Source organism: Mesoplodon mirus, assembly GCF_964341445.2.
Source record: "Mesoplodon mirus genome assembly, chromosome: 6".
NCBI lineage: Eukaryota > Metazoa > Chordata > Mammalia > Artiodactyla > Ziphiidae > Mesoplodon > Mesoplodon mirus.
In genome coordinates this window covers 51,045,895-51,334,252 of record NC_138982.1, presented here as the reverse complement: position 1 = coordinate 51,334,252, position 288,358 = coordinate 51,045,895, and the positions used below count along the sequence as shown (strand labels likewise).

Genomic DNA, 288,358 nt, shown 5'->3' with positions numbered 1-288,358 from the left:
GCCTACATATTCCTAGTTGGTTTTTTTTTAAGTAACTTGTTTAAAAATAATAACAATTATGTCTTCAACAAAAAGTTGAAGTTCTACAAATATTAATGTCCCATCTAAGAACAAGTCCCTTGAGCTCCCTACTCTACCTCTGAAATTTTCCTTTCTGAAAGGAGGTGCTTACAACTCAACTTCCTTCCCATTGTCCTCAGAACCTCTGCTTGGAGGGTTAGAGATTTATGGTAATCTGAGGCAAGGAAAGGAGAGAAAAGTAAAAATGTACCTAATTCAAAGGAATACACAAAACATCATTTATAATTTAACAAAAATAGATCAAAGGCAGCTGTTAGATTCCAATACATGCATTCCATTAATACAGTAAGGGGAAAATATAAGGGCATGAATACCACTGAATAACACAGAGTGAGTCTTAATTATCTGTCCTGGAAGAAACCTATTAGCTGAAACATTGCCCAGCAATACAGGGAGATCCCTGCACTTCAGCCCTAACTAGAGCCTTAACTATGAAATCTGTAGTCCCAGGAAGGACCCATCCTAGGCCATTCTGGTTTCCAAAGGCTCTACTTTCAACTTCAGAGTAATTTATGATGTCCACTGGAGACTCCCAGGGCAAAACTAGACAGTATGTTGGTGGATTTGATCAACCAAATCAAAGTAGCTACATCAAAATGTAAAAGATTTTTTTAAATTACCAATTAATGTGTGCTACAAACATTCCTCATCTTTACCCCAATCCTGGAGCTCAGGGATAGAGGGTCAGCTTCAGGAATGATACGTCTCACATGACAAGGAACTTTTTTTCCTGCAAGTTTAATGCTTCTCAGAAAATGACCAACTTGGATGTTCTAGACGCTCTCATAGAAATAGAGAGGACGCTACAAAGGGCCAGTTTCAAGTTTCAAATGGGGCCACTGATGAAGATGTTAATAAAGCAATGAATAACAGGTTCTGACCATACAATAAGTATGTTAAAAGTCCAGGGGTCAAATCTGGAGCTAACTTTTCCTACCCCATCTGTCCAACAGCTCCTCCCTGCTTTCAAACTCACTTTGCCCTCACTAAATTAATTATTTCATAAAACTGAATTAAGCACTGCCAGGTGAAATAATTTGGACTCCTGGAAAAGAGGCAAAATATATTTTTCTGCAAAGTGTTAACCTAGAGAATCAAACTACCCACAACACTATAAAACACAGACAAACAATATATATGCATGAGCAGAGCAATTTAAGGGCCCCGTGTATTTTTGGATCAATGCAAGCTTTGGACCAAGCAAGACTGAGGGAAAAGAACAGTGAACTAAAAGGTAAAAGAATGGGCTGTAATCCTGAATGCTTACACAACACGCACTGCCTGTGTAACCCTGCACAGAATATTGTTCCTCTCTGGCACCAGTGAGTGAAGTGACCAGATTAGATAGAAAAGTTCCCTTTTAAGGAAATTAATTTTACAATTTTCTTTGAAAGTAACTTATCATGTGTTTTCTAATTATTTTCTGAGATGTTTTTATATTCTCACTTTTTGCCTTGTTTTACATTACATTTCATTATTTTGTGGTTCTGTTAGCTTGATAATTTATACTTTCCAAAAGTAGCCTTTTAGTGAATGCCTTAGATTCTACACATACCTGTGATTTTTTTAAAAAAAATTATAGATGATCTGAAGTTTTCTTTCATATTGAAGTACCCCAGCAAGTGTGCTGCTAAAAATAATTTTCAATTTTTCCAAAAGACATTACTATTTTCAAATAATATTTATAAATGATATATAGAAGTGGTTAAAGTTTGTTTCTTTAGATATCCAATTGTTGCAGTACCATCTTTGAAATCACTTTTATTTCTCTATTAAAGTACCTTGGCACATTTGTTGAAAATAAATTGAACATGTATGCATGAAAAAAAAAAAAAGAAAGAAAGAAAAGTTCCCTTTCGGCTCTGACTAGATACTTTGCTTAAAGTCTAAATGCATAGTATTTGACAGCTACTTTATAATATAAAAAGCTTATTATGACTAGTCTTCAGCTAGAAGGCAAATATGGCATTTTTAGTCACATTTCAGCTTTTGAAAACATTAACATAATATTTTCATTCATTCATCCCGAAAAGGAAACGCTGTTCATTTTCATTCAAAGACCAGTTTCCTTTTCATTCTTAAAAAAAATAAATAAATCTGACAAAAGGCATGATGAGATGCCCTCTTCTGTTTCTAAACAGTTAATGCAGGGTTATTGAATCCAAGCAATTTTTGGAGGATTTCATATTAAACTATGAACACAGCAGGATTTTAAAATCCTAAAGTACTCTATTGACCTCCAGCAATTGGAATATCTCCTTATGCAGCAGAAGTTCCTCTTTGCCAATTAAAGAGTCCTCATTCCTCTCTCTGTGTAATAGTATACCCTGTTCCTGGCTGAGAAGAAAATAAAATTAACCTTGGGCTGGAGGCCGTGTGCCTGATTGCCCCGGGGCGAGTGAATGAGCTCAACAAATGTATAAATAATGTGCCCAAGTCCCCTTGTTACTCAGTTTTTTTAATATTCACTGCCCACAGCCTTGAGCACAATTCCAAACTGTTAATGTGTTAAATATTTTCATCAGGGCTTGATTCCAGTTGCTGAAAAACCAATAAGATAACAGTAAACCCAGAAGGGCAGCCCAAACTTCCTGTTCTTTGTTGGCAGAGTTTTGCTGTGCAACTTGCAAAGTTTGACAAATTATGCAAAAAAACAAGTGTAAAAGGACAGTTCCGAGATCCACATCGAGGTGCTGGAGCACAGTTGTTTTAGTGGAACTGCTTCTGGGCCGCTGCCAGTAGCATCTGGGCAGGAAGGAAATGCAAATTAAAGGAAAAATTAGGCCATTTTAGAGCAAAGCCATTTTTCAGCAAACACTCGGTGCTAACACTAAAGAATAAAGAAGGCATTATGTAGTTTTAAATTGAATTGATTGATTATTTTCCTGGGTTCTTCTAAACTGCTTCTTTCCCTCTTCCCTGGAGGCACTGAGGGGTTTTGATAAGAGCAGCGGCTGTTCTCATCCTTGGTACTTCATACAACCTCTTCTCATCTCATTCAACTACAGAAAGTGAGTTTGTCCTTACGTAAGATGTGTAATCTTTGCTGACATCAAAGCTATTCACTTTTTTTTTTTTTGTATTTTAATCATCTTCAAAACTAAACAAATAACTCTAATGTAGAAAACTAGACTTTGGAATCAGAAGTGAATTTTAGACACCTCTCTAATACTTACCAGTCCTTTGAACTTGAGATTCCTTGTAAGATTCAGAAATAGATCTGTTTCCTGTTACACTATCAAGTGGATTTTAAGATAAAATGATATTATATATGGACGTTCACTTTAACACTATTCTTTGCCCTTTATATTTATTAACTCATTTAATCCTCGCAACAGCTTTACAAAGTGAAGACTATTTTATTCCTATGTTACAGATAAGAAAACTGAGATAGAGAAATTAAATATTTTGCCTAAGTCCTCCCAGCTACTAATGTCAGAATCTCTGACACTCAGACCCAGGTAGTCTGGCTCCAGAGCTCAGACTTTTTACAACTACGCACACCGCCTTCCAGTATGGATGTCAAGGGTTGTCATTCATTCATTTGTTCAGCAGATACTTATTGGCCATCTACCATGTGCCACACACTCTTCGATTATAACTGAAAAATGATCAAATCAATAAGATTTTTATTACTTTTCATTTTCACCCTACAGAAAATGAAGAAAACACAGAAGGAGAAGAAGAAAGAACCCATCACTGAGACCCTTTTCAAGATAGTCTCATAAAACCTTACGATGCTACCGTTCCAAGGAGAGGACCCCTCTGTGGCGCAAACTCAGTTACTGCTGATAAGAGGGGCTGGGGGTGGGGGAGACAATGGTGCACAGCAGACAGCCTCCCCCTCCACAGCAGGTGCGGAGGGGGGAAGGCCACAAAAGCACAGGGAAGCTAAATTGGGACCAGGATTTCCTGCTCACTGAACAGCAGAATCACTAAGCAGTAAACCCCAGAGCCCCACTAATCTTCAGCCTGCTTCACTAGGTTCTAGAAGATCCAGGGAGACAACGTGAACTGTGAACACACTTGCTGGACGGAAAGTGCTTACGGTGTTAGATGTAATGACCAGGAGACCTGTATTGAGTGACCCCACCTCAGCAAGGACTCCAAAATTGGTAGATCTATACAGGAGACATAGATGTAGTATTTAATTTGTAAAATGAGGGAAAGGAGATTCAAGTCCCAGAATTTACTTATAATCATCTAGAAAAAAAAAATTAGAAAAAGGATAATTAATAGTTTTAACGCTAATAAGGCTTTCTCTTCCAAAGTAATCAAGATCATCAAATAAGTTTAACTTCATTAGTCAATCACCTTCCCCTGTAGTAAGTTATCATGGATATTATTTACCCTACTTTTAAGAAAGGGAAAATTTAAATGATCAAGAATAAATAGGATTGTGATATTGTGACATAATAGGAGATATATATTTGGACTTCATCCCTGATTACTGGCACAGAGTTCCTAAATCCCTTCTAATTTCCTAAGTCATAGGGGTGAGAGGAGTGTCTTTTGCTGTTCATAATAAGCCCCTTTCAACCCCACCTGAGTTTATGCTAATGAGGTGACACTCAGAGGACTGCTAGATAGTTTCAGGATGGGGCTGGTAACCAGAGTAAGCAATAGTGTGATTAGAAGGTTGGAACTTTCAGCCCCACCCCTGACCTCCAAGGCAAAGGGAGGGGCTGGAAATTGAATAACCAATGGCCAATGATTCAATCAGTCATACCTACATAATAGAACCTCCATAGAAATGCTAACCAACAGCGTTTAGAGAGCTTCTGAGTTGGTGAATGCATTCATGTGCCAAGAAGGGGGCACATCCCAAATTCCATGAGGACAGAAGCTCCTGCGCCCTTTCAATCTCACCCTATATACTTCTTCATCTGGCTGTTCATTTGCATCCTTCAAAATATCCTTTATAATAAACCAATAATAGTAAGTAAAATGTTTTTCTTAGTCCTCTGAGCTGTTATAGCAAATTATCGAGCCTGAGGAGGGGCTCAGGGGAACCTCCAATTTGTAGCCAAGTCAGACAGAAGTGTGGGTTACTTGGAGGCCCACTACGTGCAATTGGCTTCTGAAGTGAGGGGCAGTGTTATGGAACTGAGTCCTTAACCTCAGTGTTCTCTAACTCTGGGTAGTTATTGTCAAACTGAATTAAATTGTAGGACAGCCCTATTGGAGTCCACAGAGAACTGGAGAATTGCTTGGTGTGGAAAACCTACACATGTGGTGTCAGAATTGTTGGCAGTAAAAACAGATAATAACAGAGAAATTTAGGCATTCCTACAGGAAGCTACAAAATGTCACCTGCCAGGAAAAAGATTCCCCTATCAGGGAACATGCACACTTTCTTCACTTGAAAATGTTGATTCCTTTTTGAAAATTCTGGCTAAGTATGGGCTCTGTCCTCTCCCATAATCTGCCCTTCTGATGAATATTAACAGTATTAACTTGGAAAGTGCAACTTCCCTCTCTCACCATACTTTTTGGCCCATCTTCTAGGACACTTGGAAAGAGGAGGATCTTGGAGACCATTGTTGTCAATCAGTTCTCTATCACACTACACACACACACACACACACACACACACACACAGGGAGAGAGAGAGAGAGTGTGTGTGTATGAGTGCATATACACCATCCTGACCCTGAACAAGCTGGTAATCTTCAAAGACACAGGTGGAATGGGTAAGAGGTACACTAAGTTCACAGAGGCCAGTCAAGCAGTCCAAGGGTAATCCTGGGCCCTGGAGTTCAGACATTTCCTCAGAACAACACATCAAAATCATCTCAGAAAACTGAAAGAGCAGACAGAAATAACTACAGATATTTTTCAAAAGCAAACTGAGGGGTTAATGGTGTGGGTGATTATAAAATGGAGAAGAAGAGTGAGGCTTCATTGTCAGTGGTGTTTTCTGCTGAGCAGGGCTGTCATTTAAGAAGCAGAAGGAAAACAGAAAGCATCCATGACACTGTGATGCCTGGAAACTTTTCAAATTCAGCTTTAGATAGAGGTTTGGGGTGCGAAGGAGGCTCAACATAAAAAGAGGGATTTAGGTCTCATCTTTAAAAAGCACCTGAAAAGAGAGAGCAGTTAACACACTGGTAACCAAGGGTTAACAAGAGAAGACGTGAATTCTGTAGATTTTTGGAACACACATTCTTCCAAAGGCAGAAGAACCAATTAAATGATATAGGATCATAGATTCTTGGAAAATGTTTTAGAGATGTAGACCCTTGTTCCATTCCACATGATTCTGTAGCCTTTGACTGAAATTTTTTCTTTGTTCATTGGGATGAAATTTGCCTCCATATAACTCACATTTACTGATCCTAGGAGTAGTGAGAATAAGTCTCTGTGACAGTTCTTTAAAAATGAAGGCAGTTATTAATCCCTCTCCAAGCTTGCTCTTCTCCAAACCAAATAGCTACAGTTCCCTTTGAAAGTCAGATGACATGGCTCCTAGGGTCTCTCAAAACCCTAGGAGCTCTGTTTTGGCATCAAACTTCAGCGGCCTAAGAATCACCTGGAATGCTTGTAAAGATGAGAGGAAGCCTGCCAGCCACACCCCACCCCCATGTCCTGTTGTAGTCAGAATATCTAGGATGGGACCTGAATCAGAATGTTTAGGTCTCCCTTCCTGATGCAGGTGGCCTAAGACCCACACTTGAGAAACTGCTAGTATATTCTTGCCACATTAAAGTGTGATGTCACAAACTGAATGTGGCACTTCAAACTCCCTCCTACTAATTCAGGGTCGAGTGAAACAATAACCCTCTCTGATCTGGACACACAAGCCTATTTTCAAAGCCTCACCTCTTTTGGATAAAATATTTTGTCAATTCTGTCCTTTGGGAATATAACTACAAAGCACATTAACTTTAATGTCTAAGTGAATATGTTTTATATGACCCAAATCATAACTGTGAAAGTTGTATTTGGAGTTTTATTATGATGGGAGCAGATATAATTCAAAAAGAGTCTTTTAAGTCCTGACCCTGTCAGGAAAGATCCTGACAGCCTAGGAATATTCTTACACACTGATCTCTTTTTAGTTGAAACGTTTTTACTATTATTATAGTCTTTGGAGAATTATTTACTATTCTAAAACTCAATCATTTTATGTGCCTATTCTTACTTTTGATCAGAGACCACCCTGTCAGTATTCTTCATAAGTCCCCAGTGTCATAGGATCTGTGGACAATTATAAGAGCTCCTTCTAGGAAAAACAAAAGACAAAACAGACTCCATTTCATTGTGGAGACACAATGTCCTACCCAGCAGAATAGTGAAGTGGAAAGTAGCAACTCCAGGTTCAGGTATGAATCAGGAACAAGGCATGAAGCAATGTCCTGGCCAGACATCTGATATGCCCAATAGGAGCGAGGCCTCCCTGTGACCAGAGACAAGTCCCCATATCAGATTTCAGGTGTGACAAGAGAATAGAGACTTCTCTTGTCCCCGATCTAAACAGAGAAACTTTGAAAGAAACTAATTTAAGAGCCAGACTGGTTGACACCCCAAAAGAATAATGTTTATGAAAATGAAACAGAAGATACTGATTATCAATGTTTACAAAATAGTTCAGAGAGGTGCCATCAGCCAGTTTTCTCTACTAGTAACAATTTATATAACTACAGTACAATATCAAAATCAAGAAATTAACATGGGTACAATCCACAGACCTTATTCAGATTTCACCTGCTTTATATGTGCTCCTTTGTATGTGTTTCTATGTGGGTATATGGTTCTCTGCAATTTTATCACATATGGAAATTCATGTAATATTATAATATTATGATATATTATCATGATATTATGATACCATATCATACCATAATAATATTATCAAGCTTTAAATCGGAACATGATGATTTATTTTTTAAGCTTCCATGTTGTTGGTGAAGTTATTGAACTAGTATTGTAATGAAGTTCAACCTCACTATTCATCAAAGAAATCCTGTGTAAAATTTTAAAATACTCTTTTTTCCTTTTAAATCAGCAAATTTTCCTAACTGATAATATTCAACATTAGAGTATAGTAAGTCTGGCGTTCTCATGGTCTGCTTCTAAGAGTCAAAATCAGTACAACTGTTCTGGAAACAAATATATATCAAGGGCCTTTTAATTTTTTTCTCCTTCTGATCTAGCAACTCCCCTTCTAGAAATATATACTAAGAAAATAATCAGAGAAGTGGACAGTTATCAGGAAAATATGTTTACCTAATGTTATCTACACTAGTGAAAAACTGAAAACAGACTAAATGTCACAAAAAGGCCATTGAAGCAATGCTATGTTATACAACAATTAAAAGTGGTGCTTTTCAGGGACTTATAGCCTAAAGAGAATCCCTATATAAAATATTAAGTAGAAATAGTAGCTATAGATCATAGCTCACATTAGTTTTGTGGAGATGTATTTTTAAAGCACTGGGCTTCTGCTTCTGGGAAGGTGGGGGGATGTACTTTTCTCTAGTCCTCCTGATAAGTAAAATGTTATATGTAAGACAATCATAGGAATAATCAGAAAGGTGGAGAAAGGAAGACAGAATGGCTAGGGACCTCAAGATGCAAGGAATGATATGGTCGTGAGTACCCTGGATTTTCTGTTTGCCTCATATATCCCAGACTTGTACGATAGCTAAGGAAGCCAGCTACTCAGTAAATAAGTGCAGATTTTTAAAAAGCTCCGACAAAAGCCTGCTGTCTCTAGCCAAAGGACTAGGAGAGGGGGAGCCAAGCAAGATAGTAAATGTTCAGACAAAAACAGCTATACTCTAGGCAAATACCACAGAAAAACCTGTGGTTCCCAACCCCACCCATGCCAGCAAAGGCTGAGTGGGGAGCTAGACTTCCACCCTCACCAGGCACCCCAACACCCCTGCCAGGGTTGCATCTGAGAAGGCCAAGTAGAGAACCTAGACTTGCATTCCCATCAGCCAGTAATGAGCTTCCACTCTAGCAGTGTCATTGGAGATCACATGGGAGCCTGGACTTCCATCTCCACTTAGTGCCCCCTGACATCCCCAGTGGCATGGATCAGAGGAGGCCTACTGATGAGTCAGGATCCTCACCACTGCCCAGCAGTGATGAGGCCACTGGGTGTCAGTTGAGGCTATCTGGGGAACAATAACAATGCACTCCAACCCCTTCCAGCCAGGCAGGTGTCAGTGGAGGCCAAATGGGGAGCCAGAATTCCCACCCCTGAAAGGCAGTAATAATAAAGAGCCTCCTCTTGAATGTCAATAGATGCCAAGCGGGAAACCTAAACTTCCAGCCTCATTTGGCTGTCACAATGTTCTGCCGCCATTTCCCTGCTGGAGCAGGGCTTCACAAATCCAGCTGATACAGAAGGTTTAATTAAGATCCAAGGTCTCATAACAAAATGCTACCCAAATATCCAGATTTTGATAGAAAGTCATCTGTCATACTAAGAAACAGGAAGATCTCAAATGGAATAAAAAAGACAATTAATAGATGCCAACATTGAGATGACAGAATTACCTGACAAACATTTTAAATTATCTATCACAAAAATGTTCAATGAGCAATAATTAACACACTTTAAACAAATGAAAAAAATTGAAAGCCTCAACAAAGAAATAGAAGATATAAAGGAGAGTGAAATGGAAATTTTAGAAATGAGAAATACAATAACCAAAATAAAAAACTCAGTGAATGGGCTCAAGAGCAGAATGAAAGGGACAGAGGAAAGAATCAGTGAAATAGAAGATAGAATGATAGAAATTACCCAACCTGAACAACCAGAAAGAAATACATACTTTTAAGAAATGAACATAGCCTCAGGGACTCGTGGGATGATGACAACAGATTGAACATTTGTGTCATCAGAATTCTAAAAAGGGAGGAGAAAGAGGAAGGGGGCTGAGAAAGGACTCAAAGAAATAATGGTGAAAACTTCCCAAATTTGGCAGAAAACATAAACCTACAGATTCAGTTTGGGAGAAAATCCCAAATAAGGAAATCCAAAGAAATCCATACCAAAACACATTATAGTCAAACTTCTGAAAATGAAAGACAAAGAAAAACTCTTAAAAGCATTAAGAGAGAAATGACATGCCATCCATAGGAACAAACTATTTGAATGAAAGTGTATTGCTTATTCGAAACCACAGAGGCCAGAAGGAAGTGGCACAACATTTTTCAAGTGCTGAAAGAAAGAACTGTCAACTCGGAATCCTATATCTAGCAAAAATAACCTTTAGGAAGGAAGAGAAAGACAGTACATTCACAGATGAATGAAAACTATGAGAATCTGTCACCAGCATACCTACCCTAAAAGAATAGCTAAAGAAAGTTCTCTAAACAAAAAGGAAATGTTAATAGTAGGAACCTTGGAAATACAAGGACCAAAAATATGGGTAAATACAATAGATTTTCCTTCTGCTCTTCAGTTTTCTAAATTATGTTTGAGAGTTGAAGCAAAAATTATTACACTGTCTGACATGGTTCTAAATGTATGTGGAGGAAATAGTTAAGACAATTATAAGGAGGCAAGGGTAAAGGAAAGTAACAGGAGTAAGGTTTCTACACTTCATTTGAAATAGTAAAAGGACAACACTAGTCAACGGTAACATTAGGTATACATAATGTAATACCTAGAGCAACCATTTAAAATGTTATACAAACAGATACCACCAAAACATTATAGATAAATTAAAATGAAGTCTAAACAATGTTCAAGTAACCCCCAGGAGGGTAGGAAAAAGAAAACAGAAACAAAAATCAGAGAGAACAGAAAACAAAAAATAAAATGGCAGTTTTACATCCTAACATATCAATAATTACATGGAAATGGTTTAAATACAATAATTAAAAGACACAGTTGGCAGAGTGGATTAAAAATCATGACAACTATATGATGTCTACGAGAAACTCACTTTATTTTCTTTTTTTTACTTTTTCTTTTTTTATTGGGCTATAGTTGTTTTACGTTGTGTTAAGAAACTCATTTTAAACATAGCAATATAAGCATGTTGAAAGTAAAAGGATGGAAAAAGGTATACCATGAAAACATTCATTTAAAAAGCAGTAGTGGCTATATGAATATCAGATAAGTCTTCAGAATAAAGAAAATTACTAGAGACATTATATAATAATAAAGGGGTCAATCCACCAAGCAGATATAGCAGTTCTAAATTTAGATACATCAAATAATAAAGTTCAAAATATGTGATGCAAAAATGATGAAACTGAAAGGAGAAATAGACAAATTCACAATTACAGTTAAAGACTTCAATACTCCTTTCTCAACAATTACCAGAACAACTAGATAGAAAATCATCAAGGATATAGAACTCAAAAACTTATCAATCAACATGATCTACTCATTCATAGAATATTCCATGCAACAGCAGAATACATATTTTTTTCAAGTTCCCAAAGAATATATTCCAAAATAGACCATATTCTGGGCCATAAAACAAACCTCGACAAATTTAAAAAAAAATTGAAATCAGGCAGGGAATTCCCCGACAGTCCAGTGGTTAGCAGTCCATGCTTTCACTGCCAAGGGTGTGGGTTTGATCCCTGGTCAGGGAACTAAGATCCCACAAGCCATGCAGCACAGCCAACAACAACAAAAAATCAGGCATCATTCTTTGACCACAGGGGAATCAAACTAGAAATCAAAAATAGGAAAATCTCCAAACACTTGGAAGTTAAGCAATACGCGCCTCACTCTTAAATAATCCACATCAAAGAGGAAGTCTCAAGGGAAATTTTTTAAAATATATTAAACTGAACAAAGTGAAAACACAACACATTAACACTAAAGCTGTGCTGAGAGTGAAATTTACAGTGTTAAATGCACAATTAGATACAAAGAAAAATCTCGAATTGATAATACAAGCACTTGCCTCAACAGTCTAGAAAAAGAAGAGCAAAATAAACTCAAAGCAAGCCTAGAGAAGGAAATACTAAAGAGAAGAGAAGAAATCAGTGAAATTGAAAACAGAAAAACAATAGAGAAAAATCAATCGAACGCAGAAGTAATTCTCTGAAAAGATCAATAAAACCAACGAATCTCTAGCAAGACTGACAAAGATGAAAAGAGGGGCTTCCCTGGTGGCTCAGTGGTTGAGAGTCCGCCTGCCGATGCAGGGTACATGGGTTCGTGCCCCGGTCCGGGAGGATCTCACATGCCGCGGAGTGGCTGGGCCCGTGAGCCATGACCACTGAGCCTGCGCGTCCGGAGCCTGTGCTCCTCAACGGGAGAGGCCACAACAGTGAGGGGCCCACGCACCGCAAAAAAAAAAATAAATAAAAGAGAGAAAAGACACATATTACAAATAAAATGGAGCTAGCACTACAGATTCTGCAGCCAACAAAAGGATGATAAGGGAATACTATGCATTTGAAATAGTACATATAACAAACATTGACAGTTTAGGCAAACTCAACCAAGTATCGAGATTTTGCTAGGTTACTCATTTTAATAATAATCCCAGTAATAAGTTAATTGAAGTTTGAAAACAATATCTTCTTTTCATTTTCTTATCTTTTAAAACAAAAACATTCCCTCTAAACCACTGTGGGTACTGCCCCCCAATCAGGTTCACCGTAGGTACTTGTTCAAAATGCAGATTTCTGGGTTCAAGCCCAGGTTTACTTAATCCAGACCCCTGAAGGTGGGGCTAAAGAACCAGCACCCCAGGGATTCTAGTGCACACTGAAGCTTGAGAACTCCAGCCTCACCTCAAGAAGCCCTGAGGTGAAAACAGCCTGATTGTTTTCAGAATGTTACCTTTCATTCTTCATTCTTGTTCTATCTTTTGTTACCATCCCATGAGTGAAAAATAATTGCCACAACTAAAGAGCTTTCAGCCTTGCTTCATAAAGCAAAGATGATGATGCAAACAAGATTTTCACAAAAACTAAATATGGAAAAACCAGCCTCAATGGGAAAATGCAATTTCCCTTTCCCACATTTTTTTCCCATTACTTTACCCATATATGCATCCACACTTTTGGTTGTTTGGTTTGTTTACTTTGATTTAGGCTCCTGACTAAATTTGTTAAATGTAGTTAAGTTGAGTGTTGTCTCCCTGAATCAGGCATATCGTCCTTCCATCACTCCATGCAGCTATATTCCTGCCTGTGTTGTGGTGAATCAGTTGTGCATGTCTTCACAGGATGGTTATGAGATAATGGAAATATTCCCACAGACATCAAGCATGTAATGTTTATTTAATGGTAAGGATGTGAAAACTTTGAAGATGGTTGTGTAAAGCAAAGCAGGCAATAGCACAAATAGAAGCAAATACATTCCACAGGGAGATTCATGGCTGTGGATAAACCACCCTTCTGGGCATGAGAATTTGCTGGGCAGGAGACATCTTTTCCATTCTCATGGAGACTGGTGCCCCTCTGTTCTGGAAACCACCCAGACTATGCCAGACTACAAAACACCCCCAAATCCTTCCTAGGTGTTTACAGCAATGCTGGGGAAAGCAAAGGTCCTTTTTCCAGAAGCATGTTCCCCCATGTTCTGGACAGTCTGTCCATTCCTGTATCATTTCCAAAATATGTCAGAGCCTCAAGCACTGTGGTTTCTGGAAGTGCCACAGGGAAAACCAACAACAGAGGAATGGTGCCATTTGGCAAAAGTAGAAGTTTAGTTGCCAAGAACTTGACAATGTTCTAAGAGGCAGGCACAGTGTTACTCATATTTTAGGAGCTTTTGAAAAATAAGACCAAGACCAATTTACTCTTCCTTCTTTTTCACTTTCTAGTCAAATTCAAACAAGGTCACCACCTCCTACAATCACACTGGCTGGCTCTGTCTCCTGCTCCATTGGGAAAATTTAGGTCAACTAACATCACCCATCTCAGCTTTCTTTTCCCTAAGTATGTATTTTCTACATTAGCTTCCCTTAAGAAACCATAAGACACAGTGGTCAAGAGCATGGACTTTGAAACCAGGTTACCTGGCAATCTGACTACATACCAGCTGTGTGATCTTGGGTAGTTACTTAACCTTTCTGTGCCTCAAGTTTCTAATCTGTAAAATGGGGATAATAATAATGCATACCTCACAGAATACAAGAGTCCTTGTGAGGAAGAAAGGCTTACACTTGTTAAATATTTTGAAAACACTCAGAACGTGCCAGGCACATAGTAGATGGTTTTTTGGCTATCATTACTCCTATGTCAGAGAATGAAGAATCCTTCACCTTTCAGAGGTAAGCACCTGCATCTGCACCCCTGATGCCCTTCCCATCATCTCCAACAAGAGAGGGCTCCATCAGTGTCTTCTTCCTCTATCTGCAATCTCTCCCTCTCTCCTAGCTCTTTCTCCTCAGCCTTTAAAGATGCTTGAGTGTGGAGGAGTTAGGTAAGGGTCCGCAGAGGAATCTAAACTGAAGCTGGCCTTGAAGGCTGAGTAGGAATTTGCTGATGGAAGGAGGGGAGCAGGGAATCGGCATAGGGCTGCAGGAGTGGGGTTTCAAGCAAAGGAAACAGCACTAGCAAAGGGCTTTGATGTTGCGTGGAGTGCCTGAGGACTTGCTCTGGGTGGTTATGGTGTAGAATACCTGGAGTGAGTCGCTAAAGGAGAGTCTCTAGGACAGGGTCACAACTGCAAAGGCCTGCAGAACCAGGAAGGAAAACTGAATGAGTCAAGTGGGCTGGTTAAGAAAATTGGGAATGGAGGAGGTCTTAACCTTGGTGCCCACCAAGCAGAGCCTGCGACAGGGGCTTAAGTACAAGCAGTTTATCTTAAGGAGGTTTTCCCAAAGGATGAGAGTGAGGGGCTGGAAAGAGTGAAAACGAGGAGAGAAAACCAATCCAAGGGTGACGGTGATCTGGTTACTGTGGTGGAAAACTGCAGCTCTGTTCCACTGGGGACTGTCCAGGAGCTATGGAGAATTACTACCTGGAACACAGCTTGGAATTATTCCCCCAAGACATAAAAATAGGGAGTATTTATCAGCTGGCTCTTGATCCTCATTGCCAAAGGGCTGCCACATAGGTTATTAACACCTTGACGCTTTACAGGTTTGCACCTATAACAGAAAGGTTAGAGTTCCTTCCTGCTTTCCATCCTGCAGCAGCAGAGGAGCTGCGGGGCAGAGAGCAGGCTTGTAGTTCCAGAAGCCCCAGAGGAGTCCAATAAAGGGTGGAGGCCTGGCTGTTTTTTTGCAAAGTGGAGAGCTCATGCCCCATCCAAAAAGTGTAGCCACAGCTCACACATCATCATCTGACTTCTACAGAAATGCTGCCCAATATGGCCAGAAATCCAAATTTTTATGGTAAATCCATTGGCTTTAGTCTCTTAGGAACTAACTCTAATTTTTCTAAAACACTGTGGGGCTAGAGAAAATATATCTGCAAGACAAATTCAGCCTTAGGCTGCTGGTTTGTGAGCTCTGCTTTAAAAAGACTTTGATTTAATTCTATGACAATAGGGAAGCAGTGAAGGTTTTAAAGGCAAAAAATGACACGGCCAGATTTGACTTAGGCTCCTTCCTCAGATGCTTGGCTTTTACTCTTCAGGGCATCAGTCTATGAATTCCAAAAGTGGCAACCACCTGTGATAGGGCAATTACAAGGTAGCACATAAATCTCTCTTGAAATCCAGCACAGGCCACAGTTTTTCTAACTGGTAGTGACTCTGTAGAGTCCTTGAACCCAAAGATGAATTCCTGTTTTCCTCGCCAGCTACCAAGTGATAAAATGGTGATGACACGCAAAGAAACATGAAGCCGCTCATTCTCTTTCCTCGGTCCACTAAGGACTTGGCAGGAGGGCATGTGGATGAAATATATGGCGGCATCAGGCAACAGCCATTCTGAGAGTGCCCATCTGCAGAACACAATGAGCATTTCCTAAGGCCTTTGCTTATGAACCCATTGGGTGGATACTGTGCTGCCAGCAATCAAAGAGAATTCCTAAGGAACAAAGTTCATCATCCTCCTACACAGGTGGAGGAAGGGAACAGAGGAAAAACAGCATCACACTCAGCAAATGAAAATCCCCCAGGCTGCTGACTGCAAGCCACTGGCACTAGAGGAAAGCGACAGTGGGTCCTCACGCAGAAATAGAGGCACAGTTCTCGTCCCAGGCAAAGGCTTTGCCTTACAGTTTTATCCATCCAAAACAGGAAACATATAACTAAGGTGTCACTGCTTGCCTTTTAAAATACAATTTTGCTACAGCAGTGAACTCTTCAGCTTTGGTCACTTGTTTTAATTCTCTAGCATGTATTTTTAAGCTGTAACGGGGTGAATGAATTCATATCTAGTGTAACACATGGAAGAATTTAGCAAATCTGGGCTAGAGATGAGAACATATGGTTAAATAAGAAGCACTATAACAGATACTGAAAGTAAAGGGCTTAGAGAACTTCTCCAGTAAAACATAAAAGCCACATACTTAGAGATACAGTGAAATAGGTTTGGAAGGATGCACATTATGCTAGTAGTACGAGTTACCTCTAGGAAGGGAAAAGTGGGGTTGGGGAAATGGGGATTTTAAGGAGCATTTTCCCTTTTCAAAAGTGTTGGAATATTTAACAGTGAAAATGTTTGTATGTCTACTTACGTGATTAAACATGAACTTAAGTAATGGGAAAAAACAAATTTTTGAGAAAGTTCCTTCAGGTCACATAAATACACTTCAAAATAGCTGATCCAGTTGTGATTTAATGCTCTGTTCTATAACTTATTTGCAAAAATGCAGCGTAACTGGATAGGTGAATAATTATTCCCAAGACTCCACTGAAGGTCAGAAATTTTTCCAATTTTAGTGTTGGGCAGAAAAGCCCACATCACTAAAGGGACAACGCCCCAAGTTCTCTTTCTTTGGGGAGCTGCAGTTTTTATGCACTCAAATCCTATGCCCTGTCCAGTAAGTGGGTGGCAGCTTCCCCCAGGAAGAGCCCCAGACTGGATGCTGAAAATGGAGTGCTTCACAGCCCGCTGCGCACAAAGCACAGAGCCTCAGCATCCTGCAGTGTGTTCTTTCTTAGGACTAAGTTATTCTGACTTTCTGTCAAACTGCACTTTTTCACTCAAAATTTCGAAGTTTTCTTAACTGGAAAGGAAATTTTGCAACAAATTTTAAGAGAGATAAGATTAACAAAGTGCTCTTTAGAAGATTATCTGATATATAGTTAGTGCCTTACAAGTGTGAGTTAAGCAAATTAAGCTCTATGGACTAAGAACTAATTGTACTTAAAATAGGACAAAGCATTTGCTCAAGTGTTTTGAAAATGTCCTGCATTAGAAGTTCCATCATAATATCTACCTGCCTGCTCTAGCCCCTTGTTGGTAAAACTGTCCTTTCTAAAGAGCCATCCCAGTAAAAGCCAAGCGACATACACAATGCAGCCACGGCTGTTTTGGTCCAAGCAGTCATTCTAAATCTTGGCTACATGTTATAATCACCTAAGAAGCTTTAGAAGTCTCTGGAGACTCAGGCATATCCTAAAGCAATTAAATCAAAATCTTTGGGGAATGACCCAGGCATAAGTTTGCTGTTATTGTTATTGCTGTTGGCTTTAACTCCCCAGGGGATTCAACTGTGGGTCTGTTTGAGGACAACTGCTCAAACTTTAATATGCCTACAAATCCCGTGGGGATCTTGCATAAAGATAGGTTCTAATTCAGTAGGTCTGGAGTGGAGTCTGGGATGCTGCGTTTGTAACAAGTTCGGAGGTGATGAAGCAAGGATCCAGTTTCTAGAGTCTATGGAGATAAATTTTTAAAATCCACTGCAGTACTGTTTCTAAAAAGGAAATATTGAAAAACCACCAGAAGAATGAATTCAGACAGTGGGACACTATACAGTATTAAAATGAATAAATTATAGCTAAATGTATATTGATAAATCTCAAAAACAATGAGAAAAAAGAAAAATAGAGATATCTGCATATTGTGATGCCATTTATATTAATTTTGAAAGCATAAACAATATTATATATTGTTTATGATACATATGATATTAATATAGTAATGTATGTGGAATAATAAATACCAAGTTCAAGATGTGGGTTTATCTGGGAGAGATGAGATTAGAATTGGGAAAAGGTGCACAGTGGGCTTCAGCTGAATCTGTACTTCAAAATATCAGAATAAAATATGGCAAAATGTTAGGATTTGATAGAGCTGGCAAGCTTTGTGATGAGTATATGTATGTCTGCTTGGTTTTCCTCTATATTGCATATATGAAATAATTCATAATTTTAAAAGTTTAAAATTTTTGTACACCCATGTTCATACCAGCATTATTCACAATAGCCAAAAGGTAGAAGCAGCCCAAATGTCCATCAACAGATGAATGGATAAACAAAATGCAGTATATACATACAATGAAATATTATTTGGCCTATAAAGGAAAGGAATTCTGACACATGCTACAACATGGATGAACCTTGAGGACATTATGCTAAATGAAATAAGACAGTCACAAGAAGACAAATACTGTATGATTCCACTCACATGCGGTACCTAGAATAGTCAAATTCATAAAGACAGAGAGTAGAATGGTGGCTGCCATGCTCAGGGTGGGGTGGGGGGCAGGAAATAGCATTTTTTAATGAGTTACATAGTTTCAGTTTAGGAAGAAGAAAACAGTTCTGGAGTTGGAGGGTGGTAATAGTTGCACAACAATGTGAATATACTTAATGCCACTGAACTGTAGACTTAAAAACAGTTAAAATGATACATTTTGTTATGTATATTTTACTACGATTTTTAAAGGTTTTTAAACTTAAACAAATCACAAGAATATATACATCCATCAGTAGAGGACCAACAAAAGAAATTTTGGAAATTATACAAGGGAACACCACACTGTCAAAAAGAATGAGATCCACATGTGTTGGTATCGAATGACTGCCAAGGCACATTGGTCACTGGAAAAAGTGTATGAAATGCCACCATTCATATTGCATAGAATATCTCCGGGAAAATAGCTAAGAAACTGGTAACTGTGATCGCCTCTGGGGAAGGAAACAGGGAAGCATTTCAGGGGTGAGACCAAGACTTATCTATTCAAAAAACTCAACTGATTTTTTTTTTTTCTTGCGGTACGCAGGCCTCTCACTCTTGTGGCCTCTCCCGTTGCGGAGCACAGGCTCCGGACGCGCAGGCTCAGCAGCCATGGCTCACGGGCCCAGCCGCTCCGCGGCATGTGGGATCTTCCCGGACCGGGGCACGAACCTGTGTCCCCTGCATCGGCAGGCGGACTCTCAACCACTGCGCCACCAGGGAAGCCCCTCAACTGATTTTTAAATGATCAATTCTCTAAACTATCCATACTACTAAGAGGGATGAAAATAAATAACTAGAATTCACACCTAATACCCCAATTCTGAGTAACTGAATTTTAGAGAGGTTAAGTGACATGCACAAGAGCACACAAGTAACAGAACTGGAACCAGTTATCTTAGTATGTACTTTTTCTAAATGTTTGAAATATTTAATAAAAGACTTAAAAATATGTCTCTTTATGTACTGCTAGCTTACTGAGGCAGAAAACATTATGTTCTCCAAAATAAATTATGTTTGAGAAAACCTCAGTATTATCTAGTTTAGTTTGTATATTGTCAGCATGATTTACACATGTCTGTTAACATTTGTCCCTGTATATAATTTTTAAAATTTTCAACAATCTTCCTTGATGAAAAATTTTTCTAGTCCTTTCCCTCTAGTTTGGGACTTTTGTTGACCATCATATTAATGTAGTTTCCATGCTTGTTGTTCAAATACCCAAAAATGTATGGATAATGGATTCTTTAAAGCAAAATAGACATTTTAAAAACATCACAAAGAAATCATAGACACATATGCATATATATACAGACATATACAGACATATGTATCCTGAATCCAGATCCGCCACTTTTCCCACTCTGCACACTTTAGCAGCTAAAGCTGTAAAAGAATACACTCCTCAATATCTCCCAAAGACATATCTGCCTTTGCTTTATTTACGGATAAAAAGTCCTTTCCACCACTACATGTTTTTTAGCCAAAGATCCTGCTTCAAAGGTAGTGTACCAACCACATTCAAACTGCTAACTGCAAGATTTAAAGAGTCCACAGGGTGGCACTAGATACCTTTGGTCAAAGTCCATAACCTGGTAAGCTGTTTCCAGAAAACAAGGATAGAGAAGAGCCTCTATCATCAGCAAAGATTAAAAAATTGAGGCTAATATGAAAGACATCTTGTTCCTGTCTGGAGGGATGGCTGCCAGCCAAAACACATTTGAAGCTCCAATTACATACTTAAAAACTTATCCAAAATGCCAAGCAGAAGTTATAGACTGCCTGAGGTGGAGCATATTTCTTCCAGTGGCAAATTTCCATCTGTCCCTTTGGACATACTTCATTACAAGTATTTGATCATCTTAAACATAACATATTTCCATCTTTCCATCTACTCCCCCCAATACACATCTCTCTCTCTCTCTCTCTCTCTCTCTCTCTCACACACACACACACACACACACACACACACACACTATGCAGTGTATTTTCAGGTGACTTTTGTTTTCTGATACAGGGTAAGAACTCATAATCACATCTCTATTAAATAATATTTATACTTCAAAATAGTTACCTGTCTTTATCTTTTTCTAAGTTCCCAATTTTCAACAGTTTATGAATGTCTCACACATAGGAATAAAACTTGGTGGGTTAAGTTTCAACTCAGATGATAAAAATCTTAAAACTTATCCCAAAAAGATCTATTTCTGATCTTAACAATCTTGTATCAATTTATAACAGACTGGGAAAGTTCAGTGTTAGTCTTTTCCATACAGGCAATTTTAAAAGATAACACCACATGCTTGACCTTGAATAGATTTTCAGCAAACACATAAGCCTCAGAAATGCCTGAAGAAAGAAAATCTGACAAGCTCAAGTGGTTTAAAACTGTTTTTATGCCCATTGTCGTGGCTTTCTTTTAAGCTAAAAGTCTCCTGTAGATGATTTAATAAAATGTGCCAATGCCTTGAGTATTTTACAACACACAGATTCAATGCAATCTGTTCACTTCATTCAGAAACACTTTTTCTGTGCAGACACAAGAATTTTTCCCACGACAGTAAGTGTATGTGTCTTGCATCCCAATTAAAAAAACCACAACAGCACCTTCCAGGCCTATAATCTTTTTAAAATAAGCATTCAAATTCAAAAGCACATTGCATACAGTTAACCAGAGTGCTTAAAAGACCATATCCCAATAATATATTGTTTATATAAGCTGATTATATTTGCAAGAGTATTTTATATGTGAAATACACAAAAGATTAGCGGGCATATACGCCTTTTAATATGTGTTTATTTCCAGAAGCAGCAGTTATGGTCCCGCTAAGCAACTTTTCTCAGAATTTGAAGGAAAGATAAACTTTAAAATATATCAATAAAATTGAGAACTCACTCCAGTCCCAGGCGAACTCCAGTGATGGGGGAAAGGGGTAGGTAGTGTGGGCAGCTGGGTCAATTCTACTGCAAGCCCAAGTAGCTGACAATACTCTGCATGAGTTCAAGAAGCAGGTGGCAGAGTACGTGCAGACTGATGAATGGTGAATCCACAGCCATCAACCATCTGCATCAAAAAGAACACCTCAGCACCTCAGTGCTGACAATGTACCTTCTTTCCTTGATCTCCAACTCATAAGCAAATGATGTGCAGACAAGACTCAGAAACTCTTTTATTAAATTGAACACAAAATGACTGTTATAATAATGTCAAGCCTTTATCAGAAATCAATATATAAGTGAGTATACACAGCCAAAATGAGCCATCAACATAAGCAGTGTAAATTTTAAATAACTTTCAGATTTCTCTATCCAATATGCTGAAGAAAATAAAACCAAAAGAGCAATTTCAGTTTCACAATTCACAGTTGAGTGGTTTTAATCCCATGACACTTTTGTCATTTATGTAGCCTCAGAACACAAACAGATTTCCAAAGTGGTGACTGGCACATAGCATATACAGCATATACAGATGTTAAACCCCTGTATGACATTTAGGGAAAATTGTAGGACACAATCCCGATTTCATACAGTTTTGGCTGGCATTTTTTAGCTATATCCTTTACCAGAGACATTGTCCTAGTGAAACAGTAAAAGCAGTTTTTAAAGTTTGCCATGCCATTAAATGAAGGGTTCTAAAGCCTCCCTTGGTTTTCCATGATTTTATTCTCTAATTTAAAACAATGACTGCGCTAAAATGCAACATTAACAGTGAAAGCAAAATCAGTTTTGCTTCTGGATCTAGAGCATACATCCAAGAGAGGCAACTTATTGTCCTAGCAGATACATGAAATGCTTTAGAGCAGAGTCTGACATACTCTAGTAAGGCATTTCAAAGCAGACACACCATACCCAAAGTAAATTATTATGGCAGCCGAGGATACCACAAGGTGAACACCAATTAATACAGAATAACATGAAATTCTTACAAAAAGACACATTAATTTACAAAACCACAGAAAGATGCTCAAGTACCAAAAGAAGGCAAAACAATGACCAGCCACTCTAAAAGAGTTTTGTTCCCATAAATGCCAGATTTTTCAGAGTAGAAATAAACTGCTTTATATGTGCTTTGCCCTAGGGTAATATCGTTCATCCAGACACATGGGGCTACTTTTCCTTAAAAAAATATATCATGTAGAGAATATACATATAATCAGCGATATAGAACATTTATTTTCACTAGTGAGGGGGTCACTTAAGCACTTACATAGAAAGAGTTATGAATGAATCAAGAAGGTTATATAATGCAAAAGGAAGTCTGATAAAACCTGTATTGTTAGTGAGATTTTTAGCAGTTGCATTGACTTAATGAGGAACTCTGACCATGGAAAAATCTTGAAGTTCAAAGAATTGTGAAATGTCTAAAAATGAAAGTCTAATTAGTAAAAATACATATTTTCATTTTAAGGGCCCCAAAGGAAGTGTTATTTTGAAAGCCATGAATTTTATCAAGCAAGCACAAGAACATGCATCAGGAATACTGACGTTTCAGTTCTGACTTACCCGCTGAATCTTCATGACCTGCAATAAGTCACTTAAATTCTTCCAATTTTGTCCACAAAAAAAATTGGCATAAAAATAAAGGCATATGTCAAAACTTTTTCCTAAACAGTACTAGAGTAAAGCTGAAGATGGTTACTAAGGCTCACAATTTCAACAACTCATCGTACAGTACAATCATTTTTAATCCTGCTAATTATGGCTAAGAGAAAGCATGGGCAATTACAATTCTCAGGGAAGTCAAAGGCTTTAGATAAATTAATGGTTCCACTTTCTAAACTACTCAATCTGTCCCTGTAGAGTTGATTAAAACAGCTAATAGTCTATGGGGTTGACTCTTTACTCCTCTCTACCTTCTGGTAGAACATGTGAAAGTAGTAAAAGAAGTGATACCATGGAGAAAAGCAGCAGTAGATTGAAATGAGGTATAAGCTGATTTAATAAACCCCAATCAGTAATTTACAGTTTTCTAAAGAAGCTGCATAGTTCAGCAAAAATACATCATAAGAGGAGGGGTAAAGAAAAAATTCTTGTCATGAAGCTTTAAAATGTATGACAATTAGCATTTAAAACGACCAACACCAGAAAACTTCAGTTTGAAAAGGAGTCGTCTTCCCTCACTCTAAGCACATACAGAAACTGAAAGAGGAAGGCTAAAGTCCACAGGAGAAAAGGACATATGTTAATTGGCTCAGGTTTTCAACTTCATACACAGCTTTTTAAAAGATGTTAATATGCAGACAAATATTAAACTACAGTTAATGCCACCTATGCCGAAGTGGTTAAGGGAAATGTCTGAAATTTACATTAAAGTGTGTATTTTTTAAAACTCCATTGTTTGATGGATAAATAGAGGGATAGACAGATACGCAGTAATACAAGTACTGGAGAATGTTGATGGTAGAATCTAGTGGTAGTGTATAGTAAAATTCTTCAACTCTATATTTAAAATTTTTCATAATAAAATGTCAAGAAAAATGTTAATATTTCTACAATAAAATTAATTTAGCAGTGTGTTTTAAAGACTCAAAGTACTCAGGCAATTTAAAATTTTAAATTAATTGAAGTAAGGAAAAGTTTGCTTTAAAACACCTTGAACCTGATTTGTGAAGATGACTGTTTTTAATGTAGAGATGAACTAGCACAATTAATAAGTATTGTGAAGACAGTCTCTTCACACATTTCATTTGCAAATACATAATTCTATCCTCTCTACAGTATTAGATAAGTTTGAAAAAGACACTGGAATAAAGTTTTTCCAGTCTTCAATATCAAGCTCTCCCAATCCACCACACTACTATTCACTAAATATAAATATAATACAGATCAAGGCGGAAAACAAAAATGAATGACTGTTGCCAGCCTGGGACAACTGGATTCATTTTCAGGATGTATGGTTCCTGATCAATAATGATACAGTCTTACTCAATATCAAATTGAGATTGCATAAAGAAAAAAAAAAGATGTAGAACACAGAATGCACATAAAGCTTTTTTATTCCAAGCTCCTGTTTTATGAATCGTGATTAATGGCAATAATTCTATCATGTCTTCTCTCTGTGAAATGCTAAAACTTGCTAAAGGCACTCATATTCTGGGCTTATCAAAGACAGGGTCACATGGTACCATAAGCCAGTTTTTTTTTTTTTGGTAGCTACCCAGAAAGGGAGTTGATAAATGATCCTCCCATTCATAACAAGAAGGCAAAGTCAAACAGCTATCAGTAGAAATATCATATGAGAAGCTATTTACACAGCTATTTGTCCATTCAGTTAGATTGGTAGTAATAGCTCACAATGGCAGGGGTCCACCACCAAAAAACTAAAGCAACAACAAAACATTCTTTATTATGCCTGAAGCTCCTGAAGGGTGATTTGGCTGGTTAAAATTTAAAAAGTTGGTAAGGTGGAGTATTTTTAAAATATCTGTTCAAAAGCCTGCATTAAACTTTTGCCTATACTGACAAAACATTTCTCTATCTCTAAAGCAGCTCTGTTTTCTTTAGTACATGTCCCACCAAGTTTCTTTAGAAGGTACTTCCAGCCTGTGTCTGACACTGAGGAAACAAAACAGATTAGGTTCCAAATCCATCACTCCTAGGCCTCTTTGTAGAGGATATTATGCAGAACAGTTACCTGTGTCCCCTGACACAAGCAAGACTTGTTTCACATGGGTCACTGGATAGTCCTCAAACTGTCATTGCTCATAATCCCAGCCAATTCAGGAGTGAAGGAATCATTAATCCCACCACTAATCCTTCGAGTCTATCTATAGAAGAAGATTTAACTACACATAGATATATACATATATCCTTTTATCCTTGTTCAAAGTGTAGATAGTGTAGCTACAAGCAAGCACACCAGTACTGGAGAACAGCTCTGTAAAATAAAGTGGAAGATCTCATGCTTTCAAGTAAGAGGGACATGGGGATGATCTCTGATAGCCATGATTCTTCATTCAATCTCAGGGTTTCAAAAATTCTAAATGGTTTTCTAAGTTTACCAACTAATGAAAAGGGGCAATAGGGAGGAGGAGTTGGAGGCGGAACTTTTTCTAAATGAATCGTATAAAACAATTATTCACCTTGCAGAATTCAGTGCAATAGAGACAAGCAGACAAACGTCATAAACAACATGCACATATTTACAAGTTGTAGTACGTGATACACAAAGACAAGACCAACAAAGTGTTTTCAATGTGGGGTCCAAAGGATTACATGGCACACTTGGTTCTGTAGCTGAACATCTTTGAAAAAACACTTCGAAGGCATAAGCAATCCAATCTTTTAATTGGAACACCAAAATTTTTCCTTCACAACTTCTTGCCCTCAATATCTTAGAAGAGTTTCTAATTGTTATCTTTGAACACTGATTTTTGAATGACAACTTACACAAAGATATTCACAGAGAAAAGAGACTTTGATGCTCTGAGTTCTTCTTGCAGATTACTGGAATCTACTTATTTGACTAAAGATTTTCCATTGGTTAGGCCTCTGTCCGTCCTTATATACAGAATATAAAAAGATACTAACGTGATTCCTGGGGAGCAAAGGGTGCAAATTCTAAAGCACAATAAAGAGCAGGACTCGATTTCACTAAATGAAACCAAATGAGATCACGTATCACTGACTGCAATAGTAACAACAGCCTTATTTGACAGGGGAAAAAAAAAACACTGTCTGTAAGGAATGCATGAGTATGAGAAATTGTACCATGAAGAGATGTACTTATTTAGGCATTTCCTTTCTGACACCTCTGTCACCCTTTGCTTCACCTATGGAACACAGGAGAACATTGCAAGGTAACAAGCTCAAAACACAACCCACTGTCAGAGAGATGTGTGATTTTTTTTGGACGTGTATGTAACCTTTATAAATGATCACAGAAGTTATTTATCAACCTCCTAGAGTTTGGAAATTAAGGAGCAAACCCAGCTATTGTAGGCAATATGGTATCTAAAGTGTCATATAAAACAAATACATCACTCTTTTTTAGTGCAAAGAAATATAACAAGTAAGAATTAACACTATAAATCTAACTTTTTTCTTTAAAAGAAAATGCGTTTATGGATTCATAACATCCATTAAGGGCACTGAGAGATGAGAAACCTGAATATGCAAGGCCAGGAAAAACAGTAAGGCCTTAAGTCCACTGCTGTTATATATATATAATGAAATTGTTATGTGGGGAGAGTAGAGGGAATCCTTCCTTTAATTTTATTTGCAAAGGAAAAACCGAAAGTGGATGAATGCCACTTTTATAAAATGTAAATTCTTATCCACAATCTTTTACTGTTATCTAAGGATTCAATGAAATCTTCTCTATGGTATCACATAAAGCTATATGTACATAGTTTTATACATATATGTGTGTCTATATATATAAATACATATATATACACACATACATACCTATACATGTGTATACATATATATATAGTCACACATACAGAGAGGGGAAAAAATGAGATTTTTAAATAATCACAGAATCATGTGGCCAGAACAGTCATATTAAAATCTACCAAAAAATTATACTTAGCAGCAAAATGAGTAACCTACTGACCAATAAGATAAGCTCTAAATTGCCCTAAAATAATCAATTATACTTTATAGATTACTACAAAAAGGGTTATTATACTAAGAGTCATAGGTCTAGATAGAACCTCAACAGAATATTATTTCATTCTTCTGTTTCTGGGAGAAAATAAAATTACTAAGCAATTTTACTTTTCAAAAAACCACCACGTCAACAGAAGGGCAACTTGGTGGTGTACCAGAGGTTAATCACAAAACTTAATTTTAAATATGGGTCTAGTGTTTAAAAATTGTTCAGAAGTACTAAAGGAGAGGAATGATGATTATAATTTTCCTTCTCCTCATCTCTTTGCCTACAGAATTTTCAAGGAAAAATAGGAGTTTTATTTTTAATTAATAATATAAGCAATCAAAAGTGAATTTACCATAGTGCAAAGATACTGCTCAATATAAACTACCTGGTGAACATGGCCTTTCAAAAGAAGTATGGATGAGCACCAGTCTTATCCATGTAAATATAGTAAATAGGTAAAATATGGTTAATGAAAGTTCATAGAATCCTCCATTATTTAATCTAGATATAACACTAGAGCTTCTCGTTTTAAAAACAAAGAACAAAAATAATAATACTGTTGAAATTATCAGATATGAAAGTAATCTATATTTTTATTATCTTCAAGGAAGCTAGATTATAAAGAATAATGCCAAAGTTCAGGTATTTTTCTATTGGAAATGATGACACTAAAATTTGATTAACTTTTAAAAATAAATTCTTCTCTATCTCAGAAATAGTAAAGGTGTGGTATTTTTCAGGACAGTCAACAAACTAGCAAGACAAAGAAGAATGTAAGTAAAACGTAAGGATCTGTTTACCTAAAAAGTCTACCAAAACAAACATCAAGGGATATGAACTTACAGTTGAGACCATCATATAAGTACATGTTATTATCATCAAGTAAGTCTAAATTGAAATATCAAACACATTTCATTTCCTAAAACCAACTGAAAAAAACGTATTATTTTTAAAATCACATCTATTCTAAACTCATTGGATATTCAATTGTGGGGCTTGGAAAACCCACAACATAGCTGGGGCATGAAAATGAGCTTATTGGATAAGCTAATTCAACTGGGGGGAAAAAAGAGGCGGGAAGAAGGTGAATTTAACTTTGTGAAATTCACAACTGGAAATGAAGTTTCACTGCTTGGAAGTACACAAGCACGTTAGAACTGTCTGAATCCAAGAAAACCTGCATTTCAATAATTGGAGGACATGATAAAGAGAAAAACTGTCCTGGGAAGGACTCTAATGCAGTTTTACATAGTATATCCTACTGACAATGCATTGAGTTGAGGTGGTGATTCCAAAGAAGCCTTGGGAAACTAAAATCTTTGCTTACCTGTTTTTACTATGATCTGAAGCAAGAACTCAATAAAATTATTTATTTAGCAGTATGTAACATTAAAATTACAAAAAAAGATGAAGTTTTTAAATAGCTAAAGCTCTAAGTGGTCAGGCTACTAGTTGACCAGAACTTGGTCAAGATAAAAAGTTATTTCTCATGGGGTAGGTAGGTCGCAGGCTTTAAGCAGATCAACACAACTGACCTGAAAAAGCATCATGACTTAAGCACGTTCTCTTCCTTCCCCAGTTTTGACACCTTGTGATACCACTGCAGGTTAGGTGTATTAACATTAAGCAGAGGAATGTACTCATATCAAAAGAACCACAAAGCAGAACATGTTGACAGAAGGCAAACAACAGGCAGGACAAGCTGCTCTATCTGAATATGACAATCACTATACATATCCCAGATTCTCCATCTCATTCCTGTACCGCTGTTCAGACACCTTGCTTTTATGTTGCTTGCTCTCTAAATGCTGCCGGAATTCCATTTCTTCGCCAGCCCCAACATTACACATGGAGCAGTAAAACTGGCCACTTGGAGTAACGCACATGGCCAGATCACGTGGAATTCTCTGCCGAGAGCGGGGATTGAAGTAAGGACCTGCTAAAGCAAGAGGCAAAAGTAATGTATTCATTTCAACATACTAAGTGAATGGTGGTCTGACCAATTATCACTGTAATTTGTAATTCTAAGCTCAAAGTATAAAATTCACAGATTCCTAGCTTTAAAAGAATGTAAAGTTAATGGGTTTTTTAAATTACAATTTTATACAGGTTCAACCTAAAAAAGCTAAAATGATTCCTCCAACTATCGTCAGAAATGTTACTGTAGAGCCAGAACCAAACTCTAAATGGCAATGTCTCTAAAAAGTAAATATAGGGCTTCCCTGGTGGCGCAGTGGTTGAGAGTCCGCCTGCCGATGCAGGGGATACGGGTTCGTGCCCCGATCCGGGAAGATCCCACATGCCGCGGAGAGGCTAGGCCCGTGAGCCATGGCCGCTGAGCCTGCGCGTCCGGAGCCTGTGCTCCGCAACGGGAGAGGCCACAACAGTGAGAGGCCCGCATACCGCAAAAAAAAAATAAAATAAAATAAAAAATAAATTAAAAAATAGAATTAAAAAAAAAAAAAAAAGTAAATATAATTTATAAAATACTTTCATTTCCAAGCATTATATAAAAATCTGTATAATTATGCTAATTCTTTAATCCAAAAATTCTACTTTAGAAGTAGAATTCTTAGAGAATTATGCTAAGAAAATGTTGAGAATTTTTGCATAGAGATTTATGAGCAAGGACATTTATTTCATCAGAGTTTATAAAAGCTTTTTTGGGAGGGTGAGGGGAAAGGAAAGATCCAAAAATATAACTCAAAAAATCATGGTAATGAATGCAATGAAAAACTATACAGTCACTAAAAACAATGTTATAGAAAACTCCTTAGTAACAATATTTGATTATAATATGCTATTAAGTAAAATAAGAATATCACAAAATATGATTACATTTCCACTTTACAGAAGTAACATACACAAAGAACTGGAATGACGTATACAAAAATGGTGGAATTATTGATAATTTTTTTCTTTACGTAACTGACTTCTTAAGTTGGACCAGTAGTGCAATCATTTTCTGCTTTTCCTTTCTACTATAATAATAAACATTTAAGGCTTTTCTCAAAATGTTACTTTAACTTCATGCTACAAATATTGATGTATTTTTATTACTATCTGGGTCTAAGAATTCTCCATTACCAGTATGATTTCTTCTTTGGCCCATGAGTTATTTAGAAATGTTTAAAAACTTCCAAACACATAAAAATTTTGTTTGCTTTTTTATATTTTTATTATTGACATCTCATTTAATTGTACTCTGATCAGAGAACATAAGTCTAAACAACCTTCTATCCTAAAGTTTTTTTAATCTAATATTAAGAGACCTATCTCAGCTTCCTTCATTTCAGCTGAATATTTTTTACCTCATCTTAAAATCTTTGTCTTTTAACTGGGACTTTAGTAAGTTTACATTTATTGCAATTATTGATATGTGTTTAGATTTTCATTAATCTTATTACATTGTGCTTTCTACACGTCCGTTTTTTCTATGCTTCTCTTGTCTTTCCAATTAGCTTTTTGTTGTTGCTGTTTGTTTTACTGTTCACACGAGTGACCTCTGCTCATATGTGTATGCATTGGAGGCTGGGGTAGGGAAAGGATGAGGGACTGCTCAGTCCTACTCTCCCTACTGAAGGTAATCAGAAAATGCAGGAAATATTCCGATAAACTAGTAATTCTGAACTGAAGGTATATATCAGAATCACTGAGGAAGCATTTTCAAAACACACATATGTCTGAGAACCACTCTAAATTTCCTGATTGAAAATCTCTAAGTCATGGTTCAGCCATGTGTATTTTATAAAAACTCCCCAGATAATCTGAGTCACTATCCTGGTTAAACACCACTGCTATAATTTTTATTTTCCCCAATAAATGGGGATTTAATATGGTGCAACTTTAAACCAAATAGCCCATTTTTATAACGCATTTAAATATCTCAGCTGACAAATACCAGAAGAAACATAAAGGTACTATGATAAGAGACCTTAAAACATAGACTTGATTTAAAATCGAAATAAATAATACACTAAATAGGAAATAAATAAATAAATAAGACCTGAAATAAACACCAGCTTGAAAAACCACTAGACCAATTCCACAAAACAACAGCTAACCCCAAATTCTCAGGGCTATCTATTACCATTAAAGGAAATAAAAATAGAGGAGACCATTTGCAGAACATAGTGAAGGTGTGTGGAAATCCACAGAATACCTGAATTATTCTGTACTGCATACATATTTCTCCTATTAGGCATCATCTTATATTCATTCCCTTCTTTCCGGGTCCGCCGTTGACCAACCTCGGAGGATTCTCTGGAGAAGAGAAATTTTAAAAGAGTAAGACTTCTAAACAAGGATCCCTTTCAACTCTTTTCTCTCTAGAGACAGTTAGTCTCACATAACACGCTGGCCTAAGAGAAAAGAGCAATACCTACGAGAATGAGTTACTCTGAGCTTCCGCCAGCCGCAGCCTCTTGGCATGATTCTTCCCTTGATAGTGAGCCTGGGCCACAGCCGGAGAACTGAAGGAGGCATCACAGAGCTTACAGTAATCATTCTCTGTGGCCAGAATCACTCTGCCTCCTGGCTTAAAGGAGCTCATCTGACAGCAAAGACACGAGAAACAAGGTTTTAAAATGTGCACTTTATTCTCTTCTTCTCCTCAAAGTTCCTTCCTTCTAAGAGTTGAAAAATAACTGAACGTTATGGCATGACCACGAACACTCAGCTTTATAAGGACAGGGAATAATTCATTCCAGAAAGAAAAAAAGAAAAAATGGCTGGGAGGCAATCATGGTTTTGCATTACAATCACCTGTGTACCAAACTGATGAATGCCTCATTGCTATCTCCATTGAAGAAATTTTAGAAAAGAAGTTTAAAAACCCAATATGTAAGATTTAGGGCAGTACAGGTAAGGCCTAAAATCACATTACCAGAAAGAACAAAGTCCTCCCAGAATCCATCAACAAGTATTTACTGAATGCCTACTGTTTATAGGGCTTGCTACCTAATGCAAAAGTGATATACAGACATGTATTTAAAAAATGAGCCCCTGTCCTCAGAGTCTATAAATTAGCTACAGATATAATATAATTAGGGGGGAAATAGCCAGCAGATCCAGACAATTGTATTCAGGTTGGGAAACAGTGAGTTAAGGGAAACCTAACACAGTGCCTGGAAAATAGTATGAACTCAGTAAGTATTACTGGGTTAACAAAACATGACACATTAGATTTTGGCTAAAGAAGAATAAAATATACAATAAAGAATCTGGAAAGCATATCATATCAGGACCAGCTGAAGGAAATGGCACTGTTTCACCTGGAAGGGAAGATTTTTATGGGGACAGGATAACTGTTTTCAAAAATCACAAAGGGCTATGCTATGAAAGAAGCCTAAGGCTGTTTGCCCAGGAGGGTGGAGCATGTTGAAAACAGTCCCTAACAGGAAGTAGGTGTCCATTTTTAGAGCAGCCTTCAGGTATTAGCACTGTGACAACTACTCAGCCTGAAGATCTCTCTGGGTATTTTCCTGTCCTCTGATTCTCTTTTTTTTTTTTTTCTCGGTACGCGGGCCTCTCACTGCTGTGGCCTCTCCCATTGCGGAGCACAGGCTCCGGATGCGCAGGCTCAGCGGCCATGGCTCACGGGCCCAGCCGCTCCGCGGCATGTGGGATCTTCCCGGACCGGGGCACGAACCCGCGTCCCCTGCATCGGCAGGCGGACTCCCAACCACTGCGCCACCAGGGAAGCCCCTCTGATTCTCTTTTTAACATATCTCATTTTCCCCACAAATTCATGAGGACATGAATAGCTGATATTGCTATCCACACTGTAAGTACTGAAAAACTGACACTCAGAAAAGTAAAATTATACCATGGTGTTTAGGAGTAGAGGTCTAAGGTCAAGAGAAATCATTGCTCCACCACTTTATAAAATTTGTAACACGATGGACAAGTTACTTAGTTTACCTGGGCTTTTAATAAACTTCCGGGTGAAACTAATGCTGCTGGCCCATGGATCATACTTTGAGAAATAAGGTCAATACCTCCAAGTTGTTGCAAACATTAAAAGAAGTCAGGACCCAGGGCAAGAATGAGGCAAGGGAGGCACTTGCCATGGGCACACAATTTAAGGGAGAATCAAAAAACTCAGCAATGAGGATTAAAAATACTTAATGGGGGGCTTCCCTTGTGGCACAGCAGTTAAGAATCCGCCTGCCACTGCAGAGGACACGGGTTCGAGCCCTAGTCTGGGAAGATCACACATGCCGTGGAGCAGCTAAGCCTGAGCACCACAACTACTGAGCCTGTGCTCTAGAGCCTGCGAGCCACAACTACTGAGTCCACAAGCCACAGCTACTGAAGCACGCGTGCCTAGAGCCCGTGCTCCGCAATGAGAGGCCACCTCAATGAGAAGCCTGTGCACCGCAACGAAGAGTAGCCCCCGATTGCCGCCAACTAGAGAAAGCCCGCGTGCAGCAACAAAGACCCAACGCAGCCCAAAATAAATAAATAGAATTAAAAAAATACTTAATGGAATATTTTTACCAATCAAACTTATTGCAAAAAAATCAATGAGGAACAAAATATCAAATTTTTAAATAAAGACAGGATCAGCAACAGTGCCATGCCAAGCCACATTGCTGCCTAAGGCAAAAGGAAAATTAATAACACTTATTCTGTCTTTAAGTTTTTGACATTTTGTTCACTGTTGACTTTTTCACGTTAATTTTGAATTTTTAAAATATCACATTATTTATCTTGATTACTGAGTATTTTGGCTCCCTCTTAAATTCTGTGCCTAAGTCAAGTGCATCCCTCATCTCACCCTAGGTCCAGCTCTGAATGAAGTAATGCATGAAAGGTGCTTAGCAGAGTACCTGGCACAGTAAGTACTCAATTAAAGTGGTTATTATTTATTATTATTTATGACCTATAGAAAAATAATACTTCAAAGACAGAGTAGCATCCATACTTCAGAGGCTACTAAAGTACAGGAATATCTTGCCTCAAAGCACCTGATCTATCTCCCAAAGAGTGAAAGGAACTTGGCTCTCAAGTGTGTGTCATGATACCAAAGTCCAGAAAGAGTTTATACAGGCTCTCTGCATAGAGGTAAGAAAAGGGCAGCCTCAAGAAACTGATCTTGCTGGAAAGCAAAATATAAAGCCAATGGGATTAACTGCAGTAGAGATATAAATGTTTAAAAATCTTTCATTCAGGGCTTCGCCTAGACATTCAGGGCCATATAACCCAGAATTTTGAGAAATGCATAGAGAAAGACTCATGAAATAATTTTGTTTCATCATTTCATGCACCATAACCAAAGCCAGTGAGAAATCTTGGGATTCATGGATTTTTGCATGCATTAAATCCAGCACCACGGAGTTCAAGGAGTTAAAAGCACTAAGTAGGACCTTTTAGGAATATTTGCTCAACTGTACCTTGATGGGCACATAGACAACAAATTTTACCCGTGACCATCTGTGCATAGGACAGCACCCACCTTGACACACGTGTCTCACCTGCGGAGGGACTGGAACAGCTGGAGTAACCACAGGTTCCACTGCATTGCTCATTCTGGCAGGAGGAGGACAGCTGTTTGCTGCATAGTAATTTCGGAGTTTCTTACCATGATTTTTACCCTAGAAGTAAAATGAGATGAGAAATCACTGTGAGGAAAATTTGTCAAATTGAGTTAATGTATTTATTAATAAATAAATTTTATTCTTTCAGAGATATGCAACAGTGGGATAAACAGACCGCTAGCTAGATTTGATTATTACATCTTAAAGTAGAAGAGTCTACTCTTTGATTCTAACAGAATGATTAAATTTATCTGGGAACGATAAGAGAACAAAGCCAAAAGACATTAATTTCCTATATATTTCTGGAAAAGTACCACATTTTCCAGATCTGTGTCCTCTCCCAACTTGTTGCCATTCATATGCCACCGCCTACATATGAATTTTATGACACTCTGATCTAATCTACTTTATAAGTGAGTAATGAAATGGGTAATCCAATTACTTTTACAAAAATAGCACTTACAGAGCATCTTTTTACTTACAAAGAACTCTCATATGCATTAGCTCATTTGCCACAAAAATCCTGTAAGAGGAATTTGTTAATGTTATCCACATATGACAGCTGAGAAACTGCAATCCAGAGAGTGTGGGGAACTTGCCCCCAACACCTTCAGGAGGCCTAGCAGTGGGGCTGGAGCTTGAGGCAGGCCTTCTGAATCCAAAGCAAGGCCCTTTTTCAGTACAGCATGATGGCTTCAGTATACACTGTGAACCTCTATGGCTTTCCTCTCTCATCATGTTTCGTTTAATTTATTAGTCACAAGTTTATGGCTGAGCTGATACAAACTGGTGGGAAGGGTCAGTGGTCTAAAAGCATTCTAAATGAGGGTAAAACCGTATATTATTCTTTAAATTGCACTGTAAAATCCAAACCCGTAGACAAATATTTATTCACCATCTACTACATGCTAAGCCCTAGAAATAAATAGGACTAGCATATGGTCTAGAGGAGGAGACAGATATGTAAGCAGTTAAAGGAATGAGCTAAGTTCCACTTTTTGGCCACTGGAATGCTGTAAAGGTGCTTTTACCGTGGTCACAGTGATCTCCAGGAGTCAAATACAACAGTCACGTCTGTGCTGTCATTATGCTCTCACTCTAAGAAGCACCAAACTATTCATACTCCCTCCTTCTATTGTCTTCTATGACTACCCCTTACCTCCCTACCTCTCATTCTCTATGCTGCAGCGTCCAATGCACTACCCTCAGCTCTCTTTTATCTCCATCTATATGCAAACTCTAGGTTGTTATACCCAGTCTCCCAGCTTTAAAATATAATCAATAAGTTGGCGACTCCCAAAATTACCTATCTCCATCCCTGTTATGAGCTCATTGCTTGTGTCCCTCCAAAATTCCTATTTTGAAATCTAATCCCAATGGGATGGTATCTGGAGGTGGGACCTTTGGGAGGTAATTAGGTCATGAGGGTAGAGCCTAATTAATGCCCTTTAAAGAAGAGGCCAGAGAGCTCCCCGGCCCTCTTTCCACCATGTAAGGATATAAGGAGATATCCTTATATCCTTCTATATAAGGATATAAGGCTGTCTGCAATCTGGAAGAGGACTTCGCCAGAACCCACGCATGCTAGCTCTCCGATCTCAGACTTCCAGCCTTTAGAACTGTGAGAAATAAATGTCTGTTGTTTAAGCCACCCAGCCTATGTAACTTTATAGCAGCCCCAACAGACTAAGACAATCCCTGACCTTCAGAGCCATATGCCCAACTGCCTTCGTGCGATCCACACATTGCATTCTTAAGAGGCATATCCAACTTAAAACATCTAAAACATAAATTTGGGTTCCCTCCCCACCACAGAACTTTCTCATCAGTGCCACCACCACTATTCACCCACATGTCAGTAAATGGCCCTACTCTCCACCCAGTTACTCAAAAAAAGCCGAGGGGCCCTTTTCTTGAGTCCATCCCTCCTTAAAGCCAACACATGCAACCTATCAGCAAGTCTTGTCAGCCTACCTCCAAAATATATTTCCTAAGTCATTCCATTTCTTTCCATGGACACTCAAATGCCACAATACTCCAAGCTACCAACTTTTTTCACTTGTAGTAGGCAGCACCTCCTAATGGTCTCTGCTCTACACTCTCATCCCCCTAGCATTCTCCTCATATAAGCCACACTGACAATTCTAGACATAAGTCACATCTTGTCACCTCTCACTTAAAATCTTCCAATGGTCTCCCACTACACACAAACTAAAATCCACAACTCTTACCTGTAAGTCCTTTTTGATCTGGTCCTGTCTATTCTCGGACTGATTTCACACAGCACCCCTTCCTCCTCATCACGTTCCTGCCTCACGGCCCATCATGCTGTTCCTTAAACATGCCCAACACATGGACTCTAGGGCCTTTGTACTCGCTATTCCTTCTGCCTAGAATGTTCTTCTTTGCAATCTCTACATGGCTGGCTCCTTCTTATCTTTCAGGTCTCAACTCAAACAGCATCTCACTCAACCTGAGGTGTCACCCCCATTGCCCAAACCCACTCCCCACACACACTCTCCGTCACACAGCCACACTGTCTGCTTTCACTTTATCATAGTGCTACTTGTCACCATCTGAAATAATGTTTGCTTATATTTTCCTCCTTCCTACCCTCTGGAATGTGGACTCCTTGAAAATAAGGGCCTTGTCTGTCTTGTAGAGCCCCAATTTCTAGAACAGTTTCTACCATATAGTAGGCAATCAATAAATATTTGTTAGATAAATGAATCACTATTATAGTGGAGATAAGGAACAAACTGCTAGGAGAACACAGAGAAGGAATGGCTTACTTCTGCCTGAGTGTGCCAGGGAAAGCTTCCCTGAAAAGGGGACGTGTGAGTTATCTTTTAAAATGAGCAAGTTTACTAGGCAGGTAGGGAGTGAGGGGAAAGAAAATCGGGAAAGAGGAAATAGTGTGAGCAAAGGCCCAGTCTGCTGGAGAGATGGTCTTCAGGATCCTTTGGAAAAGAGGTAGGAATTGATATACACAGGGAGCTAATTATTCATGGTTTTGTCCATGATACAGAACTCAGACTTTAGAGGCAGTAGGGGGGCCTCTGAATGACTTTAAGCAAAGCAGTTACATGACTGGATCGCATTTGATAAAGATCATGGGAAATGTGAAGACAGAGAAGAGAGCCAAAGACAAAGCCCTAGGATGATACAATATAGTGCAGTAGAGAATGAGGATCCAGAAAAATGAGATTGAGAATGCCTGGTTTATGAAGTAAAAGGAAAACCAGAGAAGTGTGGCATTATGGAAGTCTAGAACAAGGTGTTTCAAAAGAAGAGTCTAGGTATATACATTATTAACCCAGGAACTTTTACTTCCAGGTATTACAAAACAGAAACATACATATAAGGAGGTACCTATTATAAATGTTCCCAGAAGGACAGTTTGTAACTAGTGAAAACTGGAAACAACTTGACAGTTTGTAACCACTGAAAAGTGGAAACAACTTAAGTGTCCAACTACAGGATAATGGATAAACTGTTCATACAATGTAACACTATACTGTAGTGAAAATACACATCCTAGGCCATGCGTGTCAACATAAATGATTCTCATAACAAAATGCTGAATAAAAAGAACATGTTGGAAAAGAAGATATGTAAGAGTAATCATTTTAATCTGGGGGTTAAAATATGAAAACCACTACATTTTTTATAGGAAGATACCTAAGTAGCAAAAGTACAAAAAAGTGGGGGGCGTGGACAATAAATACCAACTTAGTATAGTGGCTACATCTGGGAGCATAGGAGCATCTACTGTTGGGAAAGGACACAGCTTCAATTGAATTGATAATTTTCACTCTTGAAGCTAGATGGCAAATACACATGTTCATTATATTAAATACTTTTTATGCCTGAGGGACTTCAAAATGATTTTAAAACACCAACAAAAAAAGGAGTGGTTCACCAGGTCAGGACAGAGAAGTAATACTTGGATTTGAAAAGACACAGGTCAAGAATAACTTTGGTAAAAACCACTTCAGTAGAGTAGCAGGGGATAAAAGGTCATATGAAGTGGCTTAGAGAGAGAATGGGAGATGCGAAAATGGAGACAACCCATATAGGTAGCTATAGAGAAGACTTCTACCATGACAGGGAGCAGAGAAATAGGGTACAGAGTTAGAAGGCGAAATAGGTCTACAGAAGATTTGTTTTAAGATGGCTTAGGCTTCTTTGCATGACAACAGGAGGAAGTCAATAAAAACAAAAGAACAGATGATGCAGGAGCTAAAGCATAGCTATAGAAGCATAGTCCATAAAAAGGCAGAAGAAGATGAGGTACACAGGACTACAGGAGGGATCAACTTCCGAGAGTGTCAAGCATTTTATTTCCAAAGCAGTATCCACAGTAGTATTCGAGCAGATATTGCATCCATACATAACAATAATAATGGCAATTAACAATTTTGAGCACTTATGTGACAGGCAGTATTATAAACACTTCATAAATATTATCTCATTTAACCTTCACAAAATCCCTATCAAGTAGGTAGAATTATTATCCCTATTTTACATATGAGGAAACTAAGTTCAGAGAGTTAAAAATTTGCCCAAGAGCTTTCAGACAGCTAGGTAGAGGCTGCCCAGATTTGCATTTCTACACATATCCTCTATGAACAATATAGAACAATAAGAAAAACAAATAAAACTGCACAAAAACCATGTCCTCCATACAACTAGAAGCCACAGAATGCCCAGACTCCAAAATAACTGTAAGTGAAAAAGAAAAAACATCAAATCCCAGTGAGTAATCACTCATGCTCCTGCCACAAGCCTTCACAGTAAGCAAGAGGAGTCCAGCAAAAACTGAAGGACAGAGAAAAGAGGGAGCTAGCAGCAGGCCTAAAATTGCTTTATAACCACTACTAGAAAAAGTAAATCCCTTAATTTTTATAAATACTAAAACACGATCCACTCACTGACTGCTGGAGAGGGACTTAAATGTACACATGATCTGAAGTGGGTATCTTCAAAGTGGCTTCTAGAGGAGAAAAAAGGCAAAAAGGAAGGGAGAGGCACCCTTTGGCAACTGGCAGGTGAAGGGGAAAAGAAGCAAAACAGGAAAAGTTAGCATCCTTCAGGACAAAACAGAACAAAGCAAAAATCAGAGGACATGCAAACACTCTCCTGACCACCCTAAAAGAAAAAAAAAACTTCACAAGTTATTAAAGAACTGGACTTTGATACAGTGATAGAAGAGGTTGCCATTAAGAATTAAGAATCTCATAAACTACCCAAAATCCACATAATGAATAGACAAAAACAAATCAATTCTATACAAAGTTACTACCAAAAAAATCAATACATCTCAGCAAATGAACCACCCCTCAAAAAAAAAAAACAGGGCTTCCCTGGTGGCACAGTGGTTGAGAGTCCGCCTGCTGAGGGCTTCCCAGGTGGCACAGTGGTTGAGAGTCTGCCTGCCAATGCAGGGGACACGGGTTCGTGCCCTGGTCCGGGAAGACCCCACATGCCGCAGAGCGGCTGGGCCCGTGAGCCATGGCTGCTGAGCCTGCGCGTCCGGAGCCTGTGCTCCACAACGGGAGAGGCCACAACAGTGAGAGGCCCGCGTACTGCAAAAAACAAAACAAACAAACAAAAAACAGAAGAAAACAACACTCCAAACTGAATTAAATATAGTATTCAAACAAAGCTTTGAGGATATAAAAAAATCACCTTGAATCAGGAATTCAAAATGTACAAAGAAAAATGGGCAAAACGTAACAAGAAATGAAAAGAAGGAAAATTAAACTCAGGAAAGAAAAAGATAATTATGTCAAAAATGAGGAGTAAATACAAGTGTCAAAGAAGAATAGACTCAAATGAAAATGTAAAATGAGGCATTGAAGAAAGACAGAAAAGCAGTCAAGAAAATAAAAATGATACAAAGAAAAAATTTTAATGGGTCAGAGAGGAAGCAATGGAAGTGAAGACAAGTAAAGAAGGAATAACTTACGTAAAACTGAAGTCCCTGAAGAAGAAAAGCAAAACAATCAAACAGAACTAATATTTGAGGGACTTCCCTGGCGGTCCAGTGGTTAAGACTCAACACTTCCAGTGCCCGGGGTGCAGGTTCAGTCCCTGGGTGGGGAACTAAGATCCCACATGCCACTCAGCATGGCCAAAAAGAAAAAAGAAAAACTAATATTTGAAACTATAATTGTCCAAAATTGTCTAAAATTGTCCAAAAGTAAATGAAGATCTGAATCTACATACTGAAAAGGCATACCAGGTATCTGGGAAAATTAACCCAGAACAGTCAAATCTGGGGTAGATCTTTTAAAAGGTATGAGACTTCAAAGAAAAAGAAAAAAGTCCTCAAGCTCTCCAGGCAAAAAGATCAAATAACTTACAAAGGCAAAAGAATTAGAATGGCATCCACAATATGCAAAACAAGGCAATAATGGAGCAGCATTTAAACAAAAATAAAGTGTGAAACAAGGATTTTATGTCCAGCCAACTCTTTTAAATATATAAGACCTTAGGAATTCAATACTGAAAAGTCACTCTTCAGAAACCTATTAGAGCTTCATTCAACAAAGAAATGAATGGGAAAACTTCAGCAAAAGGGCTGATGGTATGTATTTTTATATGTCTAATTGTATCAAAGACTAAATAAAAGGTGAAGATGAGGGTGAAAGATCAATGTTCAAATATTATACATTATGATACAATGGAAATAATGCAACAAGAAATGGGAAGAAAAAGGAAAGAGGAAAGTAGAACAAGCTATTGATTCTGCAATAGGCAACTGTTGGGATACCATTAAAAACTGACAAACCAGACAGTAAAACATTAAATAACCAAACAGGCTGGTAAAATCATTTTAAATAGTATAAACAATAAGAAAATGAAAATGGACTACAAAGGATGGTATGGTGTGACACTTTTCTAAATATACCTTTATGTATGATTCTGACTTTTAGAACTATGTTAACATTTTACAGACTTAGAAAAAGAATCAAAGCCAACAAGAACTGGGGAAGACCCAAAATGAAATACATACAAGCAGAAATAAGCCTAACTATATGAAAAAATAAATAACATAACTGCACTGAAGGCGGAGGGAAGAAAAAAACTATTCACATATTCACACAGTCTCAAAGTATGGCCCCCATGATACTTATTAAGCACAAAAAGAAAAACAGTAACTTTACAAAGGACAAACCTAGCAGGTAGCACCTTTATAAACTAAGTAACTTCGTAAAACAGTATTTTAACTACACACTGTAATGCTAAAGACAAAAAGAACAATGCACAAATATTTTCTTCTCATTAGTAGGCTTGTTTTTCAAAAGGACATAGATTATCAATCCCTGAACTACTTTATGTGTACTGTGAGTGAGTGAGTGTGTGTCTGTGTTGTGAATAATGAAAGTCCAGGTTTCTCAGTATCAAAGAAAGGAGTTAAACATTAAGATAAGATGGAAAGCTGGAATGAACACTGTCATGTTGTACTGAAATTTTAAGCATCAGCCTGAACTCAGTTTTCAATATGTGTACATATAGATAAATACAAATGTATGTATACATACATATATATTACTAGCTCTGTCATGAGAAGATCTAGAAGCAATGACACTCCAGTACCAAAGGGCACACCTAACACTTAGATTTTGGTTTCTAAATACCATTCTCCAATAAAAGAAACCTGGCTCCTTGAAGAAATGCTTGGCATGGGGAAGGTACAACAAAATCCTGGAATATTTTGTATTGTCAGAAAGTAAGGAACTATGCAGAAAATTATGGAGACATATCAAAAGAACATAAGCAGCAGCCTGAAGGGACACACACTGGTCAAATGTGAAACTGTTAAAACATCAAAATAAATTATAGTAAGTGTTTATATCCCTGGAATAAAATAAGAATCCATAATCCATAGTGATATTCATTAATTAATTAACGAATTAAGAAGAAAAAAGTTCTTCTTTAAAGTAAAATTCTAACTATAAATGTAGAAAGAATGATTAAAACAGAAAAATCACCATTTGGCAAACACCACAGTAATAATCATTGCAGGGAAGAATCATCAATAGATGCCAAAATCACTGAGTAAAAATATAATGAGAAATATTCACGTAGTCTCAAAGTATCCTCCCATATGATACTTATTAAACATGAGAAGAAAAATAATAACTTTACAAAGGAGAACCCTGGCAGGCACCACATTAACCAGTGATCAAAGTTAACAGCACCAGTGATGCAAAATATTCACATCATGTCCTTCCCAATATGAGGAACTGGGAAGGACACAACCTTGGTTCTATGGTATTCCTGTCCAAAAAACCACATAACCTGAATTTAAGCATGAGAAAACAACAAACAAACCCAAATTGGGACATTCTACAAAACAACTCTTCAAAAATTGCAAGATGGTAAAAAGCATAGAAAAACTTAACCCATCCAGATTAAAGAATACATAACAACTACATGCAAAATTTTATCCTGGATTGGATCCTGGAATCAGAAAAAGTACATTAGTAGACAATTGGTGAAATATAAACAGTCTGTGGATTAGATAATATTGTTGTTATCAGTGTTTATTTCCTGATTTTGCTAATTACACTGCAGTTATATAAAATATTAAATTTGGAGAATCTGATGAGGTGCATTCAGAAATTTTTTAGCAGTGCTTTGTAAGTTAAAAGTTACTCAAATTACCCGGAGATGGAAACAACCTAAGTGTCCATCATTGGATGAATGGATAAAGAAGATATGGCACATATATACAATGGAATGTTACTCAGCCATAAAAAGAAATGAAATTGAGCTATTTGTAATGAGGTGGATAGACCTAGAGTCTGTCATACAGAGTGAAGTAACTCAGAAAGAGAAAGACAAATACCATATGCTAACACATATATATGGAATTTAAGGAAAAAAAATGTCATGAAGAACCTAGGGGTAAAACAGGCATAAAGACACAGACTTACTTGAGAATGGACTTGAGGATATGGGGAGGGGGAAGGGTAAGCTGTGACAAAGCGAGAGAGAGGCATGGACATATATACACTACCAAACGTAAGGTAGATAGATAGTGGGAAGCAGCCGCATAGCACAGGGAGATCAGATCGGTGCTTTGTGACCAGCTGGAGGGGTGGGATAGGGAGGGTGGGAGGGAGGGAGATGCAAGAGGGAAGGGATATGGGAACAGATGTATATGTATAACTGATTCACTTTGTTATAAAGCAGAAACTAACACAACGTTGTGAAGTAATTATACTCCAATAAAGATGTAAAAAAAAAAGTTACTCAAATTAAAAAGTTAATAAAATAAAATAAAACTTGCCCAAAGCCACAAGTAAATGCCCGAGCTGGGGACACTCTTGTTCCAGAGCCCATACCAACATGCTCCACTGCACCTTAGGACAACTAAACACAATTAAAGACTAACTCAGGTACCAGGAACTGTTCTAAATGTCTTAAACATACTAACTTGCAGGTATAAGTATCACCATTATCATCATCATCTTCATGAGGCATAGAGAAATGAGGAAATATTTCCAATATCATACATCTAGTAAGTAGTAAGACTACAACTTGAATACTAGTCTAACCCCAAAGTCCATGATTTCATGTTCTTAACTAATATCCTATAAAACAGATGCTAGAAAAGAAAATAATAAGAAATCAAAAGATCCTTAAAAATTAAAGATATGATTGTCAAAATAAAAAAAATTCAACATAGCATTAGAATTTAAGAATATCTCTCAGAAATTAAAGAAATAAGAGAGAAGAGATAAGAAGTATGAAGAATCAATCCAGCTAATCCAAGATAGAGCTAAAAGAATTACCGGGAAAAAAAAAGAGAGAGAAAATATAGAGAAGACTATTATCAAGGAAATAGTACCAAAGAAAATTCCCCAGAGTTCAAGAGAAACAGGAGTATGCAAACTGAAAGGATCCACCAGTGCTGACAGGGACAAATGAATAGAGACCCAGACCTAGACACATCCATCATTGTGAAATTTCAGATGCCAAGGATAAAAAGAAAGCCTAAAAACTTCCAGAAAAAAAAAGCTCCAAACTAAAGTGGGTCACCCACAAGAGAATAAAAATCTGAATAAGATTTCTCTTCAGCAACATTAGGAAGACAAAAAACAAAACAGATCAAAACAAAACACACACATACACAAACACAAAAAAATGCAGTATAGCTTTTAACATTCTTAGGAAAATAATTTTCAGCCTGGAACTGAACTGTCAAATATGAAGATATAATACAGACATTTTTAGAAACACAAAGGCTCAGAAAAATTTCCCATTCATCACTCCATCAATTTTTTATTTTATTTTTTTGAAAAAATTTTTTTGATGTGGACCATTTTTAAAGTCTTTATTGAACTTGTTACAGTACTGTTTCTGTTTTGGTTTTTTGGCCGCAAGGCATGTGGGATCTTAGCTTCCCAACCAGGGATCAAACCCGCACCCCCTGCATTGGAAGGTGAAGTCTTAACCAGTGTACCTCCAGGGAAGTCCCTCCCTCACTTTAAAGAGAGAGATGTGTTGTCATATAAATTTATATTTATCCTTTCTTCCTTCAAGTAAGGTGAAGATGTACTCCAACAAAACAAGATTAAAAAAAAAGAAAACATGTATATTTAGAAATAGTAGCCTAAGCCATAGAGTAATGAAGAGAAGTTCAAAATTAACAGCTGTGCAGCAAAGCCAGAGGGCAACCAGTTGAGACTGGAGCAAGAAGACAGAGGGATCCAGAAGGCGGGGTCGGGGGAAGGATCCCACACAACAGACAGAGTGATCAAGAGTTGGAAGGGAAAATGAGGATATGATAAAAATACATTACGTAAGAAAAAGAAAGGAGAAAAGAAAAGCAACGAAAAACTATAGGGAATACAAAAATCTACACAATGAAGTCATGATCCAAATGTAAAATATCTAGTCCAAATTAGAACAGGAAATCAGTGGGTTTCATGAAGATAAATGAAATGGACTGTAAACAATAAACAGAAAGGTTAAGAAACTAGTAGATTTTTTTAAGGCATAAGATTCCTCTCTGTATATTTTTTTAAAGTGTGAGAAACTCAAAGAAAAACAAAAAGCTATTTCAAAGTTATAATCCACATATGAAGCAAACTAAAATGGACATGATTTTGAGTAACTGGTGACTTAAAAGAAAGGGCTACCCATCTGAACACCTCTTTTAAGTTGCATGGAATCATGACATTGGAAACAAAGAGAAAGAAACAGTTTTGCAGTGAATATTTCCCTACTGTAAATAATGCAAAAGCTGAATATCAATTTTCAACAGTTGGAATCAACCTGCAAGTATGAAGCATGGGAAACTTAATTTGATTATAGAATAAACAAAAATGTGATAAACCTTGATAGTGTCAAAATAAAACTACAGCCAATCCAAGATGGGAGGTAGAAAGAAGAATGGAGAAGCAAGAAAAGGTAGGGGATGGATAAGGAAGGGAGAACAGGTGATTACTACTTTTCATTATAAGTACTTTGTTCTATAGGCATTATTTTGCAAAAAATATCTTTTAATGTTTTAAGGAGAAAGCTGTTACCAGTGCAGATGCTACAAAGAGGTCAAGTGAGAAAGCTAGATTTGGCCTGTAAAGTCACAGATGACCTTGAAAAGACCATTTCACGAGAATATTGGAATGGAAACCAGAGTACGGTGGGCTGGGAAATGAAGACCTGAAGAGGACAAGTATACCCAGCAGAACTCTAAGGACAGGAGAGAAGAAAAGAAAGGTTGCTAACAAGAAGAATTAAAAGGAAAGGGAAGGTTGTTGTTGCTATATTTATTTACATGGGGAAAAAACCTGAGCATGTTTTTAATTTGACTAAGGTAAAGAAGAGACGACAGGTGATGAAATCCAGAGTACAGGATGAGGAATCAGCCTTGTACAGAAGAAGGGATATCTATTCTTCTGAAATACAAAGAAATGAGGTAGGGATGGATTCAGTCTGGGTGGCGGAAAGGCGGTGAGATCCAGCTAACAGGATGACAAAGAGCTTCTTCATCCACTAATGAAGTGTATTTTGACCATTCTCAGTACACTGCAAGTTCATATGAAAAACAATCAAATGGGAAATTTTTGAAAACATAAAAATTAGCTGAAATTAGAGATTATGCTATCCAAAGCTGGGTGATCAATATGAAAATGTATGTGCCAAAATCAGTACTTTAAATTTGGAGACAACATCAGTTGCATTCTCTGTATTATGAATTAAGATCACTACCTTCAGTATTACAATTCCAGAGCTACTTTTTCCCCCTGTGTTCTATCTCTCTTTCTTTCTTTCTTTCTTTTTTTTTTTTTATATATTTTGGCTGCATTGGATCTTTGTTGCTGTGTGCAGGCTTTCTCTAGTTGTGGCGAGTGGGGCCTACACTTCATTGAGGTGCGCGGGCTTCTCATTGCAGTGGCTTGTCTTTGTTGCAGAACACAGGCTCTAGGTATGCAGGCTTTAGTAGTTGTGGCACACGGGCTCAGCAGTTGTGGCTTGCGGGTTCTAGAGCACAGGCTCAATAGTTGTGGCGCACGGGCTTAGTTGCTCCACAGCAATGTGGGATCTTCCAGGGCCAGAGCTCGAACCTGTGTCCCCTGCATTGGCAGGTGGATTCTTAACTACTGTGCCACCAGGGAAGTCCCTATCTCTCTTTCAAATTAACCTGATTACTATGATAGGTTATTATTTGGCTACTAAATATTACAAATAGAAATCTATGTTTATGACAGATTTTTAAAATTTACCTTGAGTAACTAGTTCTTTTTCAAAAGAGTACAGGAATTAACAGAAAAAAAAATGGTTGACTTTATTTTAAAATGTAGATGCTTTAGCAAAATTTATCCATGCTTTTGCTTTTTAAATTTCTCTTAATGACCTTCCATCCTAAAGTGGTTCTTCCTCTGGGCATTTATACTGCTGAAACAGTGTTATGTTACTCCATGACAGGCTTACCCTAAGTAACCTGAAGCCTGCAGACAATTTTTAATAAAATGAAGACATGTTTTTCCTCCAAAGGTTTTACTTTAAATTATAACTAAAACCATAATTTTGAGACCACAAAAATATGTACCCTCATTAAAAATTAAACACAGCTAAGGGTATTTTGAAGCAAGCTGACTGGGTTAAAAAGTCCTGAGAATAAAACTAAATCTGTGATGACCACTGATACGCATGGGTCATTGCTAAGGCAGCCCCAACTTAAGAACACAAGGATGGCAGGGAAAGATCGCAGTGAGCTTAAAGGGAAGTATTTATTGAGCAGTTTCCATTGTGTGTCCTGGATTACTGGAACATGATACGGTCAGACTCTAGTGTAACACCACTCAAACCAGACTAAAGGTTGTTTACAATACCCTGGGCAATTTGAAACTTTGAGATTTCAACAATGGCATCAACTAACTAAAACATTTTGAGTAGTGTAATCAACCGTGATTTATTACCTCACATGAATGTGTTTCTAGATTATAAATAAGCTACCACTGACCCCTTTTATCTCACACATAATTGAAATAATGAATTTGCAGTCTTGGTATCATTCTGTATTAAAAATTACAAAGCAGGTTTTTAGAGTTGAAATAAAACTTTACTCCCACCATCTCACCAGCCATTAGCTTTATTAGTCTACAATCATTGCCATTCTGCCTATTTCTGGTTCACAATAAGACTTACTCATTAGTCTTACTCTTGTCTTTAGCAGCCTTTTAAAATCACAGCCTATTCATGTACCCTTGGTGTAGTCTCTGATGCATCTTTCAGGCTAACATTTCTATGCTTTCCTTCTATGTTGGTTCACCCACCTCTAGGTTGTGTTCATGTTCTGATTGTTTATTATTCTCATTTACTCTTTGATCCACACTCTCTCAACTTGACATTTCTATCTCGTTGAAATCCAGATTTCACGTCTAAATTAGCTTTCGTCTATGCTATCCTAATGAAATTGCTCTGTACTTGTATACATGAACTGCTTTGCTTTGTTTCTCTGCAGAAAATTTCTTCTTCTTTAAGAATTACCAGTGACATTGGTTTCATTCAAATCTTTGCTTCTAAGCTCTTAGGAATCGGCTTTTATTACACCCAAACTTTTCATTTTCCATTAGGTTCCACTCTCTTGATACCTGCTTGCTTCTTCTCTACTCTAACCTTCCTTAGTTTTTGGCTGCTTAAATTGTTTCTATGACAGGCTGTCCTTTTCCTCCAACTTTTCCACTTAAAAATTCTGATTATTGAGAAATTTCTCTAAAATTTACTTCCATTTTCTTATATTTTCTAATTTATATATTCACTGTATCACTGAGGGAGCTGAAATTAAGTATATATTACTCGTCAGCTAAAAAGTTCAGAGCGCACACACACAGAAATGTAGAAGAAAAGAAAAAATCTAAATAAATGTTGATTCTCTTTCTTATTTAGTTTAAGCCTTAGACTCCAACGACCCTGCTCAAACTGAATTCTCTCTATGCATTAACCAAAAGCATCCATCACTGTCTATAAAGTCACAAAGTGCTATTAGGAGAAAAAAAGGCAGGAGGTGTATGCACAATCCATGCACACATATTAAAATTATACATTGCCCGCGAGTCTTCCCTCATAAAAGTAAACAACTCTTCTGTAAAGAGTAATTATGTGTTTGTATGACACACAAGTGGGTTTGCTCCCAAGTTAATGGCTTACTAGGGGCTTTACACAGCTAAAAATCAAAACTTTAGAACCCAGGCTTCATTCTTCATAGTGAGTCATTGGCCATAAAACCGAATATTCCACAGGAACAAATGAAGACAAAAACTAGCACTGTGTCTTGGATTTGAGATAGATCATCCATCCTAACAGACTCCAACCAAATGGCAAAACAGGCAAAGGAAGACCCTGTATTAAACCATCATCGTGGGGAGTGGTACACAGAGAGAATGAGAGTATGGGTTGAGGAAAAGGAAAAAAATGTAAACTAAAACCAGAAGAGGCCTTTATGAACCAATAATGACACGTGCCAAGATCTGGGTGATAATCAACTCAACTTTTTGCACCAGAGGGCAAAACAAACCCAAACAACGGGAACTCCAGAGAAGTAACATATCATGTTTTCCCCTAAATCCCAGAGAAAACAATTCACCACCAAAATGTTTCTGATGTACAATCACAAAGTGACACAATTATCAGTCTTCAAGATCAAAACAAAACAAAAAAGACTCGCACCCAGAGTAAATAAAAACTTTAAGTTGGAGAAAGTTGTAGAGGCACAATAGAAGAAACATCTTTGTAACAGTCATCTTTCTACCATACTCTTGTTATTTTAGATATTCATGCAGAGAATAGATAGTCAAATCAATGATGACCCAGAAGATACACTTTCATTCAATGGCATTTGGCCTCAACTGCTTCTTTGAGCTCTTTTCTCGAAAAAAGGATATAATTTTATATACAGAAAACAATCTAGAATAAAAAGAAATACTGTACTCTCTTTCTAGCCAAAATTTAATTTTCCATTTGTTCTTAGGTAATAACATCCTTTAAAATTGTCCTTTCCACTAGTTATTCTACATGGAGGTGGAAGCTTCACATCTTTGAAATAAGTAACAGCTCATACTAAAGGCTAAAAGGAGTCAGAGTATGATTATTAAAAATGAAGAACAGGGCTCAATACTACAATGTCATTTTATTCTCACTACAGAAAGATACCTGCGTTTTCCTTAGCAGTGACAGAGGTCAACAGGAAAAGCATAAGATTCATAGACAGAGAATACCCTGAACTGATACAAACTGTATTAGCTAGAAGAGAACATTTATAAAACTAATTCTTCTAAACAATTTTGACACTGGATTGAGTTTGGTACACCATGTTTCAAACAGCTGTTCTCCTTAGGATCACAGGTTCAAACGCGCATAGACGATTTACATTTAACAACTGGTAAGCTATCAAATGCCACACAGCTAAGTGTAGGAGGTTAAGAGAGACGCCATCCTATGAAAAGTGATGCTTTCTTTTAAAGTAGGAACATTGTGTTTTTAGCCAAACAAACTAATACTTAGCCATCTTATTATTCCAGGCACAACTGGTCACTTCAGAGACAACTCTGAATTGGGCAGAGCCCTGAAATGTTCTCCCACTAAATGCCTGATTTTTCTCTTCTTCCCTTACCTGATAATGAGCCTGGGCTTGCTGTGCTGAGTTCAAGGTGACATTGCAGAGCTTGCAGTACAGGGGCTTACATAGCTCCTCCAGGGCAGTGTCTTGCTCCCCTCCCTTAGGTAACTCTTCTTCCCCTGCCAGAGGCAAGGAAGCCTCCTGCCCAAAAGGCTTCTGCGGCGGAAGCGGCAAGGTTCCTGTAGACCTGGCGGCCACTGACATAGGAGGAGAGGATGAGGGCCGCTTAGGCGGAGGAAGCCCAGCGTGTTGCAAGAGGATCATTGGGTAGGAAAGACTTGGGCATAATCCAGTGGGTGATGAGAAGTCGGGTCTTCAAATCTGAATCAACAGCAAAAAAATACTTAAAAATGTGTCCTTTGCAATATGACGTGTAAATGACCACACCATCTGCCCCTTCCTCTGCTTCTCCAAACCATCTTTAGGACTCCTTTCCTTTTACCTTGTCCAGGAGACTGCCCCTGTGTGTTAATCCACACTGACACAGTGCTCTTCCACTGAGAACAGCTTTAGAGATCTGGCTTGATTTTGCTTGGCACAGCTCCAAATGCAGTCCCTCTGGCCCAGGAACATTATTAACAGTATTGCATCCGTGGCTAATTAAATCTAAAAATCACATGGCTGAAATGGACATCAAAGGTCACCCAGTCCAGACCCCTTCCCTCCCGCACACTTAAACACTCCTGATGATAATCATGAATAGACAAAAAAAAAAAAAAAAAAAAAAAAACCACCACCAGCAAAGAACCTTAGCAAATATCTCCTTTCCATGCAAACTAGTCTTTCTATCCAAATGATATCAAAAAGAATGAAATAAAGAGTGTCACTGCTCAGATTACTGCCAGCACTTCTAGAACTAGCTAAAATATCACGGAACTCTAGGAAAAAATCTGAGTTACCATGTGACAAAAATAAATAAAAGTGTACCTTCTGATCAACTAGTAATATTTAAATAATTGAGCCAATGACTCCTCAGAGTAGAGGCTGCAAGCAGACAACCTATACACCACATGCAGCCACAGATGTGCTCTGTTTGGAATATACAGTGTTTTGTTTTGCTTTCATTTTTAAATCGAATTAAAGTCAACATTTAAAAATCAAAAGATTTGTGGCTCCTCTTGATAAAAGGGTGATCTGGCAATACTTGGCCCATGGTCCTACATGGGCAACAATTAGCTAGTTAGTGCTGAGAGGCACTGTCCCGGGGTAGCCAAGCTTGCCTTCTCTAGGTCACCTCAGTCCTCACTCAGCCTGCTGCCTATATTCATATTACTTGCCTGCTCCCTGTAAGCTTGAGTTTAAGACCCCACCTCATACAGCCTTAGATGGTATTCATGAGTCCACTATAAAATCAGAGTATTTTCTCTCCCTCTAGAGGTAAATTACCTACATGTAATAGTGTATCAAGTAAATGTCCAATGGCATACTGAATCACACTACCACAAGCCCCAATATAATTCTAGTTCCTCAGTCTTTCGACTACTTGCTTTCCCCTTCTTATTAAATAACTGATAGTCTCTATTCTGTTTCCCTCAGAAAGGACCCAGTATGTTCCAATCCCACTTCAATTTTATCGATGATTTCTCTGGCATCCCACCCAGATGGCAACTTCTAACCCTGAGTATCTCAAAATGAACCACAGTATGCACTTTGAGTTCCCACGACTCTAATTAACCCAAATTAAGATCCTTATTTCAAAATCCTCTATCCTTTTCACTCTCAATACTATTAAAACCTCTTTTCTTGGTCAATAGAATATGGCTATTTTAAGCTGCTGAAATTTTCCATCTGCAATAGAAATGTGTACATTTTATGACAATAATAGATTTACTAAAATTAACCAAGAACATTTTGAAAACTTAGAAGTCTCTTTTACCACATTTAATAGGTACATACACATGGAAATTACAACCAAGTAACAGCTTTTATACTAAATTCAGGGTCTTGGGGCAGCAAAGGACATCAGTGCAATGGGAAAATAATATAGTAAAGGATAAAGTACATAAATTATTAGTCATAGTACTTAACAACACTTCTCATTAAACATTATATTTAGAAAAACAACAATATTATTTTATTCTCAAGCAGAAGTATGCTGTCCATTTCTCTGAAAATATTTTTTAAAAAAGCAATACAGATTTAGAACATTTAAAAAGTCAGGGTCTCTATAACCATATTATTTCTCTCAATTAAATCAAAGACATTCAGAAAGCAAAGGCAGATATGGATATTTTGAAAAGGGAAACTAAGGAGACAAAGACCACTTTTTTAAAGTTCAACTACCTAATTATAATAATTCATAATATTACAAAACTACACATACCACCTGTACAGAGACATACTGATACCAAAGTGCCAACGACAAGCTGCCAGCTCAGAAGAAAAATGGTGGAGGAGGGTGTCAAAACATCTGGATAAAGGAAATCAGCAATATAAACAGAAAATCAAATGCTACCAAATGCCTAGACATGTCTGGACTTGTTTTATGAAAGTTTACTCCCACTTGAGGAAATACCAGCAAGTGTCTCCCCCAGTGTTGTCTACAGGCTTCCATCAAAATAAAGGCCTTATAAAATCCTCTGAATTGAAGAAAAAATTCTCACCAAGTACAGACTTACCCATTATTGCATCTTACCTTTATAATGTTTAAAGAATAGCTAGATAGTCCAAAATTCTTTCTTGTAATATTTAACAATAATCAAAACGATGTCAACTCCCCCCAAAAGCATCTGTGCATGACAATTACATCAGGTATTTCTATACTTGCAAAAAAAAAAAAAAACCTAGCGTAAAATAAAAATCTAAAAGAAATACTAAAACGAAGCCTTCAGTGAAAGCAGGAATGGTGGACTATAAAGAGACTCAAAGCACTTGCGACTCAGACCTGCTCAACTACCGCATTACATTAAAAGAAACTAACTTGATAGCTGATGTAAATAAAATATTCCTTGGCTCATAAAAGCCATTCAATTTGATGCTTGAAGTGGCATAAATGAAGGATTTATGGTGGTTAATATCCCGGTTTGGAAGGGGTTGAGGGGACAATAAAGAAAATCAAAGCTTCAGTGTACCCTATTTAAAGAAAACGAATGATCATACAGCACAGTCTTCATGATCGGACTGGGGCCTACTCTTCACTTACTGTATTAAAGACAACCACTTTCTCATTTGGAGAAATCTTCTGAGGAAAGGGAACACAATAAAGGAACAGGTTACTGGCACCTCAGCAAACTAGGGAAGTCTGTAATTGGGAATTCTGGAAACGAGGGAAAGACGGTGAGCGTTATTCAAAGGTCATCAGAACGCAGCGAGAAGGAATGAGAGAGAGGAAAATGGAAAAATAATCAGTTGAGGTAAGGTATATCACATAAGGAAGACCTAAAAGAACGGAAGAATCTGGGGGAGAAGAGGCCTTGGTGGATTGGCGAATGTTCTCTAGGCTCAGCTATGACGGTTCCTAATCCCAGGGAACCTTTCACGTTATTTGAATCAAAGCTACATATACTTCAGCATCGCCCACATATACCTTACATTCTTAAAATGTGCATGCATACACACGAGCGCGCACACACGTACATACACATACACACGCACCTCAATCCCGTAAGGATGCCATCACGAAAGATGGAATCCCCGGTCTCCCACGGGGCGGGGGCAAGCGCGAGGGCCAAGGCAGCTGCACGCCTAAAATGATCCAAACAGTACACGTGAAATGCTTATAAACAAACAGATAAATAAAAGCAGCGCAAGCCTGTCACGTGGAGGGCAGGTGGAAAGCCCGCACCGGAAAGGAACTCTTAGTCCCGTCGCTCCTGTGCTCGTCCTAAATGCCCCGAGGCTCGCGATCGCCCGCACTTACCGGAACCCCCGGAACGCTCCGGGAGTCTGGGCGCCGCGTCTGCCCTGGACGCCCGCCGCCCTCTGTCCTACGCACCCAGCTCGGCCCGGTTCAACTCCGCCTCCCTCCCCGCAACTTTCTCGGTGGTCCCGCCGAGCCCCCTCCGCAGCTAAAGGCTGACTGTCAAAAGTCAGTCCAACCGGACCCACAGGGAAACAGCTGCAGGAAGTGACTGCGGAACCCGGAGGCGGCGGAGGAGGAGACTGAAGGCGCCGGCCCGGCGTCGCCAGTGCGCATGTGCTTGGTGGAGCAGGCCCCGTGGCGGCGGCAATTACAGCGGCGGCGGAGGCTCCAGCCCCGGGCTGGTGGAGCGCGCGCCCAGCAGGTACGGGGACTGTGAGCGCAGGGGCACTGAGCAGGAGCGGCGAACCAAGGCACGAGTCAGAGGGAGGATGCACCACCGCGAGTCCTAAGACCTGTTCATCATATAACCTGGAAAGTTGATCCAGAGCGGAAACCTGGGCAGAGTTTTTGCAACTTTCATCTCCTCTCATTGAGATCCAAACCTTTCTCATTCCAGCCCCACCCTCAGTCCGCTGATTGCCGGCTAAGGCGGCAGAGTGGAGTGGCCAAAATATCCAGGGTCTTTTAACCTGCTGCGACAGAACCTTTAAATTGCACCTTTCCCCAGGAAGGAGGAAGACTAGTGCGGCTGCCTACTCAGTGGTCTCCAATCACACAAGAAAACACGGAGGGAGAGGGAGAGACAGAGACAGACAGACAGACAGACTTGCCCTCTCCCCAGCATCAAAGTGGGCAAGGGATAGAGAAGACCTTCTCTTGAGCGCGCGCGCGCGCGCGCGCGCACACACACACACACACACACACACACACACACCAGCCTCGCCTGCAAAACAGGAAAGACTAGGAAGAGACGGGCTAAGGCCAAAATGTCACATCCTCTCATAGTCAACCTCAACAGTTTTCAGGGTTGACATTGAGAGATGAGCTGAGAAAATTCCAGCTCTGAAGTTCTGTTAACTTGTAAATTATCCCATAGGAATATTTCCGGGGGGGGGGGAGGCACGTAAAATATGCATAACATAAATTTACCATTTTCACCATTTTAAATGTTCAGTTCAGTGCCATTAAGTACATTCACAACGTTGTGTACTTATTTTTTAATCATTAATTAAAATGTCAAGGAGACCTACTTATAGAAAGATGTGCCCTAGTAGTAGGCAAACTACTGCAGGAAATTAAAGCTGTTTCTTTGGTTGAAACACACCATCCAATGCTACCACCAACACACCAAATTGACTGTTTTCTAGAAATGACTTAATAAATACATTGTTTAGCAATCACACCCACAGCTAGTGTACACAGGCCATTTGGGGAGAGTAATCCATCATGCTTAGGTAGAAAACAAATTGTTTTTCTGAACTAATTTTCTGTTTATATATACATACTTTATATGTCAAGTTTTTAAATGGCCACATTGTTTTTAAGTAGTCTGGTTTGATTCTTCCATATGAAACTGTCCAGTTTCCCCATCGCCATTTATTGAAGAGGCTGTCTTTTCCCCATTGTATATTCTTGCCTCTTTTGTCATAGATTAATTGACTATATAAGTATGAGTTTATTTCTGGGCTCTCTATCCTTTTCCATTGATCTGTCTGTTTTTATGCCAGTGCCATGCTGCTTTGATTACTGTAGTTTTGTAGTATAGTCTGAAGACAGGGAGCATGATACCTCCAGCTCTGTTCTTCTTTCTCAAGATTGTTTTGGCTGTTCAGGGTCTTTGTGTTTCCATACAAATTTTAGAATTATTTGTTCTAGTTTGTGAAAATGCCATTGGTATTTTGATAGGGATTGCATTAAATCTGTAGATTGCCAGGGGTATTATTGTCATTTTAACAATACTGATTCTTCCAATCCATGAACACAGTATATCTTTCCTTCTGTCTGTGTCATCTTCAGTTTCTTTCATCAGTGTCATAGTTTTCTGAGTACAGGTCTTTTACCTCATTAGGTAGGTTTATTCCTAGGCATTTTATCCTTTTTAATATCATGGTAAATGGAATCGTTTCCTTAATTTCTCTTTCTGATAGTTTGTTGTTGGTGTATAAAATTACAACAGATTCCTGTATAATTTTGTATCCTGCAACTTTACCAAATTCATTGATGAGTTCTAATAGTTTCTTGGTGGCATCTTTAGGATTTTCTATGTATAGTATTGTGTCATCTGCAAATAGTGACAGTTTTACTTCTTCCTTTCCTATTTGGATTCCTTTTATTTCCTTTTCTTCTCTGATGGCTGTGGCTAGGGTTTCCAATACTATGTTGAATAAAAGTGGCAAGAGTGGACATTCTTGTCTTGTTCCTGATCTTAGAGGAAATGCTTTCAGCTTTTCACCATTGAGTATGATGTTGGCTATAGGTTTGTCATATGTGGCCCTTATTATATTGAGGTATATGCCCTCTGTACCCACGTTGTTGAGAGTTTTTTATCATAAATGGATATTGAATTTTGTCAAATGCTTTTTCTGCATCTGTGGGATGATCATGTGATTTTTATCCTCCCTTTTGTTAATGTGGTGTATCATGTTGATTGATTTACAAATACTGAACCATCCTTGCATCCCTAGGATAAATCCCACTGTATCAAGGTACATGATACTTTTAACATATTGCTGAATTTGGTTTGCTAATATTTTGTTGAGGATTTTTGCATCTACATTCTGTGATATTGGCCTATAATTTTCTTTTTTTGCAGTGTCCTTGACTGATTTTAGTATCAGGGTGAAGCTGGCTTTGTAGAGTAAGTTCAGAAGCATTCCTTCCTCTTCAACTTTTTGGAATAGTCTGAGAAGGACAGAATTTCTTTAAATTTTTGGCAGAATTCATCTGTGAAGCTGTCTGACCCTGGACTTTTTTTGTTTGGAGTTTTTTAGATTACTAATTTAATTTCATTACTGGTAATTTGTCTATTCATATTTTCTATTTCTTCCTGATTCAGTCTTGGGAAATTGTGCATTTCTAGGAATTTATCCACTCTTTCTACATTGTCCATTTTATTGGCATGTATTTGTTAGTAGTGATCTTTTATGTAATTCTGTGGTGTTAGTTGTAACCTCTTTCATTTATGATTTTATTTATTTAATTTTTAATTGCTTTCTTGATGAGTCTGGCAAAAGCATTATCAATTTTGTTTATCTTTTCGGGACTTCCCTGGTGGCGCAGTGGTTAAGAATCCACCTGCCAATGCATGGGACACGGGTTTGATCCCTGGTCCGAGAAGATCCCACATGCCGCGGAGCAACTAAGCCCGTGTGCCACAACTACTGAGCCTGCGCTCTAGAGCCTGCGAGCCACAACTACTGAGCCCATGTGCCACAACTACTGAAGCCCACATGCCTAGAACCCATGCTCCACAACAAGAGAAGCCACCGCAACAAGAAGTCCAGGCACCACAACAAAGAGTAGCCCCCGCTTGCCGCAACTAGAGAAAGCCCGCACGCAACGACAAAGACCCAATGCAGCCAAAAATAAATAAATATTTTTTTTAAGTTTTATCTTTTCAAAAATCAGCTCATAGTTAAATTAATCTTTTCTATTTTTTAAGTCTCTATTTCATTTACTTCTGTTCTGATCTATATTATTTCTTTCCTTCTACTAACTTTTGGTTTTGTTTGTCCTTCTTTTTCTAGTTCCATTAGGTGTAAGGTTTTGTTATCCACTTCATGTGAATGCAAATGTTCATGATCCTCTTTCCTCACTGGGATGGAAAAGAATTTATTTACCAAAATCAGTGACCACAAATAATGTACCTGAAGCCACATTCATCTGTTCTAACAAAAATACTACACCCAGCATGACTACTGCAGCGAGGCTATTGCTTGAGGTAGTCTACAGTTATTCTGCAGGATCTATATGGCTACTGCAGAGGCCAGTCTGGTGGATTAAATCGAGATTATCATCTTTGCATCTTTTAGATATTTAAGGGACGCACTCCACTGTCTTCTCTGGGATGCAACATTGTTTTTTTTTGTTTTTTTTTTTTTGTTTTTTTTTTTGTGGTACGCGGGCTTCTCACTGCTGTGGCCTCTCCTGTTGCGGAGCACAGGCTCCGGATGCGCAGGCTCAGCGGCCATGGCTCACGGGCCCAGCCGCTCCGCGGCATGTGGGATCTTCCCAGACCGGGGCACGAACCCGCGTCCCCTGCATCGGCAGGCGGACTCGCAACCACTGCGCCACCAGGGAAGCCCCGCAACATTGTTTTTGATTTACTGTTTTGGCTGGGGGTAAGGATGAGAAGTTTCAAAGGCTTCCACTTAGTTTTCCCTGGTATGATATTTCTTACCTCACAAACCAAGACCCATTATGGGGCTATGACATGCTTGACATAACCAAGAATGTCGTTCCCAATTTAGCAACATGAAAATGAACACTAGGTGGGTCTGCAGTCTAATGGACCAGTGGGAAGTCACACTTTGGTCAGGACTCCATTCATTACCTGCCCCACCATGTGCTTCCAAACTAATAGGGTGTATTATGGACTGAATGTTGGTGTCCCTTAAAAATTCATATATTGAAGACCTAGCCTCCAGTGTAGCTCTATTTGGAAATGAGTTCTGTAAGGACATAAGTAATTAAGTAATTAAGTTTAAGTGAGATCATAAGGGTGGGGACTTGATCCAATAGGATTGTTGCCCTTATAAGAAGAGACAACAGAGAGTTCATTCTTTCTCTCTTCACATGTGCACATAGAAGAGGTCATGTGAGCATACAGGGAGATGGTGACCACCTACAAGTGAAGAGAAGAGGCCTCAGAATAAAACCTACCTTGACATCACCTTGATCTTGGACTTCCCAACCTCCAGAACTGTGAGAAATAAATTTCTGTTGTTTAATCCGTCCAGTCTGTAGTATTTTGTTATGGCAACCCAAGCAGACTAATATAGAGGCATTATGACACTTTGGGTTTCTGTTTATCAATGTCAACTTATTTCCTGCAGCGTCTAATAGTCTTCAACATGTCTGGACTGTTCCCTTTCCTCAGTGAACAGAACTGTCACCTGAATAAATGGCCATAGGTCCCTTTGGGCAAAGACTGAGGCTACCATCAGGGCATATACTTCCTGTGGTATTTCAGAGACCTTCCTCTTGGGAATCTAGCTACCTCTTCATGTAGCAGTTTCTGGACCTGAACACTGACTCAGGTCTGGGCAAGTGATCATCTCTTTTCAAATTAAGGTAAAATTTACATAGCACAAAATTCATCATTTTAACCACTTTAGAGTGTACATTTAGTGATTTTTTAGCACATTCACAATGTTGTACAATTATCACCCCTATCTAATTCCAAAACATTTTATTACCTCTAAAAAGAAAATCTGTACTTAATAAGTAGTTGTCACTATTCTCTATCCCACCAACCCCCCACCAGCCCCTGACAACTACTAATCTACTTTCTGTCTCTATGGATTTGCCTATTCTAGACATTTCATATAAATGGATTCATATATCACCTTTCTTCTTTACTTTTTAATGGAAGATAACCCTCAGTTGCCTGCTTATCCATTGCCACTTTCTTTTGATTATATGTACTAAACAGCACCCTCATTGCCTGCTCATCTCTTTAGTCTCTAGGGATGCCATGCTCTGTTAACCATCTTCACAACGTTATGTGGTTCAAGCCTGCCTCTATGAACTGAATGTTTGTGTCCCCACAAAAGCCATACATTTAAAGCCTTAATCCCCAATGTGATGATATTTGGAGGTGGAGCCTTTGGGGAGTAATTAAATTCAGATGAGATCGTGATGGTAGTACCTCCATGATGAGATTAGCATCCTTGTAAGAAGAGGTGGGGACCAGAGCTTCTTCTCTCTACCATGTGAGGATACAGAAAGAAGGCTGCTGTTTATAAACCAGGGCAAGGGCCCTCACCAGAAACCACCACACGTGCTGGCACCTTGATCTCTGACTTTCAGCCTCCAGAATGGTGAGAAATAAATTTCTGCAGTGTAAGCCACCAAATGTATGGTATTTGTTATAAAAGCCCAAGCTGACTAAGACAGCTGCCATTCCAGCCCCTCCGGACATTACAATAATTGCAACCCCCTGGCTTCTGGCAGATAAGCATCACCCTCTGGCCTCTATAACTTTGGGGTCCCATTGTTCCCATTGCTATCATGAGCCAAGCTCTGTGACAACTTCTCCTTCCATCAGTTATAACCTACAAAGGAGAGCCACCATTGACCTTGTTAGTTATTCCCCTCTCATTTATGCACTCAGGATGGTCTTGGTAATGATGTGTCCTCTGGGTCTTGGGCTATAATTCCTTGGTGGGTTTTCTGGTGGTGCATAATATAAACATTTTGGCATGCCCAATCCCTAAGCCTTTTAATCCCTTCCTCCACCATCAGCCATGGTAGTTCAGGCATTTAAATTTCATTCAGCCTGGGCCATTGCTTTCTCCAAGCTTCTAAGAGTCATCCTAGCTCTGAGTTTGCACCATCCTCTGGCATCCTTGTCAGGATGTTAAATCTCATATCCTAAGAAAGTGGCCCCAAGTCAATAACCTCTTCCTTATCCAGTCTTAAATTTTAGTCACTTTGATCAAGAACCTTCCCTAGCTCCTGTCAGTACATGCTGACTCATTTTTGCAGCTCCTTTGGGGTATGGTCTCTTTCTTTCCATGTCAAGTCCAGCATGTCCTTGGATGGGTTATGTTGTGACTTAATCTTAGTTATTGGCCTGGAAGCCAGAAGAGGAAGTAAGGACAGATCTTGAGGGAACCTCCACTGCTTTGCAGAATAGTCCTCTGTAGTATCTTCCCCCATGGGGGACAGAAGATAGGAGTACTAGCTCTTAATACGGAGGGGTGGGATATCTCTGCAGGCTCTGATGGTTCAGAGGAATCTGGGGATTCAAGATCTTTGAGGTTATCCACACAAATATCCTCATCCCATACATCAGGGACCCAAGTTTTCAAACCAAAGCCCTCACCTTGACATAGCAGTCCTGCCTTAGCTAAGAAGTCAATTGTCTTTGAAGACCGGTGACTCAAACTGAGTATGGTTTTCAGCAATTTTTGTTCTCTCATTGCAGGAGATAAAGGCCTCTTGTAATTACCAAAGAGGTCTTACGACATTCACACTTAGTTTTCAAGTGTTTGTTAAATGCCCTCAACATTTCTTTAGCCCCCTGTAAAGCATCAATGCAACTTATTATCAGTCAGCAAATTTCATGTCATTGTTTTCATTGTTCACCCACTACCACCCTGGCACTTTTCAAAAGCTTGAATTATTGTACCAGTCAAGGCGTTCTCCACCAGAACATTTTCCCAAATCACTAATGGTGAAAGTGTAAACAACTTGGCTGCCATCTTGTGCTAGAAACTATCTTTGCCACACATACCACTTGGGATGCCAGCCAGATGGTGAATTATCCAGTTCATAATCTTCACTGCTGGTGCCTTACTGCATCACTTCAGGTCCTTGAGTAAGCAGACACTAAGGTAGTATTAGGAGTGCAAGAGTTTTATTGGAGGGTGAGATCTATCAAAGTTAGAGGGAATAAAGCAGGACTAGGCAGGAAAAGCCACCAAAAACCAATGTAGATCTGACAGTCTTGGCATACCCAGTGGGGATCTCCAGAATAAAAAAAATACCTATTAGAACTCTTGTATCCTACTTTATGATATGTTTGTTTGAATATAGAAACAATGTTTTGAATTAGTCACTGCTAGGGAAAATTTTAGTAAAAGCATGTCTTGTGGTAAATTGACAGAATTCTGTAACAGTGAACACCAATTTGAAAAATTAGATTCAAGCAAGCTCCTACCAAACATATTTTCAATTTCTTCTAAATTTTCTCTATTCTCCTGAGGTAAGAATATTTTGGAGACCCAGAACCCCATAAATGTGTAGGTAGGGATAACAAGAGGTTTGCTTGTATGTGTTTGCTTTTACTACATTTCAAGCTATGAAGGGAAATCAAGAGGAGGCACTCATAATGCAGCTACAAAGATAAGTGGGTGCAAGCAGAAACATCAGGCTAATGTTAGACATTCTGTAAGAACAAGTCACTAGTGACATAAGAAAGACTGATAGGCTCCTTAATCCAGGGTCAATATATTTTACAAGTTGGGGATTACTTGTCAAAAGACATTTTCAATGAAGAAAGTGAGATTTTACCATTAAAGCTATAATTTTCAATCACATGTATATTTAACAGTCTCAAATGGTTCATGACCCTCAAGATCAACCTTCTTCTTCAATCCTCAAGATCTACCCTCAAAGATCATTTTCCATTGAAGCAACACTATTGTTTTCAGTAAAAACATTCACAATTTATCATTTTTACCATCCTGTGAAATGTTCTCAATAAATTCTACAGTATTAGCTAATAAATTCAGGAGATAAGCACCTCCCAACTTTATATGTGATTTCACCACATTTATTAATTTTTTCAGTTTCTATTCTGTTCACTAAAAATTCATCATCTTGTTGAATTTGTACTTTGCAAATAAACATGAATTCACAAATATTCTCATTGTAAACAATAGTAAACAAAAATCAATGAGAAGCTAGATCAATAATGTTTGTCATCAACATGTTTGTATACATGTTTTGAGCATATAAAAATGTGTCTTTCAACAGTATAGTTCAGAAAGGTCAGTTGTTTCAGCTTGGATACCAAGTTTTGAGGCAAAACATATTTTAGCTAAATCTACAGTACCAAATCTTCTACAAACTTTCTCCCATTCAGTAGCATCATTTTCTACAAGAATTCTGAAAGTAATTTCAAAGGCAGCTTTAATTATTTCATTTTTGTTTAAAACTTTTTTGTTTAAAACTTTTAGTGATTTTCTTCATAATTTGTGTGGTTGGTTTTTAAAAACCACTGGAAGATGGGTCACTTTATGTAGTTACTCTGACTTTATCCCCGTAAGTCATGCTAAGGTTCAAGCTATTTTGCACCTCCATAATAGTGACTCATGCTTGAAGAAGCACCAATGGTAGAGTCCTGTACTCCTCACCAAATATACATGTGCTACTCCACATTTCCTTAGACACTTGCAGTTAGATAAGCCTGTGTGACTAGCTTTGGGTTGGGAAAGAAAATAATGTATGTCATTTCTAACTCAAAGCTTTTAAGAGCCAGTACGTGATCTTCCAATCTGGAAGCCAGGTTTTGAGATAACAGTCACAATATGGAAGCAAACTAGATTCTTGAGTCCCTGTTTGGAACAGAGCTGCCCTGCAGAGCAACTGGACCTATGGTTGACTGGTCAAGTGAAAAGTAGCCACTGTACTATTAAGCCACTAAATTTTGAGGTTAATTTGTTAACCTAGCATAACCTAGCACCTGAGTACATTCTACAATTTTTTTTAAAGGGAATAGTTTTTTTTGGTTGGTTGATTTAAATTTTATTTATTTATTTTTGGCTGTTTTGGCTCTTCATTTCTTTGCGAGGGCTTTCTCTAGTTGCGGCAAGTGGGGGCCACTCTTCATCGCGGTGCACAGGCCTCTCACTATTGCGGCCTCTCTTGTTGCGGAGCACAGGTTTCAGATGTGCAGGCTCAGTAATTGTGGCTCACGGGCCTAGTTGCTCCGCGGCATGTGGGATCTTCCCAAACCAGGGCTTGAACCCGTGTCCCCTGCCAGATTCTCAACCACTGTGCCACCAGGGAAGCCCCATTCTACAATTTTTGATTACTGCTGACTCTCCCTACTGTGATTGGAGTAATGCTAATTCTTTTATTTTCTGCCAATGAGGTAGTCTTCACGGAAAATGCCACTCGCTCACAACCTTTGATCATTTCAGTTATTTTCTTTATTCGAGTATGAATAATTTACATATTCATACGTTTTAAGCTTATACTGTACACCAAAATTTTCATTTGCCACTACCCATGGGTGGCCCTAGTTGAAAATACAATTTTAAATGTATAATATTACATTTTTAAGAAGAAAAAGAGAGGCATTACAGTATTTTTTAAAGCAGAATTTCAGGTATATTTGTATTACAAGGGAACTAGCCGCCAAGGAAAGTAAAACTAAGTTTCATATTTATAAACAAAAGATTTAATTATGGGAAATTATGTTAGGAAGTTGAGCTGATTTGTGAGAAAATTATTTTCTACAATCTAAATTATATATAAACAAATACACAAACAAATGTATGCAGGGGTTTGAAAAGAGGCTACCTTTTCAAAATACTAAATGTGTGAGCCTCCACAGGGTGACTGAAAAATCATATGGTCTAGATCTAGGGGGCAGAGGATGAATAATAGAGTGGAAGTGGGTTCACAGCAAAAATGTACCCAATTGGGAGGGGGCAAAGGGGCAAATAAACAAGGTTTCCTTAATGATACAAAAGTCCAAATTTCCCAGTAATTCCCGGTATATAAAAATATTAAAACATATAAAAATTGAAAAAATGTAAAACATAAAACTGGTAAAAGACATAAAAACACAAGATAACTACTGATTTTTCTTGTGGACTTATGTGACAAAATGTTTTAATAAAAAATATTCACAACTTTCCCCCAAAATCTTCACAAAAATTTAATGCTTCAGAAAGATGGGACATGTTAATTCTTTGGTTTTAAGTGTCCCCAGTACGCTGATATATATAATCCCAGCGACAGAATTACCTCAATTTGAGAAACATCACTCCAATTTCCCTAAAGATTATCCTTGTATTACGCTAGTACATCTGAACACTTTCAATTTTGAGTGTGTAGATTTTTCATATCAGTGCTTTCACTTAGTGATGTTTTGTTTCTATGCCACCAGTTTACATTAAGGGGTACCAGACAGTTCAGGTTGCTACGATAGAATATCATAGCCTGGGTAGATTAAACAACAGAAATTTATTTCTCACAGTTCTGGAGGCTGGGAAATCCAAGATCAAAGTGCTGGCATATTCACTGTCTGGTGAAAGCACTCTCTTCCTCATTGGCATATGGCCATCTTCTTCCTGTACCATCACGTGGCAGAAAGAGAGAGAGAGGGAGAGAGAGAAAAGGAGAGAAAGCGAACGCTCTTAAGTCTCTTTTTATGAGGACACAATTCCCACGGTGAGGACCCCGCCCCCCCATGACCTCATGACCTCATCTAAATTTAATTACCTCCACAAAGCCTCACTTCCCAATATCATATAACATATATATGATAAATTTTGGAACATAAAAAAAAATTCATATGTAACTCATACTAGAGCTCTTTTAGATATATTGTTGGGAGCTTGTCTGTGATTTCATATAATGTTCTCTTTATGCAGTTCCATGAAGTAAATTAAATTTCTTTCATATCTCAGTCTGGAGGGGGGGATGGGAAACAATTTTATTTTTCCCACAAAACTGCTTTGTTTTTTAAATTAATAATGCTGATTCTTTTAATTGGATTGTGGTGAAGCCATTTGCCAAGACGGCCCCCAGTGATCCCCAATGATCATATTCTTGTGTAGTTGCATCTCACAGTGTAATAGGGTTGGTCTGTGTGACCAACAGAATACTAGTAATGGTATGTCATTTCCAAAACTAGATCACAGAAGGCAATATGGCTTCCTCTCTTGCCTTCTCGCTTAAATCAGTCACTCCGGGAAATCCAGCTGTCATATCATAAGGACACCCAGGCAACCCTGTGGAGAGGTATGGTGAAAAATCAACACCTTCTGCCAACAGCCAGCCAAGAACCAAGACCATCAGCCTCAGCCAACAGCCATGTGATGAACTATCTTGGAAAGGGATCCTGCAGCCCCAGCTGACATCTTAACTTCAGCCTTAGGAGAGACCTTGAGCCAAAAGCAGCCAGCTACACCCCTCCTAGATTCCTGACCCTCAGAGATAATAAATGTTTGCTATTTTAAGCAGCTAGGTTTTGAGGTAATTTGTTATACAGTAATAGATCATTTATCAATCTGCTTCCCTCTTTCTTTGGACTGTTAGGAATCCTAGATTCAAATATGAGGCTCACCTCTAAAATTTATACAGGACGCTCAGCATGTATTTTTGTGTTTTAACATTATTTCCTTATTTTTATTTTTTTCTTATCTCAATTTCCTCTTCTATTTATATACTCTTATTACAATATATGCTAAAGCCACCTCAAATAGTTTTATGGGAATAAGGCAAAGTATTTTTTATGACAAAATGAAGAAAAATAACCAGAGGAGGATAACAAGATATAAGTAAAGAAGTTAGTATTCCATGCTAGACCTAAGTTTAAAGCTTTCTTCAACATGGAAGAAACAAAGCTATTATCTGAGGCTTTCTTAAAGGATTTGGATGTAAGTTCTAGATAGGAAAAAATAAAAAATGTTCAACAGAAGTATAAGCCATTTGAAATGAAGGTTATGCTTTTATCCTCTGAGTAGTGATTCGGAACCACTAGTCCACAAAGATAATTTCACCTGTCTGCTAGAAAATAAGAAAAATAAGGGCGATGCAGTCAATTTTCCATTAAATTAAATTTATTTGACTAAAATTTGGCTGTTTATATTGAGATTATGTTCTTTCTAATCTTGATGTATCTTCTTTTAGAATATGGTAATGATAGTATATTGTGGGGTTTTTTTAATGTTCTTAATCACACAATTTCCCCATTTCTCCCAATATTTATGTGTTTTTGCTTGGTTGTATCTTATTAAATGTTCCCTGTGCATGAAACCACTAAGTGCGGAAACCACTGCTCCTAGAGAAGTATTGAGGGATGGTGGTGGAGGTGGCAGGGCAGTGCACAGATCTCAAGGCAAGGCCATGTTTGCGGGACAAAAACATACATACTTTCAGTATACACTTTGTTTTCATAACACGAACTCCAGACAAGACAGCTCAACCAACGTGCACCTCAGGCCCTCCCCCCACCCCAACCTGCTTGAGTTTCAGTGTTCCAGAGCAGTAGATAGACAGCTTCCTACCTTTGCCCCTTGGCCTGTGGAGATAATACAAGGGATTATACAACACTTTTGCTCACTTAACATTACCTACAGTCTGAAGAATGTCTACAGATAATATATGTACAGTTAGTCCCCTACATATGAATGAGTAGCATTCCAAGAGAACGTTTGTAAGTCCAATTTGATGTAAGTCCAACAAAGTTAGCCTAGGTACCCAACTAACACAATCGGCTATATAGTTCTGTACTGTAATAGGCTTACAATGCTTTTCACACAAATAACACATAAAAAAACAAACACACAAAAATAGAGAAATCATTTTTAATCTTACAGTACAGTACATTGAAAAGTACAGTAGTACAGTACAACAGCTGGCATCCAGGGGCTGGCATTGAGTGAACAGGCAAGAAGAGTTACTGAGTAGAGGAGGAAGAGGACTAGAGGAGGTGGGAGAGGGTAGAGCTGAAGGATCATCAGCAATAGGAGATGGAGGGCAACTGCAAGTTCACTCACGCCTGACGTTGATGGCACAGGTTCTGGTTCCTTGCTGGATTCAATTCCATCTACCCTCTTGAAAAAACGATCCGGTGATGTCTGGGTAGTAGCTCTTTTTCTCGTTGTAGATGACATGGTAGCACTGGATTGTATTCTGAATGACTGCTGCAAACTTTGTGTACTGTTCTACGCTTCGGTCCTGTGCCTCAAAAACTAACAGTGCCTCCTCAGATAAAGAAAATCCCCTTGCCATTTCCTGCATCATGAATCTCTTCGGTTCTTCAGTTACTTATTCCTCTTGTCTCTCTTTGTCCTTTCTCTGGGCCTCCAATTTCATCAGGTCTTCATTAGTAAGCTGCACAACGTAAGTACACAAAAGCACAACCACTTGCAGAGGACGCATGCACGTGACAACGTACGCCAGACATGTGAACTAACTTATGTGATTGGACGTGAAAAGGCACGTTCGCATCTTTCAAAGTTTGCAACTTGTAGGGGACTTGTTGTACTTTGTTTCAAATGCATAGAACTGCTAGGCATAACTAATCAAATTCTATTAAAAGTGGTCTACATTTATGGCAGGTTTTTATATATGTTTCATCTTCTAATTACTAGATACAAAAATATAATTTCAATGAGATGGGCATAATAAATTTTTTTATGTTTTTAACAAGGGGCCCTTGCAATAGTGGGAAACTGGTGCTAAACAAATGTTTTTGAATAGGTTAGAGGGGCTTGAAAGCAGAATATAGAAAAGAAAGAAGTGCTTGAATCTTCTTTCCCGTAATACAACCTCCTGGGAAAAGTTCTTAACAGTGATAAACTCTCAATCTGACACATAACTTTCTATTTTTTTATAAGGTTAAGTGGTTCCTTGCTGCTATCCCCAAATGAAGTAAAATTGCCCCACTTTTTAAAAAAGGTGAAATTCTTTCTTTTTTCAGATTATCTGAAGAATGTGTTCAAGTCTAATATCCTATTTATGAGATAATAAGACCAATTCCATAAACCACCCTAGAAAATCAGTAATTTCTTCACAAAAAAGAGCTCCAGTTTCCACAAGTACTTTAAGTAGATGGCTACAGCCTGCAATTTGTCATAGAGGAGCCAAGATATTCTGCATCTTCTATGTGTTTTGAATATTTAAACATGCTTCCAGTACTTACTGTACCTTCCATTCTATTTTCTCTCCCCCCAGCTTTAGGTTTCTTTGTGATAAACTGCATATTGTAAACATACATCTTTCCCAATACTGGATATTGAATCCTTTTAATTATAGAAACATGTTCAGACTTAATCTTCTGGATTTTTGTTTAATTGTGAGAGGATGAGGATATGCCTGAAACGATTTTGCTACCTTTTAGCAGATGGACTTAAAAGAAGAATGGCAAACAGTTAACTTTCCTTATTGCTCCAAAAACTCTTTCACTACAATTCCCCACCCTTCAGGAATTGTTTTCTAATCAAGGTTTGCATTCCCCTCAAAACTGGAGAATAAATAAAGCTCAGCAAAGTAAATAGCAAGAAAAATCACTGCATCTTAGAGACTGAAAGATAAAAAAAAAAAAAAACAAAAATCTAAACTCAAGGCTTGAATTTATAAAAGAGGAAAGTAAGGGCCATGTGTCACACCACCACTTCCAACAGGAGCCAGAATTAGAATTCAGGTCTCCTGGCATTGGCTTAGAGTTTCTTCTATTTAGGAATTCATGGTGTTGATGGTACAACTGGATAGAGAATTGGGGAAAAGGAGAAAGATAAAATAGTCTAATAAATCATTCCAATTCTAATTTGGTACTTCTCAGAGGAAACTTCAAGGGCCCCTAAGCCTGGAAGGAGAGGAAGTCCTCCTTCCGGAGTCTCTTCCATCACAGCAAGTACTGGCTTCAAAAACAACTTAATTTTACTTTTGCCTTGAAAGTCTAGTGATGATGTCATGGCTGACCTACCCAGCCAACTCTCCTTCAGGACCACAAGTTTTCTAAAAATGAAATAAAAACCAAAGCAGTATTTTCCTCTGCACAGAATAAAAAAGAAAGGGGATGGGGTGGAGGGAGAAAGAGAGAATGACACTGTGATAGGCATATGACAAATTAAAGCCAGTGAATAAATTAAATGGCATTTTCTTTTTTTTTTTTTTTTTTTTTGTGGTACGCGGGCCTCTCACTGCTGTGGCCTCTCCCGTTGCAGAGCACAGGCTCCGGACGCGCAGGCTCAGCGGCCATGGCTCACGGGCCCAGCCAATCCGCGGCATGTGGGATCTTCCCAGACCGGGGCACGAACCCATGTCCCCTGCTTCGGCAGGCGGACGCTCAACCACTGCGCCACCAGGGAAGCCCTAAATGGCATTTTCTGACCTTAATTTACTTAGGGTTTTTTTAATTATCAAGAAATGATAAGATACACATCATTTTAAACATTAAAAATCATCAAGAGGAAAATATCAATGAACTTTCAGTAGATGGAGTACATGAACCCAGGAGAGAGCAACCTTGGACAGAGGGTATTCCAAATTGCACCACATTCCACTGCACTACCTCATAGTGTTAATTTTTAAAATTATATGAGTTACCTTTTGTACCCACAATTCCTTGAATTTTATATCAGGTTCTTTCACTGACTTAGCTTTAATCCCACTGTTGGTGGTATTGTAAATTGAGACAGCCACTATGCAAAACAGTATGGAGGGCCTTCAAAAAATTGAAAATAGAACTACCATATGATCCAGCAATTCCACTCCTGGGAATACATCCAAAGAAAACAAAAGACACTAATTCAAAAAGATGCCTGCCCCCCCACATTCATAGCAGCATTATTTACAACAGCCAAGATGTGGAAACAGCCTAAGTGTCCACTGATGGATGAATGGATAAAGAAGTTATGAGATATGTAACGAGGAAATCCTACAATTTATGACAACATGCATGGACCATGAAGGCATTATACTAAGTGAAAAAAGTCAGAGAGAGAAAGACAAATACTGTACAATCTCACTTATATGTGGTATCTTCAAAAAACAAACAAACAAAAAACCCAAACTCCTAGAAAAAGAGATCAGACTTTGATAACCATAGGTGGAGGGTATGGGAAAGGGGAATTGGAGGAAGGTGGTCATAATGTACAAACTTCCAGTTATAAGACAAATAAGTACTAGGGATGTAATATACAACAGGATGACTATAGCTAACACTGCTGTTCAATAAATAGGACTGTTGTTTAGACAATAAATCCTAAGTGTTCTCATCACAGCAGATCTATTTCTTCTTTCTTTCCTTTTTATTGTATTTATATGGGAAGATGGATGTTAGCTGAACTTATTGTGGTAATTATTTCACAATATTTTAGATTAAACCATCATGCTGTATGCCTTAAACTTACACACTGATGTATGTCAATTAGTTTTCAATAAAACTGGGGGAAAAATTACAACATCAACTTTATTACACTAGATGGCAGCAAATAATTAGAAGGGCCAAATAAAATATTTGAGTATCACATAAATATTGAAGCGCTGGAGTGAGTAGAGACATAATGGTAATATTTGAGAAAGAAAAACAAAACCTGGCTGACTCATAAACATTCTTTAAGATTTATCATTTATTTATTCCTTCATTCAACAAACATTAACAAATTATTAAACAAAAATTTAGACTACTACAAAGTACTATGGGAGTACTTCCTCTACGCGGATTCTATAATTTTTAGATACCACACGAGGACTTACTTTGTTGCTCTTGTACAAAGAGCTATGTTTTGGTGTTTGAAGACTCCCCATCTACTGTATAACTTCGATACATAGTAGGTTCTCAGATATTACATTCAGTTACTTACTAGTTTCCAGTCACAACATGCACTCTCATACATCTGTAGTTTTTCATATATTGTTCTCTATATCTGGAATTATGCCCAACTCCCCACCACACACACACACACACACACACACCCCACCCCTTTCAAGTGCTTTCTCTTTGCCTGACCTTCAGTGACTATCATAAGTATATCAGAGCTCACTCTTCTAAGTTCCCACAGCATCCTGAGGATGCCTACAATAGTGGGGAGTTCTGTATTATATTTGACTGTCTTCTCCACTAGACTATGAGCAGTGTGTCACATTTTTATATAGTCACCACCCAGCACAGCTTCTCTTACAGAGGAGGCCTTCTGTAAAATTTTGTTGAGTGATTTAGCTGTGTTACAGGAAATCAAGCTTCTGTGTTAGAGGTCTGCTTATGACTAACAAATGTAAGTGCCAATATCTTATAGTTCGTTGTGGTACCATAAGGATAAGACTTGTAAAAGTGGTCAATAGACCAGAATTCCCTCCAAAACAGATTCAAGGTTCGTGATGACACATTGTTACATAACACTAATACAGGCACATGTCCGAGATATTGCACATTCAGTTCTACACCATCTCAATAAAGCGAGTATCACAATAAAGTGAGTCACATGAACTTCTTGGTTTCCCAGTACATATAAAAGTTTAGTTTACATGTAATGCTATACTACGAGTGCAATAGCATTATGTCTAAAAAAGCATATATATCTTAATTTAAAAATACTTTATTGCTAAAAATTGGTAAGCATCATCTGAGCCTTCAGTGAGTAGTAATCTTTTTGCTGGTGGAGGGTCTTGCCTTGATGTTTTGATGGCTGCTGACTGATCAGGGTGGTGATCACTGAAGTTTGGGGCGGCTGGGGCAATTTCTTAAAATAAGACAACAGTGAAGTGTGCCATGTCTATTGACTCTTCCTTTCACAAATGATTTCTCTGTAGCATGAAGTGCTGTTTGATAGTATTTTACCCACAGTACAGCTTCTTTCAAAATTGGACAATACATTCAAAGCCTGCCACTGCTTTATCAACTAAATTTATGTAATATTCTAAATTCGTTGTTGTCATTTCAACAATCTTCACAGCATTTTAACCCGGAGTAGACTCCATCTCAAGAAACCACTTTCTTTGCTTATCCATAAAAGGCAGCTCTTCAAGCTTGAAATTTTATCATGACGTTGCAGCAATGCAGTCACATTATCAGACTCCACTTCTAATTCTAGTTTTCTCACTATTTTCACCACATCTGCAATTAAATCCTCCTCTAAAGTACTGAACCCTCAAAGTCGTCCATAAGGATCGGAATCAACTTCTTCCAAACTCCTACTAATGTTGTTATGTTGACCTCTTTCAATGAATCTCAAATGTTCTTAATGGTATCTAGAATGATAAATCCTTTCCAGAAGATTTTCTATTTACTTTGCTCAGATCCATCAGAGGAATCACTATCTATGGCAGCTATAGCCTTTAAAAAATATATTTCCTTTTTAAAAGATTTATTTATTTTATTTATTTATTTTTGGCTGCGTTGGGTCTTCATTTGTGCACACGGGCTTTCTCTAGTTGTGGCAAGTGGGGGCTACTCTTCATTGGCGGTGCGTGGGCTTCTCATTGTGGTGGCTTCTCTTGTTGCGGAGTATGGGCTCTAGGCGCGGGTTTCAGTAGTTGCAGCACACAGGCTCAGTAGTTGAGGCATGTGGGCCCTTGAGTCCATGGGCTTCAGTAATTGCAGTGGGTGGGCTCAGTAGTTGTGGCTTGCAGGCTCTAGAGCGCAGGCTCAGTAGTTGTGGTGCACGGGCTTAGTTGCTCCATGATATGTGGGATCTTCCTGGACCAGGGATCAAACCCGTGTCCCCTGTATTGGCAAGCAGATTTTTAACCACTGTGCCACCAGGGAAGTCCCTGAGCTCGGTGCTTTGTGACCACCTAGAGGGGTGGGATAGGGAGGGTGGGAGGGAGGGAGACGCAAGAGAAAAGAGATATGGGAACATATGTATATGTATAACTGATTCACTTTGCTATAAAGCAGAAACTAACACACCATTGTAAAGCAATTATACTCCAATAAAGATGTAAAAATAATAATAATAATAAGACGGGCGCTTCCCTGGTGGCGCAGTGGTTAAGAATCCGCCTGTCAATGCAGGGAACACGGGTTCAAGCCCTGGTCTGGGAAGATACTACATGCCGCAGAGCAACTAAGCCCGTGCACCACAACTACTGAGCCTGAGCTCTAGAGCCTGCGAGCCACAACTACTAAAGCCCGCGCACCTAGAGCCCATGCTCCACAACAAGAGAAGCCACCGCAGTGAGAAGCCCACGCACCGCAAACGAAGAGTAGCCCCCATTTGCCACAACTAAAGAAAGCCCGTGCACAGCAACAGAGACCCAACACAGCCAAAAATATATACATAAATTTATTTAAAAAAATAATAATAAGACTTAAAAGCTGAAATTACTCCTTAATCCATGGGCTGCAGAATGGATGCTGTGTTAGCAGACATGGAAATATTACTCTGTTGCACATTTACATTGGAGCTCTTGGGTGGTCAGATGCATTGTCAATGAGCAGTATTATTTTGAAAGAAATCTTTTTTTCTGAAGAGCAAGTTACAACAGTGGTCTTAAAATATTCAGTAAACCATGTTGTAAACAGATGTGCTGTCATCCAGGCTTCGTTGTTCCACATATAGAGCACAGGCAGAGTATATTTATCATAATCCTTAAGGGCCCTAGGATTTAGGGAATGGTAAATGAGCATTGGCTTCAACTTAAAGTTACCAGCTGCATAGCCTCCAACAAGAGAATCACTGTGTTCTTTGAAGCTTTGAAGCCAGGCATTGACTTCTCCTCTCAAGCTATGAAAGTCCTAAATGGCATAGTCTTCCAATATAAAGCTGTTTTATCTACATTGAAAATCTGTTTAGAATAGCCACCTTCATGGATCTTCTGGATAACTTGCTACAGCTTCTGCATCAGCACTTGAGGCTTCACCTTACACTTTTATGTTATGGAGGTGGATCCTTAAACCTCTTCTAGATTCAAACTTTTCTTTTGCAGCTTCCTTACCTCTCTCAGCCTTCATAGAATTGAAGAGAGTTAGGGCCTTGCTCTGGATTAAGCTTTGGCTTAAGGGAATGTTGTGGCTGGTTTGATCTTCTATACAGACTACTAAAACTTTCCGCATATCAGCAATAAGACTGTTTTACTTTCTTATCATGCATGTGTTCACCGGAGTAGCGCTTTTAATTTCCTTCAAGAACTTTTTCACAATTTGGCTAACTGGCACAAGAGGCCTAGCTTTTGGCCTATCCTGACTATCAACATGCCTCTCTCACTAAGCTTAATCATTTCTAGTTTTTGATATAGAGTGAGAAACATGCAACTCTTCCTTTCACTTGAACATTTAGAGGCCACTGTAGGGTTATTAATTGGCCTAATTTCAATATTATTGTGTCTTAGGGAATAGAGAGGCCTGAGGGGAGGGAGAGAGACTAGGGAATGGCCAGTCCATGGAACAGTCAGCATACATACAACGTTTATCCATTAAGTTTGCCATCTTATATGTTCGTGGTGCCCCAAAACAATTACAGTAGTAACATCTAAGATCACTGATCACAGATCACCACAACAAATATAATAATAATAATAAATTTTGAAATATTGTGAAAGTTACCAAAATGTGACACAGAGGCACGGAGTGAACCAGTGCTATTGGAAAAATAGTGCCAATAGACTTGCTCGACACAGAGTTGCCACAAATCTTCAATTTGTAAAAAATGCAGTGTCTGCAAAGTGCAATAAAATGATATATGCTTGTAATAAGGAGAAATATGAGGTGGAGAAAGAGAAGTAGAAAAGGAAGAAAAGAATGAGAAGAGAAGAAAGGAGAGAAGAAGGGGAAGCAGATGGAGAATAAGAGGAAAAAAGGGAACAGGGTGCCAAGTGCTCTTCTAAGCAACTTATCTCATTAAATCTTTATAATACCCCAGGGTAGGATCTATTATTATTCCCATTTGACAAAAGAGGCTCTTAACATTTGAAAAACATACTCAAGGTGACAGACAGGAGGTGATGGAGTCTACAATGATTCCATTGACCTTTAGTTTTGTCTGAAACCTACCATCAGACTAACTCAACTCTCAATCCACTAGTTATACAAACAATATGCAGGTTTTCTTAACACAGCCTTATAACACCTTGGTTTATCTATAATACAGCTTTAGGAATAGGAGAATTCAATCCAAGTAAAACAGTAAAGAGGCACCACTGAGTACTTCTAACCTACACTATATTAGAAATCTTTGCCAAAGATGCTGTGGACTAAGGAATCTGAGTGCTGATGATAGTTGATGATATCGTGAGCAAAACAAACAAAGAGCAAAACAAACAAACACCTCTAAAATATATTCATACATCTCTTTCTCTTACAGGCTATTTAAGTTTTTCCTTTTACTTTGTTTTCCTTGATTCCTGTAGCAGATGTTAGCTGTTTGTTTGCCTCCTCTCCCGTGACCTCATGTCCAGAATCTGTACCCGCTTCCATCTCTTTGGTTTTTTTGTCAACTACCCTGAATCCAAAAAAAAAGAAATTCAAAGGAATTAGAGGAAATGTAGTGAGGAAAAGAAAACTTAAAATAAGCAAATAAAGATTACTAATGTACTATGAAATGACAGAAGATAGGGCATCAGAAACAAGAATAGGATGCTATAAAAAGAAACATTCAGAGGCAAGATATGTTAGTTATCTATTGCTGCATGACAAATTATCCCCAAACTAAGCAACTTACAACAAACATTTACTATCTTACACAGTTTCTGTGGGTCATGAATCTGGGAGGAAATCAGCAGCATGGTCTGGCTCAAAGTCTCTCATGAGATTGCTGCAGTTTTCTGAAGACTTGACAGGGGCTGGAAGATCTTCCTTCACATGACTTATTACATAGCTGTTGGCAGGAGACCTTAGTTTCTCACTACATGGAACTCTCTGTAACACTATTGTGTGTTCTCACAACATGGCAACTGGCTTCCCCCAGAGCAAGTAATCCAAAGAAAGAGCAATAAGAAAGCCACATTGCCCTTTATGACCTGGTATGCAAAAACCACACACTCTCACTTGTACTTTTTATAATCATTAGAAGCAAGTCACTAAGTCTAGTCCATACTCAAAGCGAGGATTATTAGGCTTTGCTTTTAGATGGGTGCATCAAAGAATTTGTGGAAATACTTTAACCCACCACACAAGAAGAAAAATAGCTCTAGGAAATTATAAATATGATCAAAGCATGACCATCAAAAAAAATTTAGTAGGCACATTAAAAGGTAAAGTTAAAAAGTCAGAGATGGTTACTCTCAGAAAAATGGTAAGAAAAACACAGTTTTAATCCAGATGCTCAAATTCCCAAATAATTGGAATTTCAGGAAGAGAAAACAAAGAAAATAAAAGGGGGGATAATTAAATTAAAAATTTTCCCCAAATTGAAGGACACATCTCTAACTTCTTAAAAGAACTTCCCCACTGCCTAGCACAAAGCATGAAAAATGACCCAAACCAAAACACGATAACACTAGAAATAAAAAGGAGATCCTAAAAGCTTCCAGAGTGGATTTTTTTTTTTAATTACAAGTTTCCAAGCACTACCCTTCTGGTAATCAAATTCAGTACATTTTCATGGGACCAAAAATCTTTATATCTATTTAGTTCCCCAAGTGTTTTTAAAACTTAGTCAAGGGACTTCCCTGGTGGCGTAGTGGTTGAGAATCTGCCTGCCAATTCAGGGGACATGGGTTTGAGCCCTGATCCAGGAAGATCCTACATGCCGTGGGGCAACTAAACTTGTGCTCCACAACTACTGAGCCTGTGTTCTAGAGCCCGTGAGCCACAACTACTGAAGCTGCATGCCACAACTACTGAAGCCCGTGTGCCACAACTACTGAAGCCGCATGCCTTGATCCCATGCTCTGCAACAAGAGAAGCCACCGCTATGAGAAGCCCACGCACCGCAACGAACAGTAGCCCCCACTCGCCACAACTAGAGAAAGCCCACGTGCAGCAACGAAGACCCAAAGCAGCCAAAAATAAATAAATAAAATAAATAAATTTATAAAAAATAAAAATTAGTCAAGTTTGAAACCATTGGTTTAAAGAGTTCTGAGGAGAGCAAGGTAAACATTTTCATATTGAAGTATCACTTTTCTAAAATTGTTGGACATATTTTTCCAATATTCTGATATAAATAAATCCACTTTTTTGGGGTGCAGTGGTTAAGAATCCACCTGCCAATGCAGGGGACACGGGTTTGAGCCCTGGTCCGGGAAGGTCCCACATGCCGCAGAGCAACTAAGCCCGTGCACCACAACTACTGAGCCTGCACTCTAGAGCCCGTGAGCCACAACTACTGAGCCCACATGCCACAACTACTGAAGCCCGCAAGCCTAGAGCCTGTGCTCCACAACAAGAGAAACCACTGCAATGAGAAGCCCATGAACCACAACAAAGAGTAGCCCCCGCTTGCCGCAACTAGAGAAAACCTGCACACAGCAACGAAGACCCAACACAGCCAAAAATAAATAAGTAAATAAACAAAATAAATAAATCCACTTTTTTTGTGGGTGGCAGAATTATCCTCATTTTACAGAATCATAGTGGAAAGAGGAAAAACGAATTTCTAAAGCACACCTTAAACTAAATTTTAGTTCCATGTAACCTTCTCAGATTTATACACAAGGAATGGAAACCTATTTTCTAACAGCATTAAAGAAAGAATAAAAGGAAATGACTTAAACTACAGCAAAATAGCCTTAGGGTAAGGAAGTTTCCTGACATTGAGACTTGTCAAACACTAACATGGGTTTCTAGGGATATTATGAAATATTCACCTTGGAGAGTTTTTAGAAAATGTTTCCCATCTGTCTGAGTTTAGAGAATAAGCCTGAAGGAAAGAAGATGGTTGGGAAGATTAAATATATTTGTTTACTCAGTAAGTTCTTGTTGAACTACTGCTAAGTGTCTAGTACTGTGCTAAGTGTTGGCAGGTATTTTAAGACAGCATTTTTCAAATTTATTTGATCATGGAATACTTCTCAAATGAAAGTTTGTGAATAGGTCTCCATCAAGGGAACTTCTAACGTATAATGCTTATTTGCATAAAAAGAAAACAAAAAAAAGTCTCACAGATTAACTGCTACAAGAAAATAAAAGGTAATAATTATTAACAAAATTTACCAAGCTTAATAAAACAGCTTTCATTTCATATTCTTGTTATAAAATGATACACATCTATTAATTACATTTATACACACTTACATAAAAATATCAACTATACTTTTTCAGAACTTGCAGTTCATCAAAGTGATCCGTACAAGATACAAATCTGTTCTATAATCAATTAGAAATGTAATGGGGGTAGTTAGAGTAGGGGGTTATTCCATAGAGCAATCAAAAAGATGAAATATCTATCAGTACAATTACAGGAAACAGGACACATACAAGATTTATAAGAAGCACCTGAGAGTAATTTACTGAAACATATCAAAGAACCCTTGAATAAATGGAGAATGGAAGATTCAGTATTGTAGAAATATCAGTTCCTCTCAAATTAACCTATGGATTCAATGTAATTTTATATAAATTTCCGTGTGTGGATGGGTAGGTGAGTTAGTATAACATGGAAACTGATTATAAGTTCATCAGGAAGAATAAATACATTAAAATGGACAGAAATGGATGGCACATTGATTGTAGATGTTTAGTTCCTCTTCTTCCAGTCCCACCTAAAAATGACATTAAATGGATTCTTGAAAAAGATAAATAAACTCCCAGGGAAAAGGAGGACAATGGCAAATGATATCAGCAAATTTTGGGAAGATGAAAAACAAATAGAAATGATAACAGAAGAGAAGAGGATGCAATAAGGTAAGATGCCTATCAAAGAGAAGCATGTTGATTTACCTCACTGAATCCCTGACAAGCTCAAAATATGGATGGGTCAAACCCTAGTTGCAAGGATGAGAGGCAGGGATGAAAACAGAGAAATTCGTCAAAAGTTTGTATGCAAAATGACTGGAATAACAGGTTCTCTCCTCAATTCAGCACAGCCAAATCACTATCCTCTTTGAAGAAACTGAAATCAGAAAGGCTCTATGCTTAGACAAAACAGGCACAGCAAAGAGTAGGAGAGAAAGTACGTTGTAAAAACCTGAATTCTGAGTAGTGACGAGCTAGGATCCTCCCTTCATCCTAGGAATCCCAATGGTCAGACACATATCTCACAAGCAGAAGACTAGAGGATCATTTTTTAAAAAGAAACTGAGCGGCTCTGGGACAATTACTTACTAGCATCTAATACTAATGTCTAGGCATTCTAACAGCTGAATCACCCTACCGTGAAGCCTACCACTCAGCCTTTTTAGTACCTCATTCTAAAATATAAATGGATAGTCTGGGTCACCAAACATTTGAGGAAAGTCTCTAACATGTAATACTGAAACAAACAAAACAGGGGTGGAGAGTGAGTGAGGGGGAAGGAACCCCAATCCAGAAGCAAGAAAATATACAAATGAAAACATCCAGACATTTTGTTATGCTCATTGGCTGGGTACAGGGACAACATTTTTTTTAAGGACAGGATTTTATTTTAAGTAACAATCAGAGAATAAGAAATAGCTCTGGAAATTTTGGAACATAATCATAAAAACTAAAAATTCAATAGAGGGATCAGATTGATATGTTCCATATGGTACAGCAAAGGAAAGGTTAAAGAGACAGACTATAGTGCAGATAATATTAACAAAAACCAAAAGAAGAATGGTACAGGAGGTATAAATATATGACTAAAAAGAATTCCAAACGAAGAAAATGGAAGAAAGAAAACAACCAAAATAAGTTTTTCCAAAAGACAAGAATTCCCAGATTAAAAGAATCTACTGAGTATCCAGGAATATGAATAAAGAAAAACTACACCAGTATCATTAAACCCTAGTACCAAAAATCATAAAATTATGGTACACTTAGAATAGAGAGTTTAGAACTCTCAGAGAGAAAAACAGATCACTTAAAACTAAATGTGGACTTCCCTGGCGGTGCAGTGGTTAAGAATCCACCTGCCAATGCAGGGGACACGGGTTCGAGCCCTGGTCCAGGAAGATCCCACATGCCGCGGAGCAACTAAGCCTGTGTGCCACAACTACTGAAGCCCACGCACCTAGAGCCTGTGAGCCACAACAAGAGAAGCCACTGCAGGGCCTCCCTGGTGGCGCAGTGGTTGAGAGTCCGCCTGCCGATGCAGGGGATACGGGTTCGTGCCCCGGTCTGGGAGGATCCCATATGCCGCGGAGCGGCTGGGCCCGTGAGCCATGGCCGCTGGGCCTGCGCATCCGGAGCCTGTGCTCCGCAACGGGGGAGGCCACAGCAGTGAGAGGCCCGCATACCGCAAAAAGAAGAAAAAAAAAAAAAAAAAAAAAAAAGAGAAGCCACTGCAATAAGAAGCCCACGTACCGCAACAGAGTAGCCCCCACTCTCCATAACTGGAGAAAGCCCGCGTGCAGCAACAAGTCCCAACTCAGCCAAAAGTTAATTAATTAATTAATTAATTTTTAAAAAGTAAATGCAACAATTAATTTAGATCATTTTAAAATGGTGACAATTGAGTCAGGCAAGAATCGACAAAAATTCTAAAACTGGTAGGTGAAGTAATTTGAGAACAGAATAATTATATAGTCAAGAATTTCCACATATTTATTTATTAATTATAAAAGGAAAAATAGTAAGTTATAGTGGAGCAATTTGACAGATACCATTCTAACCAAGTGATTAAAGTTAGTATTACATGGTGGTTGCCAAGGGGAGGCGGGGGTTGGGGGAGGGATGGAGTGGGAGGCTGGGGTTAGCAGATGTGAGCTTTTATATAGAGAACGGATAATCAACAAGGTCCTACTGTATAGCACAGAGAACTATACTCAATATCCTATGATAAACCATAATGGAAAAGAATATAAAAAAAGAATGTGTATATATATGTATGTATGTATAACTGAATCACTGCTGTTCAGCAGTAATTAACACAACATTGTAGATCAACTATACTTCAATAAAAAAGTTAATATCACAAATAATAGGGCAAATTGACATCATGTACCTCCTGATAAAATGTATTGAAAAGAACACAACAACATTTATGCAGTATTCCTGCCAAAAATGTATAACCTGAATCTAAGCATGACAAAACATCAGACAACCCCAAATTGAGGGACATTCTACAAAATAACTGGCCTGTTTTTTTCAAAAATGTCAATGTCATAAAAGACAAAGAAAGTCTGAGGAACTGTTCAATATTACAGAGACATAAAAACTTGGAAACTGAATGCAGTGCGTGACCCTGGATTGGATCCTGGTCATTTTTTAAATGTTACAAAGGACATTATTAGGATAAATGGTGAACTTTTAATAAAATCTGTGGATAAAAGTATTATAACAAAGTTAAATTTCCAGATTTTTATAATTTCACTGTTGTTATTTAAGTGGATGTCTTTGCTCTTATGAAATACACACTTGAATATTTAATGGTAAAGGGATGTGTTCTGTGAAATTTACTCACAAATGGCTCCAAAAAGATGGGGATTAGAATGGTATCTAATTTCATGATAGCAACATAGTTACAAGCCAATGGAGCAATGCTCCTAAAGTTCATAGGGAACATGATTTCCCTCCCAGAATACTATACTCAGCTGTATTATCAGTTTTCTATTGCTATAGAGCAAATTACCATAATCTCAGTCACCCATTTATTATCTCATAGTTTCTGTGGGTTAGAAGTCTGAGCACAGAGTAGCTGGGTTTCTTGTTCAGGGTCTTACAAAGCTACAGTGTCAGCTGAAGCTGTGCTGTCATCTGGAACTTAAAGTCCTCTTCCAATCTCATCTGAGTTGTTGGCAGAAGTCAGTTCCTTGAAGCAATATGACAGAAGACCTTGTTTTCTTGCTGTCAGCCTGAGACTGCTCTCAGCTCCTAATGGCTTCCCCTCATGTCATTGCCATATGGCTCCCTCCTCTCCCAACATAACAATTTGCTTCGTCTTCAAGGCCAACAGGAGAACATCTCTCTGATGTTTTACCTTCTCTTGAAGGATTCACCTAATAACATTAAGAGCCAGTCAGGATAATCCCTCTTTTTATTAACTCAGAGTCAACTTATTAGTAAGTTATTCATGGAATAATACCCCATCATATGTACTAGTACCATCCACACTTAACAGAAGTGTATTATGCATCAGGGAAAGGAAATCTTGAGGACCATGTTAGAATTTGGCCTGCCACATCCAGCTAAACCTTCATTTCGAGTTTGAGAAAATCTGGTTTTCAACCCCAGCATCACATTAGAATCTCCTGGAGAACTATTAAATCCTGGTATCAGAATTCTCATTTAGTTGGTTTAAGGCAGGATCTGAGAAGATTTTGCTTTTGTTTTTGCTTTTAAGGCTCTCCCATGTAATTCCAATATGCAACCAGGGTTGAAAACCACTAGAATACAATGAAAACCTTTTCAGATATACGAGATCTCAAAGAATTTACTTCTCATTCACCCTTTCTCAGGAAGCTACTGGAGGAGTACTCCTCTGAAATGAGGAGGTAATCAAGGAAGAGGAAAGCACAGGATCCGGAAAACGACTCTAGAATAGGGAATAGCAGAGGGATGTCCCAGATGACAGACTGCAGGAGCTGAGGAAGTAACCATTCTGGACTGGAACAGGAGGATAAAGGGCTCCAGGATGAGGGTCTCTGAGAAAAAACAAGTGGAATTAATAGACTAGCTGATATTTCTGAGCATTGGATGAAGAGAACTAGTATTAGGCACATGACAGAATTGATATGTAATTGGAAAAAATAGTAAGAATAGGTACATAGAAAAATACACATTTGATACATGATGCAATTATTTTCTTAAGGAAAATTAAAAGCTTTTCAAGACAGAAAAGCACACACTACTTGGCTATGAAGTTAACAATATTAATATAGTCATAACGTAAGTACTGATCCTTAACTGCAAATTATAATTACACTGAGTCTATAAAAGGAGGGGAAGCAAGGGTGTATATGTGTCTATGTAAAAGAGCTAAATCAATAAATTGCAAAATAGAGCTTTAATACAAATTATAGGATAGAAGGAATGGGGAACTACTGTTTTCTATATAATCTTTTCAGTATTATATTTTTTAACTATGTGCATGTATTAACTGTGTTAAAATTTAAAAAAAAGAGCAAAAGGAAGCTCATGAGTAATACTGTTAAAAGAAAATAAATTGATAACGGAATGTCAGGTTTTTTTTTTTACCAAATATTCATTTTTATTTATTTATTTATTTATTTATGGCTGTGTTGGGTCTTCGTTTCTGTGCGAGGGCTTTCTCCAGTTGCGGCAAGCGGGGGCCACTCTTCATCGCGGTGCGCGGGCCTCTCACTATCGTGGCCTCTCTTGTTGCAGAGCACAGGCTCCAGACACGCAGGCTCAGTAGTTGTGGCTCAGGGGCCTAGTTGCTCCGCAGCATGTGGGATCTTCCCAGACCAGGGCTCAAACCCGTGTCCCCTGCATTGGAAGGCAGATTCTCAACCACTGCACCACCAAGGAAGCCCGGAATGTCAGTTTTTACTCAACAGATTAGAAAAGTTAAAAATTCTTACATGATAAATTGCTACAAAAGATAAGGGGAAACTCACAACTAGTAGGATGGTAAATTGGAATAGCAACTGGTGAAAGCAATTTAGCAGTTCAACAAAATTGAAAACATGGGCACGCTACTACCTAGAAATTCACATTCATGCATGAGCCATACAAGGATATCCGATGCAGTATTGCTTGTAATCTGGAAAAATTGAAAATAACCTGACCATTGATTGGCATATCACTAAAATGCATTGGTTCATTCAATAAATATTTATTGACTGGCTGCTATGTGCCAAGCACTGTTCTGACAACTGGAAACATAGCAGTTATTAATACACACAAAAATCCTTGCCTTCATGTAGTTTACATTCTTGTAGAAGGAGATATATAATAAACAAACAAAGAAGTACACAGTATGTTTGATGGTAATAGGAGCTATGGAGAAAAACAAAGCTGGGAAGGGCTAACAGGAGCCCTGGGAGAGAGTGTGTGTGTGTGATTTTTAAAAGGATGGTCAGGGGGCTTCCCTGGTGGCGCAGTGGTTGAGAGTCTGCCTGCCGATGCAGCGGACACGGGTTCGTGCCCCAGTCCGGGAAGATCCCACATGCCGCGGAGCGGCTGGGCCCGTGAGCCATGGCTGCTGGGCCTGCATGTCCAGAGCCTGTGCTCCGCAACGGGAGAGGCCACAACAGTGAGAGGCCCGTGTACCACAAAAAAAATAAATAAATAAATAAAAGGATGGTCAGGGAAATCCATACTGACATTTGAATAAAGACTTGAAAGAAGTAAGCAAGCAAGCCAAGTGAATACAGGAGTTGGGAGTGGAGAGAAAAGTGTGCCAGGCCTTTAAAATAAATAAACTAGATCAACATATACCAACATAGATAGATCTCAAAAAGATAAAGTTGAGTAAAAAAAGGCTAAAAATGTACCAAAACACTATTTTTAAAAATAATTTTAAAATAATAATACTACTTCTTGTTCCTAGATATAGGTAGGTAAAGTATGAAAATGCAGAACTTTAGAATAAAACTAAGAAGGAAAAATAACAAATTAAAAATAGTTCTGGGGAAGAAAGAATTAGAATGCAGCTTGGGTATGGGGTCAGATAATACTTAGCTTTACTGTAGTATTTTATTTATTTGATGTGAAACAATAAATGTCACTCAGACATAACAGACTGCTAGATAATTGTTAATTCTGGGTAGAAGGAAAATGGGTGTTATATAATTTTTTGTACTTTTCTGAATTTAAAATTTCTCGAAAAGATTAGCCGATACATTTTTTAAAAATTATTTATTTATTTATTTGGTTGTGCCAGGTCTTAGTTGTGGCAGATGGGCTCCTTAGTTGCGGCATGCATGTGGGATCTAGTTCCCTGACCAGGGATCAAACCCCAGCCCCCTGCATTGGGAGCACGGAGTCTTAACCACTGTGACACCAGGGAAGTCCCTAGCCAATACATTTCTGAAGAGAATAATGAGAGCAAAATTGATCTATCAGATATCAAAATGAATAATAAAGCTACCATGATTCAAATACTGCCATGCTAGCATAGTCAGAGAGATTAATGGAACCGAGTAAAGTTCAGAAATAGATTCAGAGGTATATAGGAATTTATTACGTGATAAATATGGCATTTCAAGTAAGTGAAGAGACTAGAAACATGGCAAAGAGGTAGAATAAGTCGTTTACTAAAGAAGATGAATCTCAATCTTCATCCAAGTTGTGTGTATCAGCAGTTTGTCCTTTTTTACTGCTGAGTAGTATTACATGTCATGGGTGTACCAGTTTCTTTAACTATTCATTTATTGAAGGACATCTAAGGTAGTTGTAATTATTGACTATTTTGTAAAATAATTTTTGTGTGTATATATATCAGGGAAAAAAGACTAGAAGATGTATACCAAAGTAAAAATAACCATCTTTTACCTTTTGGGAGACTTTATTTTTTTCCTTTAAACATTTCTTTAATGTCATTTTTGTTTGTTTGTTTGTTTGTTTTTTGGCCATGCCACACGGCAGGCATGTGGGATCTTAGTTCCCAGACCAGGGATCAAACCCGTGCCCCCTGCAGTGGAAGTGCAGAGTCTTAACCACTGGACCGCCAGGGAAGTCCTATTGTCATGTATTATTTTTAAAGAGTAAAAATAACATTTGAGTGAAGCAGCTTTTATAAAATTACATTTGCCAACATTTAAATGAGAACAGTGGTTTTTGCCTTATTATCATATAACACCCACTAACTATTAGGATGATGTCATTGAAATGGATACTCTTACTACAAAATCAAATCTCCTTCTACAATTTGTTTTTATTGCAGCACAAAGTAAAATTTTTGTTTCACATGAGAATCGTACACCAAAGTGAAGAAGAAAATGAACTGCATGTTTTTCAACATTCAGGTATCCCTGAGTTAGGGTGCACTGAAAATCACTTAGCTATATTAAAAGATTTGTTTTACCCAACATTGAAATGTCCCTTCTATTAGAACCTCATGATCCTACCCTTCTAACACCCTGATATTTAACTAATATAAGGGGTTCCAAACACAAATATTCCTGTTGTTTCTTAGGCAGAAATATTTGAACAAAATGGTATGTAAATCCTTAGACTATACAATGGCACTGAAAATATATTTGGCAACCATAGAATTAGTTTTAACCATAGCTACTGAGTATAAGAAAATGGTTCTTTCTTGTGGTCTACATGCAAAATTTTTTTAACAATGTTGAATTTTTTAAAATGCAGTAAAACTGATTATTTTTCCCTTAAGAGCTGTTTCTCCCAATTGAACTTCATAAAAATACCTGCAAGGTATATTAGTAGCTATGCTTCCTGAGGTATGGAAATGAATGGGAAAATACAGGTTCTTAGCAGAGAACTAGAAACCATAAAAAAGAGCCAATTAGAAAATTACAAATTGAAAAATACAATATCTGAAATTTTAAAATTCCCTTGGTGGGCTCAAAAGCAGAAATGGATAAAAAAGATAAAAGTAAGTGAACCGGAAGACAGATCAATAGAAATTATCCAATACAAACAAGAGAGAGAAAAAAGATAGAAACAATGAACAGAGCCTTAGAGAGATGGAGTACAATATCAAAATGTCTTAACATTCTTGTCGTTGGATTCCCAGAAAAGGAGAAGGAAATTGGGCAGGAAAATATATGAAGAAACAACTGCTGAAAACTTCCCAAATTTAGTGAATTACATAAGTTTTCAAATTCAGGCCCTCAGCAAACCCAAACAGAATAAACTCAAAGAAAAACAAAACAAACAAACAAAAAACCCTCAACACATAATCAAACCATTCAAACAAAAAATGTCAAAATTTGAAATAATCTAGAGAGAATTTTCAAGACAAATTACATACAGGGAAAAAACTATTTGTATGATCATAGATAGGGAAGAGAGTAGAACAACATCTTTAAAGCCATAGGGGAAAAACCCTGTTAACTCAGAATTCTATGACCAATGAATATATCCCTTAGGAATAAAAACAAAATAAAAATATTCTCAAATGAAGGAAAACTAAGAGAATGTGTCAACAGAAGACTTGCTCTAAAAGAAATACTAATTGAAATTCTTTAGGCTAAAAGGAAATGATACCAGAATGAAACATGGGTTTTCAGGTATGAAAGTAGAGAAATGGAAATGGAAAATGGATGAGTAAATTTAAAAGATTAGTTTTTTCCACTTAGGTTCTCTAAAATATGTACAGGAATACCTTAGAGATATTGCAGATTCAGTTACAGACCACCTCAATAAAGCAAATATCACAATAAAGCAAGTCAAATAATTTTTTTGGTTTCCCAGTGCATATAAAAGTTATGTTTACACTATATTGTAGTCTATTAAATGTGCAATAGCATTATGTCAAAAAATGTAATTAACTTAATTTTAAAATACTTTATTGCTAAAAAATGCTAACCATTATCTGAGCCTTCAACAAGTCATAGTAGCAACAAGAAAGGTCACTTATTACAGATCACCAGAGCAAATATAATAATATTGAAAAGTTTGAAATGTCATGAGAATTACCAAAATGTGACACAGAGACATGAAGTAAGCAAATGCTGTTGTAAAAATGGCACCAATATACGTGTTTGACTCAGGGTTGTCACAAACCTTCCATCTGCAAAAAGAATGAAATGTCTGCAAAGTGCAATAAAGTGAAACATGATAAAATAAGGTATGCCTGTATAACTGTTGAAAGCAAAAATTATAAAATTGTCTAATGGGGATTCCATATATATCAATATAATACATATACTAACTATACCATAAAGGTCAGTGAGTGGTGGGGAGAGGGACCTATATGGCTGCATGGTGTCTTTCCACATTTTACTTGAAGTGATGTAATACACTCAGTAGCCTGTGAAAGTTTATGTATATATATGTTGTAAGCCATAGAGGAACTATAAAAAAATAGAAAGATATAACCAAAAAGATAATACATAAATTAATTAAAATGTAATATTAAAATACTCAAATAATCTGCAAGAAGGCAGGAAAGTAGGAACAAAAAAATTTTTTTTAAACATAGGGAACAGAAAATAAATAATAAAATAGTAGGCCTAAAGGCAATCATATCAATAATTACATTAAAAGTAAATAATCTAAACACAGTGATTAAAAAAAGAGAACATCAGATTGGATTAAAAAAGAGAGACCTTGGACTTCCCCAGTGGTCCAGTGGTTAAGAATTCGCCTTCCAATGCCGGGGAAGTGGGTTTGATCCCTGGTCAGGGAACTAAGATCCCACATGCAGCAGGGCAACCAAGCCCACGCGCTACAACTACGGAGTCTGCACACCACAACTACAGAGAAGCACGCATGCCGCTATGAAGAGCCTATGCACCACAACTAAGACCTGATGCAGCCAAAAATAAATAAATAAGTAAATAAACATTTAAAAATAAAAAAGACAGACCTATGTATTGTCTACAAGTAATCCATTTTTAGTATAACAATATAGATAGATAAATAAAAAGATAGGAAAATATATATCATACAAAAACTAATTAAAGAAAGGTGGAGTAACTACATTATTATTAGAAAAAATAGATTTCAGAACAGGGATATTACAAGGGACAAAGACAGTACATAATGATAAAAAGAGGCAATTCATCAAAAACACATAACTCTAAATGTGTTTACAGCTAACAAGAGAGCTTCAAGATATGTAAAGCAAAACTACACAGGAATGAAAGGAGATATAGACAAGTCCACAATTATAGTTGGAGACACCAATGCTCCTCTCCCAGAAATGGACAGAACTACTGGAGAAAACCAGTAAGGATATAGAAGATCTAACATTATCAACCAAATTCATATGATTAACATAAAACATTCCACCCAATAACACACATGAAATGTTCTATTATAGGGGCACATAGGACATTTACCAAGATATTCTGGGGCAAAATAAACCTTAACAAATGGAAAAGAACTGAAATCTTAAAAGTATGTTTCCTGGGACTTCCATGGTGGCACAGTGGTTAAGAATCTGTCTGCCATGAATTCTATCAAACATTTAGAGAAGAGCTAACACCTATCCTTCTCAAACTCTTCCAAAATATAGAAGAGGGAGGAATACTCCCAAACTCATTCTACAAGGCCAGAATCACCAATACCAAAACCAGACAAAGATGTCACAAAAAAAGAAAACTACAGACCAACATCACTGAAGAACATAGACGCAAGAATCCTCAACAAAATACTAGCAAACAGAATCCACCAGCACATTAAAAGGATCATAAAACATGATCAAGTGGGGTTTATCCCAGGAATGCAAGGATTCTTCAAAATATGCAAATCAATCAATGTGATAAACTATATTAACAAATTGAAAGAGAAAAACCATATGATCATCTCAATAGATGCAGAAAAAGCTTTTTTTTAAAAACATCTTTATTGGAGTATAACTGTTTTACAATGGTGTGTTAGTTTCTGCAAAACTAAGAAAGTGAATCAACTACACATATACATATATCCCCATATCGCCTCGCTCTTGTGTCTCCCTCCCACCAGAAAAAGTTTTGACAAAATTCAACAACCATTTATGATAAAAACTATCCAGAAATTAGGCATAGAGGGAACTTACCTCAACATAATAAAGGCCAAATATGACAAACCCACAGATAACATCACTGCCAATGGTGAAAAACTGAAAACATTTCCTCTAAAATCAGGAACAGGAAAAGGATGTCCACTCTCACCCCTATTATTCAACATAGCTTTGGAAGTTTTAGCCACAGCAATCAGAGAAGAAAAAGAAATGAAAGGAATCCAGATCGGAAAAGAAGTAAAGCTGTCACTGTTTGCAGATGACATGTTACTACACATACAGTATCCTAAAGATGCTACCAGAAAACTACTAGAGCTAATCAATGAATTTGGTAAAGTAACAGGATACAAAATTAATGCACAGAAATCTCTTGCATTCCTACACACTAACGATGAAAAATCTGAAAGAGAAATTAAGGAAACACTCCCATTTACCATTGTAACAAATAGAATAAAATACCTAGGAATAAACCTGCCTAAGGAGACAAAAGACCTGTATGCAGAACACTATAAGACACTGATGAAAGAAATTAAAGATGATACAAACAGATGGAGAGATACACCATGTTCTTGGATTGGAAGAATTAACATTGTGAAAATGACTATACTACCCAAAGCAATCTTCAGATTCAGTGCAATCCCTATCAAACTACCAATGGCATTTTTCACAGGCCTAGAACAAAAACTTTCACAATTTGTATGGAAACACAAAAGACCCCGAGTAGTCAAAGCAATCTTGAGAAACAAAAACGGAGCTGGAGGTCAGGCTCCCTGACTTCAGACTATACTACAAAGCTACAGTAGTCAAGAGAATATGGGACCAGCATAAAAACAGAAATATAGATCAATGGAACAGGATAGAAAGCCCAGAAATAAACCCACACACATACGGTCACCTTATCTTTGATAAAAGAGGCAAGAATATACAATGGAGAAAAGACAACCTCTTCAATAAGTGGTGCTGGGAAAAGTGGACAGCTACATGTAAAAGAATGAAATTAGAACACTTCAAACACCATACACAAAAATAAACTCAAAATGGATTAAAGACGTAAATGTAAGGCCAGACACTATCAAACTCTTAGAGGAAGACATACGCAGAACACTCTATGACATAAATCACAGCAAGATCCTTTTTGACCCACCTCCTAAAGAAATGGAAATAAAACCAAAAATAAACAAATGGGACCTAATGAAACTTAAAAGCTTTTGCACAGCAAAGGAAACCATAAACAAGACGAAAGGACAACCCTTAGAATGGGAGAAAATATTTGCAAATGAAGCAACTGACAAAGGATTAATCTCTAAGATTTACAAGCAGCTCATGCAGCTCAATATCAAAACAAACAAACAACCCAATCCACAAAAGGGCAGAAGATCTAAATAGACATTTCTCCAAAGAAGATATACAGATTTCCAACAAACACATGACAGGATGCTCAACATCACTAATCATTAGAGAGATGCAAATCAAAACTACAATGAGGTATCACCTCGCAGCAGTCAGAATGGCCATCATCAAAAAATCTACAAACAATAAATGCTGGAAAGGGTGTGGAGAAAAGGGAACCCTCTTGCACTGTTGGTGGGAATGTAAATTGATACAGCCACTATGGAGAACAGTATGGAGGTTCCATTAAAAACTAAAAACAGAACTACCATATGACCCAGCAATCCCACTCCTGGGCATATACCCTGAGAAAACCATAATTCAAAAAGAGTCATGTACCACAATTGTCATTGCAGCTCTATTTACAATAGCCAGGACATGGAAGCAACCTAAGTGTCCATCGACAGATGAATGGATAAAGAAGATGTGGCACATATATACAATGGAATATTACTCAGCCATAAAAAGAAACGAAATTGAGTTATTTGTAGTGAGGTGGATGGACCCAGAGACTGTCATATAGAGCGAAGTAAGTCGGAAAGAGAAAAACAAATACTGTATGCTAACCCATATATATGGAATCTAAAAAAAAAAAGGTTCTGAAGAACATAGGGGCAGGACAGGAATAAAGATGCAGACATAGAGAATGCACTTGAGGACACAGGGATGGGGAAGGGTAAGCTGGGACGAAGTGAGAGAGTGGTATGGTCTTATTACACTACCAAATGTAAAATAGATAGCTAATGGGAAGCAGCCGCATAACACAGGGAGATCAGCTCGGTGCTTTGTGACCACCTGGGGGTGGGCTAGGGAGGGTGGAAGGGAGACGCAAGAGGGAGGAGATATGGGGATATATGTATATGTATAGCTGATTCACTGTTATACAGCAGAAACTAACACACCATTGTAAAGCAATTATACTCCAATAAAGATGTAAAAAAAAAAAGTATGTTTGAGACAACTTCAAATTTCCATACTTTCTGGATTAAAGTCAAGGCAGAATAGCCTGAGACTGCCTGAAAAGCCTGATTCCAGTTCCAACATCCTATCTTTGTGAAACAGGGTTTTCTGCAGTGACAGCAACCAAAACGAGATTATGGGGTTGACTGGACATAAGCAACACACTTCGGGTGTCACTGTCTCCCATCACCCCCAGATGGGACCATCTAGTTGCAAGAAAACAAGCTCAGGGCCTCCCACTGATTCTGCATTATGGTGAGTTGTATAATTATTTCATTATATATTGCAATGTAATAATAATAAAAATAAAGTGCACAGTAAATGTTATGTGCTTGAATCACCCTGAAACCATCCCCCTCGCCCTGGTCCATGGAAAAACTGTCTTCCATGAAACCCATCCCTGGTACCAAAAAGGTTGGGGACTGCTGATACAGATGCCTAACATAGTCTAAACACTGCATTACAGGGTAAACACCTTCGGAAGCAAGATAAAACACATGACAGATCAATGGTCACCAAATAAACCAAATACACCAATCGTGAATTGGGCAGTAAATGCTAATCCTGCACCTCTGAGTAATCATACATTCAAGTACCAGTTATGGCATTTTCTGCTGTGACACATGGTTTCTTAAAGGCAGATTATCACATAACAAAAATCATATAATTAGCATTTTTCTATTAAAAATTAATTTTAGAAAAATTATATACCTAGCATAATTTTTCCTCACTAAGGACTATCTATTAATATCTCACTAAACTCTGGGCCTGGAAACACAATATGGGAAATGCTGCCTTACGCTTGCTTTTTTTTTTTTTTTTTTAAATTCCCTGCTCTTGAGTAACACAGTGTTCTGAAAGTGCTGAAAAACACTGGTTCAAGAAAAATATTTATAAACTTAGACCCCTGAAATGTGAGATGAAAACCAGAGCTTAAGAAAAGAGAGAAAGCACAGGAAATACAGAAATACAGTCAAATGAAACTATGACCACATATAGGAATGGATCTTATTTAAGATTGGGTATGGATGTGTGCTCCAGCAAAAACTGGTTATTGGTTAGCTTTTTGCTCTGGATGACAAGTTGGACTGTAACATCTCTAGAGTGGGTCACTTCCAAGCCCTCTGCTCCTTAAAATTCAAGGGAGAGCCCTAGTTTGAGGACTTGTATCACAGATTTCTACTAATCACCGTTCCTACGCCTTTTCAATACAGTGAAAGGCCACTAGGGGGAGAAACACGCAGAAAAGCGCATCCTTATCAGTAGTGCTCTCAAAAGGCAACAGATCCTATTACTCTCAAGCAAAGAGAGGTTTCTATGGTACGCAGTACCAAAACACCTTGCATCTAATCTGCAACCGAAATGGCTTTTCTGCAGTCTCCGTGGGCGCTACGCGAAAAAAGCACGTATTCTGAATAGTCAGAAATGAATCCTACAAGCTGACTCAAATCTGAAAAAAAGGACATTGCAAAAGGTCTCCCCGAGTGGGTCAAAGAATTGCGGTGGGATGTGGCAGTGCATTCCTCTTTCCGGATGGGCTATAACTTAACCTTACGTTGGCAGAAGGACGCGTAGCAACGTTTTGTAAAAGGCCTTGTTTCTAGTATTGATATCCAATTCTGGTTAGCCACTGACAGAGGCGGTTAGGCACCACATCCCCTTCCCTCGCCCCTAAACGAGAGGAAAAGTGAATGGACCCGCTTCCTCCCAATACTCCTTTCTGTATCTCTCGCTCGTAGAAACAGATGTACGACACATATGCCGCCATAGGATGACGAAACAGCCTCAATACTGCAAAAGACAACAGCATTAAATACCAGCGCGCCAGAAAAGCACCCATAACGCCACCCCAACTTCAGGAACACCACCAAAGCGCAAACGCACTGGCACACTGTTACCCGATTTGCCCACTTCCCACTCCTGGTCTCCTCAGTTTCACTTCCCCTCATTTGCACATCTGCTTCCGGGGCATAGTAGGCTCGGCCCCTCCTCAGCTCTTACCCTCCTCTGCCCGAGGAGGGGGGAGTCGAGGGGGTGGGGAAGAGTTCGTTGTTTGTTTACACGATGTGAGCGGAAAAAGAGACCAATAAAGTTTATTCTGGAAACAAAAGGAAAAAAACAGGGGTGACAGAGAAAGGAGACGGGGGCGGGGGCGTGTGGCTGGGGCTAGCGAGGAGAGGCAACGAGAAGGAGAAAGCGGCAGTTCCGGTGCCGCCGCTGCGGCCGCTGAGGTCTCGGGCTGCTGCCGCCGGGCCGCTGGGGCTGGGGCCGCCGGCGAGGCAGGGCTCGGGCCCGGCCGGGCAGCTCCGGAGCGGCGGGGGAGAGGGGCCGGGAGGCGGGGGCTGTGCCGCCCGCTCTCCTCTCCCTCGGCGCCGCCGCCGCCGCCGCCGCCCGCGGGGCTGGGACCCGATGCGGTTAGAGCCGCGGAGCCTCGAGGAGCCCCAAGCGTGAGTAGAACGCGGACTGGCCGGGAGCGGGCGCGGTCGGGATGGGGCCGGGTGGGTGCTTGTCTTGGGCGAGGGCTGCCTGCCGGTCGTTTCTCCGAGCGTCGGCCCGCATCGGAGTTCGCCTGCGATCGCCGCTCCCTCTCCCCCGCCTGCTGCTGGCCTCACCCTGATGCAGAGGCGAGGGTTCGCCGCTCCCTCTTTTCTCCCTCTGGCCGCCGCCTCGCTCCTCGTTTCCTTCCTCTCCCATTTTTGGGGATGGGGCGGCTAGGACTGAGGAAGTGCGCCCAGGGCCGCCGCCCCGGCCGCGGTGGCTCGGTCCCCCTCGCCCTTGCACATCCACCCGGCCCGCGAGCACCGCGGCGTGAGGGATCCCGGCGCCGAGCCGCGAGCTGTTCCTGAGGGGCTGTCACGCCCGAGGACTCCGGCCCCGCCAGCCCGGCGACCCTGCGTTTGCCTCATACTGGGTTTAAATCGCCCGGCTGGGGCTTGGAAGGAAAACCTCCCCCCACCCTGCACTTCTCCTCCCACCCTTCCTCTCGAAGTTGTTGTTTTCGTCTTAACCGAGACAGTAAATGTATTGGATCTTTCATTCATAGACCTGAGACGTTGTCTCGTGATTTGTGCCTTTACCAATTCTATTATGTGGTGCCTGCTTCATAGCTCCTAAGTGGCTCGGAAAGGTAGGGTAGCGCCCAGGGTTGGGCTGTGTCAACACCAGACGTTCGGCCAGTGTGTTTTGATCGCGGCTTGAGGGGTTTATTTTAGGATGCAAAAGGAATAATGGTGATGGTGGCTAGTTACCAGACTTAGGAATCGAAAGCTCTTTTCTTGGATGTCAGTAATTGGGGAGCTGCTTACGTAGTTATATAAAGGGTAAGGGGAGCGCAACAAGAGGGGGCTCTGTAAAAACAGCCTACATATTCTTTAGTGAAGTAGAGTTGTGATTTTGTTTGGTGAAGCTTCCTCATTCCAGCACTGCGCCTTTGTGCACATGCAGGGCATGGGTTTGCGAGATGATGTTTTGAATCGTAGTTTGTGAGGCCTGGGAGAACCCCTAGAAAACTTGGGTAGGTGAACTCCTGGTAACTCAAGTCGTCGGTAGTTACTGCGGCCACATTTGAACCACTGTGGGCAGTACTGATCGCATGTTTTCCTGCTCAGAAGATGGGTTCTCTGGGTATTTGCTTACATTGAACTGTACAAAATTTGTTTATTTGCTGGATTGCGTGTTGTTAAGGAAAGACCTGCAAAATACTTAAGATACCATGTTGCTAATTTAATTTGTATAAATCAGAACACGTCTTTATTAATGGACTCCAGAAGCAATTGCAGTGTAAGAATTTGTTAATATGTCTATGTATTCAAGTTTTAACATTTTTTAACTGAAGCATTGAATTCTGGTTGACAGCATAGATCTCTATCTAAACATCACATGTTCTGGAAAATTTTAATTATCAGATTAACTGTTCTGCAGTGTCATCAGCCAAAATTATCTGAAGAGGGCCCAGTGTTTGTGTGTGTGTGTGTGTGTGTGTGTGTGCGTGTGCATGTGTGTGTGTGTGTTGGTGTTTTGTTTGGTTTTCTAAGTTTTCTCATTTCACGTTTTGGCTAAAATTAAATTTCATCCATAACTTTTTTCAGAAGTTTCTTGTGGGTTTTTCATCATGGTAAGATCGAGTGTTTTCCTATTAAAATCACAAAATAGGTCATTGAAAGAAGTGATAGCACATTGTAATAGTAATAGCATCATGAAATGAAAGTGAATGAATATTAACTTAATAGTTTATCATTGACTATGAATATAAAGTTTGAAAGGCATTCCTATCAGTTTCAGTTGAAGAGTTAAAAATGAACCACATATAAATGCAGAACAGTGTTTTTATATGTCTAAATTTTTTTTTCAATTTTAAGTAAATTGGGTAGAAAATTAAAGAGATATCACTAAATACAAATGCTGTACTTAAACCCAAAAATTACCACGTGAAAGTGTATATTATCATGGGCAAGATATATGTGAAAGTGAGACTATAAAAGAGCAGTGGCTTTGCCTGGCTCTGGATGGAACAGCCCTTCTTGAGGCAGAGCTTCCTTCCTGTCAGGGGAAGATCCTCTCCATCCCAAATAAGTATTCCCTTAAAAAAAAAAAAAGTAAATTTATAAATTAAATACATATATGATAAGGTAGATCATACGTTTCCTAAAACAGTTTACTTTGTGTATAGCTTTCCTTATTAGTGCCCTTTAGTGAATAAAGAATTTTTAACATTAGCTATTACCATTTAAAGGGCATTTGCTCTGTTGATCTGTTTATTTGAAAAGGGCTAGCTTAATCCCGTTTGATCTCTTTAGAAACTAAAATAGTATTAAAAGGATCAGTTCTCTATTTTATTATTTAAATATCTTGAACTTCAAGGTAGGGGTGATTCTTTAAATGAAATGTGTTTCTTAAGCATCATAAAAGATTTTATCTCTGGTGAAAATATTTGTAATCTTTAAAATTGTGCAACTTTAGAAGCATAAATCTTGGAAAACTATGGTTTATATTTTATTAGCATAGTTATTGAGCTATTTTATTAAATATATTTATCTTGAGCTACACAACAGCCCTGTAGAGAAGGCAGTATTACTGTCTCTGAGAAATGACATTTTAATCTAAGGTCAGACAGGTGTCAGGTGACAACTCATTGACAAAACTAATGCTTTGTGACTCCTTTCATTTTATCATGCTACCTCTAACCTGCTCCAGCCTGCTTTTTTTTTTTTTTTGCGGTACGCGGGCCTCCCACTGCTGTGGCCTCCCCCGTTGCGGAGCACAGGCTCCGGACGCGCAGGCCCAGCGGCCATGGCTCACGGGCCCAGCCGCTCCGCGGCACATGGGATCCTCCCAGACCGGGGCACGAACCCGCATCCCCTGCATCGGCAGGCGGACTCTCAACCACTGCGCCACCAGGGAGGCCCCAGCCTGCTTTTTAATAGGTAAAGAAACTAGGGCCCAGAGATACTAAGATCACCTTTTCCCTTATTTACAGTAATAATGTATATATTTAATTGCCCATATAGCTTAAACAGTGGTTTTTGATCCTGGCCACATATTAGAATCATCTAGTTAGCTTTTTAAAAATATCAGTGCCGGGGTCTCATTCCTAGAGATTCTGATTTAATTGGTCTGAGAGGGAGCCCAGACATGTGTTTATTTGTTTTTAAGTTCCCCAGGTAATTCTAATAGACACGATTGTAAAGCCCTTGCTTTCTAAGACCTATATGATTTGTTTCTTGCTTCTCTCTCTAGGTTCATCTCTTCCTCCTCCTCCTACAGCTCCCTTGGCCTTTTCCTGCTTCATGTGCAAATGCTGTTTGCTTTTCCTGAAACATTTGCATATTTCATACCCTTTCCTTAACTGGCTGACTCCTACTCATCTTTCATATCAACTCCTTTGAAAAGTCTAGTCTGGGTTAGGTGCCCTTGCTTCCTGTTCCCATAATATCTTGTACTCCTCTGTCATAGCATTGACTCACTGCATTGGTAATTGCCAATTTATTTGTTGGTATCCTCCACCAAGATGTAAATCATGAGAAGGATAGGGGCTCTATCTTATATACAGTTGTATTCTCATTGCCAAGCACAGTAGCCAGTACATAATAGGCAGTTATTCACTGAATAAATAAGTATATTGACAACAGACTTCTTTACAACATGTAATAATTTATAAATGCCAATTAAGCTTTTATTCTTGCCAAACACATTTATTATTTTTGGTCACTATGTATATCCCTGCACCTGCCACACATATGAATTTTATTTGGAGACAGTTGAGATGTTCTAAATTACATATAAATTATATCAAGAGTGATACTCAACCCCAAACACACACACACACACACACAAATAATTATACACAGAACTGTACTGGAAATCAGGAGATATGAATTCAAGTCCCAGCCTCACCACAAGTGTGTCCCTTGGGCAAGTCTCAGTCTTTTGGGGCCTCAGTTTCCTCATCTGTAACATAGAGGAATTGTACTGAATGTTCTACATGGTAGAACATGGTGATCGTGCCTTAAAATCCTATGAGTACTAAAAATATTGACTTTGGAAAATCTGAACCTGCTTGGATCAAAACCTGGCTTCTATACTTACTGGCAGGATTACTTTGGACAGATTTCCTAATGTGTATAATGGGAGTAATTACTACTCAACAGAGTTGTTGTTTTTTTTGTTTTTGTTGAATTAAATGAGATAATGTAGATCCAAGAAAGTTTTTGTCCTGGATCAGATGTTTAATACATGTTCATTTCCTTTCCCCTTAAAAGGTGTTAGATCTCATGATTGGACTTATCTGAGATAAGAAAAAAGACACAGTTTATGTAATAAATCCTGTTTTCCACTTTGCTGACTGCTAGCTTTACAGATGTGACTAGGGACCAAAAACCACGTGGCTTTTAGTTTCATTTTCTTAGAACCTTATTCCACTGTCAAACATCCAGGTGTTAGTCAACCTGCTTGGGAAAGAATTATACCTAGAAGTTTGAACCATGACAGGATAGCAAGTGTCAAGCTATCTATACATCCATAATACATAATATGGAGGAAGGGAGAATCTAAACTGATGACCTGATGCCATCTCCAAAGAGAAGTAAAATCAGACTTGACCATTCCAAAAGAATGGGCAGATTAAAACTAAGGATGATTTACAAAAGAAGACCCAGAGATTTTGGTGAAATCTCTGTTTGCCAGACCTTAAAATTCAGGAACATTTATTTAGTAATTTCTAGGAGATACAGGGAATATACCTCTGGTCAGGACCAATTTCAGAATATTGTTCTCAATATCAGAAGTGGTTACAGGTATCAGTTAGCAGACTGAAGTTATTGATATCTTTCTCCATTTGGAAGCCATGTATCTTAATTTTATATGGTTATTTTAACCTTCATTTATTTGGTAATAGAGTTACCTTACACACAATGTAAAAGTATCTCTGCTGAAGTTTCTGGATACCAGTCTTATTTATTTATTTATTTATTTTTGCGGTACGCGGGCCTCTCACTGCTGTGGCCCCTCCCGTTGCGGAGCACAGGCTCCGGACGCGCAGGCCCAGCAGCCATGGCTCACGGGCCCAGCCGCTTCGCGGCGTGTGGGATCCTCCCGGACCGGACCGGGGCACGAACCCATGTCCCCTGCATCAGCAGGCGGACTCTCAACCACTGCACCACCAGGGAAGCCCGGCCAGTCTTATTTTTGTATAAAGCAAATTGACTTGTCTGAGTTCTCCCTTAAGTTTATGTTTAAAGTGAAGTTTATTATCTTTTTAGAAAAAGTACTGTAATAAAAATTTAAAATAGCGGGTAGGAGAAACTGAAGTCTTAAGGGTGTAAAAAAAGAAGCATGAGGCAACACACAGTGGAGTCTGAGGATTCGACTTAAAGGCTGGAGATTTCCATCATTCAGAAAGGTTATTCAACCTTAGATATACTGATAACGTTTTATAGACATTTATATTATTCACATTTAATCCTTTATTAACATGAATCAATTGATGCTGGTTAAGGAAGTTTTAGATGTTCTCTCTCCCTCTCCTCAACTATACAGTTTGGGGAGTTTAAAGTTAAAATGCTTCAACAGAAAGTTTATAAATTTATAGTAAGAGTGGTGGCTTAGAGTTTTTTCTTCAAGTTTAATATTTCTTACAGTGAAACTGTATTTAGTATGGATTATGGTGCTGTGGTCTGGATGGCTGAAAAGACTAAATTCTAATCCCAAACTGCTACTTTGTATTAGTGTAAGGGGGAGAGGAGGCAGACTATCACATCTTTGCCTCTCTTTCTGCAATGATACAATAGGAATTATAATATGTTGCTTGCTAATAATTCATATAATTAATGATGTAATTTAAATGATCCAAATTGCATAAAATTATTTATGGGAAAATGTATACATATTAATCATTATTTTAAATTTATACCTAGTACAAGAATAACGTTTCATATTTGATCTGACAATTAAACACTCATTTCTTCTGTATCATTTTGCTAGTTAGCTTGATAGTTTATCTAAATTGCACTCATTTATAAGAGGTTAAGTTTTAGTAACTTTTAGTATATAATTGGAATTGTTACAAAGGAGTCTCTGTATCAGGGCCAGCATTGCCATTTGAAATAAGTGTGGGATTTAAAAAGAAAAAAAAAGTAAGAATTTTTACAGGCCATACTTATCTGCTACACTTCAGATTTTAAATATTTGTGTAGTGGAAGCCAAAGAAGTCAGTGTTGTGATGTGAAAAAAGCTACATTAGGATAGAATCATTCTGTTCTGATCATAACTCTCTTGCCAAACTCACCAAGAGTTAGTAAGATTCAGTGGAGAGATACATCTTATAAAGTACTGTAGAGATTTAAAGCAATATTATGAAGATAATTTTAAGCATAAATTTTTTAACAGGAGGAGACCATGTTTGTGTTCATTCTTATATCCTCAGCACGTAGCACAGTACCCAAAAGTAGGTGATCAGTAAGTGATATTTTTGCAGTAGAATCATAATTGGGAATCAAAACACTTTTCTTATCTTTCTATCAATTAGTAGCTATATATTTTAAACTATCTGAAAAGTATATAAATTGCTGTGCCAGTCTTAGTTGATCATTTACTGAGTATAGATTTGAAGTAGATAGGAAACACATTTCTATAAGTTGTTAACTAGTGCATATTTCTACTGATGTTTGTAGACATTTTTAACAAAGATTCATAGATTAGGAGAAGCTGTGTCCTAAAAGAACATTGGGTCAAGAGTCTGAAAATCTAGTTTCTATATTGAACTATTAACTAACTCTTTGGTGTTAGATCTTTACCTTTTAGCACTTTTCTTTACCTGCAAAATGTCTAAGGTTCTTTACAATTCCAAAACGCTATGAGATTTCTAGCATTTTAAAGTCTCTTTTTTTTTTACTTTAATTAATTAATTAATTTTTTTGGCTGTGTGGGGTCTTTGTTGCTGCACGTGGGCTTTCTCTAGTTGCAGCGAGTGGGGGCTACTCTTCGTTGCGGTGCACGGGCTTCTCATTGCAGTGGCTTCTTTTGTTGTGGAGCACGGGCCCTAGGCGCACGGGCTTCAGTAGTTGCGGCACGCGGGCTCGGTAGGTGTGGATCGCGGGCTCTAGAGCGCAGGCTCAGTAGATGTGGCGCACGGGCTTAGTTGCTCCGCGGCATGTGGATGCGGGCTCGGTAGGTGTGGATCGCGGGCTCTAGAGCGCAGGCTCAGTAGATGTGGCGCACGGGCTTAGTTGCTCCGCGGCATGTGGGATCTTCCCGGACCAGGGATTGAACCCGTGTCCCCTGCATTGGCAGGCAGATTCTTAACCACCGCGCCACCAGGGAAGTCCTAAAGCCTATTTCTGATTTCAGGGAAGAGTAAGTTAAGCCACTCCCTAGAGGGAAGATGGTCCTATCTCAGTTTGTTGTATCTTCAGAAGCAAAAATCTTTTTTTCTGCCTTTTTATAAATTTGCACATATTTGAAGGCCCTTTGTGAAATTCTGTGACAGAGAAAAGCTGCCATCAGAAAAGAATGGACTGGAAAGATTTTCTTTCTTTCTTTCTGAAACCTTCAGTGACTTTGGAGGATCAGAGTTGTACAGGCATGGCCATTTTGGTTACTGGCAAAGGCATTGCCAGTAAGCGACTGACAGACATTGAGAGTAGATCATCCATTGCACACCAGTTGCCAGGGTTATGAAGGCCAGAAAACCTGTCACAGCACCCTTAATAGCCATTGGCAACCATCTTTACTTTAGTTAAAGACTTCTAGGAAAATATGTTCCATACTTTCCTTTGGTAACCCATCCCACTAGATGGTTTTCAGAAAATATGTTCTAATCTTAGAAACATAATTCCAGAGGCATAGTAACCCTCTTTTTTCTAGATGTATCCTCTGTTGTGCAGACAGATATATGAAAAGATGACAAAAATAATTGTCCTTGTCAGAAAGCAATGGTGTGTATGCTATTGATTTGTTGTTTCTATGAGAATGTTCAAATTACCTTCAACTTTTGAATAGTTTTTAACCAGCAAACTGTTCAGGTAATGAGATATTATTTAGAGTTATTTTGAGTATGTACTCATTTTTCAACAAGCTAAGCAGATTTCTGTGGCTTTTCTTTGACAGATCATGCTTTTCCAAGTACTCTTCTGATGGACTTACTGCAGGTCTAGACCTGAAAGTACTATTGCATTTTGAAACAGTTGACTGCCTTTAGCCTAAAAGCAAGTGAATTGTGTGTGTGTGTTTTGGGTTTTTCCTTAGGAGGTTAACTTCTTGACAAGTACAAAAACCTTGGAGTTTTCTGCTAAATAAGCTGCTTTTCTGGAATATAGATTTATGGGGCATGTCATCAAAAGTAAAGCAGCATTAATGGGAAAAATTGTCAGGAAAAAGATTGAAATTAGGCACAACTATAAAGTCAATCTGAAATCAAATCATATATGACAGCAAAGAAAGGAAAAATTGTATTTTCACACTGTTGTTTTTATACTTATTGTAAATATTAGCAGTAACATCATTTTAAAGTTATTTTTCCTATGAAGATTTCCTTAAAATCTAATGGCTATTATTTGCAGTTGAGACCTTGATAGGCAGCATCTTAAAGTATTTGTGAAAGTGATATTCGTACTCTTTTTCTCTAAGTATATACCAGTTGTAAAAGTTGAACATGACTTTATCAAAGCAGTTTCTGTACTAGTCTTGATAATTACAATGGTAGTAAAATCCAAAGCAGTTTATAATATTAGTGATTTTATGGTTCGGAGACTGGTAGTTTGTTTTCACTAGAAGTGACCAACTTTCAAATTTCTTAGTGATATTGTAGGACTTAAGATTTCCTCAAAATCACTGTGAATAATTTTGACTATTTCTATGCAGTGAAATGGCTCTTTTTAGAGCCATGTGTTGTTCACAGACACTACTAATATACAGCTAAATGATCTACTAATGAACAACGACTGAAGCACAGCTAAATGTATCATGCGATGGTGTTTTGTTAGAGTTTAAATATCAGATATATAAATTTGTTATGTACATTCCTCCTGCAAATAATTTTTTTCCCCAGCCAAAATGGGAGCAAGTAATCTGACAACGGTTGGAATATTTGAAGTCAGAACAGTCTTAGAAAATACACAAAATATGGTCAGTGTATGTAGGCTTCTTTAATTTTTCTTTTCCTAAATGTATGTCACAATGGCTAAGAGTATGTGTTCTGAAGCCAGACTGTCAAAATTTCTAGTTTTGTAATTGAGGGCAAATTATTTAACCTGTCTGGGTTAAATATTCTCTGGGTTAATACGTATTTCCTCATTTGTAGAAAAGGGATAATAGCAATACCTACATCATAATATTATAATGAAGGTTAAATGCCGAATACATGAAAGCATTTAGAATAGTGCCTAGTACATAGTAAGCACTTAATAAATATCTGTATGCTACTTGAGAGCACTAACCATGTCATATTCATCGATTTATTTGGGGGCTTTAACATTTTGTAGTGAATTGGATCCTGTACATTTTGAGGATTTACTAATGAATCCTTTCTCTGGAGCGTGAACAGTAAGGTTCCTTTCTAACAAGCTTCTTGACATTACTGCTTGCTTTTTGTTCTATTACAATTTTTTAAAGTTTCATTCTCACTCTGGGAATTTGAATTCTATTTCATACCTAGTCCTAAGAGAAGTTAGCATATAGAGATTTAGCATGATCGGAATGAAGGTTTAGTGGACAGAAAGGAATTAAGTAAGTGGACGTACATTTTTCACACCTAGTCTGAGCTTCCTATGGATTGTTTTTCCCTGTCCATTCCTGGAATCTCAGAATCCTCAGCAGATGTCCTTTTTCTTTTTTGTTGAAGTATGGTTGATTTATGATATTAAATTAGTTTCAGGTGTACAACATAGTGATTCAGTATTTTTCTAGACTATACTCCATTTAAAGTTATTATAAAATATTGGCTATCTCCCGTGTGCTGTACAACATATCCTTGTAGCCTATTTATTTTATACTTATTAATTTGTACCTCTTAATCTCCTACCTCTATATTTTCCCTCCACTTCCCTCTCCCCACTGGTAACCACTAGTTTGTTCTCAATATTTGTGAGTCTGTTTTTGTTCTGTTATATTCACTCATTTATTTTTTAGATTCCACATGTAAGTGATAACATACAGTATTTGTCTTTCTCTGACTTATTTTGCTAAGCATAATACTCTTGAGGTTCATCAGTTTTGTTGCAGATGGCAAAATTTCATTCTTTTTTATGGCTGAGTAATATTCCATTGTATACATATATACCACATCTTCTTTATCTGTTTATCTGTTGGTGGACACTTAGGTTGCTTCCATATCTTGGCAATTGTAAATAATGCTGCTATGAACGTTAGGGTGCTTGTATCTTTTTGAACTAGTGTTTTTGTTTTCTTTGGCTATATATCTAGGAGTGGAATTGCTGGATCATATGGTAGTTCTATTTTTAGTTTTTTGAGGAACCTCCATACTGTTTTCCACAGTGGCTGCACCAGTTAACATTCCCACCAAGAGTGTACAAGGGTTCCCTTTACTCCACATCCTCACCAACATTTGTTATTTATGGTCTTTTTTATGATAGCCATTCTGACAGTTGTGAGGTGGTATCTTATTGTGGTTTTAATTCACATTTCTCAGGTGATTAACAAGCTTGAGCATCTTTTTGTGTGCCTGTTGGCTGTCTGTATGTCTTCTTTGGGAAAGTGTCTATTTAGTCTAATGCACACTTTTTAACTGAGTTGTTTGTTTTTTGGTGTTGAGTTGTGTGATCTCTTTATATATTTTGGATATTACTCCTTATCAGTCATATCATTTGCTGATATTTTCTCCCATTCTTTAGGTTGTCTTTTCGTTTTCTTGATGGTTACCTTTGCTGTGTAAAAGCTTTTAAGTTTAATTAGGTCTCATTTGTTTATTTTTGCTTTTGTTTCCTTTGCCTTAGGAGACAGAGCCAAAAAAAACATTGCTAAGATTTATGTCAGAGAGTGTTCTGCTTATGTTTTCTTCTAGGAGTTTTATGTTTTCCAGTCTTAGTTAGGTCTTTAATTTATTTTGAGTTTATTTTTGTATCTGGTATGAGAAAATGTTCTAATTCCAGTCTTTTACATGCAACTGTCCTGTATTCCCAGCACCGCTTATTGAAGAGACTGTCTTTTCTCCATTGTATATTCTTGCCTCCTTTGTCGAGATGAATAATTGACCATAGGCGCAAGGGTTTATTTCTGGGCTTTCTATTCTGTCCAAGGATCTGTCTGTTTTTGTGCCAATGCCATAGTGTTTTGATATCTGTAGCTTTGTAATGTAGTCTGAAGTCAGGGAATGTGATACCTCCAGCTTTGTTCTTTTTTCTCAAGATTGTTTGGCTATTTGAGGTCTTTTGTGGTTCCATATAAATTTTAGGATTGTTTGTTCTAGTTCTATGGAAGATGTCATGGGTATTTTGGTAGGGATTGCCTTAAATCTGTAGATTGCTTTGGGTAGTATGGACATTTTAACAACATTAATTCTTCTAGTCCATGAATACAAGATATCTTTCCATTTCTTTGTGTCATCTTCAATGTTCTTCATCACTGTTTTAGAGTTTTCAAAGTATAGGTCTTTCACATCCTTGGTTAAGTGTATTTCTAGGTATTTTATTCTTTTTGATGTGATTTTAAATGGGATTGTTTTCTTACTTTCTCTTTCTGGTAGTTCATTATTAGTGTATTAAAAAAGCAGTAGATTCCTGTAAACTAATCTTGTATCCTGCAGCTTTCCTGAATTCATTTATTAGTTCTAATAGTTTTGGTGTGGAGACTAGGGTTTTCTATATACAGTATCACATCATCTGCAAATAGTGACAGTTTTACTTCTTCCCTTCTAATTTGGATGCCTTTTATTTCTTTCTCTTGTCTGATTTCTGTGGCTAGGATTTCCAGTACTGTGTTAAATAGAAGTGGCAAGAGTGGGCATCCTTGTCTTGTTCCTGGTTTTAGAGGAAAAACTTTCAGCATTTCACCATTGAGTATGATATTAGCTGTGGGTTTGTCATAAATGGCCTTTATTATGTTGAGATATGTTCCCTCTATACCAACTTTACTGAGGGTTTTTATCATGAATGGATGTCAAATTTTGTCAAATGCTTTTTCTGCATCTATTGAGATGATCATGTAGTTTTTATCCTTCCTTTTGTTAATGTGGTGTTTCACATTGATTTGCAGATACTGAATCGTCTTTGCATCCCTGGAATAAATCCCACTTGATCATGGTATATGATCCTTTTTATATATTGATGAATTCTGTTTGCTAATATTTTGTCAAGGATTTTTGCATCTATATTCATCAGAGATATTGGCCTGTAATTTTCTTTTTTTGTAGTGTCTTTGTCTGATTTTACTATCAGGGTAGTGGTGGCCTCATAGAACGAATTTGAGGGTTTTCTGTCCTCTTCAATTTTTTGGAATAGTCTGAGAAGGATGGGTGTTAGCTCTCCTTTATATGTTTGGTAGAATTCCTCTGGGAAGCCCTCTGGTCCTGGACTTCTGTTTGCCTCCAGCAGCTGTCTTAATAGCACTCTGCCATTGAAGCAGTACTTGTTTCATGCTACTAGGTATTTCCTTTCCCTGTCTTTCTTTATGCACTAAGTGGTAATAGTGTCATATTGTCACATAGTTGCTATGTTACATGGCTTATGTAGAATTCTCATGTCATGTTGTAAAGCTGCTTGTATTTCACTTCTCTATTATACTTGCTATGAAGTCTTAATGAATACAGATTTAACTCTTTTGTGTATCATTCTGTTTGTTATGTAGTTTACACTGACTGGGCATTGTATAAACCTTACAAGTTATTTACATGAAAATAAGGAAAGCAGCCATGTATGCTGAATATTTTCATCAGTTCAGTCTCTTAAGTCTTTGCCTTAATCACTAATGATGCTACCTGGCATCATTGATGCAAGTTTCTATGGCATCATCTACAGTAAGTCCCCTACACACGAACCTTCAAGTTGCAAACTTTCAAACGTGAGAACGTGCATTCACATGTCCAATCACATAAGTGAGTTCACATGTCTGGCATACATTGTCATGTGCGTGTGGTTGTGCTTTTGTGTACTTTACTGTACAGTACTATATAGAGTACAGCAGTACAGTATCTTTATTTCAAGCCCAGGATGTCTGGAAGGAAGCGTAAAAGCAGCGGTGATGTAGCTGGTACTATACTGTACTTTCAAGGTACTGTACTGTAAGATTAAAAATATTTTCTTCATTTTTTGTTTGTTTTTTACATACTATTTGTGTGAAAAGTATTATAAACCTAATACAGTACAATACTATATAGCCGATTGTGTTAGTTGGGTACCTAGGCTGACTTTGTTGGACTTACTCTCAGAACAGAACTCGTTTGTATAGAGGGGACTTACTGTACCTGGTTTCAGTACTGTGGTTGGCACCTTATATAAATGAGACTATTAGTGCATATTTAAGTTTTTGATAACTATATGTAAATTTATGTCTTCTTACCTCTTACTTTTTAACAGTTTTCACCAGACTGCTCTTGATGGTCATACAAGGTAACTTATTTTTCTCAAGTTGATGATCCCATAGTCTATATCTCTCATGTACCAGGTTAATAATAACAATAAAACCCACACACTTTTTATGTTTTTCTTTTTTTAACGTCTTTATTAGAGTATAATTGCTTTACAATGGTGTGTTAGTTTCTGCTTTAAAACAAACTGAATCAGTTATACATATATATATGTCCCCATATCTCTTCCCTCTTGCATCTCCCTCCCTGCCACCCTCCCTATCCCACCCCTCTAGGTGGACACAAAGCTGATCTCCCTGTGCTATGCGGCTGCTTCCCATTAGCTAACTATTTTACGTTTGGTAGTGTATATGTGTCCATGCCACTCTCTCAGTTAGTCCCAGCTTACACGTCCCCCTCCCCATATCCTGAAGTCCATTCCCTAGTAGGTCTGCATCTTTATTTCCGTCTTGCCCCTAGGTTCTTCTGACATTTCTTTTCTTTTCTTTTTTTTAGATTCGATATATATGTGTTAACATATGGTATTTGTTTTTCGGTTTCTGACTTACTTCACTCTGTATGACAGTCTCTAGGTCCATCCACCTCACTACAAATAACTCACTTTCATTCCTCTTTATGACTGAATAATATTCCATTGTATATATGTGCCACATCTTCTTTATTCATTCATCTGTTGATGGACACTTAGGTTGCTTCCATGTCCTGGCTATTGTAAATAGAGCTGCAATGACAATTGTGGTACATGACTCTTTTTGAATTATGGTTTTCTCAGGGTATATGCCCAGGAGTGGGATTGCTGGGTCGTATGGTAGTTCTATTTTTAGTTTTTAAAGAAACCTTTATACTGTTCTCCATAGTAGTTGTATCAATTTACATTCCCACCAACAGTGCAAGAGGGTTCCCTTTTCTCCACACCCTCTCCAGCATTTATTGTTTCTAGATATTTTGATGATGGCCATTCTGACCGGTGTGGGATGATATCTCATTGTAGTTTTCATTTGCATTTCTCTAATGATTAATGATGTTGAGTATTCTTTCATGTGTTTGTTGGCAATCTGTATATGTTCTTTGGAGAAATGTCTGTTTCGGTTTTATGCCCATTTTTGGATTGGGTTGTTTGTTTTTTTGTTATTGAGCTGCATGAGTTGCTTGTATGTTTTGGAGATTAATCCTTTGTCAGTTGCTTCATTTGCAAATATTTTCTCCCATTCTGAGGGTTGTCTTTTCATCTTGTTTATGGTTTCCTTTGCTGTGCAAAAGCTTTTAAGTTTCATTAGGTCCCATTTGTTTATTTTTATTTTTATTTCCATTTCTCTAGGAGGTGGGTCAAAAAGGATCTTGCTGTGATTTATGTCATAGAGTGTTCTGCTTATGTTTTCCTCTAAGAGTTTGATGGTGTCTGGCCTTATATTTAGGTCTTTAATCCATTTGGAATTTATTTTTGTGTATGGTGTTAGGGAGTGTTCTAATTTCATTCTTTTACATATAGCTGTCCAGTTTAACCAGCACCACTTATTGAAGAGGCTGTCTTTTCTCCACTGTATATTCTTGCCTCTTTTATCGAAGATAAGGTGACCATATGTGCGTGGGTTTATCTCTGGGCTTCCTATCCTGCTCCATTGATCTATATTTCTGTTTTTGTGCCAGTACCATACTGTCTTGATTACTTTAGCTTTGTAGTATAGTCTGAAGTCAGGGAGCCTGATTCCTCCAGCTCCGTTTTTCTTTCTCAAGATTGCTTTGACTATTCGGGGTCTTTAGTGTTTCCATTCAAATTTTTTATTCTACTTCTGTGAAAAATCCTACTCGTAATTTGATAGGGACTGCATTGAGTCTGTAGATTGCTTTGGGTAGTAGAGTCATTTTCACAATGTTGATTTTTCCAATCCAAGAACATGGTATATCTCTCCATCTGTTTGTATCATGTTTAAATTCTTTCATCAGTGTCTTATAATTTTCTGCATACATGTCTTTTGTCTCTTTAGGTAGGTTTATTCCTAGATATTTTATTCTTTTTCTTGCAAGGGTAAATGGGAGTGTTTTCTTAATTTCACTTCCAGATTTTTCATCATTAGTGTATAGGAATACAAGAGATTTCTGAGCATTAATTTTGTATCTGGCTACTTTACCAAATTCATTGATTAGCTCTAGTAGTTTTCTGATAGCATCTTTAGGATTCTCTATGTATAGTATCATGTCATCTGCAAACAGTGACAGCTTTACTTGTTCTTTTCCAATTTGGATTCCTTTTATTTCTTTTTCTTCTCTGATTGCTGCGGCTAAAACTTCCAAAACTATGTTGAATAATAGTGCTGAGAGTGGACAACCTTGTCTTGTTCCTGATCTTAGTGGAAATGGTTTCAGTTTTTCACCATTGAGGATGATGCTGGCTGTGGGTTTGTCATATATGGCCTTTATTATGTTAAGGAAAGTTCCCTCTATGCCTACTTTCTGAAGGGTTTTTATCATAAATGGGTGTTGAATTTGTTGAAAGCTTTCTCTGTGTCTATTGAGATGATCATATGGTTTTTCTCCTTCAGTTTGTTAATATGGTGTATCACGTTGATTGATTTGCATATGTTGAAGAATCCTTGCATTCCTGGGATAAACCCCACTTGATCATAGTGTATGATACTTTTAATGTGCTGTTGGATTCTGTTTGCTAGTATTTTGTTGAGGATCTTTGCATCTATGTTCATCAGGGATATTGGCCTGTAGTTTTCTTTGTTTGTGACATCTTGTCTGGTTTTGGTATCAGAGTGATGGTGGCCTCTTAGAATGAGTTTGGGAGTGTTCCTCCCTCTGCTATATTTTGGAAGAGTTTGAGAAGGATGGGTGTTAGCTCTTCTCTAAATGTTGGATAGAATTTGCCTGTGAAGCCATCAGGTCCTGGGCTTTTGTTTGTTGGAAGATTTTTAATCACAGTTTCAGTTTCAGTGCTTGTGATTGGTTGGTTCATATTTTCTATTTCTTCCTGGTCAGTCTCAGAAGGTAGTGCTTTTCTAAGAATTTGTCCATTTCTTCCAGGTTGTCCCTTTTATTGTCATATACTTGCTTGTAGTAATCTCTCATTATCCTTTGTATTTCTGCAGTGTCAGTTGTTACTTTTCCTTTTTCATTTCTAATTCTGTTGATTTGAGTCTTCTCCCTTTTTTCCTTGATAAGTCTGGCTAATGGTTTATCAATTTTGTTTATCTTCTCAAAGAACCAGCTTTTAGTTTTATTGACCTTTGGTTTTGTTTCCTTCATTTCTTTTTCATTTATTTCTGATCTGATCTTTATGATTTTTTCACTTCTGCTAACTTTGGGGTTTTTTTGTTCTTCTTTCTCTAATTGCTTTAGGTGTAAGGTTAGCTTTTTTATTTGAGATGTTTCTTGTTTCTTAAGGTAGGATTGTATTGCTATATAACTTCCCTATTAGAACTGCTTTTGTTGCATCCCGTAGGTTTTGGGTCATTGTGGTATCATTGTCATTTGTTTCTAGGTCACTTTAAATATGTCCTGCCACTCCCTTCTGGCTTGCAGAGTTTCTGCTGAAAGATCAGCTGTTAACCTTATGGGGATTCCCTTGTGTGTTATTTGTTGTTTTTCCCTTGCTGCTTTTAATATATTTTCTTTGTATTTAGTTTTTGATAGTTTGATTAATATGTGTCTTGGCATGTTTCTCCTTGCATTTATCCTGTATGGGACTCTCTGTGCTTCCTGGACTTGATTAACTATTTCCTTTCCTATATTAGGGAAGTTTTCAACTATAATGTCTTCAAATATTTTCTCAGTCCCTTTCTTTTTCTCTTCTGCTTCTGGGACCCCTATAATTCGAATGTTGGTGCATTTAATGTTGTCCCAGAGGTCTCTGAGACTATCCTCAATTCTTTTCACTCTTTTTTTTCATTCTGCTGTGCAGTAGTTATTTCCGCTATTTTATCTTCCAGGTCACTTATCCGTTTTTCTGCCTCAGTTACTGTGCTATTGATCCCTTCTAGAGAATTTTTAATTTCATTTATTGTGTTGTTCGTCACTGTTTTTTTGCTCTTTAGTTCTTCTAGGTCCTTGTTAAGCATTTCTTGTATTTTCTGCATTCTATTTCCAAGGTTTTGGATCATTTTTACTATCATTTTGAATTCTTTTTCAGGTAGACTGCCTATTTCCTCTTCATTTGTTAGGTCTGGTGGGTTTTTGCCTTGTTCCTTCATCTGCTGTGTTTTTCTCTGTCTTCTCATTTTGCTTAACTTACTGTGTCTGGGGTCTCCTCTTCACAGGCTACAGGTTCGTAGTTTCCGTTGTTTTTGGTGTCTGCCCCCACTGGCTAAGGTTGCTTCAGTGGGTTGTGTAGGCTTCCTGGTGGAGGGGACTAGTGCCTGCGTTCTGGTGGATGAGGCTGGATTTTGTCTTTCTGGTGGGGAGGTCCACGTCTGGTAGTGTGTTTTGGGGTGTCTCTGGCCTTATTATGATCTTAGGCAGCCTCTGTGCTAATGGATGGAGTTGTGTTCCTGTTTTGCTTGTTGTTTGGCATAGGGTGTCCTGCACAGTAGCTTGCTGGTCATTGAGTGGAGCTGGGTCTTGGCGTTGAGATGGAGATCTCTGGGAGATTTTTGCCGTTTGATATTACGTGGATCTGGGAAGTCTCTTTTGGACCAGTGTCCTGAATTTGGCTTTCCCACCTCAGTGGCACAGCCCTGGCACCCGGCTGGAGCACCAAGAGGCTGTCCTCCACACGGCCAGGTATGTGAGGAGTTTCTTGCCTTTTGGGAGGTCTGAGGACTTCTGCCAGTGTTCAGTAGGTGTTCTGTAGGAGTTGTTCCACATGTAGATGTATTTCTGATGTATTTGTGGGGAGGAAGGTGATCTCCCTGTCTTACTTTTCCGCCATCTTGAAGCTCCTCTCCCCCACACACTTTTAAATACATATATTATTGTAATTAATTTATACGGAGATTGCTTTAGAAGGTATCTAATTTTTGGCATAATTGTTCAACATTTTTCATTTTTACTTGCTTTTAAATAATTGTTATCATACTCCCAAACATTTTTTTAATAGATCTTCATTGGAGTATAATTGCATCACAAAAATGTGTTAGTTTCTGTTGTACAACAAAGTGAATCAACCGTATGCATACATATATCCCCATATCCCTTCCCTCTTGAGCCTCCCTCCCACCCTCCCTATCTCACATCTCTAGGTCATTGCAAAGCACCCAGATGATCTCCCTGTGCTATGCTGCTGCTGTGTGTTAGCATATGGTATTTGTTTTTCTCTTTCTGACTTACTTCACTCTGTATGACAGTCTCTAGGTCCATCCATCTCACTACAAATAACTCAATTTCGTTTCTTTTTATGGCTGAGTAATATTCCATTGTATATATGTGCCACATCTTCTTTATCCATTCATCTGTCGTTGGACATTTAGGTTGGTTTCATGTCCTGGCTATTGTAAATAGTACTGCAGTGAACATTGTGGTACATGTCTCTTTTTGAATTATGGCGAAACATTTTTTTAAACTAATGAATTAATTATTTTAATTTTTGGCTGCATTGAGTCTTCGTTGCTGCACGCAGGCTTTCTCTAGTTGCGGAGAGCGGGGGCTACTCTTTGTTGAGGTGCGCGGGCTTCTCATTGCGGTGGCTTCTCTTGTTGCGGGGCACAGGCTCTGGGGCACGTGGGCTTCAGTAGATGTGGCGCACGGGCTCAGTGGTTGTGGCTCGCGGACTCTAGTGTGCAGGCTCAGTAGTTAATGGCACAAGGACTTAGTTGCTCCGCAGCATGTGGGATCTTCCCGGACCAGGGATCGAACCCGTGTCCCCTGCATTGGCAGGCAGATTCTCAACCACTGCGCCACCAGGGAAGCCCCCAAACATTTCTTATGCATGTAAAACTGTATAGAATTTTGTATCTTTTGGGTGGAGGGATGATATCCATAATGAAAAAAAAATAACACAACAGTGGACTGTCCTTGAACTGACAAAGAATTTATTGACAGAATGTGAGAGAAAATTTCCTCGATTTTCTAAGTGTACCTGTTAGCGTGTGTGTGTGTATACATATATATATGTATGTGTATATATATATATATATTTTTTTTTTTTGAGTTACCTCAAAACCAAACTTTAAATCTCATGAATTTGGGAAAGGGGAATGTTACAGACTTTGTATATGTTATATCCCTTAATCTTCACAGTAACACTTCAATACGTATCACCTCTCCATCTCACAGATTAGGAAATTGAAGTTCCACATGTATTCAGTACAGTGGAGTCCCATCACATTTAATTTACAAGAATTCAGTTACATATACCCTGCCAAAAGTAAAAACATGGCAAAAGTAATCATTTAAATATTGCAATCACATCCCACTACTGAGCATTTGCTTTAAAGTAGATGTGAGATTAAAGATGTGGATTTGCTGTCACCTCAACAGGTCTCAGTGTGTAGATATGAACTCACTGTGTTGAGTATGATTCTGTTATTCAGAAATATGTAATGTTCATACAGCATGGCCTCCAATACCAATTCTCTAGTGCTGAACTAAGGAAATAGCAATTTGTTCCTGTGTTGGAAGAAAAACTGCTGTTTTAGGCTGGTTGAGCAATTGTGGTGATTTCCAAGGTGGCTTTGCAGTTGTGCCCACAAGAATCTATGCATGTTCATTCTCTCTGGTACATGCCTGCACCTGCATAAATCCACACCATTTTAAATACAACATATATTTTATATATTCCATATATAAATTTATTGTTTTCTAGATTGCTGTATATATATTATATCTTTACACAAAATATATTCCTGTACAAGGTGGTATACAAAAATTGTACATTGTAATTTATGGGAGATTTAAGAGATTTTTTTCAAGGAAAATGTTGACTCTGTAAATCTGCAGACTATGTATGTGTTGTTTGCCACTATATACCCAGAGTCTAGCATGTAACCAAGTATAAGGTTTATTGAATAAATGGGCAAAAAAATTTTAATCATTCGGCTAATATATTTTTTTAAATACAAATGTACATATGGTGATCACATTTTCTAAGCCCAGATTTTGAAGGTACTTTTGAAAAATCTGCTTTATTCCCCAGATGGATTAATCTTAAGTCATATTAGAACAATACAGAAAAAAGAATATTAGAAATAACAACTATCTCACATTTGGTCCTAATGTGACCACTAGACTTACTGTTATTTATGTTTCTTTCCTTTCTCCTTTCTGTTCTTTTATATGTATATGGATTTGCTAAAGGAAATACAATTATACTAGGCAAAATTTATTTTATGAAAACTCTGAATGGGTTTCTGCTCTTTCACCTAAAGAACTGGAAAGACTGAAGGATAGAAAATGTAAATAAGGTGACAAATCTACATGTTATTTTCACCTCCTTATGTAATATTGATTCCCTTTGTACAAATACTTTTTGAATTCTTATCTGATTTGTGTAGGGAAAGAGAACTTCTCCTAGGTCCCTGGAAAGAGCTGAGCTGCCATGTGGTGGGGGAGGAAAGGTTTGATGCAGTGAAACAGGTCATTTGCTTATAATTCTAGATCAGAACCAGAATATCTAACCTGCCTGCTAACTATGTGACACTGAATGAGCCACTTATGTTTTATAAGCCTGAAAAGTTGATACTGGATGGCTAGTGACTGAAAGAGATGTTTCCAGGGTACTGTGTTCCAGAAATGAGCTTATGCAAACAAACTTTAAGAATGTAGAACTCAAATAAGAATGTAGAATTCAAGTAAAATAGCAACTCTAAATAAAATAGGAGCAAGAGTAATTCAACAGTATATTAAGTCTATTTTATGATTACCAAGTAAGAACTATTCTAAGAATGCAAAGATGGCTTAATATGAAATTTTATAATGCATAAATCAATAAATCCAATAAGGGAAATAAAGATCATATCAGTAAATATGGAAAAGAAATTAATAATTGCCTTTTGTCTCTTTAAAACCAGGAACAAAGAGAATTTTCTTAAAAAGTATATCAAACTGAAAGCTAAAATAATGGTTAATGGTGAAAAAGTAACCATTTTTTAAAATTTGGAAACCCATTATCACTATATTACATAGCATTGTTCTGGAAGTTCTGACCAATAAAATAAGACATGAATTAGAAAGAAGAGGAATAAATACTGATAAAGAAGTTACACAGTCCCATTTTCAGTGTTACATAATTGCATTCATAGGAAAACCAACTGAGAAATTACTAGAATTAATAAGAATATAGAGTAACTAGATTTAAGACAAATGGTTTAAAATCAGTAGTTCTCCTTTATGGTAGCAATAATTGTTTAGCAAATATAATAGAAAAGAAATCATTTTTAACAGTATACAGAAAAAGGTTAAATTATGTTCATAAGAAATGTGTGAACCCATGTGAAGAAACCTAAAAACTATTAGGATATGGACAGAGTACGGGTGTAATGAGGACAATGTCATGTTCCTATGAGGAAAGTCCAACTATTACAAATACCAGTTTTTCTCAAGTTAACTTACAGATTTAACACAGTCCTAACTTGTAAAAAATGTGTTTGAGAAATTAACAAGATAATTCTTGATTTTGTCCAAGAGACTAAACAGGTAAAATGGGATAACTTTTAAGCAAAAAATCAACAACAGTGTCAGAGAGCTAACCCTGTAGCCCTATCAGATATCAGAACGTAGTATAAAATTATAGTAAATCAAGGAGTTGGATATTGGTAAAAGCATTGATAGGAAAGTCAGTAAAAGGGAATAGAGATCCCAGAAACAGACATTCTAAATATAAAAAAGGAGTTCAAAAATCAGTAGAAAAAGGAAGACATTCAATAAATGTTTTTGAGAGCCTTAAATAGTTACAAAAACAAAATCAATTTGATATTTAGCTCATCTCTGTACCAAAATAAATTCTGGATAAATTGAAGAGTTAAGTGGAATAGAGTATTCTTATACTAATCTCATTTAAGAAATATGTTTATCTGGATGGGGAAATAACTTCCAAACATAAAAGAATTGGCAGGGGCAAGTTTATTACATTTGACTCTCAAATAAAACATTGGCATTTATTCTGTCTATTTCTCCCACTTCCCCTCCTACTCCACTTCCCAATACAAGTGAACAAACTGAAAGATGTGTAAACCAGGATTATAAATTTGCAAAAATGTAATATACAGATGTTTAAGTTTTAAGGTGTTCATACAAATACTTCTAAAAACACCATGATCCATGTAAATGAATGAGCAAAGAACTTGAAAAAACAGGTTCGTTTACTAAAGAAAAAATAAAAACATATGGGAAAACGTTTTTCCCAGAAAGGTAAAGAAGTGAAACTGTAAGATACAGTGATATATTTTTACTTTCTGAGTTAGCAAGAAATTTTTTCTCACATTGTTGCTGGTTAAGGTGCTGTGAAATGTCCTTGCTTGTGTATTTCTATTGGCAGTCTAAATTGATTCAACCCTTCTGGAAAGCCAGTTAGCGATTTTTTTTGCCATTAAAATTAACATACCTTTTGATCTCTTAATTCCATTTGTGTCATTAATAATGTAAATTTTATTTTTAATTTATTTTTTTAAACAACTTTATTGGAGTATAATTGCTTTACAATGGTGCGTTAGTTTCTGCTTTATAACAGAGTGAATTACCTATACATATACATATATCCCCATATCTCCTCCCTCTTGTGTCTCCGTCCCACCCACCCTATCCCACCCCTCTAGGTGGTCACAAAGCACCCAGCTGATCTCCCTGTGCTATGTGGCTGCTTCCCACTAGCTATCTATTTTACACTTGGTAGTGTATATATGTCCATGTCACTGTCTCACTTCATCCAGCTTCCCCTTCCCCCTCCCCGTGTCCTCAAGTCCATTCTCTACGTCTGGGTCTTTATTCCTGTCTTGCCCCTAGGTTCTTCAGAACCTTTTTTTTTTCTTTACACTCCATATATATCTGTTACCATACGGTATTTGTTTTTCTCTTTCTGACTTAACTTCACTCTGTATGACAGACTCTAGGTCCATCCACCTCACTACAAATAACTCAATTTTGTTTCTTTTTATGGCTGAGAAATATTCGATTGTATATATAAGCCACATCTTCTTTATCCATTCATTTGTCGATGGACACTTCGGTTGCTTCCATATCCTGGCTATTGTAAATAGAGCTGCAATGAACATTGTGGTACATAACTCTTTTTGAATTATGGTTTTCTCAGGGTATATGCCCAGGAGTGGGATTGCCGGGTCATATGGTAGTTCTATTTTTAGTTTTTTAAGGAACCTCCATACTGTTCTCCATAGTGGCTGTATCAATTTACATTCCCACCAACAGTGCAAGAGTGTTTCCTTTTCTCCACACCCTCTCCAGCATTTATTGTTTGTAGATATTTGATGATGGCCATTCTGACTGGTATGAGGTGATACCTCATTGTACTTTTATTTTATTTTTTTTAACATCTTTACTGGAGTATAATTGCTTTACAATGGTGTGTTAGTTTCTGCTTTATAACAAAGTGAATCAGTTATACATATACATATGTTCCCATATCTCTTCCCTCTTGAGTCTCCCTCCCTCCCACTCTCCCTATCCCACCCCTCTAGGTAGTCACAAACCACCGAGCTGATCTCCCTGTGCTATGCGGCTGCTTCCCACTAGCTATCTATTTTACATTTGGTAGTATATCTATGTCCATGCCACTCTCTCACTTTGTCACAGCTTACCCTTCCCACTCCCCAATCCTCAAGTCCATTCTCTAGTAGGTCTGTGTCTTTATTCCTGTCTTACCCCTAGGTTCTTCATGACCTTTTTTTTTTTTTCTTAGATTCCATATATATGTGTTAGCATACAGCATTTGTTTTTCTCTTTCTGACTTACTTCACTCTGTATGACAGACTCTAGGTCCATCCACCTCACTACAAATATCTCAATTTCATTTCTTTTTATGGCTGAGTAATATTCCATTGTATATATATGCTATATCTTCTTTATCCATTCATACAATTATGGACACATAGGTTGCTTCCATGTCCTGGCTATTGTAATTAGAGCTACAGTGAACATTTTGGTACATGACTCTTTTTGATTTATGGTTTTCTCAGGGTATATGCCCAGGAGTGGGATTGCTGGGTCGTATGGTAGTTCTATTTGTAGTTTTTTAGGAACCTCCATGCTGTTCTCCATAGTGGCTGTATCCATTAACATTCCCACCAACAGTGCAAGAGTGTTTCCTTTTCTCCACACCCTCTCCAGCATTTATTGTTTCTAGATTTTTTGATGATGGCCATTCTGACTGGTGTGAGATGATATCTCATTGTAGTTTTGATTTGCATTTCTCTAATGATTAATGATGTTGAGCATTCTTTCATGTGTTTGTTGGCAATCTGTATATTTTCTTTGGAGAAATGTCTGTTTAGGTCTTCTGCCCATTTTGGGGTTGGGTTGTTTGTTTTTTTGTTATTGAGCTGCATGAGCTGCTTGTAAATCTTAGAGATTAATCCTTTGTCAGTTGCTTCATTTGCAAATATTTTCTCCCATTCTGAGGGTTGTCTTTTCGTCTTGTTTATGGTTTCCTTTGCTGTGCAAAAGCTTTTAAGTTTCATTAGGTCCCATTTGTTTATTTTTATTTTTATTTCCATTTCTCTAGGAGGTGGGTCAAAGAGGATCTTGCTGTGATTTATGTCATAGAGTGTTCTGTCTATGTTTTCCTCTAAGAGTTTGATGGTGTCTGGTCTTACATTTAGGTCTTTAACCCACTTGGAATTTATTTTTGTGTATGGTGTTAGGGAGTGTTCTAATTTCACTCTTTTACATGTAGCTGTCCAGTTTTCCCAGCACCACTTATTGAAGAGGCTGTCTTTTCTCCATTGTATATTCTGGGCTTCTTTATCAAAAATAAGGTGACCATATGTGCATGGGTTTATCTCTGGGCTTTCCATCCTGTTCCATTGATCTATATTTCTGTTTTTATGCCAGTACCATATTCTCTTGACTACTGTAGCTTTGTAGTATAGTCTGAAGTCAGGGAGCCTGACCTCCAGCTCCGTTTTTGTTTCTCAAGATTGCTTTGACTACTCGGGGTCTTTTGTGTTTCCATACAAATTGTGAAAGTTTTTTGTTCTAGGTCTGTGAAAAATGCCATTGGTAGTTTGATAGGGATTGCATTGAATCTGAAGATTGCTTTGGGTAGTATAGTCATTTTCACAATGTTAATTCTTCCAATCCAAGAACATGGTGTATCTCTCCATCTGTTTGTATCATCTTTAATTTCTTTCATCAGTGTCTTATAGTGTTCTGCATACAGGTCTTTTGTCTCCTTAGGCAGGTTTATTCCTAGGTATTTTATTCTATTTGTTACAATGGTAAATGGGAGTGTTTCCTTAATTTCTCTTTCAGATTTTTCATCGTTAGTGTGTAGGAATGCAAGAGATTTCTGTGCATTAATTTTGTATCCTGTTACTTTACCAAATTCATTGATTAGCTCTAGTAGTTTTCTGGTAGCATCTTTAGGATACTGTATGTGTAGTAACATGTCATCTGCAAACAGTGACAGCTTTACTTCTCTTCCGATTTGGATTCCTTTCATTTCTTTTTCTTCTATGACTCCTGTGGCTAGAACTTCCAGAAGTATGTTGAATAATAGTGGTGAGAGTGGACCACCTTGCCTTGTTCCTGATCTTCGAGGAAATGGTTTCAGTCTTTCACCATTGAGAATGATGCTGTCTGTTGGTTTGTCATATATGGCCTTATTATGTGAGGTAAGTTCCCTCTGTGCCTACGTTCTGGAGGGTTTTTGTCATCAGTGGGTGTTGAATTTTGTCAACAGCTTTTTCTGCATCTATTGAGATGATCATATAGGGTTTTTCTTCTTCAATTTGTTAATATGTTTTATCACATTGATTGATTTGCGTATATTGAAGAATCCTTGCATTCCTGGGATGAATCCCACTTGATCATGGTGTATGATCCTCTTAATATGCTTTTGGATTCTGTTCGCTAGTATTTTGTTGAGGATTTTTGCATCTTTGTTCATCAGTTATGTTGGCCTGTAGTTTTATTTCTTTGAGACATCTTCTTCTGATTTTGGTATCAGGGTGATGGTGGCCTCGTAGAGTGAGTTTTGGAGTGTTCCTCCCTCTTCTATATTTTGGAAGAGTTTGAGAAGGATAGGTGTTAGCTCTTCTCTAAATGTTTGATAGAATTCCCCCTGAAGCCATCTGGTCCTGGGCTCTTGTTTGTTGGAAGAGTTTTAATCATGGTCTGAATTTCAGTCCTTGTGATTGGTCTGTTTATATTTTCTATTTCTTCCTGGTTCAGTCTCAGAAGGTTGTGCTTTTTAAAGAATTTGTCCATTTCTTCCAGATTGTCCATTTTATTGGCATAGAGTTGCTTGTAGTAATCTCTCATGATCCTTTGTATTTCTGTAATGTCAGTTGTTACTTCTCTTTCATTTCTAATTCTGTTGATTTGAGTCTTCTCCCTTTTTTTCTTCATGAGTCTGGCTAATGGTTTATCAATTTTGTCTTCTCAAAGAACCAGCTTTTATTTTTATTGATCTTTGCTTTCATTTCTTTCATTTCTTTTTCATTTATTTCTGATCTGATTTTCATGATTTTTTTCCTTCTGCTAACTTTGGCGTTTTTTTGTTCTTCTTTCTCTAATTGCTTTAGGTGTAAGGTTAGCTTGTTTATTTGAGATGTTTCTTGTTTCTTAAGGTAGGGTTGTATTGCTATAAACTTCCCTCATAGAACTGCTTTTGCTGCATCCCATAGGTTTTGGTCGTCATGTTTTCATTGTCATTTGTTTCTAGGTTTTTTTTGATTTCCTCTTTTATTTCTTCAGTGATCTCTTGGTTATTTAGTAGCATATTGTTTAGCCTCCATGTGTTTGTATTTTTTACTGATTTTTTCCTGTAATTGATATCTAGTCTCATAGCGTTGTGGTCGGAAAAGATGCTTGATATGATTTCAGTTTTCTTAAATTTACCAAGGCTTGATTTATGACCCAAGATACTATCTATCCTGGAGAATATTCCATGAGCACTTGAGAAGAAAGTGTATTCTGTTGTTTTTGGATGTAATGTCCTATAAATATCAATTAAGTCCATCTTGTTTAATGTATCATTTAAAGCTTGTGTTTCCTTATTTATTTTCATTTTGGATGATCTGTCCATTGATAAAGGTGGGGTGTTAACGTCCCCTACTATGATTGTGTTACTGTAGATCTACCCTTTTATGGTCATTAGTATTTGCTTTATGTATTGAGGTGCTCCTATGTTGGGTGCATAAATATTTACAATTGTTTTATCTTTTTCTTGGATTGATCCCTTGCTCATTATATAGTGTCCTTCTTTGTCTCTAGTAGTAGTCTTTATTTTAAAGTCTATTTTGTCTGATAGAATTGCTACTCCAGCTTTCTTTTGATTTCCATTTGTATGGAATATGTTTTTCCATCCCCTCACTTTCAGTCTGTATGTGTCCCTAGGTCTGAAATGGGTCTCTGGTAGACAGTAGCTTGTTTTTGTATCCATTCAGCCAGTCTGTGTCTTTTGGTTGGAGCATGTAATCCATTTACATTTAAGGTAGTTATCAACATGTATGATCATATTACCATTTTCTTAATTGTTTTGGGATTGTTATTGTAGGTCTTTTCCTTCTCTTATGTTTCCTGTCTCGAGAAGTTCCTTTAGCATTTGTTGTAAAGCTGGTTTGGTGGTGCTGAGTTCTCTTAGCTTTTGCTTGTCTCTAAAGGTTTTAATTTCTCTGTCAAATCTGAATGAGATCCTTGCTGGGTAGAGTAATCTTGGTTGTAAGTTTTTCACTTTCATCACTTTAAATATGTCCTGCCACTCCCTTCTGGCTTGCAGAGTTTCTGCTGAAAGGTCAGCTGTTAATCTTAATGGGGATTCCCTTGTATGTTATTTGTTGTTTTTCCCTTGCGGCTTTTAATATTTTTTCTTTGTATTTAATTTTTGATAGTTTGATTAATATGTGTCTTGGCATGTTTCTCCTTGGATTTATTCTGTATTGGACTCTCTGCACTTCCTTGACTTGATTTACTATTTCCTTTCCCATATTAGGAAAGTTTTCAACAATAATCTCTTCAAATATTTTCTCAGTCCATTTCTTTTTCTCTTCTTCTTCTGGGACCCCTATAATTCCAGTGTTGGTGTGTTTAGTGTTGTTGTAGAGGTCTCTGAGACTGTCCTCAATTATTTTCATTCTTTTTTCTGTATTCTGCTTTGCTGTAGTTATTTTCCACTATTTTATCTTCCCGGTTACTCTTCCATCCTTCTACCTCAGGTATTCTGCTATTAATTCCTTCTAGAGAATTTTTAATTTCATTTTTTGAGTTGTTCATCATTGTTTGTTTGCTGTTTAGTTCCTCTAGGTTCTTGTTAAACGTTTCTTCTGTTTTCTCCAGTCTGTTTTCACGATTTTGGATCATCTTTACTATCATTACTCTGAATTCTTTTTCACGTAGACTGTCTATTTCCTCTTCATTTGTTTGGTCTGGTGGTTTTTTACCTTGCTCCTTCATCTGGTCTGTGTTTCTCTGTCTTCTCATTTTGCTTAACTTACTGTGTTTGGGGTCTCCTTTTTTCAGCCTGCAGGTTCCTAATTCCCATTGTTTTTTGGGTCTGCCCCCAGTGGCTAAGGTTGTGTGTTTCAGTGGGTTGTGTAGGCTTTCTGGTGGAGGGGACTGTTTCCTGTATTCTGGTGGATGAGGCTGGATCTTGTCTTTCTGGTGGGCAGGACCACGTCCGGTGGTGTGTTTTGGGGTGTCTGTGACCTTGTTACGATTTTAGGCAGCCTCTCTGCTAATGGGTGAGATTGTGTTCCTTTCTTGCTAGTTGCTTGCCATAGGGTGTCCTGCACTGTAACTTGCTGGTCGTTGAGCGGAGCTGGCTCTTAGCGTTGAGATGGAGATCTCTGCAAGAGCTTTTGCCCTTTGATATTACCTGGAGCCGGGAGGTCTCTGGTGGACCAATGTCCTGTACTCGGCTCTCCCACCTCATAAGCACAGGCCTGACACCCGGCCAGAGCACCAAGACTGTGTCAGACACACGGCTCAGAAGAAAAGGAAGAAAGAAAGAAGGAAAAAAAGGAAGGAAGGAAGGAAGAAAAGAAAGAAAAGAAAATAAAGTTATTAAGATAAGAAGTTAAAAAATTATTTAAAATAAAAAACATTAGAAAGTAATTTTAAAAAAAGAAAAAAAGAAAGAAGAGAGCAACCAAACCAAAAATCAAATCCACCAATTATAACGAGTGCTAAATACTAAGAGAACGGACAGACAGAACCGTAGGACAAATGGTAAAAGCAAAGCTATACAGACAAAATCACACAATGTCCCCCGCCTCAATTTTGGGATGATTCATTGTCTATTCAGGTATTCCAAGATGCAGGGTACATCAAGTTGATTGTCTAGATTTAAATCTGCTGCTCCTGAGGCTGCCAGGAGAGATTTCCCTTTCTCTTCTTTGTTTGCACAGCTCCTGGGGTTCAGCTTTGGATTTGGCCCCGCCTCTGCATGTAGGTCACCTGAGGGTGTCTGTTCCCGCTCAGACAGGACAGGGTTAAAGTAGCAGCTGATTAGGGGGCTCTGGCTCACTCAGGCTGGGGGGAGCGAGGGGAATGGAATGAGGGGCGCGCCTGCAGCGACAGAGGCCAGAATGATGTTGCACCAGCCTGAGGCGCGCCGTGTGTTCTCCTGGGGAAGTTGTCCCTGGATCACGGGACCCTGCCAGTGGCGGGCCGCACAGGCTCCCAGGAGGGGAGGTGTGGATAGTGACCTGTGCTTGCACACAGGCTTCTTGGTGGCTGCAGCAGCAGCCTTAGTGTTTCATGCCTGTCTCTGGGGTCCACACTGATAGCTGCGGCTCACGCCCATCTCTGGAGCTCGTTGAGGCAGTGCTCTGAATCCCCTCTCCTTGTGTACCCCTAAACAATGGTCTCTTGCCTCTTAGGCAGGTCCAGACTTTTTCCCGGCCTTCCTCCCGGCTAGCTGTGGCACACTAGCCCCCTTCAGGCTGTGTTCATGCAGCCAACCCCTGTCCTCTCCCTGGGATCTGACCTCCAAAGCCAGAGCCTCAGCTCCCAGCCCCCACCCGCCCTGGCGGGTGAGCAGACAAGCCTCTCAGGCTGGTGAGTGCTGGTCGGCACTGATCCTCTGTGCGGGAATCTCTCCGCTTTGCCCTCTGCACCCCTGTTGCCGCCCTCTCCTTCATGACTCCAGAGCTTCCCCCCCTGCCACCTGCTGTCTCCGTCAGTGAAGGGGCTTCCTAGTGGGCTTCCTAGTCTGTGGATACTTCTCCTCCTTCACGGCTCCCTCCCAGAAGTGCAGGTCCCATGCATATTCTTTTGTCTCTGTTTTTCCTTTTTTCTTTTTGCCCTACCCAGGGACGTGGGGAGTTTCTTGCCTTTTGAGAAGTCTGAGGTCTTCTGCCTGCGTTCAGTAGGTGTTCTGTAGGAGTTGTTCCATGTGTAGATGTATTTCTGGTGTATTCGTGGGGAGGAAGGTGATATCCAGGTCTTACTCCTCTGCCATCTTGAAGGTCTCTTAGTAATGTAAATTTAAAAACAGCTGAAGTATACAAGTAAACTGTGCTATATCTTTCATGGAAATGGGCAGTCAGAAGGCTATTGTTTATGAAGAATTTTTAAAAATTTGAGGAAATTTTTTGAAGTGAAAAAAGCAAGATACAAAATCATATGAGCACGACTATATAAACCAATGAAGTAAACTAAAAATATGCATATTAAAAATCTGGGGCTTCCCTGGTGGTGCAGTGGTTGAGAGTCCGCCTGCCGATACAGGGGACACGGGTTCATGCCCTGGTCTGGGAAGATCCCACATGCCGCGGAGCGGCTGGGCCCGTGAGCCATGGCCACTGAGCCTGCATGTCCGGAGCCTGTACTCTGCAACGGGAGAGGCCCCAACAGTGAGAGGCCCGCGTACCACAAAAGAAAAAAAAAAAAAAATCTCTAAGAGACTACATCGAAAAATGGTAATAATAGCTGTCTTAGGTACGTTTTTCACTGTTTTGTTTTCCTCATTCGTTCATGTACCACTGTAGTTCAAGTATGTACGGAGCACAGTCCCAGGTTCTTAATAGACACTTCAGTCAGTATTTAAGTGAATGAAATTCTATAATAAGCATGAGTTACTTTTACTTTGAAAGAAATATGAATACAACCCACATCTAAGTTAAGGAGAGTGTGGGAAGTGTTCTAAAAAGGAACCTGGTTCTATTTTATGTGATCCTTTTCTGTTAATAACATCACTACTTGCCTAAGTTAGAAATTTCTGTTAACCTTGGACTCTGACGTATCAAATCTAACTGATCACCAAATCTTGGATATTTTTCTTCATAATGCCTCTTGATTTCATCTCTATCTGTTCTCATAGTCACTGCCTTAGTTTAGTCCTTTCCTGTGTTACTGAAGTATCCCAACAAGTCTCTTCACTTTTCTACTTCTCTCTGTTTTACTTTCCACACTGCTGCCAGAATTATCAGACATGTAAATAATCAGCAGAATTTTGTATATGTGCTATAATAAATAGATTTTATGGAAGTAAGCAGGGGAGAGATTGACACTGCCAAAATATCACCCTAAAATACAAAATTGATCTGCTTAAAGCTTAGTAATTCCTTGTGACCTACATTGCTGCTCTTTCAGCTTTAGGTGTATTAGAATCACCAGGGGGAACTTGTTAAAATGTGAATTACCGAAAGCCTAGAAATTCTGATTGGGTGGATCCGTGGGCCTGGGAACATGCATTTTAACAAGGCTTTCTGCTCTTGAGCCTCCTGCATGTGATCCCAAGACAAGATTTTAAGGAACGCCGACCTCAAAATAAAGTGCAGTCTCATTCATTTACTGTAATTCTCACAATTTGTCACCATCCCACTTTTCGTACACATTTTCTACACTGTCCCTCGTGAACATCTTGCAGTCTAGCCATTTGGAACTGCCTCAGAGTCACCTAGGCCTTTCTGGACTCCTGTGCTTGTGCTCATGCCATTCCTCCTACTCAGAGCTCCTTTTGCTATGGTTGCTTCTACCCAATAACTTGTTGACCTGGCACACTCTCTCCAGCTTCTGTGTAAAGTATTCCTGGGCTCAACACTCCTAGGCAGAGTAGACCTCTCCCTCCTTTGTACTTCCATAGCCTCTACTCACTGCAACACACACATATTAAGTTATGCTTATTTATTTACATATCTGTCTTCCTCAATAGACTATGAGCCTCTTGAGGTCAGAGATGTCATTTTATTATTTATTTATTTTTGGCTGCATTGGGTCTTCATTGCTGCGCGTGGGCTTTCACTAGTTGCGGCGAGCAGGGGCTACTCTTCGTTGTGGTGCGCGGGCTTCTCATTGTGGTGGCTTTTCTTGCTGCGGAGCATGGGCTTTAGGCACACAGCCTTCAGTAGTTGCGGTACGTGGGCTCAGTAGTTGTGGTACACAGGCTCTAGGGCACATGGGGTTCAGTAGTTGTGGTGCACGGGCTCAGTAGTTGTGGCTTGTGGGCTCTAGAGCTCAGGCTCAGTAGTTGTGGCACACGGGCTAAGTTGCTCCACGGCATGTGGGATCTTCCCGGACCAGGGATCGAACCCGTGTCCCGTGCATTGGCAGGCGGGTTCTTAACCACTGCACCACCAAGGATGTCCCAAAGGGATATCATTTTATTTATCTTGTATTTCTAGCATAAGCCTGGCACATAATTGCTTAATAAATGTTTGTCATGTGAGTAACAGTCCAGTAAAGAAGGCAGGGGAGGAATGATTAGTCCCACTTTTCAGTGAGAAAAATGAGGTCTTAAAAAGTTAAATATTTGCTTACAATTATCCAGCTTGTTAGTACTATAGACTTGAGATTTGCCCCCAAGATATTTGGCTGCTTTTCTGGTTTTAGTCTTTACAGGAAAGTTAGACAGACTGTCACTGTAAAATTACACACACACACACACACACACACACACACACACACACAACCTTTTAAGCATTTTTTCCTGCTTATGTATTAGTTGATATTTTATCATGTTTGGGGGAGAAGGTATTTTAATAAACTTTTTCATCATATGTCACAATTTATAAATAATATCTATTCCTCTAGGGCAAGAACTGATTACTGGATATTAAGCTACTGTCTCTCAGTGTTACGTCCAATCTCCTATCCTCTGCTTTGTGATGCTTTGTATCCCTTTCAGAAACCATATTATAGTACCTAATGGGGTGTCCACAAATACTTGTTTAATTAAATGCAGCTGACATTTATGTAGTTAGAATTTTATTCTGCAGTAATTAAGACAAAAAACTATATATATAAATAAATACATACACACATATATAGTACATAGATAAGTATTCAAGTGGGTTTGCGTTGTATTTTTTAAAGTTCAATTTCCAAAGTTTAGTTGTGTTTAGCCTTGCTATAGATATCCGTCTTGATGTGTTGATGGAAATCAACGACCAGCTGCAAAGTTCAGATCCAGTACGGCATAGAATACATCTAGCTATGGCTTAAACCAAATGTTAGCAATGAAATATTTAGTAGCAACTGTTCTTTTAAAAGAAACATTTTAGATAATTAGAATCATCTTGTAATATCCTTACACCCAGCTGTCATCTTTTTACTTTTTCTGCCAATATTTCTGGAACTGAAATCAAGAAAATGGAAATTAGGGTACCACATTTTGAAATACACTAAACACTTGAAAAACGGTTATATCTTATAAAGATTTCCGAGTTCCTCAGTCAGTGTCTCAAAACATTTTATAGAAAGGAAGAATGTATAATAACCTCCAAAATTAAGCTGAAATACAATACATTAGTAAATCATAGCATTTGAGAAATTGAAGATTGTCTTTCTTAATAGTCACTGGACATGAAGATTACTAAAGTAAATTTGAGCATTTTAATTTCATTTAAAAAATTTCTTGCCACTGTTAATTTTGTTACCTGTTTAATCAGCATCTCACTATCCTTCCGTTCTCTCTTTCTTTAGTTTTTGTTGTTACTTTCTGCTTTTAATATACTCAAATGTCCATTTTCTATCATATCAACTTTTAATATTCCTGATATCCCACCATTAGACAGTGGTAATAGTACCCTATTTTCCTTTCAAGTTTTGTCCTACTCTTCCACGGCACATTATATATACAGTTACTTATATTGTCAAGTAATGGTAACTTTTACATTCTATTCTAACAGTATGACCATACTTAAATCCTCTTCTGTTTTGACTATAGGAGGATTTTAATAGCTTATGCTAGTAGTATTTACATTAATATGATTATTTTAAAATGTTTCACTCCATGACCATGTAGAGTGCTAGGATTAGATTTCTTTATATGTTCAACATCATGAACCACACAGAGAATATTCTTAGCATTTAGATCACATGGTTACTCTTTTTATACACTCCACAATTTGCTGAAAATTGTGCTGTTTTGCTTCATATTTTGAGCGTGATTTTATTATACATTTTTGTTGTTTTTTCCCCTAAAGTTTCAAATTGCCTGTTTTTTTTCCTGTTGTGAAAATAAGCATGTACATTATTCAGCATGCCATTAATACTTCGTGACTCCTCAGTTCCTTTATCTGCTGCTTAGAAGCTGTTGTATTCTTTTTTCTGAATACTTTTTACTTTGGCCACACAGATTTCATTCTGGTTTGGGCTTATTACTTTCTATGATTGATGTAAAACTTTTCCTAGGATTGCTTTTTCTTATAATAAATAAGATTTATTTATTTATGTGATTTGGCCTCTGAGTCAGTTCTGCCATCTCTAGCATATATCTTCCTCTTTCTTGACCTCCATTTTTGGTTGGCTTGAGTAATAACCCACATGCCTTAGAATTGGTTCATGGGAGGTAAAACCTATGGAAATACTTTATATTTTCTTTACCTATGATAATTTTCTGGGTATAAAATTCCTGGTCAAAACACTTTTCAACAGATTCTAATTACTGCCTAATTTTTCACTCCTATTGTTGATGAGAAGAGTTGTCAGTCAGATAATCGTTCCTTTCTATATTACCTATTTTCCCCCTTCTGAAAGGCTTTAGGCTCTTATCTTTATCTTTTATTGTCTAGTATAGGTTTTTTTTACACCTATTCTGCTCAGTTGTCCCTTTTAATCTGAATATGTAAGTCTCTCCAGCCCAGAAATATTTTTCTTTTATTTCTTTAATTTCCTTTCTTCCATTTTTCTCTTATTCTAAAATAAGAAGTATTTGGTTATTGGACATCTCATGTCTTCCCCCTCCCCCCGCCCCTTGTTTTCAATGTATGTATTTTCGCTGTATGTTCTAGCAGTTTTTTTAAAATTTTGAAATTCCAGTGTTTTATCATTTAATTTGCATTTTATTATGAAGATGAGTAATTTTCATAAGTTTATTAACTATTTGTGTTTGTTTTTCTATGAACTCTCAGTTCATATCTTTTGTCCATTTTATATTGAATTGTTTTTATTTATACAGTAGGGATCTCTCCTTTTGTCAGTTATATGAATAGCAGATAGTTTTTACTACTTTTTCTTTTGTCTTTGCCTCTGGTGTTTTTTTCCTACATACAGGAATTTTTGTTTCTTATATAGTTGCATTTATCAGTCTTTTCTTTTTATGGCATCTCTATTTTACTGAGAAAAAACTTACACATATTAAAAATGATCATCTCATATTTTCTTATACTTTTATGGCTTTATTTTTATATTATGTTTGTTATTCTAAGTAGAATTTATTTAATGTAAGTTGTAAATTGGAAACCCACTCTTACTTTTTTCAAGTTTCCAGATACTTGTACCAAATTGTCTTTTCCCTATTAATTTGAAATGACACCTTTATTGTATAATACATTCTTTGTCTATTTTTAAATTTTCTCTTCTTTGTTTTTTAATTTTATTTATTTTTGGCTGGGTTGGGTCTTCATTGCTGCATGCAGGCTTTCTCTAGTTGTGGCAAGCAGGGGCTAATCTTTGTTGCGGTGCACAGGCTTCTCCTTGCAGTGGCTTCTCTTGTTGCGGAGCACGGGCTCTAGGCATGCAGGCTTCAGTAGTTGTGGCGTGCTGGCTCAGTAGCTGTGGCTCTCGGGCTCTAGAGCACAGGCTCAGTAGTTGTGGCACACAGGCTTAGTTGCTTCGTGGCGTGTGAGATCTTCCTGGACCAGGGATTGAACCTGGGTCCCCTGCATTGGCAGGTGGATCCTTATCCAGTGCACCACCAGGGAAGTCCCTTCTGTTCTGTTCTATTAATCTGACTCTTCATGAGCTGTATCTTACCATTTTAATTATTGTAGTTTTATTATATGTTTTAATGTCTGGTAGGGCTAGACCCTTCTCTCCCCCTGATTTTTCCCATCCGCAAATATTTCCTGGGTTTCCTGCTGTTTTTATTTTTTTTTACATTATAGTCAGCATGATTAATTCTGTACATATGAATCATATTGATACTTTATTGGTATCATGTTCAGTGTACAGATTATTTAAGCGACAATTGACATCTTTATGAATTTGAGTCTTCTTTACTAAGTATATGGTATTTTTTTCCATTTCTCCAAGTCTTTTATGTTTCTCAGGAACATTTTAAAGTTTTCTTTATGTATCTTAAAGTAAGGCAGTAAAAATTCAACTTTTTTTTTCCGTCCAAGTGGCTGGTCACTTCTACCAGGACCATTTATTAAGTAATTTGTCCTAGTACCCTAATTAGAGATTCTGGGTTCTTTCCTATATAAAATTGCAGCAATGACTTGGGTTCATTTCTGAACTCAGTTCTGTTCCTTGGGTTTACATAGGCCAATAGTATATATACTATTTTTGTTACTGAGGCTTTGATTTCTATTAAGGCTAGTCTCTTCTCATTATACTTCTTTCAAATATTCAGTATATTAAAAGCTATTGTAAAATTTGTTAAACTGTTTTGGAGCCACACACACACACGAAGAAACTTACAGACCATTCTCATTTCAAGTATTTATTCTAAATAAAGTATTAGCTAACAGATTCAAAGTTTGTTAAAACATACACATACATGTACACATGCACTCACACCCCACAATCAAATGACATTTATTCTAGAAATACAGGCATCATTTTAATGTTAGGAAATCTGTAACACTTATAAACACACATATTCTTTCCTTTTCTCTCCCTCCCTCCCTCCCTTCCTCTCTCTCTCTCTCTGTCACACACACACACACACCTTAGTAAAATAGTAATAGAAAGCTCTTCCTTGATGTATTAAATAATAGCTGTCTCAAGCCAGAAGCTTCGCTCAAGCTCAGTAATGAAAGATTCACATTCCATTCATGTTATGAATAACATAAGGAACAATCAGCTATTTTCTCACCTTTTTTTGTGTTGGTGTACAATACTGGTACAGTTAAATGAGGGAAAGAAAACAAGTATAATGAAAGGAGAAGACAAATTATTATTTGCAAATTTTACTTTCTGTATTCATTTCTGTCTGTCCTCACTGCCCACTCATATCCTGCTCCTCAAAGTGTAACCAATGTTAATAACGTGGTTAATTTTAGGGGGAGACATGGGAGGGGATATAGGAATATATATTTATGTAAAATACTTTTTAATCCAGATTTTTAGTTTTATTAGTATACAATTATAATCAACATTTCTTTTTCAAATATCTTCTGAGTCTGTCATTGTATTCCCCTTTTATTTATTTATTTATTTTTATTTATTTTATTTTTGGCTGTGTTGGGTCTTCATTGCTGCGTGCTGGCTTTCTCTAGTTGTGGCAAGTGAGGGCTACCCTTCGTTGTGGTGTGTGGGCTTCTCATTGCAGTGCTTCTCTTGTTGCGGAGCATGGGCTCTAGGTGCTCAGGCTTCAGTAGTTGTGGCTCGCAGGCTCTAGAGCACAGGCTCAGTAGTTGTGGCGCGTGGGCGTAGTTGCTCTGCGCATGTGGGATCTTCCCGGACCAGGGCTTGAACCCGTGTCCCCTGCCTTGGCAGGCGGATTCTTAACCACTGCCCCACCAGGGAAGCCCTGTATTCCCCTTTTAAGTTTTTAATTTTCATCATCAAAATAAATGTATCTTCCAGTAATGACAGTGTGAAGAGGTTGGGTGATTCCCCTTCGTAGAAAATAAGTATAAGATTTCTGGAGTAACTGTATTAACATCAGCCAATATATTTTAAAACAAAGAGTAATACTAGAGATAAATTATAAAATGAACACAGCAGAAAAATATGAAATTCTAAATATATGTGCACTTGACAACAGAGACACAAAATCCATGTAGTAAAAAACTGCCAGAATCAAAAATAGAAATAGGCAGTTATACATTTAGAGTTTCAGGTTTCAGTGCTCTTCTCTCAACAATTGGTAGATTAAATAGGCAGAAAAACAGGATACATAGAAGACTTGAATAAGGCAGTCAACCAGTTTTACCTAACTGACATCTACAGAATACCACACCCAACAACACAAAGTGCATATGAAACATTCATCAGGATGAGCCATATAATGGCCCACATACATAAAATTTGTTGGTAAATATGAAAGGATTGAAATTACAGTGTGTTGAAATTATGCAGTGTGAATTAAATTAAAGGAATTAAATTAAAAGTCAATACAGAAAGAAATAAGGAAAATTCCCAAATATGGGGAAATTGAATCATGTGTTTCTAAGTAAGCTATGGGTGAAAGAAGAATTCACAGGGGAAGTTAGAAAATATTTTTAGCTGAATGAAAAGAAAAATACAGCATATCAAAATATTTGGTATGTAGCTAAAGCAGTGCTAGGAAATTAATTTATAGCTTTAAATGCTTATATACTAGAAAAGAAGAAAGGTGTAAAATCAGTTATCTAAGCTCTTGCCTTAAAAAGCTAGAAAAGAAATAGTAAGTTAAGCCCAAAGTAAATAGAAGAAAGGAAATAATAAAGATCAGAGCAGAACTCAGGTAAGTAGAAAATAGAGAAAACCAATGAGATGAAAATCTCATTCTTAGAAAGTTCAGTAAAATTGATAAACCTTTAACTAGAATAATGAAGAAAAAAGATGTAAATTAACAATATTAGGAATGAAAGAAAAGATGTTATTACAGATACATAGATACTTGACAAGATAATAAAAGAATATTATGAACAACTTTACACCAACCAGTTTGACAACTTAGGTGAAATGGACAAATTCCCTGAAAAATACAAATGATGAAAAACCGACTCAAGAAGAAATAGAAAATCTAAATAGACCTATATAGAATAAGGAAGTTCAGTTAGTAATTAAAAACCTTCCAACAACAAAAAAATTCAGGCCAGTGGCATAATTGGTAATTCTGTCAAACACTGAAGAAAGAAAAAATATAATTCCTACCCAAATTTTCAGAAAATATAGGTGTAAGGGGAACATCACAACTCATTTTATGAGGCCAGTATTACCTGGATACCAAAGCCAAAGAAAGACATCACAAGAAAAGAAAACTAGCAGGGAATATTCCTCATTGAACATAGACACAGAAATCCTTAACAAAATATTAGCATATTAAATCTAGCAATATATGAAAAGGATAATACATCATGGCCATGTGGGATTTATCCCAACAATGAAAGACTGGTTTAACTTCCAAAAATCAATTCAGTGTAATACATAATGCTAATAAGATAAAGTTGAAAAATTGTATGATCATCTCAGTGGATGCAGAAAAAGTATTTGATAAAATTCAACATAAACACATAATAAAGTCAGCAAACTGGGATGAAGGCAACTTTTTCAACTTGATAAAGAATATCTATGAAAACACAACTAAAATCATACCTCATGGTGAATGATTTTGTTTTTCCAATTAAGATCAAGAACAAGGCAAGGATGTTGCTCTCACCACTTTTATTCAACATTATGCTAGAGGTCCTAGCTGATGCAATAAGAAAAAGAAATGAAAGGACATACAGAATAGAAAGGAAGAAGTAAAACTGTTTTATTCACAGCTGGCACATGTGTAGAAAGTTCTAAGGATCTGCATTAAAAAAATTATAGAACTAATGCATCAATTTAGCAAGGCTGTAGGATACAAGATAATTAACAAGGATTAATTATATTCCTATATACTAGTAACGAACAATCCAAAAATGAAATTAAAAAACAAAACCACATTAGCATTATGTAATTACTTAGAAATAAATTTAACAAAAGATATGCAAAACCTGTGCACTACAAATTTTTGCTGACAGAAATTAAAGAAGATCTAAATTAATTGAGAGTTACATCATGTTCTTGAATTGGAAGACTGAATATTGTTAGGATGGCAGTTCTTACGAAATTGATCTATAGAGTCAATGCAGTTTCAATCAAAATCTTGTCAGTCTTTCATAGAAATTGAAAACCTGGTTCCAAAATTTATATGGAAGTGCAAGGATATAAAGCAGCCAAAAAAATTTTTTTTAAGTATGAAGTCTGAGGACTTACAGTACCTGACTTTTTGGACTTGCTGTAAAGCTACAGTAGTCAATATAGTAACAGTATCGGCATAAGGATTGACATATAGATGGATGAGGAGAAAATGAGAGTCTAGAAATAGAACCATGCTTAATGTAATTGATTTTTTACAAAGACACCAAGGTAACTCAAGGAGGAAGGAATAATCTTTTCAGAAAATGGTGCTAGGATGATTAGATATCCATATGGAGGAATTTTAACAATTCTTAACATATCTTCACACTAAACCCAAAAATTTATTCGAAATGGATCCTAGACCTAAACATAAATGATAAAAAAAAATGATGCTAAGCGAAAGAAGCTAGACACAAAAGATTCCATACTGTATGATTCCATTTATATAAATCTCTAGAATAAGCAAAGCTATTGTGACAGAAACCAGGTTAGTAGTTACTGAGGACCTGGGGTAGGAGTGGAGATGGACTGTAAAGTAAGAAAACTTTTCGGGATAAGTAATTGAAATGTTTTTAACTTGATTGTGGTGGTAGTTTTCGCAACTGTGTACATTTGCCAAGACTCCTCGAATTGAATTTTAAGTTACACCTCAAATAAAGCTGAAATAAAAGTAATACAATCATGTATTTTTAAAATACTATGAAAAGTTAATTAAAGCAGCAGTTTACTACCCCTCGTTTCTCCTGTCCTGTCCCCCTAACCTGTCCTGTCCTGTGTCATTCTTCAGAAAAACCATTTTCAACTATTTTATCTACTTTTTCTATTTACCACGTTATAATAATGGGGTATGTATACTCCTATCTCTTGGTCCACCAATATTTAACATACATTGATTTCCTCTTATAACTTGATTTTAACTCTCAATGCCTTCCTTCACCTTATTTTGTCATCCTGATGTATTTAATTATTACTGGTTAACCATACTTAGTGTTTTCATTATTATGACCATAAAAGTATTGTTCAACAGTGAAGCAAACAGCGCATATGGTTATGTCTTTTCTGATACAACTTTTGTTGTTGTTGCTGTTTTAATAATTACCTCAGTTTAAAATTTTGCTTAGTTAAGGTTGCATCTGAGTCTGTCTTCCTAGAGGCTTCAAACCATCTTTGTAATAATAACTCACCTGTAGGGTAATTAGTTTGGTATTTTCCTAAGATGCATTCCTAGAGCCTTCAATTTTTCTGATTTAATCTTCACTGCCCTCTAGGTCTGTTTCACAGCTGTTGTCTTATGACTTCTCTTTGCTCTTATCCTGGAAATTCCCTACCCCTGCTTCCTGTGTTGGAGGCTTGATTTCCCATGTCCCATACCTTCATGGTGTACCCTCTCATTTACAGGACCATACCCTCTAGTGGCTTCCTGAAAAGGGATAACTGAGGGGTAAATTGTTTGAGATTTTACATACCTGAATATGTCATAGTCTACTTCTGTAGTTATGTGGATACTTTTGGTGAGTGTAGAATTCTAGATTGAAAATCATTTTTACTCAGAATGTTTAAAGTATTGCTGCTGTAATATATTCTGGCTTCCCATTTTGCTATTGCATGATCTAGTGCCATTCTGGCTCCTGATCTTTTATTTGGCTTGTGTGGGGGGTTGGGGGATGGGTGGGTGTCTTTAGAAGTTAAATTATCTTCCCTTCAGGCCTGGTGTTCTGAAATTTTATGGCACTGTATATTGGTGTGGGTCTCTTCCTTTATTGTGCTATGCATTCAGTAGGTCCTTACTTTCTGCATACTTACATCCTTCAGTTTTTGGACATTTTCTTGCCTTTCTTTTTTGATATTTTCTCTCTTCTGTTTTCATTGTTGTTTCTGGAATTCCTACAAGTCAGATATTAGACTTCCTGAATTGCTCTTTCTAGTTTTTTACCTTTCCCCCCTATTACTCATCTCCTTCTTTTTATTCTGCCTTCTGGAAAATTGCCTTGACTTTAAACTTTTATTGAATTTTTTTTCAGCTCTTATTCTCTGATTCTTCTTTTCTTACTGGTTCTTCTTCCGGTTAATGATGCAATATCTTCTCTTATCTGAGAATATTTTAATTAGTTTCTTTGACATTTTCTTCTGTCCCATCATTCTCTTTGTTTCTCAGCACTCCTGTTTTGTTTTGGTCTCTGTCTTTAATATTGGAGGCTTCCTCAAAAGCATAAAGATCCTTGGCTGTCATTCATATTTAAAAAGTATTAAAAGCTGATAAAAAGCCCTGAGTTTGAGGGCAGAGCTCTTGTCTGTTAGTGGACTGTGCTGTAGGAAATCCTTAAATGTCATGATCTTTCTCTATGTTAGTCAGTTTTGGCTTCTTTCCTGGAGAAAAATCTACCATCTCTTATGTGGGGCTGCTTATATGTTCTAGAGATTTACTGAAGAAAGGGACTTTGAATCTCATTAGACTTTAAAACAATCCTCTGGTTTCAGTCACAACTTTACCCTTAGCTATTTCTGTGTCTATTTAAGTCCAAAGACGTTGGGGTTTAGTTTTTCCAGAAACTATGCCTTCTGATTTCCGAAGGATTGGGAAGCCATTGACTACACTAAGAGGAGTTGGAGACCTGAAGTTCTAATAGTTCCAGGTATTTCCTTGTCCTGGACCTTTCTTTCTTTCTTTTTTTTAATAGATCTTTATTGGAGTATAATTGCTTCACAATACTGTGTTAGTTTCTGTTGTACAACAAAGTGAATCAGCCATATGATATATATATGCACATATCCCCTCCCTCTTGAGCCTCCCTCCCACCCTCCTTATCCCATCCTTCTAGGTCATCACAAAGCACCAAGCTGATCTCTCTGTGCTATGCTGCTGCTTCACACTAGCTAACTATTTTACATTCAGTAGTGTATATATGTCAATGCTACTCTCACTTCACTCCAGCTTCCCCCTCCCACCCCGTGTCCTCAAGTCCATTATCTATGTCTACGTCTTTATTCCTGCCCTGCCACTAGGTTCATCAGTACCTTTTTCTTTTTTTAATTCCATATATATGTGTTAGCATACGTTACTTGTTTTCCTCTTTCTGACTTACTTTACTCTGTGTGACAGTCTCTAGGTCCATCCACCTCACTACAAATAACTCAGTTTTGTTTCTTTTCATGGCTGAGTAATATTCCATTGTATATATGTGCCATATCTTCTTTATCCATTCCTCTGTCGATGGACACTTAGGTTGCTTCCATGTCCTGGCTATTGTAAACAGAGCTGCAATGAACATTGTAGTACATGACTCCTTTTGAATTATGGTTTTCTCAGGGTATATGCCCAGGAGTGGGATTGCTGGGTCATATGGTAGTTCTATTTTTAGTTTTTTAAGGAACCTCCATACTGTTCTCCTTAGTGGCTGTATCAATTTACATTCCCACCAACAGTGCAAGAGGGTTCCCTTTTCCCCACATGCTTTCCATTTATTGTTTGTAGATATTTTGATAATGGCCATTCTGACCAGTGTGAGGTGATGCCTTATTGTAGTTTTGATTTTCATTTCTCTAATAATTAGTGATGTTGAGCATCTTTTCATGTGCCTCTTGGCCATCTGTATGTCTTCCTCGGTGAAATGTCTATTTAGGTCTTCTGCCCATTTTTTAATTGAATTGTTTGTTTTTTTTATATTGAGCTCCATGAGCTGTTTGTATATTTTGGAGATTAATCTTTTGTCCATTGTTTCATTTGCAAATATTTTCTCCCATTCTGAGGGTTGTCTTTTCGTCTTGTTAATGGTTTCCTTTGCTGTGCCAAAGCTTTTAAGTTTAATTAGGTCCCATTTGTTTCTTTTTGTTTTATTTCCAGTACTCTAGGAGGTGGGTCAAAAAAGATCTTGCTGTGGTTTATGTCAAAGAGTGTTTTTCCTCTAAGAGTTTTATAGTATCTGGTCTTACATTTAGGTCTTTAATCCATTTTGAGTTTATTTTTGTGTATGGTGTTAGAGAGTCTTCTGATTTCATTCATTTACATGTAGCTGTCCAGTTTGCCCAGCACCACTTATTGAAGAGGCTGTCTTTTCTGCATTGTATGTTCTTGCCTCCTTTGTCATAAATTAGGACACCATATGTGTGTGGGTTTATCTCTGGGTTTTCTATCCTGTACCATTGATCTGTATTTCTGTTTTTGTGCCAGTACCATACTGTCTTGATTACTGTAGCTTTGTAGTACAGTTTGAAGTTGGGGAGCCTGATTCCTCCAGCTCCATTTTTCTTTCTCAAGATTGCTTTGGCTATTTGGGGTCTTTTGTGTTTCCATATGAATTGTAAAATTTTTTGTTGTAATTCTGTGAAGAATGTCATTGGTAGCTTGATAGGGATTGTATTGAATCTGTAGATTGCTTTGGGTAGTATAGTCATTTTCACAGTATTGATTCTTCCAATCCAATAACATGGTATATTTCTCCACCTGTTTATATCATCTTTGCTTTCTTTCATCAGTGTTTTATAGTTTTCTGAGTACAAGTCTTTCGCCTCCTTAGGTAGGTTTATTCCTAGGTATTTTATTCTTTTTGTTGCGATGGTAAATGGGATTGTTTCCATAATTTCTATTTCTGATTTTTTGTTTTTAGTGTATAGGAATGCCAGAGATTCCTGGCATTAATTTTGAATCTTGCAACCGTACCAAATTCATTGATTAGGTCTAGTAGTTTTCTGGTGGCATCTTTAGGAATTTCTATGTAAAGTATCATGTCATTTGCAAACAGGACAGTTTTACTTCTTCTTTTCCAATTTGTATTCGTTTTATTTATTTTTTCTCTGATTGCCATGGCTAGGACTTCCAGAAATATGTTGAATAAGAATGGCGAGAGTGGACATCCTTGTCTTGTTCCTGATTTTAGTGGAAATGCTTTCAGTTTTTCACCATTGAGTATGATGTTTGCTGTGGGTTTGTCATATATGGCCTTTATTATGTTGAGGTAGGTTCTCTCTGTGCCCAACTTCTGGAGAGTTTTTATCATAAATGGGTGTTGAATTTTGTCAAAAGCTTTTTCTGTGTCTATTGAGATAATCATATATGGTTTCTATTCCTTAATTTGTTAATGTGGTGTATCACATTGATTGATTTGCATATACTGAAGAATCCTTGCACCCCTGGGAGAAATCCCACTTTATCATGCTGTATGATCCTTTTAATATGCTGTTGGATTCTGTTTGCTATTATTTTGTTCAGGAATTTTGCATCTATGTTCATCAGTGATATTGGTCTATAATTTTCTTTTTTTGTGATTTTTTTTCTGGTTTTGGTATCAGGGTGATGGTGGCTTCATAGAATGAATTTGGGAGTGTTCTTTCCTCTGCAGTTTTTTGGAAGAGTTTGAGAAGGATGGGTGTTAGCTCTTCTCGAAATGGTTGATAGAATTCGCCTGTTAAGCCATCTGGTCCTGGACTTCGGTTTGTTGGAAGATTTTAAATTACAGTTTCAATTTCATTACTTGTGATAGGCCTGTTTATATTTTCTACTTCTTCCTGGTTCAGTCTTGGAAAATTGTAACTTTCCAAGATTTGTCCTTTTCTTTGTGGTTGCCATTTTATTGGCACATAGTTGTTTGTGGTAGTTTCTTATAATCCTTTGTATTTCTGTGGTGTCAGTTGTGATTTCTCCTTTTTCATTTCTAATTTTATTGATTTGCGTCCTCTCCCTTTTTTTCTTGATGAGTCTGGATAAGGGTTTACCAGTTTTGTGTATCTTCTCAAAAAAACAGCTTTTAATTTTATTGACCTTTGCTGTTGTTTTCTTCATTACTATTGCATTTATTTCTGCTCTGATCTTTATGATATTTTTCCTTCTACTGACTTTGGGTTTTCTTTGTTCTTCTTTCTCTAGTTGCTTTAGGTGTAGGGTTAGATTGTTTTTTTGAGGTTTTTCTTGTTTCTTGAGGTGAGATTGATTGCTGTAAACTTCCCTCTTAGAACTGCTTTTGCTGTATCACATAGGTTTTGGGTCGTTGTGTTTTCCTTGTCATTTGTTTCTATGTATTTTTTTAATTTCTTTGATTTCTTCAGTGATCTCTTGGTTATTTAGTAGCACACTGTTTAGCCTCCATGTATTTGTGTTTTTTACAGGTTTTTTTTCCTGTAATTGATTTCCAATCTCATAACATTGTGGTCAGAAAAGATGCTTGATACAATTCCAATTTTCTTAAATTTTCTGAGGCTTGATTTGTGACCCAAGATGTGATCTATCCTGGAGAATGTGCACTTGAGAAGAAAGTGTATTCTGCCACTTTCAGGTGGAATGTTCTATAAATATCAATTAAATCTATCTGGTCTATTGTGTCATTTAAAGCTTGTGTTTCCTTATTTATTTTCTGTTTGGATGATCTGTCCATTGGTGTAAGTGGGGTGTTAAAGCCCCCTACTATGATTGGGTTACTGTTGATTTCCCCTTTCATGTTTGTTAGCATTTGCCTTATGTATTGAGGTGCTCCTATGTTGGGTGCATAAACATTTGTAATTGTTATCTCTTCTTCTTGGATTGATGCCTTGATCATTATGTAGTGTCCTTCCTTATCTTTTGTAACAGTCTTTATTTGAAAGTTTATTTTATCTGATATGACTATTGCTACTCTAGCTCTCTTGATTTCCATTTGCATGGAATATCTTTTTCCATCCCTTCATTTCAGTCTGTATGTGTCCCTAGGTCTGAAGTGGGTCTCTTGTAGACAGCATATATATGGGTCTTATTTTTGTATCCATTCCCCCAGTCTGTGTCTTTTGGTTGTGGCATTTAATCCATTTACATTCAAGGTTATTATCAACATGTATGTTCCTATTACCATTTTCTTAATCGTTTTGTTTTTGGTTTTTTTTGTGTGGGTCTTTTTCTTCTCTTGTGTTTCTCGCCTAGAGAAGTTTCTTTAGCATTTGTTGTAAAGCTGATTTGGTGGTGCTGAATTCTCTTCACTTTTGTTTGTCTGAAAAGCTTTTGATTTCTCCTTCAAATCTGAATGAGCTCCTTGCTAAGTAGAGTAATCTTGGTTGTAGGTTTTTCTCTTTCATCACTTTAAGTATATCCTGCCACTCCCTTCTGGCCTGCAGAGTTTCTGCTGAAAAATCAGCTGATAACCTTATGGGGATTCCTTTGTATGTTATTTTTTGCTTTTCCCTTGCTGCTTTTAATATTTTTTCTTGGAATTTAATTTTTGTTAGTTTGATTAATATGTGTCTTTGTGTGTTTCTCATAGGGTTTATCCTGTATGGGACTCTGTGCTTCCTGGACTTGGGTGACTCTTTCCTTTCCCGTGTTAGAGTTTTCCACTATAATCTGTTCAAATATTTTCTCAGACCCCTTCTTTTTCTCTTCTGCTTCCAGGACCCCTATAATTCGAATGTTGGTGCATTTAGTGTTGTCCCATAGGTCTCTGAGATTGTCTTCAATTCTTTTCATTCTTTTTTCTTTATTCTGCTCTTCTACAGTTATTTCCACCATTTTGTCTTCCAGCTCACTTATTCATTCTTCTGTCTCATTAATTATGTTATTGATTCCTTCTAGTGCGTTTTTCATTGCAGTTATTGTATTGTTCATCTCTGTCTCTTTGTTCTTTAGTTCTTCTAGATCTTTGTTAAACATTTTTGTATTTTCTCAATCCATGCCTCCATTTTATTTCCAAGATTCTGGATCATCTTTACTCTCATTACTCTGAATTCTTTTTCAGGTAGATTGCCTATTTCCTCTTCATTTATTTGGTCTTGTAGGTTTTTACCCTGTTCCTTCACCTGTGACATACTTTTTTGCCATCTCACTTTTTTTTTCCTTTTTTTAATGAGTGGGATTGTGTTCCTGTCTTACTGGTTGTTTGGCCTGAGGCTTACAACACTGCAGTTCGTAGGCTGTTGGGTATAGCTGGGTCTTGGTGCTGAGATGAGGACCTCCAGGAGACCTCACTCCGATGACTATTCCCTGGGGTCTGAGGTTCTCTGTTAGTACAGTGGTTCAGACTCGGAGCTCCCACTGCAGGAGCTTCGGCCTGACCACTGGCTTGTGAACCAAGATCCCACAGGCTGCGTGGGGTGGTTTGCTTGGGGTTTCTTCCTATCTCCTCGGGCGTCGGGGTCCCCCACCAGCATCCAGCAGGCGCCCTAGTTGTGGGGAGATGTGAACTCTGCGTCTTTCCACACTGCCATCTTGACTCCGCCCCTCCCTGGTCCTGAACCTTTCTGAGGTTCTGTGAGAATTGGCTTGCTTATTATCTATAGACAGTTAAACTTAATATTCCTTACTTGACTTACCCTTTTTTTCCCCGTCTGAGCTATTTGTAAATCACACACACACACAAAAATTAGCCCTTTGTCATATATTTTGCAAATATGTCTTCCCAGTTTGCCAATGGTCTTACAATTTGGTTTATGGTACTTTTGCCAAAAAATCTTTGACTTTTTAGTCATATTTCTCTATCTTTTTCTGTATGACTTTTTGGTATTGTAGCATTAATATATAAATCATAGTTTTCCTTTATATGAACAATAACCAATTATATAATGGAAAAGAAGAACCCATTCACAAAATTAACAAAAAGATCACTTATCTGCAAACAGTTATCTGTTATCTGTAACACTTACCTGTTAATAAGCCGTAACAGAACTTACATAAAGAAATCTTTTAAAATTCTACTGAGAAGGCAAAAATTTCTTGGACAGGATACAAAAAGCACTAATCATAAGAGAAAATTAGAGAAACAGGACTATCAAAGTTAACATTTTTTGCTCATCAAAAGACAACAGGGATGGGGCTTCCCTGGTGGCGCAGTGGTTGAGGGTCTGCCTACTGATGCAGGGGACACGGGTTCATGCCCCGGTCTGGGAGGATCCCGCGTACCACAGAGCAGCTGGGCCCATGAGCCGTGGCCGCTGGGCCTGTGCGTCCGGAGCCTGTGCTCCACAACGGGAGAGGCCACAACAGTGAGAGGCCTGCATACCGCAAAAAAAAAAAAAAAGACAACAGGAAGATGAGTAGACATGCCACAGAATCAAAAAAAATATTCTTAGTACTTATAAGTGACAAAAAAACTTATTTCCAGAATATATAAAGAACCTGAAATCAGCATTTAAAAAAATCAACCACATGGTGCTTCCCTGGTGACGCAGTGGTTGAGAGTCCGCCTGCTGATGCAGGGGACACGGGTTCGTGCCCCGGTCCAGGAAGATCCCACATGCCGCGGAGCGGCTAGGCCCGTGAGCCATGGCTGCTGATCCTGTGCATCCGGAGCCTGTGCTCCACAACAGGAGAGGCCACAACAGTGAGAGGCCTGCGTACTGCAAAAAAAAAAAAAAAAAAAAAAAAAAAAATCAACTACTAAGTAAAAATGGGTAAAAGACACAAATAGACATTTCACAGAAGATATACAAATGGCCAATAACACATGAAAAGATTTTCAACATCATTAGTCATTAGTAAATGCAAATTAAAACAATAGTGTTTTAATTTGTAGAGCTATCACTACCTACCCAGTAGAATAGCTAAAATTAAAAGCTGATACCACTAAATACTTATGAGGATGTAGGGCAGCTGGAACTCTCTTTTATTGCTGGTGGAATACAAAATGATCAACCACTTTGGAGAAGTGGTAGACAGTTCTTATAAAGTTAAACATAACATTTACCTTATGTGTCAGGAGTTTACTAAGACCAGGTTCGATGGTTTGCTAGGAGGACTCACAGGACTCAGCATGTAGTCGTACTCATTGCTGTGATTTATTACAGCAAAGGATACAAAGCTCAATCAGCAAACGGAAAAGGTTCGTTGGGAGAAACCCAGGGGAGACCAGGTGCAAGCTTCCAAGGGTCCTCTCCCAGTATAGTCATGCAAGGTACATTTAATTTCCCCAGCAAGGAGTTGTGACAACATGTGAAATGTAGCCAATCAGGAAAGCTTGTTAGAGATTCAGTGCTGCACAAGTATAGCTTTAGAGGCTGATCCCTCTGCCCAGCACATACCCAAATTTCAGAAGGAAAGCAGGCATTAGACGTAAACCATATTGTTTCCAATGAACAGTTCAGGTACAGTGAGCCACTCTTATCAGTTAGGGGGTGGGAATCCTCCCAGTATCCAACATCCAAATTCCCAGACACTAACCAAGGGCTAGCTTTTGCAAGCAGAACTTTTTAAGGATAAGCAGTCAGTCTATACTCTGTAGAACCCAGCATTTCACTCCTAAGTATTCACCAAGAGAAATAAAATTATATGTCCACTAAAACAAAAACAATAAAAACTGATGTAAGAACGTCCATAGCCAAAACTGGGAATAGCTCCAACAACTGGAGAATAGATAAACAAGTTGTAGTATATTTTGGAATGCTACTTGGTGATTTAAAGGAACTGATTAGTGATACATTAACAACATGGATAAATCTCAAAAATAATGAAGGAAAGGAAGCCAAATACAAAAGAGTATATACTGTGTGATTTGATTTACATGAAGTCAAGAACCAGAAATACTAATACAGAAGTCAAAATGTGATTGGGGCATAGAGAGAAGTTAATTGGAAAAGAGCATGAGAGGACATTCTGGGGTAATAGAAATGTTCTGTATCTTGTGTGGTGGTTACACAGGCGTAAAAAGCTATTAAAAATCATCAAACAACATTTACGATATAAGCAGTTCATCGTATGTTAATTATAATTCAATTTAAAAATAACTACTGAGGAACATTGAAAACTAGATGTGGAAATACATACTTGAATAGGAAGATTATTTTGTAAAAATGTCAGTTCTATCTCAGCATAAATCAGGTGTTCTTAATCAAAATATGACCAAGTTTTACTTTGAGCTGTTTTTGAACTTTAAAAAATGATTCTAAAGTTCATCTGGAATTGAAAGTCAAGTTTAATGAGACTGTGAGGGACTAGAGGGAAGGCATTTGGGTTGAATTTAAAGAATGATTGAAATGGCAATGAATAGGAATGGAGATTGAAGAAAGATCATGGACCCTATTTACAAATGCAAAGAAGACTGAAGATAAAAGATTGATCCAATAGGATTAGAGTTTGGAGTGTGGGTCAGGAGGGGGAGAGTAAAGGCAGACCATGGTTGTGATGGTTCATGAGGCTTTGAGTTTCAGCTATATTTTGTAGATACTAGAGATTCATCATATTATTTTAATTGAGTAACGGTATAATTAGATGTGTGTTTTAGGTAGCCACTTCTAGTGACACTGTGGATAATGAATTGGGAAGGGGAAAAATTAAATAGTGTATGCTTTCAGGGCTTTTTGCCTTAGTTTATACTGCCTACTTAACCTGCTGTGCCCTCTGTACCTGTCAGAAATCCTTTTCATTTCATCTTATAGAAAGCAATTGCTTAATGAATGCTCGTTGAATTATAAACAAGTCGTTGTTCCATGTGAGAATTCTTTAAGGCCTAATAGTGATAGAGAAGATGGCCAAAAAAAAAAAGAGATGAATTTGAGGGCATTTTAGTGGGTGGAAGTGACGTCATGCAAGAGGAGTTGAGAATTCCAAAGGTTCTAACCTTGGAGATTGAGAGAGTGGTGATGTCATGAAAAATCCCCACATTTGACTAATAAGCAGAGTAAGAGGTACCAACAAAAGAAGCAATTAAAGGAGGCCAGAAAAATATCACAGAAAGATGATTTTGACTTTTTATTGAGGAAACTTTGGGGAAAAACTTTAAATCATTTATAATATTAATAGTTCCTTACCTTTGTAATTTTAATTTTTTAATTTTGAAGGTATTTTAACATGAGATATAACATATGAACCTGAGAACTTTTTGACATTTACCACTGTAGGAATATCCACTTTTAGGATGTTCTCTATGTATACTGTATTGTAGTGACTTTGTAATAGATGCTCAAATAGCGAGAGAGAAGTAGAGAATGTGTGAGTGAACACATGTGTGTATGTGTCTGTATTTTGTCCTGGGAAAATGACATCCTGACAGGACAGAAGAACAAAAGAACAGTATTGAAAATAGCTAGAGTAAAGGTTATTTTTCTGTCACCACACAGCAGTTATGGAGAGTAGTAAAAGCAGACAGATGGACAGCTGTGCTAGTTTTGGAGTGTTCTAATAGAGAAAAGAAACATTCTGTTCCTTTTATTCAGAAAATGAATTTCTAGGCTAAATTACTAGTTTCAGTAATAAGTTTCATATTCTGACCAAAGAAACATTTTTTTTTTTACCCTGGGGATAATGACTCATGCTCTTCTCAGAGTTTTGCTTTTGTGGAAACTAAAGTGCAGTCATAAATACAGCACTGTTATTTGGATCTTAGTGTTAATGATACTATTGTGAGTAGACTAGTGATGGGTAAGAACACTAGTATTGTAAGGCCAGTTGTAACAAAGGAACCAAGCACAGGCTTTAATTAGCTGATTCCTAGAGATGTAAAAGTCGATTAAAAATAAAAACTAATAAGCTAGTTATCATGATTTTGTTGATTCTGCAATAAAAATAGAACATACTTTTATCTTTTTTTAAAAAAATACTTCATTATTTTAGACTTTGTGACAGAAGGTAAATTTCTGACTTCCAGTAGTGACAGTGGAGATACTTTATTTTCTTCTGTGCATTCTTTTCTTATATGACTCAAAATTGGTATGAGAGTATCAAATTATAATCACATAGACCATAAAGCAACTATCAAATAATAGAGGTTATTAGTATTGACTAGATAAGTTAAAAGTTTATGTTCCAGTTTTAGTTTAACCTTAATCTTGCAATTTAAGAAATAGAGGTTTAAACGTGCTCTTTATGTGCCGTAATAGAAGCTCTCATGCTGAATTTTCACATCAGGATTCTCCAATGTGTCCATTACTGTAATAACCATTATTGAGCACATACACAAAAGTCTCTGTTAATGACCCCCACAGTGTCTCTCTTCAACCTAGGAACTGTCCCGTATCTCTTCACTTTAATCTTTGCAATCATTCTCTTCCTTGAGGTACTACTCCCTAGTGAAGGTTTAGAATTTTAGCTCTTTAAGTTCCCTTTTTCAAACTTTCTTATGGCTCCCTCTGTGCATTTATTTTAATTTCAGCAAAATTAACTAATGAATCATAATGTGTGAAGTAGTTGTAGGGATAATAATTTAATGACTTACATTCAGTAACCAGTTTTAAAGTTTTTGTCAGTTGATACATATTAAAGAAGCACTTTAACTTATTGAATTATAAGGTAATTTATTGTTAAACTTTATGCCTTAGGTGGTCAACTGATGACATATTAAGCAGCAATGGATAAAATGGAAATATTCTACTTACTGATCACTTATTTTGCTGTTTATACACAGTTACACCCAATTTTAGTTTGTCATTCTCATTGCTCTCATGTTAAGGTATGATAACCATGATTTCCCAGATACTTGGTACATTGTACTATATCAAGTATACATGAATAGTAAGTGTTTGAAAAGGCAAAGTGAAACCCATCTACTAATATTTCTCTTCCATCATTAAATGGATTCTAAAGTATCTTACCCATATTGTGTTGGCTAAAAAATTGAGTTTTTAAAAAAATATCTATGCTTACATGACTCCACATTGGTGTTGTCATCATTCGTAGGACTGCTTCTCTTCACATCTTGACCAGGTGATGTTTGTGCTGCAGTTAAGCTACCCTATCTCTGATTGCGCTTCTGGGAGATCTGTATTCCTTTGCTTGCCAGACAGCTATCCTGTATTACTCCAAATTTTGCTTTAGTGAAGTAGCCCTTTTTACCAGATATCAAATACTGAAGTATGATAAATCACTATTAAATTTGGTCAATAATTGCTTGCAAGGGAGTTTTTCACTATTACTTGTATAATACTAAATATTCTGTTATTGCCAGAAAATGGAGCAGATGGCAAGGTGTTACATCAGAATATAATATTACTGTTTGGTCTTTATCATTGAAAAAAGCAAAAATTTTAAATCAAGTTTCTACAGTATTTCATGTCTTTCATCCAGTGTTGTAGCATCCCTCTTGAACTGTATTATTACCTGTAGATAGACTTGGGTGGCACTCATTGAACAAATAATACAATATCTTACATTTATTAGAGTATAGTTTGAAGAAAATGGAACATATTTTCAAGTAGCTCTCTATAGGTTTATTTGATTAAGTTCAGTAAAACTAGGGACTGCTTGTTTTGGCCAATAAATTTGGCATGTGAAATAAGCAGATTAAAAATAGACATTATATGATCATCTTAAGTGAAATTTAATGAAGTAAAATGTGAGTGCCCTATGCATTCTATGCTTTGTATCTATTCATAGAATGCCAGTAATATATCAATAGATATGACATAAAAGAAAGAATACTTGAAGAGATTACTATAATGGCCTCTAAGAAAGGTAACCAGTTCAAGGAAAAGGGTGAGATTGTGATATTGGGACAAAAGGTTAATAGCAAGGGTAGATAAAATAACTAGACAAAAATGTCAGGGACCTATGTGTTGATATGATAACCAAGGTTGTGCAGTACATCTTCGGCCAGATTTCCGCAGTCTAATCTAAATTAAAAACTAAAATATATTTTCATGACACTGTATTATACTGATGCTTAATTTTGTTATACAGCCATTGGGGACTGTGCCTTAGGATGAATGAAACTAAAGGTAAGGCCCTTCTAGTATTTTTAGTAAAAGTTCATTGGATAGTACCTGTTTCCACAGAAAATATACTAAAATTAGAATGACAGCAGAAGACTAGCATGGTTCCTGTGTAAGGCTGATACACACATTCAAGAAGTACTCCATATTTTTAAGTTAATGTTTTCATTTGACTCACCAGCAGGCTGTTTTCCTGCCATAAAGGAAATTGGTGGAGTCCAGTTGTACTTTCTCCTTAGCCTGTGAGTATTCCCAGAATCACCACAATGATCATTGCAGCACATTCCAGACCTTGTCATTCAATTTTGAAAATATTGTCCTTGCAGCAGCCAGTTACATCAATGATATATAAATATATGCTTTGTTCATTATTTGTGTGTGGTAGTATGTAATAATAGTTACAGACACCATAGCTTAAGTTTAATGACACTGCATAAAACTCAGGAAGTAGAGAAATCCATTGGAAACTGTAGACCATAATGAAGCTTTATGATTGGCCCCTCATTCTCTCTCCTAGATAAGTTTGGCCTTGTGGCAGATAGTACAATCTATAAAATTTGGAATGTTAAGTTGGTCAAAAATGAAAATAATACTACCAAAGTAAAGAGACTTTCTATGAAATATATCTGGATGCAATTAGGTGAATATATTATGTCTGCTAGTACCCCTAGTCAAAGTTGCTAGCTCCAACTTTATTGGATCAAACTAGAGTGAAAATTTACTATTTTGGTATTTAGGGTGTTTTTTTCCTTTCTCTATGGATACTAACTACTTGTTCTGTACAAGGAGGATAGAGCAACTCATTCTACTGAGAAATCTGTAGCTGACACAAGTTTCACTTTGTTTATAATGATAGCATAAGACTTGTTATGCAGGACTCATCTTTTCATCATTGTCAGGAAATACCATAAGGTTAATCAGTGGGGTGCAGACAAGTTTCAATACATCTAGACACTAGAGAGGTACCATCAGAAGGAATAGTAATTGACTAGAAGTCCCAATAGTGACCAAATTATGTCTTCATTCTATGACATAACGAAATAAGGTAGCTGTTCATTCTTGATAAACAGAAGAAAAGACAAAGAACAGTGTGAAGCAAATGTTTTCCAAAAGTTCATCTGCCCTCACCCATAGTAGCAGGAGAGCTTGAAAGATGACTGTTGAGATATTCAAAGCCATGGAAAGGCTTATGAGGGCATTATGCTAAACCAGAAAGAAACAAAAATAAAAGAGGAAAAGCCATTTGTAAACTTCAGGAAGAGAAGTTCTCATTCCTGATGACTTATGGAAACATCTTGCCTTCAGCTTATTACAGGTCTTTAAAAGAATCAAGTCAAGTGAGCTAGAAGACACATTGCTAGTGTTACCTTTTTCTAGATGTTCTAATTTAATTAAGATGTTTACTCAAGATATTCTTAAACTCTTTAATGCATTTATCTAGATGGGCCCTGGATGATGTACTCTTTTGTCTCTTCAAAAGAGTACATCCAAGTCCCGGATAGGTGTTAGCTTCATTAGTGTAATAAAGAGTGAAGTTATGTTTTTTGAAGCCCCCAGACTTTTGAAAGAAAAAGAGGGGAGAATTAATTTTAATACTGACTTTAAGTTGGAAAGTAGATCCCTTTTATACTTTTTAAAATGAACCCATCAATCAAGAAAGGAGCAGTGTGTAGTTAGCATCATCTGTATAACTCCAAGTAATAAATAGTAATAAATAGACTTTCTTGCTGAAATATATGGGACATGAGTCTCATTTGTAAAGGGGAATTAGAAAGGACTGTGAGCCCTATTTTTTGGTTATCATCAGTAATAAGTTTGGTTATAAACTTTGACTTCTAAGAGATTAAGCTTTCAGGACCTTTTCTCTTCATCTTCCATGGGAGCTAAAATTTTTGCTTAGCAGGAAATTGGAGTAACATTTCAAGAACTCCATATTTTGCATTTCTTTGTAGTAGGCCATGCTTTCTTACGGGGCTGTTCTCTTCATTGATCTTATATTGGTTAAATTTTCATGGAGGCAATCAGGTGCATAACTAGGCTTCTGTTTTCACTGTTGTGTTGAAGTATACTCTTGACCCTTAAATGTAAATACAGCTGCCAGACTTAAATATCATAGAGTTGTTTCTCTCCATATATAAAAGATACTACTTTGTAACCATTTTTCAAGGAAAGTATCTTTTTTCTCAATAAAAAATTACCCTTTACATTATACCAAATTTCCTTTAAGTATTGCTTCCGTGAACTAAATAGTATCTTACTAAATGTACATGAGCTATGTTGTTGGTTTTTAGCCCAAAAAGATCATCGATCATCACTGCTTATTTCCAGTCAATCTAGATATGACTAAAAGGCATTTATTTTAACATGAAGAGAAAGTCGGTAGTATGGTCTATTTCATTCCCCTTTACTTCTTGGTTTTCCTCACCGGTCGTTATTTTTTTTCAGTCCAAAGAGCCAAAAATACTTGTTACCATGACTTTGAATTTTTATTTCTATTATTCATTGCAATTTTCCCCCTTTTTCTTTAAATGAGAAAAACCAGTAGAATCTCATGTGTAAACTTTTTTTTTTTAATTATTTATTTATTTATTTATTTATTTATGGCTGTGTTGGGTCTTCATTTCTTTTTTTTTTTATAGATTATCATCAACTGATTTTAATTAATTTATTTATTTTTGCTGTGTTGGGTCTTCATCTCTGTGCAAGGGCTTTCTCCAGTTGTGGCAAGTGGGGGCCACTCTTCATTGCGGTGCGCGGGCCTCTCACTGTCGCAGCCTCTCTTGTTGCCGAGCACAGGCTCCAGACGCGCAGGCTCAGTAGCCGTGGCTGACGGGCCAGTTGCTCTGCGGCATGTGGGATCTTCCCAGACCAGGGCTCGAACCCGTGTCCCCTGCATCAGCAGGCGGACTCTCAACCACTGCGCCACCAGGGAAGCCCTCATGTGTAAACTTAAAGAAGTAGATTTTACAAATTATGTATAGCATAATTCTAAAATAAGAATTTTTATATTTCCATCTGCTTTTGTCTTACGTTTCTTGTGTTTTATCATTATTGAAATATGTTAGATGACCATTTGATGCTTATGCTTTGCTGAGAATGTACGGACTGAGTTAAACAGACACAGGCCTCATCCTTTAGGAATTTCATGTTTCAGTAAGAATACAGAGACAAATACAAATATGAGGACAGAGACATCTGTACAGATATCAAATATATCAATAAAATATTCTGCATCAAAAATATTTTTTAAAATCATTTTAAAAAATATCTTTCATCTCCTTACAATAGGCCTGAAACAATAAAGTTGTGTCCCTTTCTGGACACATGGATCTAGATAGCATTGATCCAATAGATAAGAGAGAGGGAACCTTTATTGAATTTTTATGCTCCAAGCACTATACTAAGGATTTTTTTACACGTATTATCTCATTTAATTCTTATAACATCACTATGAGGTAGTAACTTTTTTTTTCACTTTGTGCAAATAAGGAAACTGCCTGAAATTTCCTCTCCTGGGGAAGTCTTAATAATTGCAGAGTTCTTCATAGGGTCAGGAGAGCTGAGGGTGATGGAGCAAGCAGTGATCTGAACCAAAGCAAAACCCTCAGGTTAGACCATTTCTGCTCTGCCATTAAAATAAGACTTTTCATATATGCTACTAAATACTGAATAATACCATAATTGAAAAAACGTAGAGGTTTCTAAAACGTTTTCAGGTCCCTTGGTTATTCATTTGTTACAGGTGTTAAGATGTTAAAGCTTAAGTCACCTGGTTAGATTCTCTTTATGGAATGGTTAGCTTTGTTCGTTTCTTTGGGCAGAAGGAGGCACCCTTAATGGTGTCCACCTGTGTTACCAATGCTTGCTATTAGTCACAAGGTGGCCTGGTTAATAAAGAGGAATCAAAGAATTGGAATTTACTACTCTTTTCTACAAATAGAAAAACAAGGCAAACTATTAATGTATTTTTTATTTGAAGTATTGCTCATTAAGTAAATGGGAATTCTAGAGTTACCTGATTTACAGTTTACTTCTGACTGCCTGCTGCCTGTTTTACATGAAGCGGTGATAATCTGTCTTGACTCCCTCACAAAGATGAGAAAAATATTTTCTGGAAAACTATGTCAGTGTGGAATCATTTGTCCTATTAAGTTGTGTGCTACTATGAAAGAGCTCTTATTGTATTTTCCACATTGTTTAACTATATTTACTTCATAATCCTGTCCTTCCAGTTTACACTGTACTCTTTTAATATTTAGGCCCCTTTGAGTTTAAATTTTAAGAAATTTTAATTTATCCTATCACACAGTAAAATTTGAATTTTTATAAGTTCAAATTGGGAAAATTAGTGACTATATTTTGAGATTTGGTATGTTTTCTTTATGTATCTATATAAAATATGAAAATTATAATTTAATAATCTAAGATCAAATATTTATTAATCTGTATTTCACCTTATTAATGACTTATGTTTGTTTACCACATTTTCTTTAGTTAAGCGTTTATTTATTTATTTATTTGGCTGCGGCGGGTCTTAGTTGCGGCACGTGAACTCTTCCGTTGTGGCGCTCAGGGTTCTCTTCTAGTTGTGGCATGCAGGCTCTAGAGTGCACGGGCTCAGTAGTTGCAGCGCGGACTTAGTGCGGCACTCAGGCTTCTCTTCTAGTTGTGGCGCGCAGGCTCTAGAGTGCACGGGCTCAGTAGTTGCAGCACGGACTTAGTTGCCCCATGGCATGTGGGATCTTAGTTCCCCGACCAGGGATTGAACCTGTGTCCCCTGCATTGGAAGGTGGATTCTTAACTGTTGGACCATTAGGGAAGTCCCTGTTTACCACATTTGATTGTGCTACACATTTGTTCACATTTATTGATAATCAAAAATCTGTCAGTAGAGGGACTTCCCTGGTGGTTCAGTGGTTAAGAATCCACCTGCCAATGCAGGGGACACGGGTTTGAGCCCTGGTCCGGGAAGATCCCACATGCCGTGGAGCAGCTAAGCCCGTGTGCCACACTACTGAGCCTGAAATCTAAAGCCCGCGAACCACAACTGCTGAGCCTGCGTGTCACAACTACTGAGCCCAAGAGCCACAATTACTGAGGCTGCGTCCCACAATTACTGAGGCTGCGTCCCACAACTACTGAAGCCCGCATGCCTAAAGCCCATGCTCCGCAACAAGAGAAGCCACCGCAGTGAGAAGCCCACGCACCACAACAAAGAGTACCCCCCGCTCTCTGCAACTAGAGAAAGTCTGCATGCAGCAACGAAAACCCAACGCAGCCAAAAATAAATAAATAAATAAATTTACTTAAAAAAAAAACCCATCAGTATAAACATTGCTGACCTAGACCTTAATTGTCATTATTTTAAAAATCCATTAGCAAGACCCTTCCTAAGCCCATCTATGGACCTCATGTTAGGGAACACTTATGTTATATAATGCATTAAATCTCTGAAATGTATTTTCATAACACCTTTTTTATAGCACTACAAATTTAATAGTGAAAATGAATTGCATCACCTTCTAAAGGAATTTAAATTTTCTATATCCTGGTCATGAGAACTTGATTTTCCAACCAGAAGTTGTTAAGGTCTGTCTGAATCACTAAAAGAATGAGTTAAATCTGTTTTCTCATGATCTGCTTGTAAAGGTTAGTGAAGGACAGCACTTTGAAAGAAATGGATAATACGCATCCTTCCAGAGCTCGTGTATATTACAGCTGTCTGTTTGGACTCACTCCAGCAACAGCTCAGTGACTTAGAGGAAGAGAATTTTAGAGGCCCTAACTGGGGCTCAGAATAATTGTACTGAAAGACACTTGCTTCCCATGCATAACCACTGAAGTGAAATTTGTTTAAAATGGTTTCTTATCCCTTAAATCCAATTGGTCTCTCAGTGCTTTTGATTTTCCTTTACAAGGTATCTTGTCTATCTCTTTTCTTGCTTATTACTGTTGCTACCACTCTTTTGTTCAGGGCCTTGTTACATTTTCCCTGGGATGATTTCAACAAATTAGTTTTCCTACTTACTCATTTATGCTGTAGGATTATAGTCACCCAAATAAAGACCCTATCTTGGAAAAGTTCACAGTCTATCAGGAAGTCAAACATGGATGTAGATAATATAATAGTAATGTATTAAGGTATAATTATAGAAATACATATAAGAGGCTGGGTAACATTAAGAAAGGAAGTAATTAACTCTGGAAATAAATATTAAAGAGATTAATCAGACCGTGGAATTATTGAGATTTAAATCATGTTATTTCTGTAGTGAGTGTAGAGGCAAGTTTTTGTTCTCTTGTTCTAAATAAACTAAAGATTCATTTGTAATTATTTTAAAAAACAGAAAAGTTTATTTTCTAGTTAATGAGCAAATAGATGCAGCTGAGATGCAATGGTGGCAACTGAGTTAGCCACAAAACGAATGTTTTCCTGTTGACCTATCTGAGAATGAGGGTAGAAAATATCTTGTCAACATATGTCTAAATAGATACACATTTGTAAATGTGTCAGTGAAATCAGATAACATTTGCTAAATGTATCAGTTAAATTAAAAAATGGTGTTTATAAAACCTTTGGTCATTCAACAAACATTTATGCAGCTTCTATATTTGTGGGACATATATATCTAGAAAATACAAGGTGCTTATTTTATCAAATTGTGGCTGTTTGGGGTGATTAAGCTGCAATCGAGTCAGTATAGATATCCCCTCAGTTTGCAAGTGTGCACTTAAAAATAGCTTTCTTATTTTTAATGACTTCCTGATGCAGATGTAATATTGATATTTTGAAACAAATAACTATTTTAAACATAATATACTTCTGAAATTAAAATCTGAATTAAAAATATATAAGATATGCTTTATGTATATTTTAAAGTAATCAAGTTAGAAAAGGTCTCTGCTGTCTTAGCCTGTGTTTATAGAGACTCATAATCCACAGTCAACTAATAGTTTTCTGTACTCTGCCTTGGTGATATTGACTCTAGAGTATTGTACTAGATTTTGGTTGCTGCATTTTGAGATGAATATTATTAGCAAAAGAACACATCCAGTGATGACAACAAACTATCTCACCTGAATTATGGTTAAAGGAATTGGGATTAAAAGACCTAGGGAAAATTCTAATCTCTGTCAGTATGTGAAGAGATAGAGAAGGCAGAACTGTTGGAATAAAGAAGGTTTAGGAATAACAACCTTTAGGAATAACTTTAGAAGTGCTTCACAAAAACTTCTACATCAGATAGTGAGCTCCTAACACTGAAAATATTTAAGTGACTTATGAGATACTTTAGCATTTCAAGATTTTAACTTCACTGGCTTAAAATTAATGTCTTTGTTTTTGTTTTCAGAGTACTTAGATTGAAAGTATAGGGTTGTGGTTGTAAAGGTAGGGTTGGGATGACTTATTAGCCATTGTGCATTTAGAAAATTCTCCAATTGCTATCAAGTAATTCTGATACCTTTTCAGAGGTAGCAAACTTATTCTGTAAAAAGCCAGATAGTAAATATTTTAGGTTTTGCAGGCCACATGGGCTCTGTAGCACCTGCTCAACTCTACTGTTGTAGTGCAAAAGCATCGTTGACAATATGTAAACATGGTTTATTGGCTGTGTTCCAATTAAACTTTATTTACAAAAGCAGGTGGTGAGTTGGATTTGGCCTGTGGGCCATAGTTTGACAACCCTTGCCTTAAATGATGAAATCTGGAAATAACAGTTTAATATAAATGGAGAAAGGCTTTCAATTTAGCAGTTAAAAACAAATTGTCAAAATGTCATTGTCTTTTTGGGCTGAAAGTGCACACTAAGTGTTCAAAATACTGAATTGCCCATTGAAGTAAGAAGCCTTTCACTATAAAAGTCAAGTGACAGTGGACAGTCTGAGACTATTTTCTACTGTTCATTTCTGCTGCATATTTTGTCCTTAAAGGTGTGTTTACTCCTGCTGAGCAATATCATCCATCCCGCATGGACTGCTAATGCAGACAGACCCAACCCCTACCAAGACATAAATGCAGGTTCAGGCCTTCTAAGAACAAAAAAGACTTTCAGTGCCTCCTGCCCAAGCACAGTAATTTTTAACAGTAATTTTAATACCAGAACAAGGAAGTAAACAGAAGTCCCTGATCAGCAAGTTATCTGTTACATGTTTTGTTCTAACCTCATAAAGCAGAGGTTCTCATATCATCATTTGGTCTGTTGGCCTTTAGCTAATAGACTGTTAGAAAACGATGGTCAAATGTGGATGCTGACTAGAAATGAATAACAGAAGAACAGGAGGCTACTCTCATAAGGCAGTCTGGCCACAGCTGAGAAGTGACCATTGACTGCTAGAAAACCAGGGGATGAGAGCGTTTTTAAATCACAGTCTCCAACCTGGGGTCATTGGTTTTAGGGTCAGAAATACCCTCAGACTCCTCAGTAATACTGAAAAGCTTTGCTTTTGATTTTTGATTTTTGATCTTGTGTTTTAGTATAGCACAGTAGTTCATTTTATAATGAGGACTGTAATTCATCAAGAAAAGGGTAAGTTGTAAAATATATTTATATATACTCTTTTAGGAAAACAGAACTGCCCCAGTTGAAATAACTTATTATTAGATATATTTAAAAATTAGGATAAGCAAAACCAATTTATTTCCTAACAGTTCTGAATAATTGTGATTTGTCAGTATGTGGCTGTTTAGTCCTGGCATTCTAAACTCAAAAGCCAGTAGAGTAGTTCCTTGACTCTTAAAGTGTTTTCTTTTTAGCAAATACATTTTTGTCACCTCAGACCTCCAAATTGCATAGTTTCATATTTTAAATATTCATCTTAGAGTGATTTATCCCCCTCTACTGCTTTTCAAATAAGTTTTTCTTTGTAAATAGGTTATGCCCTTAAGTTTGGATAATTCCACCTTCTTTATCAACATTTAATTTTTTTCTATAGTGTAAAGGCCGTTTATTTAAAACGTTACTTACTCTGATTTCTTAACTTTAGGGATTTTCCTCCAAATTTGGGAAATGGAGAAGATTAAGTTTTTACACCTTGGTTTAATGTTTGATTATATCCTATATTTAAAAACAAATTTTTTAAGAAATCTGAATTTAAAAATCATGAAAAAAATGTCATGTCATTCTTGTGTTCAAAATACTTCAGAGACTCCCTTTTACTTAGAGTGTACTACATAAAATTCAAACTCCTTAAAATGGAGTCTGCTCACCTTTCTGGCCCCTGCCTACCTCTCATCCCTCCTTCTTTATCACATATCCTACCTATTCTCATGCACTTCATACTCAAGTAATAAAAACACTTGTGTTGCTGGTAAAATGTGCATTCTTTCATGGTCTGTGACTTTGCACACATACTCTTGTGGCAATCTAAAACACCCTCCTCATCTAGCTCTCCCATGTCCAAGCCACCTCTTCTCTGCAAAATCCCTACTAATCTGTAATACTCAGACTTTACATCTGTGATGCCTTCCCTAGCCTCCTCAGGCAGTTGGAGATTTCCTGTGACTTTTCCAAAGTTCATATTCTGTCTTATAACAATTTTCCATTGTTAAAGTTGTTCCTGTGTCTTGTCTTTCCCCAGTAAACTCAACAACCAAAGAGAAAGCATCTATTTACCATTGTTTTCATACTATTTAACCTAGAACCTGGCACAAGCAAGTATTTCTCCAAAAAGGAGGATTCCTCACACCTAAGCCATAAATAGCAGTACCAATTAAATAGGGATACTAGGGGTTTGGGGAACTAGAAGCAGCTGCAAAAGTACCAGCATCTGAGCCACATTCTAAACTCATCTGTGAGCCTTGCAATACCAGTGCTACCTTCAAGTTCCAGCACTTGACACTGGCGCTGCTTTATGAAGCTGAAGCTCCTTATTTACTTGCCTCCCTATGTAAAAGAACCCAAGCCCCTTTTTCCCATCCCTAACTGATGCTAGTCCTGAATAATTCATAATAGCTTGAAAAGATAATATGGGTATACTTAACAGGTTTATTAATAATATTTAACATTTTTGAGTGCTTACAGTGTGCCAGTCTCTTTGCTTACATGTTTTTCATATATTACCTCATCTAATACCACAGTCTGATGAAGTATATGCCATTATCCCAACTTAACAAATTGGGGCAGGGGGCGGCAGGGGTGGGGAGTGATATAAGGTGCCGTGAGATGAATTAAACTGCTCAAGGCCATACAACTATTAACTAAGGCAGACAGAATGTGAATCCAGTGTAACTTCAGAGCCCATTCTCTTATTTACCACCAGTGAATATTCCTGCCATAACTGAAGCCCAAATAGCAGCATGGTTATAATGTACACTTTGAAATCATCTAGACCTGGATTCAAAATCCGTATCTAACATTTACTGGTGGCAAATAACTTTACTTCTCTGACCTTCGTTTTTCTCATATGTAAAATGGTTATTACCTACACCAAAAGGGTTATTGCCTGCGTAAGTGCAAGATGCATACTAAATACTAAGTGTTAGCTCCATTTGCCTCTTCTACACTTCTGTTCTTGTGAGCTCTGAGGTAATGGTTTGAACAGAATAAGGCCTGGCAGAAGAAGACAAAGTTAGCTTCCTCTCTTCTGTATAGTACTACCAGAGTGTCGACCAGTGCCTGCCTTCCAAGATCACCAAGTGTTTTATAGCTGTGATTGCATTTATTCTCTTAATGAGAAGGGCATGTCTTGAATATTTACTAGTTGTTAATTGCCATAAATATACTATAGTAGAATAAGGATTAGAATCAGTGATCTCCTGTTGTACTAGACTTCTCTTTTGCTAATTCTTAGGAAACATATGGGACTCTGGGGGTTGTTATTTATTATATATAAAATAGTTGCCCGCATGATTCCGTAACATAGATCAGTTAGTGCCATTCAACAAAGAACACTATAAACACAGCTGCCGTTTTAGTGTGGTTTGTGGTTTGGTTTTGTTTTTGTTTGAACTTTTTTGTGCAGGCAGATCATCATTTAAAAGTAGTCATTTGGCATTTTCCCTTGCATTCTTCAAATTTTTTTGCATGTTTTTAAAAAGCTTAGCTTAAGTCACTTTATAATTATGCACTCAGATTGATCCATCTGGTCTTTTTGCTAGCCAGTGAATTTTCTTTTAAAAGTATAGAAAATAGGATAATTATATTTTAAATCCTATAACTTCAGTGAGTCCCTTTTATAAATTTGAAGAAAATATTTTCAAGTATTAAAAAATAATTTTTTATTCCTTATTGTCTTTCAATTGATTTCTGTATTTCCAGAGGTAGGGAGAGGGCTTGAAATTTCTCCTATTTCTACTCCTCACCTCCTTCGTATGTTATAACTCTGAAGCATACCATAAACACTTGTTTGCAACTGAGAATGGGTACAGCAGAAATGTCTGATCAAAATAGGTCCTATTGTTCTCTCTAGGTTGCACTGGCTGTGAGGAGAAAGATGGATTGTAGGGGGCAAATGTAGATGTAGTAAGACCATTTAGGCCTTTGCAGTGGTCCAGACAAGAAATAGTAGTGGCCCGACCCAAGGTACTAAGAGATTCAGGATATAGAATTAACAGAATTGGTTGATGGATTAGATGTTGGCGAGCATGACATAAAGGAGTCAGAGATAGGTTTCTGGATTAGATAATATTGTGCTCCTCACCTCTTTCTCACTGTGTTTGTTCAGCTCCTGCTTATCCCTGAAGAATTTAGTTTATATGTTACCTCCTATGGAAAACTTTCCCACTCCAACTTCCATTAAGTTAGGTGACCACTCAATGTGCTTTTATAGCACCTGACACTTCATGAGAACATTTTTTTTCCATTTTGTACCTGTGAATTTATTACCCCACACCCATATACACATAACCTTCACACTCTTGACTTTGTCTTGTGAGGGCAAGGGCCATGCCTGTCTTACTTATCATCATATTCCCAGCACCTAACATGGTCCTGGGGACAACACCAATACATTTTTGGTGAATAAACAAAGTGTCATTTATAGCTATTGTCTACAGTGCCTGATAGAGTAATTGAATGTATTGTAAGTTATCTGGGCTCTTTTTTGATTCATTCTTCTTGCTTAACTTTTATTTCTTTTTTATTTTCTTAACATCTCAGACCTTATTTTTTCTTATATCTTTACAGTTTAGCTTACTGAATAAAAGAAAATATAAACAGCAAGAAATAAGATTTTGCTTTGTGGGTTTTGACAGTATCTTCCAAAGGAACCGCTAAGGTTGTTGACATCTAAAATAAATGAGGGCTTCAGATTGTAATAATACTTAATATTTTTCAAAATATTATAAGTGCTTAACACAGTTTGTTGGAACATTATACTGACAAAAAGAGTCATTGGATATGTAGATCAGTTCATTTCAATCAGAAGTATTAGGACTGGGTTATTTGATAAAAGGGATGGATCACTGCAAATTCATAATCATATCTCAAGGAAAATGCATTGATGACACTTTACATTATAGTGAATATATAACTAAATTATACTTAAAAGCTTATTATACTTAAGCTTTATACTTAAGTAAATTTAATTATACTTAAAATACTTAGATATGGTCTAAGATATCACTTAGACAATAATCAATACAAAAAAGGAAATTACAATGATTTTTCTTTCTTAAGAAAGAAAAAAAGACTAAGCTATGTAAATTCTCGTTACCACAGGGTGGAAGTAGGGGTGTAAAAGCAAAAGGATTTGACTTCTCTAGCCTTTACTTTACTCATCTTTAAAATAAAAACAATGGACCCGTGATCTAAAAGAGCCTTTCCAGCCCAAATTCTGTTGCTCCATAAAATAGAAAAGAATGATATATTACGGGAATTTTGGTTTTGGTTGCAACTTACTATTTATTCTCTCCATAGCCCCAGCTCTGTCTTGTTAAGAACTGACTTTAAAAGTCCATTCAAATAAAACTTTTTTTTATTGAATGAATTTATTAAATACAAGTGATTTTTTTTTCTAATTTCTGCTTTGGAATCAATTCTTCTAGCCTAATTAGGAGCAACAATCTAAGATGAATTGTAATTACTTACCCTAATCATTTCAAACTACAGAAAATGAATTTTTGCATTTAGTAATGCCATAAATGTATTCTTTGATGGTTGTTTCTCTTTTAACATATGTTTTCTTTCTTTGGTTTAGATTTCTGCTTTGGGACAGCCACGCATCTAATTCCTTAAAGTACTTTTATATGTAAAACTTGTAAAGGATCAGAACAATGCCTCCAAGACCATCATCAGGTGAACTGTGGGGCATCCACTTGATGCCCCCAAGAATCCTAGTAGAATGTTTACTACCAAATGGGATGATAGTGACTTTAGAATGCCTCCGTGAGGCTACATTAGTAACTATAAAGCATGAACTATTTAAAGAAGCGAGAAAATACCCTCTCCATCAACTTCTTCAAGATGAATCTTCTTACATTTTCGTAAGTGTTACCCAAGAAGCAGAAAGGGAAGAATTTTTTGATGAAACAAGACGACTTTGTGACCTTCGGCTTTTTCAACCCTTTTTAAAAGTAATTGAACCAGTAGGCAACCGTGAAGAAAAGATCCTCAATCGAGAAATTGGTATGATAAAACTTTGAAATGGCCTTGTCATCCCATTCTAAATGCAAATAACTATGAAGCTTAACTATTTTCTCATTAGTAAAATATTTTGTCTGAACTGGTTAATTACCTTTGTAATCTTAAATAAATAGATTTCAAAATAAAAATCATTACAAATCTAAAGTATTTTTGACTGTTAGGCTGAGGAACTATTTTTAACACCTTGGTATTTTTCTGTAAAGTTTTCTTTAAGAAGTATCATTTGTAGGGATGATTTATATTTGTTATAGCCCAGTTTTGTTTTGTCTTTTAAAAAATAATTGATATGAATAATGTTTGCTACCATTGCTCCAAATTGCCAAACAGATCATATTTTATATATTAAAAATATTTGAGATCTTGTCAATTCTTACTATATGTATTCATCAAAAATTTTATTAACAAAGAGAAACTTCTTTATTGTGATCTTCCATATCTACCAAGTTCCCTATTTACAATAAACATGGTCTTACTGTGTGTTTAACAGAATGTTATATTCTCTATATAATTTTCTTAAGGTTTTGCTATTGGCATGCCAGTGTGTGAATTCGATATGGTTAAAGATCCAGAAGTACAGGACTTCCGAAGAAATATTCTCAATGTTTGTAAAGAAGCTGTGGATCTTAGGGATCTCAATTCACCGCATAGTAGAGCAATGTATGTCTATCCTCCAAATGTAGAATCTTCACCAGAACTGCCAAAGCACATATATAATAAATTGGATAAAGGTAAGAAAATTGTAAATCTACCATAGTTGGTCACTGTAGTGAAAACTTTTATCTGTGCATATATCTTTGTACAGTCTTTTTTTGGGGGGGGGGGCCAGCCGCTCCGTGGCATGTGGGATCCTCCCGGACCAGGGCACAAACCCATGTCCCCTGCTTTGGCAGGCGGACTCTCAACCACTGTGCCACCAGGGAAGCCCTGTGCAGTCTTTTTATCCTAGCTAGATGATAAGCTTCTTGAAGGCAGGGAATGCTTTACTGACAAGATATAGTTGAGTGCCAAGCACACAACTTTTTTTTTTTTAATCTTGAATTATTTTATTTGTGTGTGTCCTCATGAGATGTGTAATACTTTGTGTACTGTATTTGCTTTATAATTGAATTTATTTACTTATTTATTTTTTATTGGGGTATAGTTGTTTTACAATGTTTTGTTAGTTTCTGTTGTACAGCGAAGTGGAGTTCCCTGTGCTATACAGCAGGTTCTTATTAGTTATCTATTTTATACATATTAGTGTATATATGTCAATCCCAATCTCCCAGTTCATCCCACCCTCATCCCCCACTTTCCCCCCTTGGCATCCATACATTTGTTCTCTACATCTGTGTCTCTATTTCTGCCTTGCAAACTGGTTCTTCGGTACCATTTTTCTAGATTCTGCACATATGCGTTAATATACAATATTTGTGGGGCTTCCCTGATGGCGCAGTGGTTGGGAGTCCGCCTGCCGATGCAGGGGAAATGGGTTCATGCCCCGGTCTGGGAGGATCCCACATGCCGGGGAGCGGCTGGGCCCGTGGGCCGTGGCCGCTGGGCCTGCGCGTCCGGAGCCTGTGCTCCGCGGCGGGAGAGGCCGCAGCAGTGAGAGGCCCGTGTACCGCAAAAAAAAAAAAAAAAAAAAAAAAAAATATATATATATATATATATATATATACACACAATATTTGTTTTTCTCTTTCTGACTTACTTCACCCTGTATGACAGTCTCTAGGTCCATCCAGGTCTCTACAAATGACCCAGTTTCATTCCTTTTTATGGCTGAGTAATATTCCATTGTATATATATACCACATCTTCTTTATCCATTCGTCTGTTGATGGACATTTAGGTTGCTTCCATGACCTGGCTATTGTAAATAGTGCTGCTATGAACATTGGGGCACGTGTGTCTTTTTGAATTATTGTTTTCTCTGGGTATATGCCTAGTAGTGGGATTGCTGGGACACATGGTAATTCTTTCTTTAGTTTTTTAAGGAACCTCCATACTGTTCTCCATAGTAGCTGTATCAACAGTGCAAGAGGATTCCCTTTTCTCCACACTCTCTCCAGCATTTATTGTTTGTTGATTTTCTGATGATGCCCATTCTAACCAGTGTGAGGTGATACCTCATTGTAGTTTTGATTTGCATTTCTCTAATAATTAGTGATGTTGAGCATCTTTTCATGTGCCTCTTGGCCATCTGTATGTCTTCTTTGGTGAAATGTCTATTTAGGTCTTCCGCCCAGTTTTGGATGGGGTTGTTTGCTTTTTTGATGTTGAGCTGCATGAGCTGTTTGTATATTTTGGAGATTAATCCTTTCTCCGTTGATTCGTTTGCAAATATTTTCTCCCATTCTGAGGGTTATCTCTTTCTTCAGGTACACAACTTGTGTGCAGTAAGTAGTGATTGATTGAATGAATGTGTGCATATGGTGCTGATCCCTTGGTGAATTGTTTATCTCAGAATAAAACTGAAAAAAAAAAGCATTGAGTTTGAAATTCACTGTTACAGAAATATAGCTGATTATCTTTTTACAAATAAAAATAAGTATAAATAGAAATATTTTATGAAATTTTGGGGAAACTTCACACATTCTTACTATATACAAAGAGAAAGTAAATTTCCTAATCTTAATGTTAGATGCAGTATTTAACTCTGATCATAGTGAGTGATAATATATAAGTCGACTTTTGACAATATATCAATTTCTAGAGTTAAGGGTACATGAGAATATATAAACTAATTGTTTTAGAAATGAAAATATCATTGTGTCAGATAAATATTTGTATTTTTCAGAATAACAAAGTGAAGTTTTTAATTGAAAGTTATAGAATAGGTTAACTTAATACACTATTAAATATAATATTCTCTCAGTAGAATAAGTTAAGACATCTTATTACTATTTTAGCCATATTTTTCAAAGTAGTTTAATGCTTATATAGCATAAGGTCTCCATTAAAAGTTCATTTCTGAGGGGGCTTCCCTGGTGGCGCAGTGATTGGGAGTCCGCCTGCCGATGCAGGGGACATGGGTTCGTGCCCCAGTCCGGGAGGATCCCGCATGCTATGGAGCGGCTGGGCCCATGAGCCATGGCCGCTGGGGCTGCGCGTCCAGAGCCTGTGCTCCGCAACGGGAGAGGCCACAACAGTGAGAGGCCTGCATACCGCAAAAAAAAAAAAAAAAAAAAAGTTCATTTCTGGGCTTCCCTGGTGGTGCAGTCGTTGAGAGCTGCAAGTGCTGAAGCCTGTGTGCCTGGAGCCTGTGCTCCATGAGAGGGGCCACTGCAGTGAGAGGCTCGCGCACCGCAATGAAGAGTGGGCCCCCACTCGCTGCAACTATAGAAAGCCTGCACACAGAGCAAAGACCCAACGCAGCCTAAAATAAATAAATTTTTAAAAAATTCATTTCTACTTTAGCATACTTTTTAAAATGGAATGCTCTTTTTATTTTTCCCCACTACTCTTTATGAAATATTTCCAACATATAGAAAGTTTGAAAGAATTTTATTATGGATACCTACACCACTCTAACATAGTTTTAATCTTTTCATTTTCATTATTATTTTTTTTTGGTCCCCCAGCTTAAAGCTTAATTATTCTTCTTAAAAGGAAAAAAAATAGAAAATTTATTTTTTTCTCCTTCCTCCCCCATCTTTTCTCTCATTCTGATTCAGCATCTTTCTTTAAGTCTCCATGATTCTTTCCCACAGTTCCTAGAAACTCTTCTACATAAGGTACTATTGAACCTTTGATGCCGTCATGAGTCACTCTTCACAGGGATTGTATCTATGAAGTATGTCATGTAGTTTAGAATGGAAATTAGCTTGGTCTCAGGTAATTGAGACACACAGTAGTCACAGTTTTGTGTGCTTGCCTTAAAACATGAGGTTTGGGCATGGTTTGGCAGCCCTATCAGATTTGAAGATTTGGTCGTTCTACCTGATATTTACCTGTATTTAATTAAAGTTGATTATAAGTCATTATGGTTAGTGCATACTTTTTGAAATTTGTCCCTTGAAAAATGAAATATATGTGGTGACTGCATCTAATATTATTTTCCTATTATAGGGCAAATAATAGTGGTGATTTGGGTAATAGTTTCTCCAAATAATGACAAGCAGAAGTATACTCTGAAAATCAACCATGACTGTGTGCCAGAACAAGTAATTGCTGAAGCAATCAGGAAAAAAACTCGAAGTATGTTGCTATCATCTGAACAACTAAAACTCTGTGTTTTAGAATATCAGGGCAAGTATATTTTAAAAGTGTGTGGATGTGACGAATACTTCCTAGAAAAATATCCTCTGAGTCAGTATAAGGTGAGTAACAAGTTTCAAAGATCTTACTTTTAAATTTAAAAGGTAATCACATTGGGAACTGGTATCTGTATTTAGGACATAGTTTTTGAAAATTAAAAAAAAATTTTTTTTGGCCGTGCTGCACAGCTTACGGGATCTTAGTTCCCCCATCAGGGACTGAACCCGCACTCCAGCAGTGAAAGTGCCAGGTCCTAACCGCTGGACTGCCAGGGAATTCCCAAAATTAAATAATTAATATTAGTAAATAGATTAATAAGTTTAGTTTTTACACTATATTTAATTTGAGAGACTGATGAATTTGAGACGACAGATGCTATTCTTTTAGATTTTACGTAATTAATATTTGGGGACCTGACTACATATATGGGTAAGCTGATTAATGTTTTACAATTGTAACAATAGTTATATCATTATTCAGATACAAACATTTGATTTGGTGACTGTTTAATTGTGCCATGAGGTAGGATATAATAATGCTTCAGGTATTCTACATGCAAAAAATGTATCGTGTGCTTTTCTGGATAGGTCCAGTTCTATAGTGGAAATACTTTTATAGCCAATAGGAATTTTAAATAACACGGAACTTGCCCAAAAGGCTTTTCATGTGCCTTACTTTTTTTAAAAAGGGTTTGTTGTATTCATTTGAATAGGCAGTGTAAGCAATAAGGTAAATGTGTTCTTTGTCAAAAAAAAGTTGGCAGTTATACTAATCCCCAAATATGGGGTATTTAATGATTTTTATCCCCTCCCAAGCAGTGGCACTAGAAGGAATTAAAATAAATATTTCAAAAAATCCATGATCTATAGTTAATTAAGGTGTACTATAAATACTTCCCTACTCTCTATTTCTATTCATTAAATAAATACCTATAAGAAGCAACTGTATTTGTACCAAGCATATGTCAAGTACTGATTTACAATACCAAGCAAGAGATGGTTCTGGCTTTTAGGTTGCTTACAGTATAGTAGGGCTTATGGGTAAGAAAATAGGTTTTTGTAATATGTATACAGTTGCTTTAAAATCTCTATCCTAACTACCATTTCAGAGTTCAAACGAATGCATTTTAGTATTTTTTAAAACATATTCCATAATTTTATTAGTCTCCTCTCTTTGTGGTTTTTGGGTTTTTTTGTTCCGTTTTTTTTTTTTAACAAAAATATTTCTCAAGAAATGTTGGGACAGAAGAACAAGTGGGCAGCAACTCTTGGATTTGACATCAGTATGACTTAATAGATTGAATGGCAGAGGCTTTCTAAATGATGTTGCTTTTCCTTTAACAAGCACCTGCAGTATGTTTTCAGTTGGCTAGAAAACATCTACCTCAGCTTATAGTCCTTTTCTGTAATTCTAATATCTAGTGTTTTCATAATGAGTACCTTCTTATCCTTATTTTTAATTCCTTTTTTCTTTTCTTTCTTTTTCCTTCCAGTTAAAGGTAGAACTACAGTCTAAACAGCTGACCTTTGTTTTTCTTTTCTTTTATACAATTTATATTCCAAGATGTGTTCGGTTTATCTGTGCTATAACCTAACTCCCAAATGTTAGTTTTTTAAATGTTATAAATGTAGCAACTGCTAAGAAGTGTGTCTATAATGTTTGATTTTTTAATTACCTTTGCAGATTAGTATGTAAATTCTCATAGTACTCTTATATGTTGCCTTTAAAATGAAAAACCTTACAAGAAATGGCTTCTCTCCTCCCACCTTAATCTCTTACAGTATATAAGAAGCTGTATAATGCTTGGGAGGATGCCCAATTTGATGCTGATGGCTAAAGAAAGCCTCTACTCTCAACTGCCAATGGACTGTTTTACAATGCCATCTTATTCCAGACGCATCTCCACAGCTACACCATATATGAATGGAGAAACATCTACAAAATCCCTTTGGGTTATAAATAGTGCACTTAGAATAAAAATTCTTTGTGCAACCTATGTGAATGTAAATATTCGAGACATTGACAAGGTAAGGTCAAGTGTTGATGTTTATTATTGTATATAAATTATTTTATAATAATAAAAAATAATAATAAAAGAAGATTTCAAAAATCTTTTTTATTGAAGTATATAATTGTTGACCTGCAGTATGTTTTCAGCTGGCTAGAAAACATCTACCTCAACTTATAGTCATTTTCTGTAATTCTAATATCCCTAATTCTAATAATTCTAATACCCATAATTCTAAGCTCTTAAAACCAAACTTTTACAGAATTCATTTGGCAGGAAAACCTGACCTAACCTGAAGCGAGGTTTTTTACAGTCTTTATTTATCCCACTTAGTGTAAATATCCATATGTTTTATTGCAGAAATATTAATTTTTTTATGGAGTGCTGCTTTAACTGCTAAGAGTACTAAGTAATATTTAGTATATGTACCAATTTATCTTTCTAAAATATGAAAAACTCTGAATTACATACCTGGCCTAAAGGGGTTGTAGGCCTATCTTGATTTTTAATAATGTAATGTCCTCCTGAAGGCAGCAGTACATTTTGGTGAAGAATCTGCATCAGTATTAATTTACTATACATGTGATGAAAAAGAGAACAGAAAAGCTACATCTGAACAGAAACTTTAGTTGATTCTCTCATTCATATCAGTTACATTGTTTTGATAATGTTTAATATTGGTCTGGTCTAGTATGTATGTGTGCATGTGTATATATACATATATGTATGTATGTGTATACACATAACTTTTTATTTTCCTTAGATCTATGTTCGAACAGGTATCTACCATGGAGGAGAACCCTTATGTGATAATGTGAACACTCAAAGAGTACCTTGTTCCAATCCCAGGTAAGGAAGTATATATGAGTTTATATTTCCAAAAGTCATATTAGTGTTTAGCAGTATAATAAATAAAAGTATAGTTTACATCATTAGTTTTATACAAGTCATATATAATTACCAGACATTTACATATAGAACATGAGGACATTCCGTCTAATGAGTATCAATCACAGGATCACTTTATTGATTCTCCCTAAAATGTTATCGGAAGGGTTTTTCTGATCCTCTCTTCTCATTGTATCAAGGAGAGAACAGAATGTGGTTATAGTTTTGTGCTGATGATTCCTTACATTAGATCCATAAACCTAGCATTTTATTCCTTTTTTATCTCCATTTGCATTTCCATTAAGAAGTGAGAGTTGGCAAACAACTTTAGAGCTGGACTACTCTGAGGCAGTTTCCTTTACAGTACTCCCAAGAATACATATTTATGACATTCAAATAAAGAATATTGGGGAACAAACCAGTTTCTTAGTGGGAGGGGGTGTTATTGGGAACATTTTTAAATGATTACTGCCTAGATAAAATGAAGAAATAAAAGGTAGTATAATTCAACAAATTGACATCCTGTCATTTCTTTGCTTCTCTGTATAGAATCATTTGGGGATAAAAGTTTATTCCTGAAATTAATAGTAATATTTTAAGAGAACTCAAATTGGAACTAAATGTTAAAGATGGACTTTTTAGACTAGCAATAGAGCTAACTAGTGGATCTTCCAGAGATAAATTTCATAATCAATTCAGACTGAGTTCTAGGAGAGTCAAGAAAAAGTTATGGTGTTGTAATTAAATTGATAGAGGTGAGAGAGCCTACGTAAAGTTCAAAGAGATGGTAGCCTTCTCTACCAGGAAGAAGGGAAATAGTTCCCCTCCCTGCCTGAACCATCATAGGTCAGAAAGTATCAATACATCATTCGGGTTAGAAGTTATGCGGTGGCAACAGACCATACCAGAATCTTCTGAATTTTTTGTGAGAACAACAAATGTTTATTTCCCACTCACACAGCATATCTGTCACAGGTTAGGTGGGTGGTGTGCAAGGAGCAGAAAAACAATATTTGAGGAAATTATAGCCAAAATTTTCCAAATTTGGTGAAAACTATAAAACCAACAATCTAAGGAATTGAACAAGCCCCAAGCAAAGACCCCAAAATAATGTTGGATAGATTTATCCTAGTTCTTTCAAGTACCAAGAATAAACAGACTTTAGAAAAGTAAAAGTTAAATTTATTTAATAATATAAGATTAAACTGTCAAAATTTTAATATCTTAAAGTAGCTATTCATAAAGGACTTATATTTTATTGTCTTTCCTTTAAGAATATCTGTAAGGTAAAATCCCTGTGGTAGTAGTATAAAGATTTAAGTAAATTTTAAAACTTTTCTGCATTTACAAAAAAGATCACAGGTAAAAGTGTATGAAGTTATTAGAAAGATAGAATCTTAAAAATTCTTACTGAGATTAAGTGATTGTTCTAAATCTGTTCCTTCTATATGCTAAATAAATTAGATACTTTATGATTTCCTTATAAATGTTACCAGTTATCTCCCAGTGTCAAAATCAATTTGGAATATATATATAAAACCATTGCCAAAATAAAGAACTTAATTGGGTATGGGTGGGGTGTGTGTGTGAAAGGAACATTCTTTATTCGGCTAGCATAATACTGAACTACATTAATAAGACACAGTTCTCTTAGAAAGTGTGTAGAAAATTTCTCACTAATTATGAGCAATTCTAAAAATTTCAGAGTAGTAAAAAGTACTAGGTACATTTGAGATACATCTTCTAATTTTTCTTGAATTACTGTGGACTTACCAAATCTCACAGTATTTCTTTTCCCTGCACTTGTTGTCTCCTTTCCTTTTCGATTTCCTTCTAGCTAAGTTCCCCCATTTTAAATGTAAGTCTTCTCTGTATAAAAGGACAATATATTGCTTTTTATCTTTGCCCACACTCAAGCAAAGATACTAGAATAAATAGAATTTATTTTACTGATGGTTTTATAACTTAGTCTGACTAATTAAAAATAGAATTCTTATAGTTTTGTTAATTAAGTCTTGTTTTATTTATAATCAGAAAACAGAACAGAATTATAAAGAAGCCATTTGAAAAGTTTTCAAAGTTAATATCTAGCACTTGAGCTTTTAATATGGACCAGTTACTGTTCTAAGTGCTTTACTTATGTTATCTCATTTAATATTCAAAACAACTCTCTGAGAGTAGGTACTATTATTAGTCCCATTTCACACATGAAAAAACAAAGCGAGGGTTACACATATAGTAAAATAGTAGAAACAAGATTTTACTCCAGGTAGTCTGACTTCTGAGTCCAAGCTTTTAGCCATTACTATAATGTTTTTTAATTAAAAAAAAAAAAACGACTACTTATTATACTTGGCTCTTTACCAGTATGTTTACCAAATATAGACATAATTTCGCATGTAACATCCAGTAAATTGAAGGGAATTTATCATAAAAATCTGAATAATTTTTATCATCACTTGTTGTAGTAGCTTCTTATGCTTTCCTTATTATGAATGTCAAGTTTTATTACCTCTTGTGAAGTAGTTAATTGCTCTAAAATTTACATACTTTCTCCTTACGTATCCTTTATTTACATACTGACTTATTTAAATTTACGGGCTCCTCTGGATGAAACTACATCATATATAAAAGTAATTAAATATAATTTTAATCATAATAGGAAATCTAATTTTATCTTATTTAGTTTTCCTTTTCTCTTTGCCTCTTCTATAAGCTAATTTGTTTTTTATTTTTACTGAAATATAGCACAAATGCATAAAGCATAATTGCACAGTTCAGTGAATTATCACAAGGTGAATACCTGTATAGCCACTGTGCTGGTCAAGAATTAGAACCTGGGCTTCCCTGGTGGCGCAGTGGTTAAGAGTCCGCCTGCTGATGCAGGGGACACAGGTTCGTGCCCCCGTCCGGGAAGATCCCACATGCCGCGGAGCGGCTAGGCCCGTGAGCCATGGCTGCTGAGCCTGCGCGTCCGGAGCCTGTGCTCCGCAACGGGAGAGGCCACAACAGTGAGAGGCCCGCGTACCGCAAAAAAAAAAGAATTAGAACATTTACCAGCATTCCAGAAATCCCTCCTCATACTACTTCCCAGTCCATTCATCTTCTCTCCTCCCCAAAGATAACTACTATCTTGATTTCTAACACTATTGGTTAGTTTTGGTTGTTCCTGAATTTTATATAAATGGACTGAAGGGGTAGATATTCTTTTGTGTCTAGCTTCTTACACTCAATATTATGTTTGTAAGATTTCATCCATATTGTAAATAACTGGTGTTCATTTCTGTTGATATATAGTGTGCCATTATATGAATATACTACCATTTATTCTACTGTTGGTCATTTGAATTTTTTGAAGTTTGGGGATACTGTAAATAATTGTATTAATATTCTGTGCAAAAATGCATACATTTCTGTGGTTTTATACCTAGAGATGGAGCTGAGTCATGGTTCAGTTTTAATAGATTATGCTTTCCAAATTGGTTGTACAAATTACACCTCCCCTAGCATGTATGAGATTTCCTGTTACTGCACCTCCTTTACCACCCCTTGGTATCATCAGTCTTTATAGTTTCAGCCATTCTCTTTTATAGTGATATCTTTTATTTTGCATTTTTTGAATGACATGATATTGACTACTTTCTTTTTTAAAAAGATTTATTTATTTATTTATTTATTTATTTTTGGCTGTGTCAGGTCTTAGTTGTAGCACACAGGCTTCTCTCTAGTCATGTCGTGAGGGTCTTCTCTTCTCTAGTTGTGGCGTGCAGGCTTAGTTGCCCTGCGGCATGTGGGATCCTAGTTCCCTGACCAGGGTTCAAACCCACATCCCCTGCATTGTAAGGCATATTCTTTACCGCTGGACCACCAGGGAAGTCCTGATATTGGCTACTTTTTCATGTGTATTAGCCATTTAAATATGACCTTGTGAACTCTTTATTCCAGTCAATCTCTGGCTTGGTTTTCATTTGATTTATCTTTTTCTTGATGATTTGTAGGAGTCATTTATATACTCTAGATAAAGTCTTTCTTGGTAAATTATTTTTTCCTTAATTTTTCATAGGTGGAATGAATGGCTGAATTACGATATATACATTCCTGATCTTCCTCGTGCTGCTCGACTTTGCCTTTCTATTTGTTCTGTTAAAGGCCGAAAGGGTGCTAAAGAGGTAAAGTATTTCAAAAGGAACAATCATTAACCTCTGAAAACTCCTAATTATACTGCTGATTGAATTTTTTCAAGGAATGGATATTATTTTTTCTTTTTTAAAAAAATTAATAAGCATTTTAAAATAATATATTTATTTAAAGAAGAATAGCTTGGTAGAGCTTCCAGAATTTATTTTATGATGAATATGTCCTGAGTTCATACTGATAAAATTTTTAAACTTGCAGAGTGACTACATACAAATATCTGTCTTGCTTGCTTTGGTTCATATTTCCTATTTATAATTTAAAAATACATGTAATTTCAAATGGGAAAAAGGAAAGAAACTATACTTTGAAAAAACTAATATGACTTGTTATAGATACCATGAAAAAGACAGTTGTTGATTTCTCCTTTCTGGGAAAGAAGAGTATCAATATTTTGAAATGCGTTTTATAATTTAATCTACAGAGTAGTGAACATTTTTCTGTTTTTTTAAGGAACACTGTCCATTGGCCTGGGGAAATATAAACTTGTTTGATTACACAGATACTCTAGTATCTGGAAAAATGGCTTTGAATCTTTGGCCAGTACCTCATGGACTAGAAGATTTGCTGAACCCTATTGGTGTTACTGGATCAAATCCAAATAAAGTAAGCTTTTTATTATCATAAATTAGATTTTTTTTCTTTTCTGTGTGTGTGATAGTCAAGTGTAATATGTATAATAACTTTTATTCCATCTCTTAGGAAACTCCATGTTTAGAGTTGGAGTTTGACTGGTTCAGCAGTGTGGTTAAGTTTCCAGATATGTCAGTGATTGAAGAGCATGCCAATTGGTCTGTATCCCGAGAAGCAGGATTTAGTTATTCCCATGCAGGACTGGTAAGGCAAATCACTGAGTCTTCCTTAAGTATCAGTCATAATCAGTGCTTTTGGCTACATACTGTTACTCTTTGTATAGAGAAGGTTTCATGTGTTTTAGTCATACTGGCATAGATACTTCAGGCTCTAGAACAGTATTGCAATAAAATAAAATTCTGTATGCTAATATTTTTACTGCAGCTCTGCCTTTTCTTAGTTTAGCCTGCCTCATTTAACAAATATTTATTGAATAATGACTATATGTATATATTTATTATACGATAGGTACCAGGTAATAAAGTTGTGACCTAAAGAGACCTCCACTGATTATACAGTCTAATGGTGAAAATAGGCCTGAAACTGGTAAAAGCAGAAATATAAGATCATAAATCATGGTGAGTGCCATGAAGGAAACAATAGTGTGTTTAGATGACTAAACAATAGAATGACTAACATAGGGTTTTGGGGAGAAAGGCTAATGTATTTTGGGTTCAGGAAAGACCTCTCTGGGATAATAACCTTGAACTTGAAATCAAGGTATAAGTATGTTGTTAGTTGAGCAAGGGAGCAGAGGAAATAACATACCAGTATAGTCCAGACATGCTAGAAAAGAATATATGTAAAATGGAGTTTAAATATTGATCTATTTGTCTGATCTTGGCTGTAACTTTTGAACCGCAGTATAACTGCGTTCAAAGATCATAAACTGTCCTCGGTGCTTTGTGTCCACCTAGAGGGGTGGGATAGGGAGGGTGGGAGGGAGACACAAGAGGGAGGAGATATGGGGATATATGTTTATGTATAGATGATTCACTTTGTTATACAGCAGAAACTAACACACCATTGTAAATCAATGCTTCTCCAATAAAGATGTTAAAAAAATAAATAAGATCATAAACTCTCTCTTATTTCTCAAGGGCAAAAGTGTCAGTACTGAGAGAAGAGGGTACTTTTGTTCTTTGCTGTCTCTTTCCCCAGTTTTCTAATTTATCACCATTTTCTCTGGCCTAATTGAAGGTTATAGATAGACCATTCAGTGAATGTGGGTCCTGAGATAGGCCTACCCCCAGTAACAGTAATAGTAGCACCCTGGGGTAGCCTGGAATCCTATGCTTAGGAACTTTATTAGTTTAACTTTATTAGTTGTATTCTCAGTAAGGAGTTTACCAATCCCTTTTGTAAATAGAATAATAATAATAGTAATAATAATCTTCCTGCCTGTGTACTTTCAGAACTATGTAGAAGATATTTTGTTAAGGAGAAATTAATTTAAAATCATTACTGAATTCTGTCATTTACTGAAGGAACAATTAGCTTTTTTGACATTAAAAAGGGATTCTCTTTCTTGAAAAACCCTACTCTGTAAGTTTAATTATTTGAATATACCTAACATTTATTAAGTGCTTACCATATACCAAATGCTATACCAATTACTTTTCACGTATTACCTCATTTAATCTTAAAAGCAGTCTCTGTGAGGGTAGGTGCTATTATAATTCATATTTTACCAGTAAGGAAAAGGCTTAAGGAGTTCAAATAAGTTATCCAGTGTCACTGTTTAATTAGTATTAAGTCTTTTACTCTTAACCATTCTAACTAGACAGGAATTCCTTACTTTTGAAATTGGGGGTAAAATACTGATGAGCATTTCCATAAAATGTCCATAACCCTATCCAACTAGTTATACCTTTAAACTAACTGCATTACAAGAGTCAAGTCACATACTTGGAAACTCATTTATTTCCTATTTTATTCATACATTCAGCCATTGAACTCAGTTTGCCATCAGGGCTTGTTGGAGCCAATTTTAGCTTTTGAGTTTCCTTTTTGAGCAGTTCTAACTCTGTAAGGATTGATATTTTATGACTTTTTCTTCCTTAGAAGAATTTTTTTTATTTCAAAAATAAAAAAGAAAAACTTTTTTTTTTAAATAACAAGTGTTGGTGAGGATGTGGAGAAATTGGAACCCTTATCCTTTTTTTTTTAACTTTATTTATATTTAGGCTGCGTTGGGTCTTTGTTGCTGCATGCTGGCTTTCTCTAGTTGCAGTGAACGGGGGCTACTCTTCGTTGTGGTGTGTGGGCTTCTCATTGTAGTGGCTTCTCTTGTGGAGCACGGGCTCTAGGCACGTGGGCTTCAGTAGATGTGGCACGCGGGCTCAGTAGTTGTGGCGCACAGGCTTAGTTGCTCCATGGCATGTGGGATCTTCCCGGACCAGGGCTCAAACCCGTGTCCCCTGCATTGGCAGGAAGATTCATAACCACTGCACCACCAGGGAAGTCCCTGTTTATTTTTATAATAGAATAAAACTGACTATTTTTCAGTTACCTTTGGACCTATTGAAAACTTTTATAACTCTTAGAAACAATAACAGGATTTTAGTTTTCCTATATCTTAAAACATTTTACTATTTCATCATTATTCATTAATTCCAACTATTCTTAAAAAAGACTAAAATCATATAAAAATATAAAAGGATAAAATAACCTAGAAGGATGATACAGTAGTGAGATAAATCATCACTATTACATCATCCTTCAGTCTTCTCATTGCATAACCCAGTGTTTTGCATCATCTTTCCAGATATATAAAGAAGTCTGCAAACACCATCTTTGTAGTGTTTTGTTGCTGTTATTTTTTAGGCTTTAATTGAACACTGTTAATAATTCGGAATTTTTCCCTTTCCACTGATAATGCCAAAGAGAAGAATATTGACAGAGGAAAATATTTCACAATTATTAGCAAATCAGAGTATGAATACAAAGAGACAGATAATAGCACTTAAAAGCAAAGTTTCTCAGCCTTGACATTGCTGACATTTGGGGCCAAAAACTCCTTTGTTGTAGGGGCTGTTGTGTGCATTACAGGATGTTTAGCAGCATCCCTGGCCTCCACCCTCTAGATGCCAGCACCACCACCACCACAAGCTGTGATGATCAAAAATGTGTCCAAACAGTATCAAAGGTTCCTCTTAGAAGGGACAGAATCACCCCAGTTGAGAACCACTATTCCAGGCTTGAATGATGATGTTAAAATTGATCATGTAAGTGAAATATCAGATGACAATATCCTAGATGAATTTTTCTCAAACTCAGGAAACGATGAGTGAACAGTATATCTCCAAGGACAAAAAATGACTAACATCAGTTAGTCATTCTGCAGGAATGACTTTATCACACAGTATTTCTTTTTGGGTTTTTTTTTTTAATTTTATTTATTTATTTATTTTAAGATACAAAACATTTCCGTTTTATTCTTTTTTTTTTACATCTTTATTGGAGTATAATTTCTTAACAATGGTGTGTTAGTTTCTGCTTTATAACAAATTTAATCAGTTATACATATACATATGTTCCCATATCCCCTCCCTTTTGTGTCTCCCTCCCTATCCCACCCCTCCAGGCGGTCACAAAGCACCGAGCTGATCTCCCTGTGCTATTCGGCTGCTTCCCACTAGCTATCTACCTTACGTTTGGTAGTGTATATATGTCCATGCCTCTCTTTTGCTTTGTCACAGCTTACCCTTCCCCCTCCCCATATCCTCAAGTCCATTCTCTAGTAGGTCTGCACACAGTATTTCTTAACAAGAACCCAGCCCACACCTCATCTTTTGCAGTATTCTTTCCATCTTTTATGATGTTGTGCATCGGAATTTACTTAGTAAGTAGATAGCTGCAGCCAGTTATGTATAAAAATGACTGGAAGGAAAAAGGTGATGTAGAAATTTAAATCCTTGGATTCATTATTCTGATTGATATCTTTAAGTATAAAAAATAGAAATGTTTTGCAGTTATGAAGCAAAGAAGATGGTTGTCCTTTCTTCAATAAAATTATGAGTCATCAAAGTTTCCAAAAGTATTTTGACAATGCAAGTGTGAGAAGAAAAACCAGAAGTAATGATAAACTAGAACTTATTAGATATGTATTTGAAATCTGGAATCAGTATTCACAAGATGGATATATTCAGGCTCACACATGACAGTTGATGAGCAAGTTTGTTGCATTCAACGTATGTTGCCCGTTTTGGATTATAAATTTGGTTTTACTGTGTTTATATTCTTATTAAGATGTCTAATAAAATTGTTTTTCACCATCACTTTATTCTTCTTTAAATTATTTTGTATTAAAAATATAAAGAAAAATAAGTAAGTAAAAGAACTAAGAGTCCATTGGAACCCAGATGATAAGTTTTAATGACTACTTTTTCTGATGAGTTGAGGGTTAAGTATTCTCTTACCTGGACTATTGCAGTAGCCTCCTAACTGGTCTCCTGCTTTCCCCAAAGCAACCAGAATAATATTTATAAAAGGTAAATCAAGTAATAGTATTCATCCTTTAAATAGCTTCGCTAAAAGTAAAATCCAGACCTTTTACCCTGACCTGCAAATTTTACATGCTCTGAACATGACTCCTGTCACTCCTCTCCCTCATCTGTTGGACTTCAGACGCCCTGGTCTTCTTCCTGTTCCTCCTTCACACCAAACTCATTCTTTCCTTGGGGCACTTTCACTGTTTCCTTCATCTGCAGTAGTCTTTACCTGGTCTTAGTGTGGATGGTTCTTTCTTGTCATTTGGATAACAAATTAATATTACCTTCTCAAAGGTCATTCCTGAACACCCAGTCTAAAGTAGCCACTCAGTCCTTCTCTGTCACAGCACCCAGAGTATCTTATCTATATCTACTCCAGTATTTTTATTTGTTCATTTAATTTCCCACTGTAATAGAGGCTCTGTTAATACAGGGTGTTTTACTATTTTCTGAGCCCAACAGTAAGAACAGGACAAGGTACACAGTACATGTATTAATAAAGATTTGTTGAGTGAATATGTGCCAGTAATATTTCTTTATGCTGTTGGATAAATTAACAATATTTAAATGTATAAAAACCAAGTAGCATGGATGTCTGCTTTCATTTTTAGCCAATAGGAATATGTGTAACTCATCCTAAGGGGTGTGTGTTTTGCATGATACATTAATATGCGTTCATAATTATTCACTATGCGGTTAATACATTTGTATTTAAAGGGAATAAATACATTACTTGGAATCTTGGAATTACACCAAAAGTTATGGTATTTTCTTTTTCGTTTCCAAACATTCAATGTGCAGTGTTTTAATGTGGATGTTTTTTTTTCTCCTTTTTTCCCTTATTTTTACTTTTAAAATTAGAAAGCCTTGCAAGTGATTATAAGGATATTTTCAGGGAAGGATTATGAAAGAATTTATATTTTTATTTTATTATTTTACTTTTTAATTTTCTCTCTTATTCCAGAAACATTAGCAGATTAGTTAATAGGATACTAGGGAGGGTCCTCATCAGGAAGAGAAGTAAATTGTTCACTACCACCCCCTAGTATCCAAATCTAGCCTTATCCCTGACTGATTTTGCCACTTAACTGTTCTTTGATTGGTGGTAATGTTAACCAAGTAAATTACTGGATTTGTTCCACAAGTAACTGTCTTAAGTTTGTTCTCCCCATCCCTGAAAATAAAGTCTTACAATGAGAATAAACTTTTTTAACAGTTAATAAGCAATGTAAAGTTTATTGAAAATTAATTTTCTTTTTTTGCAGATCACTCATGAGTCGGGGGGTGGGGAGGTATGGCAAAGAAAATTATATAAGATATTACTTTATTTTACAGAGTAACAGACTAGCTAGAGACAATGAATTAAGAGAAAATGATAAAGAACAGCTCAGAGCAATTTGTACACGAGATCCTCTATCTGAAATCACTGAGCAAGAGAAAGATTTTCTGTGGAGCCACAGGTAAGTGTTAAGATACAGTCTCTGTTCCTTCTATTTCAGAAGAAAGAACTGACTTTGGCTGATCTTGCCATGCTTCTGCCATTACCTATTAGAGTAAATAAAGCATAATTTACATGATTTTTAATTACAAACATGATCCTTTTTTGAACTGTGGGTATCGATCAGTATTTCTAGAAAATCATGCTGCATTGGTAATAACCATGCAGATTGAAGGCTTTTTTAAAATTCTGAATCCTTAACATGACATTTTTTAGGATTTGGTTTTTTGGTTTGTTTTCAAATAAAATTTAAAATCCAAAAAAAAAAAAAATCCGTAGTTTTAGATCAGTTTAGTTGTGATTTAATTGGTCTAGATATTTTCATTTTTAGGAGTTCCTTCCATTTTTCATTTTTTCTTACACTTCCTTAAAGTAATACTGTAATGCCTTATTTTCACTTCTGAAGAAATTATCCTGCAACTTGGTAAGTGTACCCTGGTTTATTTAAATAAGGCAGTTGCAGTGCATTTCTGCAGAAAGTTCATTTAAACATAAATTTTGTCCAGTGACCACAGTAGAAGTGGTAACTCTTCTCATGGTTCATGCCGAATAAGTAGATGAATAATAGGAGCTATATAGTGTTATAACATAAATTCATAATTTTCCCTAAGTACCTGTCCTCCATTTGGATTTTCCTTTAGTCTTCCATGCCATTATAACTGTATCTATGTACATATATGTGCAGCTATAGTGTTAAACACAGGTTTGTTTTGATTTTAAAGAAGGCTAGTAATGGTAAGAAGTTTTAAAAGTGTTTGGAACTTCTTAAAGATTGCATAGTCACAAATTTAGACATCTAGGCCCTTTGAATAATATGTAAGAATGTTTTTTTTGTTTTGTTTTGTCTTTTCCACACAGACACTATTGTGTAACTATCCCTGAAATTCTACCCAAATTGCTTCTGTCTGTTAAATGGAATTCTAGAGATGAAGTAGCTCAGGTAAATGCATGTTTGAGATTACTGAATAACTGTTGCACAAATTTGGTATGTCATTCAAATTGTTTTTTCTCAGAAAGTCTGCATAAGTATAAGAAATGAAATAGACTATGTTTTAAATTAATAATGATAATACAGATGGTCCTCGACTTACCATGATTCAGCTTAAGATATTATTACTTTACAATGGTGAGAAAGTGAGATGCATTCAGTAGAAACTACACTTCAAATTTCGAATTTTGATCTTTTCTCAGGCTAGCAATATGTGGTAAAATAGTCTCTCCTGATACTGGGCAGCAGTAGTGAGCCACAGCTCCCAGTCAGTCGGATGATTGTGAGGGTAAACAACCAGTATCCTTACAACTATTCTGTACCCATACAGCCATTCTCCTTTTCACTGTCAGTACAGTGTTCAACAAATTGCATGGATATTCGACACTTTATTATAAAATTGGCTTTGTGTTAAATGCTGTTGCCCAGCTGTGGGCTAAAGTAAGTGTTTTGAGCATGTTTAAGGTAGTCTAGGCTAAGCTATGATGTTCAGTAGATTATGTGTATTAAGTGCATTTTTGACTTGAGATATTTTCAACTTATGGTAGGCTTATCAACACATAAGCCCATTGTAAGTCGAGGAAGATCTGTATAGTAGAGAAAAATACTGTTTACATAACTTCCACTGATAAAATTAATTAGAACTAAACATTTTAAGCACTGAATTCATAAGGGGAACTTTTATCTAATTTTAAAATAAGAAATTAAGACAGTGTCTTAAGAGGGTTCATTCACAACTATCTTTGGTTTTTAAATATGATCTATTATCTCACTCATACACAGATGTACTGCTTGGTAAAAGATTGGCCTCCAATCAAACCTGAACAGGCTATGGAGCTTCTGGACTGCAATTACCCAGATCCTATGGTTCGAGGTTTTGCTGTTCGATGCTTAGAAAAATACTTAACAGATGACAAACTTTCTCAGTACCTAATTCAGCTAGTACAGGTAAAATAGAAAAATAATGTTTTATTCTAAATCCATGCACCTTCCAACACCTACTGTATTAGATGGTTTTATGCATTTTTAAAAGTCAGTTTTATTACCAGTAGTATCTATTTTCTTCCTAAAAATTTTTTCTTTAAATCCAACCATGCAGAAACTGACCTTGATTGATGTAGAGTTGTTTTTATTTTTGTTTGTTTGTTTGTTTTTAATCACATAGGTCCTAAAATATGAACAGTATTTGGATAACCTACTTGTGAGGTTTTTACTCAAAAAAGCATTGACTAATCAAAGGATTGGGCACTTTTTCTTTTGGCATTTAAAGTAAGTCAAATTATTTTCCCATTTAATTCTTTATATATATATTACTTGTATTCTCAGTTGATGTATAAATATGTATTACTTATATACTGTTGTTTTTGTTTGTCTAGAAGAGTTTTCCATACTGAAAGTATATTGTACCAGTGATGAACTTCCCTCAGCCTTTTCTCTTTAACATTAAGTAAGCAGTAAAATTAAAACTAAATTTTATACAAGAATGAGAGCTGAAATATTTTTAAAGATTTTGATTCTACTTTAAGCAAAGTAAAATTTGCTAGGTCCAGATTAATGTTGCAATTGATTTCACTATATGTGTGGATTAAGATATCCCCCCACCCCCAAAAAATCTTGCCTTGGAATTCAGAACAATAATGACAAAATCCCAAGTTTCTTCCTAGAAAATAAGCTAATTAAGAATAAAAAATATTTTGCAGAATATGCTATATCTAATACACAAAGTTAGAGGTCATAAACCATGCACTTTTTTATAAATTTAGAAACAGATTTGTAATTAACATGATTTTTTAAATGTTAAAATAAATTTAAAATGGAATCTAGAAACTAAGTTTAAAATAACTTAAATTCAGGGACTTCCCTGGTGGTGCAGTGATTAAGAATCCGCCTGCCAATGCAGGGGACACGGGTTCGATCCCTGCTCTGGGAAGATCCCACATGCCATGGAGCAACTAAGCCGTGTGCCACAACTATTGAGCCTGTGCTCTAGAGCCCGAGAGCCACAACTACTGAGCCCTCGTGCCACAACTACTGAAACCCACGTATCTAGAGCCCGTGCTCTGCAACAGAGAAGCCACCGCAATGAGAAGCATGCCTACTGCAATGAAGAGTAGCCCCCCGCTCTCCACAACTAGAGAAAGCCCATGCACAGCAACAAAGACCCAATGCAGCCAAAAATAAATAAATAAAATAAATTTAAGAATAACTTAAATTCAGACACAGTACAGAAAAGGGACATGTATGCCAGAAGAGTCAAATAGTGTTCACTGAGCTCTTCACTCCCTCTCTATTCATTGTATTATTTTTGTGCCTAATTTCCTTTTTTCATGTTTATGTATTTTGTGCTAAGATTAGTAAATGAAAAGAAGTTGAAATAAACCTAAAATCTAGTTTTTTTTAAATTTATATTTCCAGGAACTACCTGAAACTCTTAATTGTTTTGCTTCTAAATGATAGGTTTTATATGATTTAAAACCTATCATTCGTTAGTATGATTGTATTAGTTAGTATTAGTTACATGATTATAACATTTTTTGAATTTAGAAAATGGGTTTCTTAAAAAAGGTTATGTGTATACTCATTTAAATCTCTCTCTCTCTCTCTCTCCCTCCCTCCCTCCCTCCCTCCTTCTCTCTCTCTCTCCCTCTCCCACTGACCTTTTAGATCTGAGATGCACAATAAAACAGTTAGTCAGAGGTTTGGCCTGCTTTTGGAGTCCTATTGCCGTGCATGTGGGATGTATTTGAAGCACCTGAATAGGCAGGTTGAGGCTATGGAAAAGCTCATTAACTTAACTGACATTCTCAAACAAGAGAAGAAGGATGAAACACAAAAGGTATGTGACTCTTCAGTTTTTTTTTCATACTCCTTCATTGCAGTGGGGCAGGGTTATTTGAGAGCTCAGTATATATGCAGATCACGGGCCTTAGAATTAGGCAGATTAAGATTTGGATCCAAGCAATGTAATGTTAGACACATTATTTAGTCTCTTGAGATTCATTTTCCTCATCTGTAAAATGGGAATAATACTTTCCTCATAGGGTTGATGTGAGAATTAAATCATACAAGATATGCAAAGCACCTCTCATAGTCCCTAGAACATGGGAGGTGCCCAGTAAATGTTAGTTCCCTCCTCTTTCCCTTCCTTTCTCTTTTATATAGCCCTAAGTCTTTTTTAAAAATTTTTTTATTGAAGTATAGTTGATTTACAATATTGTGCTAATCTCTGCTGTATAGCAAAGTGACTCAGTTATATACATATATACATTCTTTTTTTATATTCTTTTCCATTATGGTTTATCACAGGATATTGAATATAGTTCCCGTGCTATACATTAGGACCTTGTTGTTTAGCCCTAAGTCTTTTTTTTTGGCTGTGTTGGGTCTTCGTTGCTGCGCACGGGCTTTCTCTAGTTGCGGCGAGCAGGGGCTACTCTTTGTTGTGGTCTTTGTTGTGGTATGTGGGCTTCTCATTGCAGTGGCTTCTCTTGTTGCGGAGCATGGGCTCTAGGCACACAGGCTCAGTAGTTGTGGCTCGCGAGCTCTAGAGTGCAGGCTCAGTAGTTGTGGTGCATGGGCTTAGTTGCACCGCGGCATGTGGGATCTTTCCGGACCAGGGCTCAAACCCGTGTCCCTTGCATTGGCAGGCAGATTCTTAACCACTGCGCTACCAGGGAAGTCCCAGCCCTAAGTCTTAAAAATGATTTTTCCTTACTCTGTGTCATTTCTTTTTTTTTAGTAATGACCCTGAAAATGAGTGGAAAGAAATTAGTTTCTATATTTCTAAGTTTAAAATGGACTCTTAGTCACACAGTAAATATATCACACACTTGAGTCACCTGCAGTCTTGCTTAGTGTACCTGAGGAATATGAAATGTAAAGGTTTTCATGACCTTTTCCTACTCCTTATCCTTTATTCAGTCCAACACACCCTACAGTAAAAAGTGAGATCATTCCTCACCTCTAGTGAAATGAAAAATGAAAATCCCAGTTTATTAGTGAGTCCCCAAAGGACAGACAATGTAAATTAGTAGTACTGAATAAATTTTTTCAACGTTTTCATTAATGTTGCTTGAAGAAAAAAACAACTTTAAAAGAAAGTTACTGTATTAATCTAAATGTCATACAGTATGTGACTGAGTTGATTTTATTGAAATTGTGGTATGTAAGTTCAAATACAGGTTATTAGAAAGTAATTGTATTGTTTCTGCTGCTGGAATTGTGAGCAAGAAGAAATTAGACTGCTTTGAAATAATAAAATTTATTATATTGTAACTAAGGTAAGAAAAAAGAAATTAGATATTAGTTAAATTTGTAAATATAAGCATTTCTTCTAAAGTGAAGTTTTCATATCACAGATTGGCTGTGATACAGTGGATTAAAAAAGTGATTAAAAAAGGATGTTTCTTTCCACTTATGTACTAGAACCTTGAGTATAGTATGAGACTTTTCCCAACAATTTCTTTTAGACTCACTAGACCTTTTTTATTGAACAGAGAATGTGGTGTTTTCTGAAAAGCTTAGAAGTAAGGTTATTAAGCTAACGTGATGTCTCCACAGTTTTTCCTCTAGAACAAAGGTCAGCAAACTTTTTCTTAAAAAGCTAGATTGTAAATATTTTAGACTTGGTAGGCCATGCAGTTTGTTGTAACTACTCAAGCTCTGCTATTCTAGTGTGAAAGCACCAATATATAAGTGAATGGGCATGACTATATTCCAAGGCAATTTGACTTACAAAAACTGGCAACTGACTTACAAGCCATAGTTGACCAAGCCCTGCTCTAGAGCCAGAACACTGCCTCTGTCAGCATGCAGAGCTTTTCTCACAGGAAGGTACACAGTACTGTCACTCTCACCTCTCTGTCTGAGTTGTGCAGCTCTGTGTTAGAGAAACCCTTCTAATTAGAATGCAGCCAATCCAGGATATGGATTAAAAGACTACACAACAATGAGGTTCCAGTGTATAAAAGAGATTAGCAATTAGTTTTACCTTTATCAAATCAACTTCTAACCATGATTATGCTCATTTATCAGGTACAGATGAAATTTTTGGTTGAGCAAATGCGGCGACCAGATTTCATGGATGCTCTACAGGGCTTTCTATCGCCTCTCAACCCTGCTCATCAGCTGGGAAATCTCAGGTAAGGTACTTTATTGGAAGTTTTATTGATACATTTAAACAAGTACTTTCTCTGGAGAAAATCTTGAAAAAGTCAAAATGTCATTGTGTTTAATAATATATGCTTGTCTCTCCCTTTTTCCTACCCTGCAAAATAAGAGTAGTAAAATTTTCTTAAGTTCAGACCTGCATTTATTCAGAATGAGTTTTTACTACTTTAATAATAGAATTTAAAACTTTTTATGGCCAGAATTTCTGGTATCATTGGATAAGAAATGGAATGTAATATCTGTAAAACAAATGAGATGTTCCTATATTTGTGGAAAATTCATATTCCATTTATAAGAAATTTTTAAGCTTAATATGTAGTTTTTCTTTATACTACCTCAGAAATTAATTAATAAATAAAACTGAGGAGAAAGTTTAAAATTGTTATAACACTTCAAAAAGCTGTATAGTATATATATTTTAAAATAAATTGAGGCTACAAGGAATAACAAAGCTAAGGTGCCTAGTAAATTTTTCAACTATTTTAAAGGCTTGAAGAGTGTCGAATTATGTCCTCTGCAAAAAGACCACTGTGGTTGAATTGGGAGAACCCAGACATCATGTCAGAATTACTCTTTCAGAACAATGAGATCATCTTTAAAAATGGGGATGGTAAGGAAGAATATTAATGGACTTATGATGCATGAATTTAGTTATATTTTTATACACAGGATATTTATGAACCATGAAGATAAAGCCATTTAAGGAATATGCATGTGGTAAAATATATAATATTAAGCAAATGTCTTAACCTTTAGAATATGTATTTACAATTATTGAAAAGGAAAGAAGTACTAGGTTTAGAATCAGAAGGCCTGAAAATCATTTTGTTCAGCTGTGTGTCCATTCACTCCATAAATACTTGACATGCTAGGCCCTGAAGTTGTAAGAATACACAAAACAGAATCCCTGCCCTCTTACAGAGTTTACAGTCTAGCAGGGAAAAGAGACATTAAACAAATAACTACAAAAACAGAATTACAACCCTGGTACAAAGGAAAAGTGTAGTCTGCTAAGGAATCATAAAAGAAGGTCCTAATTTATTTGGAGAACAGGGTGTGGGGGAATACATTTTTATATACTAAACAAATGTATCATTGATGGGTTTTCATTAGGAAATGACCTTTCAGCACTGAATTCTGTTAATCCAAATATTTTAATATAAACATGTTCAAGTTTAAGGATTCAGAAAAATAAGTAATTCAAATATTTTAATTTAATTTTTTTGTGAAATACATGCCACCTTATCCTACATTGTTATACAGATGTGTTTATGCAGATACTTTAGAAATGGGTTAAAGACTAAGATTATTGCTTCCTTACAGATTATTTTGAAGAGCAAACAGAGTTCTGTATATTTTCTGTTTGAAAACATTGTGATGATGTGATACTCAAATTTGTGCTTGTGGCATTAAGTGTTGGTATACATATTCTTTGAATTTCAGATTTACGGCAAGATATGCTAACACTTCAAATTATTCGCATTATGGAAAATATCTGGCAAAATCAAGGTCTTGATCTTCGGTAGGTAACCAATAAGACAACATGTATGCTGAAAGTTATCCTGGAAAAGTAAACCATTAGTAAATTTTAATTGTAAAATATATTAATTATAAACAGTATAGAGGCATATATCTATAAATAAATGTATGGAGTAATAATTAACACTAGTTGATTACACTGTGGTACTTTCTATTTGTCCTCTTCTTCCTTGGCTTAGAATAGCTAATGAGATTCAGCTAGGTAAGAAGAGCTATCTCCAATAAGCTGATAAAGACTCTGCAACTGGTCACTAGCAATCTTCCCTTGGTATCTGCAGGGGATTGGTTCCAGGACCCCCGCCAATACCAGAGTCCATGGATGCTCAAGTCCCTTATATAAAATGGCATAGTATTTGCATATAAGCTATGCACATCCTTCTGTATACTTTGTCATCTCTAGGTTACTTATAATACGTAGTGCAATGTAAAGGCTATGTAAATAGTTGCCAGTGCACAGCAAATCCAAGTTTTGCTTTTTGGAACTTTCTGGACTTTTTCCCCCAAATATTTTCCATCTGCAGTTGGTTGAATCCGAGTATCCAGAACCCTCAGTTATAGAGGGCCAACTGTATTTAGGAACAGGACATAGGAGACAAGTGACACAAAAGGCCCCATTTTTCATTCAGAAGTTAAAGAGTTTAAAAGAAGGTTTCTTTCATTATATAAGTTTTCTAATTCTAAAACTTTATAAATTCTCTAATCTTGAGTCAGTTTTTCAGCAAAATTTATGAAAGCAACTAATCTTAAAGTTTTTGCCATTTTGTTGGTTTCTGCCCAACCTTCCCAGTTATCAGCATCATCTCCAAGTTTTCTGTCCTGCCACATCTTCTCCTAGTCATTTTTGTATCTAATATTTTATCCTTCTCTTACTTGTCCCTTTGCAAATTCAGAGTTATTCAGGCAAAGCCCACCCTCTTCAAAAGTACTTTTGTCTGTAACTCTGGTAATTACAATATTTAATTGTAAATTAGTGGCTATGCAAAAAACCATCTAAAGTTAAACGAGCTAGATCATTGGAAAGTAAGTTGTATCTTTGGAAAGTTGTTACGTTTTTTAACTTAAGTAAATTTAAATTAAAATTTTATCTAAAGTTTAATTTTTTTAATAATAAGCCTGTAGGACTGTGTAACACTTTAAACTATGAGCATGTTCAACAGTAATAAAATTAAGAGAAAATGCTCAGGAGTACCACCTTAAGAAATTCCTTTATTTACCAGAGCAGATAGAAGAAAAGATTCCACAAGGAAAATGGTCAAAAGTGTAGGAAGACCAGAGTAAGTGATTCACAGAACCCAGAAAAGGGGAGAGATTCACAAACAGTTTACAGTATCAGGTGCTTCAGGAGTTTAAGAGCATAAGGACTATGAAAAAGGCCTTGGATTTGATGATTCATGGTTAGCTTTAAGAAGAGTTGAGTCAGTAGAGTGATAGAAATTAAGCTACAAGGAATTACGTGAGAAAATAAAAATGAGTTTAGACTGTTACTCTTTTAGGAATTTAGGAAGTAAAGGAAAGGTGGAAAGAACGGACAGTAGCATATGAGAACAGGAGAGCAAGAAAAAGCATACTTCAGTACTTATGTGCCAATGGGCGTATTAGGTCCTTTTTTTTCATTGTCTCTTTAAATCCTCACATCTCTACCCTTGACTACATGTCCTTTTTAATATTACATGTGACGAATGGGAAATACCCATAAAGCACTTCGACTGCACACCAAAGTATGGTTGTATCAAGGAAAAAGCATTGGTGGGTTATTTGAGTTGTGGGCTAAACTAACTGCTTTTATCATGGAACATCATTTTTACTTAAAGAATAACTAACAGACAAGCTATGATTATTCAGACATGGATATTTGGTAGATATTTTCTTGAAAATGAACAATATGAGACTCTTCAGGGAGAACAACTGACAGTATTTGTTGTCAAAAATCAAATTTAAGCTTTCAAGTAAAAATTAGAATTTTGAAAAGCTTGTATCTACTGCTATGAGCTTCCCCAAAATTAAAGACTTTTCTGATGAGATCAGTGATAATGTTAACAATTGTGATTTTTTTAAATTTATTTTTTATTCATTTATTTAATTTTTGGCTGCATTGGGTCTTTGTTGCTGCGCACGGGCTTTCTCTAGTTGCTGAGAACGGGGTCTACTCTTCATTTCGATGCATGGCCTTCTCATTGCGGTGGCTTCTCTTGTTGCGGAGCACTGGCTCTAGGTGCGTGAGCTTCAGTAGTTGTGGCATGTGGGCTCAGTAGTTGTGGCTTGCGGGCTCCAGAGCGCAGGCTCAGTAGTTGTGGCGCACAGGCCCAGTTGCTCAGCGGCATGTGGGATCTTCCCGGACCAGGGCTCAAACCTGTGTCCCCTGCATTGGCAGGCAGACTCCCAACCAGTGCACCACCAGGGAAGCCCCAATTGTGATTTTTTTTAGTTGGTATAATGAAAAGGAGATCAACATTTGGAAGATCTCCATAACTCAGTGAACTAATATCTTCCAAATGACCAATATAGGATATTATAAAGTCATATATGGGTAGAAATTCCATTCCGAGGCAAGATAAACAAATGGGTCTTCATGTAACAGAGTATGAAAAGTTTACTGTTTTGGTTTCACATTCCACACTGCAACTTAAGAAACTATCTCTTGTCAAGTTTTGGAACAGTAGGAAAGAAAAATATGTACAATTATCTGAAAAGGCTATTACTCCCTTTTCCAAATACATACCTGTGCGAGGCCAGATTTTCTTCATATGCTTCAGTCAAAACATTGCATTAGATTGGATACAAAAGCATTCATGAGAAGCCAGCTCCATACTATTAAGCCAGACATTAAAGAAGTTTGAAAAAATGGGAAACAGTGTCACTCTTCTAAGTTTTTTGTTTGTTTGTTTTTAGGGTTTTTGTTTTGTAAAAGATAGTATTTTTTATATAAATGAGTATAAATATTACTTTAAATGAATTAATAAATATTTTAATTTTCTCCATTTTAATTTCTAATGTCAATAGATCTAACCCACATAAATAAAAGCTCTTTGGTATCCTTGATAATTTTTAAGAGTTTAAAGGAGTCCTGAAACCAAAAACTTGAGAACTGCTACCCTAAGGTATTGTTTAGATGTCAGTTAAACATCTTTAAATTCACCCATTGGGCTTCCCTGGTGGCGCAGTGGTTGAGAGTCCGCCTGCCGATGCGGGGGACACGGGTTCGTGCCCCGGTCTGGGAGGATCCCACGTGCCGCGGAGAGGCTGGGCCCGTGGGCCATGGCCACTGGGCCTGCGCGTCCGGAGCCTGTGCTCCGCAACGGGAGAGGCCCGCATACTGCAATAAATAAATAAATAAATAAAATATAAATTCACCCATTATTTTTAAAGTCATAAATGTTTATAAACTTTGAATTGCCACAATAATTTTCTTCATGCTTTTCTCATGTACAATTAAATGCTTTCACAGTTGGAGGTTATAATAAATGATGGCAGATAATTTGATGATTTTTCTAGGAATGTTTGTCATGTTGTAATAAAAGAAAAGTAAAACTAGGTTAAAGGAGTAAAGGTCATGCATGAAAAATTTGCAAATAGAATATTCCTGTATTAGCCTATTAAAATACTTGCTATTTTAGGGAGTGCCCTTCAGGTTGCTAGATGGAATGATGCTCGATTCATGAATCTCCTAATAAAACTGATTAGATCTTCACATTAAAAAAAAGATAAAATATTTGCTGTTTTAAAATCCCATCATTTAACTGCAGTCTTGTTCCTTTTTCAGAATGTTACCTTATGGTTGTCTGTCCATTGGTGACTGTGTGGGACTTATTGAGGTGGTGAGAAATTCTCACACTATTATGCAAATTCAGTGTAAAGGAGGCCTGAAAGGTGCCCTGCAGTTCAACAGCCACACACTACATCAGTGGCTCAAAGACAAGAACAAGGGAGAAATGTGAGTTTATTATTCTTTTCTTTTTATGCTAGTAGAAGTTTGTATCTGATAGACAAGATTTTTGATGGTTGTGTATATTTCTTTGAGTTAGACCAGAAAAGAAAAAAATAACAAACTGTATTTACTTTGGAAAAAGATATGTTCAACCTTTGAAATATTTGAGATTATTGAGTTTAAGTGATCAGAATTGCTTATAATTTGGTGAAATCCTGTACATTCACCTTAAGAATCTAAAATGTGTTTTTCTTAATGCTTATTCTTTTTTTAAAAGTTAAGGTTAAATTAATAAAAATTAAAAATTTTACTCCTAATTCATTGTTAAAATGATTAGAAAAAATTTATGTTAATGACATAAGTATTTTTTCACTATAATAAGAATTATGCTTTGGTCAGAGAATATCTAGAAATTTTCTTAGAAACCTTTGAACACTTGAGAATCCCAAAGTTCCTCAGATCTTCAAACATAATTACTCCCTCCCCCTAATGTCAGTGATGGTTTTCATTGTTTTAATACAGACTTTACTAAAAGACTTTGACCATCTTTTCCCAGTTTGGACTGGATCATTCTGTATTTCCATACTAACTCCAAGGTGTTTATTTCTTCTTTGTAGATATGATGCAGCCATCGACCTGTTTACACGATCATGTGCTGGATATTGTGTTGCTACCTTCATTTTGGGAATTGGAGATCGTCACAATAGTAACATCATGGTTAAAGATGATGGACAAGTAATAGCTTCCTCTTTTAAATGTGTCAACATTCTTTTTTTTAATATTTATTTTTTTACTTATTTATTTGGCTGCACTGGGTCTTAGTTGTGGCATGCGGGATCTTCGTTGCGGCATGTGGGATCTTCCGTTGTGGCATGTGGGATCCTTAGTTGTGGCATGCAGGATCTTTAGTTGCAGCATGAGAGATCTTTTAGTTGTGGCATGTGGGATCTAGTTCCTTGACCAGGGATCAAACCCGAGTCCCCTGCATTAGGAGCACGGAGTCTTAGCCACTGGACCACCAGGGAAGTCCCTCGACATTCTTAAATTTACTAATTCAGGACATTATGTTTCTGCATTTGTCAAACTATAACATAATTTCTTATTTTTGAAAGCTGTTTCATATAGATTTTGGACACTTTTTGGATCACAAGAAGAAAAAATTTGGTTATAAACGAGAGCGTGTGCCATTTGTTTTGACACAAGATTTTTTAATAGTGATTAGTAAAGGAGCCCAAGAATGCACAAAGACAAGAGAATTTGAGAGGTAAGTTCAAGAAATCAAAAGCACAAAATAAAGAATTCTTGCTGCTCTACCAAAACAATCGATATTTTTCAAGCAATTTAAAAATAAATGTTTTATTAACATTGTAGCATAAACTGGATATTTTAATGTTTATTTTTATTTATTTATTGTATAATGCTATGAAGGAAATGGAAAGAAAAACCAGTTTAATTTATTGAGTTAGTTAAAGCCTAAAAAGAAAGTGATCCTTAAACTTCACAGTACATTAAAAGTTTTTGTTCACTGCCGTTTAAAAATTGGATTCCACCTTCTCTTTATTAACAAATCATGTATAGTGCTTCAAACAACACTTTTTAGTCATACAATCTGAGGAATGCAGTCAACCATTAATACCATGTTTATTCATAATTTTTCTTAACCACCATATGGGGTATCATTAGTCTATCTTAAACCTTTAAGTACTTTTAAAAACCTTTTATAAAATTCTCTTTTATCTATAACTCAGTCCTGGTCCTAACCTAATCCCTAGAGGCTTTAGTATGGACCAGTTCATACATTTACTAAATCCTTATTAAATTGCTAATGTGCCAGGCATTCTTTTAGGGGCTGATGATAGAGCAGTAAACAAAGTGCTTATGGATTCACAGAGTTCACATTCTGGTGTCAGGTAAAGGGACTAGAAAGTGTTGGTAAGAGGAGTAGGGAGAAGAATGCTGTATTTTATAGTTTTGTCCAAGAAGGCCTCTCTAACTTTGTGACATTTGAGCAGAGACCTGAAGGTATTAACGCATTTTACTCCATACTAACCAAACTGTTCTTATTACTTGTAGGTTTCAGGAGATGTGTTACAAGGCTTATCTAGCTATTCGGCAGCATGCCAATCTCTTCATAAATCTTTTCTCAATGATGCTTGGCTCTGGAATGCCAGAACTACAATCTTTTGATGATATTGCATACATTCGAAAGACCCTAGCTTTAGATAAAACTGAGCAGGAGGCTTTGGAATATTTCATGAAACAAATGAATGATGCACATCATGGTGGCTGGACAACAAAAATGGATTGGATCTTCCACACAATTAAGCAGCATGCTTTGAACTGAAATGATTAAGAAACTGAAAGCTCAGTATCTGGATTCTATACTGCACTGTTAATAACTGTCAACAGGCAAAGACTGATTGCATAGGAATTGCACAATCCATGAACAGCATTAGAATTTACAACAGGAACAGAAATAAAATACTATATAATTTAAGTAATGTAAACGCAAACAGGGTTCGATAGCACTAAACTAGTTCATTTCAAAATTAAGCTTTAGAATAATGCGCAATTTCATGTTATGCCTTAAGTCCAAAAAAGGTAAACTTTAAAGATTGTTTGTATCTTTTTTTAAAAAACAAAACAAAACAAAAAAAAACCCAAAATATATAGAAATGATGGAGAAGGAAAAAGAATGATGTTCTTTTTTTGTCTTGCAAATGTTTTATGTTTTGAAATGTGGACACAACAAAATCTATTATTGCATTAGGTCCAAGTAAACTGGAGTTTGATGTTAAATTACACTAAGATTGGAAAATAATGAAAATTTTTATTTTTCCATTGCTGTTCAATTTATAGTTTGAAGTGGGTTTTTGACTCCTTGTTTGATGAAGAAAAATGCTTGGGGTGTAAGGGACTCTTGAGATTTCATCAGAGACTTTTCCTTTTTAATAAATCAAACCTTTCGAAGATTTGGGGTCTTATCTGCAAAGTTTGGGAAGCAGTCACAAATGAGACCTGTTATAAGGTGGTGTTTTGGGGTTTTTTTCTGGACAGTATTTACAAGAATCTGATTCTTATTTCCCAGGGAAATTCTGGGCTCCCACAAAGTAAATAATCATCATAGAGAAAGAACGAGCAGGAATAATTCTTGCTCCAGAATTGTACAGTATTCACCTTAGATTGATTTTTTTTCTCCTTTTGCAATGAATTGAATACATTTTTCATGCATGTTTTCCAGAAAATAGAAGTGAGTATTAATGTTATTAAAAAGATTATTTTTTTTATTAAAGGCTATTTATATTATAGAAACTATCATTAATATATATTCTTTATTTACATGATCTGTCCCATAGTCATGCATTGTTTTGCACCCCAAATTTTTTATTGTTTGTAGCAGCATGGTCAGCTTTTCTCTTGATCTGTGGGTGAGGCTCAGGCACTATCCCATTTATACCAATGACTAGTGTATAACTACTTAAGGAAAACAGATGAAAGTTCCTCCTCTTTCCTTTTATTTTCTTCTGTTTTCACTTGAATCCCCCATCTTCCATCCTCTTTTATAGTGGAGAATGCCTCAACCATATGAAATTAGTTACCAAAATTAACACAATTTAGACTATCTTCCTGATTTCTTAACCCCTCTACCAAGGTATGTTCATGAATAATACTTTATAATAGGGGGAATAGAAACCATGAACTTTTTACCTTTTTAGCCTATTTATTCAGTATCTCCATAATAAAATTAGGGCCTTAAACCATTTTAAGATCATGTCCCATTTCTGAGTTGTCAGGGCTCACTCTCCAACTTTATTAAATTGCATTTGAGCACAGGTTACATTCTTAAACATTTTGAAAAACATTAACCCAAGACGTAGGGGCTAAGGCTAGTTATCACTCTACAATCTGATATTTTACTCAGTATTTGAAATGAATGATTAATGCCCTAGGACATAACTTTAGCAAATGTCCAGGTGCCACACCAGAAAAAGTGCAATAATTTACTGACAGTTTTCTAGACTAGGCATATTATTGGAGTACAACTTTATGAAGAGTGCACATTTTATACAGCATCACTTAAAAAATATTCATTTATGAAATCAGTTACCTATAGTAGAAGTCTTGAATAGTGAACGGGACTCTAATACAAATACTCTTAATATTTGACTATTTTAGAACCCTTAAAGGGCATAATTACTGGAGATTTAGGTACCTCACTAAAGCATGTACATAATATTGCCAACAAGAAAAATAAATTTGGGAACTTATTTAGGGAATTTACTTCCCTAAACTGTCTTAGAATAGTTACAAGAATTTAAACTTTGTTTTAAGCAGGAGACCAGATAGATTCTTTTGCAGATATAGATTTCATAACATTAAAATTTCATGATTAACAATTTGTGTCTTTTAGATTTATTCACTTAATACATACTAACATCCCAGTATTTTCTATATCAGGGATTAATTACAGGAGAACTCAGTGAAATGGTACAAATCTGAAGCTTTGATGGTGGAAACTGAAGCTTTTAACAGAGAACTGTGTTTTACTGAGTGCCAAAAAAGCTTTGAGCTTCCTTGCACCAAGTTTATACAATTTTTGCATTTTTCACATCAGTCCAGATAGTCCCCCTTCCCCTAGGACCTCTCCACCATTAAAACACAAGCCACATAACTTATTTTATCATTTACATTTATTTTTAAGTTATTACAACCAAATTAATTCCGTTTGAAGAAATGTAGACAAATTCTATAAAGAATATACATTAAATGAACTAGCTAAATGCAAAGTACATTTCAAACAAATCCAAGCAGAGTTTATGTAAACAACCTTAAAAATAAGGGAAAAGGGATAGGTAGTACTCAGAAGGCAAGGAACCAGAAATTGAATTAAATGCTACATGGGGTGACTAGGATATGTTTCAAGTCAGTGATAATATAGCTACTTCCAGGTAGTTCAGTATCAGAGATCAATTCCAATTGGTTAGTTTCTATGGCTGACCATCGTCATTGAATGTGGTATAACTGAGTATTGGCTCAACAATTTCATTTGGTCACTTGAGCAATATTTCCTTCAATGACTATTTTTGGAGAAAAGAAAATCAGGTTTAAAGAAAATAAAACCTAATTTAAACATTCTAGCAAGAAATAATCAACTATTTGAAAATCATGCTTTAACTTTTTATCATTCTCAGCTATATAAAATCATTTATTTTGAAGATTTTTAGAATGCTGTTAATTTAAAATCTGTTACTCATGTTGTGGAATTTGGTTTTTTAAAAAGATGTTTCTAATTGGGTTTTTTAAAGAAGAATGGAATTTGGTCACTATTTTACAATAGAACCTAAGCTTTTTGTGGTTCTTAGTGTCCTCTGTAAAACTTAGTGTTAAAGTCATCAACTTTGAGGTTTTCCCTTCTAATCTGCTTTATATTACAAGCCCTTTAGGAAATGGGAACCTGGTGAATATACAATGAATTGTAAAATATTTTAATGTGTAACTTTTTCAACTGTGAAACTATGACTATTGGTTTTTTGAAGAAAACAGCTGCTGATAAAGTATTTTGTGTAAAGTGTAGTTCTTATTAATCAGGAAAATAATTACTTGATTAGAATGTATATACCCTCTTGGATTTTATTTTAAATGGATTGGTGATTTTCAAATAGGTAAAACACAGTCCATCTGTATTTATTTTTCCATCAAAAATCTAGTGATCTGGCATTTATTAAAAAAATTATGAGCAGCCTATTTTAAAGGCACCATGGAAATTTCACAGTACATAAACTTGGGTTTCTTAATGATTTGTAAATCCATTTAATTCATATCATGACCAATAGCTCATGCTTGCCAACTTTTGAAGAAATTTAATTTCCAGCATTATTTTAAAATCAGCAAGTTAACTTTTTCTGAATGTTGTAAGTTCCTTTTGTTTCTATATCTGCACAAACTGCAGACCTGGGCTGGACCCACACATTCAAAATCCACCTTAAAAATTGATTTTGATGTCCAAGACATCACTAAAATACTTCAGTTTAAAGACCATATGTGGTGTTATGGATTGTGGTGCTTCTACCATTTAAAAAACAACTTTCATACTTCAGATGTTTTTGAGAAGAGGGGAGTGTGGAGGGAGGAGTTGCTTGAATGAATTACATCCTTCATATCCATCCTGCTCAGATCGGGCACTAAGAGATGGCTGCAAGTTGTGAGAGTATATTGTGCGTACCATGAGGGAATTAACTCTTCATCAAGGATGGGATTGTGAAGGCTGAACTATATAATTTAGCACTGATAGAATCCTCAGACAATATCAATAATTCTTGGTGACAGAATAATACAGCTGGGCTGTTTTTTAAAATATAAAGACAAACCATTTTTATTTTTTAATTATTACATTAAAAATTGTAAATGTATCTTATGTGCCATGGCCTGGGAAGCCTTTTTTCTTTTCTCTTAAAAGTTATTTTCACTTTCTGAAAAGAATATAGTGTTTAGCTCAAGATAACTATGGTCCTGATAAAATTGGATGGGTAACTCTACCTCAGAAGGTTAATAAGGAAAAAAAATAGATGAGTCAAAAATTCAGTACTTCTGGCTCTGATACGACAGAAATTTGCAGGGCACTGTATTTTAGATAAAGTCAGAGTTGGCATGCCTTGTTTTTAATGGCATTGGAGACATTAAGAAAAAATTTATGTTAAAATTTAATCATTGCTCCAACCATTAGGAAAAGGCAGTAGTGCCAGGAGGTTCATGGTACTAGGTTCTTGAATTCGGCATTTGAAATTAGTTTTGTTTTCTTTATTATTAGTGAAATTGATGTGTGTATATTTGCAGACATTTCTATTTGTATACACAGTGTTTGCTAGCCCTAGTCAAGAGGCATCTTTTATAAAAGGTGTAAACATCAAGGTTCTAAAATTCAGAAGAGTTTAAAATTGATTAGGAGTTTCCCAAGTTGGGATATTAGTTTTTAAACAAGCGTATTTCCTTCAAGTACTCCACTTGAGTAAGGTTTTGCACTTTTTATCAATGCAGCGCATTCCTTTTGCTTGGTTTTAGATATGTTCATATTTCAGCCATGCTAGTTAGCATAAAGTGATAGTTACGAGCCATAAGAAAATCTTACGACTTAATTTTTACACAGCTACATTTAAGAGTTTTAGCAGGGAAGAAAAAAGTAAAATCAGTCCACTGTACATATTAGTGTAGCTTGGTAGCTGATTTTCACTACCAACAGTAGACTCCAGTCCTCATGTTGGTAAGTATGGGGAGGGTAATGCATTTTGTAAGCATTAAATTAAGTTTATGAATCTATCTAAAACATTATTTAATCTCTCACTACAGTAATTTTGTGGTTATGCTAAGAGCCATGTATACTTTTAGGTGATTCTTTTGTTAATCCTTCTAGGATAGCAAGGAGGCAGAAGACCTTCACTTTTATTATTTTCTCAGAATATCTTTAATAAGACTAAACTCCTTAATTCTAGTATAAATTTCCAAATGTGGTCACTATCCACTGATTTCATAAGAAAAATCCTCTTATCAGATTTATGTTCCTAAGAGTATTGGACAGCTTGGCCTTCATCTGATTTGTAGAAATGTTTTTGGCTATGGAACCAAAGTTTCAATGCAGTTAATGGTTTCAATGTGACTCAGTCCTCAGACTTTATTGGATTGACTAAAATCTAAAAGAATGTATGCTTTTAGAACGTAACATCTTGGGAATGTGGCACTACCAAAATTAGACTACTGATACATCAAATGTTGACTTTGGAAGCTTCAAAAAGGAGTTCCCATCACCCTCCTTAGCCCGATTTATTGTAGCAAATCTATTTCACTATATTTTGTCATTCAATGAGTTGGAGTCCTGTGGTATACTGCATTAGTTAGGAGGAAAATGTTTTTAAATGTTCTTTTAATGATGGCCCAAGAAGTATTTGACACAGCAAGTGCATGTGTTATTGTACTGAGAATATAGAATAATACAGTGTCACTAAATTTAAGACCTCTCCCCAGTCTTGCTGTTCCTGGCAAGACGTTTGGCCTGTGACTGCACTTACTGTTTGTGCTCATCAGAAACTGTCAATGTCTGCTTTACTTTAACTTTGCAGTCTGTAACGTCACGCTGTTTATTAAAAAAAAATATTACTTTGACTTGTGTCCAAACAATCCTTAGTGTACTATATGTTAAACAAAAAACTGTGATAATTATATTTTGCCATTTCTTTTTAATACTTAACAACAAACCAGTGTTGCTAATAATCAAAATTTAGCTGAATTTGAGTTCTTGTCAATAATGACTAAGTATAGTTGACTAAAAACCTGAAACTATTATGCCTTAAAAGCCAATTTTTCTGTCCCAGTAAAGTGATGAATATTAGAGAAATACCTGTTTAAATATTAACTTCCTTTAAGCATGAAGAATTACGTGCTTGTATTTTAAGCAGAAATATATGTGTACACATACATGTATGAATGTGTTTGTATGTGTGGACAGACTTTTTCCCAAGTCAGTTGATGACTAGAACCTAAAAGTGAAGTTCAGCTAGAAGCAAGCTGGTTTGCATTCAGCTATCATAAACCTTGCAAAAGGTAAGTCTGGGCTTTTCTTGGACCAGTAATGCACATGGGCATTGATATTTAGTACTTCTAAGCAATTCACAGCAAATAATTGCTAAAATTTTGTTTATTTTCCAAATGGTTAGAGTGACTTTGAGTTAACATTGTTGTAAACTGACTTTGTTCTTCAGGCATGTCTCTCTTTCCTGAGATGGACCAAGTAGCCACTATATAAATGGAAAATTGTAGTATTTGAAACACTTTAGGTTTCACACTTTCATGCACTTCAGGTTTCAGACTGTTTTAAATTTGTTAGAAGAAAAATCCAAAGAACTGCATATTGTTAGATGGGTGTCAAACTTACTAAGAAATGGAATAGATATGTGCCCTTAATTTAAGAAATCTAGAGAATCTCAATTTGCAGAATGATTTAAAATGTGTATGCATACATATATTTTATTATGGGGAAGTCTTTGGCGTACAAAATAATTTATTACAACCTTTTAAACAGCATGTTCTGGACCTTAAATGCATATGATATTTAGCCAAGAGAAGGTGGGGAGGAATCCTTTCCTGCAGCTCCCTACCCCAGCCCCTATACCCAGCTGTCCAACAAAAGTTACCAAGACCGATTGAATTTATTTTTAATAAGAATTGTGTATACTTAAGGTTTACAATATGATTTGATATACATAGTGAAATGATTGCTACAGTCAAGCCAATTAACGTTTCATCTCCTCACATAGTTACCTTTTGTGTGTGTGCGTGATGAGAGCACCTAAACTCTATTCTCTTAGCAAATTTCCAGCATTCGATACAGTATTATTAACTATAGTCATCATGCTGTACATTAGATCTCGAGATTTATTCATCTTATAACAAAGTTTGTACCCTTTAACCAACATCTCCCCAATTTCCCCCACCTCCCCGCCCCTGGTAACCAGCATTCTGCTCTCTGCTTTCTATGTATTTGACTTTTTTAGATTCTACATGTAAGTGAAATGCAGTTTTTTCTTTTCTGTCTGAATTATTTTACTTAGCACAACGCCCTCCAGGTTCATCCATGTTGTTGCAAATGGCAGGATCTCCTTTTTTTAAGGCTGAAAAATAGTCCATTGCATGTATTTATACATATATATATATATATATATATATATATATATATATCTCACAATTTATTCATCTGTTGATGGACACTTAGGTTGTTTCCATATCTTGGCTGTTGTGAATAGAGCTGCAGTGAACATGGGAATGCAGAAATTTCTTGGAGGTATTGATTTCATTTCCTTTGGGTATATACCCAGAAGAGGGATAAGGCTGACTGAAAACTGAAACTTAGCAAAAGTTTTGTTATCTACTAACAAACATTTTTGAGCACCTCTACTACGTACCAGAAACTAAGCTAGGTGTTTTACATACTCTTCCTTTTTTCTTCCCTAAAAATAACCTCATGAAAGAAGAGATCATCCCCATTTTATAGATGAGAAGAGTGGCTCAAACAGTTCAGCTGAATTGCCCAAGGATACATATCTGAAAAGTTGTAATTATGGCCTACAAATTCAAAAAAATTGTACTCTGAGATACATGTTCTCTCCACTATTCCACACTAGAAAGAGGAGAAAACACCAAAATTGTTCACTGCTGGTGAAGTCAATAGTGCTCTATTATTCAGTTTATTTAATAATGTGTGACTTGCACTTATTTGCTAAAAGGAATTAAATTGGCTTAGAGTCAAAGTTTCTGTTTTGATTACATCTTCATATAAAAGTTGTTTCAAAAGTCATTTCTATTGTCCATGGTGTACAATTTTTTTAGTAAAATTGTAAAGATACTTTGAGGAACACTGGTTTCAGAACGGACTGTTTTCAACTCATATTCAGCTTAACCTGGAAAGCACCTGTTGGGAGAGTCTTGTGACAGTATTTAATAACCATGGTTGATTCATTAAAGTACGGACAATTGTTGACTATCCATGTGGGACTTTTCTATGATGCGGATTACCTGAGATGAATGTTAAATTCCATCCACTACAGCTTCTCCCTACTTCATAACACGTTTCTAGCTATCTCTCACTCCCTCCAGAATGTACACAAAGAACAAAATGCGCTTACGGAAAGCATAATAGAAAAACTTGTTGCTCAAAGAAAAATCACAAGGTACACGGCAAGGTTAAGTACAAATAAGGCTAAGCTTAGTGAATTTCCTAGGCAGCGGCTTTCCTCCTTTCTCATGGATGGTGAGGTAAAACAGTAGGTCCACATTTTCTGAAATTATCAGATTATTATCTTCCTATAGTGAATGAACTGCTCTTCACTAAGACTTTTTTGAGAAATGTTTTAATGTGGACTATGTTGCATAGAACTAGACTGGCTGTTCAGTGCTCAATAGGTTAGAAACCCTCATCACTTATTTCCACAATGACAAGTTCTAGCTAGAGCTGATATTAGATGAAGCACAATGACTTTGAGCTCATTTTGCCCTGTGGAAACAAAAAGTGCTTCCCTGGCTGATGTGGAGAGATTTGGAGTGAAAAAAGATGGTGAATTTATATGTATTTATATAGAATAAATAAATACCTAATGAGACTTTTTAATGAGATTTTTCTTTCCCACATGAAATGTCATACCTTGCTTCTACACGGTTAGTTTGCAAGCAGGCATAATTAGGTCCTCAAGTGCAGAAATTGCAGGTATCTGAAGGCCCGGACTTTGGCCACCATCTTAAGATTTCTCTGCTCCTTCCTTTGCTCCTCCCAACACTCCACAGTTTGAACTGATGCTATGCCATGTAAGGAACTTTGCACTTACCTCGTCTCTGAGTGCAGTGCTGTATTTTTCACATAAGAGGGACAGGTATTGTGTTAATCTCACCATGCCAACTATCAGGGCGCCCTCTCTCAGTCATGAAGGCCAAAATAACCAGTGGAAGATAACCATTTGGTCATATTTTTTATGAGAATGACGTCTTCGGATTGGCTGGCTGGAGTGTGGAAGCATGAAAAGGGGGTCCCATTTTGTGATCAAAGAGTTCCTTTATGTTCAGAGCACTGTCGAGCAAATCATTTCTATCCCAGTAGCACTTAGGGGTATAGAAGCACTAGGAATATGGAGGAGGAAGAAAGGTGAGGGCATTGTCTCTGAAAACAAGCACTTAAACAAAAGCTTTAATTCTGAAATTGCTTCAGACTGAAGCTATGAGGAGTTTTAATCTCAGAGGTGATGAAACCTATTACATAGCTCATGGGGAAGGGTTGCCAGGAGGGCAAATAGTGAAATGGCCATTTCTGAGCACTAAACAGGATGTGGGAATAAAGACACAGGTTTATCGCCATATCCACTAAGCACTCAGGACACTGTGCCAAGGGCCCACAAAACTGTTTGAGACCTTAAAGATTATTGCATCCAAAATAGAAAACCAAACTCATCAGACTGAAATTAGTGCTTAAGTAAACACAATGAAGTGTAAAATGTCAACTAATCTAATACAACTCAACTTTTATAGTTATGTGAAAATGTACCCTTTAAATCATATGAACTTGTTCAGTATCCTTTAAAGGATAATCTTTAAATTTCTTTGATAAGAAAAATTACTTGTTTGATTTAAGGTGGACTGTAAGTACATTTTAACATTTTCGATATGATGGGGAATGGGACTGCCAAAAATAAGAATGATAAATAATTCTGTTCATTGGCCCAGTCTTTAAATTCCAGACATCAGTATGACCTCTCTTTTCTATATACCCCATTTTTCCTCCAAGAATTCTTTTAGCTTCATTTATCCTGATTGGGTCATTGTCACAATGTTCACTGGAAGAAAACAGATTTATCTAGAGATGGCTACTGCACCTTGCTAGGGACAGTCTGCCATGGAAAAGTTGCTGTAATTAGAACTGTTTCATTACATGAACTTTACACTACCTTGGAATTTATCTGGACAGCCTCTTCATTATAATGTAGGAGCACTTTCTGACCTGAATGGGTGAGCTTCACAAACACCTGCAGACACGGGTACTTGCCCTGACATCGGCAGTCCACACCACAGGTGAAAGACAGTCCATCCAGTCGTCCAAGATGTGCGTGTGGATGATAGTGCTTAGATTCTTCTCTCTGAGTGCTTCAATTTGGAAAAAAATAAATGATTTTCACCCCTAGAAAAGTTAGTCCTATATTTCTAATGTGGTAACCCAAGGCATCTATTTCAAAGTAATGTAGGATGATTACAGAAGGCATCTAATGATTTGGGAGCATGGAGAACTTTGCAATGGGACAAACAGCAGCAAAGTGCCAAGTTCCATCTCAATTATGACCCTCCTTGCATATTTCTCACTATAGATCAATGGTTTTCAAACTTCAGAATCACCTGAGTGGGTTTCTTAGAATGAAGAATTTGTTAAAACATGGGTTCTATGACTTCACTCCCAGGGATTTGGGTTCAGTTGATCCAAGTTGAGGCCCAGGAATCTGTATATTTAATAGTATTTAAGTTGCAGGTATTTGGAGAACCACACTTTGAGCAATATTATCCTAAATACCGTAACCACAAATATTCACACTCAGAAATCTTATCTCTCCTGCCTCATCATCTCAAGATGCACCAACTGGCTTGTCCTGGTGAAAATGTGCCTTTGGAAGGAGTCCAACCACAGGGCTCTTAGACAACACAGCCTCCGAAAGTTGTGGTAACAAGGTACAATTCCACTCTACTTCCAAAGAGGCAAATGCAAATCATATGAGGAATCTCTCATTAGAAAACTTGCCATGTTTTTACTATTAGTAATTTCCTTAAGGTCAAGAACTATATCCTATTCGTCTTTATGTTGCTCAAAGCACAAAGCACAATGCCTCTCACACAGTAGAGGCTCAATACGTGTTGTACTGAATTAAATTTTACTTGGAAAACATTCCTTGAGAATTTACACATGCACTGCATATACAGAATGTCACAGGTGCAATGAGACGGGGTAGACAAAATTCCTGCCCATGAAGACTTTGCGGTGGTGTTGAAGAGAAAGGACACTTGTGTATAAAATAATTAGAGAACAGGTCCAAGATAAAGTAAACGAGAGTGAGAGGAAAGGCTCCGATTGAATGCACAGGTCCACTTCCTCATGTATCCTCACACTCACATCTAGGTAAGTCTTTGTGTATATCTCCCTGTGCCTTAAACACAAGAAGTTAGATTAGCAAATTCGAAAGCCAGAATGTTTGAAAAGCATTGTTTAGGTTCAGACTGCACTCTCATTAAGATCTTGGACTGTATGTAATCATTTTTCTTTATTAACATAACAAACCCAAGACACAGTGCATTTTAACATGATCTCAAGGCCCAGGGCATTAAAAAAAAAAAATCACTAGATATGGCCTTAGAAGAATAAAATACTGGGCAAGTGAAAATACAAAAATGGAAAATAAGGTTCTTTCACAGGTTTAGCACTGGCCTGATTTTCACAAAATTAATTTCTCTACTTATTTAGACCAGGCATCTTAAAGTATTTAGAGTTGTCTGCCTTTCTGTATTAGAACTTAAAACTCTCTAAATCCTAATCAAGTTCCAAACAGAGTTTGATTTGAACCTTCCTTGAAGATTTCAGGAAGCTCCAATATAGAGAGTGGGATATTCTTTCCTATGTACAAGGGCCAGGCCAGAGACTTTCAGGTAGAACCAGGAATGTATTTAAGGCTGAAACATTCAGCATGTTCTTTCAATAGTATTGTGCATCAATTTGTCTACAAATAGACAAATTCCATCGTTTGATTGAGGAATGAGGGTATAAGGGAGTGGGGAAAGGTATGAGCTACCCAAGCCTCTCAACTTTTATGAAGCAAAACTTTCATCTTTTATGAAGCAAAACTATTCTCTGGTGGCACAAGATCACAAGGCAAGAGAGATGAGAACTCACCACTCTTAAACATTCCCTTAATTACTTCCAAACTATTTCCAGAAATGCTTAGAAAAGTAAGTGGTGGGAGATGAATCTGATATCAGATTCTGATATTCTGATATCAGAATAACAAAAGCAGGCCACACAGTTCCTTTTCTATGACCCTTTTTCTTCACTGAACTCCTAGGCCTCCCTCTTCCCGTACCCCCTGGGCCTTCTGTTGCTCTTCGGCTAGCCAAAGGGGAGATATACCTTGCTTACCCCCTACCCAGTGCCACCCTCCTCCAAAGTACCCCATGTTGTGTGAGCCTGTCTCCAAAATTAAACAGCTCCTCTACAACCCTAATCAACACTCCCATCCTCCTCACTGCATCAAACTTCAGTTAAGTATCAGGAGGCAAAGAGTCTTATATCAGAATGAATAGGCAGATTCTTTACTGGCTATATGACCTTGGGTATTCTACTTGGCCTTTCTGAGCCTCAGCTTTCTCATTCATAAAATGAAAGTTAAGTAATAAAATAATTTTTCCATCATGGACTTGCCATAGGTTTAAATAGGATAAAATATAATATATATTTGACATATATATTTAATAAATGGTAACTTATTACATGTATTTACTAAGGAAACTACTTAAAAGGAAGAAAACTAATATTTATTGGCAACTACTATGTGCCAGGTAGACATTACCAAACTCAAAAAACTCAGACTCAAAAAACTTTTGTTACGCTCATGCAAAAGCTCATGCTCATCCCCTTCCCTGGGATATCTACATGTTAAAGAAAGACTTTACTACCTACAGAAATATCTAATATGTGGACCATTGTTGAAAGAATTTTGAGATTGGAAGAGGGGAGCGGCAAAGGAGTATCTTCCACTTTCTTACCACCTCTTCCTCCACACCCAGCTGCCTCCCAGCACTGAGAGAGGAACAGGGATTCTGGAGAAACCAAAGCCAGCCTCCCCTCCCCTCCTCTACCACTGTGCTTGTACCTGATTTGAACTGGAAATTCTAGGTCTCCTCTCTCTGTTTCTTACCTGAGCATGAAGGGCTTTAGGATGGTTATTCCAAGCAAGAAGAACATTAGGACAGAGAAGCCTATCATTGCAAACCCTAGCAGCATGGCTCAGTCCTCTGCAGCACTGGATGGCAGCTTCCTGTGCACATCTGGCGGGTCTCCGTCATTGTGGTCTATGTTTCTCTTCCTCCCTGAGGTAGAAAAGGCTGTCCTTTGTGGGAACAGGGAAGGAGATATTTCAGTAAGCTCATAAAGAATTGGGAACAGTGGTGATTATTCTGTGAAATATAGAAATATTGAATCACTATGTTGTGCACCTGGAACCAGCATAGTGTTGTAGGTCAATTATACTTCAATTTTAAAAATTAAACAAATAAACTATTTGTTTTTAAAAGCCTAAGTTTAAATTCTAACATTTCTAGAAGAAAACATAAAACAAATCCTTTATGATCTTGGTGTAGGCAAATATTTCTTAGATACAACACACAAGCACAATCTGAAAGAGAACAAACTGGTAAATTGGACTTCATCAAAATTTTAAATTTCTGCTCTTCAAAAGACACTGTTAAAAGAATGAAAATCAAGCCCAGACTGGAAGAAAATATTGACAAATCATTTATCTGATAAAGGACTTGAATCCAGAACACATAAAGAACTCTCAGACTCAGTAATGTCACACAATCCAGTTAACGATTTCAACAGCCACTTCAAAGAAGTTATATAAAGAGCAAATAAGCACATAAAAAGATGCTCATTAGTAACTTGTACATTAAAACCACACGGAGATACCATATCACCCCCACTAGAATGGGTTTAACCAAAAAGACAGACAATACCAAGCGTTGGAGATGATGTGAGGAACTGGAACTCTCCTACACTACAGCCAGGGGAGGCTGGCTTTGGTTTCTCCAGAATCCCTGTTCCCCTCTCAGTGCTGATGGGCATACAAAACAGTATAACCACCTTGGAAAACAGTTGGTATTTCCTAAAAAAGTTAAACATATATGGGACCATATGACCCAGGGGTTCCATTCCTACGTATTTATTTACCAAGCAAAATGAAAGCGTATGATCATACAAAGACTTGTACACCGATGTTCATGGCACCCCATTTGTAAGGAGCCCAAACTGAAAACAACCCAAATTTTTATCAACAAGTATAAACTCTTACATTCACACAATGGAATAATACTCAGCAACAGAACTGATAAACACAGTACTCATGATGAACCTCAAAATAATTACGCTGAGTGAAAAAAGCCAAACAAAAGAGGCCACGCTGTATGATTCCATTCCTACAAAATTCTAGAAAATTCAAACTTACCTTTAGTGACAGAAAGCAGATTAGCGGTTACCTGGGGTTGGAGGAGGATGCAAAAGGGCACAAGGAAGCTTTCATGGTAGTAGGTGATGGATATGTTTTTTATCTTGATTGTGTGATGGTTTCACTGGTATACACGTCAAAACTTACCAAATGGCACACTTTAAATATGTGCCATTTGTCATATTGCAGTCATAAAGCGTTTTTTGACAAATGTTAAAAAAAAAAGTGGGAACATTTACCAACCCATGGGGGATGGAGGGATGATCCCATTTGCCGCCCACCTGAGGGTCGTAAGCAGGCTTGATGCAACACAATGAGATCTTATATTCAGGGCATGTTTAAAAGTCCATCTAAACAAGCTAAAATGATGTGTTATAATTTTTTTTTTTCATGTAACAAAACTAAGGAATGTTGCCTGGGTTAAGTCTTTAGAGATCTGTTTAATCAATGACTAGGAAAGAATTACCTATAAGTAGCTTTCATTCATTTTATATAAATAGTGTTATAAACTTACTTATCTTCCAGGGAAATTGCATATTTCCCTTGAAAATATTTTTTACATTCTCTTTTGAATTCCATATGGAAAGAATGACTCCACAAGCTCACATTTGGAATTAATAGCATCCTGAAGTAGGATCTGACTTGTTCTTTCATATCCAGCTGTTGAGAAGGCAGCACATCCACCACATGGCTTTCTGGCCCGGGTCCCAGTCCGTTCAGAACAGTGAGGGCCTCGCTGCTGGCGTCTCCTTCGCCCACCTCTCCTCTGTCCTCATACAGCTCCACACAAGTGGCCCTACGCCTCTTCTCTCCCTCTTTCTGTTCTGCTCTAGCAAAGGAGGTGATAAATTCTTTCACAAGGGGGCATCCAGGGATCAAAGTCCAAAACAAAGGTTGCCAACTGGTGACCCATGGACAGTATCCAGCCCACAGATGTGTTGTTTGGCCTTTTCTGTGTGTGTGTGTGTGTGTGTGGTTTTTTTTTTTAATGTGGGATTCGTTGCTAACACTTTAAAAATCATGAAATTTCTCACAAAAATGCTGATTTTTACTTTTTTAAAAATAAATTTATTTATTTATTTCTGGCTGTGTTGGGTCTTCATTGCTGCATGCAGTCTAGTTGCAGCGAGCGGGGGCTACTGTTCATTGCGGTGTGCAGGCTTCTCATTGCGGTGACTTCTCTTGATGCAGAGCACGGGCTCTAAGCGCGCGGGCTCAGTAGTTGTGGCTCACGGGCTCTAGAGCGCAGGCGCCATAGTTGTGACGCACAGGCTTAGTTGCTCTGCAGCATGTGGGATCTTCCCAGACCAGGGATCGAACGCATGTCCCCTGCATTGGCAGGCGGATTCTTAACCACTGCACCACCAGGGAAGCCCACACAGCTATATTTTTATTGTTGTAATAATAATAGTCTTCTATTTCTCCAGCAAAATGGACTAGATACCCACTTTAACTGTAAACATAAAAATTCGGTCAAAACTTAAAAAAAGAGTTTGAAATACTCAAAGAACAAAAACTGTGTGAAAGTAGGAACCCAGAAGGGAAAGTAGACTGGAGTAAAATTTAACCTTGAGGACATTTGCAGAACTTGGTGACCTTGAGCTTCAGTCTCACAGTTTGGGGGTGGGGGGGAGACACAGGGACAGGAGACAATGCCCAGGGCCTATCCAAGGTGTGGGAGGTAATGCTCTCAACGAGAGCTGGGACCCATAAGACCTCGTACTCAGTGTAAGGCTGAATTGGAAGTAGCCACCTCCCACACACAACTCCCTAGGAGACTGCAAGGAAAATGCCTTACTCTAACCTGACACTGAGTACAGGAGGAAAACTATAATCTCCCCTGAGATTTCATAACCTTAAGGTGATCCTTAAGAGAGTTTATAGCCAGAATTCACACTACCTGGGAAATCTAAAACCTTCAAGCTAAGAATTTCACTTAATCTTATCTCAAGTAGTTAGTGCCTTCTGGCAGCTGGCAGAAGCAAAGATATAAATTCTCTGGAGGAGATCACCTTCAACCTAGGTCTCAAAGGAATCCTATAAAGTTTCAAGGAGTATGTACTCTCATTCTAAAGTCATAAAGCACACAATAAGGACCTTGGAGTGAGAAAAAGCAACAGAATCAGATCCAAAAAAAACCTTCAGATATTGGACAATATATAAAAATATATCTACAATATGCTTGAAGAAATAAAGGAGGGATTGGATATCAGAAAGAGCAAAAGACTCTAAAACATGACCAAGCCAGTATTAAAAAGAACCAAATAGAATTTCTAGAAATGAAAAATAAAATAAATGACATAAAAAGCTCAATGGACAACAAGGACCTACTGTAGAGCACAGGGAACTATATTCAATATCTTGTAATAACTTATAATGGAAAAGAATTTGAAAAAGAATATATACATATAATATATATTACACATATGTGAATCACTTTGCTGTACACCTAAAACATTGTAAATCAATTATACTTCAATAAAAACATCAATGGACGGATTTAACAGTTAGATTAGATACATCTGAAAAGATAATTAGTAAATAGATGGACCTGCAAAATAAATATATTGCTAAATATACTTTAGCTAAAGTATAATACAGAGATTTCTTTAATGGAAAATATTGAAGAAAGGTTAAGAAGCTTGGAAGATAGATAGAAAGGGTCTAACATAAAGTCTGTTCAGAATTCCAGAAAAAGAAGAGAAGAAAGCAAAGCAATATTTTTAAAAAAAACAATAAAATTACAGAATTGATGAAGACCCAGTCCACAGATTCCAGAAGCCAAGTGGGATAAAATAAAATGAAACCCACTACTATATACATCACAGAGATATTGCACAGACACCAAGACAAGAGAAATTCTTAAAAGCAGCCAGAGAAAAAGACAGATTAACTTCAAAGGAATGACAATTAGGCTGAAAGCTTACTTCTCTATAACAAGAAAAGAAGCCAGAAGACAGGAATATTGTCAATATGCTGAGAAAAAACAGAACTCTATACTCAGTAAAAATCTCTCAAGAATAAGTATGAAATAAAGGCATTTCAGACACACACAAGGCTGAGTTTGCCATCAACAGACCCTCACTAAAGAAAAAGGTCAAGTATTTACTTCAGGCAGAGGGAGAACAATCCAGGTAGAAGAGCTGAGATTTAGTCAAAAATGAAGAGCAATTACAGGAGTAAATAGGTAAGTAAAGATACAAACCTTACAAAATAACAATAAAAATAAAACTTCAATAGTTAAATATTTAAATTTTAAATTTTCTTCATTAAAATGATGATGATAATGGTGATGATGTCATCTTGTGGGGTTAAAAGACAAATACATTATAAGAGCACGTACCTTATAGGAGGTGACAGTGTTACTGTGTTCTAAATTACTAATATTTTTGAGGAGATGATAAAGATATTGATTTCACTTTAATAAGTTCAAGTCTGCATGCTAAAATTGATGGAGTATCCACTAAAAGAGTACAAATAGATGATATAACTTCCAAACCAGTAGAGAGAGAAAGAATGAAAGGGGGAAAAAAATCAATCCAAAAGAAAGCAAGGAAGAAGGGGAAAAAGAAAAACTCATGGAAAAGACAGGACAGATAGAAATCACAAAAACATGATAAAATAAATCTAAGCACACCAGTAATTACAATAAATCTAAATGGATCAAATGATCCAGTTAAAAGATAAAGATTGTCCAACTGGATTTAAATATATGTTTTTACATCTAAAACACACAGACGGGGAGGATCTTCAAGATGGTGGAGGAGTAAGACATGGAGATCACCTACCTCTCCACAAATACATTAAAAATACATCTACATGTGGAACAACTCCTACAGAACACCTACTGAATGCTGGCAGAAGACTTCAGACTTCCCAAAAGGCAAGAAACTCCCCACGTACATGGACGTGTGGCTGACAGAGTTTTGGTGCTCTTGCCAGGTGTCAGGCCTGAGTCTCTGAGGTGCGAAAGCCAAGTTCAGGACACTGGACCACCAGAGACCTCCTGGCCCCACATAATATCAAACAGTGAAAGCTCTCCCAGAGATCTCCATCTCAATGCTAAGACCCAGCTCCACTCAATGACCAGCAAGCTCCAGTGCTGGACACCGCATGCCAAACAACTAGCAAGACAAGAACACAATTCCACCCATTAGCAGAGAGGCTGCCTAAAGTCATAATAAGTTCACAGACACCCCAAAACACACCACCAGACACAGTCCTGCCCACCAGAAAGACAATATCCAGCCTTGTCCACCAGAACACAGGCACCAGTCCCCTCCCCTAGAAAGCCTACACAACCCACTAAACCAACCTTAGCCACTGGAGGCAGACACCAAAAACAAAGGGAACTACTAACCTGCAGCCTACGAAAAGGAGACCCCAAACACAGTAAGTTAAAAAAAATGAGAAGACAGAAATACACAGCAGATGAAGGAGCAAGGTAAAAACCCACCAGACCAAACAAGAGGAAATAGGCAGTCTACCTGAAAAAGAATTCAGAGTAATGATAGTAAAGATGATCCAAAAACTTGTAAATACAATGGAGAAAATACAAGAAATGTTTAACAAGGGCCTAGAAGAACGAAAGAGCAAACAAACAATGATGAACAGCACAATAAATGAAATTAAAATTTTTCTAGAAGGAATCAATAGCAGAATAACTGACGCAGAAAAACGGAGCAGTGACCTGGAAGATAAAATAGTGGAAATAACTACCGCAGAAGAACAAAAAAAAAAAACCCCCAAAGTTAGCAGAAAGAAAGAAATCGTAAAGATCAGATCAGAAATAAATGAAAAAGAAATGAAGGAAACAATAGCAAAGATCAATAAAGCTAAAAGCTGGGTCTTTGAGAAGATAAACAAAATTGATAAACCATTATCCAGACTCATTAACAAAAAAGGGGGGAAGACTCAAATCAACAGAATTAGAAATGAAAAAGGAGAAGTAACAACAGACACTGCAGAAATACAAAGAATCATAAGAGATTACTACAAGCAATTATATGCCAATAAAATGGACAACCTGCAAGAAATGGACAGATTCTTAGAAAAGCACAATCTTCCAAGACTGAACCAGGAAGAAATACAAAATAAAAACAGACCAATCACAAGCACTGAAATCGAAACTGTGATTAAAAATCTTCCAACAAACAAAAGCCCAGGACCTGATGGCTTCACAGGCGAATACTATCAATCATTTAGAGAAGAACTAACACCTATCCTTCGCAAACTCTTCCAAAATATAGCAGAGGGAGGAACACTCCCAAACTCATTCTACGAGGCCACCAACACCCTGATACCAAAACCAGACAAAGATGTCACAAAGAAAGAAAACTACAGGCCAATATCACTGATGAACATAGATGCAAAAATCCTCAAAAAAACACTAGCAAACAGAATCCAACAACACATTTAAAGGATCATACACCATGATCAAGTGGGGTTTATCCCAGGAATGCAAGGATTCTTCAATATATGCAAATCAATTAATGTGATACACCATATTAACAAATTGAAGGATAAAAACCATATGATAATCTCAGTAGATGCAGAAAAAGCTTTCGACAAAACTCAACACCCATTTATGATAAAAACCCTCCAGAAAGTAGGCATAGAGGGAACTTATCTCAACAAAATAAAGGCCGTATATGACAAACCCACAGACAACATCGTTCTCACTGGTGAAAAACTGAAATCATTTCTACTAAGATCAGGAACAAGACAAGGTTGCCCACTCTCACCACTATTATTCAACATAGTTTTGGAAGTTCTAGCCACAGCAATCAGAGAAGAAAAAGAAATAATAGGAATCCAAATCGGAAAAGAAGAAGTAAAACTGTCACTGTTTGCAGATGACATAATACTATATATACAGAATCCTAAATATGCCACCAGAAAACTACTAGGACTAATCAATGAATTTGGTAAAGTAGCAGGATACAAAATTAATGCACAGAAATCTCTTGCATTCCTATACACTAATGATGAAATATCTGAAAGAGAAATTAAGGAAACACTCTCATTTACCATTGCAACAAAAAGAATAAAATACCTAGGAATAAACCTACCTAAGGACACAAAAGATCTATATGCAGAAAACTGTAAGACACTGTTGAAAGAAATTAAAGATGACACAAACAGATGAAGAGATATACCATACTCTTGGATTGGAAGAATCAACTTTGTGAAAATGACTATACTACCCAAAGAAATCTACAGATTCAATGCAATCCCTATCAACTACCAATGGCATTTTTCACAGAAGTAGAAGAAAAAATTTCACAATTTGTATGTGAAACACAAAAGACCCCCAAATAGCCAAAGCAATCTTGAGAAAGAAAAATGGAGCTGGAGGAATCAGGCTCCCGGACTTCAGACTATAATACAAAGCTACAGTAATCAAGACAGTATGGTACTGGCATAAAAAAAGAAATATAGATCAATGGAACAGGATAGAAAGCTCAGAGATAAACCCACGCACATATGGTCACCTTATCTTTGATAAAGGAGGCAAAAATATAAAATGGAGAAAAGACAGCCTCTTCAATAAGTGGTGCTGGGAAAACTGGACAGCTACATGTAAAAGAATGAAATCAGAACACTCCCTAACACCATACACAAAAATAAACTGAAAATGGATTAAAGACCTAAATGTAAGGCCAGACACTATCAAACTCTTAGAGGAAAACACAGGCAGAACACTCTATAACATAAATCACAGCAAGATCCTTTTTGGCCCACCTCCTAGAGAAAGGGAAATAAAAACAAAAATAAACAAATGGGACCTAATGAAACTTAAAAGCTTTTGCACAGCAACGGAAACCATAAACAAGACGAAAAAACCACCCTCAGAATAGGAGAAAATATCTGCAAATGAAGCAACTGACAAAGGATTGATCTCCAAAATATACAAGCAGCTCATGCAGCTCAATATCAAAAAAACAAACAACCCAATCCAAAAATGGGCAGAAGACCTAAATAGACATTTCTCCAAAGAAGATATACAGATTGTCCACAAACACATGAAAGGATGATCAACAACACTAATCATTAGAGAAATGCAAATCAAAACTACAATGAGGTATCACCTCACACTGGTCAGAATGGCCATCATCAAAAAGTCTACAAACAATAAATGCTGGAGAGGGTGTGGAGAAAAGGGAACCCTCTTGCACTGCTGGTGGGAATGTGAATTGGTACAGCCACTATGGAGAACAGTATGGAGGTTCCTTAAAAAACTAAAAATAGAACTACCATACGACCCAGCAATCCCACTACTGGGCATATACCCTAAGAAAACCATAATTCAAAAAGAGTCATGTACCACAATGTTCACTGCAGCTCTATTTACAATAGCCCGGAGATGGAAACAACCTAAGTGTCCATCATCAGATGAATGGATAAAGAAGATGTGGCACATATATACAGTGGAATATTACTCAACCATAAAAAGAAATGAAATTGAGCTATTTGTAATGAGGTGGATAGACCTAGAGTCTGTCATGCAGAGTGAAGTAAGTCAGAAAGAGAAAGACAAATACCATATGCTAACATATACATATGGAATCTGGAAAAAAGTGGTTCTGAAGAACCTAAGCGCAGGACAGGAATAAAGACGCAGATGTAGAGAATGGACTTGAGGACATGGGGAGGGGGAAGGGTAAGCTGAGACGAAGTGAGAGAGTAGCACTGACATATGTACACTACCAAACGTAATGTTGATAGCTAGTGGGAAGCAGCCGCATATCATAGGGAGATCAGCTCGGTGCTTTGTGACCACCTACATGGGTGGGATACGGAGGGTGGGAGGGAGACACAAGAGGGAGGAGATATGGGGATATATGTATAGCTGATTCACTTTGTTACACAGCAGCAACTAACACAACAATGTAAAGCAATTATACTCCAATAAAGATGTTTAAAAAATAAATAAAACACACAGATATACAGAAAGGTTGAAATTTGTTAGGCAAAGCCTAATGAAAAGCAAGGTGATATGAACGTTAAGGTTAAAAAGCTTTATTAGAAGTAAAGAAGTAATGACATTGATTTAAGGTTCATTTCACCTGGAAGATATAATGATATTAATTTATACGTACCTGATAGCATTGCCTCACTGACAGAACGATAGGAAGAAATAGACAAAATCCACTATTAGACTGACATATTTTTACCTACTCCTCCAGTAATTGATAGCTCAACCAGACAAATCAGTAAGGAAATAGATTTGAGCAAAGCAATTAACAAGCTTTTTCTAAATGATAAAGGTAGAATATTGTCCCCTACAGAATATATATTCTTCTCAAACATACATGAAATATTTGAGACCTAACCACAAACTAAGCCGTAAAGAAAGCATCAATAAATGTCAAAGGATTTGTAACAGTAATAAACTTATTTTGTATGCTCATTTTATGAAACTTTGAAAATATGGGTAAGTCTAGAGAAGAGAATAAAAATCTCCTACAGTTCTACCACTCAGAGAGAATTATTATTCACTTACTGGGTTATTCCCCTCATCTATATTGTTTTAAATAGAATGAGATCACACTGGATATATATATTTTTTTTAAGCTTGTATTTTTCAGTTAACATAATAACCACTTTCCCATGTTGGTAGCAATTCTTTGTAACTCTTCTGTTGGCTACATAATATTCTATGAATTGGATATACCATAATTTCCTTAACCATTTCCTTACAGTTGAATATTAGGTTGTTTCCAGTTTTCTGAGGCCATAAACAGTCCTGTAATTAAGTTTGTGGTATTTACAAGCACCTTTCATCAAAGGACCTGAACGTGCTTAAGAGTGATCTTATTTTATTCTCCAGCCAGTGAGATGAGTGAATAGCATTTTCATTCCTCTTTGCCAGCAATAATCTTCACTTCTAACCAATGTGTTACCTGGAGGCATTTTATTATAGTCAAGGCGTTACCCAACCCTTCCTGCTGCTCCCCTGAAGAAAGAACTGACTTTCCCACCAGCCCTGACCACCGCAGTTGCTACAGGTGCCTTCTGGCTTAGCATGAGGCAAACTCAATTTCAAAGAGCTTGAACATGTTCATCTGGGTGTGATCCCTGCGGAAGCCCGCAGCATCTTCCTCCAACACTGTAACTTGGGCAGAGTGTTCCTTAGAAGGATGATGCGGTTGATCAAAGCTTGATAATTCAGCTGACATTCATTTCACATGTGTATGTAATTTCTAAGCGCTGGGTATGTTAAATATTTCCCTGTAATTTGTTTGTGTTGCAGGGATTTGGGTAATTATTTTTACCCTTCTATTTTTTAATTACAAAATTATTTAACAACTTCTTTTGAAACAGCAAAGGAGGTTGAGAAAAGTCAACATGGTTCATGAAATTCAGCAAGAGGCAAGATGGGTGATCCAACTGTGCATTTCAGAAGTGAAAATGGGATGCTGTATTGCTTTGGGGAGAACACAACTGCTCTGATAGCTAGTTAATTATGTTACGAATGGGGCATTAAAAATTGTTCCCTTGCATGTTTGTCATTTGATCTTCTGCCATACAATGACTCACTTTGATTGTCTTCTCACAAAAGCATTAGTTCACTTGTAGGAGAGAAACGTTTTTGCCTCTATCTCTTTCTTCGGTTTGTTCCTTCCTCCTCCAGCCCCAACCTCCGTCCAAACCCCTACCTCTCACTCTCCTGCATACTTTCTCCCAAATACATAAAGACCCATGAGTGTAGTTAAAGAACAATGGGAGTGGGCAATGTGATGACCATTATGATCTTTACTGTTTCCACGTTCTCAGCTCCCAGCTCCATTTGGGCCACTAACAAACCATCCAGGTTTCCAGATAGAGTGAGTGAACTTAGTTGTGAAATGTACCCTCCCACGAGTAAGCTGGCAAGTTTTAATACCTCATTCCTCAAACACCCTCAGGCATTGCTCTTCTCTCCATGTTGGTGCCCACTTCTCAATGCCCCACTGCCCCACGCCTGAGGGCAGGCAAAGTACAGCCCCTCTGCTTTGCATTCCCCTGCTCCTCAAGATAACCTGTCTCACTTCCCCCTTAAATAGTAGAGCCTGGTGATCAATAACCACAGCTAAAACGTGAAATGGAATAGTATAGAAAGTAGTACCTAGAGAGTATGCTAAGGCATGCAGAGACCATTACTATCTCCATCAGCAGACAAGAGGATGGGGCAGAGAGAGGCTAAGTGACTTGCCCACAGTCATACAGCTATTTAAGTGATGGAGCTGGATTTGAACCCAGGCTGTGACTCCAAGACCCAAGCAGATTGCACCAATGTGACAAGTGCTGGTAGTAATTTCATTTAACCAACAGACATTTGTTGAGCACCAACTATGTGCTGGGCCATGTTCTACTGCTGGGGAGCCAGAGAGGAGTTTTAAAAGATCCCTAGCCTCCCAAAACTTGCAGCCTAGATGAGGAAGCCAACAAGAAAGGATGCAACCTCTGGATAGCAGTGATGCTGGGGAAGCCTCCAAGGTCCCATGGGAGGCATGACAAGTGGACAGCCTCAGAGGATGAAGACCAAACTCAACCTCCAAACTCCTTATGGCCGCTCTTCTTCTAGCCACTTGTTCAGCGAGATGCCCATGAAAGCTGAGAGATTCTGGTGGTGACTTACCTCCCCTAGTGTCTCCAGCCGCCCTGGAGTGTAAGTTGCACGGGGATGCTGAACAGCTGCATGAGACCAGGGGGCTGGGCAAAATGGACTCCTTCCACCTGAGCCATAGCCTCTGAGGGCACCAGAAGGGTGAAGTTTAAACGTCAACAGAAGTGGGGTCCCCAGGGAGCCACCAGTCCCCGGCGCAGGCAGCCACTGGAAGCACCTGCGCCTCCAGAGCTGCCACCTGGTGGTGTGCGGTGCCCGCTCTCCTGGGGAGGTGGGGGGTTAGGGCTGGCCTGTCTGGGGGTTCTGCAGATTCCCGGCAAGGCAGGGCGGTCCATCCAAAAGGCTTAAGGCCCTAAGTGGTTTTCTGCAGCCATACCTTCTCCCCGTGGTCGCCCAATGCCTGCCGCTGCCTTATCACCTGGGTTCTGCTTCAGCAGCCGGTGCATCACCATAGAGACCTAAACGCTTGTGGAAAGTTCTGAGGCCTAAGGGACCCTGTATAATTTGCGAAGGACATACGCAGTTCAAGGTTTATAAAAAGAGGAAATGTTTTGCCCTGGCCACATTTCCTTTTTCATAAATTTTCTGTTAGACTGCAAGCTCAGAGGATGGATTTTTTCTGGTTAATTGTATGTTCTGATTAAGAGAATTCATTTCTATACCATATGTGATTTCCCAAATTTTCAAGACTCAAAGGGTCATAAAATAACTCACCATTAAAATTATAACAAAGTTTTAAAAAACTGTATCAAATGATATTTTATCTTTCTTTGATAACTAAAAGACATTTGGGGGGATCTTTCGATACCACTAAATCATGAACATAAATTACTATTATATTGTAGCTTACCGAAATGATGATAGAATGTTAGGTAGACTACTTTTGCTGCAAGTTTTTTAGTAAAGGTAGTATTATCTTAACATTTTCCAAAACATTGGTGTTAGCAAGAAGGTAAGCATAATCTTATCTATAAACATCATATATATACAGCCATATTTATTCACTGTTACTTGCAGCTGTATTAGTATCACTTAATGAAAAAATATTTATATACTTATGATTTGTATTAATTTTCTATTAGAGTTATGGACTAGTTCCTTTGTAAATTATTTGTTTTTAATGAACTGATGCAATTTGGAATAAAAACGGATACCAACTAGAATTTTTTCCTTCTGCTTCCTACTTGAAACAGCCTTATAAATATATAATAAATCTCTTTTTCAGATTTAGATGTGCTAATAAATTCCCCTGCAATTTGGTATGTAACTCTCTTTGAAGAAATGATTGGTTTTCTGCTATTTTTATGTATTTGATTCAACCTCAGAAATAGGTTACTTTCTGAGCCCCTAAGACCCCCTACTTGAATTTGCACTTGCCTTTACTGGGGCTTCCCATTTTATAATTCTAGTTCCACGTAAGTGAAAATACTCATGCAGAATCTTTAAAAATTCATTTTAAGAGGGTGTGAACAAAAAAAGTGAGTTATTTTAAATTAACTTTAGTCCCAATTCAAAAGTTCTGATAGATCCAGACATATCTGTTTTGGGTCCTGGACAAGTCTGGGTCTGGTATGTCTTAGAAGTAGCTGGCACAGTCGGCCATCTGAAATTGACCTCAGACCCAGCCTATGCTTGTTTTTTTCTTCCTTTTTACATAGGGTCATGATGGTAAATGGGAAGGAGTAACTTAACCTGTTACCCTTTGATTTTCTTCCTGGTGCCCCTTCCCTTGGTAACTGACTGGCCTCTCTGTCCACCAACAGCAGACCACTCCCCTCTCACCCTTACAACAAGTGCCCGACACACACACACTCCACTCAAGGCTCACAGCCTACCTCTCAAGAAGAACCTAGAGTGGTTGCTATGAATTGCAATCCCAATGCATCCATTCAGGAACACACAAGCTAAGCCAGAAGGAGTGTGGTGGTAAGAGATGCCAGGTGCACGAACCTTCACTGTACATCAGGATCTCTGAGCCCCACCCTTGGTCCCTCAGACCGTCCCTGAGTCCCCAGCTTACTCTTTCCTCTCAGAGTTGCTGGAGATCACTTCCTACTCCACAAAAGCCATGAGTCAACCATCAAGCCCACCATTTGGGCCCCCTCCCTCTCTGGGCCAGAGGATTTGGGTACTAGGTTCAAATCCCAGTTTTGTAACTTCAGGTAACACTTTATACATTCTCTGCCCTGGTTTTCCTTAGTAAAAAGAAAGTAAATAAAATTCAGTGTGAGTTGTGTGAGTGTGATATAACTTAATTAGTGCCCAAAAACTGTTGTGAGATCTGAAGATGAAAGGGGATGTTACTGCCAAATGCTGGCGTCATGGATTCTTGGCTCCACATTTTCTTTTGCACTGAACAGGTGCTTTACTCAAGGGAAAAAAGAACCATCTCCCTTTCACCAGGCTAGAGAAACCACTTCCTCACTCATTTTCATATTCTCTCAATTACATACTACTTATTACAGCTATGAATTCTTTGGTGGCTGAAATTCTCCATGTTCATGAGAACTGTATCTCTCTTCAAATTTGGAGATGTACAAATCATATACAACAACCTAAAAAGTATACAACAGCTTATGTTCTTTGTCTGTCTCTGTTATTTGAGGAGAATAAATAAACCTCTAACTGAACAATCATCCTGGTATGAGTAGTTTTTGCTGGTGCAAGCAGCAATTTAAACTGTCAAAAGTAGAGTAATATGTGATCTTACATTCTCTTTGCAGGAAAAACAAACAATAAGGGAGTATGATTTGTGCTACACATTTACAGAGTCTTAGATGGTATCTTCCTTTTCCTTTATCATAATGACTAACTCCAGACATCTGTGCTAATCAAATGGACACTGACCCTATATGACCTAGGTTCGTGTCAGAGAAACCTCTCATGTCAGTGTCACCTCTCTGCAGATGGTCTCCCTGCTCTGATGAGTGATAAAACTAATGACTAACGTTTACTGAGTACTTACTATGAGCCAGGCATGGTTCTAAGGCTTTATATGCATTAATTCACTTCTTGGGCATTTTTAAGAGCAGAGAGCTACACTGAGTTACAAAACCTCACAAGAGCCACCGAACTGGTCCAACCTGGCACAGAAAAAGCTCATTGGATAATTGAAGCAGAAACTAATAGAAACAATAGCTGAAATTGTTAGATAGTTCAAGAGCCCTTGATTTATGGTCCCGTTTGAAATCCACTGTGACCGAGTCTTCACCAGGTGGCACTGGGCACAGACATATTTTATAATAATGTAAGTCAAGGTAACTGATCACTGCTTGAATGGTACTTGATTCCAAGCGTGACCTATTCAATACAGATTCCCAGGCCCCATCTTTAGAGATTCTGATCATATAGTTGGGGTGTGGCACGCAGGAACATGCATTTTGAAAAGCTCCTCATGTGATCCTAATACAGGTGGTCCTACATTCATACATTGGAAAACTCTGGGTCATGTTATGGGTTTAATAGGTCTTGGAGGCCTGGTCCTTGGGATGCTAAACACTGTTTCTAGTCCCAGATCACTAGACCTCTCTGGAACTCAGCTTATTCCTCTATGCAATGAGGGGGTTGGAACAGATGTTTAATGTACTTTCCATCTTTAAGATCCAATAAAGTATATGAAACCATAAGTTAGTTTGCAAGGAAAAGTTATCTCCTCTCCTGGAGTGACAATAATGCAAGAACAGGCCACCTCAGCTGCTGAGTGACAGTGCTCACCTAGAAAAGAGGGAACCCAACCAACCGCCCTCAACCTACTTCTCCTAGAAAAGTAATAACAATTTAGGCACCCTGAGCGACCCTGCTTGGGAACGTTATTTCCCTTAGTCACATAACCCAGGGAGGTAGGTATTCACTCATTTTGCAGATGAGGACACAGAGACCCAAATCACAAAGCCACAGCAAGAAGGGGCAGGTCCAGGACTCCAGAAGAGATCAGATTCAAAGCCCAGCTTTTACTAACAGTCTGCCTTCTCACTCAGTGGCTTGGGACATGTGCCTTATTCTCAAGGTTTGCCCAGGAATGTTGGTGACCAGGTCTTCATAGAGACAGGATGTTCATAAGTTTTGATAGGTCTGAGTGTCTTAGTTACTTTTAGATAAATTCTTGTTTCTGATTTGACCAAGCCCTCATTTCTTGTCAAGTGATATGTGGTCGTTAATTCTCATGCATCCTGTAAAATGATAGAATAACTCTGCTAACAAAAACTCAATCAGAATTCTCAATTAACTAAAAGTTGTTTGTTTTGTTGTTTCCTTTTTCTCTTTCCGAGGAGAAGACAACGAAGTATATGAAAATGAACTTATATGAGACACTTAATTTTTTAAAATTCCAGAAGAGTTCCTAGGTTTGTAGAGATACAGATCACTCTCCTTGTTCAGGTAATTTTTGGCTAGTGGACTTCTGATCTCACTGCAGACACCTTTAATGTCCATTCCCTGTGAGCTGAAAAATTTAGCTCCATGAGGGTCTGAGTCTGTCTGTTTTATTCATTACTGTACCACCAGCTCCTAGAACAGTGCCTAGCACAGATGCCCGAGAAATAGCTCCTGAATGACTGAACAAGCTGGACACTACCTCAGAAATTATTCTGTGGATGGCGTTAAAGGCAACCACTTCCAACCAGTTGGGACAGGCTTGCAAGATTGAAGCATTTGGCTATTCCTGTCTACATCTTCCATTTATATCTACAGCCTCTCCATGGTGTGACTTAAAGTTCAAAATGATGGTTGTGAGGATCTGCAAGATTCTTAGTCATTCTATCCAACAAGCATTTAGTGAGCTTCTCTTAGTGTAGAGTTCAATTATAGTCACATATTAAACAGCAGTGATTCTCAAAGGGGACGGGGCCACCCCCTGGTGGACATTTTGGAAACCTGTTGGGTGCTTCTTGGCTGTCACCTGAATGGAGTGGACAGCCAGATGTGGCAGATGTCCTGCAGTCTGCAGGAAAGTCCCACATAACAAACAATTGCCTTGAGTGCCATGGAACTTTCCACGTTCCCGCTGGATATTCATGTAGATGAAAAGTCTGTTAATAATGATCTGAGCTAAAATCAAACACTGTTTTACATACGAACACAAAATATCTTGTGTTTGACTGGCTTTTGCATTTTTCAATATTTGTTGAATTTTCCAAAATGCTCCTACTGTGAAAATTGAGAGAAATGTATATTTGTTGTGTTCAGAACTTTATCAAAAGTTCTTCACCATTTTGGAAACGTATATCACCATCAGCAAAGCTGCACGTGGTATCTGAGTTACCAATATAATAAAACCCAAATCAGCCTATGTTTTCAGCTGTCACACCCAACGTGACTATCCATATAAATGTCAGCATGTGTACTTCACTGTACCACTGATGTGGCCATGCCTAAGAATTCGCATGGAGAATTACACTTAATGGGAATTTACTCAACTTTAATTACTTCTATATAATACAGTTCAGGCATTATATTTTTTAAACATATGTAGGTAGGTTATATCATCTATGGATCTCATTTCAGAATAGTAAAGTATTGATATTTGCTATGAAGGGGACATTGGGTCTGAAAGGATTGAACACTACTGTCCTCCTTGTTAAGAAAGTAGAGGGACTTCCCTGGTGGCGCAGTGGTTAAGAATCTGCCTGCCAATGCTGGGGACATGGGTTCAAGCTCTGGTCCGGGAAGATCCCACATGCCATGGAGCAACTAAGCCTGTGCACCACAACGACTGGGCCTGCACTCTAAAGCCCATGATCCACAACTACTGAGCCCACGCACCTACAGCCTGTGCTCTGCAACAAGAAAAGCCACCGCGATGAGAAGTCTGTGCACTGCAACAAAGAGTAGCCCCCGCTCGATGCAACAGGAGAAAGCCTGCGCACAGCAACTAAGACCCAACGCAGCCAAAATATAAATAAATTAATTTTAAAAATATAGAAAGCGGATAATTATGTTTCAGAAATATTTTTAAAACTTGACTCAACATATTCTTTTATTTTTTCCCAACATATTCTTTTCCAGGCTCTTTGATACAGTGTGCCAGTATCTTTCTTGGGCCAAATGGGACATGTCTACTCAAGTCGATTCATAGTCCCATCTCAATCAGCTCATTTGGGGAAATAAGCAGGCGTCAACACACCCATGCAAATAGAAACCCACACAATTCCTGCCCTGGAAACACCCAGCCTTCTCTGAGTTGCTAAGTTCACACACCATGCACAAGAAGAAGTGAACTGTGATTTTCTCCCTCATCCCTCCACACCCCCACTGCCCCGTACCACTGTCAGCATGAGGACCTCCCTGGTCTGGGACCTGCCACACAGTAGGCTCAAAATAAAAGGTCTGAATGAATAAACGACCCTTGAAGGTATCTGTGCCAGAGGTAATGCAATAAAAAAAAGAGGAGAAGCAGGGAGGTGACACAGTAACGAGGCTGCCTATATTTTTATTCAGATATGATGACTGGCACCAATTTATTTTAACCAAAAATGTGGCTTTTGTGCATCAAATGTTGTTGGCACTTGAAACATTTTAGGCAATTCTCACCTTGCCTCTTTCTTTGCAGAGAAGAGCAGTGAGGGTTCTTACCCTTGTCTCCTTCAGCTTCCCTCCTCCCTCTCCAAATGTCTCTGTTGCCAAATCACCTCTATACTGGCTCAGCCTCTCCTTCCTTCCCCTCCCCACCAGAGGAAAGGGGTCCTCCTCCTTTCCAAGAAACACTTTCAGCTGATGCTTTTGCTCCCCTCCCCTTCTATTTTCTACAGGGTCTTGATCTATCTCCACTTTTGTAATTTCAGCCTTCTGCTCTCCCAACCAAAATGTCCAGATCTACCCTATCTGCTCACATTGCACAAGGCACTATGCTAAGTGCTGTGTGCGTGTGCATGCGTGTGTATGTGTAAAACCTTCACTCATTGTTTCATTTGATTTTCCTAACCAACCTCTAAGGCTAATATTATTCTCGCCTTACAGTTAGGAATCCAGGGGACTCAGAAACTTTCCCAAGTCCCACAGTTAATCAGCTACTGAGTAGAGGGGTCAGGGTTCTCCCAGAAAACAGCTTCTAGTCTTTGGCCTCCACTCCCCATTTTTCTGTCTTCTTAACCCTTCATGGTCTGACTTCTCTGTGCCATCACTAGAAAGTTGCTTTCTTTATGGCTAATATCATCCTAATGCTCACATCTGTTCTAGCACATCTTATTTATAATAGAAAATCTTAATTACTTGTTTCACACTATTTTGTTTTTAATTCACTAATTAACTCTACTAGTGGTTCTCAATCCTTGTTACATCTGGATCATCCATGGAGATTTTTTAAATTTCCACATTTATTTTGTAACAGGTAATGTGTAACCACGGTTCACCACTTTACAGTGAAGAGCCTTCCTCCTGTCTCTGTCACAGAGCCACCCAGGACCTCGCCTCAGAGGCAGACAATATTACCAGTTTCCTATGTATCCAAGAGCTACAGACTGCCCTCCAGGAAACTCAGATTTAATAGGTCAGTATTTAGGAAAACAAAGGTAAGTCTTTTTTTTTTTTTTTTTTTTTTTTGGCTGCACTGGGTCTTCGTTGCTGTGCATGGGCTTTCTCTAGTTGTGGCGAGCGGGGGCTACTCTTTGTTGCGGTACGTGGCCTCCTCATTGCAATGGCTTCTCTTGTTGCGAAGCACGGGCTCTAGGCACGCAGACTTCAGTAGTTGTGGCTCACGGGCTCAGTAGTTGTGGCTTGAGGGCTCTAGAGCACAGGCTCAGTAGTTGTGGCGCACGGGCTTAGTTGCTCTGTGGCATGTGGGATCTTTCCGGACCAGGGCTCGAACCTGTGTCCCCTGCATTGGCAGGCAGATTCTTAACCACTGCGCCACCGGGGAAGCCCAGGTAAGTCTTATGCGCTGGCAAGGTTGAAGATCCCTAAATTCTTTCTAAAGCTTCTGACCATTTTTGAGTCACCAGGATGACAAAGTACGTTTCCTGCCATTTGGAAAATTAAACTTGACCATATCTCTCCTCAGCTGAGAACCCTTCAATGGTTCTCCACGCTAAAACGAGTGAATGACTGATCTGTGAAAAAACGGTCCTGTGGTCAAACCCATTTAGGAAATGCCCTATGACTATGTCCAACATCAGGAAATGCAAAAAGCACCCAGCATACTGCCCCAATTAGCTTTGTTTAAATGTAATAATGATTGTGAAGCCCTTGGCCCAATGTCTGGCTAATAGCATGGGCTAAAAGAATGTTAATTCTTGGGCTTCCCTGGTGGCACAGTGGTTGAGAGTCCACCTGCCGATGCAGGGGACACGGGTTCGTGCCCCGGTCCAGGAAGATCCCGCATGCAACGGAGCAGCTGGGCCCGTGAGCCATGGCCACTGAGCCTGTGCATCCAGAGCCTGTGCTCCGCAACGGGAGAGGCCACAACAGTGAGAGGCCCGCGTACTGCAAAAAAAAAAAAAAAAGAATGTTAATTCTTGTTCTTATATCCTATAACACAAACTCCTTTCTGGGATGTTCCTACTTGTATAGACTTAAGAAATCATTTGTAGCCATTTGCTAATTCCTGTCTTCCTCGTTGGCCTACAAGCCCCATGAGCACGGGACCGTATGTATTGTTCCCCTCTGTCCCCCTCGCCTGTCACAGGATGGTGCACAGCACTCGAGAAAAACAGGAACCAACTGAACAGTATTAATACTGTCCTTTAAATCAGTGTTCCCCAAATTTGGCTAACCAGGAAACCCTTTTACCATGCAAGAGCAATTATCATCACACAGAACAAGTATTCCTTCAAATATGTTTTGAAAAACACTGGTCTACAGGCTAAAATTCAAGTGCCTTACGGGGTCCAGAGACGGCTCTGGTTTGGTCTCATGCCACTCCCAGTCCATGCTTTCCTGTTTTTTGTTCTTGCTGTTCCCTCCCTGCTCTCTATCCTTTATCTGACCTGCTTGTATTCATCCCCCAAGACTTTACCCTACCATGGCCCTCACCAAATGAGACTGAAAGCATCTCCCCTCTTGTCTTGCATCACCCTTTAGACTATCTGCTCCTCAAAGACAAGGACGCATCATACTCATCCTTGTCCTCAAACCCTAGCACAATGCCTGCAATGCAATACACAACTTAAAAATGGTTGGTGAATAAACAACTAATTTTCTTTCACAATGAAAATTTCATCTCAGGGGTGACATTACATAAAATTGCCAAATGAATTATGTCTTTAGGTCTTAAATCTGTGATAACACAGTGAGCCAAGTACAGAATAAACCCATCAATGAATCAAAAGTGAAAAGAACGAGCCTGAGCTAACCCTCATGTTGTGCATCATTAATCTACACGTGGGCAGGATGAGGTAGGCGCCTCCCCTGCACAGACGCTCTTATGATTAATGAGACTGAGACTCTCAAGAGCTAGTGACTATAACTCAGGTTAGATGAAAATAGAGTTGTTCAAGAGCTGAGAATGTCACAACCATGACTCTGGAGTTACCTCCAGTGGGTCAGGACACAATTCTGAATTTCTATTCTAGGCTTATGAATAGGAGCATGTGATTGGAGAATGGCTCAGATGGACTTAATTTGACACAATAATGATGACTTGAGCTCTTCTGCACATGACTGGCCAAAGTTTCAAAGGTTTTTCAGTGACATTGTTTTTGGATAAATGGCTCTAAATTACTTGATTTTATTATTGCATCACTAACCCTGACTTATCTCTTGCATAGCAGATTCATACATCCAGTTTATTAACACACTCACCAACTTATATATTCCCACACAAATAACTGTGGAATTGAATTGTAACTCTATATGAGACACCAGGTCCAAAGACAAACCCCACAGAATTCCTGCTGGCAAAAAGGTCACAGTCTAACTGGGGAGGAATACAGGTAAGCAAACAAGTATACAATGCTGTGCGACAGGTGGATAATTAAAGGTTGGAAAGAGGTGCTCCCAGAGCAAGGAAGAAGAGGTGCCTAGTACTGCTTTGGGAGTCAGGGCAAGGGAAGGTTTTTTTGTTTTGTTTTGTTTTTTTGCGGTACGCAGGCCTCTCACTGTTGTGGCCTCTCCTGTTGCGGAGCACAGGCTCTGGTCGCGCAGGCTCAGCGGCCATGGCTCATGGGCCCAGCCGCTCCGCGGCATGTGGGATCCTCCCAGACTGGGGCACGAACCCGCGTCCCCTGCATCGGCAGGCGGACTCTCAACCACTGCGCCACCAGGGAAGCCCAAGGGAAGGTTTTTGAGAGGGCAATTCCAAGCTGAATCTAGGAGTCTGCCTGACAGACCAGGTGGACAGTTCCCAGCAGAGAGCGTTAGACAGCTCCAAGTGGACAGTCCTCAAATTTGGCCTGCACAAAATCCATCGCATCTTCTCCCACTGGTATAGACCAGACATGATATGAGCTCAGCAATCAAGAATCATTCAGTAACATTCCATAAGTAGTTCCTTAAGCACCTCCTGTATCACAGGGCCTGTTCCAGGTCTTCCAGTATAACAGTGAGCATAAGAGGGGAGATCCCTGCCTTCCAGGAGCTTTGATTCTAATGAGGAGACAGATAAGAAGCAAAGACCCAAATAAAAGGATTCCAAATATATAGTGTGATGAGGAACACGAAATGGGTTGAGGATCTAGAAAGAGATGGGAAGAGGGCAGGCAACACTGACTAGGAACATGACGTTTAAGCTCAACCTGAATGGCAAGGGAAAGCCAACCAGACTAGGGAGCAGATCACTGCCGACGGTGTGGCAGCCACAGGGCAAAAGCTCCAAGGTGGGAAGAGTCTGATCAGCAAAGGGAACAAGAATAGACCTAATACCTCTGGCAGGGACACCAACATGGGGAAGCAGCATCTAAGACTCTTGGAAGAGGTAAGTCCAGTGGCCCCCGGCCAGGTAGACAGTCCAGCAGAGCAATGCTCTGGGACATCCAGACTGTGGCCAATATTCAGGAGTCAGGATGATAGATCATCCCTGAGGGATATTTGTCCATGTGAGGTATGGCCATAACCAACATGCCAGAAAATCAGACAGAAGGGGATTGCAAGGGTTGAGTAGGACACCCAGGCTCAGCCACTGGACAGGTCCTCAAGCAGCACTGGAGTGCTAAGACTAAGGAGGGGAAACTGAGATAGCCTATTGTGTGCTGAAACTCAGGACACCCAATCACCAGGATTCACTCTCAGCGTTCCTTTGGCAGCAAAGGAGCCTGAGTCCTGGAGAACTCTGAGAGAAGACATACAGGCCAGACCACTAGAACACCGTAAAAGCCAAATCTAGACAGACCACTGTATCCCAGGCCTAGAAGAAGGAGCCCCACAAGATAGGGGAGGGCACAGGGAAAAGGGAGGTGGTCATCTCTTGGGTGTCATCAGGAATGGTTCAAGAACTGAAGTGGGGAGGGGGGATGTACCTGAGAAGCTGGGAATCATCTCAGCCTGTGAGCTCTATCTAAATTAATGGCAGCAGCATCACCCCACCCGTCACCCAAGCTGAAGGCTGAGTCACCTCCTCTCCTTCACCTCCACCTCCGCCTCCACCTACCATCAGTGAGTCAACAGAGTCTACTGCTAACAGCTCCTCTGAACTGTCTGTTGAATCTGTGCCCCGCTCCTATTCACACTGGAACGGCTTTCTATGAGCTGTCTTTCTCTCTCACAGGGCAGAGTAGAAAATGCAAGGGCTATAGGGTCAGCCTGGATTTGAGCACTGGCTCCTCTGGTTGCTAGTTATGTAGTGTGGGGTTAGTTAACTTCTCTGTACCTTAGTTTCCTCACCTGTAGAATGGGAATAGTTACAAACTCCATAGGGTTGTTATTAGAATTGGGGGAAGAACTCTGCAAAATCAAAAACACTCTCTAAATATAGGGATTTGTAAGCAGGGTAAACTTATATTTCCTTAGGTTTCAATATAGTGTCACAGAAAAAACAAATCCAACCTCCAAAGGTTTAGACAGTAAGTGCAAGCTGTTATTGAAGTCTCTTCATAGTTTTTGTTCCAGCTAGCCAACTTATGCTCTCCCTCTGCCAGTGCTCCAATTTCCTTGGGGCACCCCCGCCCCCCTTCACTCTCAGTTCTTGTCCTATGTCTCTGGCTCCAGAGCTGACACAGGTGACTCAGGCCTGGCCAATTAGAGCACCACATCCCCTTGGTCAGGTGTGTGATTCAGGGTTGGCCATGTGACTGAATTACAGCCAATTAGACATAAAGGAACTTTTTCTGGGGTTAGGACCTGCCACTTCCACCACAGGGATGAGCACTTGGACAGACTCTCCAGTTCACATGTACCTACCCCCGGTCACAAGGACTAGTTCAAAGATGAACTCATGGCCCAAGCACAGCAAATGAGCACTTTCTCTGAGGGCAATGTCAGGATGATGGAAGAGAAACGTTCTATTTTCACTCAGGGTTGCTAAGCGGGAGAGTATGGGCCTAGGGCTACTATCACCCATCTTGCCTACCACATGAAGGGAACCTGCCTATAGAACAGACAAGGACAGACAAAAAAGTAGAGAGAGGGAAATGGCCTGGATGATAATGTTTGAACCCCTAGATCTAGCTATGCCTGAAGCTAATCCACTGCTGGCTTCATTTTCCTGTTATATGAGTCATTAAATTCACTTTTTTGCTCAAGGTAGATGGAGTTGAGTTTCTGTCATCTGTCTCTGAAAAAAAGAGTCAATTTATAAGCCATTCAGTAAAAGGAAAAAGTTTCACCAGAATATTAAAGTAAGTATTCCTATTCTCTGCTCTCCTTGATAGAAAACCTGACCCAGTCACGTGGAAACGTGGAAAGGTGATGAAGAGAGCAGTACACATCAACTCACCCACTTTAAATGCCTAAGGATCTATGAAGGAGCAAATAGGCTAGAAAATCAAATTTTCTCTTTGTGCCAATTATTAGTCATAAATTAAAGCCAATAACTATCTACCAATATTGGCAAAGTTAAATTACCAGACATCCGTCATTTTGGCAGCAAGGAAACCAGCCTCCCCTTTTAAAGGATGTGTTACACCATGATTATTTCCAGAGCACACAGTTAGGTGCCTGGCTTTGCAGCCACATGGAGCAAAACCTATCAGCAACTCCATGGATCACCCATCTGGTTCATCCAAGCTGAAATATCTAGGCCACATTTCCCTGCCAAGTTAGAAAGAAAAAAGAAGAAAGCTGAAAAGGAAACCCCATGTCACAATCCTGGACTGGATCCTAAGCACCAAATGCAAAGATTTGTTTCCCCTTTTCCAAATTGTGTTTTATAGCATGGCCTTTCAGTTCTTACAAACCCTTATATTAATTAGCTCAATTTATTTCCATTTGCTCCTCACAAAGAGAATTACAGAAGCTTGATTTCACAAACCTGGTATGTGCCCTGCTATGCTTCCATTGTCGGGGAAGTAAGTGAAATGGGTAGAGTGAGGGGTCACATGTAAGACAACAGCACAAACTGCCTGGGAAATTTGAGAGAAAACCATATCCTCATGTCCTAACACTTGGTACTGGGTTTCTTTCCATTTTCCCCATGAAATATTTTCCGTCCTCTCGGAAGCTGAGGATTTGTGAAGCTTCTTGTCTCAACATGAATTCTGTTATCACAGGAAGCATTTTTAAAATATATTAATGGATTTTCCTGTTTTGCATCTCCATGTGTGTGATCTTCTCTCTAGTCAGGCAGAGACATACAACTCTCTGGGGTACCTGGGCAGAGAGAAGGGGATAGGATTTTCCCAGCAGGAATGTCAAGAGAAGAAGACTCCATATTCAGTTCCTGACACCCAAATATGTGACTTTGGGGTCTGCAGCAGCACAACAGATTTTGAAAAGCAGGCTTGGTCAGGAAAAAAGGGTTTCCTACATGTCTTTATGTTCCTTTTTAACAATCAAGAAGCAGATCAGGGACTTCCCTGGTGGTGCAGTGGTTATGAATCTGCCGGCCAATGCAGGAGACACGGGTTCCAGCCCTGGTCCGGGAAGATCCCACATGCCGCAGAGCAACTAAGCTTGTGTACCATAACTACTGAGCCTGCTCTCTAGAGCCCGTGAGCCACAACTACTGAACCCGCATGCCACAACTACTGAAGCCCGTGTGCCTAGAGCCTGTGCTCTGCAACAAGAGAAGCCACCACAATGAGGAGCCTGTGCACTGCAACAAAGAGTAGCCCCTACTCGCCGCAACTAGAGAAAGACGGTGGGCAGCAACGAAGACCCAATGCAGCCAAAAATAAATAAATAAATGTATTTTTTAAAAAAAGAAGTAAATCAGGTGAAGCCTCTGGGCAGCTCAGTTTCTTCAAAACCATAAAAAGGATATGTTTTCTTCTCCCCTAGGACATGAAGCTGGCAGTGTGCAATGAAAGGACCTGGGGGGAAGTAACTGTCCCGGCCACCCCAGGCCTGACTGAGTGCCCCATGACTGTTTATCCACCTGAACTGGAGATGCTTTTCCATCCTGGTACCGTTAGCATTCTGGGCTAAATTTCTCCTCGCTGAAGTATGAATTCAAGCAATCAGAAGAATCCAAGACAGATAATCCACCCACAATCTCCCCCCAGCCAACCAGCTCCACACTCCAAATTAGGAAAATGGATCAAATTCATCCCCACTTTGTTTACATATTGTTTATCTGTTTCTGGTTGATTTTGCTGCAGCTGTGACCCAAACTCAGTGCTATTATATGCTGAAAATATAAACTCAGTTTCTTTTCCAGAGCCATATCTATGACATTGAAAATGAAGCCAGAAGGTCACTGAGTTGTTTCTCAGCATTGAAAGTGGGTGGAGCATGGACCAAATGGGCCCTGCAGGCTCAGTCACCCCAGCAGTCAAGACCCCAGCGGCACCAAGCAGCCTAAACACACCCAGCTCCTCCACAGTGAGCTCACCTCTCTAGAAGTTCTGCTGGATGCACAAGAAACATCAATAACATTAATCCTTTAAAACTGAAGCATTTTCCTAGATGGAGGTGGCAGGAATCTCATAATAATAAGATAATTGTCTAGATGAAAAGATCCACATATTAGGAAAATGGATCAAATCAACTTAAAGTAAATTGTAGACCAGTGTCATTCATTCAAAAAATATTTGTTGAGTACCTACCATGTACCAGATGCCAGGAAAAAAATTTGCTAACTACCCACTCCACCCCATCCCCAGGCAGAGCCCCTGCGCTACAGAGGGGCTGCTCAGGCTAGATGTGGCACACCTCTAGGCAGTGCCATTCATACCAGCTATTGTGTGAATGGGGTCCCTGGGAGTTGACCACTCTGCCAGAGGCATTCATATTCCCATCAGTGACAGAGCTATAAAGGAATAACTATGTGTGACAGGTGCAGGAATAAAGGTAGGGGCGAGGGGCCATGGGGACCTGGTCAAGTAATAAGGTGGCTCTATCCACCTAACTTTGGTAGGACTACATTTCACTTGAATGGTTGAAAATGTAGCATCCTTCTTGAGATATTTTGCAAATGTAAATTACATCATATTTCAAAGACAATATGAAAAGAGTGTAAAATATCTCATGAATAGTTTTCTGTATTGGTTACATGCTGAAATGATAATATTTTTAATATATTAGGTTAAATAAAATATCTTACTTAAAAAATTTCACCTATCTCTTTTTTACTTTTTATAATGTGACTACTAGAAAAATTCGAATTACATATAAAGCTCACTTTTGCATAGTGCTTGGCTAGATGATCTCAATTACATCTTCTAACAATAAATCCTATTGTTCTAGGTAGCTATTGTGAAATTTCAGCTCTGAGGGGCTTTGAGCACAAATTTTAAAGTAGAGAGTGTGAATTATAAGGCCACTTGATAGCTGTGTGATTTTGGATAAGTTATTTAACATCATTGGGCCTCAGTTTCCTCATCTGAGGAACAGAGATAAACACATCTACCTCACAGAGTTGATGAAAGCGTTAAATGAAATAAGTCTATGCAAGGTGCCAGGCAAAGAGCCTGTGACCATGTTGAAATAAATTCTCTCCGATCTTCTTGTCTCTTTGATTGTAATTTTTAATACCCATGAGGACCAAAAAAGGAAACCAGGAAATTGACTCAGAGAAGTTAGAAAAATTTCCAATAATACACAGTGTTATCAGGACTAACATTCAAATCCAGGTTTTTTCCAACCCCAGAGCTTATTCTCCTCATCACTATGAATAATCAATAATCAAACTAAAACTTGTGATGAATAAATATTGATCAAATAAAACTACTGTATGCCATACATCTGTTATCCTTGACACTTGGGATTGCCTCATTTCCTCAAGCAAGTTTTCTATAGAACTTGCCCTTTTTATGTTTCATCATCCTGTCTGGGGACCTTTCTTGGGAGTTAGGGTGATGGGGTAGATATGAGGAGCCCATACCAAGTAAGAGCACACTGACACCTGCTACAAAGTGTTTTTTCTTACCTGCGTCCTAGAAACATCCATGGCCCACAGTGATACCCAGGAAGGGAGGGGGACATGTCTTCTTTCCCAAACAGTCTGAATTATGTCTTCCAACATACCTACTTCCTGAGAGCAGGAAGCTTCAAAAGCCTGGAATATAACTAATTAAAAAGACTGTGAGGGCAGAAGGGGAAGAGAAAAATGAGACATGAGCATGTCTGGCTAGAAAGTGGGCCAGTGGATCACATCAAGGATCAGACCTGAACATGGCTGATTCATGGTTACAAAGCTACATGTTTCCCATGACCGTCTAGACCTCTGCTCACTTTGGCTCTTAATAAGGCTGGTGCTTGTGCTAAAACCCTCATGTCCCAGTTTCCTCTTTTGGTCCTCATGGGTATTAAAAGCCCCTCAGAGCTGAACTTTCACAATAGCTACCTAGAACAATAGGCTTTATTGTTGGAAGATGTAATTAAGATCATCTAGCCAAGAACTATCTAAAAGTGAGCTTTATATGTAATTCAAATTTTTCTAGTAGTCACATTATAAAAAGTAAAAAGGAGACAGGTGAAATTTTTAAAGTAAGATATTTTATTTAACCTAATATATTCAAAACATTATCATTTCAGCATGTAACCAATACAGAAAACTATTCATGAGATATTTTACACTCTTTTTCATATTGCCTTTGATATATGGTGTAGTTTACATTTACAACATATCCCAATAAGGACGCTACATTTTCAACCATTTAAGTGAAATGTAGTCCTACCAAAGTTATAACGTTGTGTTTAAGAGAAAAATATTTTACACTGCTCCCGTTTTTAAATTTAAATTCAAATTCATTTAAATTAAATTAAAATGTCGGCTCCTCATCAATTGCATTAGCCACATTTCAAGTGCTCAATAGCCCCATGTGGCTGGCAGCTACTGTTTTTGGACAGTATAGATCTAGCCCAATCCCCCTAGACTTACAGACAAAGAAACTAAAGCTCAGAAAGGGTAAGTGACTTGTTCAGGGCTATTGCCAGTTAATAGTTGAGCCAGAATGAACCCAAGCTTCTCAACACTGACCTTTCTACCACACCAAGGTAGTGAGGCACTGTTGAACTGATGGGCTGCTGTAGTTGATTTGCTGGCATTTTGGGGGTCATCCCTCAAACTAACACATGTCCATCCCAGCTCTCTCCCTTCTTGGACAAGTTCACCATGGTGACTCCTGCTTCCTCACCATGATTCACTCTGTAAACATCAGCCACTGAGTGCCCCAAAGCCAGGTCCCACACAGCCCTATTTGTAAAGAAGGCTAGAAGTATGAATAAAGATTTAAAACAAAACCAAAAAGCAATATGACAGTGACTCAAAGTTAGTCATCTTTACACTATTTCTTTTCAGGGACAATTTAATATTTAATTGCCAAGAATCTTTAAGCATACCTCATTCTTCAACAGGAAGAATATGGTAAATTTCCCTTGTTAATATTTTTTTATGGGTAGAAAAATGAGATACTAAGAAGTTGGGCAATTTACCTAAGATTATATAAGGATTCTGAAGCAGACTTCAGGTTGGGACACTTTCTATTCCTGTTCTGGGTCTATCTCTCTAAGTCATAACACTCCTCTTAAACTACTTGCATTTTCCAAACAAGGGATGAGGTCAGAATTTAAAAGAGAAAAGATTGATGTGTAATAGCCCAATAACTGAGATTTTATCATCCAAACAAAAATCGAGGTAAAACTAATATATTTAATCCAGGATACCATGCATGTTAACAATAAGGTAATACACAAATAATACCAAGGGCAACAGACACAGCACTGTCTATAGAGACTAATTTTTCATGCTGATTTATGAGGAGTCCTTAGCAATATGACACTCATCAGGAGCAATGCTGTGGAGGTTTAGGTAGTCCCAAAATTGATTTATGTTTTACCTCACGTCTTAGATCTCATTTTTATGGGCAAAGGTAAACCATATATCGCTCTTAACTGACTGTAGCCATGGAATCCTAAGCCTTGAATTATGCATGTAATGGCCCAGAGAGAATCATCATTCCCCAGAAAGTAGATATGCTGATAGAAAGCTGGAGTTTTCTGATCCTGCTGAATCAGGGAATTCATACAGTGAACCTTGGAGAAAATAAGGGAATAAATAATAGGGGGGAAGGAGGTATACCATAAAGATACCCTGGAAAAAAATAAAACCAGAAAAGGAATGCAACTTTTTTCTCTTCCAGGTTTTGGTTTTAAGATGGTGTTGTTCCTCTGCTGACATGTGACAAATAAAAATCTGCCTATTGGAAGCACCCACATAGTGTATTCATTTGGCTCTCCTTCTGCTACAGGTTAGGCCTTCCAATATCCAAAGACAGCAATCTTGCCAGCTCCCCAAAGACTTCTCCTTCTCCAAGTTAGTCATCCTTAATGCCCTTAACTCTTCTTCACAGGATTTATTCATGCAACATGACCAAGTCCTATCCCAGGTGACATGCACTGAAAGCACCAAGACAAATATGCTGCTGCCCAACCCATACACTTCCTGATTCAGAGCTTATTTCCAACAAGCAAAAATGCTGCAAAGAATGTGTTGATTTGCAATGAATTAAATTCTAATTCCAGGTAAACTGTGTTGAAACAACATTTACCCTTTGCATACTTATTTGAGAACCTTCTGTGTACAGAGCCTATATTAGGCATTTCTAAGTCAGAAGATCCTTAAGAAATAAAAGAGGAAAAAAACAGTTTTTGCCCTCAAAAAGTAAGACCTTACCTTTAAGTTTATTGGTTGTGTTTTATGACTATTCTCATGCTCGTTAGTTATTTATATGCATTATCTTCCTAAAGGCAGAAATTTTGCATCTTTTCCCCTGTAAAGTCATAAATATAGTCAAACTAAAGTAGTGAGTGTGTATGCTTGTATGTGTTCACATAATAATAAGCATCATCTTTGTTTCCTTCTGTTATTAGGCTATCACCTTTCAACATCTATCACGTATTCATCCATTTATTCAATGAATATTTGAGGGCCTGCCATGTAACAGGCACTGCTCTAGCCTCTGGAAAAAACAATGGTGAATACAAGAGACCCAAATCTCTGCCCCTGTGGAGCTTAGCAAAAGTTATAATTACATTTTTTATTTAAGAAATGATGCCTTGCAAAATTACAACCAGCTCAAGTATTATTTTAAAAAAATTCTCAATAAATTAATCCTCTGGGTAGAAAAAATGTTCAAATGTAGAAATTATCAGTCATTATATTGCAGAGACAGTTCATCAGCTCTCTTAAAATTATGTTTAGAGGGCAGACAGCAGAAGCAAGAAGAACTACAATCCTGCAGCCTGTGGAACAAAAACCATATTCACAGAAAGATAGACAAGATGAAAAGGCAGAGGGCTATGTACCAGATGAAGGAACAAGATAAAACCCCAGAAAAACAACTAAATGAAGTGGAGTTAGGAAACCTTCCAGAAAAAGAATTCAGAATAATGATAGTGAAGATGATCCAGGACCTCGGAAAAAGAATGGAGGCAAAGATTGAGAAGATGCAAGAAATGTCTAACAAAGACCTAGAAGAATTAAAGAACAAACAAACAGAGATGAACAACACAATAAGTGAAATGAAAAATACACTAGAAGTAAGCAATAGCAGAATTAACTGAGGCAGAAGAACGGATAAGTGACCTGGAAGACAGAAAGGTGTAATTCACTGTTGCGGAACAGAATAAACGAAAACAGATTGAAAAGAAATGAGGACAGCCTAAGAGACCTCTGGGACAACATTAAAAGCAACAACATTCACATTATAGGGGTCCCAGAAGGAGAAGAGAGGGAGAAAGAACATGAGAAAATATTTGAAGAGATTATAGTCGAAAACTTCCCTAACATGGGAAAGGAAATAGCCACCCAAGTCCAGGCAGTGCAGAGAGTCCCATACAGGATAAACACAGGGGAAACATACTGACACACACAGTAATCAAATTGGCAAAACTTAAAGACAAAGAAAAATTATTGAAAGGAGCAAGGGAAAAATGAAAACATACAAGGGAACTCCCATAAGGTTAACAGCTGATTTCTCAGCAGAAACTCTACAAGCCAGAAGGGAGTGGCATGATATACCTACAGTGATGAAAGGGAAGACTCTACAGCCAAGATTACTCTACCTGGGAAGGATCTCATTCAGATTCAATGGAGAAATCAAAAGCTTTACAGACAAGCAAAAGTTAAGAGAATTCAGCACCACCAAACTAGTTCTACAACAAATGGTAAAGGAACTTCTCTAAGTGGGAAACACAAGAGAAGAAAAAGACCTACAAAAACAAACCCAAAACAATTAAGAAAATGGTAACAGGAACATACATACCGATAATTACCTCAAACATGAATGGACTAAATGCTCCAACCAAAAGACACAGGCTCACTGAATGGACACAAAAACAAGAAACATATATATGCTGTCTACAAGAGACCCACTTCAGACCTAGGGACACATTCAGACTCAAAGTGAGGGGATGGAAAAACATATTCCATGCAAATGGAAATCTAAAAAAGCTGGAGTAGCAATACTCATATCAGATAAAATAGACTTTAAAATAAAGAATGTTACAAGAGACAAGGAAGGACACTACATAATGATCAAGGGATCATTCCAAGAAGAAGATATAACAATTAAAAATATATATGCACCCAACATAGGAGCACCTCAATACATAAGGCAACTGCTAACAGCTATAAAAGAGGAAACCGACAGTAACACCATAATAGTTGGGGACTTTAACACTTCCCTTACAGCAATGGACAGATCATCCAAACAGAAAATTAATACGGAAGCACACGCTTTAAATGACACAATAGCCCAGATAGACTTAATTGATATTTATAGGGCATTCCATCCAAAAACAGCAGATTACACTTTCTTCTCAAGTGCACATGGAACATTCTTCAGGATAGCTCACATCTTGTGTCACAAATCAAGCTTCAGTAAATTTAAGAAAACTGAAATCATAACAAGCATCTTTTCTGACCACAATGTTATAAGATTAGAAATCAATTACAGGGAAAAAATGTAAAATAACACAAACACATGGAGGCTAAACAATACGTTACTAAATAACCAAGAGATCACTGAGGAAATCAAACAATACCTAGAGACAAATGATAATGAAAACACGATGATTCAAACCTATGGGATGCAGCAAAAGCAGTTCTAAGAGGGAAGTTTATAGCTATACAAGCCTACCTCAAGAAACAAGAAAAATCACAAATAAACAATCTAACCTTACACTTAAAGGAACTAGAGAAAGAAGAACAAGCAAAACCCAAAGTTAGCAGAAGGAAAGAAATCATAAAGATCAGAGCAGAAATAAATGAAATAGAAACAAAGAAAACAATAACAAAGATCAATAAAACTAAAAGCTGGTTCTTTGAGAAGATAAACAAAATTGATAAACCTTTAGCCAGACTCATCAAGAAAAAGAGGGAGAGGACTCAAATCAATAAAATTAGAAATGAAAAAGGAGAAGTTACAACAGATGCTGCAGAAATACAAAGCATCCTAAGAGACTACTACAAGCAACTCTATGCCAATAAAATTGACAACCTGGAAGAAATGGACAAATTCGTAGAAAGGTATAACCTTCCAAGACTGAACCAGGTAGAAACAGAAAATATGAACAGACCAATCACAAGTAATGATATTGAAACTGTGATTAAAAATCTTCCAACAAACAAAAGCCCAGGACCAGATGGCTTCACAGATGAATTCTATCAAACATTTAGAGAAGAACTAACACCCATCCTTCTCAAACTCTTCCAAAAAATCGCAGAGGAAGGAACACTCCCAAACTCATTCTATGAGGCCACCATAACCCTGACACCAAAACCAGACAAAGATACTACAAAAAAAGAAAATTACAGACCAATATCACTGATGAATATAGATGCAAAAATCCTCAACAAAATACTAGCAAGCAGAATCCAACAACACATTAAAAGGATCATACACCATGATCAAGTGTGATTTATTCCAGGGATGCAAGGATCATTCAGTATATGCAAATCAATCAATGTGATACACCATATTAACAAACTGAAGAATAAAAACCACATGATCATCTCAATAGATGCAGAAAAAGCTTTTGACACAATTGAACACCCATTTATGATAAAAACTCTCCAGAATGTGGGCATAGAGGGAACCTACATCAACATAATAAAGGCCATATATGACAAACCCACAGCAAACATCATTCTCAAAGGTGAAAAACTGAAAGCATTTCCTCTAAGATCAGGAACAAGACAAGCATGTCCACTCTCACCAATATTATTCAACATAGTTTTGGAAGTCCTAGCCATGGAAATCAGAGAAGAAAAAGAAATAAAAGGAATACAAATTGGAAAAGAAGATGTTAAAACTGTCACTGTTTGCAGATGACATGATACTATAAACAGAGAATCCTAAAGTTGCCACCAGAAAACTACTAGAGCTAATCAATGAATTTGGTAAAGTAGCAGGATACAAAATTAATGCACAGAAATCTCTTGCATTCCTATACACTAATGCTGAAAAATCTGAAAGAGAAATTAAGGGAACACTCTCATTTACCATTGCAACAAAAAGAATGAAATACCTAGGAATAAACCTACCTAGGGAGACAAAAGACCTGTATGCAGAAAACTATAAGACACTGTTGAAAGAAATTAAAGATGATACAAACAGACGGAGAGATATACTATGATCTTGGATTGGAAGAATCAATACTGTGAAAATGACTATACTACCCAAAGCAATCTACAGATTCAATGTAATCCCTATCAAATTACCAATGGCATTTTTTACAGAACTAGAACAAAAAAATCTTAAAATTTGTGTGGAGACACAAAAGACCCCGAATAGCCAAAGCAGCCTTGAGGAAAAAAATGGAGCTGGAGGAATCAGACTCCCTGACTTCAGACTATACTACAAAGCTACAGTAATCAAGACAATATGGTACTGGCACAAAAACAGAAATATAGGTCAATAAAACAGGGTAGAAAGCCCAGAGATAAACCCACGCACCTATGGTCAACTAATCCATGACAAAGGAGGCAAGGATATACAAAGGAGGCAAGGATATACAATGGAGAAAAGACAGTCTCTTCACTAAGTGGTGCTGGGAAAACTGGACAGCTACATGGAAAAGAATGAAATTAGAACACTCCCTAACCCCATACACAAAAATAAACTCAAAATGGATTAGAGACCTAAGTGTAAGACCAGACACCATAAAACTCTTAGAGGAAAACACAGGAAGAACACTCTTTGACGTAAATCACAGCAAGATCTTTTTTGATCCACCTCCTAGAATAATGGAAATAAAAACAAAAATAAACAAATGGGACCTAATGAAACTTAAAAGCTTTTGAAAAGCAAAGGAAACTACCAAGAAGACGAAAAGACAGCCTTCAGAATGGGAAAAATATTTGCAAATGAATCAACAGGCAAAGGATTAATCTCCAAAATACATAAACAGCTCATGCGGCTCAATATTAAAAAAACAAACAACCCAATCAAAAAATGGGCAGAAGACCTAAACAGACATTTCTCCAAAGAGGACATACAGATGGCCAAGAAGCACATGAAAACCTGTTTAACATCACTAATTATTAGAGAACTGCAAATCAAAACTACAATGAGGTATCACCTCCCACCAGTTAGAATGGGCATCATCAGAAAATCTACAAACAACAAATGCTGGAGAGGGTGTGGAGAAAAGGGAATCCTCTTGCACTGTTGGTGGGAATGTAAATTGATACAGCCACTATGGAGAACAGTATGGAGGTTGCTTAAAAAGCTAAAAATAGAATTACCATATGACCCAGCAATCCCACTACTTGGCATATACCCAGAGAAAACAATAATTCAAAAAGACACATGCACCCCAATGTTCATTGCAGCACTATTTTCAATAGCCAGGTCATGGAAGCAACCTAAATGCCCATCGACAGACGAATGGATAAAGAAGGTGTGGTACATACATACAATGGAATATTACTCAGCCATAACAAGTAACGAAATTGGGTCATTTGTAGAGACGTGGATGTATCTAGAGACGGTCATACAGAGTGAAGTAAGTCAGAAAGAGAAAAACAAATATCGCATATTAACACATATATGTGGAACCTAGAAAAATGGTACAGATGAACCGATTTGCAGAGCAGAATTGAGACACAGATGTAGAGAACAAATGTATGGACACCAAGGGGGGAAAGTAGCAGCAGGTGGTGGTGGTGGTGTGATGAATTGGGAGATTGGGATTGACATGTATACACTGATGTGTATAAAATGGATGACTGGGGCTTCCCTGGTGGTGCAGTGGTTGAGAGTCCGCCTGCCAACACAGGGAACACGGGTTCGTGCCCCGGGTCCGGGAAGATCCCACATGCTGTGGAGCGGCTGGGCCCGTGAGCCATGGCCGCTGAGCCTGCACATCTGGAGCCTGTGCTCCGCAACGGGAGAGGCCACAACAGTGAGAGGCCCGCGTACCCCCAAAAAAAAAAAAAGATGACTAATAAGAACCGGCTGTATAAAAAAATAAAATTTAAAAAAATTATGTTTAAAGACATTCAGAAATGCTCCAGCAGCTTATTTATCAGAAGTTGCAAGTAACTTTCTCCTACTTTCTTCACTTTATCTAAATTTAAGGGTGGTGAAGACACATTCCTCTAGAGGATTGTTTCAGAGAATCCCCTTCTTATTTGTCTCATTTCCAAGTAAACATTAGTTTCCAGATGAACTAATGGGTCTAACAGGAATTTAAAGGTCTTCAAAGCACTGATTAAAGGGGACTGACCCGTTCCGGGGATTGACCAGACCATGTTCTGCTCTCTACTTCTAGGTAATGATTAACTGGAGACCTTCCCCAAGCAATGGATATCCTTTGATGTCCTCCATTAAGTGATCTCCTGATTGGGGTGGGGGGTAGGGCATATTCCTGTGCCTTCCCTTGATGGTGCTTACTCAAATCTCACCAAGCATCTCTTGCCCAGACTCCAGGGCAGAAAACTCATGAACTGCCTGGAGGTAACATCTGAAAAGAAGAACTAACTCAATAATCCTCCTGTGTATGCACATGTGCGCGCACACACACACACATACAATAACTTAAACTCCATTTGGCAGTTTTCTAAAAGGTGGGATATGACCATATAACTCCACTCTCTATCAACATCCACCTATATTACTCATGAAAGGAAAGACAAACCAAATCTATTGAGAAAAAGGCACACAATTCATTTAAAAAAGAAAAAAAGACTTAAGTAGTTGTTCACAAAACAGGAAATCCTAACTGCCAATGAAAAAGTACTAAATCTCTTTAGTCATCATGAAAGTGCAAATTTCAACCACAAGGATATATACTATACTGGTACTGGAACAGAAAGGAAAGAAAGAACGAAGGGAGGGAGGGAGGGAAGGAGGGAGGAGGAAGGAAAGGAAAGGAAAGGAAAAGAAAAGGAAAAAAAGGAGAAAGACAATACCAAATGTTGATAGAGATGCAGAACAACTGGAATGTTCATACACTGCTCGTGAGGTTGTAAATCAGTATAACCACTTTGGAAAACAACTTGATAGTATCTAGTAAAGTTGAAGGTATACATACCCAGTGATGTAGCAATTATATTTCTGGGCATATATCCTAGAGAAATGTGTATACATACAAACCAGAATATGTATATGAAAATGTCCATAGGAAGCAATCTATTTCCAATAGAATGGATAAAAATATAGAGTATATTCATACAGGAATATCACTCAACAACAAAATTAATGAATTTCAACTGCATGCAATAATATGAGTGACTTACAATGTAATGGTGAGTAAAAAAGAAAAAAGCAAGATACAAAAGAATATATACAGTCTGATTTATATAAAGTTCTAAAACAGGCAAACACAACACAACATTGTTTAAAGATACTGCACACATATATGGTATAGCTATAAAGAAAAGCAAGAAAACAAAAAGAAAGTAAAAGAAAGGTAACAGTTACCTTTTGGGAGAGGAGAGAAGTTGGGATCAGAAATTGATACATGGATTGGGATGAAGTGCTCATGACGTTTAATTTCTTAACCTTAGTATCAGTTACATGGGTGTTTGCTTTACAGTAAATATTTGTTAAACTGTGCCAATAAGTTGATGCATATTTCTGAAAAAATGTGCAATCTTTTACAATAATACTGTTTTAGGGACTTCCCTGGTGGTGCAGTGGTTAAGAATCCATCCGCCAATGCAGGAGACACGGGTCCAAGCCCTGGTCCGGGAAGATCCCACATACCGTGGAGCAACTAAGTCCGTGTGCCACAACTACTGAGCCTGTGCTCTAGAGCCCACAAGCCACAACTACTGAAGACTGTGCACCTAGAGCCCATGCTCTGCAACAAGAGAAGCCACCAAAATGAGAAGCCTGCGCACCTCAACGAAGAGTAGCCCCCCCTCGCCGTAACTAGAGAAAGCCCGCGCACAGCAACGAAGACCCAATGGAGCCCAAAATAAATAAATTTATAAAAAAATAAAGTAAAATAAAACTGTTTTAAAAGGTTGGGAGGAGTGGTAAGCTAAATAACACCACTGATCGTCTCCCTCAGCCTCCCACTCGGATGGTTTATTTTGATGTTTATTACTTAGAATACCATTTCTTAGCTGGGGAGTGCTGTCTTTGACAAGAAATAAGAACTTTAGAGGTGATTTTTATCTGATAGATTTCCTATACATTTAGAGGAAAGCAGAAAGAAAGAGAGCTTAGCAGAATAAAAGAAAGAATTAATTCTATTATTGTGCAGCCTAAACATTCTAATGCTCATTTCACTGCAAAGTCTATGACATAATACATACCTATGTTCTCTGAGTTATAGAATTCTAGATTGGATTTCAGTTTTCCTTGGAATTCTGAAGGTGTTGCTTTCAAAATTTCCAGCTTTCCTCTCCTTTGAATGTGATCTGTTCCCCCTCCCCAACCCTAGAGTTTTAGAATCTTCTCTTTAACGATAATATTCTAAAACCTCACAATGCTTTTTGTTTGTTTGTTTCATTCATTTCACTAGGCACTCAATGAACCCTTTCAATCTGGAGACATGAACTTCTCTTCTGAGAAATCTTTATTTTTTTTCCCTTGATTATTTCCTCTCTTTTCTGTTCTTTTTGGACCTCCTTTATTTGAATATTGGACCTGCTCAAATGATTCTATGTTTTCTCTTCTTATTCAGTTCTCCTTTTTTCTATTTTGACGATGTCTTCAACTTTATCTCCCAAAGCTTCTAGCAATTTATTTTTTTGTACAGCACAGGGAAATACAGTCATTATTTTATAATAACTTTAAATGGAGCATAATCTATAAAAATATTGGGGACTTCCCTGGCAGTCCAGTGGTTAAGATTCCAATGCAGGGGGGCACAGGTTCGATCCCTGGTTGGGGAACTAAGATCCTACATGCTGCACGGCACAGCCAAAGAAAAAGAGTCATAAAAATATTGAATCACTATGTTGTACTCCTAAAAATAATATTGTAAATCAACTATACTTCAATTAGAAATTTAATTTTTAGTTTAACTAATACCTTTTTAATTTCCAAAAACTCTTCCTTGACTGCTGAATATTTATCTTTAGAGCATTTTTTTCTCATTTCATAGATTCAATATCATCTTTTGCTCCTTGGATTATCTCTTTTCTTGTAAATTTTTTTAATGTTTGTTTTATTTTCTCTTTCATGTTAAATGCTTTTCCCAAATCTCTCATGGTCCTTGGGTGCTGTCCATATTTAAGTGTAAGGCATGAAAAAGATAGTTGGAAGCTAAGTGTGGGCTTGTGATCAGGCTGGGACGCAGGTGTTTCCCTCAGTGCCCACCTTCCCTACTGCCAATATCTGTAAGTTTTTTCCTTGGATTAACTGGTTTCCCAAGAGAAGAACCATCCCATTTCTAAGCCTGAAAATCAGTCTCCTGACAGCTGTGTGAGGGTAAGAGGCTAGAGTCTAACCATTAACTCTGCAAACTTTCCCTCGGCTCCCACTCTCAGTTCAGTTGGACCTTCCTTCCCCTTGCTGTTTCTCATATTTCCAAATCCAGTCTCTGAGTCAACCTCTCTAAAGAGTAAACTTTCAATCCTAGAGGCTTGCCTTGTTCCACTCAGCCTGCCATAACAAAGATACCCCAAACTGAACTTTAAACAACAAACATTTATTTCTCACATTTCTTTTTTTTTTAAATTAATTTATTTATTTTTGGCTGCATTGGGTCCTCGTTGATGCACACAGGCTTTCTCTAGTTGTGGTGAGTGGGGGCTACTCCTTGTTGCGGTACGCAGGCTTCTCATTGGAGTGGCTTGTCTTTGTTGAGGAGCACGGGCTCTAGGCAGGTGGGCTTCAGTAGTTGTGGCACGTGGGCTCAGTAGTTGTGGCTCGTGGGCTCTAGAGCTCAGGCTCAGTAGTTGTGGCACACGGACTTAGTTGCTCCACGGCATGTGGGATCTGTCCCAGACCAGGGCTTGATCCCGTGTCCCTTGCATTGGCAGGCGTATTCTTAACCACTGTGCCACCAGGGAAGTCCCTATTTCTCACATTTCTGGAGGCTGGGAAGTCTAAGATCAAGATGCCAACAGACCCTTGCAAGTACACACCTCAGGATGGAGGCACTATGGATCCACTGGCAAAGATCTTTAAAGGAGGTTTAGTAGCTGAACCTGTGGACATTTTTGGAGCATATATTTTGTTTAAAAAGATAAACACAAGCCAAGATTTCAGGCAAACAATGAGGAAGAAATTCCCCTTCATCTTGGAAGTTTATTACAAATCCACTGAACACTCTGGAATGTATGGAATCAGAGAGCAAGATTGAGAAAAGTGGCTGAACAGCAAAAATTAGGAATTTGACCATGATCAAGGTTTGCCCTATTTCACAGTATCAGGCAAAATTAAAATACCAACGTTGACATGGATGCATTTTAGAATATTTAAGGTTAAGTGTAAATTCTAACTAAGTCAGAGGTTTTGTTCTTTGGACTAACTGTTAAAAAACTGATGGAAGGTTTGTTTATTATGTTATAAATGAAGTTTTGTTTACTACTCAAAATAAAGTGGTTCTCCTTAAAAAAAAAAAAAAAAGAAAAGATGCCAGCAGATTTGGTGTCTGGTGAGAGCCTACTTCCTGGTTCATAGATTATGTCTTCTCACACTGTGTCCTCACATGTTGGAAGAGACAAGGGAGCTCCCTTTGGGCACTAACCCCAAACATGAAGTCTCTACACTCATGACCGAATCACTTCCCCAAGCCCCCACCTCCTCATAATATCATATTGGGGGTTCGGATTTTAACATATGAATTTTGGGGGGACACAAATGTTCAGTTCATAACAAGGCCTTAACTGCTTTCTTATGTAGACTTTCATGTTCATATAGACTTTCTCATATTTTAAGTCCCACTCATACCCATACCTGTTGTGTATATTTTGAGCCTTTCCAGGATACTGCTGTGAAAATTGGCTTGTTCCTTGGAATTACCCTGTTATAGGCAGTTAGATTTGAGAAAATGAAAAACAGCCCTGCTGGCAATCAGACAGTGATATTCCTCCAGAACATAAACTATGTTTCCAAGGGACATGAAGAAGGTCACATAAACAGCATTTCTATACAATGCAATACCACAGCTGCAAAAATGACTAACAATCTTTTCTTCTAAGTGATTGCTGCATTGTTACCAATGACATCCCTGGTCTGGCTTTTTTCTTTCAGTTTCCTGAAAAAAGATTTGAGATATCCAATTGCTGAAAGACCCCCATTTCTCAACCATATCCCATCCAAAGATGGCACCTCACTTCCCTAATTCCTCTTTAGAATTATGCAGCAAAAACCCTACCCTATAAGAATTCCTTCCCAATTCTTCCTTCCTGAGATGCCTCCAAGATTCCTCTGGGGTGTGTTCTCCCTTGCTGCAGAAAACTAAACAAACATAACTTTAACTCCAGGTGTGTTCCTGATGATCTCTCGTGGGTGAACATTGACAGAATTCAGCTTTCTGTGGTCTGCTAAGTTAATTAAGTCTTGTGTATCTAATTTCCAGGTTCTAAATATTGTTGAGCTCTCTCTCTGAGGTGGCCATAAGTTGGATCCCCCTTTTCCGCTAGCTGTGAGCCAACACTCTAGTGCCTAAAATTGTTTAAATTAGATTTCTATCAGTTGCAGCAAGTTCCTGAGAGTGTTAATGGCAGAAAATCCTCAAATTAATAAATCTAAGATAGCATCTCCTACCTTATGTATATAAGCCATGACACTGAGTCCTGAGCATATAAGTGTATCTCCAGACCAAGTCCTTCTACAAAGCATTAGATCTGCCTACCAAACTCGATCTGTATTGTCAAATTCAGCAATATCAAAACCTAATTCATCCTCCTTTGCCACCACACTTGCTTCCCCTCCTGCATTCCCTATGCCAGTTAATCTACCATTTAAACAGACACTAGAAATTCATTCTATATTATATTATAATATTTCCTCTTCTTCATCTCCAAACATCCTATTATCACCAGGTTCTGACAAATTTCCCTCCTGAATACTTCTTGAATTTGTCCAGTTCCTCTGTCCTTAACACTACTGTCCTGTTTCAAAGTCTTTATCATCTGCCACCTAGAATAATACAGCTTCTAACTCTTTTCTCTACCTCCTGAGAAGCAACCCTTATTCCATACTGTTGTTGCTAGAAGTCACCATTAAAATGCAAATCTGATGTTTATGCTACCACTTATCAATGGCTTCCTACTGGCTGCAGGATAAAGTCTAAGCTCCTTATCAAGACAAACAAAACCCTCCCAGATCTGGTTCCTGTCCATTTTTCTAGTCTAAAAACACAGTCAACTTCAAATTTAACACTTTATTCCAGAAATACCAAACGTGTTGTTTCTCATCTCCTTTGTACATGCATTCCCTCTGGCCAACAAACTTCTCCTTCTTTGTCACATGGCTGATTCCTACTTATCTTCCAAGAAGCCCTGCCTACCCTGCACTCCCCAGCTTAGGTAACATTTGTTTAACCCAGGAGACTATCAGGTTCTCATGGGTAAGGGCTTTCTTTTATTCTACTTTGTATTTCCCAGTGAGTAGCATAAACACAGGCACATAATATGCATCCTATAGATAATTGTTATCACTTAAAATAGGATGTTATAACTATTATGATATTTTATATAAGCCTCATGGTAACCAGAAAGGAAAAACCTGTAGTAGATACACAGAAGATTATGATAAAGGAGTCAAAGCATACTGCCATAAATATTTATCAAATCACAATGTAAGACAGCAAGAGAGGGCTCAAGGAACAAAGGATCTACAAAAGAGTTGGAAAACAATTAACAAAATGGAAATAGTAAGTTCTTACCTATCAGTAATTACTTTCAACATAAGTGGATTAAATTCTCCAATCAAAAGACATGGAATGGGAGTTCCCTTGTGGCCTAGTGGTTAGGATTCCAGGCTTTCACTGCTGTGGCCCAGGTTCAATCCCTGGTAGGGGAACTGAGATCCCATGAGCCACAAGAGTTTCACTTTAGCTTTAAGGACACACATAGGCTAAGAGTGAAGAGATAGAAAAAGATAGTCTAAACAAATGGTAACCCAAAAAAAACAGGGACAGGCTTTACATAAAATAGGCTGTAAGCTAAAAATGGTCAAAAGAGACAAAGATGGTTATTATATAAAGATAAAAGGGTCAATTCATCAAGGAGATACAGCGATATTAAATATTTATGCACCCAACATCAGAGCACCTAAATGTATAAAGCAAATACTAACTGAACTAAAATAGAAATAAACAGCAATACAGTAATAGTTGGGGACTTTAATACCTAACTCTCAGCAGTGGATAATCCTGACAGAGAATCAATAAAGAAACAGCAGGTTTGAACAACACTGTAGAGAAAATATATACAGATACATAACTTTCCATACAACAGCAGAATACACATTCTTCCCAAGTACACATGGAACATTTTCTAGGATAAGATCATATGTTAAGCTACAATACAAGTATCAACAAATTCAAGATAGAAATTATATCAAGTTTCTTTTCCAACCATAATGGTATGAAACTAGAAATCAATAACACAGGAAATCTGAAAAATTCACAAATACATGGAAATTAAACAACACATTCCTGAACAACCAATGGATTAAAGAAGAAATCAAATGAGAAATTTAAAAAAATCATGAGTCAAACAAAATAGAAACACATTGTATCAAAACTTATGGGATGTAACAAAAGCAGTTCTAAGAGGAACGTTTATAGCTATTAATGCCTACCTTAAGAAAAAAAGAAAGATCTCAAATGAACAACTGAACAGTACACCTCATGGAACTTGAAAAAGAAGAACAAACTAAGCCTAAATTTAGCAGAAGGAAATAATAAACATAAGAGAGAAATAAATGAAAGAGAATAGGAAAGCAATGGAAAAGATGAACAAAACTAACAGCTGATTCCTTGAAAAGATTAACAAAATTGACAAACCTTTAACTAGACTACATACTAACAATGAACTACCTAAAAAAAAAGAAAGAAAGAAAACAATCCCATTTACAATAGCATCAAAAATAATAAACTACTTAGGAATAAATTTAACCAATTTGAAAGATCTGTACACTGAAAACGCTAAGGCATTGATTAAAGGAATTGAAGAAGACACAAATAAATGGAAAGATACTCCACGTTCATGGATCAGAAGAATTAATACTGTTAAATGTCTATTCTGCCCAAAGCCATCTATAGATTCGATGCAATCCCTATCAAACTTCCAATGGCATTTTTTTTTTACAGAAATAGAAAAAAAATCCTAAAATTTGTATGGAACCACAAAAGAATAGCCAAAGCAATCTTCAGAGAGAAGAACAAAGCTGGAGGCATTACACTTCCTTATTTCAAAATATATTACAAAGCTATAGTAATCAAAACAGTATGGTATCAGCATAAAAACAGACACATAGTTTACTAATCTGTAGTATGAGGAAAGCAAAATCACCTATGGACTTGCTCTGAATACTAAATAAAGATTTTTTAGTACCTAGTATAAACAAACTAACAAAAAACAGACACAGACCAATGGAACATAATTGAGAGCCCAGAAATAAACCAATGCATTTACAGCCAACCTATATTTGACCAGGTAGTGAAGAATACTCACTAGGGAAGAGATAGTCTCTTCATTAAATGGTGTTGGGAAAACTGGATATTTACATTCAAAAGAATGAAACTGGACCCCTATCTTACAACAGTTGGACAAACTACCTCAAAATGGATTGAAACTTAAATGTAAGGCCTGAAGTCATAAAACCCCTAGAAGAAAACAGGGAAAGCTCCTTGATATTGATCTTGGCAATGATTTTTTTAGCTCTGACACCAAAAGCACAATCAAGAAAAGCTTAAATAAACAAGTGGGGCTACATCAAACTAAAAAGCTTCTGTGCAGCAAAAGAAATGATCAACAAAGTGAAAAGGCAGTCTATGGAATGGGAGAAAATATGTGCAAACCATCTATCTAAAAAGCAGTTAATATCCAAAATATATAAGGAACTCCTACATCTCATGGCAAGAAACAAATAATCTAATTTTAAATGGGCAAAGGACCTGAATAGGTATTTTTCCAAATAAGATACACAGATGGCTAACAGGTACATGAAAACGTGCTCAACATCACTAATCACTAGGGAAATGTAAATCAAAACTACAATGAGATATCACCTCACATCTGTTAGAATGGTTATTATCAAAAAGATAAGAGATAACAGTGCTGGCCAGGATGTGGAGAAAAGTTGGTGGGAATGTAAATTGGTACAACCATTCTGGATAACAGTATGGAGGGTCCTCAAAAAAATTAAAAATAAAACTACCATATGATCCAGTAATTCCACTTCTAGGTATATATCCAAAAGAAGTAAAATCACTATATCGAAGATATCTGCACCTCTATGTTTACTGTAGCATTATTTGCAATAGTCAAGACATGGAAACAACTTAAATGTCCATCCATGGATAAATGGATAAAGAAATTGTGATAAATATATATATATATATTTATATTTGTGATATATATATATGCATATATTTCAGTCATTAAAAAAGAAAGAAATCCTGCAATTTGCAATATCATGGATGAATTTTGAGTGTGTTATGCTAAGTGAAATTAAGTCAGAGAAATACAAATACTGTATGATATCACCTATACGTGGAATCTAAAAAAAAATGAACTCACAGAAACAGAGAATAGATTGACGGTTTCCAGGAGCCAGTGGGGAACTGGTAAGGGAAATGGGTGAAGGTGGTCAAAGGGTACAAACTACCATTTATAAGATGAATAAATCTGGGGATCTAATGTACAGCATGGTGACTATAGTTAACAATATGTGTTAACTAACCTTATTGTGGTAATCATTTTGTGATATATGTGTATGTCAAATCACCACTTTGTACACCTTAAGCTTACACAATATTATATGTCCATTATATCTCAATAAAGCTGACATAAATAAATAAATAAAAGCTTTTTAAAGTGGATCAAGAGCTTTGGCAGAAAATAAAAATAATTTTGAAATTACACTCTCCATAGAAATTTGGTAAGAAATGTTGCTCACTATAAAAAAAGTTAGTAAAAGCTTACAAAGAAATCAAATAGATATCAATTTTGGCTCTTTTACTTTTTCTTTCACTTTCAACCTACCTATGCCATTGAATTTGAAGTTTCTTGTAAGCAGCTATCATTGGGTCAAATACTTTTTAATCAACACTGCCAATCTCCATCTTTCAATGATGTATTTAGACCACTTACATTTAAAGTAAGTATTGATAAGTTAGGGCTTAAGTAGGTCATTTTGTTATTTGTTTTCTGTTTGTTTCCTCTGTTTCTCATTCCTATGCTTCTCTTTTCTTACCTTCCTGTGGATTTTTGGACACTTAGCATTCCATTTTTATTTATTTGAAGTGTTTTTTAGTACATTGCATTGTATAGTTTTCCTAGTATTTGCTCTACTTATTAGAATACACATATGCAATTTACCATAGCCTACTGGTATGAATGTTTTACCACTTCAAGGGAAATGTAGAAGCTTAACTCTACTTAGGTCCCTTTGCCCCCTCCACTTTTTAAGCACAATAATCTCATGCATTTCCTCTGTATACAATGAGCACATTATATAATGTTATAATTTTTGTTTCAACAATCAAATATGATTTAAGAAACTCAGGAGGGCTTCCCTGGTGGCGCAGTGGTTGGGAATCCACCTGCCAATGCAGGGGACATGGGTTCGAGCCCTGGTCTGGGAGGATCCCATATGCCGCGCAGCCCGTGTACCACAGCTACTGAAGCCTGCGCGCCTAGAGCCCGTGCTCTGCAACAAGGGAAGCCACCGCAATGAGAGGCCTGTGCACCACAACAAAGAGTAGCCCCCGCTCGCCGCAACTAGAGAAAACCCGTGTGCAGCAACGAAGACCCAATGAAGCCAAAAATAAATAAAATAAAATAAAATAAATAAAATAAAATAAATAAATAAATAAATAAATAAATAAATTTTTTTAAAAAAAGAAACTCCGGAAAAGGCTAAAACATACACACAAAGCTTGTGCATATGTGACTTCATATTTGTGCTGGTGTATTTTAAGCATAAATTTCTAGAAGTGGGATTTATCAATTGAATGGTAAATTTACCTGTAATTTTGCTAATATTGTCAAAATCTTCCTCAGGGGTTATACCATTTTGCATTCATGAAATTGTTGGTTTCCCTGCAACTTCTCCAAGAGTTTGTTGCCAAATTTTGGGATTTACACCAATCAGATAGTTAGAAATGATAGCTCAGGGCTGCGTGGCGTGTGGAAGCTTAGTTCCCTGACCAAGGATAGAACACGCACCCTTTGCAGTGGAAGCATGAAGTCTTAACCACTGGAGCACCAGAGAAGTCCCAGGGTAGTTTTAATTTGTATTTATATTAATAAGAATTAATTTGAGTATTTTTTTCATATGTTTAAGGGCCACTTCTATTCCTTTCTCTGTGAACAGTTTTGTCTCCATTTTTAAAAAGAAGCTTTCCTCATATTCCCTCACAACTACCTCTGCCTACATCTCATTGGCTAGACCTGTATCTTAATACCATCTCTATCTTCAAGGGAAGCTGGAAAACACAGTTTTTAAGTTGGACACATTTCAGTCTCAAGTAAGGATTTTGTTCATAAGGAAGAAGGTAAGATATATAGAGATAGAGAACTGGACGTCTTATTCTCAATGATTTTGATTTTAACCTTTAATTTTCAGAGATCCTTACAGAAATAAAAATGAAACAGCCAAAGAAGCAAGAAGTGTTATAAGCTTGGAAAATGCGACTGAATTATTTAGTTGTACTCAATAATGTTTTGTTTCTCCTCAGAAAATGAGACCTCTGAATCTGTTTAATATTAACAGAGCCAAATAAATTAAAAACAGTAATTTCTCTCCCCCACCCCAGAAGCCTGGCTATTTTGTTTTGTACTTCTGCCTTCTTTTTGTAAGCTAGCAAAGACTAAGAGAAGCAAAATTACTTAAAGTGCAAATCTTCCAAGTTCTGTTTGTAATAAAATTTAAAACACTGAAAGTAAAAAAATGTAAATTCATCTTCCACAATCAATGACATGAAAAAAGTGGGAAGGGGTTTTTCCAGCTTAATTGCAACTAAAGAAACATAACAAGTAGGTTTGACTATAGACCTTGCTTGGATCTTGTTTTTAAACAAACCAACTGAAAAAAGGACATGTGTAAGACAGAGAAATTTGTGTCTTTGATGATATTAAGGAATTAATGTTCTTTTTGTTAGGTGTGAAAAGTATGTGTGTTTATGTAAGAAAATATCCATATTTTATAGAGAATTGTGTAAGAGTGAAATGACCTGGGATTTTCTCAAAATGCTTGAAAAAGAGAAAAAAGAAGAAAAGGAAGGAGGGAGGGAAGGCGGGAGAGCAAAGGGAAAAGAACAAAAGGCAAGTATGGTTTGGTAATTATTGAAAATGGGATGATGGGTATATGAGGGTACATTTATTATTCTCTCTATTCTTATATACATTTGGAAAGTTTATAAAAGTCATAAAAATATCCAAAATGCACACAGGTTAAAAATGAAAACAATAAATTTAGTGATATTATTGTCCAAGTAAACTACCCTTTGAATATGCCGAACCTCATCATTTTTATGAGTAAATCGATGATACATAATCCATTTTAAAATTCTTAAAGGGATTTTACACCGGTGAAGGGCAATAAAATCATGACCCACATTCTTTTTGATGTTCCTCCTCAAATCTTTTTTCTTTTCTTAATGGCTTCAAAGTACCTGAAAATCTTGTAGCTTTTTAAGGGTAACTAAGCTAGGCTTGTTTTTTCGGTTTTTTTGTTTTGTTTTGATATTTATTTATTTATTTATTTGGCTACATTGGGTTTTAGTTGCAGCATGCGGGATCTTTGGTTGAAGCATGCGGGATCTTTTAGTTGCGGCACGTGGGATCTAGTGCCCTAACCAGGGATCGAACCCCTGCCCCCTGCACTGGGAGCTCAGAGTCTTAACCACCAGACAACCAGGGAAGTCCCAAGCTAAGCCTGTTCTGATGTTACCCTTCCCCTTAAGACTCCATATCAATTTTCCTATTTCAAAACAGATTTAATATTTCAAAACATATTTGGGGGGAAAATTGAATATGAGAGGAATGCCTACTATGTAAATCTTTGCCATTAAACATACTTTGAACACACAAAACGGACTAAACCTGTACAAATATTTACACCGTGGTAAGGATTTCATGCATCCTTTCACTCTGTGCTTCATTCATACAATAAATATTAGGTGGTCACTCTGTCAGCACTGTGCTAGGTAAGCTTTGGGGATTAGCAGTCAGCAAGACAGACTGATTTCTTACCTTCTCAAAGCAGACGGTCTACTTGGGAGACCCCAAGAGTCCCCATCCACTGCCTCCAGGAGGTGGTGTTTCACTATGATTAGTGATCATCATAAATAATTATGTCTTTCCGGTTTTTGACTGCCAAAAGGAAAAGCAATGCTACTCAGTTTAGACTTGTCAAAGTTCGGAATAGGTAAACTCTGGATATTCCTGATCATCAAAAGCAGCTCCCATTGTTACCATTTACTACGGGGCACCACTTGGTGTAAGACATGAGAACTGCTACATGAAAATACTCTAAGAAAATTACAGTTCTAAGAGATTTACATAGATTTTCAGTGTGGCCTGATAAGGCTGCTATACAAGTAACTAAAAACATATTTTTGTATTGTCCCCTCCATAGTGGCTACCACAGTTATCTTGCAACTAGTAAGCTTTAATAAACGCTCATTAAATGAATAAATAATTGAATTTAAAATCCAAAGAAACACTAAAGGAATATAGATTTTAATAGACTCTGTTCTTTAGCCTCACACCCTGGATGAAGGAATGTATAAATTTAGCCTTTGTCTCAGTCAGTGATGGAAAGTGATTTTTTTTTAATCATAGTGGGTTTTTTTTTTAATGTTTCATTTATTTATTTATTTTATTTATTTTGGCTGCGCCGAGTGGCACGTGAGATGGTTCCCCCAGCCTGGTCCTCCGCAGGTGAAAGCACCGAATCCTAACCACCAGGCCACCAGGGAACTCCCTGAAAGTGATTCTTCAATAACAAACAATCCCCAAAGCTTATCAATTTAACACAACAAAAGTGTTTCTTGCTCATGTCATGTCTGTTTGTGTCCTGATAGCTCTCCAGACAGAGGAAGGGAGGGCTAGAGAAGCAAGCACCGGAATGAATTGCCTCCACCTAAGAGTGACACATAGCACTTCTACTGACATTTCAATGACCAAAGCAAGTCATGTGGCTCTACCCAACTTCAAACAGGACAGGGAGTAAAATCACCTGTATGACTGAGAGTAGAGAGCACCAGAAATTTGATACTGTTGAACAGTAGTAATGCCTACCACAGACCTAACCAGTTAATGAGTTTTCTTCCTAGGGATATCAAACATATGTATTTACTTCCTAGGGATATCAAATATATGTATTTATTTCCTAGGGATATCAAATATACCTATTTACTTCCTAGGGATATCAAATATACCTATTTACTTCCTAGGGATATCAAATATACCTATTTACTTCCTACGGATATCAAATATACCTATTTACTTCCTAGGGATATCAAATATACCTATTTACTTCTTTTCATCATCTATTAACCTGTTTCCCTTGACATGGTTTAGCCTTCAGACCCTCACAGGTATGAGTGTCTGAGTTCAAATTTATCAAATGGATACAACACTTGACCTTCCTTCCCAGATGCTATAAATAAAGTCAATACTCTAGAAAATGAAAAGTACCACACAAACACTGTAGAAGGTATAATTAATATTCTAATAAAGAAATATAGTCTGATTTTATGTATCCATTCATTGATTCATTCAGTTAAAGAAACAATAAAGACTAATAGCAATTGAAAATTGAGCACTGAGTGAAAAAGTTTTACAGCCAAGAAGAGAACTTGACCTAGTACAGAGTCTAGGTAGACTCCCAGAGATGAGGTTCAGAGAAGAAGAAATGGAGTAAGACTTTTAAAGCCAAAAGACTATCTCTGTCCTATTTTAAGGAAGCAAAGTGAGTGGACTGACTGGCTGGCTAGATCTGGGCTTGCTGGTTTTGAAAGCACTGGGCTGGCTGCTTGGAAGACCTCTGCCGTGTAGGTGGCTCAGAATTTCGGAGTCCAGTTTTCTCTGTTGGGAATGTGAGGTCCCTGATGCAAGACTATGGCATGCCATTGCCTCATGTTTGAGTCAGGACTATGGCGCCCAGTTAGGTCTACACTAGTGTCATCAGGCTAGGTAACCTGGATAGAGTTTATCAATTCATTCAACAAGCTGAATCCCTAGACTCTTTACCTGCCCCATCCTCCTTAGACCAAGCTAGGCACCTGTCATGAGCTCCCATACACTCTTTACTTACCTTATATATGTTTAGTCATTACATTCCAATGCCGTTTCATTGCCTATCTTCTCTACTATTAGGACCAGCATGGCAAGGAACACGTCCATCTTGCTCATACTGTATCCCCAGTACCTAATACAGTGCTGGACATAAGATAGATATGCAATGACTATTTTATTGAGGCTCTATGCCTGTGCTAAGCAGGGAGATGGAACAGACTGGAATATAATAAAACTAGAATTCAAAGTCTGTGGACACACAATATGATAAACAGGGGTGGAGCCAAATTTTGTGAGAACAGAAGCTTATGCCAACTGAGGGCACCAATTTAAGAAAAATAAAATTATAAATGCAAAATTAAGTACCTAATCCTAGAAGAGGTTCATGCACTTGCGGGGACTTGAAGCTTAAGGCTTCATTATCTCCACAGTAATGCATCTTTGATGATAAGTGGACTAATGCACCAAATGCTATAAAATCTCTGAAGAGTGATCAGAGATCTCTGCTAGGGAAAATCAAAGACTTCACAGAAGAGATAAACTGTGAGCTTGATCTTACAGACAGAAACAAAGGAAAGGAATTGCAGGTGGAAGAAACATACCGAAACACACAGATGAGAAAGAGCTGGAGCCTATCTGTGGAACAGTGAGAGAAGCACTGTACTATTTACCCAATGTCAGGTTGGGTGGGGAAAGCCTTAGGCTAGTGGTTCTCAAAGTGTGATCCTGGGAGCAGCATCAGCATCACCTGATGCTTAACAAGCCAATAAAGAAATAACATACTCCAAACCAAAGATAGATTAATTACACTACCGTTCCAGGCAGACGGGAGGTGTGAGAAATAAAGTCCAAATTTAGTTGAGGTGTACCTTTTCTATAAGTTGGTTCTCAGAAGAGTCGTCTTAGTCAACAGAGAGCTGATGTCCAGCTGCCAGCGCAAATCAAAAGTTCCTCGCTGCCAGGGCACAACGCTAGTGGAATGAAGGCGCCGGCGCTGGCGGGCAAAATGATCTCCTTCCCAGGACCGCGGCATGGTTTCACCACTGCGGGCAAAGAGAAGCCTTCAAAATGGTTCCATAACACCCCCTAGTGGCTTCCACCGTTATCAGATCAAGAAACAGCCCAACTACCCAAGAGGAGGGAACGAAACATACTGTCCTTTACAAATTCCAGAAACCTGTGTCAATTCCCTATTTCGTGCCATAACTTACTATACTAGGATTAAAAGGTGCCTCTAAATCTCTTCATACTTTATTCAGGCCATGCCAGCATTCGTAAATATTCGTTTATTTGGGCTTAACACACATAAAAGTTATGAAATCGTAAAAATCGAGACACACACTAGTGTCTCTTTCAAATATGACTTTTATCTCCTGGGAGATAGTTGAAGGGGTCAGAGTAAAGACTATGATAACTATCCGGTGGTTGGTTTGTTGGTTAGTATGTGGTAAGCAAGAAAAGCACAGTAGACATATGGATAAAAAGACACAGATTGCAGTCCTGACTATTAGAGTGACCTTGGGCACATGATAATCCATATGGGCTTAATCATCCATTTAACAATTATTTGAACCGGGTGCTGAGGCTACAAAAATGAATAAAACTTAGTCTCTAGACCCTCACAAGCTCACTTTACTAATTTGTAAATTGGGACTAACAACCTTAACTCTTTGTCAAAAAGATTAAACATGTGACCACACCCTGTTCACAAGTTTATTTACGCTTCCTTAATTTAATCCTCTCTACCTCTGCTCCTAGAAACTCAAGGTCGGAAAAGGAGTTAAATCATCTAATGCAATCCGCTATAATTCCACACTCATTCCACCAAGATTTTTTGAGTCAGGGAATCCGGCTAAAGCCTAACAATGATTCACGACCTTTTAAGAGCTTAACCCTCCTGCCCTGTAGACAGCTGCCCTTTTCGTCCCCAATAGGCTGCGGCCCCTCTTTGGGGTTTGAAACGCCACATGCCTTGCCTACCCCGAGCAAGACCATTCTCGCACGTCCACAGGAGGAGCTTAGTGGGAAAAGGGCGCCTGGCGCGCGTCGCTTCTCCCACTTCTTCCGTGCGGGAGGGAGGGCCGGGGGCGGGCGGGGGAAAGTTCCTTCGGCAGCCTCGCCGGGAGCAATTCTAGAGGGTGGAATCGCCCGCTCGTTTCGGGAGGGGCGGTCCCCCGCCCGGAAGGGACCAGCCGCGGCGCCGAGGTGCCTGCCTGGGGTGGGGGCGGGCCGCCGGGCCACCCCCGGCGCTTGAGGCCGGTGGTCCCTCCCAGGCCGGGTGTGCGGAGAGGCCAAGCCACCCGTTCCCCTGCCCCCACTCTCACCTAGTCACCTCCCCGCCCTCTCGGCGGGCCCCTGAGGCGTGCGGCGCAGGCGCGGAGCGAGGCGGTGAGTGCGGCTGCAGAGCCTGGGCCGGGGCCCTGGCAGGCAGGGCATAGGGCGCGCGGGGAGGGAGTGGGGCTGGCCCAGCGGAGCGCCCGGGAGCGTGAGGGCTAGAGCGGCGCCGCCCGCCGCCGTGCGCCCGAGGGCAGGGCTGCGCGGCCCCTCCAACCGTGCTCCGGCGCCTTGTCCGCCGCCTCGGAGCTGCGCCTGGGCTGGCCGGGCGGGGCCCGAGGACTGGTGAGTGTGAGGGCGGAGTGGGTCGGGCGCTGCACTGCTGCAGGGGCCGCGGGCGTGCGGGCGTGCGGGCGCAGCTTCCTGCGGGAGAGGGCAGGGAAGACCGGATGGCGTCTTTTAAATGGAAACCCTGCCTTCGTTTTCAGGCGGGATGGCGCTCCCCTCCCCCATCCCGAAGGCAGTTCCATCCCCTGTGGAGGATGCCTCCACCCCGGCTCGCCTCGGCCCCCCGCTGTTTTTTTCCGAAAGGTGCCTCTGGGGTCGGGGCTTGGGAGTTTCCGCTAGTCGCCGGGCCCGGGTGGGGCCGGTGCGTGGCGCTGGGGTGGAGGCGGCTGGGTCCCGGTGGCTCCTGAGGGGCCCCTCCGGGCGTCTGGGCCCGGGACGCCCGTCGGTGCCACGCTGGCTCTCAGGCCCTGCCGGGTGGCATCTTCACCCTCCGGCGGCGCGTCCCTTGACCGCGCCTCTAGCCTCAACCTTCAGGCCTCGGTCGCGGCTATAAGTCTCCAGCCAGTATAGTGTAAGCCACTTGTTAGGCTGCTTATAACTCCTTTTGGTCTTGTTTTTCAGTACAACCAAGGGACACGAGTGATTTGAGGCAGTTTATCTCTTAGCAAAGAGATAAAGCAAAGACTGACACTAAATTGGACATACAGTGTCAGTTCTAGTTCAAGTTTTCCTGTGGCATTTTTGTGTTTCATTTCTTTTAAAATCCGGAAAATATATACTTGTTTCAAAATGAAGGTGGAAAAGAACGTGCTTTTAAAACTCTTTAGAAGAAAACTGTAGCTTTTTACTGTAAATGCTTGTCTTATGTTTATACCAATTAGAAAGAGAATATTTACATTGCAAGAAAGGCCTTAGAAAGGTTGAACTCTTTGATGTAAGTGCTGACTGCCTATTATCTGTAGTGTGTTTTGTACTTAGACGTTTTTATTGTTGAAAAAAATGACAGGTGGAAAAATGCTGATGAGTGCCTTGTAAGTTGCTTTTAAAAAAATGTTTTGGATGGCATGATTTTCTTTTTGTAAACGTAAAATATTTGTGAATACCTTAGCATGAGAAAAATGTCTAGATGTGTATGCACCAAAATGTTAACATTGGTTTTTCTGGATGAATAGATTCTAAGTGAGTCAATTCATTTTAATTTTTTTCTAATTTTACTGCAGTGACATATATTACATCTGTAGTTTGTTTTTAAGGGAGGAAGGGGAGTTGAGTTAAAAGGTGCATGTTCAGAATCTTCCCAATGAAAGGAGGACTAGTTAGCAAATGTGTATGTGACATACCTAAGTAAAAAAGCCAAACTTCTTCATCAGGGCCGTTATACATACAAAAGGCACTTAAAAACATTTGCTGAAATGAAGGATGGTTAGCATTTTTGGTCTTCAGTGGGCATTGTACCATCTTGGCTTCAAGGAGGTCTGGTGAGCATTTGGATATTGTTTAGCCCTAAGTAGGAGTCAAAACAATTCCTGATCAAGGTGATCCTGTTCCTTCCACCTGACAGTCTGAATCCAGGCCAGCTTGCAACATTAATTCTGATGCCATGCTTGGTTTCCTTTTCTTGGTTTTTTGAAAGAATTTGAAGTGTTTAACATGCTCGGCTGACAGTTTTCAGTGTTCTATCTGATACTTGTAGAACATTTAGAACATGAAGTATAAAGGTTTTAGCTGTGTAAATTCTGGAAGTGTACAAAAGGTATTAGGAATAAGTCTTCAGATTTTAGTTTATTACATAAATATGAAAACCGCTTTTCTTTTTTTATTTTTTAATGCACTTGATGGGGGTGGGCTCGCTATTTGTGTTGTTAGGTGAGGCATTATATATATTGACACCATTTCTGTAAATCATGGTTGTCAATTTTTTTGGGTGATTCCCTTCCCCTCCTCCCAGTTGGTGGCTGAGTAAGAACTGGAAGCAAGACGTAACTTTCTGGTAGCAGTGATTAGAAATGAAGATTTACTCACACAGTTGTTCAAAACCCAGAAGTCAGAAGACATGCTTTTTCATCTCTGGTTCTGCTACTTTGTTGACTTGACTTTCCCTGAGTTTGTTTCCTCATCAGTAAAATTGGAGTGGATTTGATAGTAGCCCTTCTATGTACTTCACAGGATTGTTGTGAAGATCAAATAAAAGAAGGAAAATTTGCAGTAAACTCAGCAGCACTATAAGTATAGTATAACAGCATGTGTAGTGCTGATATACCCAGAACTTAGTGAAGCAGCAAAAACAGTATGTTCACCTCAAGTTCCTTACCACTAGAAATGAGATGGTCTTAGTAATGATGCCAAGTTCTACCTGCTATATAGTATATCACCGTGGTGATAAGAAAAGCAGTTTATAAGCTGGTAGAGAAGACTTCACAATGCATTTTTTTCCCCTGACATTCCTTACTTTCCCAGTGCTACAGTGGGAAGAACACTAATCTGAAATGGAGTAGGCAGTTCTGATTCTGACACTGATCTATTACTTGAATTGGGGTGATCACTTTATCTCCCTATTTGTTTCCACAACTAAAATAAAGGGATTGAAAGCATGGTCTTCAAAATCAGATCTTTGTTCAAATCCCAGCCCTGTCACTTATTAAGTATTCATTCCCCTGACTTAAATTTATGCCTCAGTTTCCTCATCAGTAACAAAGGGTAAAGAATAGCGGTTTTGAGAGTGTTGTGGATTTTGCAAATCGTAGGGTTAAATAAAATAATGTACACAGCATGGTAGGTAATTGGTGCTCAAATGATCATTATTATACTTTATTAAATAATCTATAAGGATTTAAACAGTTTAAAGTCTAATTTGGAGTTGGCTTGCATTATATTGGCTTTCACTGTGGCTAAATAAATTAATGAGATTTATATTCCTATTTTGGGGTTAAGATACAACTATAGCTTTAGAAGGTAAATTCATTTCAACGAAACGTGACACATTTACATATAGTCACATATTTATAGATTTATACAAGTTTTAGTACTTAATACAGTATGTTCAAAAGAATATTGTACTTGAGTTAATAATTCTGTATAGCTTTCTAGTTGACTAAGATCTGGTACCATTATATTCTTTTTTTTTTTTTAACTTTATTTAATTATTTATTTATTTGGGCTGCGTTTGGTCTTTGTTGTTGCACACAGGCTTTTTCTAGTTGCAGCGAGTGGGGGCTACTCTTTGTTGCAGTGTGTGGGCTTCTCACTGCAGTGGCTTCTCGTTGCGGAGCATGGGCTCTAGGCTCACAGGCTTCAGCAGTTGTGGCACGCGGGCTCAGTAGTTATGGCTCAAGGGCTCTAAGCACAGGCTCAGTAGTTGTGGCACATGGGTTTAGTCTCTCCACAGCATGTGGTATCTTCCCAGACCAGGGCTCGAACCCATGTCCCCTGCATTGGCAGGCAGATTCTTAACCATCGTACCACCAGGGAAGCCCACCATTGTATTCTTGAGTCTCAGAAATGAACTATATATTTGCTCATATGACTTTTGTCATGTTTTTCTCTACAGGCATTTTTTTTACCATCTGTGAAAACTTCCTGTAATTCATTTTTCCTCACTCCAGTATTAAGAATTACACCAAGTAAGTGGGATGTAGTAAAACTAATTAGTCAATTCTATAACAGTCTGTCGGAATTTAATCATTCAGTGGCTGCCATACTCTTTTGTTCTCGAAAGAATGTTGAATGTGACCTCATAAGTCAGAAAATGATTTTTTTCTTGAAAATTATATTCTGAGCTTCTATACGATGAGTTTTTTGTTGTTTTTTTTTTCCCCCTGAAGCCAGGGCATCAATACAGATTTGTGACAGTATTTTTTTGAGGGAATGTATCTACCCGTGGCTTCAAAACTGCATCAAAATATTCCTAACTGTAAGAAATGTACCTGTAAAACTCTTAATTTGGTGCCATATGCACAATTTGTCTTCTATAAAAAATAATTTAAGCATAAGACTTATGTTATTATCCAGTTTTCACAATTACATCCACATTTGAAAAGGAGTTCTCGACTTCAGTAAGAAAGAAAACAGAACTTGGTGTCCTGCCTTTAAACTTGATCAGAAAAATAAATCCAAAATGTAAGCAGAAGCATTGTTTAACATTTCTCTTATGAGGTGGATTTTCATGTGGCACACATACTTCCTATTGCCAATAAATTACTTGGTTAGAAGAAAATTTTATAACAATATTAACAGTTGTGATATATTTGTTAAATTTTTCCATTTTTAGATTAAAGAGATATGAATGAATATCCTAAAAAAAGAAAAAGGAAGACTTTACACCCTTCTCGTTATTCAGGTCAGTGTGTGATTAAATTATTTAAAAGTTAGGCCATGTATTCCCATGCTATTGTGTTTCCATGATTTTCTCATAAATGATCTGATAAGAGTTAAATATCTGGGTCAACTTTTAGGTAAGAGTAAACTTTAAATAAATTAACTGAATATATATTTCTCAATGTCTGCCATGTGCTAGGCACACATCAGAACTTTACAGACATTGTTTATTCCTCACAGCTTCATGGTTTATAGATACTTAAAATTAGATATCCAAAGTTACATACTTGTACAGCATAATGGATATTTGCCTGTATGATTCCCAAGCTTGTGCTTAAGGCACAGCAATAACCTTGGTGGAAGATGTTTTGCATCATTGGGAAAATACTTCATCTTGTACATTATTTTCAGAAATATGAATTTCTTTTTGCTTGTGTAATTTTAGATCCTTTCTTTGAGGTTGGCTCTGCTGTCTTGGCAAATAAGATGTCTTTGGCCATCTGTAACAAATGCAACCCACATGCATATACTTGGGGCAGTCTCAGGTATACCTGTTAACCAACCCAACCTACACATTTTTCATATCTGAGGAAATTAAGCCTGGTTTACTGCTTACTGGCACTTCCCAGGCAAGAGTTGAAATGGCTATATTCAGAGCCCTAACTGGTCCTCAGACTTTCCCCTATGTGTTATGCTTTTCCTACCCTACATGGCAGATCCTCTTGGTAGTTAATTCAATGTTTTTTTTGGTTTGTTATTTTTGGGTTTTTGTTTTGTTTTGTTTTGTTTTGCAATTAACATGTATATTGCATACTTATATTTTGTGGGATTCTGACCAAGGCAAATGTATCTTTGTGTGCTTCAGAGTATTATATTTTAAATTGTATAATTTATGGTTCTTTCAAAGCTCAAAGTCAATGTCAGATCTGAATTATAAAAGCCTTGAGAATTGAGGGAAATATTAATACTTTATTACAAATACTATGAAATTTTATATCAGTTAGATAAAGAGATTGCTGTCATTAAATGTATATATGTTCAGTATGCTTGAAATTTTTAAAATTTTGTTTTCAGATTCCTCTGGAATAAGCAGAATTGCAGATGGATTCAATGGCATTTTTTCTGATCATTGTTATAGTGTTTGTTCTATGAGACAACCAGACTTAAAATATTTTGACAACAAAGGTATATCTAAATTTTCCAAAATATTTTTCTTTAAGTTGCTTTTATAATTTTTCATTTCTTTTTTGAAAATGTGGGTGAAAGTGATGATTTCAAAATGGGCAAGTGTTTAAACTTAAGAAAACAAAAGAGTTTTGTGTAAGAAAGTGAATTTTAATTTTTAACATTATTTCAGAGATATAAATCAAAAACACATCCTCCTAAATCAATTTTAATCAGCTAGGAATCAGTGGCAAAGCAGGAATGACCCAGAGTTTGGACCATTTATGATGAAAGGTGAAGAATACTGTTACACACAGTTCTTCCACTCAGCTATACCTTTCAGTCTGGAGGGCTAATGGAAGGAAAGAACAGAGGGTGAAGGACTTGGTCATTTTCAATCTTGTATCTTCTACTGACTCCTCTTTTTAGAGCATAAGATGAATAGTAACTTGCATTTGTTCTCTTCTTCCTCTGCAATAATCAAAACTCCCAGTTCCCAAGAGCTCCTATTATAGGTACAGATACATAAATTATTTAAAGAACATGCAGGGATTTCCCTGGGGCACTAGTGGTTAAGACTCCGTGCTCCCAGTGCAGGGGGCCCAGGTTCAACCCCTGGTCAGGAACCTAGATCCCACACGCTGCAACTAAGAGACTGCATGCCGCAACTGAAAGATCCCACGTACCACAACTAAGACCCAGTGCAGCCAAATAAATAAATAAATAAATATTTTTTAAAATAATAAAAAATAAAAATAAATAAATTTTAAGAAAAGAACATGCAGAGTCAGAGACATCAGTATTAACTCATGTTTGGCTTAATATAGACACAAATGGTTACATACAGAAACATTAATGGGTATATTTATATATACATGGTAGTGTACATGCACATATTTTTTGCTGTGTTAGCTGAGGGGGCCTAGCAGAAATGACAACCCAGTAGCAATGAGCACATCTAGTGCCCAGACCTTGGTTTCTAATACCATTTTCCAATAAAAGAAACAAGGGCTTCTTGGAGAAATGGCTGATTTAAGGGAGAGGAAACAAATCTGTACAGAAGAATTCCAAATTATTTATGTAGATATCCTCACTCAAGGAGGTGGAGCATAACTTTCCACTCCTTAAGTGTGGACTGCACTTAGTGACTTAATTCCAAGCATAGAGTATGGAAAGTAAAAGAGTGACTTTACATTGGAGAAACCTAATAAATACCCCGGTTATCAAGTTCAACGTCAACAGTGATAAACCAAGTTAATAGTATGTACTCTTGATATGATATGATAAAAATGACAGTTTGCCTCTGTGTTTCCCTCCCAATAATCCATAATCCCAGTCTAATCATGAAAAAAAAACCAAAGTTCATTAGTGGGACATCCTGCAAAATACCTTACCAGTCTCCTCAAAATTGTCATGGTCTTTGAAAACAAGGGAAGTCTGAGAAACTACCACAGTTAACAGTAGCCTAGAGACATGACAACTAAATGGTAGATATCCTGGTTGGGATCCTGGAACAGAAAAAGAATATTACGTAAAAACCAAGGATATCTGGATGAAGTATGGACTTTAGTTAATAACAACTTACCAGTATTGGTCATTAATTGTAACAAATATTAATGTAAGATGTTAAGAGTGGAGAAACTGAATGGAGGATATATGGGAATTCTCTGTACTGTCTTTTTTTTTTTCCTGTAAATCTGAAACTTCTAAAACATAAAGTCTGTTTAAGAAAGACCTGATGTTGAAGTGCAGTTTTCTCTACTGACTGGCATTTCAGCTTGTCCATGTTAACTTTAAAACACTGGGGCTTTAACAAATTGAAAGAGAAAAATCATATGATTATCTCAATAGATGCAGAGAAAGCTTTTGACAAAATTCAACACCCATTTATGATAAAAACCCTCCAGAAAGTAGGCATAGAGGGAACTTACCTCAACATAATAAAGGCCATATATGACAAACCCACAGCTAACATCATCCTCAATGGTGAAAAACTGAAACCATTTCCACCAAGATCAGGAACAAGACAAGGTTGCCCACTCTCACCGCTATTATTCAACATAGTTTTGGAAGTTTTAGCCACAGCAATCAGAGAAGAAAAAGAAATAAAAGGAATCCAAATTGGAAAAGAACAAGTAAAGCTGTCACTGTTTGCAGATGACATACTATACATAGAGAATCCTAAAGATGCTATCAGAAAACTACTAGAGCTAATCAATGAATTTGGTAAAGTAGCAGGATACAAAATTAATACACAGAAATCTCTTGCATTCCTATACACTAATGATGAAAAATCTGAAAGTGAAATTAAGAAAACACTCCCATTTACCATTGCAACAAATAGAATAAAATACCTAGAAATAAACCTACCTAAGGAGACAAAAGACCTGTATGCAGAAAATTATAAGACACAGCTGAAAGAAATTAAAGATGATACAAATAGATGGAGAGATGTACCATGATCTTGGATTGGAAGAATCAACATTGTGAAAATGACTCTACTACCCAAAGCAATCTACAGATTCAATGTAATCCCTATCAAACTACCAATGGCATTTTTCACAGAACTAGAACAAAAAGTTCACAATTTGCATGAAAACACAAAAGACCCCAAATAGCCAAAGCAATCTTGGAAAGAAAAATGGAGCTGGAGGAATCAGGCTCCCTGACTTCAGACTATACTACAAAGCTACAGTAATCAAGACAGTATGGTACTGACACAAAAACAGAAATATAGATCAATGGAACAGGATAGAAAGCCCAGAGATAAACCCATGCACATATATGGTCACCTTATCTTGGATAAAGGAGGAAAGAATATACAATGGAGAAAAGACAGCCTCTTCAGTAAGTGGTGCTGGGAAAACTGGACAGCTACATGTAAAAGAATGAAATTAGAACACTCACACCATACACAAAAATAAACTGAAAATGGATTAAAGACCTAAATGTAAGGCCAGACACTATCAAACTCTTAGAGGAAAACATAGAACACTGACATAAATCGCAGCATGATCCTTTTTGACCCACCTCCTAGAGAAAGGGAAATAAAAACAAAAACAGGGCCTCCCTGGTGGCGCAGTGGTTGAGAGTCCGCCTGCCAATGCAGGGGATACGGGTTCGTGCCCCGGTCTGGGAGGATCCCATATGCCGCGGAGCGGCTGGGCCCGTGAGCCATGGCCGCTGGGCCTGCGCGTCCGGAGCCTGTGCTCCGCAGCGGGAGAGGCCACAACAGTGAGAGGCCCGCATACCGCAAAAAGAAAAAAACAAAAAAACAAAAAACAAATGGGACCTAGTGAAACTTAAAAGCTTTTGCACTGCAAAGGAAACCATAAACAAGATGAAAAGACAACCCTCAGAATGGGAGAAAATATTTGCAAATGAAGCAACTGACAAAGGATTAATCTCCAAAATTTAAAAGCAGCTCAATATCAAAAAAACAACCCAATCCAAAAATGGGCAGAAGACCTAAATAGACATTTCTCCAAAGATATACAGATTGCCAACGAACACATGAAAGAATGCTCAACATTAATCATTAGAGAAATGCAAATCAAAACTACAATGTGATATCACCTCATACCAGTCAGAATGGCCATCATCAAAAAATGTACAAACAATAAATGCTGGAGAGGGTGTGGACAAAAGGGAACCCTCTTGCACTGTTGGTGGGAATGTAAATTGATACAGTCACTATGGAGAACAGTATGGAGGTTCCTTAAAAAACTAAAAACAGAACTACCATACGACCCAGCAATCCCACTCCTGGGCATATACCCTGAGAAAACCATAATTCAAAAGGGCACATGGGCATCCCTGGTGGCGCAGTGGTTAAGAATCCACCTGCTAATGCAGGAGACACGGGTCCGAGCCCTGGTCCAGGAAGATCCCACATGCCGCGGAGCAACTAAGTCCATGCAGCACGACTACTGAGCCTGTGCCCTAGAGGCTTCGAGCCACAGCTACTGAAGCCCGCGTGCCTAGAGCCCGTGCTCTGCAACAACAGAAGCCACCGCAATGAGAACCCGCGCACAGCAACGAAGACCCAACGCAGCCATAAATAGATAGGCACGTGTACCCCAATGTTCATTGCAGTGCTATTTACAATAGCCAGGACATGGAAGCAACCTAAGTGTCCATGGACAGATGAATTGATAAAGAAGATGTGGCACATATATACAATGGAATATTACTCAGCCATAAAAAGAAATGAAATAGAGTTATTTGTAGTGAGGTGGATGGACCTAGAGTCTGTCATACAGAGTGAAGTAAGTCAGAAAGAGAAAAATACCATATGCTAACACATATATATGGACTCTAAAAAGAAAAAAAAATGGTCATGAAGAACCTAGGGGCAAGATGGGAATAAAGGCACAGACCTACTAGAGAAGGGACGTGAGGATATGGGGAGGGGGAGGGGTAAGCTGTGACAAAGTGAGAGAGTGGCATGGACATATATACACTACCAAATGTAAAATAGATAGCTAGTGGGAAGCAGCCGCATAGCACAGGGAGATCAGCTCGGTGCTTTGTGACCACCTAGAGGGGTGGGTAGGGAGGGTGGGAGGGAGGGTGACACAAGAGGGAAGAGATATGGGAACATATGTATGTGTATAGCTAATTCACTGTTACACAGCAGAGACTAACCATTGTAAAGCAATTATACTCCAATAAAAGTGTTAAAAAATAAATAAACGGGGCTGAGCTGAGGGAATAAAGACTTACTCAAACTCAGTAATTTCAAGTTAAAATTCCCAAGTAACTTTAAAAAGTGTATTCTAGTCCAAATAGGGCATGGAAACAAAAGTAGTTGCTTGTTTGGACAGATTTTCTGTGTATCTGTGGTACGCAGATAACAAAGCTTTTCATAGCTAAATTTAAGTCCTTAGTTCTGTTGGAATTCTAAATTATATTTAAAAACATTTGTGCTTTGTTTTAGAATAATGTTTACTGCTTTGATATAAATAATAAATATTTTTCCAAATCCCTTTTCACAGATGATGATTCTGATACAGAGACGTCAAATGACTTGCCAAAATTTACAGATGGAATCAAGGCCAGAAACAGAAATCAAAACTACCTGGTTCCCAGTCCTGTACTTAGAATTCTAGATCACACTACCTTTTCTACAGGTAAGGGAAAGTAATTAATAGAATTTGCACATTTTGTATAGATCAGTGAAAAAATAATAAGTAAAATAAATTTCTTTTTGTCAGTGACTTATTTAGTAGGTCTTATTTAGTAATAATAATAATAATAGCCTTGTTTTATTTCTTAGAAAAATCTGCTGATATTGAAATTTGTGATGAAGAGTGCGACTCCCCTGAATCAGTCAACCAGCAAACTCAAGAGGAGAGCCCTATAGAAGTTCACACTGCTGAAGATGTTCCAATTGCTGCGGAAGTGCATGCAATTTCTGAAGATTATGATATAGAGACAGAAAACAATTCCTCTGAGAGTCTCCAAGACCAAACTGATGAAGAGCCACCAGCTAAACTTTGCAAAATTCTTGACAAGAGCCAAGCTTTTAATGTGACTGCCCAGCAGAAATGGCCTTTACTGAGAGCTAATAGCAGTGGCCTCTATAAATGTGAACTTTGTGAGTTCAACAGCAAATATTTTTCTGATTTAAAGCAGCATATGATCTTGAAGCATAAGCGTACTGATTCAAATGTCTGTAGAGTATGCAAAGAAAGTTTCTCTACCAACATGCTCCTGATCGAACATGCCAAACTGCATGAAGAGGATCCCTACATTTGTAAATACTGTGATTATAAGACAGTAATTTTTGAGAACCTCAGCCAGCACATTGCAGACACCCATTTTAGTGATCACCTTTATTGGTGTGAGCAGTGTGATGTACAGTTCTCCTCAAGCAGTGAACTCTACCTACATTTCCAGGAGCACAGCTGTGATGAACAGTACTTGTGTCAGTTCTGTGAACATGAAACGAATGATCCAGAAGACTTGCATAGCCATGTGGTAAATGAGCATGCATGTAAATTAATAGAGTTAAGTGATAAGTATAACAATGGAGAACATGGACAGTACAGCCTCTTAAGCAAAATTACATTTGACAAATGTAAAAACTTCTTTGTATGTCAAGTATGTGGGTTTCGGAGTAGACTTCATACAAATGTTAACAGGCATGTTGCTATTGAACATACTAAAATTTTTCCTCATGTTTGTGATGACTGTGGGAAAGGCTTTTCAAGTATGCTAGAATATTGCAAACATTTAAATTCACATTTATCTGAAGGAATTTATTTATGCCAATATTGTGAATATTCAACAGGACAGATTGAAGATCTTAAAATTCATCTAGATTTCAAGCATTCGGCTGATTTACCTCATAAATGTAGTGACTGCTTAATGAGGTTTGTAAATGAAAGGGAATTAATAAGTCACCTTCCAGTCCATGAGACAACTTGATTGTTCTCTTTAACTTCCATAATGTTGATGTAAAATAATAAATTTGACTTTTTTGCAGATGTTAAAATGGATGATTTTAAACACAACTTATGAGAACTGTCTTTAACAAGATCTTTTTAAATTTTTTTTCTTGGCATTGCTACCTTTTTCAGTATATAATTGTATCCTAAATGTGGCATTTTCAGTGTATTGTAGTTGGTATTTTTAATCGCTTTTGGTGACTATCGTCATATTTCTTACATGTTCTCTGATTTCATAAATCGATAAGAAACAGATGTACTGAAGAAATTAGACTATAGTTTTCCTTCCGTAAACATAGGTGCTGTAAACTTTTTCTTTAAACTCAAAACAAGATCAGTTTTTCATGTATGAAGTCGTTAAAGTACTGTACTACCAGAACTAAAGTGCAACATAATACGCACTTAAGTCCACTGATAGTCCCATTAATAAGATCCAGACCCTCCTTTGCATTCCCCAACAATTATTATCCCCAAGGCAATCAGTGAACTCCCCATCTGTGTGATTGTTTCAGTGACACTAGGAGGCCAGCGTTATGGTAAGAAGGAGAGATCTGGTTTTCTTGGCAGTCTTTTTTTAATTCTGACTCTATTTTAACCCCATCTATGTGCTAAATAATTTTAAATGGGGAGAAACTGGTAAGGGGTTTAACAATAAAGTAACATTTCATAACTCATTTATAAATGAATAAACAGGTTATTTATAATCTGTTCACATTTCATTTTCAGTTATGCAACTGCAAAGTCATACCCAAACTTCTGATACCAAATCATTTTCTGAGAAAACCCCCTGAAGTATTAAAATGGAAACAGGAAGATGTGGGAGATAGGGGTTGCTGTATGAAAATGTATAGATTACTTTTGATAGTGGTAAATCAATCTTCTATATTAGTTTCCTGTGGCTACCATAACAAATTATCACAAACTGAGTGGCTTAAACAATAGAAATTTATTGCCTCACAGTTCTAGAGGCTAGAAATTCAAAATTGAGATATTAGCATAGTTGATTCCTTCTGAGAGCGGTGAGAGAAGGATCTGTTCCCCGCTGCTTTCCTTGGCTTGTACGTGGCTGTCTTCATGTTCACATGGTCTTCTCCCTGAGTGCAAGTCTGTTTCCAACTTTGCCCCTTTTACAAGGAACCAGCCAGTCATTGGATTAGGGCCCACCCTGATAACATCATTTTAACTTGATAAAGACACTATACCCAAATAAGTTCATATTTTGATGTACTGGTGCCCAGGACTTCAACATGTGAACTGAGTGGAGTGAGGGAGAGGCACAACAACTACAAATCAGTAACAGCTTTTTATAGTATCAAGGAGATTGCATTTTGTGCATTATTGACCTCAAGTATAATAAACGCTGGCACTAACTATATTGTCATTCAGAAATATTGATGTAGTTGAAAAGACTGATTTATGACCCACGGTGTTTTTTTTTACTTCAAGACCCATGGGAATTGAGTCTGTTTTGAGAATGGTGGCAGCAACAAGTTTCAAAACCAATCATTTTTATTTCCACCATTTTGTTATATATGCATACCTGTATTGCTAGAAACTACCATTCTATCTGATTATCACATTCCAGGTAGAGCTGTCTGATGTAAATGTTTCTTAGAAGATTTAAAATTATAATGAAATAGGAAGAAAACATTAGAAACCATCTCGTCTACACCCTCTAGTTTTCTAAGTTTCTTATAGAAACAGAAACTTAGGGTTATTATTAGGCCAGGGTCCCAAAACAGACAGGAGTGGAATCCAAGTTATTTGGCTTCCAGTGTAGTTATGTTTCCATTACACCGTGTTACATAAAAATCTAAGGTTTGTCCTTGGGACGTTTTTCATAACTACGTAACCTAGCCATTCAACTACCTTCTTGGTAATTCTGTCTATACTTTTTAAATATACATCCAGCTTCAGGAATTTGATTTTTAGGAAACAAACCTTAAATAAATAATGCCTGGGTTTTTTTTTAATTGTGTATTTTACAGCTTTACTTTTGATCAGGTGTTAGTAATCAAATTAGAGATTGTAATGCAACTACTCCAGAGGTATTAAATCCAAGTTTTAGAACCATACAATTTAGTGCTTTTTTGCTGAATCTGCAGCTTGAGGCCACATCTCACTGACAGTTTGTCCAATAAAACCTTTTTGCTTTGACTCAGCTTTCAAATAAGCCTATGACTGACGATAAATTGCTGAGGTAGCAAGTCTATATTTTTAGCTAAATGAACTTCTTTGGAAAAACAAACCTACCTAAAAAGAAAATTTTCTAATTGCTTCTAGATTTTTTCTGCGCAAAAACAGACATTTCCACTGTACTCTTTTGTGACTCGAGAAAACAGATGGTGATGTTTATTAGCGCTACAATAGAATTCTTGGCAGTAGTGAACAGTAGTGCTGGATCTTTTTTTTTCATCTTCACTTTGCAGTTCATGTTATTTGAAAATGACTGTGTGGTACTCAAAAGCTTGTAAATTTCCTGCTTGTGAATTTGCCAATTTTACCATTTTAAATCACCTTTCTTATTCCTCTGAGTGTGTCATCACGTATTAACCAGTTTCTCTGTTTCACAGGGTCTGTAGCCTGTTAGGTGATAGCTGAATTATTGGCAGGTGTAGCCAGTAGCGTTTCGTTTTCCCCCAATAAACTAACACTATTCCTAGTTTTTAAATCTGATTTTCAAAACATTGAATTACTTAATTCCTGGCAATTTACAGTTAATCTTACTCAGCTTGTTCTCCCAGTCTTACCTTTTACAAGCATGTTAATATACTCCCCAAACTACTGTGATTAATTTTTGATGGAATTTTCATGACTTAAAAGCACTATAAGTGACATAAATTTGAAAAAGCTAATAAAAATCAAATAGCCATGGGAATTCCCTGGCGGTCCAATGGTGAGGACTCCATGCGTCCATGGCAGGGGGCACGAGTGAGATCCCTGGTCGGGGAACAAAGACGCCCCAAGACGTGCGGCACAGCCAAAAGAAAAAAATACATATCAAATAGCCACAATCCTCTTGAGAAGCAGATTGACTTAAAAGAATCAATACTTTTTAATTGAAAATAAATAGTTTAACTGTAAATCCCAACAGAGAAGCAAATCTGGCTAGTCAGTTTTACCCTATGATTAACAGTCTCATCCCTATAAATTAAAAATGAACTTTTGAATATATATTCCTTTGTAACTCAAGTTCTGATGACTGAAGATAGAGTACAAGAATTATTCATGGCATTTAGTTTATGGATTTACAAATATATCTTATATTGGTTTAGCTTTCCATAAATTAAGCTCTTAAGACAACAGTCAAATCTAAGAGAAAAAATGTGTATGTACATTTATGGTATAAAATGTAAATTCACAAAGCTAAAAGTTGTTACATGTAATTTACATGTTTATTATATGAAGTTATATGCTCAATTTGTAAGTTTAAAACTAAAAATATTAATAGTTTATTAGTTGCTTGGAGTCTGCTTCATACTAGTGATTTGAAAAATAATTTTCTATATAAAGATTTTTCCATATTAAAGCATCACCACAACTTCCTTGTTAAGTTCATTCTCCTTAGTAACCTTGGTATTAAACTGGTAACTACCTGAACCCAAAATAAATCACATTTATGAAAAGTAATTTCTTCATTGTAAAAATAATTTTCTCACATGGCTAAATAGGAATATTGTGTCATCTACTAGTCTTAATCCCATACTTTAAAAGGGATGACTCGATACTTTTTTAGGGGAATTTTTGTTGTTACAACCTTTAAGTTTGTTGTTTATTTTGAGTTTTAAATAGGCAAACAAATATGACCTGGATAATTTTTTTCTTGCTAAAAATATTGAGCTGAATGAATTACACATTGAAAAATTTAATGAAAAGTATGTTTTGAATAAAAAATGTTTTCTAGTTTTTAAATATCTTATCCAGATAGTGTCCACTACTGAAAAACATTACAGTTGAAATCATTGATACTTTTGCCCTTATTCTTCAGAATAAGCTGAGATTAGGAGTTGGAATCATAACACGGAAATGTAATTTCTGGTGGGTAGTGGTTTTTTTGGTTTTGTCTTTAGTTTTTTGATCCTCTGCCTAAAGACCATTTACCATGATGTTTTGGGTTTTAGTTGGCTGAAATCTGAGACTATTGAATTCTCTTTTCTTGCCTACCCTGCACGTTTTATTTAGGGTTACCACTTCTCTGCTATAGAATTATGTTTTTTTAAAAAACATATTGCTCGAACTATATTCTATGACTGATTACCCTCCTCTGTGCAACTCTTCCTCACCTCATTTGGACTTTCAGAAAGTCTCAAAAGATTAAAATTTTCCCGATTAGCAAGGTGAGAGTGGATTTGTTTTCTTTAATTCTTCCTTCTCTGTATTCTCCAAACTGTGTTTAAAATAAGTTAATCCTTTCATATCATATACCCACCACATCACTCGCTTCTACACCCTGTAAATATTTTATAAATTTCTGTCTAACAGCAGTGCTGAATTTAGAAATTTTAATGCGTCTATTTTGGAGTTTTAAAAAGCAGAATATCATGGCACTTTTTTGGGGGGCGGGGCAGGGAGGAGGCTGCGCAGCTCTTGCGGAATCTTAGTTCCCCAACCAGGGATTGAGCACAGGCCACGGAGTAAAAGCACCAAGTCCTAACCACTGGACCACCAGGAAATTCCCTCATGGCACTTCTTTCTTTATGGTTACAAGATTATGGTTAAGTGCCTTGTGGCACTGATCCAGTGTTCTTTAGTGAACAACTAAATTGCTGAAGTAGAGAAACTAACACAAAATGACAGAATGTTAGTTTAGGAGGAACCTCAGAAATCATCTAATACAGACTCATAAAGCGAACAACATATAAAAATAATTATATATAGTACATAGTTTTATTTTCATGGTTGTAAATTATATGTTGTAAAATGTAACATCAAATCTGATTCATGAATATTTTTACTTAGGACAGAACTTTTTTTTTTTTTTTAAGCAAGCAGTTAAGGAAAAAGCGTGAAATAAATAATGATACATGGACATGGAAAAAATTGAGCAGGTGAAACATGAATGACTGAAGTTTGAGAATACAAAATTCGGATCTAAATTTCTTGTTTATAGCTTAGAAAAATGGTTCTCTAACATCATTAGACAAATTCTTTTTAAGCTAGAATAAACAGGACTTTATTACTCTCTACCACTCTTCAAAGAATTTTCTATAGAAAAAGTGAAAATGTGCCCTGTTTTTTCAATGGAATGTCATACCAGACAATTGAAGAGAGAAAATAATGTAATAGAGGGTACTGGACCATGGCATGTGACTTTGTTTTCTAGTCCCTGTTTGCTAACCATAAATTGTGTGACTAACCAAGGACAATGGATGTGATTGTTACCAAATTTTTTTTGCAGCTACTTAAAAACTTCTGTTTCACTACTAGTCAGTTTAACAAACAGCTATGGAATATCTCCTATCAAGCCATATGCACAGGGATACAAAGATAAACTATGGTTCTTGTCCTCAAAGAAATTTACCATATAGGGCAGGAAACTCTTCTCTGTCACCTTTCTGAACTCGAATTCAGTTAAATATGAAGTTGAGTGCCTTCTGTGTTTCTAAGTATTCACTTTGTAGATAATGCTACCATAAACATTCTTGTATTAAGGTATTTGGGGGTTTTGTTCTCTTTTTTCTGAGGGGGGTGGACTTTGTGTATATATATATTTTTGTATGCTTGTGATTAAATACCTCCAAAATATTATCCAGAATGGCTCAGGTTTACACACCCATCAGCTGATCATGTTTCCCTACATCATTATCGAAAGTTTTATACAACTTTTTGGTTTTGGTAAATCTGAGGGGCATAAAGTAGTATGTTACTATTGTTTGAATTTGCATTATTTGATTACTAACAAGATTGAAAATATCTTAATATGCTTATGAGATATTTTGGTTTCTCATTTTGTGAAGTGCCTCTCCATAGCTTGCAGGATCTTGGTTTGCAGGGCAGGGATTGGACCGGGCCCACGGCAGTGAAAGTGCTGAGTCCTAATGGCTGGACTGCCAAGGAATTCCCCTGTGTTCACATTTCTATTGGGTTTTCTGGTTAATTTTCAGAAGTTCTTTAAAAATTTTAGATGTTGGTTCTTAGTTGATGGTATACACAGCAAAAACTAGATTCCCAGATTGCCATCCATCTGTTACTTATGTCTTTTGTTGAACAGAAATCTTTACATTGGGACTTCTCTGGCAGTCCAATGGTTAAGACTCTATGCTCTCAATGCAGGGGGCACAGGTTCAATCCCTGGTCAGGGAACTAAGATCCCACATGCTGCATGGTGAGGAAGGAAGGAAGGAAAGAAAAAGAAAGAAAGAAAAGGAAGAGAGAGAGAGAGAGGAGGGAGGGAGGAAGGGAGGGGGGAAAGATCTAATGTAGATAGATCCATCACATTTTACCTCACAGGCTGTGCTTTCTACATCTTGTTCACAAACTGTTTTCCTACATTCTCTCCTAGTAATGTTCTGGTTGTACCTTTTGTGTTTAGGCCTGAGTTTCTTTGTGTGTAAGTATGATTCAAATTTTATTTTTGTTCATTCAAGTGAGCTGACTTCGTCAATACTATTTGTTAAATAATGCATCTTCCCCCAGTGATTCATGATACCAATTTGATCATATATCCACTCCCCATGGGCATAATTGGCATATGGATCTGTACGTATGTCTGTACTCATTATATTCCTGTTTGTTCCTGCAATAGTATCACATGTTTTAACAGTTGCTTTAAACATTATAGCTTTCCAGTATGTCTTAATATCAGGTAGTGTGAATTTATTCTCCCTGCTCTTCTTTTTTTTTTAAATTAATTAATTAATTAATTTTTGGCTGCGTTGGGTCTTTGTTGCTGTGCATGGGCTTTCTCTAATTGCTGCGAGCGGGGACTACTCTTCATTGCGGTGCACGGGCTTCTCATTGTGGTAGCTTCTCGTTGCAGAGCAGGGGCTCTAGGTGCATGAGCTTCAGTAGTTGTGGCATGCAGTCTCAGTAGTTGTGGCTCACGGTCTTACTTGCTCCACAGCATGTGGGATCTTCCCGGACCAAGGCTCGAACCCGTGTTCCCTGCATTGGCAGGTGGATTCTTAATCACTGCGCCACCAGGCAAGTCCTCTGCTCTTCTTTTGAGAACAGTTTTAGTTATTGGTAGACTTTTTCTTCTTCCATGTAAATTTAGAATTAGTTCAAATTCCATTTAAGTCTTGTTGGAATTGCATTATAGTTATGATCATTTTTGAGGGAATCAACATCTTTACAATGTTAAATCTTTTCTTTTGTAAACATTGTATATTTCTCCAGTTACTTAGGTCTCTTTTAATGTTTTTTAAAATTTTTTCCATAAAGGTTGTGTGCATCTTTTGTTAAGTCAGTTCCTAGATTCTTTACAGTTTTGGTTGCTTTGACATGCTATCTTATTTTCTAATTGGCTACTGCATGTATAGGAAAATGTCTGAGTTTTGAAACATGGATTTTTGTATACAGAAATAATGTTGTTTGGGTTTTAATCTTTTTAGTTCTAATAGCTGTCTTTGCTTATTTTCTCATGTAAATAACCATATAATCTGCCATAAATTATATATTTGTCTCTTTACTTCCAGTCTGTGAGTCCAAATGGCTCTTTTTTCTTATCATCGACTTTGTCAGCACTTCCACTAATATAAGGAGTAGAAATAGCATTAGCAGGCATTTTTTTATTGTTCCTAGCCTTAGATGTAAGACTCCAAAAGTTTGCCCATTAAGTATATTTTCTGTAGGTTTTGATAAGTAGCCTTTAGCAGTTTTCTTAGTTTTTTAAGACGTTTTATTGTAAGTAGGTATTAAACTTTAGCAATGACTTTTTCTACAGCTATTGAGATAAACATGTGGGTTTTCTCCTTTAAGTCCGCAAATATGAATTCCATTGGTTGATTTTCTAATGTTGAATTATCTTTGTATTTTTAGGAAAACTCTACCTGTACAAAACTTTTTTTCTAATACAGTGTCGGATTCAGTTAGGTAATATTTCACATAGGATGTTTGCCTTATTCATACATGTGATTTTCTTTACTTACACCTCCTATCCAGTGTGGTATCAAGGTTATTCTAGGCTTATGAGTGAGTTGGAGTGTTTTTTCTCTTTTTCTATGCTCTGCAAAAACCTGTATGAGATAATATTAATCTTTTCTTTAAAGATTTGGTAAAATGTTACCTCTAAAATCATCTAGGCTCTCTTTTTTTATATATATGGGAAATTGCCATTTTAATTTTTCGAATGCTTATTAGCTTATTCAAGTTTTCTGTTTTTTCTCAGGCTAATTTTGGTATTTGATAGTTTCCCAGAAATTTTACACTTATCTGAGTTTTCAAGTTTATTGGCATTTATGATATTTTGTATCTAGAGTTATTTCCCCTTTGGTTTGTGTCTTCCCTCACTTTGGACATTCTTAAACAGATTTGGCAGTGGTATGTCAAATTTATAAGTTTTTTAAATAATTAAATTTTACTTTTTGTTAATCTCTATTTGTTTTAGCCCTTATATTTTAATTTTTTTCTTCTTTCTTCTTTATGTTTACTCTGCTGGTTTTTGCCTATGAGTCTGTTCCATAAAAAGAAAAACAATGGATTAAATTACTTATTACTTATACAAAAATATTTATTATTTTTATAATTTATAACATGCAATGTCACTTTTACTTTGATATACAATAATTACATTAAAGATATAATTATTTATAAAACTAATAAAGGGATACCATTATGACTTTAAAAATTCAAACAATATAAATAAAGCAAAAGTTTCCTTTGAAATTCCCTATGCTAAAAACTAACTGAGTGGTTAAGGGTTTCATATAGCTATCAACTGGCATAGTCTAGATTTGAACTGAGGTCTTCAGATCAAGTTCCATGCTCTTTCATTAAAAGATTTCTTCTTCAGTACATATTTGTTTAATGAACATATGAATAATCTCAAGTGTAGTGACTGCCTTCACCCTTCACATGCTGGCTGATGCTTGAAATTCATCCTTAAAATTTCATTACTTTTTGCTTAATGCCTTAACATTATTGTAAATTATAGTGTTTGTTGGTCAGGCAAGTACAAAGGAAATCTTTTGATTTCAAAGTGTTTTTTGCTTTTTAATGCCTTATCTCTTCTCCCCACCCTCCCTCTCCACACCATAAACAAAAACACATACAGAAACAGTATGTTAATTATTTCTGCTAGGAATCCTTAGAATTGTACTTCTATCAAAATGTGTTTTACAATGAAGATCTTTATTTATTTTAAAAATTTCATATTATGATGCAAATGACCAAGTATAGTCTCTTACTTTGCTGGCAGGAGGGTTAGAGTGTGTGTCAGTTAGGGTTCAGAGGGTAAGAAATTTATTGCAAGGAATATTACAAGGAATTAAGGGCTGGCTAGGCAAATCCAAAATATATAGGGATAAAGAAGATGTGATATATATATATATATATATATACACACACACACACACACACACACACACACACACACACACAATGGAATATTACTCAGTCATAAAAAAGAGTGAAATACTGTCATGCCATTTGCAGCAACATAGGTGCACCTAGAGATTATTATACTGAATACTAAGTGAGGTAAGTCAGACAGAGAAGGACAAATATCATATGAGGGCTTCCCTGGTGGCGCAGTGGTTGAGAGTCCGCCTGCCGATGCAGGGGACGTGGGTTCGTGCCCCGGTCCGGGAGGATCCCACATGCCGCGGAGCGGCTGGGCCCGTGAGCCATGGCCACTGGGCCTGCGCATCCGGAGCCTGTGCTCCGCAACGGGAGAGTACACAACAGTGAGAGGCCCACATACCGCAAAAAAAAAAAAAAAAAAAAAAAACCAAAACACATATGATATCACTTATATGTGGAATCTAAAAAATGATACAAATGAACTTATATACAAAACAGAAACAGACTCACAGACATAGAAAACAAATTTATGATTACCAAAAGGGAAAGTGGGGGTGGGAGGAGGGAGGAATAAATTAGGAGTTTGGGTTTAGCAGATACAAACTACTGTATACAAAGTAGGTAAACAACAAGGTCCTAATGTACAGCACAGGGAACTATATTCAATATCTTGTAATAAACTATAATGAAAAAGAATATGTAGAAGAATGTATGTATATTTATCTATAACTGAATCACTTTGCTGTACACCAGAAACTAACAAAACTTTGTAAATCAACTAAACTTCAATTTGTCTATGAAAAATCAAATACCAATCAAGCTAAGAAGAAAGAAAAGAGAATTTCATGTGAGCCAAACTGAGTATTATAACCCAGGAAACAGATTCTCTGAACCTCTGAGAACTGCTCCATTGATCAGGAATTAGACGTGCAGTTTTATAGATTTTTGAGAGAAAGAAATTATGTATCATATTGACAGGTTAACATTGTATCTATAGTTCAATCAACAAAGGTTTTTTTCCTTTTTTTTCAATTACGCATGTACAGACAAGCCTTTGGTCAATGTAACCCCTTTTACCTTTTTATGAGATGAAACATAAATATATTAATCAGAGAATTACAATGTTATCATGCTGGAGCCTGAAGAAAGGAGCGGACTTTTTCTCATAGGTTGATTTCATCCTCCTGCTTTGAGGAGGTCTGGTTCAAGTGCATAATGTAGATTGACATTGCACATTGGGAAAGGCCTGCCACAAAGGGGGCATGTCATTTGTCTTTTTTTTCCTTCTTTCTATCTTAGTTTGATTGTCCTGCCACAGAATATTTACGATTCTCATCATCAGATTAAAAAAAAAATTTTTTTAAGGGTGAAAAGGCAAAACCATGGACTAAAGAAAGTATTTGCAATACATGTGTAATAGGTTTAATAGTATCTCCCAAAAATATGTCTCCAAGTCCTAACTCTTGATACCTGGTGAATACGATCTTACTTGGAAATAGGGCCTTTGAAGATGTAATTAAGTTAAGGATTTTGAGATGAGATCATCCTGGATTTAGGATCCAGGATCCAAATCCCCATACTGGATCTAGTGACCGGTGTCCATATAAAAGGAAGGAGAGAGAGAGTCAAGACAAAGAGACACAGGGGAGAAGCCCATGTGAAGATGCACGAGAAGATAGAGGCAGAGGTTGGTGCCATGTAGCCTCAAGCCAGGGAATGCCTCTAGCCACCAGAAACTGGAAGAGGCAAGGGAAGGAACCTCCCCCTAGAGACTCCAGAGAGAGCTCAGCCCTGCTGACACTTAGATTGTAGACATCTGGCCTCTGTAACTGTGAGAGAATAAATTTTTTGTTGTTAAAAAACAAACAAACATTAGGGCAAGCCATCAGTAAGGGCAGAATGGAAATTCTTGCCCAGGAACTGACACTGCAGTCCACAGGCAGAATTCCTTTATTAGGGAAACCTCGGTTCTGCTCTTAAAGTCTTTTAACTTATTGGATCAAGCACACCCAGATTACCCAAACTAATCTCTTCTACATAGAGTCAACTGATTATAGATATTAATCACAAATACTTTCCCAGTAATACCTAGATTAGTGTTTGGTTGAATAACTGGGTACTAGAGCCTACCCGCAAAGTAGGTATTATTAGTACTCTGATTTTGTAGATGAGGCCAGAAAGATGAAGTGGCATCACTTGCAAAACTGTATCTCACTTGCCAACTCTAGAAAGAAATCCCAGGAGTTTCCTCTGACCCATGTGCAGACCAGCAGCAGCAGCAATCCACGGATGTTAGAAATGCACACTCTGACCCAAAGAATCAGAATCTGCAGTTTAACAAGATCCTTAAGTCCACAATTCCCAAGTACAAAATTTGAGAAGCAGTTGCCAAGGATACATCAATTTTCTAAGTCTCACTTCTAATTCAACACACACACACACACACACACCGCTGTACTCCAAGCTCAGGAAGTGAATCACACAAGAACAGAGGGTAGTGGCCAAAA

General features: G+C 37.5%; 4 protein-coding genes, 1 long non-coding RNA gene and 1 pseudogene across 15 annotated transcripts; 4 read left to right on the top strand and 2 right to left on the bottom strand.

The window, feature by feature from the left end:
- Positions 1 to 21,751: 21,751 nt before the first annotated feature.
- On the bottom strand, positions 21,752 to 54,971 carry ZMAT3 (zinc finger matrin-type 3). Of its 4 annotated transcripts, none has more exons than XM_082625985.1 (7): positions 54,746 to 54,971; positions 54,481 to 54,570; positions 50,881 to 51,207; positions 34,683 to 34,802; positions 31,590 to 31,756; positions 31,367 to 31,467; positions 21,752 to 29,143 (listed from the first exon to the last, which is right to left on the bottom strand). In XM_082625985.1, exons 3-7 carry the CDS (start codon positions 51,148 to 51,150, stop codon positions 28,932 to 28,934), a joined length of 870 nt encoding a protein of 289 aa, XP_082482111.1. In that variant the 5' UTR covers positions 51,151 to 51,207; positions 54,481 to 54,570; positions 54,746 to 54,971; the 3' UTR covers positions 21,752 to 28,931. The 4 variants fall into 4 exon arrangements, with proteins under 4 accessions (XP_082482111.1, XP_082482114.1, XP_082482112.1 ...); XM_082625988.1 differs by having other exon boundaries at positions 21,752 to 29,140; positions 54,746 to 54,970; XM_082625986.1 differs by lacking the exon at positions 54,481 to 54,570.
- Positions 54,972 to 55,060: 89 nt separating this feature from the next.
- LOC309806925 lies at positions 55,061 to 58,297 on the top strand. Its single transcript, XR_014294459.1, has 2 exons — positions 55,061 to 55,109; positions 57,968 to 58,297. It is a non-coding gene; the product is annotated as an uncharacterized lncRNA (long non-coding RNA).
- Positions 58,298 to 95,032: 36,735 nt separating this feature from the next.
- On the top strand, positions 95,033 to 202,301 carry PIK3CA (phosphatidylinositol-4,5-bisphosphate 3-kinase catalytic subunit alpha). The gene is made up of 21 exons (XM_082624637.1): positions 95,033 to 95,495; positions 164,126 to 164,553; positions 165,090 to 165,299; positions 168,624 to 168,874; positions 170,594 to 170,839; positions 171,584 to 171,669; positions 175,772 to 175,877; positions 176,356 to 176,508; positions 176,605 to 176,739; positions 182,364 to 182,488; positions 183,385 to 183,466; positions 184,298 to 184,462; positions 184,680 to 184,783; positions 186,179 to 186,350; positions 188,549 to 188,655; positions 189,172 to 189,293; positions 190,127 to 190,205; positions 193,983 to 194,153; positions 194,765 to 194,882; positions 195,260 to 195,411; positions 196,221 to 202,301. The coding sequence occupies exons 2-21, from the start codon at positions 164,202 to 164,204 to the stop codon at positions 196,489 to 196,491; spliced, it is 3,207 nt and encodes a 1,068-aa protein (XP_082480763.1). The 5' UTR covers positions 95,033 to 95,495; positions 164,126 to 164,201; the 3' UTR covers positions 196,492 to 202,301.
- Positions 202,302 to 202,343: 42 nt separating this feature from the next.
- On the bottom strand, positions 202,344 to 262,005 carry KCNMB3 (potassium calcium-activated channel subfamily M regulatory beta subunit 3; the record flags this gene model as incomplete). Its single annotated transcript, XM_082624319.1, is given in 11 exon segments — positions 202,344 to 205,606; positions 205,610 to 205,659; positions 205,662 to 205,721; positions 205,724 to 205,802; positions 206,624 to 206,757; positions 206,760 to 206,797; positions 206,799 to 206,819; positions 209,627 to 209,715; positions 209,719 to 209,818; positions 259,849 to 259,921; positions 261,939 to 262,005. Coding segments are annotated over 11 exon segments (891 nt in total). The 3' UTR covers positions 202,344 to 205,426.
- On the top strand, positions 250,530 to 250,802 carry LOC309806534 (protein CEBPZOS-like; annotated as a pseudogene). Its single transcript has one exon. The product of its transcript is annotated as a protein CEBPZOS-like (transcript).
- A 2,072-nt stretch (positions 262,006 to 264,077) lies between the features above and the next one.
- On the top strand, positions 264,078 to 279,060 carry ZNF639 (zinc finger protein 639). Of its 7 annotated transcripts, XM_082624640.1 has the most exons (7): positions 264,292 to 264,516; positions 264,660 to 264,762; positions 268,007 to 268,079; positions 268,727 to 268,795; positions 269,848 to 269,958; positions 274,935 to 275,069; positions 275,216 to 279,060. In XM_082624640.1, the coding sequence occupies exons 4-7, from the start codon at positions 268,738 to 268,740 to the stop codon at positions 276,367 to 276,369; spliced, it is 1,458 nt and encodes a 485-aa protein (XP_082480766.1). In that variant the 5' UTR covers positions 264,292 to 264,516; positions 264,660 to 264,762; positions 268,007 to 268,079; positions 268,727 to 268,737; the 3' UTR covers positions 276,370 to 279,060. The 7 variants fall into 7 exon arrangements, with proteins under 7 accessions (XP_082480767.1, XP_082480768.1, XP_082480766.1 ...); XM_082624641.1 differs by lacking the exons at positions 264,292 to 264,516; positions 264,660 to 264,762 and adding an exon at positions 264,078 to 264,285; XM_082624638.1 differs by lacking the exon at positions 264,660 to 264,762.
- Positions 279,061 to 288,358: the final 9,298 nt, after the last annotated feature.

Coding starts and splice junctions, on each gene's coding strand:
- ZMAT3 (XM_082625985.1), bottom strand. CDS start 51,150: ATGATCCTCTTGCAACACGCTGGGCTTCCTCCGCCTAAGCGGCCCTCA. Junction 34,803..50,880: donor AAGCCCAGGCTCATTATCAG/GTAAGGGAAGAA, acceptor TTTTACTTCTAG/GGTAAAAATCATGGTAAGAA. Junction 31,468..31,589: donor GCTCAGAGTAACTCATTCTC/GTAGGTATTGCT, acceptor TCTCTTCTCCAG/AGAATCCTCCGAGGTTGGTC.
- PIK3CA (XM_082624637.1), top strand. CDS start 164,202: ATGCCTCCAAGACCATCATCAGGTGAACTGTGGGGCATCCACTTGATG. Junction 171,670..175,771: donor GTACCTTGTTCCAATCCCAG/GTAAGGAAGTAT, acceptor AATTTTTCATAG/GTGGAATGAATGGCTGAATT. Junction 186,351..188,548: donor AGAAGGATGAAACACAAAAG/GTATGTGACTCT, acceptor CTCATTTATCAG/GTACAGATGAAATTTTTGGT.
- ZNF639 (XM_082624642.1), top strand. CDS start 268,738: ATGAATGAATATCCTAAAAAAAGAAAAAGGAAGACTTTACACCCTTCT. Junction 269,959..274,934: donor AAAATATTTTGACAACAAAG/GTATATCTAAAT, acceptor CCCTTTTCACAG/ATGATGATTCTGATACAGAG. Junction 275,070..275,215: donor TCACACTACCTTTTCTACAG/GTAAGGGAAAGT, acceptor TTTATTTCTTAG/AAAAATCTGCTGATATTGAA.